Source organism: Choloepus didactylus, chromosome 9 (assembly GCF_015220235.1).
Source record: "Choloepus didactylus isolate mChoDid1 chromosome 9, mChoDid1.pri, whole genome shotgun sequence".
NCBI classification, from domain to species: Eukaryota; Metazoa; Chordata; class Mammalia; order Pilosa; family Megalonychidae; genus Choloepus; species Choloepus didactylus.
In genome coordinates this window covers 65,354,810-65,587,309 of record NC_051315.1, presented here as the reverse complement: position 1 = coordinate 65,587,309, position 232,500 = coordinate 65,354,810, and the positions used below count along the sequence as shown (strand labels likewise).

At 37.5% G+C, this 232,500-nt stretch overlaps 1 protein-coding gene and 2 pseudogenes across 3 annotated transcripts; 2 read left to right on the top strand and 1 right to left on the bottom strand.

Annotated features, from left to right (window-relative positions):
• Positions 1-54,119: 54,119 nt before the first annotated feature.
• Positions 54,120-54,735, bottom strand: LOC119544599 (annotated as a pseudogene).
• Positions 54,736-66,502: 11,767 nt separating this feature from the next.
• LOC119544600 lies at positions 66,503-66,978 on the top strand (annotated as a pseudogene).
• Positions 66,979-94,724: 27,746 nt separating this feature from the next.
• LNPK (lunapark, ER junction formation factor) lies at positions 94,725-204,659 on the top strand. Of its 3 annotated transcripts, XM_037849795.1 has the most exons (14): positions 94,747-94,855; positions 97,559-97,655; positions 100,507-100,595; positions 102,180-102,221; positions 102,979-103,166; positions 107,818-107,876; positions 116,463-116,503; positions 124,517-124,600; positions 124,683-124,734; positions 160,731-160,943; positions 191,901-192,006; positions 193,906-193,976; positions 194,757-194,927; positions 202,336-204,659. In XM_037849795.1, exons 3-14 carry the CDS (start codon positions 100,569-100,571, stop codon positions 202,575-202,577), a joined length of 1,296 nt encoding a protein of 431 aa, XP_037705723.1. In that variant the 5' UTR covers positions 94,747-94,855; positions 97,559-97,655; positions 100,507-100,568; the 3' UTR covers positions 202,578-204,659. The 3 variants fall into 3 exon arrangements, with proteins under 3 accessions (XP_037705725.1, XP_037705723.1, XP_037705724.1); XM_037849797.1 differs by lacking the exon at positions 97,559-97,655 and having other exon boundaries at positions 94,725-94,855; positions 100,507-100,612; XM_037849796.1 differs by lacking the exon at positions 97,559-97,655 and having other exon boundaries at positions 94,749-94,855.
• The last annotated feature ends 27,841 nt before the right edge of the window (positions 204,660-232,500 follow it).

Sequence of the window (232,500 nt, the reverse complement as noted above, 5' to 3'; positions counted from 1 at the left end):
CTGGATCTGTGCACTGAGGTAAGGGAGACCCAGAGATTCTGGGAGGAGTGGGAGACAAGGAAAGAATCCAGTTTGCAAGTGGAAAAAGGGCTGGTCTCTTCTGAGGTTGGAGTCCAGAGCAGACACTTTTGAAGTAAACCAGAAGCCTTCTGACCCTCAGGGGCACTCTGAGCTTAGTTGGGGGAAGCTGGTGGTGGGGTCTCTGCTTTCCTAGGGTGCTGGATAAACTCGCTGTGAATAAACGCCCTTTTATGGATTCCTTCATCCCCTCTCCAATCTTATTTAATAAATACAATCCTCAGGCATTATTTACAAGCTCATATAATTTACCTATGCTATTTGGCAAAGCAACTTCGCAAAAGAAAGTGAATGAATAAATACTTCATAACTGCTGGTAGAACAGACTGGGTCCTGTAATGAAGAAAAGATTTATGTCACCTTATTTCAGCCCAAATAGCAGCAGCCTCGGCTTGTCTCAGCCCAGTGCTTCTATTTAAATGTTACTTTCATATATTATGTGGCATTAATTTAACTATAGCTCATTAAGGCAGAATGAAATGGTTAAATTAACTTATCAACCCATAATGATGATGAATGAGGTATTAATTCAGATACAAGCTGGGCAATTTGCAAGTTTATGCATTCTGATGGTTCTCAAATAACATTTTGAATAGCGGGTCAGCGCCTCAATCAATTACATAAGCATGTAAACTCGGTCTCTCGGAAAAAAATCCTTTTTCATGCATATGCATTAAAACATGTTCGCAATTATCCTCGGAAATTGCCTTCATTGGATTAAGCAGCAGCCTTGGACGCGGGTTCTGATCTTCCCTGGGCTTTTATTAAAGCTCTGAGCAGCTTTGGCAATAACAGAGCGGATGGGCTGTTTGTTTAAAGAGTGTTTACCAAAGAAAGGGGCCGGCGGGGCGCGCCGGTTGATAAACACGCACCCACCTCCTTGGGAGAAGTTACTTGGAATCCCCCGCCCGCCTCCGCAGCAGGGGAGAGGAGGCCCGTCAGCCGAGACACCAGCCGCGGAGCTTGGGCTTTCCCTGCACGTAATTAAATCGTTGCCTCAAAGCCAGAGGTGGGCGCGGGTGGGCCTCTGGCGATCCTTGGTTCCTCCAAGCCAGACCAGGAGACTACTTAGGTCCGGGACGGGAGCTGCTGGCGGGGCGATTCAATGAGCCCTTTGGAGGGTGGCTGAGTCAAGGCTCCAGTGACCCTGTGGTTCCCCCTCACCCCCACGCCAAGACCGGTTGGCAATCTCAGCAGATCTCAGCTGCTTGCTATGTTTCGGCAGCTTTTTTGGGGGGGGTGGGTAAGGGTGGAACGGGGAGGGCAAGCCCAGGTTCTGCCCTGAAGTGGAAGCTACTGGAGGGCAAGGCTTAGCTTCAGACTTTCTCGTGTCTCCGCTCCATGCCCCGCAGCCCCGATTCCCAGCAGCGCTGGTTTGCCGGCCCTGACTATATCTGATCAAGTTCTCTCGGACAAGGCTTTGCAGGGAAGCACAAGGGACTTAAAACGGGGGTTCCACTGCTACCTTGTTACCTACTACAGCCCATTTTATTTTTTAAAATCTTGATCAAAAGTGGACAGTTGACACGTCTGTAGCGCTTTCCATTTGCCTGATACTGTCAAAAGCCCTTTACACATATTAACTCATGTAATCCTTACCACACTCATACTAAGTATGAAGTAATTTCTATTATTTTATCCATTTTACAGAGGGGTAAACTGGGCTGTGTGATGAACACCTTTTCTAAGTGGCAGAGCAGCAGTTCAGTCCTGCGCTGTCCTGAGATCCTGAGTTCTTGCTCTCAGCTGCTCCGCAACGCTGCCCCAAAAGGCTCGGCCTCAAAGTCGCCGGTGCAAGTGACACCTGCAGCCCTGCACCTAGGAACTGCCCTTGGTATGGCAGCAGCCACGGGGTAGATTTGCACTGGTGTGGACCAAATGGGACGGACACTGTAGTCACAGTTCCCGGACTATTCCACCACTCTTGGGGGTTGGGGGGTGAGCGGAGGCAGAAAGTGACTTCCCCGAGATCCGCATCTCAGCCGAGGCCGAGGTGGCGTGGGGGAGACAGGGGAGTGGAGGTCTAGCCACCCCACTCGAAGACCCCATTCAGGGGCCTCTCCCGGCCGGCCCTTCCCGGCTCTGGGCAGATAAGTTCCGTGGAGGGCTGCTGGGGTCGCCACCTAGAACCCGAGCGAGCCCTTCTCGGATGCGGCCTGGTGGAGTGCTCCTGCCCGGGAGCTTTGCAGCCGGGACGTACCCCATTCCAGCATCCACCCCCTATTTCGACTCCCAGACGGGAGGTCCAGGCCGGCGGAATAAAAGCAGAAGGTGTTTTTGCGAGAGCGGCGCGAGGCTGCCTGCCAGGGTCCAGGCTCCACAGGGCGCTCGTCTCCTCGCAAGCCTCCTGGGGACGCACGGTCCGGTCTCTCCCTGCCCTCTGCAGGGGACCGAGCTGCCCGAGGCCGCGCGAGTTGCTGCTCGTTTCCCCTCGCGCGAAACTGGGGCTGCGAGGATCCATGTTCTGTGCGGTTTCCCAAAGGGTCGACGAAAGGAAAAAGCCAGGAGAAGGGAATGAGTCAAAAAAGCTTAAAAGCAACCGCTCCGGTAAGGCTGTTTGAGCCAGGCCATCCCTGCGTGTACCTCTCTCCCCGCAACAATTCCTCCAAGGTTTTCCACTCCCGCTGACTGTCCAGATCACGGGGTGGGGGTGGTGGTATTTTGGAAAAGCAGATTTCCCCACTCAGATACAAGGGCCCAGGAATGGTGAGGGATTGGCAGTGTCCGACTTCGGGGCCAGCCACTTCTGAAAAAGTTCTGGGAGGAATGCCCTGTTGGCTCAACTGCAGGAGGCTCCAAGTGGGGGATAGGTGGGGGGGTGTAGTGACTGGCTCAGGATCACAGGGCCGGGAAGTGCTCAGCGCTGATCTCCTCCTTCTGCCTCTCTGATTACCAGGCTGTCTCCAGAGGCCACCTGTCAACAAGGTTCAGAGGGACACTCAGAATGCCCCCCTCAGCTTCTCTGGTCCCCCAAAGTCCCTAACTCCTGTTTTCTTTTGGGTCACCTCCTTGGCAGTCTTCGCTGATTTCTTCTCCCTTCCTCTTCCCCTCAGTGATCCTCTCATTCAGGCTTGAACATGGGTGACCTGGGAAGGCAAGGGTTGGGTTAGCCCAGGATCTGCAGAACCTGGCACACAGTAGAGGCTCAATCAATGTTTGTGGACTGAAGGAATGAATAAATGAGAGGGACAGAGGAGAGAAGACTTGGAAAGGACAAAGTCTCCTGAAGGCCTAGGGCTGCTACTGGGAGGGAGGGCAAGTGTGAGGCCGGAAGGCATAGAGGTTCCCTAGGGGTGGGAGGGGAGAGAGGGAGGGAGAGAGGGAGGAAAGTCCAGGGCCATGAAACGGCCTCCCAAATCACCACCCTTTGTTGGAAGGACAGAGGCAGAGGTGGGCTCAGGGGCAGTGATCAGGACTCAGGTCTGTTTGAGGGTGGTCCCTGGTGGGGATATGATGCTGCATGGGGGTCAAAGGGGTTGAGAGTGGGGACACTGCCTGGGTCAGGGTCTCCCCACATGGTTCCTCAGGAGTCCAGAACTCTCTTCAGCCTCCTGATCCACCAAGAAAAAACCCCAAAAGAAATGGACCCAAGATTGCACAGTCCCTGCTGGAACATGGAGTCTTCATAGGTGAGAGAATGGGGTGGGAAGTGGTAGGACAGAGGTTTCCTAGGAATCTGACCAGATCTTCAGGCAGAGAAAGGAGCCCCAGTGATTCAGGGTGCAGGCCTGGAGGGACCTAGACCAGGAGAGGCCGTAAAGACCATGACACAACAGGGCCAGAGAAAGACGGAGGCAGCCTGGAGGCCCAGTGGCTTCCAGGTAGAGGTGAGCCTAGAGCAGGCATAAGATTAGACTCAGGGGACCCAAGTCCAGACCTGGGGATAGGATGGGGATGGAGCTGTAGCCTGAAGATATGGCCTTAGGGACAGGGGGCTCCAGGGCAGGTGGGGGGGGGCTCTCAGCAGGCATTGGGGAGACAAGCATGCTGGGCCATGTCATGTGCAAGCCTCTGGATCTCTAGGGGCTATGGTGAGATCCTGCTGACTCAGGATCCTTTCCCATCACCACGCTCCCTGCCCCTCTCCCCATGTGAAAAGCTGTATAGCCTCCTGGTTTGAATCTGCAGAATCTGCGCTTTGTTGCTCATTGATGGTGTGACCACAGGTAAGTTGTTTGTCCTCTCTGTGCCTCAGTTTCTTCATCAGTCAAATGGGGATAATAATCTTCATACTTTAATGGACAGTTGTGAAAATTGAGTTAATACATGTAAAGTTCACAGTAGGGCTTGGAATTAGAGTAAGTTCAGTGTGTTAGCTGTGGCCATCAATAGGAAGGAGTGGCAAGTCTGGGGACCCACCCTGGGCCTTGCTTCCTCCCTGGGCTATCCTTGCCCTCCTTTGCCCACTGCTTGTTAAGCTGGAGAGGCTGAGACCAGTCCGCCCAAAACTGGGCCCTGGTGTCTGAGCCTTGCTTGGCCCAGACCTGAAGCTGAAGGAGAAGGGAGGATCCCCTTCTCCACTGGTGACGGGTAGTGTTAGGCCTGGGTTGGGCAGGGTGGTAGGCTTTAGGTGCAGCCTGTGCTGCTTTCCAGAAAGTACAAAGGATCATACCTTATCTTGAGCACCTACTACATGCCAGGCACCATACCATGAACAGGGAAAATGAAAGAAAGACAAGAGAAAAAAGTGAGTTCTCTCACTCCATTTAATCATCACAACAATCAAGGAGTTGCCTGCCCTAACATGCATTATTATTTATTTTATAGCTGAGAAACCCAAGCTCGGAGTGGTTATAAGCAAACTTGCTGAAAGTCACACAACAAAAAACATCTAGAGCCAAGTTCAGCATCCAGGAAAGTTCATTCCTAGGTTCCAACTCCCGCCCTGCCTCACCCTTCTCCCAGGGAGCAGGAACCTTGAAAACCCTCTGGGCTTCCAAACGGCCGAGTTTGTTTTGGATGACACGGGAGAAGGAACACGGCTGGCACGATCACGGAGCCCAGCCCAGCACCGCCGGCTGCATTCTGCCTCCCAGACCAATACTCTCCACATCCCTGTCTCCAAAATTAAAACATCAGGATATTAGGCTCTTTCTGGTTGGGGCTCAGGTAATTGATCTCGGCACCTCAGTTTTCTCATCTGTAACATGGACATAATAATAGAACCTGTTTCACTGGTTCGTCCTGAGGCTTACGTGAAGCAATGTACACAAAGCCTTTTGAATTTTGCCTGGAACGCAGGCAGCATTTAATAAATGATAGCCATTGTAGTTACTGCTCCTGTCATCTCTGGGGCATTGCGGCCGGTGGACTGGAGGTTCGGCTTGTGCTCGTTCAAGTGTGGGAGCTCCTCAAGTCTGTTTCCAGCCTGAGCCTCCTCGGTTGCGGCTTCTGAAATTCACCCGCAAGGCTGGGGCGGCGCTTGGCGACAGCACAGTGCAGGTCTCGCAGTTCGGGGACCCCGCCGGGTGCCCGTGCTTAGCGTCTGCTCGCAAGGTCTCCAACTGCCCTTTCCTCCAGGCGTCTCATCAAGCGGAGTGATAATGCGCTTAGAGCTCGGAGGTCGCAGGCTCCGCACCGAGCTACCCACCCGGTCCTGGAAGTATCGGAGGACCCCCCAGAGGCGGAGCCTTGAGGGCCTGCCCTCGGCGATGCCTAAAGCCAGTAGTTGTTGGGGAATGAGTAGGGGGTGGGGAGAGTCGCAAGTGTGACACAGCTGACCCAGGGAACTGGGACCTCTGCCTGTGCCCGGCGAGTGCAGCCTTCAGCTTCAGGACGCTTCTGTTGAAAGCTCAATTTCTCCGCATGAAAAAGGCGACCTTTTACATGTGTCCTCCTTAGGAGACTCTTGAGAGCCTCCGATAAGATTTGCTCCTGCCAGTGTCTTCTTAGTAGGTCGTTGGCGCTCAGCATGGGGATTGAACACAGATGACCTCTGTGCACTAGGGAACTTTCACATTTTGAAAACTGAAAAGTGGCGGTTGTCATTTGCGGTCCCGGAGTCCCTGCCGCTGCTTTGGTGGGTAACGGACCTCACTCCTGTCCACTCTTCCGCTTCACCGCATGAAGCCGAGATTTACCCAGAGCGCAGGGCCGGGCGCAGGGTGCCTGGGGGGTAGAGAGCAGAGCGGTTGGACAGTAGGGAAGGAATGGAGGTCCAGACCCTCAGGGACTCGGCCCTAAAAGTGGCAAGGCGCCCAGCTGAGAGTCCCCCATTCTGGTGCACGCCGGGAAGGATGCGGGAGCCGGGCCCGCGAGAGGGTCGCACAGCCCCGCGGGGCAGCGGCCGCCCGCGCCTGGAGCGCGCACAGCCCTGCTTGGTGCGGCTACTCTCCCCTAAAGGAACAAGACCGCGAGCCCGACCCTGGTGATACTGACGCCGAGAAGAGCCGCCCCTATTGGCCTCTACCGCCTTCCAGACTCCTAGAGAACCCGGCACCGGCGAAAATCACCAAGGACTTGCGGCTTACCATACAACTGTCCCTGCGCGTTAGTAGCCCGTAAGGCCAAAGGATTTCCCCCCTCCAGGGAAAGGAAAGGAAAATAAACACTGGTTTTTGGCTCTATGGTCACTCTAGGCTCAAGGTCACTTTCGATTCCTTCTCCCATACCCCCACCCCCCTTTTAAAAAAACAAAACAAAACAAAAGAAAACAGAAACAGACTCTCCTACCCGGTAAACCGGGTGATGTTAAGTTGGCGTCCGCGGGCCGCAGTCACGGTGACAGCCAAGGGCCTGTTGTCAGCGGCCCGGGGCCCACAGAGCCTAGGCTCCCCGTGGGGTCTCGGACTTCGCGCCTTTCCCAGTTTTCTGGTTGGGTCGGTGGCCCACTGACGGCAGGAGAACTCGGTCTTGGCCAGACGGGTGGAGTGTGGTCATGGCCTCAGCAGCCGCCCAGGCGTTGCCGAGAAGGAGCGCAGAGGCCGGCAGCGCCTGCAGTACTTTCCCCGCTGTGGACGCGGACCACCAGGCCAGATTTCCGGGAACAAAAACTGGAGGCTGGAAAAGCTTCTCCCAGCCGCTAGGAAGCTTCCGGACCCGGGGCAAGCCAAGAGGCGGCTGCACGTAAGTGTTTGTAGTACACCCCAGAGCGTGCTCTCAAACATGAACCCCGCGCACACCACCCGCCAGGACGTACGCGCCTTGGGAACCCCTTACTTTCCGGCACCCCAGGGCATCCATCCTGCCGTGAAGGAAAAACAAGGCCAGGAAACTGGAGGTAGCTTTTTCGCTTCCGGAGATTTCCTGAAAACGTGTCCATCTTTGCAATGTTGGCGCTCCAGACTTGGCTCTCGGAAAATAGGATCTCAGCTTTTCAAAGGGCTGGGACCCTGGAAGGGCTTTTCTACGTACTTCACGGGCTTAATTAGAGGCTTCTTCCTCAGGGTCGGCCTGGGCTTCATTCACACAGCCTCAGTGACCGCCATTGTTGCCTGCGGGCAGATGGGCTGCACACGCGCCCCCAGCCGCCTAGGCAAGGGTCGGTAGAAGTTGGGACCGTGGTGACATTCAGGTTTTCTACCAGGCTGCTTTTCTGAAGTTCATCCATAAAGGAGGAGTTAAAGCTGAAGACTCGCTGTTAAAGCTGAAGACTCTAGGGCGTGCACTCTTTCCCTCTCCATCTTCCTCCCTCGGCCCTCTGCCCCACCATTAGTGACTCAGTTAAGATCCTTGTACCAAGTCCAGGTCAACACTAAGGAACACTCCAGTGAAACAGGTGGGCCTGAGAGTGGTGGTAGAGGGGAGTCACCCTGCCCGAGCCTTCAGCCTCCACCTCCACCTGTGTCACTTATTTACTGTGAGATCTTGGTCAAGTAACCAAACTATTCTGTACTTCAGTGTCCTTCTCCATATAATAGGATAAATGATAGCCCTAACCCAGCAAGGGGTTGTAAGAATTTCATGAGTTTTTCATGTCACGGACAGCAGTGCCTTGCTGGTAAGAGACTCTCCATAAATGTCATTTCTTTTTATGTACACATCCCAGCAAACCCAAGATTCTCCTGCATTCACACGTGCACAGGAGAGGAGGCAGGAGAGGGCAGCGGACCCAAGACTGAGAAATCTGAGTGCTGCGGTGGGGTGGGTTGTCATAGATAGGTCAAGGTGTTTAAAAATGCCAGGAAGGCTTTAGCTGAAATGATTTGAGAATTCGTTTCCACTTCCACAACCCAAGGTCCCAGGTTTGTGCCTTTCTGCTCCGTTTGGTGTGAAAAACTTGCTTTAAAAAAAAATTAATTAAGGCAACATTAATCAACCCACCTTCCACAAACCCATTCCAAAGGGCAAAGAAGAGCAATGAACAAATTTCCCTTTGTATATGGACTTAGAAGCAAGAGGTACAGTATCCTATCCCTTCTGGTCTCTGCCACTCTATGAGGGAAAATTGACTAACCTCTTTGATTTTTAATTTCATCTGTAAAATGGGGATGATGATAATAATGTCACCTTTAAGGCATTTTTGTGAAAGTTAAAGAAAATAATATATATTGAAGCTTGTGGCCAAACAGGAGGATAGAGTGAAGAATTAACAAAACCAAACCAAATGAAAAACCTCTCAGAATACAAACAAATGAAAAACACTGAGCTAGGAGGCAAAACACAAGAGGACAGGCATTTCCAGTGCAAATTGGTTAGGGTTTGTATTCATTTAGGTTGAGAAATCAACACAAGAAAAGTTTCAGTCCAAACATGCAGACTAGAATGAGTTTCAGGAAGGAGATTCAGGATGCTCAGTTAGAAGAAGGGGTAACTGCTCAGTTTGCCACATTAAAAACTCAAAACCTGTCTCCATCAACCCTAGGGATTTTTTTTTAAATGTAGTTTTATTGAGATATATTCTCACACCAGACAAACCATCTGAAGTATCTGAATCACTGGCTCAGAGTATCATCACATAGTTGTGCATACAATCCCATGATCAATTTTAGAACATTTTCATTACTCCAGAAAAAACCCAAATCCTCCCATACCACTTATCCCCTCTATTATTGACCCATAGTATTGGTGTAGTACATTTGTTACTGTTGATGAAAGAGTATTAAAATATTTCTCTTAACTATACTACATAGTTTTCAATAGGTACATTTTTTCCCCGTATACCCTTCTATTATTAAGTCCTTCTAATAGTGTGATACATTTGTTCTGGTTCATGAAAGAACTTTTTAATATTTTTACAGTTAACCACAGGCATTGTCCACCACAAAATTCACTGTGTTATACATTCCCTTGTTTTAAGCTCCAACTTTCCTTCTGGTGACATACATGACTCTTTCCACTACTCTCACACACCATTCAGCACTGTTAATTATTCTCACAATAACATGCTACCATCATCTCTGTCCATTCCAAAAGTTTAAGTTCAACCTAGTTAAACATTCTGCACACAATAAGCAACCACTCTCCATTCTTTAGCCTCATTCTATATCCTGGTAACCTATATTCTGTATTTTATGTCTACAAGTTTACATATTATAATTAGTTCATATCAGTGCGATCATACAAATTTGTCCTTTTGTGTCTGGCTTTTTTCACTTAACATAATGCCTTCATGGTTCATCCATGTTGTTGCGTGCTTCAGGACTTCATTCCTGCTTATCGCTGAATAATATTCCATCCTATATACCACATTTTGTTTATCCATTCAATCTGTTGATGGACACTTGGGTTATTTTCAACTTTTGGCAATTGTGAATAATACCGCTATGAACATCTGTGTGCAGATGCCTGTTTGCGTCTCTGCCTTCAGATCCTTTGTTATATCCCGGGTGGCAGGATTGCCCGGTCCTAAGGCAACTCTATACTTAGCTTCCTGAGGAACTGCCAAACCAAACTCCACAGTGGCTGCACCATTTTACATTCCCACCAGCAGTGAATAAGTGTTCCAATTTCTCCACATCCTCCCTGGGGATGTTTTGATGTAAACAGATCTCAGTTTCTCCAGTAGCAACCCAGAAAGTTGTCACACTTCAGACGAGGGCTGTGGATGAAGTAGGGTCAAAGCACCATATATCTGCAGAGTTTCTCAAAATATGCTCGTGTGCTTTTAAAATGGGGGGGAAAACCCAGACTCGTTTCTCATGCTATCAGCTATAAAAGTGAGTATTTGTATAGTCTTATTTTAATGTCTCTTTGCCCTATATATGTATATATTTTTAGCATATATGTTTATGCAAATTTTCACTTTATTTTCCATTTTGTGTGAATGGTTTTAAACATTCAAATAATGGAACTCTTTATTCAGAGTTTCCATTCAAAATCAGAGATAAAGATTTTTCCTTCTCTGTCTTCACTTAAAAGCCCCCAATTTGTCCAAAAAAATAAAAAATAGAATTTATCACCTCTAGTAAATTTTGTAAAATCTATGAAGATATTCTTTGGGATGTGTTTTCCACCTTCTTAAAAATGTGAACCAATCAATTATATTAGCCATATGGCTTGATCATAACATCTGATTTCCATTTCATAATGTAATTGTTGTTTAAACACTGACAATTTATTAGTCAAGGTGTTTAGGAATATTATCTCTATTCCATTGCCTTTAAATGATGATTGAAATAACTATTAAAAACTCAATGTCGTTAGTCTATTAGTTTTCATGGTTTTAGATTCTGTGACTCCTTAGTATTAAATATCTACAAGGAGAATCTTGTACTTGCTCTGTGGTCTTGGAATGCAGAACACGAACTATCCAGAACAGCTTTGTTTTCTTGGGCAGGCATGGACTTTCAACAGCAACAATTTGATGTAATGGGAGGGGGCTCACAGGGCTTCTCAGTTGTGTTGGACATGAGTGCTGGCTGGGAAGGCTGGCAGTCACGAGTTTTTCTTTTCTTTTTTTGTTTTTGAGTTGACAGCACTTTATTTAAAAAAAAATTTGAACCTACAGAAAATTTGAAAGAAAAGTGTAATGAACACCCACATAACCTTCACCTGGATTCATCAAATGTTAACGCTTTCCCACACTGGCTTTTTCTCTCTCTCTTTTTTTTTTATCTGACCCAGTTGCAAGCACTTTGAAGACTTAATTGATCTTCAACCCTAAACCCTTTATCTTGTATCTCCTAAGATTAAGGACAGCTCCTGCAAATCACAATACCACTATCTTACCCAATTTAATTTTTTATTCTCATTTTTTGTTGTTAGAGAAGTTTGAGTTTACCAAACAATCATGCATAAAATACAGGATTCCTGTGCACCACCCCACCACCAACACCTTGCATTGGTGTGGAATATTTGTTACTATTAATGATAGCACTTTTAAATATAACTGTACTTTTTTTTTTAGCAGTAGTTACCTTTGTTACAATTGATGAAAGATTATTAAAATAGTACTATCATCCATTATTTACATTAGGTTTATTTTTTCTCATACATCACTCAATTATCACTCTGTATTAGTATCATATATTGTTATAAACCATGAAAGAACATTCTTACACTTGTGCTATTAACTATAGTCCACTGTAGTTCACTGTGCTGCACAGTCCTATGTTTTATCTTTTAATTTTTATTCTAGCAATAAAAATTCTAGTAATATATACATTCTAACGTTTCCTCTTTTAACCACATTCACCTATATAGCTCAGGATTGTTGATTACACTCACAGTAATGTGCTAGAATTGCCACCATCCATTTCCAAACCTCTACCATCAGTGTAAATAGAAATTCTGAACAAGTTAAGCATCAATTCCCCATTCTCTACCACCAATCTCTCTCCTGGTTACTTATACAGTAGTCTAGATTCTAACTCTATGAGCTGGTTTATAATTAGTTCATAACAGTAAGATCATACAATATTTTGTGTCTGGCTTATTTCACTCAGCATAACGCCCTCAAGGTTCATGGATGTCGTTGCATGCATGAGGACTTCATTCCTTTACAGCTGAATAATATTCCATCGTATGCATATACCACATTTTGTTTATTCATTCATCAGTTGCTGTCACATTTTATTGCAAACAAAATATGTCACCCTTCAGTGACCTTAATCGTTTGTTCACTAAATGTGTTCCCTCATGTAAATGGCAGCGTATTTAACTGGTAAACAGATGTTCCCAACTATCTGCTCAGAATTAGAAAGCTGTGGTTTATGGTTTGCTTTAAACTGAGTTTCTTATTTCCTGAATATTTTCCAGAGTCATTTCTGCTTTTGTTCCCATCAGAATTTTAGTTCTATTGCAGCATCACTCTTCTTGGTTTAGGGAGGGAATGATCCTGACACTGTATTACATATTGTATGGGCCTCTACAAATAGTCTCATAGCATACACACACAGAAAATGTCAAACGCAACACTAAGACATGCCATATGTAAGGTAAGTTGGCCCTAATGCCATCAACTTTAATTGAGGGTATGGTTTTAATGCACTGCTCTGTATATCCCTTAATTTAAAACTCGAGATACTCACCATGTCAAGTCATCTTCTAAAAGGTGAGATTTAAATGCCAAATGGATAGCTGGCCTATTAATAGGCAAAAAGTTTTGATTTTAAGTCAATTGAAGAAATGTGAAATATTTTTTTAAGTCAACTTGCTTCCCAAATAACTGGAATTAAAAATTTTTACTAAAAGATCATAGATTTTCTCATAGCCATTTATTGTCTATTATTGATTATGTTTTCTAATAAAGATATTCCATTTAGGTATGTTATATTGAGAGTATTTGTTAAGAGCCTGAAATGTTTTTGCACATCATTATAGCACTTGAGGAGAGGTGTTTATCTTGAGGTCCTTCCATTGTCCTTGCCTAGTTTTAGCTTTATATAAATGGAATCATACAATGTGTATTATTTTGTGACTGACTTCTTTTCCTTGACATGATGTTTTTGATTTTCTTTTATGTAGTTGCAACTAACAGTAGTTCATTCTCATTGCTGAAGAGATTCCAGTATATGGATACTACACATTTTTATTTATCTGTTCTTCCGTTGTTTGACATTTGGATTGTACCCAGTTTTGAGCTATTTTGAATAATGCTGTTATGCACATTCTTGTATATGTCTTTTGATGCACATATGTAAGCTATTCTGATGAGTATAATACCTAGGACTGGAATTGCTGGGTTATTTTAGGGTTAGCATACATCCTTATTGATTTCACTCCCTGATAAGGATTATACAATAATCCTCCTATGGAATCCCATCTAACTCAGAATTACGTTAATGGCCTTACCTTATTTATAAAGCCTTAAACAATTTGGTCCTGACACTACTCTATTTTGCTGCCTCCACTACAGTCACAGTGACCTTGCTGTCCTTGAATACACTGGCCTTCCTTCCCCTTAGGGCCCTGGCCCTTGCCAGTTCTCTCTGCCTGGAGCTCCTCCACCAGACATTTGCAAGATCTCCTCCCTCACCTCCTTCATTTGACCTCCTTCATTCGCTGGACTCAAATGCCACTGTTTTAGTTTGCTAAAGCTAAAGAAATGCAATATACCAGAAATGGACTTGTTTTGAACAATGGGGATTTATTAGCCTACAAATTTACAGTCTAAGGCTGTCAAAATGTCCCAATTAAGGCATTAGCAGAATGATACCTTTTCTGAAGATGGGTTACTGGTGAGCTTGGGCCCCTCTATCAGATAGTGATGCCTGCTGGTCCTTCTCTTCTGGGTTTTGTTGCTTCCAGCTTCTGGCTTCAGTGGCTTCCTCTCAGTTTTTCTGGGGCTTTTTCTGTGAGCTTTTCTTAATTTCATTTCTTAGCTTCTGTGTCTTAGTTACTGACTTGTATCCTCTTATAAAGGACTCCAGTAAGAGGATTAAGACCCACCTTGAATGAGGTGGATCACATCTCAGTTGAAATAACTTAATCAAAAGTTCCCATCTACAATAGGTCTACACCCCCAGGAATGAATTAAATTTAAGAACATAATTAAATTTAAGAACATAACAGCTTCAAACTACCATAGTCACCTTCTCTGTAAGACCTTCCCTGACCAGTCTATGAAAGCTGTAACACCTCCTGACACTCCTCATTGTCCTTCCTTGCTTTTTGTTTTTCCTTAACACTGATCAATATCTGACGTACTATGGGGTTTTGGATTGTTTCCAATTTCCTCCCACTAAAATGAAAACTCCATGGAAGTAGGGATTTTTGTCTGTGTTTGTATCCACTGCTATGTCAACTGTTTGTTAGTCCTTGAACAGTGCCTGACAGAGCAAAAAGCAATTATTGAATGAGTGAATTAATGGATGAAAAGAGGAGGCTGCCTTCATAGAAGCAGAAAGCTACTGTAGAAGAGTCAGGAGATGTGGGTGTTGGTTTGTGCTGTGTCACTAAATGACTCTGTGACATCGGGCAAGTCACTACCAGCTTCCTTGTTTGTCAAATGGGAATAATACAACCTGCCCCATCCACCTCACGGAACTCTTCAGTGGAATGAGAAAGATAAGGTGGGTGAAAATGCTTTCCAGAGTTTCAAACCTTTATCATACTAGGTATCCCCACTTGGTACATAAGAGGCCCTCAGGAAAAATGAGTTAAAAATGATAAAACTAATAAGGAAAGTACCATGAGAGACACAACCATTTTTTTTTTTTCTCATATTCTCCAAGAGTCTTTAAGGAAGTGATCATGCAATATATATAAAAGAAATTAGAATAGTAAAAGTTGAGGAAGCAAGGAAGTTTTTAATGATGAAAGTCACCCAGCTGAGACATCTGTATAAAAACTTTAAAACACCAAAGCCCCTTGACTTTGTAGATTCTGTTCCTCACTGCCCAAGCCCTTGCCTCTGAACAGATAAGTGCCTCCCCACCCCACCTCTGCCAACTTGCAGTGTTCTATTTCAGCAGTCTGAGTTATTGTAGTATGCAATGTTCCATTACCTTTGTTTTGAGTTTAAAACAGTGGAGAGCCTGTCCCAGAGCAAAGGGGTCAGTCAGGGAGAGGCCCTGAGTGCCACCGACCAGGCTGAGAGCCGGTGCCTGCAGAGCTGGGCACGGCGGCTTCACCGTGGGACCTCGGGAAGGGGACAGGGCATCAACAAAGGACCAGGCTTCAGCCGCCAGTCAGATGGAAGCAAACAAACCATGGGGTGGGGGCCAGGCCAGCAGGCTGGAGCATTTGCTGCATTTTAATCATTACCGTTTGGGGGGCCCCAAGGGAGAGCCCAAAGCTGGGAAACTCTTTAGAGCTGATCATGTCAGGAGCCCTCTCACTGCTGCTGGTTGTCCAGGGAACATCCCTCACTATGAAGCCCCAGGATGGGGTCTTGGACATCTTATGACATCTTATTCCCTCTTCCAACCAATGAAGGTCAGTGCATGTCATGGTTTGACTGCCTCTTGCTCAGGCACTTATTGATATGCTTTCCTTTTTAGTAGACACTGGAGATTAGGGGTTCCTGCAAGTATCTGAGGTCTCAAGGCTCCATTCATGGTAGAGCTGGGAATCACAAAGGAAGTGATGAGAACAGTAATAACTGCTTACATTTATTGAGTGCTCACCACATGCCAGGCAAATGGTGCTTTGCACCTTATTAGCTCATTTATCATCATAACATCCCTGTGATGTACTATTACCATCTCTGTTTTACAGATGGGGAAAATGAGGCAGGAAAAGATAAAGTCATTTCACCAAGTTTTACATGTAGGGCTGCATTTGAACCCAAGTAGTCAGTTTCAGGGTTCTGTAATTAACCATCCTGCTATGTTGCCCAAGTTCTAGTAGCCTTCTGTGTGGCCCTGCTGGATTATAGAGTACCCAGCTATGCCTACAGCAGGGGGAGACTCCAGGTGCTCTATGATGCTGCTAGGGTCAGAGATGCTCTTGTAAAGATCTCACCCCTTCTCTGCACTGTTTTATACTATGCAAGCACTTGAGTTAGAAAGGCAGTGACATATTGTAGTGAAAGTAAAAATGATTCAAAGCATAATAATGCTTTTTGAAGCTGTCAGTGGACTAAGTACTTTTTGATTGATAAAAAATATATCATTAAGAATGACAATAAACTGACATGGATTGAAACACACTTTTCCAGTTTGCTAATGCTGCCAGAATGCAAAACACCAGAAATGGATTGGCTTTTATAAAGGGGGTTTCTTTGGTTACAAACTTATAGTCTGAAGGCCATAAAGTGTCCAAGGTAAGGCATCAACAATCAGGTACCGTCACTGAAGGATGGCCATTGGCATCTGGAAAATCTCTGTTAGCTCGGAGGGCACATGGCTGGCGTCCACTTGCTCCTAGGAGACGTTTCAGAATGGTGTTCTCCAACTTTGCTCTTGGGGCATTTTGTCCTCTCTTAGCTGTAGCTGCTCTTCAAAATGTCACTCTCAGTTGCTCTCCAAAATGTCAACTCACAGCTGTTCTGTGTCTGGGCCTGTGTGGCTCTTTTTAAAGTACTCCAGTGATGCAATAGAGACCCACCCTGAATGGGTGGGTCAACACCTTCATAGAAATAATCCAATGAAAGATCTTGCCCACAGTTGATTGTGTCACATCTCCATGGAAACATCCAATCAAAAGGTTACAACCCAATCAACACTAAATTGCATCAAAGATAATGGTGTTTTGGGGGACATAATACATCCAAACTGGCACACACACACCAAATACATTTAAATACATGAGTTTATTGTAATGATATAGAAAAAACCCCAAACTTATAGGTCACCACTGGGGCATGCTAGAGAACTAACTCATTATTTTGAAAACTGGTAAATAAAGGGAAAGAATCAAGAATTTATCCTGCTTTCATTATGTAGACTGTACCATAGGATAACCAATTAATAGATGAAATAAGTTTTTCTTTATAGAAGTATGCAGACACATAAATGAAGACAGAAGAGAATTGGATTATTGCTGCTACTACCATAAATGAATTAGTGGATGTAGGCATTGAGCATTAGCACTGCTGCTATCGTAAGGCAGTCACCAGATACGCACACCCTGATGGAAGAACACGCTACCAACTATTAGGTAATTTCATAAAAAAATTTGAACCTGAATATGATCAAGTTCCCAGATCCAATTTATAGGAAACATGGAGGATACAGGCATATATGTTAAAAATGATGCATCAGCAAATTCCAATCTATGGGAAACTTTAGAGAATAAGCCAATTTTTTAAGCAAAAACATTGCAAAAAAAAAAAAAAAAAAGAGAGGAGGGAATCTTTGAACCAAAAGATACTTTTAAGGCATATCAACCAATCATTTGGATCCTGATTCTAGGAAATATGACAAAAAGTTTATGACATTACTGAGATAAGTGGAAATTTGCACATTGATTGAATATTTAATGGTATTACAGCATTACTATTTTAAAAATAAATGTAGTGGCATTTTTGTTATGTTTAAAAAGAATCCTTATGTTTTAGAGATACATGTTGAAATTATACAAATAAAATGATACAATGTCTTAGATTTGTTTGAAAATAATATTGGAGGAGGGAATAGAGGGTATAAGTATAAAACAAGATTGACAATGAGTTGGTAATTATTAAAGCTGGGTAATAGGTACCTGGGGGTTCTGGTGCTTTAGGAATTGTTTGAAGTTTTACATAATAATAAAATATTCCAAGTGTTACCAATAAATGAATTGTGTTTGACTTCTCGTGTGGCTAAAATGGAAAGGTTTTACAATACGTACGTTGGCTGTGATATGCAGCAATTGGAACTTCTATACATTGTTGGTGGGAATGTAAAATCACCCAATCACTGTGGAAAGCTGTTTGATTGGTCTTTATAAAGTTAAACATATACCTACCCTATGATTCAGCCATCCCATTTCTAGGTATATACCCAGGAGAAATGAAAACATGATGTCAGCAAATAGATTTAAGCAAGAATGTTTATAAAAACTTTATTTACAGTAGCTAAAAATTAGAAATAACCCAATAGCCATTAAAAGGAGCATAGAGAAATAAATTGTGCTATATTCATGGAATACCACTCACCAATGTGACGAACAAACTACTGATATCAGCAATAACAGCAGTAACCTGGCTAAATTCACAGACATGATGCTGAGTAAAAGGAGTCAGATACAGAGGAGACTATCTTACATTATTTCTTTTATATGAAGTTCATGAAATGGCAAAACTAACCAACAGTGATAGAAATCACAGTGGCCACCCTCTCTTGTAGGGGGTTTTGACTGGAAAGAGCAGGAGGGCTCTTTTTGGGGTGATGCTAATGTTCTGTGTCTTGATGAAGGTGGTGGTGGTTCATGGGTGTTTCTGTTTGTGGAAATTCATTGACCTGTGCACTTAGGGTCTATACATTTCACTGGATGTAAATTACGCCTCAACAAAAATAAATGAGTCACTGAGGGATTCAGACCACCGCTTTGCCTGGCATGAGGCAATACAGGTAGAGCTGTCTGTTGTTCTGGCTCAGCTGCTAAGGCTGCCTCAGCCTGGTAAGATCCCAGGGGAGTGGAGTCTTCCACAGCTAGATCTTTCTATAGCCCATTAGGCTCAAAAGTTTTCTTTCCTGAATTATTGGTCAGTTGGGCCCTGAAGAAACAGTCATTCAGTAGTTCATTGAATGTCAAAGGCTTGGAGAAACAGCATTTAATAGTTCAATTGAAGGTCAAAGGCTAGTAATTTCCAGTGATCTCTCAGATCTGCAGAGAATAAGCCAATGAGGGCACAGCCCCGAAAGGGTCCAGGGCTGCAGGTGGGAGGCCTGGGCTTTAGACTCAGCTGTGCTAGTGAGTGGCTGTGTGACCATGGGCAAGGCCCTTCACATTCTAGACCTCAGTTTCTTTTTTCTTAAAATGAAGGTGCAATTCAGAACACAATCTCTGGGGTCCCTGTTGGATGTAAGATTCCGAGATTTTGCACACCTTTATCTTTCCCAGCAAGTTTTTGCTGGAATGCTTCAGAAAGTCCCAAACTGAACTCAGCATTTTTCCCTCTAGACTGGCTTCTCTTGCATTTTTTTTCTTAATTTGTCAGCACCACCATCATTCATTCATTCATTCATTCATTCATCAAATATTTACTGAGCCCGTAGTAGATGCCAGGCATTGGTGATGAAGCAGTGAACAAAATAGACAAAGTTTTTGCCCTGAAGAGCCTCATATATTCTGGGGTGGGGTGGGGGGGTGGAGAAAGAAAATAATGAAATGAAGTAATATACTATGAGAGCTATAGAGAACAACATAGCAAGAAAGGGGGTAAGGAGTGCTGGCAAGCATAGGTGTTGCTGTTTTCAATAGGAAAGCCATAGGAAAGGCCTCACTGAGGAAGGAACACTCTAGGTGGACACATGGAAGTCATCCCTGACCCACTTCTCTCTGATACCCTCATGCCCAACCATCTGGTGAGTCTTCCAACTTTGCCCTGTGTCTTAGTTTGCCAGGTGTTGCTTTAACAAAGGCCACTGACAGGTTGCCTTGAACGACAGGCATTTATTTTCTCACAGTTCTGGTGGCTAGAAGTCCAAAATCAAGGTATGGGTAGGCCATGCTTTCTTCAAAATCTGTAGTGTTCTGGTGGTGCTTGCTGGTCATCCATAACTTAATCTCTGCCATCTGCCTCCTTCTGTCTCCAAATTTCCTCTGCTTATAAGGACTCCACTCACATTGGATTAAGGCCCTCCCTGATTCACTTTGGTCTCATTTTAATTGTATCTTTGAAGATACTGTTTACAAATGAGTTCATATCCACAGGACCAGGAATTAGGACTTGAACATGTCTTTGTGAAAACATGATTCAATCCGTAACATCACATATGGTTTCTCCATTTTATTTCCTCTCCTAACTAATAATGGCCAGGGTCAGGCCCCTATCAGCTCCTGCCAGGATTACTGCAGTAGCCTCCTGACTACTCCCTGCCTCCTGTCTTGTTCCTCCCCAAACAATTTCCCACAAAATCATACCAGAGAGACCAAGTGAAAGGCATATCTGACCATGCCATTCTCCTGCTTAAATCCACTGATGGTTCCCACAAGATAAGTCCATATGCCCTAACAAGGCATTTAAGCCTCTCGTGGTCTGGCCCATGACAACTTCTCCAGTCCATTCCCTCATCCAGGCTGGTCCTGATGCTCTATTCCAAAGTAGTATTTCTCCCTCTGTATATGACATCATCCAGAACACTTGGGCCTCCCTTTTCCTGTGCTGGTGTAAGTCCTACTTTTATTTCAAGAGCTATCTTGGTAGTTACTTCCTTCAGATGGTTTTCAAGTCCTGTATTCTGCACCCCACCCCAACCAGGCACACCTTCCTTTATCATTCTGTTTGCCACACTGTTTGGAAATGATCTGGAATGGCTCTCTTTCCACCACTGGACTGGACTTCCTGAGCACAGGACCATGTCTTATTTGTTGGTGTAGCTGGGCTGCAACTAAACCATTAATGACTTCATTTGTGTTCTGACCCTTGCATTACCCTCCTCTCTCACTGATCTTCACTGACTAAACCATGACTACTTATATAACTTGTGACTGAAAGACAGATATGGAAAATATTTCCATTTCAAGATTGATTTCAACTCAGATTAGTTGTCAGGGAGTTAAAGATTCTCAGATTTGGGAGAAAAATTCCAGATAATCTAATTCAACTACCTATCTGACACTTGGAGACCCTTCTTCAACATTGCTACAAATGGTGAGTTACGTATTCTTTCAAATACAGCATAATGGTGATTGGGATATGTCTTGGTTTCCAAGGGCTGCCATAACCAAGTGCCACAACCTAGGTGGCTTAAAACAACAGAAGTTTTTTTGTCTCACAGCTCTGCGGGCTAGAAGCCTGAAATCAAAATGTCATAAAGGTCACCTCTCTCTCAAGTCTTTAGGGAAGCATCTGTTCCACGCCTCTTCCTGGCTTCTGGTGGTGGTTTGCTGACAATCCATGGCATTCTTTGCCTCGGTTATCCCATGGTACTCTCCCCTCTCTCTGTGTCCAGTTCTCCTCTTCTTATATTGGATTAGTGCCCTCCTCAATCCACTTTGGCCTCATCTTACCTAATAACATCATCAAACACCCTATTTCCAAATAAGGTCATATTCACAGGACTAGGGGTTAGGATTGAACATGTCTGTTTGAGGGACATAATTCAACCATAACGGGGTGTGGGGAATCCTCAGCTCACTGGAGGCCTCCTTTTCCCACTCTCCTCTGGATTAGGATGTTGCATGTCAAAATAATGAAGCAGGAAGTTATTTGTATCAGAACACATATATGTTTACATACACACACACACATACACACACAAACAGAGTAAGTTTAAATCTGTAAACTGCTGAGCATGATGAACAGCAGGTTATTACCTAAAATGTTAAGCATAAATTAGGGACTGAGACAGTACCCAGAAAGAAAATTGCTTGTAATTCAAAGTTATAACCATCTGTCAAAGCAAGTGGCTCAAGAACCCACCCTGGCGAGGACCTGCCAGCTGGACCTGGCAGTCTGGGCATCAGCCTAGCTCTACAAACAGAAGAGGGGACTTTAAACCTTGAGCAAGCAGTTTCAAGGACAAATTTTTTTGTCTCAGAGTTTTAAGAGGAACACTTTACTTATTGCCCATATCCTGAAAGAGCTCCAATGAGATTAAGCCTGGATTTTTGCCTATGCGGTCTCCATTCTTTGAGTCAAGAGTTCTCTTTCCCTATCTTTTTTTTTTCTTCTTTCTTTCTCTTGCTGTTCTTGTGGTAAATGGAGATGTGTCTGTGAGTGAGAGAAACAAGAACAAACTTCTAAGAATTCTGAACTTTTCCCCTCTTGTTCTTAGTTTGTAGTCATAACTATCAGAAAGAAAAGTGTTAAAAAGTGGGGAATTTACTTTGCCCTGAGGTAGTTCAATCCATCTCAGTGTAGCTTCTTCCACAGGAATTCCCTTGGTTGAAATGAAATCTGTCTTTCTGTGGCTTCCAGTCATTGATACTAGCTCTAATCCAGGACCAGACAGAACAAATCCAAATCACCTATCATGTAATGGCCCTTAAATGATCAAGACGGCTTGTGTGTGTGATGAGAAATCACTGAACTCATGAATATCATGTGCTTAGCACAGTGCTAGCCCATGGCAGAGTCTCATAAATGATAGCTTTTCTTATTAGTTATATTATTAGAGTAACTTTGAGCCATTTCTTTCTTCTTAAACTACTCCCTTATTTAGCAAAGTTGGTTCACTGGTATGATAGAATTACCAAAATGGAGGTTCCCATCTGTGGTGGGTTGAATTATGTATCCCAGAAAAAAACATGTTCTTAATCTTATCCATTCCTCTGGTTGTGAACCAATTGTAAATAGGAGCTTTTAAAGATGTTATTTTCAGTTAAGGTGTGGCCAACTGTATCAGGTTGGGCTTTAATCCGGATTATTGGAATCCTTTAAAGCAGAATGAAATTCAGACACTCCAGGCAGGAACCAGAAGCTGGAAGTCAAGGGCACTTGAAGAGAAAGGAGAGCATGTGGCCATGTGTACTGCCGGGTGATGAAAAAGCCAAGGACCCAAAGGTTGCTGATAGCCAGCCCCAGAATGCCACAATCTTCGGGGAGAAAGTATTGTCTTTTTGACACCTCAGTTTTGGACTTCTCCTAGCCTCAAAACTGTGGGCAATAAATTCCTATAGTTAAGCCAATTCATTGTGTGGTGTTTGTCCTAGCAGCCAGGAAACTAAGACACCATCTAATAGCAACAACTTTATATGTAAATATTAGACACCAGGGTTCCAGACAAGTGGAATGTCCTTCCTTTACCCTCTGCTACCTCCATCTTACCTTTATGGCATGGCAAATCATCCTCGGAGGCTCAGAGGAAGTTATTTTCTCTGTGAATCTCTTTCCTGTTCTCCATGGTGAACTGACCATTCCATTTCTTTCTTTGAATGGACATTGGATACTATCTATACTTCTATTTGAGCTTTATTTTTAAAAATGTTACCCACTATCTAGAATACTGAACTCTTCTTGATAATTCTAGTATCAAGCAGAGTACCTGGAACATAGCCATGATAAGTATTTTTTCAAGAAAAGAAAACTTTTAGGGATATTAATTATACAGTTTTTAGAGTTGGATGGAAACTTAAAAACTTTCTCCATGCTTCATTCCCCTATTTCAGTGCTTCTCAGCTTTGACTTTGTATTGGAATTACCTGGGGAGTTTGAGAAAATAGTAAAGCCTGGGTCTTACCCAAAAGATTCTGATGCAGTTGGTCTGGGGTGCAGCCTGGGCGTCAAGATTTTAAGTATCATATCTTAGGTTGCTGATCCTAATGTGCACCAAAGTAGAGAAACTGCTTTATTCCCTTTTTGTGGGTGAGGAAATGGATTTCCACAGAGGTCATGTGTCTTGCTCATGTTAGATGGTGGGTAGAAATGAACAAAGAACTCAGGCCCCCAACTCCTGCTCTAACATACTTTCTATTGTACTACTTATGTTTGCTTCAAACAGAAACCCCCCTCTCCACAGGGGCAGTGATGAGCAGCCTTCAGTTTACAGGTCTTGTGGTGCCCGCTCACCTTCTGCTGTGACTTGAACTGTGTCCCCTCAAAAGATATGTTGAGGTCCTAATCCCTGGTACCTGTGACTGTGACCTTAATTGGAAATATGGTCTTTGCAGATGTAATCAAGTTAAGATGAGGTCATGCTGAATTTCTAATCCAAAATTACTGGTATCCTTAGAAGAGGAGACGAGCTACGACATAGAGAGGAGCATTCCATGTGGTGATGGAGACACACAGGGAGAAGACGTCCATGTAAAGGTGGAGGCAGGGATTGGAGTGATGCGTCTACAAGCCAAGGACCTCCAAGGATGACTGGCACACACCGGAAGCCAGGAGAGGGGCATGGAATAGATCTTCCCTAGAGACTTCAAAGGGAGCATGGCCTTGCTGACACCTTGATTTTGGATCCTTAACCTCCAGAATTGTGAGAGAGTAAATTTCTGCATTTTAAGACACCCAGGGTGCAATAATTTGTTACAGCAGCCCTAGGAAACTGATACATCTTCAATTCTAGGACAAAAGATTAGAGAGTAGCTTTCATAATTCTGTTTCTCAAATATAGTAATATTTTGTGGGAAAATAGTATCACTTTCCTCATTGTATTTTAGTAAATGGCATAAATTATGAAATTATTAAAATAATTTCATTTTCAATGAAAATAAAAATGTGTAAGCATTTGACTTTTTTAGTGAATTGGTCTTTGTATGTAAAGTGTGTTTATCAGCAACCTAGAATACACTCTTTAAGACAGGTGGTTGTTGCTTGTACTCTAGGCAAGGGTGACCAATGTTGAACGCTGTTCAAATATTTCTCCAAACCTCCTAAAGCTTGGCTGAGCACTCCTTTTTACCAATATTACTCTTCTAGATCTCTTGGAACCATCAAGTCAACCCACTTAAAGAAAGTTGAAGAATGGTCTGGTTTTCTATTTCTCTGTGAAAGATTACCCAGAAATCTGGCAGCTTAAAACAGCGACTATTTTATAATATATCATGATTTTGTGGGGGCAAAGCAGGGCTCAGTTAAGTGATTCTCCAGTTCCAGGTGGCATCATTTGAGGCCACTCAGAGGTAACTAGCTGACTGTTAGGCTGGTCTTGAGGGCCTAAGACAGCTTCACTCACATGTCTGGCACTAGTGCCAGGATGGTTGGAAGGCAAGGATCAGCTGGGATTGTCAAACCAGAGCACTTACACATGGCCTCTCCAGCATGCTGGTCTCAGGGTATTCAGACTTCATGCATGACAGCTCAGGGTGCTCAGAGAGACGATTCCAAGAGACCCAAGAAGAAGCTGCAAGACTTCTTGAGATTAGTTTCAGAAGTTCCTGGGACCTCACTTCTGCTGTGTTCCATAGGTCATGCAGGTCACTGAGATCAGTCCAGATTCTAGGGGAGAGGTAGCAAACATTTGTGGCTGTCATTAATCTAGCACAGAGTACAATATTAAAATTAACTAAGACAATTCAATTTTTCAAATAATAGTAACAAAAAACAATGAATGCTGCTACAATTCGTGTTAACACATTGTCCTTTCTCCTAAGGCCCTGAAGTGCTTTCACACAAAAAAGCCTTCACCATGGCATTTCTACATACTTTAGAGTGCCTTAATTGCATATAGAGATAAGGAGAGTTACTTGAATTTTAAAAGTCACATAGATGATCCACTTTATAACAACGGGGTGAGGCAGGAGGCCTGGGTTTCAATATCGGTTTGGCCACTGACTGACTTTATGGCCTTGGGGTGATGGGCTAGATGTCTTCTAACATCTCTTCAAGAGGAAAAGTATTGTTTCCTCCTGATACAGTACTGTTTTAAGAAGGAAGATCAAGTGATCAAGAATTAGGATGTAGAAAATGTCTAAGTACAGGACAATTTGTTGCCTAGAAATATCTCATTTGTCATTTTTTTCATTGGGACAGGGAAACAACTTCTTAGTGGCAATTAGTATAATGAGATTAAAAATGGCAGCAATAAGCACACACACACACACACACACACACACACAGTTATAATGGAAGCTAAAGAAGGACTAAAGAAATGTCTTTAGGCATATTGAGGCAGAAGGGCACGTGAATCTACTTATGTGATAAATTGACAAGGAATTATAGACATGCGTTGCACAGATACCAATTTCCTGATTTTGATGGTGTGCTATAGTTAAATGTAGTAACTGGTTGGAGGAACTGGGTGAAGTGTATATAGGACCTCTTTGTACTATCTTTGCAATTTCCTGGGAATTTATATTATTTCAAAATAAAAGGTTAAAAAACGTATGCAAGTTATACATGATTGTTAAAAAGTTAAAATGGTACAGACATATATAAATTAATAAATGAAAGCCTACCAGTCCCCCAAACATGCACTCTGCCCTCTCCTTTCCCCTCCATTTCTCTGGAGGTAAACACAATTATTATTTTGGTGGACATGTCTGCCAAGGCTTTTTCCTATGAGCATATCATCATGTGTACATGCACGATTTAGCAAAAAACAATACAAACATAAAACTTCAACACAGAATCATGCTGTTTTTATAGTTCTGCAACTTATTTTTTCCTTTTAATTTTGTTTTTTTTATTTTTGAAAGACTTTAGATGAGATTTATGATTCCAATTTATCTTCACTATTGGCTTATCAGTCATACCTCTTTAAAAAATGTAGTGGTTACAGGATTTGCCCTTGGAAAGACTGTTGCTGCAAAGGAGAGGCTAGGCCTCCCTATAATTGTGCCTAAGAGCCTCCTCCCGAATGCCTCTTTGTTGCTCAGATGTGGCTCTCTCTCTCTACCTAAGCCAACTTGGCAGGTGAAATCACTGCCCCCCTCCCTACGTGGGATCAGACACCCAGGGGAGTGAATCTCCCTGGCAACGTGGAATATGACTCCCGGGGAGGAATGTAGACCTGGCATCGTGGGACGGAGAACATCTTCTTGACCAAAAGGGGGATGTGAATGGAAATGAAATAAACTTCAGTGGCAGAGAGATTCCAAAAGGAGCCGAGAGGTCACTCTGGTGGGCACTCTTACACACAATATAGACAACCCTTTTAAGGTTCTAATGAATTGGGGTAGCTGGTGGTAGATACCTGAAACTATCAAACTACAACCCAGAACCCATGAATCTTGAAGACAATTGTATAAAAATGTAGCTTATGAGGGGTGACAATGGGATTGGGAAAGCCATAAGGACCACACTCCACTTTGTCTAGTTTATGGATGGATGAGTAGAAAAATAGGGGAAGGAAACAAACAGACAAAGGTACCCAGTGTTCTTTTTTACTTCAATTGCTCTTTTTCACTTTAATTATTATTCTTGTTATTTTTGTGTGTGGTAATGAAGGTGTCAGGGATTGATTTTGGTGATGAATGTACAACTATGTAATGGTACTGTGAACAATCGAATGTACGATTTGTTTTGTATGACTGCGTGGTATGTGAATATATCTCAATAAAATGAATAAAAAATGTAGTGGTTACTTTAGGGTTTACAATATACATCTTCAATTTATCACTATTTACCTTCATGCACAGTATAAGAAGAACCTTCCATATTCTCTTCCTATCTTTTGTTCTATTATTGTCATACATTTTACTTCTACTTGTGTTATAAATCCCACAATACACTGCTACCATTTTTGCTTTAGATAGTCAATTATATTTTTAAGTGATTAAAAGTTAGACAAATATTTTTAAAAAATTTACTCTTATTTAAAAAATCCTAATTTCATTTTATTTCTTTGTGTAAATTCAAATTTCCTTCTGATATCATCATACTTTCTCCATAGAATTTCTTTTAACATTTCTTTTAATGTGGGCCTGTTAGAAAATTCTTTCAGTTTTTGTTTTCCTGAAAACATCTTAATTTCACCTTCATTTTTGAAAGATATTTATGCCTGGAATAGACTTCTGTTTTGACAATGATTTTTTCTTTCAGTATTTTAAAGATGTTGCTTAATTTTTCTGGCTTTCAGAGGTTCTGATGAAAATTCCTATGTAATGTTTACTTTTTCTCTGTCTGTCTTCAAGATTTTTCTCTCTATTTCTGGTTTTCAGCAGTTTGACACTGTTGTAAATAGATATTTGTATGCCTGCTTATTCTCATCATCAGCAAGGATGTAGTATGCATTGCTGACAAAGGAGCCAGTTGGAAATCCACAAGCGTTTCCCCATTTTGAGCTTCTTGGATCTGTGCTTGTTTTCTTTCATTAATTTTGAATTTTTTTTTTTAAACCACCTTTCCAGAAAGCAGGTAGACAAGGAGTAGTAAGTGGAAGTTATTGGGTGAAGCTATGGACAAGTACACTGTGCCTTTTTGTGACTCTCCTCAATCTCTTATTAAAGAAAGAAGAAGGAAGCATTATTATGGATATGAGTGGCTTTGGGGAAGAGGAGGAAGAATTTTGAAGGATGGGTAAGATTTGGATAGGCAGATTGCAGGTGGAAGATCAGAGGCAGAGGGATGAGTATAGCTTTAGAGCTGGCTTGGGGAGCAAAGTTCTTAGGGGCCCAAAGGAGTGCATCTATGCTGGGGACAAGAAGTACCCGATATCGCATCACATTCTTTCCTGCTGCAGGATTTTCACGTGTGGTCTTCTCTGCCTAGAATCTTCTTTCTGGTAACAGTTAGAATGCTTTTGGTCCAGTAAAAGAACACCCAGGGTTGAAAAGTCCAGGGATGGTACAGGTTTCAGTTCCTACTGCCATGAGGGCTCTGTCTCAGTGTGATTTTCCGGACTCTGCCAGTCTCCTGAATGCTGGTTTCATTTTCAAGCTGGCTTTTCTCTTCATAGGGATATGGCTGCCACTAACTCCCAGGATCCACGTCCTTGATCACATCAGAGAAGAGAAAGCAGCTCTTTTCCTACCTTCACACAGAAGCCCTGAGTGTCACTCTGATTAACTTGACTTGGGGCATTTACCCACCCGTGAACTAATTGCTGTCATGTGCCAATCGTCTTAGGCCACTCCTCTCTGAACTGGTCACTATGGCAAGGAGAATTGATTGGGCCAATCAGGATGCACTCATTGAGAAGAGGGTGGGCTCTATAACCAGTCCACGCCTGTGGCTTGTATACAAAGTTTGTGTAAGGGATGTGTGGGGTGGGGTGTAGGGAGAGAGGCAATCACAATGTCTACTCCATTGCTTCCTTAGGGTGCCTAGCTAACTCATATTCTTCTTTCAGCCCTCACCTTAAATGTTGGGTCTGCAGAGAAGCTTTCCCCGATCTCCCAAGCGAAATTAGAGTCTTCCTGTTCTAGCTCATGTCTCCCTGTAATTTTTCTTCCTAACACTTGTCACTTTTTAAATTATATACTTATTTGGGGGCTTATTTGCTAAAAGTCTGGTTCCTCCACTAGTCTCTAAGCTAGTGGTAGTTCCCTAACCAGCACATAATAGGCACTCTATAAAAATGTGGGAAATGAATTAACGAGTTCATCTCAACTCCTTTTCAGTAATGAGCAATTTTACTTTTATCAGCTTCAAAATTGGCATGGTGTGTGTGGCTGGGGGGTATTTTAGTTTCCTGGCTGCTCAAACAAATACCACACAATGGGTTGGCTTAACAACAGGTATTCATTGGCTAAGAGTTTCAGAGGCTAGAAGGCTTGCTTCCTCCTAATGTTGGTAACTTCTGGCTGGCTGGAAATCTTTGGGGTTCCTTGGCTTTTCTGTCACATGGCAATGCACATGGCATGTCTTCTTCTTTCTCTTTGGGTTCTGTTGACTTACAGCTTCTGGCTGCTCCTTATGGCTTCTTTCTCCAGCCGACTTTCATGATGCTTATGAAGGACTCCAGTAGTCCAGACTGAAGCCCAGCTGATTCAGTTGGGCCACACCTTAACTGAAGTAACATCTTGAAGAGATCTTATTTACATTGGGTTCATTCCCACCAGAATGCAGACCAAGACCAAGATCAAGAACTTGTTCAAACTGGGGTACAAAATTCAATCCATCACCAGGTGGGTATGAAAGCAAACACTAAGTTCAGAGCTATGTTACCATGTGATCAACAACTGATAAGAACCAAATACAGCAGATAAGATGCTCCAGGAATTACACAGAGTAAAACACTGTTATTGTAAATGACACTGTCAAATCCCAGTTTGGTGTAAAGATTTTGTCATTTGTAATAATATTCATTCCACTGTCGTTCATTATCAAGATTATATCTCACATCAGAGCTAATTTAATGCACTTACACAGATCAGAACTATCTAGCTTTTCTTACAATAAATTATTTGTATCAGAAATGCACAATCATGGAACCAAGGCTATGAAGAGGTTTTTAATCTAGCTAAAGAAATAATTATAAGGCAGTGGAACTGTTATCATATAAAAACACACTTTTTTCACCTGATTTAAAATTTATTGTCATAACCATTTTTGGTACAATTTTCAAACAGGTAGATTTAGGAAAAATCAAGTTTAAAAATTTTGAAATATTTATGCCATCAAATGTGGGTCTACACTATTCCACCAAATTTCAGCATTCTGGTGAAAGATGTTGTTTGGAAAATCCACCGATGGTATATCCATTAAATTTAGTCAAATTATTTGGATAGCCTTAACATAATTATATTCTATGTTTTCAGTGGGAAAAAATTCTATTGTTAGATTGGTCCTGAAAAAACATTGAAGTGTTTTAATGACCACTAAATAGTTATTGATTTCATAATTTTAAAATGTAAACATATTTTTGAACTGTTGTGCAGAAACAACCTCTATATCATGTTTAGATTTCTAGTAGAATATGTGAAGAAATTTATGTTTACTTTGGTTGCATCTTATAGTCTTTTATCCATTCTTTTATTATTTTGGGTTTATAGAGACTGAAATTTTCAAATCAGTAGTAGTAATATGGAAATTAAAGATCTAAGCAATATTTTTCTAGAGGGAATCTGTTAATCAGCATTTGGTAGGGTGGAGGTGGGCTAATCTATATAAATAAAAATTTCACTCGGTTAGGCAATCTATGAGCATAATACTTATTTGAGAAAATAAGTCATAATTCAAAGAGACTCTCCTCCTGGCCCTCACCTATTGTTTGTCCCAAGTATTGGTTAAAATTGATAAGAATCCCATTACATGAAAAAATAAAAACAATATGTACAATTAGAGAAATAAAAATCCCTAGCCTTACTTGCTGACAAAACATATTTTTCAGATTGTGTGAGACACAGGTAATGAAATGAGATGGAGTTTTGTGTGGCTTAAGACTTTGTTGACTTTTTTTTGTGGGTCACATTTAGTATTATTTTGTTTTGCTTGTGAGAACATTGCACACATTTGAAATCATTACTACCTTCCCAGAATGAAAGCAAGAAATTGGCTTTAAAAAATGTTAATGTTGAAATTAAACCAAGATATTTCATTCTTTGGGAAGCTCAGAATGGTTTTTCCAAATCCAATTGGTTTTTTTTTTTTTTAATTAAATTCAGTTTTATTGAAATACATTCACACACCATGCAATCATCCATGGTATACAATCCACTGTCCATAGTATGATAACATAGTTATGCGTTCATCACCACAATCTATCTCTGAACATTTTCCTTACATCAGAAAGAACCAGAACAAGAATAAAAAATAAAAGTGAAAAAAAGAACACCCAAATCATCCCCCCATCCCACCCCATCTGTCCTTTAGTTTTTATCCTCATTCCTCCACTCATCCATAGACTAGATAAAGGGGGTGTGATCCACAAGGTCTTCACAATCACACTGTCACTCCTTGTAATCTAAATTATTATATATCCAATCGGGTTTTTAATATTCCTTCAAGAGAACCAGCTTAGCCTATGAGACAAAAACTGACACTAAGGCATCTGTGTCCCATTCAATTTCAACTGTAACTTTGGACAACTGCCCAGCATTTTTATGCCTCAGTTTCTCCATCCAGAAAATGCTTTGCAGTTGGTGCTCAATGTTTGTTGAATGAATGAATGACAGAAATAATAATGACCAACACTTACTAATCATATGCTAGGCTTTTACGTGCATTATCACATTTAAGCCCCATGAAGTAGATGTGGTTATTAGCCCATTTTATAGAGGAGAAAATTGAGCTTAATTAATTTGCCCAAAGTCACACAGTTAGCAGTGTGTGAAATTTGAACCCAGGCAGTCTAAAAGGAGCAACTGTGTTCTTAAATATGCTAATCTCTGAGGCTTCTCTCTGGGTCTCCGAGGAGAAAGTCAGCTGAAGTCACCTAACAACGCTCCAGCTATCCTTTGCTTGGTGAGCTTGTTTCTGTGCTTTGTTACGTCACACCATGAGAGGAAGGAACTCAGCAGGGCTGGATTCTGTCACCCTGTCGTGGAGGTGATCTTGGGTGCAGGCAAACTCCTTCACCTTTTGTGCCTTGAAGAGTGTATATACCTGAGGTCCTTCTAGATCAAAGAGACAGAATGATTGACCTCAAAATGTGTGCTGCCTTTGGCCCTTTGGGGGTAACCAAGGGGCGTAGAGCTGTCTATCACTGCCCTCTCTTTCAGAAATCAAAATATCTCACTAAAATCAAAATAACTCAAAAAGAAATTTGATAGCTGACAAAACAAATGGTGGATGGCTGCTTCAGACCCAGAAGGCAATGGATGGAGATTTGGAGGAGAAGACTCCACTGTGGTTTTTCTGGGCCACAGATGGTATCCTAATTAATATTTAGAAAGTGTGTACATGGACCCTGAGGTTGAGTTATGTGACTCTAAAACCTTCATTTCATTTTGAAACCAGTTGGTATCACATAGTGACCCAGCTATGTGGAGGTGGAGATGAGATTCTATGTTCTTCTTTGTTGCTTAGAAAGACATTCCATATTTTGGAATCATATTGAAATCTGATTTATATAGTGAACACATTCCAGGGCATAAACTGAACATTTTACATAGCTGAAGGTGAGTGAGAGTGACTCCAGTTACGTCGTGGGAGTCAGGGTTGTACTGAGGCAGAGTTAACCCTCCGCGTCTTGAACCAAAATTGGAGATGGTCCTGCTGTGTGAAAGGTCGGGGAACTCACCACCCACGTACCAGGCTTGAGAAACAGACCTCAGAACTGAGCACGCTTAGGTCTTTCCTTAGACAGTTTTTAATTATCCTTTTAAAAACGCAGTTTGGCTGAGAGGAAGAGAAGAATAGGAAAGCTATACTAACGAACAAAGAGGAGGGGATAGGCACAGAGTAGAGGAGACACGTGTAAAAAATATGGCAGAAAATGTGATTTTTGAGCGTTTCCTTAATCAGAATCACATATCCAATAGAGATTAATGCTTTATAAACTCTCCAAGGTGTTTAAAAAAACACTAAGAGCTTTTAAAATCCCCCCAGCCCTCCTGCCCCCATAATGTATTAAGGCTGTGATACAAGTTAACAGGCAGCAAAATACTGTGTTAATTTTGCAAGCCTACCATAAGTTATCATAACACAAAAGAATGCTGTTTTGATGTCTGTCTTAACATAGTGTGGTGCTTTTGTATTTGATAACTTAGTATCTTTCTGATTTAATTGTGTATTTCCTTACCTCTGGTTTCTGTCTGTCAAAACAGAAAGATTCTAATGTTGATGCAAATGAATACAAAAACTGAAACAGTTAATAATTGAACAGTTTAGTATTCTAAAAATATTTTTAAAACTCAAAGCAGAGCTTACATAAACAATTGTAAATAGGAACCTCTAAAAGTAGTTTTTGGTTTTAATTTACCATCCAAATTACACTATACTCAAGGACAGTGCCACCAAATTAAGAACCAAGTTTAAATGGGAGATTAGTGATGGGAGCATATCCTTTTGAACTTTTCAATTTTTAAAAACTATGTACATGTATTACTTTTTAAAAAAACATCCAGAGTATTGACCATTTTATTAGGCGAGAATGGAGCAATAACATTCATGGTGTTTGTAATTTCACTACAGTTAAGACGGCTTTTTTTTCAGATGTTTATATGTATTTTCTCTATTTCCATTAATATGATGAATTACCCTTATTAATGTTTGAATGTTAAAATAATATTGCATTTTGGGACTCAATCCTTCTTGTTCATGATGACTTTCTTAAAAATTAGAGCAGTTGTAGGTTTTCACAACCTTCATGCAGGAAGTACAGAGTTCCCATATACCCCCCTCTCACACACACAGTTTTCCCTATTAACATTTTGCATTCATGTGGTAACTGTTACAATTCATGAAACAATATTATTATAATTATGCTATTAACTTTAGCACACTGTTTACATTGTGCTGTACAATTCTATTTTTTTGTATGTGTGGTAACATATACAACTTAAAATTTCCCTTTTCCCCCCTTTTCAAATATACAATTCACTGGGGTTAATTACATACATAAAGTTGTGCCTACATCCCTATCATTTAAGATGGCTTATTTTAAAAAGGATCTTGCAGAGTCAGAATTATAATTTTACTCTATCTCACACATTCTTTTTTTCTTTCTTGTAATATTATTTGCCTTTCAGCTACTATAGTTTGACTATGTCTAAAAACGGTTAAAGTAATAAAAATCATCCATCTTATAAGAACGTTGTTACTAAGATTAGAGACCCCTGAAAAAGTTTTTTATGCTTTGGAAAAATATGTATCATATAAGAAATAGCATTATTATGTTAAGTTTAGTAAAATGTGCTTAGAGGTAAGCTTCACAGTGGTTCTTTATAGAGAGTACACATTTCCCATATTGGGTTGTCAAAAACAGGTGCATGGTTGCAGGGGAGTTTATTTTCCTAGCTTATCTAGCAAAACCACATATCTCCATTTACGCTTCATTTATGAAAAGACACAGGACATGTATACTCTTGTTGATTTTAACGCGGGAGGGTTTAGGACAAAAGGTAGAACCCAATAATCTGGTGTGTCAGTGGTATTATGAAGGTCAAATGATATTAAATAATTGGTTTTTGTGCCAGATGTTGGGGCTTGGAAATTAGTGAAATCTCATCAAGCTTTTGAACTGGCTGCCAGGCAGCCTAAGTAATGGCAGTCATGTAAATTGTTATTTGGTTTATTTGGTTATATCTCCAATTTTATTGGTGTTTTTTAATAAAAATATTTTATTGACTTCATTAATGAAATGAATTTGTAAGATAACTTCCCTTACCCTCCTAGAGTCTTGCTTGCTTCTGAATATTTATTTGACCATATATAATAGCAATAGTTCATTTTAATGAGGGCTTGCCATATGCAAAGCATTTAATATGCATTATCTCATTTAATCCTCATAAAAACCTTAAAATGTAGGTATTATTATTACTTGTATGTTACTGATAAGGAAACTGAGAGTCAGAGAGTATAAGAAACTTGCCCAAGGACCTGTTCATGAAGTGCAATTAATCCAGGTCTGTCTGAGTCTAAGACCTGAGCTCTTTCCATTATGCCAAAAGCAGACTCCAGATCTTGGGTTCATAGCCAATTAGTCAGACAATCATTTTGTTTAAAACATATACATTTATTAAAGATTAAACATTTCTAAATGCTTTGACAAATTGTCCTTAATTCATTGCATTAACTAAATGTGCCACCTATTTCTTCTGAGAGTTACTTTTGTTCTTGTACATTACTAATTCAGTTTTATTATCTCTCATTCTTTTTATATTTTACAAATTGGATTCCAATTTGTACAATGATGTTCCAGATGTTTAAAAATGACTTGCACAATAAAGTATTTAGCATTTCTAGTTTCTTGCTGATTTTTGTTGGAGTCAATGTCTTTTTATTACCACAGAAAGTCCGTCAATTTTATTCTGATGCCTTTCTGTGGAAAAGAACAGAATGCCAGGGAACTCTGGCTCTGGCTCTAAGACACCACTCATTTAAAAAGAACTAATATATGAGTTTTTCTCACAAAGAAATGATCAGCAACGTGGGTGAAACCGTTTCTGAAGAAGGAAGTAAATAGAGACAATAAAACACCAGCCAAGGTTTACGGCCATCATAATTTATTCTACATGCCCTGAGCACTGGCGCTTGCAGTTTCTATTGCATTATTTTTTGCTTCCTCATCTGTTGCTGTGTCACTGTTTTAATTTCATACATATGTGCTTTGTCATCTCAACTATTTTGTAATCTCACCAGAACAGAACCATACCTTCTAGTTTTTTTTTGAGATATGTTCCCGAAGATCTCAGTTTTATGACTAAATCAGCACTCAATAAATGCCGACTGAAAGGCTATCGAAACAATCATTTCTGAGTGAAGGGAAGAATTAACACCATTAACTAAGAAATAGGCTTTAGTTGTTTTTAAGTTAAAGTAACAAGATTGACTTAAATACTCTTTTTGTGATTCTAAAATCATGTACTTTAAAATGTGCCTCTTTAAGATAGACCTGCAGAATTAAGCTATCAACAAACTTAGTTTTTCATGGAAAAATCATGAGAAGAAAAATGTTTATTAAATTTTATAAATGCAAAGTCTCAGAGTGTGGGTGGTGAATACTGCGTGGTCCTCAGAGGCAGCGTGCTTTAAGTGGAAATGGAAAAGCCCAGAGACCTCACTGCCTTTTGTCTCAAGAGCATCTTACTCTTCCTGAGACACCATTGGCGTGTTGGTTTGTGGGTACACGACTCAGGCTATTAGTCCCTCATTATTAACCCAAGAACTCTGGTTTTATGGTGTGGCTATCTTTACAGATTACATTTATTTATGATTTTTTGCAAACTATTATAGTCTCATATTATGTGAATCTAGAAAATTTCAACTAAACCTGTTTACATGAGAAAAAACTAAGGCACAGAGAGAGTGAGTGGCTTGTCCAGAGATGTAGAATTTGGAGCAGAACTCTCCAGTTCAGGCACAACCCTGTGGACTCTCTTATTCTTTATATTGTTCATATGAATCATGTTCGTAAAACATCTGAGTAAAATTCTTTCCAATGGTACTATTTTATAGTGACAGATAAAATTTACCCAGGTAGGAAGAAATTTAGCATTACAATCATATAGAAGCAATTCAGAATAGACTTTCCACATGGCAGACAGATAAAAATACATATTAATAACCAGAGGAACTTATTTTAAATCATATGTAATTATTACTCAATATTACCTAAATTACAGACTATTCCAGTTTTAACAGAGATCTTTATGGAAGGAAGTATGATTAGTTTCTTTTAACTGAAGCAAGAAGATATCAAATTGCTTTTTTCACTGAAGAAAGAAGTTAAAGTGACCTGGTTGTTGAAATTTCACTGCTCATGGAAAATATAGATATAATTTTGACATTAAGGCCATCATAGGCATCCTTAGTCTCTCTTTCCCTGGAAAATGATTCCTTTTCCTAGTTGTTTTCTCTGGAACTTTGAGGAGTAGCTCTTTTTCTCTGCTTAAGTCTGATCTTTTCCCTCACTGAGCTGGATTTGGGTGCACAAGTTAAACACCAGATGCAGCTAGCAAGAAAACTTAGCTCTGAAGACCCCAGAAAAGATACATGGGTTCTAATGGTAGGTGTTTGATTTATAATTCGGGCACAAGTTTCGTGTTTTGGACAATGATAGAAATAACAATAATCTAGATCTCTGGTAAAGGCCCAGGATATTCCTAATTCCTGTGGCTCTCCCCACTCCCCCCGCCCCCAAGTGTTTGCTGAACTTCCTGAAGCCGGGATAGCAGTTAGGCCCAGAAAAATGAAGTTCATTAATGAAAACTAATTGAAAATTAATTCACCCCGACTCCAGGGAAGAGCTTGCTTTTTAAAAATGTGGTGTTGTTAGCAAGTGAGACTCTAATCATCAGAGCATAGCAAAATACTTCAGAATGACACGTAGGTTAATGAGGTGGTGAAGCATCAGAAGAACAAAGTCTTGTAATATTAAAATAGCCTACACTCGTCAAACGGCTGCCTTGCCCCTCCCTTCTGGCTTCCCTTTCTGTCTTATTCCACCTTCTTGTTTCATTGTCAGTTTATCGTCCAGATTTTGATTACTAAATATGGACTTTGCAAATGCCAGTGTATCTACTCTTCAAACCTCAAGGGATGCAAGATTTTTCTGTAAGCCCACAACTTCTAAAATAATAATAATAATAGCCTCAAGGAATCCACTTTTTTTTAAAACTTTTTATTATGGAGACAGTACTATAATGAAACCATATCACTTGACACTTAACAGTTATCTGTTAGGAACCTATCTTAAACCAATATTTAGATTTATAATGCTTCCTTTCTTACAAAAATAGGCATTGTATTGTGGCAGGCTTGCTTTCCTTCTTTCTCAGTCATCTGAAAAATATTAGTTATGGTATAATATGTGCCAGATGGAACATAAGAAGGTTGGGCCATTTATTCTTTTGAAATTCACCTATATTTCTTTTGAGATATCATCTAGTGTACTTTGGAAGCATCTTTACATGCAAATAATTTCTTATTTTATGTTTATATTGATGGGTTTTTCTTTTTCTTGTTAGGTCCCAGCTATCATTAAAAATTCACTGTGTTTTTTGGTCACTTCAAGTGTGATTGCTCTCCATGGAAACGTCCATTTTCATTTTGTTCTTTCTTAACCCAATTCATAATTATGTATGGTGTTAAATGTATTGGCAGACTGATGTGAAAGAGAATCTAATGAATCACCGCCTTTCCTCTCTGTAGTATTATTTTGAGAATGCGAAACTAATTTGAAGATAAATTCTTTTTCTCCATTTGGTTGCTACCAGAGTCAATTTGTGTTTCTTTTATTGTCAGTTCTTTTAGCAAATATCATCTCCCAACTCTTCCAAATATTATTATTCAAGTATTCTAGTTTCAATCTCAAGCTAAAGAAGAGAATAAATACATTCTCTTTGTTATGTCTTCTAGAAAGTTCTTAAAAAACTGTTAAAAACTATCCAACAGTTCTGGAACTCTTCTGTCAATTTATTCAAGGTATAAACTTTTGACATACCTTCACAATAGACCAAGACCCTCTTAAAAGTCCTTTTTCTTCCCATACCCCTATACATATATGTGATTATTCTCCACTTCTCATAACTTATTTCAGAACAATTCTGCTTAAGTATCTTCTTCTTTTAAAAATATCTTTTTAAAAGAAGTTCCTTCCATATAATAAAACATTATTCTGATCTTTTTTAACCCAATTGCTTAGGCCAATTTAGGATATTGCTATAATGTTATAATATTTTGAAATAAATTTTAAAACAGAAAAATAAACCCTTACAGAATAAAAAGGTATATAGCCTATGAAAAGGCCTAGCACTGCCCCAGGTGGAGTAAGAGACTGGTGTTGGGGCTCTAATTGTGATTTTGCTTCAATGCGGTTGCTACGAAAAGTTCTTGGATAATTCAATTTTTAAAAGAAGATTTGGTGCAATAATACCTTCCACAGCCTTAGTAATGCCAGAGCCAATTTCAAAAGGGAAATGAGGACGTGAAAAAGACACATGAATTATCTCAATTTTGAATTTATCTATTAAATTTATCTGATATGTTTGGTCAGATACATTCCACCCTTGACTGAATTTCTTGTTACCTTTATTGATATCATGTAGTCTATTTTGGGTTCCTTCCTTGCCCTGTTCTGGGATATACAAGTATGCCATACTTAGCAAAACAAATAACCCAAAAACCAAAACAAACAAACAAAAATACAAAAAACCCAGCATGACGAGTTAACAGGAATCAGGAACCCAAAAGGAAATAGACTGTTTAACTAAGGAAACCCATTATGAGAGAGGAGACCCAAGACTGAATGCAAGCAGCAGAACATAAAGTTGTCTTCTCCCCTACAGAAGCACGAGCCGACACGCAGTACGTGTGTCATCTGAGCATTACCAAATGAAATAATCTACATGACCTTTCTTGAATTTCTGCATGAGTCTTTCTTTTCTGAAAGTTATACCCATTTTCTATGCATCAAGGTTCTTGGCAGTTGCCATTAAGGGGAATTTTTGGACACGAACAAAGTTTTTGACAGTATCAGGAGAAAATATGGCTGTTTTCCTTTTTTATTGACAACCAGTTTGTTAAATACCTCCAATTTTCCTTCGATAACTTACAATGGAACTTATAGTTGAGACTTAATCTTGTAAAAAATGTTTTTTACTGTTAAAAAAAACCAAAAAAAAAAAAAAAAGAGTCTGGCTTAATTTGAGTTTGGGCATTTCAAAGCTGGTATTTGCAAACTCAGAAAAAAGAGCTTTTCATTAATCCATGATTTTGGAAACAGTTACTTTAACCTACAACCACATACAAATACAAAAATCCTAATGGGACTATTTTCTTACTAAGCCTGTAACAGTTTACATTCACCTAATGGCCTGGGGTTATGAGCAAACTACTCAATTAGAGAATTTAGGCTGGTTGCCCACATATTTTAGAGCAAATTATCCCTTCACAAATGCAGAACCCCTATATAAAACGCCTAACCAGTATTTCCTGTAAAAAAATACTATTCCCTAAATTCCCACCTTGAACCTAGTAAGAATTTCTCTTTTTGCTAGGGCAAAGATTTTATGGAAATATTTGTTTTTTATATCACATACCTTACTGTTGGTCTTCATGCTGGCTTGTGTTTTGACTTTAAAGTAGCTAGGAAATTATAATCAAAACACTTCTAAATAACATATTTCTTCTTTAAGTACTTTTACTACTGATAGCTAAGAACCTTAAGTTGGAAGGTGTAGAATCCTGCCAATTCTTTGGTAACAGATCTGCTGCTTGGGTTAACTGAATTTCATGGTTGTCCTTAACACTTACTATTTCTTCATATGCCTCTTTCATTTAAAAGGGGGTCGGTGCTTCCAATCTATAAACACCCATTAAAAGTTCTCCACCCTTTTATACTTGGCTGCTGGTCTTAATTGTCTGCAGATGGGTGGATCACTGCATTTTTAATTTCAAAGGTAGAGATTTGCAAAATGTAAACGAGCCTATTAAGAGTTCTAAATCAAGACTCTCAAGGTCCATTAAAGGAATCAATGCTTAAATGGGGATAGAACTCCATTTGAAAGTGTCTTTTTTTTTTTTTTAATCAATGTTCACCTACATCTAAGAAAAGTGTATATAACCACCATTGCATCACACATGTATTGTAACAGTCCATTGCTGAAGGAGTATTTTAAAATTCCATGCAAAACTTGGAACTAAAGAACATAATGTGTTTGCCAAACATTTTCTTCTTTTTAATAGTTGATAGATGTTATGTAACTTACCCTACCTTATAAATCCTACTATGTAACTTATCCTACCTTATAAATTCTCCCTGGGTTGAAAAGGAACAAAAGTGTATCTTTTTACAAAACAACATGAAAATTCAATACCATATAGACCTACAGTACTAATGAACATATTTTATTGTACTTAATATAAAATCTTAAAGTGTGATGACTCAATTTTCAGTTTACCTACCGAATTATTATTTATTCTCCTACTAAAATTCTTTTTTTATATAAAGGAACCTCAGTTCATAGTATTGCTTGTTACTGAGCACTGAACCTGAGCTAGCTGTGCTTGGCACTGTGGTCTTCTGACTTATCTTGCCTAAGGGACTGACAGTTTATTTCAGACTCTACAGTTTCTTCCACCCTCTTTCACTAGTATTTCCCCTTAATCTTGCTTTTCATTAGCCCACCCTGATGGCTGACCACTTCTAACCGGTAAATTAAACAGAAGGAAAACACAAAAGTGTACTTCTTTTATCTCTGGAAATCAAATCCGTCACAAACTCAACTCAGTTTGATTACCCTGGGTCTAAAATGAAATATTCCAAGTAGCACATAGCGTTGCTAGAATATCTGCACTTAAAACCCAGTCTTATATATTCACCTTGCAATGGTTTAGGACGCAATTGAAGTGCTTTGGACTATTTTATTCACTTTGGCTTTGAGCCCCATAATCTGTATCCAGCAGTCAAATCAAGGTTTGAAAACTGGACAACTATAGTTCACTCATCTTTTCTCTGAAGGCAATACACTATTTAATTTTAACAAGGGGAAGGGTGTTTTCACTAAACTACAGTTTTAACACACATTATAGTGACAATACTTAAAAGATGTTCCTCTCTCTGAGGATGTGTTTTATTTTTTACTCAATTTTTCTGCAAAGGGAAGCAGAAGTTTGGTATCTAAATATAAACAAACAGAAAACTATTTCAGTTACTCTCCTTCAGCTTGCAAAAATACATTTACAAGCTCTCAACAAAATTTTACTTTTAAAAGCCAGTTTAATATTTGTTATCTTCTTCTGAGTAAAATAAGCTGATGCTTTTACATGTGGATCTTATTATGTGAATAGCTGTCTAAGCCTGCTATTGAACATAATCATATGAATTACGAACTGTGACTTTATTTCTTTTATAATCTTTGTAGTTCTTGCCATTACTTTTACATGTCTATGTCTGGCATTATGTGGCTTTGAAACTATGCCAAAAATATTTATTGTTGTATATCTGGCATTCTCATACTCTGTGGCTGAGTTTCGTTTCTAAGCTGGGCAGAGCTTATTAGCAGATACAGTTCTCAGCATTTTTTGGGAAAAAAAATCATATGTAATTTTAGTACCCCCCTGAAATATAACCTTTTGCACTCCTTGAAACATGTATGCAGTTGAAATTCTACTGCTTGAGCTATCATTTCTTTTTCCAATTCTGAGCAATTCTTCAGTTATAAACTCTGAGAAATGAAACAAAAATAATAACAACAAAAGAAAACAGAAATTAAAAGAATGAATTTAACCACAGAGTGGAACATTTAGAAATATTGCATGGATGATATGTGTGAAATATTTCCCTGGTATGCAAATCCCAGAACGGTGGGCAAGGGGCCCAATGGTACAATGCAATGCTAGAATTTTGTGGTTACATAAACTAATAATACTAATAAAAAGCCAAATATGTATGAATAATTCTTTTACTAATCTCTTTGCAGCTTGGCTAGTAAAACTCTTTAAAGAAGTGTTATGGAGATATTCAGTTCCTGCAATTGGGTTTATAGTTCACTTTCCATCACCACACTCAGGCATAGCACAGTGCCCTACAATTGCCTTGCAATTGGTTCATCCTTAAATTTTTTTAGATAAATTATGAAATTCATTTATTTTTCACCTTTTAAAAGCCAGAATTGAACAAATTTTAATTTCTGGAAAGTCATCTTACTAGAAATACATGAAGTGCACTTAAAAGAAATCAAGTTCTCTGTACCACCAGTGTGAGGACCCAGGGCCCAGGTCCCCACCCCCTCCTCCATTACTGAGACACATGCAGCCGCCCACATGACCAGGCAATAGGCAACCCCCCCCAAGGATAATCATAATCACTGTTAGTAACCAAATCTCAAGAGAACTTATTGTAACCAAATCTCGCGAGGAACTCTTTTGTCACAAATCTGTATAAGCCCCCAACTTGGCAGTCCTCTCTCTCTCTCTCTCTCTCTCTCTCTCCCCGGAATGGTGGAATGCTGGCTTCACTCTCCCAACCTGCTGCCATTGAGAAAATCATCTCCTGTTTGATAAGTCCCTAATTAAATTCATGGGTAACTCCGTGCCAAGTGTGTTCTTTGGTCTTGGGGCTAATCTGGTTTGGAACAACCAGTGAGATGGATATGCTCTAATCACCTCCCTCAAATGAAGATTTTGTCAAACGATATACTTAAAGTAACCTTTTATAATAAGTAACCTTTTATAATAATATTTAAGGTGTTGAATGATATTTTCTAAAAGAAGGTAAAACCATGACTCTCATACAAATATAAAATGAACATATATTCCAGATTTTATTTAATGCATTAATCAAAGAAGGAACTGATAGGCTGTTAAAATAATTCAAAGGAAAATTCAAAGAATCACATATATATAGGCATAGGAAATGCATTTACAAATAGATGTAAAATTGACCTACACATAGGACAATAATCAATTAGATTCTACTGATAGCTTTGTTTGCATTTTGACAGTCAAGGATCATTTGTATTGTCTGTTTCCTATAATTTAAAGAGTAGTAAAATAGCTCAAAGACAATGAAAGATGGGAGATAAATCAAAAGAATGCCCTACAGGACACTCAGTCCTCTCTCTTTTTCTTTTAAACCCATTTTAAAGTCTTATAGAATTTTCCAGACAAAAGTTATTTTTAAAAATTATACTAAATTGATCATATATTTTTAATTATACTAAATTGATCAGTATTATAAAAATTAAGGAAATTATAGAAAAGCTCTAGATTGTCATATCATTTTTCAAGCCAAAATATGATATAAACTGCATTAGAATTTGTATCCATTTCCAAATGAGACCATTTTGACTAAGTATTATAATTTGCCTTTTTCCTATTTTCTACATCTTTGACTTTGAACCACCAAAGCATAAGTTAAATTTCACATTAACTACATATATTTCATTATTAACATTTTATTTTGAAATACTTTCAAACTTACAGGACAGTTGCAAAAGCAATACAAACCCCATACAGAAAACTCCAACATATTGCTATTCCCCAGATACCCATATCCACTAATTTTAACATTTTGCCAAATTTGCCATATGATTCTATCTATCTGTCCATCTAACTATTTATCTGTCCTTCTATCTATATGTCTGTCTGTCTGTCAAACCATTTTCTGAACACTTGAATGTAGGTTATATATATAGTGTTCCTTAAGCAATTAATACTGCCATGTACATTTCCTAAGAACAAGGATATTCACTTATGTAACCACTTTAAGTGCAGTTATCAAGTTTAAGAAATTTAATGTTAATATAAAGCTTATAGTCAATTTTCCAGTTTTTTCATATGTCCCAGTAATGCCCATTTGAGCTTTCTCTCCTTCCTTGTTAGGTCCTATCTAGGATCAAGTATTGCTTTTAATTGTTATTGTCTCTCCATTTGCTCTTTCTTTCTTTCTTTCTTTTTTTTAATTGCAGTAACATATATACAACATAAACTCTCTCACCTGAACAACTCTCAAGCATACCATTCAGTAGGATCAGTGAGATTAATGACATTCACTATGTTGTAGTATTCTAACCACCTTCCATTATTAAAACTTTCCTATCTCCCCATAATCTATAGCCATTATGCATTAACTCCCCATTCCCCCTGCCCTGCAAACATGTCAACTCATATTCCAATTTATGTCTCTATCCATGAGCTTACATACTCTCTAATATTTTCTTTGTTGTTATCTTGGTGCTTAAATTTAGCATCTTAAACCTATAACAGTATTATTTGCTTTGATATTGACTTAACTTCAATAGTACAAACTATTTTCCTATACCTTCTGTTCCCCCACCTTTATATAGTTCTTGTCACATATTACATGCTTATACATTGTGAGTCCAAAATCACTGATTTATTATTACATTTTATGCACTTGCCTTTTAGGTCTTGTAAGAAGTGAAATGTGGCATTACAAACCAAATTCAATAGTACTGGCATTTATATTTACCCATGTCATTATCCTCCCCAGAGATCTTTATTTCTTTACATGGCTTTAATCTATTGTCTATTGTCCTATCTTTTCCTTTCTACCTGCGGAACTTTCTTTAGCATCTTTTGTATGGCCAGTCTAGTGATGATGAATTCCCTCAGATTTTGTTTATCTGGGAATATCTTAATCTCTCCCTCAGTTTTGAAAGAGAGCTTTGCCAAATATAGAATTTCCAGTTGGCAGTTTTTTGCTTTCAGCACTTTAAATATGTCACCCCACTGCCTTCTTGTTTCCATAGTTTCTAGTGAGATATTGGCATGTAACTTTATTGAGGCTCTTTTGTATGTGATATTCTGCTTCTCTCCTGTGGCTTTCAGAGTTCTCTCTTTATCTTTGGCATTCTACAGTTTGAATAAAATTTGCTTTAGCATGGGTCTTTTGGGTTTATCCTGTTAGGAGTTCGTTGAGTGTCTTGAATGTGTATATTCATATTTTCTGTTAAATTTGGGAAGCTTTCAGCAGTTATTTCTTTGAATATTCACTCTCCCCTTTCTTTCTTCTCCTGGAACTCCCACAATGCATGTACTGGGAGGCTTGATGTTGTTCCACAGGTTCCTCAGGCTCTGTTCACTTTTCTTCATTTTTCCTTCCTTCTTCTCCTCATATTAGATGATTTCAATTGTCTTATTTTCAAGTTCACTGATTCTTTCTTCTGCCAGCTCCAATCTGCTATTGAATTCCCTCTAGGGAATTTTAAATTTCTGTTAATGTGGTCTTGAGCTCTGTTTGGTTCCTTTTCATAAGTTCCACTCTCTATTGATATTCTCTTTGTGTTCCTCTATCGTGTTCCTGATTTCCTTTCTCCATGTTTTCCTTCAGTTCTTTGAGCATATTTAGGACCATTTATTTAAAGTCTTTGCCTGACATGTCCCAGGTCTGGTCCTCAGTGATGGTTTCTAATGCTTTAATCTTCTCCTTTGCCTGAGTCATCACTTCCTGTTTCTTTGTAAGTTTTGTAACCTTTTGTTGAAACCTGGGCATTTTGATATTTTAGTGTATTATCACTGGAATTTAGACTCAGGGGCATTTGTTCTTTAAGCTTGTGTCTAGCTAGTGTCATGATAGAGCTTTCCTTGAATGCCAGGAGCTAACAAAAAGAAACAAGAAGAAGGAAACAAAGAAAACACCTCTCCCAGTCTTTGCAGATTGACCTGTGCAAGTGCTCTCCTTTAGGGTGTATCCATACAATGAATATAGAGAATAGCTCCAGGCCTCCCTGATCTTTTCTGCATATGTGCTTTGTCTTGGGCCTACAGGTGTTTTCTGAATTGTCCCCTCTTCCCTAGAAAAAAGTTTCCTCACTGTCCTGAGCACTGTGATACATGTTCTGTTCCCAGCAATCTCTTGCCCATTTACTTGGTTCTGAATGTTCCCTCTTCCCTAGGAAAGTTTCCTCACTGTCCTGGGCACTGCACTATGTTCTATAGCAGCAATCCCTTGCCCCAGGTAATATGACTTGATAGCTCTCCCACAGCATTCTGTAGGAGTGCTCAATAAGGGGCCTTCTATATGCAGGGCAAGTTCTGGGACAGAGAGTCATTCAGCCCACAACAAGACAGACTGGGCCAGATATACTTGCTCCCAGTATGTGCATGAGGGTTACTCTGCTCCCTCTGGAACTGGAACCAAGGATCTGAGCACTGGGAACATGGCCCAGGTCTGCAAAAAGGGGTGAGGGGTGGGGGATGGGCCAGCCAGGGCACCACGAGATCCTCCCACTCTTTTTTGTTTGTTAAGCAATTTATTTTGAAATAATTTCAAACAAAATCCATGCAGAAAGCTCCAACATATCTCCCTAATGTATTTTTTTAATTAAATTCAGTTTTATTGAAAAATATTCACATACCATGCAATCATCCATGGTGTACAACCAACTGTTCACAGTGCCATCTTATAGTTGTGCATTCATCACCCCAATCTATTTTTGAACATTTTCCTTAACCAGAAAGAATCAGAATCCGAATAAAAAATAAAAGTTAAAAAGAACACCCAAATCATCCCTCCATCACACCCTATTTTTCATTTAGTTTTTGTCCCCATTTTTCTGCTCATCCATCCATACACTGGATAAAAGGGAGTGCGGAGATCCTCCCACTTTTAAGTGGCCCTTTCCTTGATGCAGTGCTCTCCCTGTTATTGAAACCCTTAGACTGTTTTCTGGAGCTTTGAGAAAGATGTTTCTGGCAGTTCTTGCTGGTCGTTCAAAGCTTCTGTGAGGGGATGAGCCCTACATTGCCTCACTCTGCCATCTTAATTAATGCAGGACCAAGATACATACATTTAAATACACCTTGATAATCAAGTAAATGCACAGGGTGAACTGGAGACATTAAGCTGGGCTTGCAAGTTGACAACAGCTTATCCACTGTGCAAAGCAATAACAGTGATGATAACAATTGTTTAAATTTTTGTGGTAACACTCTTCCTTGAAACACAGAGTATTCTCCTATCATTTGTGAGATAATTAGTTAGAAAATTGTGACAAAATATGTTGTGACATAAAACATTAAAAACATTATTTCCTGCTATTAAATATGTCATAGGCTGAGTCTTTGATTCCTGGCTCAGACTTGATCCCCACCATGTTCTATTCTGGACCCTTTGGGACCACCTGATTGATGTTAAGCTGTGTAACTCTCGTGGGGACACTGGCCTGAATTTGGGGAACTCAGGCAGTCTTTCTTTGATTGGGCTTCCTGGAACCCATGGCTACACATGCTATGAGTGGCTCTTGCATCTCCTGTAACCCAGACAAGACACTGGGGGAGTCCAAATATAGAAAATCTGGAAAGAATCTTAAGTAGACTTGCTTCCTAATCTGCATGAAATAGAAGTGGGTGGTGAATAGGATTTTTTTTTTGGTGGGAAGAGAATTGTTGGGAGAAGAACTCAGACAAGAACCAGCCTCCTCCTTGGCGCAGCAGGTGGGATGAAGGCAGTAGAACCCGGAGGATTCCACAGCTGAGCACTATTTCTGGAGAGGAGGCAGGGCCTGATGTCGTCTTTTTCTATGGCTAGGATTCCAGGGATTGAAAGGATAGAGTAGACAGCCTGGTAGGTCTTTATTCTACAACCTGACTGTTAAGCACTGCTTTGTGTGGGGTCAAGCAGCCTCATAGGGTGCCTTTGTGCAAAATTGGAAAAAGTCCCCTTCCTCAAGACATTTTACTGCCATCTGCAGAAAAACTGTCTTCAAAAACTGATTGATACTCTCTGGAATTGTGCAGTGTACAACCTGCCTGGTGTGGGATGGTGGGTGGGAGTGGATTTAGGATTGCAAGGTGACAGTGAAGTCTACTTTGGGTTGCAGTGAGAAATGAGTAAGAGCCCTGTACTGACAGGATGAGTAAAAATGAAAAGCTAAATAATTAAGTCACTGAGAAGGGTGAGTAGGTCATAGGGTGGCTGAAGAGGTTGTAAGAACAGAGGCTACAGGGGTGAAGAGGAGGGAGTATATGTTGTTGGTGACAAGTTTCTATCTTACTATAAGATTTATAGCAACAACATTCTCATAGAATCTTCCTTAAGGTTTTAATATTTTATTGTCTTTAAATTGGCCTTTCTCATATTGTTTGAAATTTGAGGTAATTGAAGGATAGCATTCAAGGAAACTATATGAGATATGAAGCAATGTAAGAGTGGTTACCTCATTTAAAAAAAGTAAAACCCAATGTTAATAAAATATTATAAATAACTTTTGTTTACTTTACCTAAATATATCTCATTGCACATACAGAGATTAAAGACTTTTCCAAAAAATACAATTACTGTGTTATGCTACCATCACCACCATCCATTATCAAAACTTCTTCATCACCCCAAACAGAAACTCTGCACCTGTTAAGCAATAAATCCTCCTTCTCCCTCACCCCAGCTCCTGGTAACCTCTAATCTACTTTCTGTTTCTATGAATTTGCTTATTCTAGGCATTTTGTAGAAGTTTAATCATACAATATTTGCCTTTTTTAGTATGGCTAATTGCACTTAGTGTTTTTTCAAGGTTCATCCATGTTGTAGCATATATCAGAACTTCATTTCTTTTCTATGGCTGAATAGTATTGATTATATGTACATATCACATTTTTGTTTATCCATTCATCTGTTGATGGACACTTAGGTTGTTTCCACCTTTCAGCCATTGTGAATGATGCTGTGAACATTGATATACAAGTATCTGTTTGAGTCCCTGCTTTCAGTTCTTTTGGTATATACCTACCTAGAAGTGGAATTGCTGGGTCACATGGTAATTCTGTTTAAATTTCTGAGAACTGCCAAAGTGTTTTCTACAGCAGCTGTCCCATTTTATATTCCCACTGGCAATGCATGGGGGTTCCAATTTCTCTACATCTCCACTGATACTTGGTATTTTGTTTTTAAAATAATAGTCATCCTAATGGGTATGAAGTGGTATCTTATTGTGGTTTTGATTTGTATTTCTTTAATGGCTAATGATGTTGAGCATTTTTTCATGTGCCTATTGGCCATTTGTACATATTTTTGTAGGAATGTCATTTTAAAATAAGTTGTTTGTTCTCTTGTTGTTTTGAGTTACTTATATATTAAATCTTTATCAGATACATGATTTTCAAATATTTTCTCCCATTCTGTAGGTCTCTTTTCACTTTCTTGAAAATGTCCTTTGATGCACAAAAATTTTTGATTTTAAATCCAATTTATCTATTTTTTCTTTTGTTGCTCATGCTTTTGGTGACATATCTAAGAATTCATTGCCAAATCCAAGGTTCTGAAGATTTTCCCCAATGTTTTCTTCTAAAAGTTTTGTGGATTTAGTGATTATATTTAGGTTGTTCATCCATTTTGAATTAATTTTTGTAAACTGAGTGAAGTAGGGGTCAGTTAATTTTGTTTTAAGTAGCATCTATATTCCCTGATTTTTTGCATTTTCAAAGGCGATACTTTAAATTAGAGAGATTTTTAAGAAAATTATCTTACTAAGTCAATTGCTCATACAAAACCTAGTAATTTTGCAATACACAAATGTGTCTAATATTTACACATTTCAGTGTTACTATGAGAAAAATACCATGTAACATAAACTTTTATGTTAATTTATGAATTAGGATCATTGAAGAGAATTGTCAATAGTTAAAATTCTAAAATCAAAATTAAACCTTCTATCCTTTTGCCAATTGCTGCTTCTGGAGTTCCCCCAGCCCAAATCCTGCTCTGTTTCCCTCATGGCTTGTTAGACAGTACCCTTGTCCAAAACAATCATATGTGATATTTTTGACCCACAGAATGATGTCACTGTTAGTGCCTTAGTTACTCTAAAATCCATGATTTCCATTGTTCTGAGATGCTCTAGCTCTGGGTTGGGTTACCCCTTGCTGAGTATTGCTAAACACTTTTGTTGCCCATTCCCTCCATTTACTCACTTGTATTTCCCTTACCTTTAAAGACCCAAATGGAAGACATTACTTTCATGAAGCTTAATTTGATAATACAGAATAAGACACAGATGTGTTTAGTTTTTGAACAGGTGGTAGAGATTCACATCACAAAAGCTGAATGCACTATACATATGAATGTGACCCAACCAAAAGATCAAAAATACATAGTTTTAGTGCTTTTATTGTCCAAAAATTCCTTTTGTGTGATGCCACTAAACATGACCCAGCAGCTTCCATCCACTCTGGACCTTTATGCCATCACAGGTTTTTTGGCAGCAGATTGTCAGATGAGTATACATGTGCAAGTGATTTAATAAGGAAGTACTCCTGGGGGAACCAGTCAAGCAGGACAGGAAAAAGGAAAAGCCAAGAAAGGATGAATCTCAGGCCAACTTCCATAGAGTATACCTTTAGTCTGTACCCACAGGGGAAGTCTGGAGCATAAGTTATACTTCAGAGTTGTCTTGACCAGAGGAATGAGAGCTGGGCTTTCATATTCCTGCACCCTTCAGTCTCCCTGAGGGGCAGGAGTTGGCATGTAATGGGGGGAAGTAAATTCCTAGGTATTTTCCAGTGATGGCAAAGTAGGATCCAATGTCACAAGGACATCTTCTCAAAAAGAGCTAGTAGTTGCTGTTGGAAGCAAAGTGCTCAAAAGTGGGAAGATACAAAGAGGTAAAAAGGGATCTGAGGGAGTTGGGGAGAAACATCAATAGGGTTTGCAACACCCTCTGTGGTTCCCCTAAATCCATTCTCCTCTTCTTCCTGGGCGCATTAGACTGCATTTTCCACTGTCCCTTGCAACCAAGTGTGGCCATGTAATTGAGTTCTCTCCAAAGGAATGGAGAAGAAGTGGTGTGCCACTCTGGTCCAATACCCTAGGGTAGCCTTGTCCATACTGGTTTCTTTTCCCTGCTGGCTGGAACTAGGCAGCTTATACTATAGTGATAATGACTAAAGATAATGACTATAGAGATAATGACAATGACCTAAGGGATGGTGATGCAATATGGTAGAAGGACCTGGGTCCCTGAATAACTTCATGGAGTTGAGCTTCTTGATGATCCAGAATCTTCACCTTGGGCTGTTAGGTAAAAGAGAAACCACTGAATTATTGTTGGGTCTCTTTATCTCTTTATCACAACAGCTTAGCCTTTGTCTAATTAATACAAGCTCAAGCTGTTTTATTCTTATAATAACATTATTATGTTATACTGTAATCTATTTTTTTTTGTACCAATAAGTCTTTATTTATTCATTGTATTATCCCAGGAAAAACAAGGAAGGGGAAAGGGTCAGCATGTGTTACAAAATGATAGCAGAAGGGGAAGGAAGTACCCAGTACAAAATTAACCATCAGATAAACATACCCAGTGATAGGGTCACCAAAGCCCAAGGGGGCTCAGTCTCCTGCAGTTCAGTAATGAGGGGAAAGGATTAGAGAACAGACAGGCACATGCTTTCCTACCCTCCCTTCATCCCCATAAATTCAAGATTCCACACAAAGCTTTGGTTTCTAGCAGTAAACATCGAGTTACATTCTTCTGTCTCCTGTTAAACAATCATGTGGCCACTTTGACAGAAGTTTCTTGCACCTGCATAAAAGTTCCTGAGTGACTTGGATATACACTCATCTTCCCTCTTTGAATCTCTTACTTCCACTTTCTACATGAAACCACTCCCCCCCACACACACCCATTGTTTTTTTCTATCCTAGGAGTAAGTAGGTTTGGTAAATACAAGTACAGCAGCATTAAACTTTTGGCATGAATCACATCAAGGAATGGTCTTAATTCAGAAGGTTGGGAATGAGGGATGGAGGGTTCCTAGATTCTTCAGGTCTTTTGCATAAGTTGTTGAAGAGTTGTGGAGATACCCCCAAAATTATGTGTATGGGGGGGTTAGGGAGGGGGAACAGGAAAGGGGCGGTGGGGTAAGGTTTTAGGACAGAAGATCTAGTCTAAAATTGGAAATAAGGGAAGGAGAACATGGAAGAAAGGATGGTTCAAGATCCCCACTTCAAAGAGGGGCTCCCAAGCATGTTTCAGATCTTTTTGCCTGGTGCAGAATCTTCTGTCAAAGATGCTTTGGCTATTTTTCTTTTACCACACACACAAAAAAGAAGTTTGTAAACAATAAAAACCCCAAAAGAACATGGAGAAAGACCAAAACATTATATTTACACAAATTAGGTCACCTAGCAATCACCAAACCAGCGACTTGTGAAGTTCTACAAAGCCCAGACAAATACAATAACTAGAAGGGGGCAGCATTTGGAGGAGACAAGAACCCAGGGTCAGACACACATCACCCAATGCGTTCTATTGCATTTGTCCCATTTCAACACAGTGAGGTAGGTTTGCAGTGATCCCACAGCATGTAAATGAAACCCCCTTTCTCCTTTAGCTACTATGACACTATAACCACTACTGCAGCAGGGTAGGACATTGGCTCTGGGTGCCACAAAGAAGCCTTCAGGATGGTCTCTCTGGAAGCCAAGCAGGAAAAGTCCAGACATTTGAAAGGTTAAGAATTTTAGTCTTTGCTTCATGCATCCATCCTTGGACACACACACACACACACACACACCCATTGGGCATGGCAGGCCCAGCCTAATCCAGAGAAGGATGGATCTGGTGTCCCAAGCCAAGTCCTGTACCGTATGATTAAGAGATTATCAATATATGTAATAAGGGAACAGGTATCCCTTATTACATATATTGGTAACTCTCACCTAATCTTGGCTTCTTCTCTTGACCTTTAACCTGGCCCAGTCTCTCCTAACCTCTCTGCACCATCTTCCCATTTAAACTAATTTCCAATCTTCCAGTAGGAGATCAAGTCATGGGGCGACCCAATTAAAACCTAGTCTCCCATAAAGGGAGGGATTTCAAGAGGACACTATGGCAGAAAAGCCAGCTCTAATTGGCAAAAATGAGGTAGTTCAAGTAGTTGTTCTTTGTGGTGATAAAGCAACAACAATAAAAAAGTATTCCTGCTGTGCAGACCTGGAGCTGCTGCTGGCTTATCCCTGAGATCATTCATGTACCTGAGAACACAGTGCAGGAATGAGGGCCTTAGAATAAAATATACAAAAATACAAAACCAGAATATTTATATTAAGAAAAAAAGTTAAAATGCACAAGACATGTCATTCGCACACAGCTAGTGCAGTTAGCATCCTGGAGAAAGTGGGACCCAAGGTGCTGTTATCCAAGGAAGCAAATAAATAAAAGCGTCTTGGCGCAGAATGGGGTAGTGCGCTTAGGAGCAGTTGGTCTGCAGCTGTCCCACCAACTATCCCTTTTGCCTGTCATCACAACCCACTGCTTAGGATGGTTCCCAGCACCCTGTCCCAAGAGAGGGTTATGAGACGAGACATGGAAAAACCCTGTTCCATCCCTGAGATTCCCTCCCACAGAATGTATTTGCTTCTGGGTTGGGTCCATCAAACTGCTCTCATCTTTCCACTCTGGCATGAGAAATTTTTATAAATCCTCTTTCAGAGGAAAACTTCCCTATCCAGGCCACTGTCATAAAACTAGATTCTAGAGGATTTCATGCAGGCTCTAAGGGTATTTCTCCTGAAAGCCCTCACTTGTATTTGGATAGAGCATGGTTGGAATTCCTTTGCCTCACCCGCTCCCCCACCAAGATGGAAGAGGGGGTGATGCTATGGACCCCAGCCTGAGATACACAGCAGTGCCAGCTGCCCCCTGCCCACCCTCTCCCACTTTCTCCACTCTGCTGATTGATGCCTGCTCCTTGGAACTTCCTAATCTCAAAACAATTGCCCCCACGTGCTGTAGGCTCAATTCTGGGCCTCTGGGAGCAGGGCAGGGCTGTGGTTCTCTTCTTCCTCCCGAAAGTAGGAGGGCTTTCCCTGTGAGCTGGGCGCCTCCTGGGCCTTCAGTGGGCATGAGGCCACCATATGGCTGATGCTTTGGCAGAAGTGACATTTTTTTCGGCTGGGGTGGCAGCTTGCATTTCTTGGCATGATGGTCTAGACCTCCACAATTGTAGCACCTGTCTCCTTCTGATCTGCGCTTCTGCACGTTCTTCCCCTTTGGCCGTCTCTCACTCCCAATCCAGAACACCCCACCAGGTCCAGTGACACGGATAGATTCCAGGTGCTTGGCAGACTTCTTAAAGGTGAATTCCACTGCCTCACCCTCCTTCAGGCTCCGGAAGCCCTCCATGTGCAGCTTACTCTGATGCACAAAGACGTCCACAGGAGTGTTGAGAGCCACCCCGGCGCGGGCGTTCACCGACAGGAAGCCGAACCCCATGCGCACGTTGAACCACTTACAGATGCCGGCACCGAGCAGCAGCTGCGGCTCCTCTGCCTCCCCCGCCGCGTTCTCCCGCGCCTCCCCCGCCGCCTTGGCGCAGCCACCGGCAAACTGCTGGTTGGACACCGAGCCCATGGTCGTCGCCTGAGCCCGCCGCCCCGGGCCCCTGGTCGGGTGGCTGCTGGCCTCAGAGAAGTCCGGAGGTTGTAATCTATTTTTAAATTATTTGTTTTTGATTCTATTAGAATATACGTTATATGAGAGCAGGGAGTTTGCCAGTCTTGTCTTGCTGGCACAAAATGCTCAGTACGTATTTATTTAGTGAATAAATGAAAGTGTAGTTACCTTGCCACACAATAATTAAATCTGGAATTATGATATAATTAGCAAAATATACTAGCTAAATGTGCTTCAAATGTTTACTTTTGAATGTGAGAGCCACACTTTCCTTATGTTTCATATTTACCCATAATTCCATTTCAAGTGTCGAGCGTTAATAATCAATGGTGATAGTTAAAAAAAACCCACTTATTATCATACCATGTTAGCAGTGATATAGAACACATGGAAAGAGTTTAATAAAAAGTAATCCAAATGATTAGTGAGATAAAATATCAATGTATTAAAAATGGATAGATAATAAATTATATAATCTTGAAAAAACAAGGCTGAAGGGCACCTTGGTAACTATTTTTGCGTATTGGAAAGGTGATTATAAAGAGGTTGCTGACCAACTGTTTTCCATGTCTGCAGAGGAAAAACTAGCAGGAAAGAGCTTAAATTGACCTGACAGTGATAGTGATTAAACATTAGAAAAGTCTCCAGAGTAATATTGTAGAATCTCTGTCCCTGGCGAATTTTAAAGACAAACTATCTGTCTTAGACATTTCAGGCAGAGCCTTGCAGGAAAAGAGAGGTCTGGATTATATGACTGCTTGAGCTAGCTCCTTTCAATTCCAGGAGACTATGCCACGTGTAGAGTATCCCGGGGATCTGGGTGACATCTTTCACTCAGTTGACCAGCCCGACAGATTAGTTGGCATTTCCTATCTGCACCTTGAGAGAGAGTGCGTCTGGTGGGGGTGGGGAGTATAGGGAGCAGAAAGACTAACTTCCTCAAATAATGATATTAATACTGATATTTTTCACCTAAAATTGAGATACTAAGTAGTTTCCATGTGATCAATACAAACTAACTGGAAAAATCCTAAGAATTTCCATATGTTTCAAACACTATGTTTTATTTAGTAAGATTAATTTCTATAGCATTGATGGAAGGATAATGATTTAATGTCCACAATGAAATTCCACAGCTCAGAAAATCAATCCCTATCATTGATATTCATTTACAATATTTATTTACATTGATATTGCAATACTAGCAACAATATAATAATGCTATTTATGGATAATGCATTAAAATTTTTTTTTTTTTTTTTTTATTAAAAAAATAAAATTTTTAATTTTTATCACAGGTTTCACACATCATACCTCTTGAACTTATACTACTTCCACGTATATTTCCTATGAACAAGGATATTCACTTATGTAATCATCTTAAGTGTGGTTATTAAGGTCAAGAAATTTAACATTGGTATAAAACTTCCATTCTATATACCAATTGTTTTCTTATATCCCAATAATGTCTTTTTTTTTTTTTTTTTTAATCATCATTTTATTGAGATATATTCACATACCACGCAGTCATACAAAACAAATTGTACTTTCGATTGTTTACAGTACCATTACATAGTTGTACATTCATCACCTAAATCAATCCCTGACACCTTCATTAGCACACACACAAAAATAACAAGAATAATAATTAGAGTGAAAAAGAGCAATTGAAGTAAAAAAGAACACTGGGTACCTTTGTCTGTTTGTTTCCTTCCCCTACTTTTCTACACATCCATCCATAAACTAGACAAAGTGGTGTTTGGTCCTTATGGCTTTCCCAATCCCATTGTCACCCCTCATAAGCTACATTTTTATACAACTGTCTTCGAGATTCATGGGTTCTGGGTTGTAGTTTGATAGTTTCAGGTATCCACCACCAGCTACCCCAATTCTTTAGAACCTAAAAAGGGTTGTCTAAAGTGTGCATAAGAGTGCCCACCAGAGTGACCTCTCGGCTCCTTTTGGAATCTCTCTGCCACTGAAGCTTATTTCATTTCCTTTCACATCCCCCTTTTGGTCAAGAAGATGTTCTCCGTCCCACGGTGCCAGGTCTACATTCCTCCCTGGGAGTCATATTCCACGTTGCCAGGGAGATTCACTTCCCTGGGTGTCTGATCCCACGTAGGGGGGAGGGCAGTGATTTCACCTTTCAAGTTGGCTTAGCCAGAGAGAGAGGGCCACATCTGAGCAACAAAGAGGCATTCAGGAGGAGACTCTTAGGCACAAATACAGGGAGGCCTAGCCTCTCCTTTGCAGCAACCGTCTTCCCAAGGGTAAAACTTATGGTAGAGGGCTCAACCCATCAAACCACCAGTCCCCTATGTCTGTGGTCATGTTAGCAACCATGGAGGTGGTGTAGGCGAATACCCCTGCATTCTCCACAGGCTCCTCAAGGGGGCACTACATCTTTTTTTTTTTTTTTTTCCCTTGTTTGTCTTTTTTCTTTTTTTTTTTTTTTTTTTTTTTTTAACTTTCCCTTCTTTTTTCAAATCACCTGTATGAAAAAAAAAGTTAAAAAGAAAACAAACATACAATAAAAGAGCATTTCAAAGAGACCATAGCAAGGGAGTAAGAAAAAGACAACTAACCTAAGATAACTGCTTAACTTCCAACATGTTCCTACTTTACCCCAAGAAAGTTACATAATATAGCAACATTTCAGTGAACTTGTTCCTACTACAACCATCAGAAATTAACAGACCATAGTCATTTCTGGGCATCCCCAGAACGTTAAATAGCTTATCTGTTCTTCCTGGATTATTGTTCCCCCTTCCTTAATTGCTCTCTACTGCTAGTTCCCCTACATTCTACATTATAAACCATTTGTTTTACATTTTTCAAAGTTCACATTAGTGGTAGCTTATAATATTTCTCTTTTTGTGCCTGGCTTATTTCGCTCAGCATTATGTCTTCAAGGTTCATCCATGTTGTCATATGTTTCACCAGATCGTTCCTTCTTACTGCCGCGTAGTATTCCATCGTGTGTATATACCACATTTTATTTATCCACTCATCTGTTGAAGGACATTTGGGTTGTTTCCATCTCTTGGCAATTGTGAATAATGCTGCTATGAACATTGGCGTGCAGATATCTGTTCGTGTCACTGCTTTCCGATCTTCCGGGTATATACCGAGGAGTGCAATCGCTGGATCGAATGGTAGCTCTATATCTAGTTTTCTAAGGAACTGCCAGACTGACTTCCAGAGTGGCTGAACCATTATACAGTCCCACCAACAATGAATAAGAGTTCCAATTTCTCCACATCCCCTCCAGCATTTGTAGTTTCCTGTTTGTTTAATGGCAGCCATTCTAACCGGTGTTAGATGGTATCTCATTGTGGTCTTAATTTGCATCTCTCTAATAGCTAGTGAAGCTGAACATTTTTTCATGTGTTTCTTGGTCATTTGTATTTCCTCTTCAGAGAACTGTCTTTTCATATCTTTTGCCCATTTTATAATTGGGCTGTCTGTACTATTGTCATTGAGTTGTAGGATTTCTTTGTATATGCAAGATATCAGTCTTTTGTCAGATACATGGTTTCCAAAAATTTTTTCCCATTGAGTTGGCTGCCTCTTTACCTTTTTGAGAAATTCCTTTGAGGTGCAGAAACTTCTAAGCTTGAGGAGTTCCCATTTATCTATTTTCTCTTTTGTTGCTTGTGCTTTGGGTGTAAAGTCTAGGAAGTGGCCTCCTAATACAAGGTCTTGAAGATGTTTTCCTACATTATCTTCTAGGAGTTTTATGGTACTTTCTTTTATATTGAGATCTTTGGTCCATTTTGAGTTAATTTTTGTGTAGGGGGTGAGGTAGGGGTCCTCTTTCATTCTTTTGGATATGGATATCCAACTCTCCCAGCCCCATTTGTTGAAAAGACCATTATGGCTCAGTTCGGTGACTTTGGGGGGCCTTATCAAAGATCAGTCGGCCATAGATCTGAGGGTCTATCTCTGAATTCTCAATTCGATTCCATTGATCTATATGTCTATCTTTGTGCCAGTACCATGCTGTCTTGGCAACTGTGGCTTTATAATAAGCTTCAAAGTCAGGGAGTGTAAGTCCTCCCACTTCGTTTTTCTTTTTTAGAGTGTCTTTAGCAATTCGAGGCATCTTCCCTTTCCAAATAAATTTGATAACTAGCTTTTCCAAGTCTGCAAAGTAGGTTGTTGGAATTTTGATTGGGATTGCATTGAATCTGTAGATGAGTTTGGGTAGAATTGACATCTTAATGACATTTAGCCTTCCTATCCATGAACATGGAATATTTTTCCATCTTTTAAGGTCCCCTTCTATTTCTTTTAGTAGAGTTATGTAGTTTTCTTTGTATAGGTCTTTTACATCTTTGGTTAAGTTGATTCCTAGGTACTTGATTTTTTTAGTTGCTATTGAAAATGGTATCTTTTTCTTGAGTGTCTCTTCAGTTTGTTCATTTCTAGCATATAGAAACATTACTGACTTATGTGCATTAATCTTGTATCCCGCTACTTTGCTAAATTTGTTTATTAGCTCTAGTAGGTGTATCGTTGATTTCTCAGGGTTTTCTAGATATAAGATCATATCATCTGCAAACAATGACAGTTTTACTTCTTCTTTTCCAATTTGGATGCCTTTTATTTCTTTGTCTTGCCGGATTGCCCTGGCTAGCACTTCCAGCACAATGTTGAATAACAGTGGTGACAGCGGGCATCCTTGTCTTGTTCCTGATCTTAGAGGGAAGGCTTTCAGTCTCTCACCATTGAGTACTATGCTGGCTGTGGGTTTTTCATATATGCTCTTTATCATGTTGAGGAAGTTTCCTTCAATTCCTACCTTTTGAAGTGTTTTTATCAAAAAGGGATGTTGGATTTTGTCAAATGCTTTTTCAGCATCTATTGAGATGATCAATTGATTTTTCCCTTTCGAGTTTTTAATGTGTTGTAATACATTGATTGTTTTTCTGATGTTGAACCATCCTTGCATGCCTGGAATGAACCCCACTTGGTCATGGTGTATGATTTTTTTAATGTGTCTTTGGATTCGATTTGCAAGTATTTTGTTGAGGATTTTTGCATCTATATTCATTAGGGAGATTGGCCGGTAGTTTTCCTTTTTTGTAGCATCTTTGCCTGGTTTTGGTATTAGATTGATGTTAGCTTCATAAAATGAGTTAGGTAGTGTTCCATTTTTTTCAATGTTTTGAAAGAGTTTGAGTAAGATTGGTGTCAGTTCTTTCTGGAAAGTTTGGTAGAATTCCCCTGTGAAGCCATCTGGCCCTGGGCATTTATTTGTGGGAAGATTTTTGATGACTGATTGGATCTCTTTGCTTGTGATGGGTTGGTTGAGGTCTTCTATTTCTTCTCTGGTCAGTCTAGGTTGTTCATATGTTTCCAGGAAATTGTCCATTTCTTCTACATTATGCAGTTTGTTGCCATACAGTTGTTCATAATATCCTCTTATAATTTTTTTAATTTCTTCAGGATCTGCAGTTATGTCACCTTTTTCATTCATTATTTTGTTTATATGGGTCTTCTCTCTTTTTGATTTTGTCAGTCTAGCTAGGGGCTTGTCAATCTTGTTGATCTTCTCAAAGAACCAACTTTTGGTGATATTTATCCTTTCTATTGTTTTTTTGTTCTCTATGTCATTTATTTCTGCTTTAATCCTTGTTATTTCTTTTCTTCTACTTGGTTTAGGATTGGTTTGCTGTTCATTTTCTAGCTTCTTCAGTTGATCCATTAGTTCTCTGATTTTGGCTCTTTCTTCCTTTTTAATATATGCGTTTAGTGCTATAAATTTCCCCCTTAGCACTGCTTTTGCTGCATCCCATAGGTTTTGGTATGTTGTGTTCTCATTTTCATTTGTCTCTATATATTTAGCAATTTCTCTTGCTATTTCTTCTTTAACCCACTGATTGTTTAGGAGTGTGTTGTTTAACCTCCAGGTATTTGTGAATTTTCTAAGTCTCTGATGGTTATTGACTTCTAATTGTATTCCATTGTGGTCAGAGAATGTGCTTTGAATAATTTCAATCTTTTTAAATTTATTGAGGCTTGTTTTATGTCCCAGCATATGATCTATTCTGGAGAAAGTTCCGTGAGCACTAGAAAAGTATGTGTATCCTGGTGATTTGGGATGTAATGTCCTGTAGATGTCTGTTAAATCTAATTCATTTATCAGATTGTTTAGGTTTTCAATTTCCTTATTGGTCTTCTGTCTGGTTGATCTATCTATAGGAGAGAGTGATGTGTTGAAGTCTCCCACAATTATTGTGGAAACATCAATTGCTTCCTTTAGTTTTGCCAATGTTTCTCTCATGTATTTTGTGGCACCTTGATTGGGTGCATAGACATTTACGATTGTTATTTCTTCTTGCTGAATTGCCCCTTTTATTAGTATGTAGTGGCCTTCTTTGTCTCTCAAAACATCCCTGCATTTGAAGTCTATTTTATCTGAGATTAATATTGCTACACCTGCTTTCTTTTGGCTGTAGCTTGCATGAAATATTTTTTTCCATCCTTTCACTTTCAATTTCTTTGTGTCCCTGTGTCTAAGATGAGTCTCTTGTATGCAACATATTGATGGTTCATTTTTTTTGATCCATTCTGCGAATCTATATCTTTTAATTGGGGAGTTTAATCCATTTACATTCAACGTTAAAACCGTGAAGGCATTTCTTGAATCGGCCATCTTATCCTTTGGATTATGTTTGCCATATTTTTCCCTCTCTCTATTAATATCCTTTATTGTACCCATACCGAATCTCTTTAGTACTGAACCTTTCTCCAAGTCTCTCTGTCCTGTCTTTGTTTCTCTGTCTGTAGGGCTCCCTTTAGTATCTCCAGTAGGGCAGGTCTCTTGTTAGCAAATTCTCTCAGCATTTCTTTGTCTGTGAAAAATTTAAGCTCTCCCTCAAATTTGAAGGAGAGCTTTGCTGGATAAAGTATTCTTGGCTGGAAATTCCTCTCTCTCAGAATTTTAAATATATCGTGCCATTGCCTTCTCGCCTCCATGGTGTCTGCTGAGTAGTCACTACTTAGTCTTATGCTGTTTCCTTTGTATGTGGTGAATTGCTTTTCTCTTGCTGCTTTCAGAACTTGCTCCTTCTCTTCTATGTTTGACAGTGTGATCAGTATATGTCTCGGAGTGGGTTTTTTTGGATTTATTCTATTTGGAGTTCGCTGAGCATTTATGATTTGTGTATTTATGTTGTTTAGAAGATTTGGGAAGTTTTCCCCAACAATTTCTTTGAATACTCTTCCTAGACCTTTACCCTTTTCTTCCCCTTCTGGGACACCAATGAGTCTTATATTCGGACGCTTCATATTATCTATCATATCCCTGAGGTCCATTTCGAGTTTTTCAATTTTTTTCCCCATTCTTTCTTTTATGCTTTCATTTTCCATTCTGTCATCTTCCAGGTCACTGATTCGTTGTTCAACTTCCTCTAGTCTTGTACTATGAGTGTCCAGAATCTTTTTAATTTGGTCAACAGTTTCTTTAATTTCCATAAGATCATCCATTTTTTTATTTAGTCTTGCAATGTCTTCTTTATGCTCTTCTAGGGTCTTCTTGATTTCCTTCATATCCCGTACTAGGGTCTCATTGTTCATCTTTAGTTCTTTGAGTAGCTGCTCTAGGTGTGTCTCTTCTGGTCTTTTGATTTGGGTGCTTGGGCTTGGGTTATCCATATCGTCTGGTTTTTTCATATGCTTTATAATTTTCTGTTGTTTTTGGCCTCGTGGCATTTGCTGTCCTTGATAGGGTTCTTTTAGGGTTTGTAGACCAGTTGAAGTCCTTATCTCTAATTTATCAGATCTACAGCTTCGTGGAGTACACTTTCTCTAACTAACCAGCAGGTGGCGTCCACGAGCCACCTGTTCTCCACAAGCCAGATCTCCCCTGCTTAGCCTTTTTGGTGAGTGGGGGAGTGAGTCTTGTGGGGCCCAATTGGTGTACCAAGCTTGCGTGTGTAGTTGGTGTTGCCTGCCCTGTATGTGGGGCGTGTTTCTGGGCAGTCGTGGAGGGGGGGTGGCCCTAACAATCAAATCTCCCTGATGATCCTAGAGTTTTAAAGCTGCTGCAATAGTCTAATCCTTCAGTTCAGTCCTGCCACAGTTTGTCTCTGCCACTGACCCACAAGTCTTTGGTATTGGCGTATGGCTCCTGAGACTTGCAAGTGGGCCCCTCTTCCAGGCTGTGCACCCCGGGTCCTCTGTTGAGGGATGACTGTGCTATGTCACAGGTGAGTGCCGTCCCCCCAGGGCAGTTCTGGGCTGCTGGGCTGTGTTGGGAGGCTCCCAGTCTGCTCAAATGATGGCTGAATGGGGCTCTGTTAATTCACACTGCTCCCCCTTCCCAGCTCTGGGACATTCAGCTGAGGTTGCAGGGAAGGCTAATGTCCACGCCCAGTTTTGTGGTGTGTGCCTGTTATTTGACGCACTTCCGTCACACTGGGTTGTCTGGGGCAGCTCTGGGCTATGGGGCTGGCGATGGGCAGGAGTGTTTCCTGTCCACCAGGATGGTGGCTGTGAGCGGACACCCCCCTTTTCTTGGGAAGTTGTGTTGTTTAGTGAATTTTCTCAGCCACTGGATTATTGCCTTTTGTCTCAGAGCTCTCTTATTTCTGCTCTTGACTTGACGTGCCCAAATTTCAATTCTTTGAAGCTTTCTGTATTGAGCTTCTTAGAGTAATTGTTTTAGAAAAAGCAAAAAGGATTTAAAAAAAAAAAAAAAAAAACGGCCCTCCTCAGAGATCTAATGGGTTATTGAAATGCTAATAGACAAAGCAACCAGGGCCATTAAGGAAAGGTGCCCTGGGCAGAGAGATCAGCCTTGCTTCGGGATTTGCATATGCGCCTCAAGGCCTGATCTCCGCCCTTCCCCTTTCTGTGTTCACCAGAACTCCAAAAATCCTCTGCTTTTACTTTGGAGCTTCTCGTGTTGTTTTCCTTCTATGCCCGTCTCCTCTCTGCTGGGCTGGCTGCTCTCAGAGTCTCTGGTGTCTGGCCTCAGTCTATCTATGGTTGGAGTTTGAATCAGTAGAATGAGTTTCCGATGAGAGCAGCCACTGCAATTCTCCCTTCTCCTTCCTGGAGCTGACAGCCCCTCCTCCCCCGGGACTGAGCCTGGCAGGGAGGGGCGCGGGTCCCCTGGCCGCAAAAACTTACAGATTTCGGTGATCTCAGCAGTTCCACGTTTTCATGAGTGTTGTATGAAGTATGCCCAAAGACAGATTGCTCTGTGGTGTCCAGTCCACGCAGTTCCTGGCTTTTTACCTACTTTCCTGGAGGAGTAACTAAAACATACAGCTCACCAGTCTGCCATCTTGCCCCGCCTCCTTTTCTGCCTCTAGTTTTAATTGAGCTATCAAGGTCTATTGAAAAGGAAAAAAAAAAATGATAGGAGGTAGCAGAGCAAAGCTAGCTAGGTGCAAGAGATTCCAGCAGAGCTAGTTGGGTACAAGATATTCCAAAGACCTAATCCTGAGACTGAATTCCCTCAGGAATTGCTATTTAGGAGGAGTTTGGCCTGGCAAGTGGAGGGAGAGAAGTACTGAATCATTAACTCTTTTAATCCTCCCAACAACATTTTATGGTATTTTTCAAATGAGGAAACTGAAAAGTTGCAGTGTTTAGTGTTACCTGCTGCCTCCTTTATATCAAGAGGTAAAAGTTTGTCAGCAAATAGAGAAGGACATTACAAGGAGAGGTATCAACATATACGCTATATGAATGGACTACTGGTTAGAGTGTCACTCCAAATATTGAGGACCAGGCCCTGTGTTCAGTGCTAAGGATACAAAGATAAATAAAACAGCTGCCCTAAAGTAGCTGACATTAGTGACAGAAACCTACAAGAAAACAAAAACCAAGAAAACACTGCAGGGTAAATAAGTGCTATAATAGAGGCAAATGTTCAGGGTACTGGAGAATAAGGCAGAAAAGCTTGGGGGATGTGCTTTAGTACTAATCCTAAAATTGTTATTGGATACGGTCTAAATAAGTGATATCTAAAGAACACAAGAGAAGGTGAGAAAAGAAACTTTTCTGGCCAATGAAGTTCCAAAAGTTCTAATCTCCATGTATTAAACAAATAAGTGAGTCACGTTTATTTGGAAAAATATATGAAAACTGCAAGAGGTAGGTGCTATGAGAGCTTATAGTAGGGTCATTCATTGATCTGGTCAGAAAGGCTTCCTTGTAAAAGTTATACTCAGATGGAATCCAAAGGATGAGAAACTGAAGACGAAAGGAAAACAGAGGGAATATCATGAGTAAAAGACCTTTAGTCAAGAGGGAGCATTGCAAGCGTGAGCACCTAAAATGAGGCAATTGTGGCTGGAGCGTAGATTTAAGGGAGAGAGTACTACAGAATGAAGCTGGAGACCAGACTAAGCAGGGCCTCACTGGCCATTTTAAGAACTTTAATCTTCATTCTGAGTACAATGGGATAGTATGGGAGTCTGACATGATCAGACCTATGTTTTGAAAAGATCCTTCCGGCTGCAGAGTAGAAAACACAAGCAGTGCCAGCTTTGGGCCAATTAGGAGCTATGCCTTAAGGTTAGTGTTAGTAGTAGTTTAAGTGGTAGGGGTGGGAACAAATGGAGATGGAGACAAATGGAAAAAGTGGAACAATTTAGGAAGTTAAATGGAGAGGTCTTGATGATGGATTTTTAGCTGGTGCAGTGGATGGGGATTGAAGGAGAGAAAATATAATTGGGATTTCTGGCATGCTCAGTGGGTGGATAACAGTGGTGCTATCCCTGAGATGATGGGGAGCAGTAGAGAAGAGTCAGGTTTGGGGAAAGATGGTGATTTCAATTTGAACATGTTCAGCTTAAGATGCTTGTGTGACTTCAAGGGGAGATGTCATATGAACAGTCAAATCTATGGATCTGCAACACTGAGAAATCTGGGCTGGAGAAAAAACATTTTATAGTTTATAATCTGTCCTTTTCTGAAATGTACTCATTTTCTCAAAATACAAATATATTTTTTATTATAAATGGGTTTTTTGGGGGGTGGGGGCCTCACATTTCAGAAGAACAGAAAAATAGGAAGTACAAGTCCCTAGAACAGTTTCCCAGACCTCCCTGAGAATCACCTGGGGCCCTTGTTAAAAATCTACATTCTGGCCCTTCCCCTGGAGATTCTGACTCCACAGGTCTGTGATTCTTAGAGAATTTCATTGGGCAGACTACAATGCCAGAAGCTACCTGCATGGGAGTCACCCAAGATGCTTATTAAAATACAGAATCTTGGGCCCTGCAGACTAAAATCTCAAAGAATAAAAGAGATGGGAGGATTGGAAAGAAAAAGATGGCATAGTGCCAGGTGGTCCAAGACTTCACCCTCCCTCTTTGACAGAGGTGTCTTAGGCACTCCACCACACAATTCTAGACAAAGTGGGAGTCCTTGGCATATGCAGACAGCGGGCAGCCCCCGCACACAGCAGTGATAACAGTCTTCCTGGCTCCCAGCCCAGGCCTCCTGTCCTGTTCACTGAAATGGCACTCAGCTTACTCAGATGTCTAAGTAATGTGGTACTTGAAGCTACTATCAGCTGCCTCCTGAGGGAGGGTTTGGTAGACAAGATAGATACTTAGGATGAGACGGGCAACAAATAGGGAAAACTCACAGCACTGAAAGCAAGAGCAGCTTTCGCCTTTCACCTGGGAGGAGGCCAAGGTGCAACTTTCCTCGGTTGCCCAGCATCCAGATTCATCCCACACCAGCTGCCTCCGCCATGCCACTCAACTTCGACCCCAAAGAGATCAACATTGTATATTTGAAGTGCACTGGTGGGAAAGTTGGTGCCATGTCTGCCCTGGCCCCCAAGATCAGCCCCCTGGGTGTGTCTCCAAAAAAGGTTGGTGATCACATCACAGAGGCAACTGGTGACTGGAAGGTTCTAAGAATTACGGTGAAACTGACCAATCAGAACAGACAGACCTCTCCCTGGTCATCAAAACCCTTAAGGGAACCCCCGGAGACAGAAAGAAGCAGAAACACATAAAACACAGTGGAAATATCACTTTTTATGAGATTGTCAACATTACCCAACAAATGGAACACAGGTAGGTCCTTCTCCAGAGCACTCTCTGGAGCCATTAAAGAGATTCTGAGGACTTGCCCACTCTGTGGGCTGCAATATTGATGGCTACCACCATTGTGACATCATAGATGACCAACAGTGGTGCAGGGGAATGCCCAGCTAATTAAGAACTACACAGGAAAATACTTCAACAGAGGATCATTTTTCAGAAAAAAAAAAAAAAAGCCAAGAGCATGGGGTGCAGTAGAACAAGCAGTAAGGCTCCTCAGCCTCATTTGCTCATTTCATATTTAGACTCACCCATCACACTCTCCTGAAGTAAATGTGTGCTAAATGTGGTCTCCATGTTCCAGTAAAAATTGAGAAAATACAGTCTAGAACACTGTGAAATGACTCTGAAAATATCCAATATATTTCAATATTGTCATTCATCAAGTCTTAACATCAAAATTTTTTGTTATCATAAATTGTACATAAGTTCCAGAGATCATTTGCATCTGTGAGGCATGAGTTAAAATTAGAACACAAGGTATCCTAGCATGTAGACTTGTTTCAAAACTCCATAGGATGCTCATTTAGTTACCAAAAAAGAGTAACATTGCCTTCTTACAATTAAAAACAAACAAAAACTTTGCTTGTCCTGGAAAAATAATAAGCTTACACAGGTTAAAATACATTCTTGGCTTGGTGCCTGGTAACTCCAAAAGTTGGCATTCTAGTGCTACCTAAAAAATAATGATACAATGACAAATCAGGTAACTGGTAAAACCTTAGTCTTCTCTTGTGTGTATGTAAAGCTTATACATTAAATAAGGAAAATATAGTTTTAGCTAATTCACACTGAGATTTATTGTTAATAAGAGTCATAAGAGTACATCGCATTTGACAAAGCATAAAATATGGAAGATAAGTATCCTGCCCTGAGGAGCTTAGTAAAACATGTACTGGCAGTTGCTAACATGAAAAATATTTAGTCATGTTGATTCAAAACAAAGACAGCAATGGAAGACTAGGTAGAAGAAAGACGTCTTCTGAGAAAAGAGAATAGGAAAATGCCTGGGATTTGAAAAAGAGCCTTACTGAAAAAGCTTGAAGGAAGAATGAAAAGAAGATGAGGGAGATGAAAGAGAATGTGGTAAGAAATAAGGAAAGAAGAAAAGCTGAAGACAAAGGTGGAGCAAAAGACTTGCTCCTGGGAGACACAAACCAATGCCTGAATTATGGAATGTAGGATTGATTTGCTTAGACACTTAGAAATTCATTTCTTATAAAACGTAATAGGAAGTTTTCCCAAGTGGTAGACACCAAACCAAACCTCTCATTCAAGCCATATTACTCCATCTATGACATATGTATATATAAAGAATATTCTATGCATATCTGTATTCAGCTGAATTGTGACTAACTTGAAAGTTTAAGCATCTTTTTTGAGTTATAGTGCTAAAGGAACTTCCTTTAGAAGATATATTTAAATGCACTGGTTTCTTTATATATTCATATGGTATAGAAAAGTCCTAATGCTGTAGCAATAGTGAAATAAATCAGATCCAATGTATCCCTACAAGATAAAAACCAACTTGCTGTGCCAGATATTCAGGGCCCTTCGCAATCTGCCCCCTGCCTCTTTTCTTATATCTTCAGGCTCCACCCATGGACACAGCAGCTGCACCGGCCTTGTCTTTATTCCCTAGATAGGGCATATTCAGGGAATTTCTATTCAAATAATTTGCCCACTTTTAAATTGGATTGTTTGTCTTGTTATTAGTGAATTTTGAGCATTTTTTTTATTTTCTGTATGCTAATTCTTTTTCAGATATGTGATTTTCAGATATTTCTCCCAGCCTGCAGCTTAAAGAAGGAAAAGGAGGAGCAAGAGAAACAAAGACTGTGTTTGGCCTGCAAAACCTGAAATACTTACTCTCTGGCTCTTTACAGAAAAAGTTTGCTGACCCTTGGTTTAAACCATTTCTATTTAATGCCATTATTGATAAACTGAATTTAAGTCCACCATTTTATTATTTGTTTTCTGCCCATCCCCTCTGTTTTTGTTCATCTGATTACCTTTCTGCCTTCCTTTGGATTTAAATATTTTTTGGTATTCCATTTGTTTCAGTTTGCTAATGCTGCCATTATGAAAAATACCAGAAATGGACTGGCTTTTATAAAGGGGGTTTATTCAGTTACAAATTTACAGTCCTAAGACCATTGAAGTGTCCAAACTAAGGCATCAACAAGATGATACCTTCACTGAAGAACGGTGGATGGCATCCAGAACACCTCTGTCAGCTGGGAAGGCACATGGCTGGTGTCTGTGCTTCTCCAGGACAATCTCTGTGTTCACATATCTTAGCTTCTTCAGCTCTTGTGCATCTAAGCGTCGGGGTCCTCTCAGCTTCTCTGGAGCAAACTCTGGGCCAGCATCTCCAAACATCAGCAAGCATCTGGGCCTTGGTTTAGCATATCCCAGGGCATTTTCATCTCTCCACTCTCTGTGAGAGCTCCCTTTAAAGGACTACTGTAAACTAATCAAGACCTACCCTGACAGGGTGGGGTCAAATCTCCACAGAAACATTCAATCAAGAAGTAACACTCTAATTAAAAAAATTATGTCTGCCCCCAAAAGATTGCATTAAAGAATATGGCTTTTGTGGGGACATAATATATCCAAACTGGCACACCATTTTAATTTATCTATGGGCCTTTTGGCTATGTCTCTTTATACAAGCATACTATGCTTTATTGAACATCACTTTATTGTGCTTCAAAGATATTGCATTTTTTACAAATTGAAGGTTCATGGCAACCCTGCATCAAGCAAGTCTATTGGCACCATTTTTCCAACAGCATGTGCTCACTTCATGTGTCTATATCACATTTTCATTAAGGTACATACATTGTTTTTTTAGACATAATGCTATTGCACACTTAATAGACTACAGTATAGTGTAAACATAACTTTTATATGCACCCAAAAATTCATGTGACTCGCTTTACTGCTATATTTGCTTTACTGCAATATCCACTTTATTGTGGTATTCGCTTTATTGCGGTTGTCTGGAAACAAACCCACAATATCTCTGAGGTATGATCATTTGTGTATAATTATTTGTGACTGCTCTGGGGATTACAATGCCTTCTATTTCATGATCAACTTAGACTTAGTATTTTACTATTTCAATTATAATATAAAGGCCTTAAAACCATTTAGGAGTCTTTATCCCCGCACTTTATGTTTACACTTGTCATATGTATTACATCTACGTGCATAGGAAAAAAACACCCATGTTATAATTATTACTTTCAAAGACATATGTATTTTAAAGAACTTAAGCAAAGAAAACATTTACTATTCCTTCATCCTTGAAGTTTCACGTTTCCCATGGTATTGTTTCCTTTCAGCCTGAAGAAGTTTCTTTGGCATTTCCTTTAAAGCAAGTATGCTGGTAACAAATTCTCTTTGTTTTCTCTTATCTGATTAAGTATTTTGCCTATATTCCTAAAGGATATTTTCTCTGGACATAGAATTTGTACTTAGCAGTTCTTGACTTCTTGTCTTTCAGCACTTTAAATTGTCATTCCACTATCTTCCAGCCTTCAGGGTTACTGATGAGAAATCCAGGGTCACTTAACTCATCGTATCCCTATGTGTAATGTGTTATTTATCTCTAGCTGTTCCAAATGTTTTTCATCTTTGTTCTTCAGCAGTTTAATAATGATATGTCTGAGCATGGGTTTCTTTGAGCTTATCCTATTTGGGGTTCACTGAGCTTCTTGATCAGAAAATTTATATCTTTCTCCAAATTTAGGAAGTTTTGGCCTTATTTCTGCAAATATTTTTTTTCTGTATCAATCTCTTTCTTTTCTGAGACTTCAGTAATGTTCTTAGACCTTTTGATATTGTCCCTCAAGACCCAGAGACTCTGCCTGTTTATTTTTCAATCTGTTTTTATCTGCATTCTTCAGATTCCTTACTATCTATTGTTCTATCTTCAAATTCACCAACTCTTCCTTATGATCTCCATTTTGCTAGTGAGCCCATCCAGTGAATTTTATTACAAATACTGTATTTTTCAGTTCTAAACTTTCCATTCAGTTCTTTATAATTTCTGTTTCTCTGCTGAGATATTTCCATGCATTTCAAGGGTGTTTACCTTTTCCTCATGGAGTATAGTTATAATACCTTCTTTAAACTCTTTGATAATTCCAACATCTGGGTCATCTTGAGGTTGGCATCTATTGAATGTCTTTCTCCTTGAGGAATGATTACATTTTCCTGGTTCATTATATGTTGGGTAATTTTAGATTGTATCCTGGACATTTTGACCAATATACTGTTTAGATTCTACATCTTGCTAAAATCATCAGGAAAATGATGATTTCTTTAAGATGTAATCATTTCATTTAGATTCAAAACACTAGTTCCACTTCTCTTTCTGTAGATGATATTTCCACTAAGGTAAGTCTGAAACTGGTGACTTCTATTCAATTCTCAAAGCCCTTGCTATGTAGCTCTGGGTCTGTCCCACACATGTGGCTCTAAGGTGAGTGTTCTAGTTTGCTAATGCTGCCGGGATGCAAAACACCAGAGATGGATTGGCTTTTAAAGGAGGGTTTATTTGGTCACACAGTTACAGTCTTAAGGTCATAAACTGTCTGTTAACAAAGGGTACCTTCACTGGAGAAAGGCCAATGGCATCTGGAAAACTTCTGTTAGCTGGGAAGGCACATGGCTGGCGTCTGCTCCAAGTTCTGGTTTCAAAATGGCTTTCTCCCAGGATGCTCCTCTCTAGGCCACAGCTCTTCTTCAAAATATCACTCTCACTTGCTCTTGGGGTGTTTGTCCTCTCTCAGCTTCTCCAGAGCAAGAGTCTACTTTCAATGGCCGTCTTCAAACTGTCTCACATCTGCAGCTACTCTCTAAGCTTCTTTGCCTTCTTCAAAGTGTCCTTTCTTGGCTGTAGCAAGCCTGCTTCTTCTGTCTGAGCTTATATAGTGCTCCAGTAAACTAATCAAGGCCCACGCTGAATGGGCGGGGCCACGCCTCCATGGAAATTATCTAATCAGAGTTATCACCTACAGTTGGGTGTGTCAGATCTCCATGGAAACACTCAATCAAAGAATTACAATCTATTCAACACTAATATGTCTGCCCACACAAGATTGCATCAAAGTTAATGGCATTTTGGGGGACATAATACATCCAAACCAGTGAGGAATGCCGTTATGATGGTTTATCAAAAGAATTTAGAGATCTTCACCAAGTTTCTCCCTTCCAAGGTTTACCCCATACTTTCCAGCCTGCATGGGTCCTTCTTCCTGATCCTCTGGCCAGAAAGATAGGATTGCTCTTGGATGTCTAGCTGCCCATGCTGCTACACAATTCCTGCAATTGGGGCCACACGCAGGGCAAAGCAGGGAGGAAAAAAAAAAAACAGTGGCTCTCCCTACATTCTTTGACCCTCAGGGTCAACTTTTCCCAACTCCTCTATGCAGAAAGACAGGGAGTCCACTGCATCAGCTCCAGTACAGGCTGCCCTCTATATGCCATGAAAGAAAAAAAGAGCAAAGGAAAAGAAAAAGGTATTACCCATACACTCTCTGGACCACAGGCATCCCCTTTCCTAGTCTTTTGGAAAGAATAAGATTTCCTCTCAGAGTTTTAGTTTCTTCCATTGGGAGCCCACCTTTGGCCTAAGACCATGAGCAAAAAGGAAAAAATGGGACACTCACCCTCATATAGTTTCCTTCTCCAGGTTTTGATTCCTGTACCCAATCTGCCTGCTTTTCTTTACTTTTCAAAGTCCTCAGGTGGTTGCATTTGTATCTTGAATGGAGTTTTTATTTGTTACTGGCAGAAAGATATGCTTTAGAGGGCTCACTTCATCTTGGCCACAAATTCTGGTTGCATACTTTATGATCACATCTTCATGGGACAATGATTTTTTAATATCATTTTCCATAAAGAGTAGAAAAATAATTCAGTCTTTTGGTTCATCAAAATTTGTTTTGTATTATTGACAGCTTAGGAAAACATTTCAGGTTCATGCTACTATCTCATCAATTTTTAATCTGGCTGTCAAATGTGGGAAAAGCACTATCAGGTTTTTTCCATACGTCTGCTGTAAGATTTCATGGCATTTTAAGATTTCTTGTGCGTGATTAATCTGAAATATTCTTCAAATCTATGATAAGTATAACCCTTCCTTGGTATCCTTGTTGTAATGGCATAGTATGAGTTTTATATTACTTTTATAAAATAACCATTTACATCAAATTGGCAAGAAATGTAGATCATTTCCAATGTATTCATATGATTCCCTCTTCTTCATTAATTGGATTATCAAACAATCCAAGAGTCTATTCATTACATTTGAAATCATTTTTCTTCAGTTTTCTTTTTCATATCAGAATAATTTCTGTTGATTTAATTGTTCACCTTTTCTACCTCTGTTTCATATTCCATGAATTTCTCTTCAGTTCTTTATAAAAATAGATTTTAAAATGACAAAAAAATCCTTTCCATATAATTCAAATCTGGTGTCTATAATTTCCTAAATATTTTATTGAAACATTCCAAAGAGTCTTTCTGAATTGCAGTTAAAGTGATGTATTTGATCTTTATCAACTTTTTAAATAAGCTTTTTGCTTTATTTTGGGTTTTTTTTCCAAGTCTTTGAAAATTATACTTTAGAGTCCTTAAAATAACCTCAATCCATGCTGCAAGTCTCAAACAGTTTTATAATGGGTAACCCATTATATTATACTTAGGCTTTTAAAAAAAAAATCCAAGTTGACACGTTTATTTAAAATACTCCATTAATGAGAGGAATCTGAAAAGAAATTAACTATTGTAAAATACCAATGTGGTTAACAACTGTGGAGGCAGCTTTTCTCCTCCCAGGTGAAAAGAATGAGCTGCACATGGTATACGTCCTGCACACTTATTAATATCTTTAAAGAGTGCTAGCAGCCCTTGTCCTCACCTTTCATAACAGCCATATTATCAGGCAACTCTCCATGAATGTTTTAACCACAGGTTATTATTGTCCAAAACTTGTTCCACATTATTAAATAGAGCTACAGGTCAGTTTTCAGTTGTTAAAAGAGTTAAAAACTACTCCTAGGGTTTTCAATCACAACAGTAGAACCCAATAATTGCCACTTCATTAGTATTGGTCATATCCAGCATAGAATCTACAATAATGGATTAGTATTTGGTATCTCATTTATTTGACTGTTAAACCCTTCATTATGTACATATTTTCCTATTATTTCAATATATTATAAATTGTTAAATATTTGTTTTCATTTTGGGCATTTGTCCTAGTTCTCATGCAAAAATGAGTTAAATTCAGGCCCTGCTCCATCAAAATTGAAAAGTGAGGTGCTTCAGGGCTCCATCCCCCCACAGAAGCTTTGAACAACCAGCAAGAACTAGCAGAAACAACTTTCTCACCGCTCCAGAGAAGAGTTAAAGGCCTGTAGTAACAAGGCAAGCACTAAATCAAGTAAAAGACAATGTAAAAGCAATAGGATCAACCTGGATTGTGGGAAGATAGTGGAGTAGGAGGCTCCAGGCATCAGTTCCTCTACCAGAACAACTATTTTAAACAGGAACTGTCTGAATCAACTATCTTGATACTTTGGAGCCCCATAGAATACTGCACAGCATCCAGGGATGAGCTGGAGGAAGAGGTTGGTGAATCACGGTAAATCCAGTGAATTGCACTCTCCGTGTGGTGGCTACCATCCCCCACCCCCCAAGCTTATCACTGGCAGCCGACCCCAGCCACTGGTGCAGCTTGCTGGTGCCAAGGTGGGATACAAAGACCTAATTCCCCAAGATCCAGAGGAGTGCAGTCTGAGCTCTGATCACCACTTTTAATTAGTTGCCATAGTTCCAACACCCCTTGGGCAAAACTAGTAGGGGAGACTTAAAGAGCTGCATTTACTGGCAAGTACTGAATCAAGAAAACATAACATCAAAGAGCCATACAAGAAGCTCCTGGTATCCTCGCTGGCCCTTCCCTAACCCCCTCCCTAGGGCCAGTGCTCACTGTGTGGGTCCCTGGTCTTATTCTGGCTGGGAAAGACTGACTTGGGAAACTCCCCTCCAGCTAGCCCCACCTTCTCAGAAATTGCCCTCTAGGCAAAAGCATCTTGACACAGTGAAAGTGGTGTAAGAAACAATTGAATCAGGTGACCTGGGACAAAAGCTTACCTCCTTAAAGTCCTGAAGTAGAGCATCTTGGAGAGGGATAAGGTCCATTTCCTGGGCAGTAGATGGAGCAATCAAATTCCTGTAAACAGGGGATCTCCTAAGGCTACTAGCAAGCAGAGCCCAGGATAAGACACAGACCAAGAAAAGACAGGGAGGACCCTGACTCTTGCATTTGCCTTGGACTGACCTTCTTGATAGGAGGACTGAACTCTGAAGGAAAGCATCAGCTAACACACGACCAATTGACAATTTTTTTGCATTGGTTTGTATGGTTTTGATAGCTCCTGGCAATCAAAAAAGTCTGTCACATCAATAGCTAGACACAAACTCAAGAAACAGAAAACTCAGGAACTAAATCCCAGAGTGAATATTTAAAATATTAAAATATACCCTGTGCAAAATAGATTACAAGACAAACAAACAGGAAATGATGGCCCATCCAAAGGAAGAGGATTAACATCCAGAAAACATCAATGAAGATCGGACTGTGAATATACCAGATAAAAATTTTTAAAAAAAGTTTTTCAACATGTTCAAGGAAATGAAGGAAAATACAAAGAAAAAAACTAAAGGATATCAGGAAAACAATGAATGAACTGTATGAGAATTTAAATAAAGAGACAGAAATTTTAAAAAGGAACCAAATAGAACTACTGGAGTTGCAATAACAAAAATGAAAAATTCCCAGGAAGATTTCAGTAGTACATTGGTGCTGGCAAAAGAAAGAATTACTGAACCCGAAGATAAGAAAATTGAAATGGGTCAGGTTGAAGACAAGAAAGGAAAAAGAGTCAGAACAAGTGAAAATAGCCTAAGAGACCTGTGGGACACCATTAAGCATGCCAATATACACATTATGGGAGTCCAAGGGGAAAAGGAAAGAAAGGAGCAGAAGGATTATTTAAAGAAATAATGACAAAAAACTGCTTGAACTCTTCCTAAAAATTGAAGACAAGGGATCACTCCCCAACTCGTTCCATGAGGCCAACATCACCCACATACCAAAGCCATGTAAAGGTACCACAAGAAAAGTAAATTACAGACAGTGGCAGCCCAGAGGTTAGAACCCCACATCCCTTAGGGAAAAGGGTAGAGACTTGAGCACACAGCGGCCTGTGTGACCAGAGAACAGACACTGAAGGTCACTGAGCATAATCACTGTTGGTAATCAGCTTTCACGAGGCTCAGCTGAGTCTTCTTTGTAACCAAATCTCACGAGGTTCTGCTGAACTATATGAAGCACTCCTCTTCCCCTTGTTTGCACAGATCATTGACTTCCATTTCCCAACCAGCCACTACTGGGAAAAATCCTCCTGTACATGAGTTCCTAGTTAAAACTCATGGGTAACTTTCTGTCTAGCATGTTCTTTGGTCTTGGGGTTGAGTTGAGTTGGAGCGCAGACCAATATCCATTATGAACATAGTTGCAAAAATCCTCAAAAAGTGCTAGTAAAGAAAATCCAACAGCACATTAGAAGAATTATACACCATGACCAAATGGGATTTATACCAGGTATGCAAGGGTGGTTCAACACAAGAAAATAAATCAGTGGAATGCAACACATTAACAGAACATAGGAAAAAAGAAGAAATAAACTTTCCCTATTTGTAGATGACATGATCCTATATACAGAAAATCCTGAAAAATCCACAACAAAGCTCCTAGAGCTAGTAAATGAACTCAGCAAAGTGGCAGGGTACAAGATCAACATGCAAAAATCATTAGTGTTTCCATACTCTAGTAATGAATAATATGAAGAAGAAATTAAGGGGGAAAATCAACTTAAAAATATCTAGAAATAAATCTAACCAAGGATGCAAAGGACTTGTACATGGAAATCCACAAAACATTGTTAAATCAAAGAATACCTAAATAAGTGGGAGTACATTCCATGTTCATGTATATTGTTAAGAAGTCAATTCTATCCAAAGCAATTTACAGATTCACTGAAAACCCAATCAAAATTCCAACAGCCTTCCTTGCAGAAATAGAAAAGCCAATTATCAAATTTGTATGGAAGGGTAAGGGGCCCCAAATAATGAAAGCCATCCTGAAAAAAGAAGAATGAATTTGGAAGGCTCACAGTTCCTAGTATTAAAACATACTACAAAGGCACAGAAATCAAAACAGCATGGGTAGTGGCATGAGGGTAAACATATAGACCAATGGAAGCTAACTGAGAGTGCAGAAATCAACCCTCATATTTATGGCCAACTGATTTTTTTTAATTTGGTTTTATTGAGATATATTCACATACAATACAGTCATCCATGGTATACAATCAACTGTTCACAGTACCATTTATAGTTGTGCATTCATCACCCCAATCTATTTTTGAACATTTTTCATACACCAGAAAGAATCAGAATCAGAATAAAAAATAAAAATAAAAAAAGAACACCCAAATCACACACCCCCCATCCCACCCTATTTTTCATTTAGGTTTTGTCCCCATTTTTCTACTCATCCATCCATACACTAGATAAAGGGAGTGCAATCCACAGGGTTTTCACAATCACACTGTCACCCCTTGTAAGCTACATTGTTATACAATCGTCTGCAACAGTCAAGGCTACTGGGTTGGAGTTTGGTAGATTCAGATACTTACTTCTAGGTATTCCAGTATATTAGAACCTAAAAAGTGTTATCTATATAGTGCGTAAGAATGTCCACCAGAGTGACCTCTCGACTCCATTGGAAATCTCTCAGCCACTGAAGCTTTATTTCATTTCATTTCACATCCCCCTTTTGGTCAAGAAGATGTTCTCAATCCCACAATGCCGGGTCCAGATTTATCCCCAGGAGTCATATCCTATGTTGCCAGGGAGCTTTACACCCATGGGAGTCAGGTCCCATGTAGGGGGAGGGGGTGGGGGTGGGGGGCAGCGAGATAACTGCCAAGGTGGCTTAGTTAGAGAGAGAGGGCCACATCTGAGCAACAAAGAGGCACTCAGGCAGAGACTCTTAGGCACAATTAAAATCAGGTTTCGCCTCTCCTTGCAGCAACAAGCTTCATAGGCATGGCCAACTGATTTTTGACAAGGGTTCCAAGTCCTCTCAATGGGGGAAAGAATAGTCTCTTCAATAAATTGTGCTGGGGAAGTTGGATGTCCATGTGCAAAAGAATGAACAGGGACTCCTACCTCACACCTTATACAAAAATTAACATAATATAGATCAAAGACCTAAATATAACAACCAGAACTATAAAACTCCTAGAAGAAAACATAGGGAAGCATCTTCAGAACCTTGTTTTAGGCAATGGTTTCTTGTACCTTACACCAAAAGCTCAAGCAACAAAAGAAAATATAGATACATGGGACCTCACTAAAATGTAAAACTTTTGTGCATCAAAGGACTTCATATTGGAAGTAAAAAGACGAAATATACAATGGAAGAAAATATTTTGAAACCACATATCCAATAAGTGTTTAATATACAGAATATATAAAGAAACCCTACAACTCAACAACATAAAGACAAACAACCTAATTAAAAAGTAGGTGGAAGACTTGAATAGTCATTTCTCCAAAGAAGATATACAAATGATCAAAAAGCATATGAAAAGATACTCAACATCATTAGCCAATAGGGAAATGCAAATCAAAAACACAAAGAGATACCCTTTCACATGCACTAAATGGCTACTATTAAAAAATGGAAAATTACAAGTGTTGAAGAGGATGTAGATAAAGAGGAACATTCTTTCATTGGTGGGAATGTTAAATGGTGTTGGTCCCGTGGAATACAGTTTGGCAGTTCCTCAGAAAATTAATTAAGTATATGATTATATGACCTGGCAATCCCACTTCTAGGTGTATACCCAAAGAACTGAAAGCAGTGACTCAAACAAATATTTGCATGCCAATGTTCATAGCAGCATTATTAACAATTGCCAAAAGATGGAAGCAACCCATGTGCCCATCAGCCACTGGATGAACAAACAAAAATATAATATATACACACAATGGAATATTAATCAACCATAAACAATTATGAAGTTCTAATACATATCTCAACATGAATGAACCTTGAAGACATCTTGTTGAATGAAATAAGCCAGGCATAAAAGGACAAATATTGTATGATCTCACCAATATGAAATAATTAGATTAGAATAACCAAATTCATAGAATCAGAAACTAGAATACAAGTTACCAGGAGCCAGGATGGGAGTAAGGAATGAAGAGTTAATGCTTAAATTGCACAGAAGTTCTTTTTGGGGCAATGGAGAAGTTTTGATAATGGATGGTGGTTATGGTAGCACAACATGTAATTAACAACACTGGATTATATATTAGAGTGTGTTTAAAAGGTGGAAATACTAGGTTGCATATGTTACTAGAATAAAAATGAAAAGAAAAAAAAAATCCAAAGGACTGCACAACACAGTGAACCCTAGAATGAACCCTAGAATATATAGTTAATAAGTACAATTATAAAAATGTTTTTTCATGAATTGCAGCAAATGTAACATACTAATGCATGGTATTAATAATAGGGTATGATATGGAATCTCTGTGTTTTATGCATGATTTTCTGTAAACCTACAACTTCTCAAAAATAAAAATAAAAAAGCTTATGCATGGAAAAAAATGCAGAAGGATCTTCTGGCACATTGACTGGCCCCTTCCATCACCATTTCCAGCTCAACACAGAGCTGGCCTCTCACTGCTAGTGTGGACTCCCTGGTCTTGTTACCAGAGAGAGAAGAGTAACCGTCATGCACATGCTGGAAACATGCATGTCTAGCCAAATCTGTCTGATGGTAGCCTGAGTGACTCTCTGTCCCAGAATTTGTCCTGCATATAGAAGGTGGCTCACTGAGCACTCCTATAGAATGCTGTGGAAGAGCAGTCAGGTCATGCTGCCTGGGTCAAGGATTGCTTGTTGCAGGACATACCCAGTACACTGTCCGGCACAGTGAGGAAATTGTTTCCTAGGGAAGCCTGGACATTCATATCTGTGTAAATGGGGGAATATCTAGGGCCACGTGTACATACCCAAGACAAGGTGCATGTGCAGAAAGGATCAAGGAAGCCCCTAGGCTTTGGCTAGCTATTCTCTAAACTCACTGTATGGATAAGACCTATAGGAGAGCCCTTGCACAAGTCAATCTGCAAAGACTGGGAAAGGAGTTTTCTTTTTTTCTTCTTTTATTTTTGTGTTAGTTCCTGGCATTCAAGGAAAACTCTGTCATGTCGCTAGCTGAATACAAGCTTAAAAACAGAGGCTTCAGATTCTAAATTCCAGTGATAACACATTAAAATATCAAAATGCCCAAGTTTCAGCAAAACGTTACAAAACTTACAAAGAAACAGGAAGTGATGGTTAATTATTTGTTTTAAAACTAAATAATAAATCAAGGATATAATTTTTAAAATTCGGTAATAATATAAATAATAATTTAATTCAATTTTTTTAAATTAATGCAAAATATATATGATGAAAAATATCAAAATTTTAAATAAAGGCAGAATCAGTATTATTGATTTTTCCTTTTAGCTCAGACTCCAATATGGCTTGGCCCAATATTGGCAATCAAAACTTTACAAAAGAGGATGACAGCATAGAGAGGAATGGAAGCTAGTTAGTCCCCCTGGAACAACTAATAAACAACCAGGAACAACTAGTAAATAATCCAGAATAACTGTGGGGGGCAAACATGACCGTCCACTCATCATATACCAACCTGAATTGGGAGGAATGCCTGAGATCGCAGCATAAAATCTGTAAGTAAAAACTGAAGATGCAAGCCGGGACCCCCCCTCCCCCCATGGCCCAAACTGCAAAGCCTCATGGAGCTAGACAGCAGCTCTCTCTGAGCAAGTGAATATAGCTCAGCTGAGCCCAACTTGGGTTTTAATTAACAAACATGGACTGCTCCAAGAGTGAACTGCTCAATACAAGCTACAGATCCCCAACAAGTAGACAGAGGCTTTAGGTGAAGACTGATCTTGGAGAGCCAGAGGGTGGCTGTGGACTGGCCCTAAAGGGGGCTTTCTGTTTCTGTTTTGGCTCAGTGGAGAAAGCCTCAGCCATTTTCAGTTCCCAGGGTGGAGATAGCACAGGCAGAAAGAGACCATTGAAATGCTAATGACCTCTACCTAGGGGGATCTATCTTCCCTAAGAGGAAAGGGGTGGGGCCCAGCTGTACTACCTGCCTTCCATTCAGAACCAGACCCCAGAGCCTGGGGGAAAACAGCCACAGGCTACACCTCCTTACACCACTCTGGAGTTACAGGCTGACAGGTGCCCCCTGCTGGGCAGAAAAGCACAGTGACCTGAGGCCTCACAGGATGCACCAATTTTCTAAGACCCACCGGATACTGAATAGTTCTTCTTTCTAGGATCGGAGCCCATTTTGGTCTGGGAAAACCTGATTGGGGTAACCAAAGAAACCATGCCTAGAAAACAGAAAACTACAACCTACACTAAGAAAAATGAAGTTATGGCCCAGTCAAAGGAAAAAACTTACACTTCAACTGAGATACAGGAATTTAAACAACTAATACTAAGTCAATTCAAAAGGTTTAGGGAAGATATGGCAAAAGAGATGAACCATAAAATGAAAACACTGGGCATACATAAGGTAAAAATCAAAAGTTCGAAAAACCAACTGGCAGAATCTATGGAAATAAAAGGCACAACACAAGAGATGAAAGACACAATGGAAACATACAACAGCAGATCTCAAGAGGCAGAAGAAAACACTCAGGAACTGGAGAACAAGGCACCTGAAAGCCTACACACAAAAGTACAGATAGAAAAAAGAATGGAAAAATATGAGCAACATCTCCAAGAACTTAAGGACAAAATGAAAATCAGGAATGTATGTGTCATTGGTGTCCCAGAAGGAGAAGAGAAGGGAAAGGGGGCAGAAACAATAATAGAGGAAATAATCAACAAAAATTTCCCATCTTATAAAAGACATAAAATTACGGCTCCAAGAAGCGCAGCATACCCCAAACAGAATAAATCTGAATAGGCCTACGCCAAGACACTTAATAATCAGATAAGCAAAAGTCAAAGATAAAGAGAGAATCCTCAAAGCAACAAGAAAGAAGCGATCCATCACACACAAAGGAAGCTTGATAAGACTATGTGCAAATTTCTCAACAGAAACCATGGAGGCAAGAAGGAAGTGGGGTGATATATTTAAGATACTTAAAGAGAAAAACCACCAACCAAGAATCCTATATCTGGCAAAACTGTCCTTCAAATATGAGGGAGAGATTAAAATATTTTCAGACAGACAGACAATGACAGAGTTTGTGAACAAGATACCTGTTCTACAGGAAACACTAAAGGAAGCACTACAGACAGAAAGGAAAAGACAGGAGTGAGAGGTTTGGAAAACAATATCGGGAGCTAGTAGCATAGCAATGTAAGTACACTGAACAAAGATGACTGTGAATATGGTTGAAAGAGGAAGGCTGGGACCATGTGGGACACCAGAACATAAGACGAAGGATAAAGACTGGGACTCTGTAACTCAGGGAAACCTATGGTGCTCAACGATTGTAATAAAAGGTACAAATATGTTTTTACATGAGGTAGAACAAATGAATGTCAACATAGCAAGGTGTTAAAAACAGGGTGGGATTGGGGGGAAATGCAAACAATGCAAACTAGAGACTATAATTAACGGAAACATTGTATTATGCTTTCTTTAATGTAACAAAAGCAATACACCAAAGCTAAATACATGGGGGGGGTTGGAATAGGGGAAGGATATGGGACTCCTGGCATTGGTGATGTTGTCGGACTGTTTATTCTACTTCAGATTAATGCTATCTTTCCTTTTGTTGCTTTCTAGCTGTCGTGTTTTTGTTGTTGTTGTTTTTCTCTCTCTCTTTCTCTTTTCTTTTTCTTTTGTCTCTCTGCCTTCTTTGACTCTTCCTCCTTCTTTTTGGAAGAAATGGAGATGTCCTTATATAGATAGTGGCAATGGTGCTGAATACATAAATACGTGACTATACAGGGAACCAACAGTTGTTTACTTAGGATAGTATGTGTGGTGTGTGAACAAACCATCTTAAAAGAAAGGGGTTGATGAAGAAACCTTGAGGGCACTATATTGAGTGAAATAAGACCGACACATAAAGACAAATATTGAAGGGTCTCACTGATATGACCTAATTAAAATATGCAAACTCAGAGACATGAAATATAAGTTACCAGGATATAGAATGAGGCTAAAGAATGGGCAGCAGTTGCCTATTATGAGCAGAATTTTCAACTAGGGTGAACTTAAATGTTTGGGAATAGACAGGGGTGATGGTAGCATGCTGTGAGAATAACTAACAGTGCTGAAAGTCATGTGAAGGTGGTAGAAAAGGTGAGCTCAGAGTCATGTATGTCACCAGAAAGAAAGTTGGAGGTTAAAAGATGGGAATGTATAAAACAGTGAATCTTGTGGTGGACAATGTCCATGACTGACTATACAAATATTATAAATCTCTCTCATGAACTAGAACAAATGTATGACACTATAACTAGAAGTTAATAATAGAGAGGCATATAGGAAAAAAATATGTACCTATTGCAAACTATGTACTACAGTTAGCAGTATTTTAACTTTCTGTCATCAACAGTAACAAACGTACTATACCAAAACTATGAATCAACAATGGAGGGGGTCGGGTTAGGGGTAAGGGAAGATTTGACTTTCTTTTTTTTTTTTTTTTTTTTTGTCTTTATTTCTTCTCTGGAGTAATGAAAATTGTTCTAAAAATTGAAAAAAAATTAATTGTGGTGATGGATGCACAGCTGCATGATGGTATCATAGGCAACTGTACACTTTGGATCTTTGGATAGTTGTATGGTATGTGAACAATTTCAATAATACATATATATAAACTTTATGAAAGAATTTGGAAGATTATTTCCCTGTATAATTACTTGACAGTAAATTTAAATTATTCTTTTTATTCTTAATTTTATTTGCAAATGCCATCTTTTTACACCTCCAATACTAATTTTTCTAGCATTATAGCTTAATCCTACAGAAAGATCAAATTATCTTTATCTTAGAAATATTTCTGTGCTATTGAAAATTAGCTTACTGTTGCAGAACTCTTTTAACAATTTTTATTGGGACTTCACTCTGGAATGATCTACTCATAATATATATTCCATCTTCATCTATAATGAAGCAATTTAAATTTCACTCTCAACCTTTTGCAAAATGATTCATTTCAGAATATTTCAGAGACTTTGTGCTTCCTTTAGGAATTCCACCTATATGCCAATAAGTTGTTCTTACTTTTCAGCTAAATATTTAGGCAAAGTTTATTAGTGACTATTTCTCTGAAATTGTGAGGCAAGATGCTTTAGTGTGCTCTTTAATGAGTGCACTCATACAATGTTGGTGGAGGTAAAAATTGATATTTTTTTAAGTTAAGTTTGAAAATAATAACTGAATTTGAACTATATATCAAAATAAAATACAATTTTTTTAAGTAGTTTTTCCTTTCTTATCCTCCTTCTAAGTGAAAGAGCACAGAGTCCCTGGCTTCATGACCTCACACTTTAAGGGTAAGAAGAAAAGAATAATTTGTCATCTTTCCATAGGCAATATTTTAATATTGTTTTGAGATGTGTTTTAATGTTTTAAATGTCAGTTATAACCCACAACAATAACCCATACATTATAGTTTGTTTATTTTCTTGGGGTAGGGAAGGAACATGTTGGAAACAATGTAGTTAATTTAGGTTATTTGTTTTTTCTTATTCCTTTGTTCAGTTATGGTTTGTTGGGGTATGGTAGGAACATGGGAACAATGTAGTTATTTTAGGTTATTTGTTTTTTCTTATTCCTTTGTTTTGGTTTTGTTTGAAATGTTGTTTTTTTATTCTTGGTTTTTTAATTTTTTGATAGTTTAGAAAACAATGAATGAGTGTTAAAAAAAGTAAATGAACAATGGGAGGAGGGGAATGGAGTCTTTTGAATGCTCTTATTTTAATTTTTATTTTATTTTTTGGAGTAATGAAAATGTTCAAAGATTGTGGTGATGAATGCACAACTAGATGATGATATTATGAACAACTGATTGTACACTTTGAAGGACTGTATGCTATGTGAATATATCTCGATAAAATTACATTTTAAAAAAAAGAATGGAAAAAAGTAATCTATACAGAGTATGAGCAGAGTATAAAAAATTTTGGAATTGCACACTCTGAAATTGAAGATAATTTTAGATTAAGTGTAGCTGAATACTCAAACTAAGGATAAATGAGTTGTTTTAGTAGTCACAAAATTTACCTTTTCAAATTATTTGTTTTTTTTGTTTTGTTTTGTTTTGTTTTGTTTTAATGATTAACATATTCAAAAGTTGCAAACAGATGCACAATGAAAATTGAGTCTCCTTCCTACCCCAGTCCTCAGGCCTCACAGCTCACATCCCTGGGGCAACCAATGTTGCCAGTTCTTGGGTATTGTTTCAGATACATTTTGTGCATATAATTTATATTTCTGGGTTTTTTTTTTTACAGAAAGAATAGTTCATCCTATATGCTGTTCTGCATATAGCTCGAGAATTAATCTCATACTTTTTAGTGGCTTCATCATACTTAATTGAAAGGATGTAGCATTCTTTAGTCTCCATCTCTTTCTGTGTCAATAAACCTCTACAGCAAAAAATTCCCAGAAGTGGAATTGCTGGGTTGAAGGATATGTGCAATTATAGTTCTGACAAATACTACCAAATTGCCCTCTGTAGAAGTTGTACTAGATTACATTCCTAACAGCAATGTACCTCTTTTCCCACCCTGGACAACACAATGTATGAACAAAATTTTTGATTATTAGTTACCTGATAAGTTAAAAAAAAAAAAAGGAGATTTCATTGTAGTTTTAACTTGTATTTCTAATTATGAGTGAGGTTGATCATCATTTCATGTGTTTAAGAACAACATTTACTTTCAAGCTTCATTACTTGAAGAGTAGTCAGTGATTTCCTTCTAACTCTGTCTAAATTTTTCCCCCTCAATGAAAAAAAACCTCCTACTGCATTGTAACTTTGTAGCATCTGCCATTACAAAAGCAACATCTTAGAATATAAAAGCAGGGTTTTTCCACCTTTCCTGGAAGAATTCAAAAATTCATCTTTAGACTTGTTACAGACATGTAAAGTTATATTAAAATCATTTTTAATAAAGTTGGAAGTCCCCCAAATATATAGATCCTCATTTTAATTGTTTTTCACATCCTGCTAAAATGCAAAATATGCATGTTATTAATCAAAAGAAAATATTTTTACCTTAAAACAAAAACTGTAATGTTATTCATTAATAAAAAAGCAAGCTTCTAAAACAGGAAATCTCTCTTCTAACCAAAGCTTTTCTTTGGGGACTTTCTGACATAATTCTTAATTCATAATTTATGTAGTATAAATTTTAATGCAAGAGGCGGGGCAAGATGGCAGACTGGTGAGCTGTATGTTTTAGTTACTCCTCCAGGAAAGTAGGTAAAAAGCCAGGAACTGCGTGGACTGGACACCACAGAGCAATCTGTCTTTGGGCATACTTCATACAACACTCATGAAAACGTGGAACTGCTGAGATCAGCGAAATCTGTAAGTTTTTGCGGCCAGGGGACCCGCGCCCCTCCCTGCCAGGCTCAGTCCCGGGGGAGGAGGGGCTGTCAGCTCCAGGAAGGAGAAGGGAGAATTGCAGTGGCTGCTCTCATCGGAAACTCATTCTACTGATTCAAACTCCAACCATAGATAGACTGAGGCCAGACACCAGAGACTCTGAGAGCAGCCAGCCCAGCAGAGAGGAGACGGGCATAGAAGGAAAACAACACGAGAAGCTCCAAAGTAAAAGCAGAGGATTTTTGGAGTTCTGGTGAACACAGAAAGGGGAAGGGCGGAGATCAGGCCTTGAGGCGCATATGCAAATCCCGAAGCAAGGCTGATCTCTCTGCCCAGGGCACCTTTCCTTAATGGCCCTGGTTGCTTTGTCTATTAGCATTTCAATAACCCATTAGATCTCTGAGGAGGGCCGTTTTTTTTTTTGTTTTTTTTTTTTTTTTTTAAATCCTTTTTGCTTTTTCTAAAACAATTACTCTAAGAAGCTCAATACAGAAAGCTTCAAAGAATTGAAATTTGGGCACGTCAAGTCAAGAGCAGAAATAAGAGAGCTCTGAGACAAAAGGCAATAATCCAGTGGCTGAGAAAATTCACTAAACAACACAACTTCCCAAGAAAAGGGGGGTGTCCGCTCACAGCCACCATCCTGGTGGACAGGAAACACTCCTGCCCATCGCCAGCCCCATAGCCCAGAGCTGCCCCAGACAACCCAGTGTGACGGAAGTGCTTCAAATAACAGGCACACACCACAAAACTGGGCGTGGACATTAGCCTTCCCTGCAACCCCAGCTGAATGTCCCAGAGCTGGGAAGGGGGAGCAGTGTGAATTAACAGAGCCCCATTCAGCCATCATTTGAGCAGACTGGGAGCCTCCCAACACAGCCCAGCAGCCCAGAACTGCCCTGGGGGGACGGCACTCACCTGTGACATAGCACAGTCATCCCTCAACAGAGGACCCGGGGTGCACAGCCTGGAAGAGGGGCCCACTTGCAAGTCTCAGGAGCCATACGCCAATACCAAAGACTTGTGGGTCAGTGGCAGAGACAAACTGTGGCAGGACTGAACTGAAGGATTAGACTATTGCAGCAGCTTTAAAACTCTAGGATCATCAGGGAGATTTGATTGTTAGGGCCACCCCCCCTCCACGACTGCCCAGAAACACGCCCCACATACAGGGCAGGCAACACCAACTACACACGCAAGCTTGGTACACCAATTGGGCCCCACAAGACTCACTCCCCCACTCACCAAAAAGGCTAAGCAGGGGAGATCTGGCTTGTGGAGAACAGGTGGCTCGTGGACGCCACCTGCTGGTTAGTTAGAGAAAGTGTACTCCACGAAGCTGTAGATCTGATAAATTAGAGATAAGGACTTCAACTGGTCTACAAACCCTAAAAGAACCCTATCAAGGACAGCAAATGCCACGAGGCCAAAAACAACAGAAAATTATAAAGCATATGAAAAAACCAAACATAATCCAAAGGATAAGATGGCCGATTCAAGAAATGCCTTCACGGTTTTAACGTTGAATGTAAATGGATTAAACTCCCCAATTAAAAGATATAGATTCGCAGAATGGATCAAAAAAAATGAACCATCAATATGTTGCATACAAGAGACTCATCTTAGACACAGGGACACAAAGAAATTGAAAGTGAAAGGATGGAAAAAAATATTTCATGCAAGCTACAGCCAAAAGAAAGCAGGTGTAGCAATATTAATCTCAGATAAAATAGACTTCAAATGCAGGGATGTTTTGAGAGACAAAGAAGGCCACTACATACTAATAAAAGGGGCAATTCAGCAAGAAGAAATAACAATCGTAAATGTCTATGCACCCAATCAAGGTGCCACAAAATACATGAGAGAAACATTGGCAAAACTAAAGGAAGCAATTGATGTTTCCACAATAATTGTGGGAGACTTCAACACATCACTCTCTCCTATAGATAGATCAACCAGACAGAAGACCAATAAGGAAATTGAAAACCTAAACAATCTGATAAATGAATTAGATTTAACAGACATCTACAGGACATTACATCCCAAATCACCAGGATACACATACTTTTCTAGTGCTCACGGAACTTTCTCCAGAATAGATCATATGCTGGGACATAAAACAAGCCTCAATAAATTTAAAAAGATTGAAATCATTCAAAGCACATTCTCTGACCACAATGGAATACAATTAGAAGTCAATAACCATCAGAGACTTAGAAAATTCACAAATACCTGGAGGTTAAACAACACACTCCTAAACAATCAGTGGGTTAAAGAAGAAATAGCAAGAGAAATTGCTAAATATATAGAGACGAATGAAAATGAGAACACAACATACCAAAACCTATGGGATGCAGCAAAAGCAGTGCTAAGGGGGAAATTTATAGCACTAAACGCATATATTAAAAAGGAAGAAAGAGCCAAAATCAAAGAACTAATGGATCAACTGAAGAAGCTAGAAAATGAACAGCAAACCAATCCTAAACCAAGTAGAAGAAAAGAAATAACAAGGATTAAAGCAGAAATAAATGACATAGAGAACAAAAAAACAATAGAAAGGATAAATATCACCAAAAGTTGGTTCTTTGAGAAGATCAACAAGATTGACAAGCCCCTAGCTAGACTGACAAAATCAAAAAGAGAGAAGACCCATATAAACAAAATAATGAATGAAAAAGGTGACATAACTGCAGATCCTGAAGAAATTAAAAAAATTATAAGAGGATATTATGAACAACTGTATGGCAACAAACTGGATAATGTAGAAGAAATGGACAATTTCCTGGAAACATATGAACAACCTAGACTGACCAGAGAAGAAATAGAAGACCTCAACCAACCCATCACAAGCAAAGAGATCCAATCAGTCATCAAAAATCTTCCCACAAATAAATGCCCAGGGCCAGATGGCTTCACAGGGGAATTCTACCAAACTTTCCAGAAAGAACTGACACCAATCTTACTCAAACTCTTTCAAAACATTGAAAAAAATGGAACACTACCTAACTCATTTTATGAAGCTAACATCAATCTAATACCAAAACCAGGCAAAGATGCTACAAAAAAGGAAAACTACCGGCCAATCTCCCTAATGAATATAGATGCAAAAATCCTCAACAAAATACTTGCAAATCGAATCCAAAGACACATTAAAAAAATCATACACCATGACCAAGTGGGGTTCATTCCAGGCATGCAAGGATGGTTCAACATCAGAAAAACAATCAATGTATTACAACACATTAAAAACTCGAAAGGGAAAAATCAATTGATCATCTCAATAGATGCTGAAAAAGCATTTGACAAAATCCAACATCCCTTTTTGATAAAAACACTTCAAAAGGTAGGAATTGAAGGAAACTTCCTCAACATGATAAAGAGCATATATGAAAAACCCACAGCCAGCATAGTACTCAATGGTGAGAGACTGAAAGCCTTCCCTCTAAGATCAGGAACAAGACAAGGATGCCCGCTGTCACCACTGTTATTCAACATTGTGCTGGAAGTGCTAGCCAGGGCAATCCGGCAAGACAAAGAAATAAAAGGCATCCAAATTGGAAAAGAAGAAGTAAAACTGTCATTGTTTGCAGATGATATGATCTTATATCTAGAAAACCCTGAGAAATCAACGATACACCTACTAGAGCTAATAAACAAATTTAGCAAAGTAGCGGGATACAAGATTAATGCACATAAGTCAGTAATGTTTCTATATGCTAGAAATGAACAAACTGAAGAGACACTCAAGAAAAAGATACCATTTTCAATAGCAACTAAAAAAATCAAGTACCTAGGAATCAACTTAACCAAAGATGTAAAAGACCTATACAAAGAAAACTACATAACTCTACTAAAAGAAATAGAAGGGGACCTGAAAAGATGGAAAAATATTCCATGTTCATGGATAGGAAGGCTAAATGTCATTAAGATGTCAATTCTACCCAAACTCATCTACAGATTCAATGCAATCCCAATCAAAATTCCAACAACCTACTTTGCAGACTTGGAAAAGCTAGTTATCAAATTTATTTGGAAAGGGAAGATGCCTCGAATTGCTAAAGACACTCTAAAAAAGAAAAACGAAGTGGGAGGACTTACACTCCCTGACTTTGAAGCTTATTATAAAGCCACAGTTGCCAAGACAGCATGGTACTGGCACAAAGATAGACATATAGATCAATGGAATCGAATTGAGAATTCAGAGATAGACCCTCAGATCTATGGCCGACTGATCTTTGATAAGGCCCCCAAAGTCACCGAACTGAGCCATAATGGTCTTTTCAACAAATGGGGCTGGGAGAGTTGGATATCCATATCCAAAAGAATGAAAGAGGACCCCTACCTCACCCCCTACACAAAAATTAACTCAAAATGGACCAAAGATCTCAATATAAAAGAAAGTACCATAAAACTCCTAGAAGATAATGTAGGAAAACATCTTCAAGACCTTGTATTAGGAGGCCACTTCCTAGACTTTACACCCAAAGCACAAGCAACAAAAGAGAAAATAGATAAATGGGAACTCCTCAAGCTTAGAAGTTTCTGCACCTCAAAGGAATTTCTCAAAAAGGTAAAGAGGCAGCCAACTCAATGGGAAAAAATTTTTGGAAACCATGTATCTGACAAAAGACTGATATCTTGCATATACAAAGAAATCCTACAACTCAATGACAATAGTACAGACAGCCCAATTATAAAATGGGCAAAAGATATGAAAAGACAGTTCTCTGAAGAGGAAATACAAATGACCAAGAAACACATGAAAAAATGTTCAGCTTCACTAGCTATTAGAGAGATGCAAATTAAGACCACAATGAGATACCATCTAACACCGGTTAGAATGGCTGCCATTAAACAAACAGGAAACTACAAATGCTGGAGGGGATGTGGAGAAATTGGAACTCTTATTCATTGTTGGTGGGACTGTATAATGGTTCAGCCACTCTGGAAGTCAGTCTGGCAGTTCCTTAGAAAACTAGATATAGAGCTACCATTCGATCCAGCGATTGCACTCCTCGGTATATACCCGGAAGATCGGAAAGCAGTGACACGAACAGATATCTGCACGCCAATGTTCATAGCAGCATTATTCACAATTGCCAAGAGATGGAAACAACCCAAATGTCCTTCAACAGATGAGTGGATAAATAAAATGTGGTATATACACACGATGGAATACTACGCGGCAGTAAGAAGGAACGATCTGGTGAAACATATGACAACATGGATGAACCTTGAAGACATAATGCTGAGCGAAATAAGCCAGGCACAAAAAGAGAAATATTATATGCTACCACTAATGTGAACTTTGAAAAATGTAAAACAAATGGTTTATAATGTAGAATGTAGGGGAACTAGCAGTAGAGAGCAATTAAGGAAGGGGGAACAATAATCCAGGAAGAACAGATAAGCTATTTAACGTTCTGGGGATGCCCAGAAATGACTATGGTCTGTTAATTTCTGATGGTTGTAGTAGGAACAAGTTCACTGAAATGTTGCTATATTATGTAACTTTCTTGGGGTAAAGTAGGAACATGTTGGAAGTTAAGCAGTTATCTTAGGTTAGTTGTCTTTTTCTTACTCCCTTGCTATGGTCTCTTTGAAATGCTATTTTATTGTATGTTTGTTTTCTTTTTAACTTTTTTTTTCATACAGGTGATTTGAAAAAAGAAGGGAAAGTTAAAAAAAAAAAAAAAAAAAAAAAAAGAAAAAAGACAAACAAGGGGAAAAAAAAAAAAAAAAGATGTAGTGCCCCCTTGAGGAGCCTGTGGAGAATGCAGGGGTACTCGCCTACCCCACCTCCATGGTTGCTAACATGACCACAGACATAGGGGACTGGTGGTTTGATGGGTTGAGCCCTCTACCATAAGTTTTACCCTTGGGAAGACGGTTGCTGCAAAGGAGAGGCTAGGCCTCCCTGTATTTGTGCCTAAGAGTCTCCTCCTGAATGCCTCTTTGTTGCTCAGATGTGGCCCTCTCTCTCTGGCTAAGCCAACTTGAAAGGTGAAATCACTGCCCTCCCCCCTACGTGGGATCAGACACCCAGGGAAGTGAATCTCCCTGGCAACGTGGAATATGACTCCCAGGGAGGAATGTAGACCTGGCACCGTGGGACGGAGAACATCTTCTTGACCAAAAGGGGGATGTGAAAGGAAATGAAATAAGCTTCAGTGGCAGAGAGATTCCAAAAGGAGCCGAGAGGTCACTCTGGTGGGCACTCTTATGCACACTTTAGACAACCCTTTTTAGGTTCTAAAGAATTGGGGTAGCTGGTGGTGGATACCTGAAACTATCAAACTACAACCCAGAACCCATGAATCTCGAAGACAGTTGTATAAAAATGTAGCTTATGAGGGGTGACAATGGGATTGGGAAAGCCATAAGGACCAAACACCACTTTGTCTAGTTTATGGATGGATGTGTAGAAAAGTAGGGGAGGGAAACAGACAGACAAAGGTACCCAGTGTTCTTTTTTACTTCAATTGCTCTTTTTCACTCTAATTATTATTCTTGTTATTTTTGTGTGTGTGCTAATGAAGGTGTCAGGGATTGATTTAGGTGATGAATGTACAACTATGTAATGGTACTGTAAACAATCGAAAGTACAATTTGTTTTGTATGACTGCGTGGTATGTGAATATATCTCAATAAAATGATGATTTAAAAAAAAAAAAAATGCTAGTTCCACCCTCAAAAAAAAAAAAACAAAAAAAAAAAAAAAAAAAAAAAAAAAAAAAAAAAACTAGAGGCAAAATCATTAGCAAGCAGAAAACCATACTTCCCTGTTCTCTTAGGAAAGATGTACTTGCATAGCTGCACAGGACTTTTAAAAAATACTTTGAAATAGTAAAGAATGAAAAACCAAATGGTACATTTCCGTATTTAAACAGGTGAAATGTTTCTTTTTACCTTTCTAAAGTACCTGACCTACACTACACATTAAGTAAACTTTAGTTCCCTTCCCTTCATTCTTTAAAGTTTACAGAACTGTAACTAAAGATTTTAGCATCTAGGGCAAAGGACTCCACAGTTAGCTATCTGGTAGGAGTGTAATAAATGATTCTTACCAACCAGATACTATTCTCAGTTTCTTACTTTGCCTGTTTGTGTTGTCAAACTTTAAACGGAGCATAGTAAAACATCATGCTCTTTAAAAATCATGGAAACTATTTAAAAATGTGTAGTAACTAAATACAGTAGAAAAAACATGAAAAATGTTTGCATACAAGGTTAAATCTAAATCACAGGTCAACCTGATAAAGGCCTTTGCTGAAGGTTTCCCACTCTCCTCCATGTTACCTTGTGCATATCTCTAGTATTTTTCTCATTCAAGTGTCGTTTATTTAAACTTGTCTTTCTCAATGCAATACTCTTCATCAATGTTTCAAATGAGTCAAATATTGACTCGGTGGTTTACTTCTGGGTCCAGTGGAGGGTGTATTCTTGAGTAAAGTTTTAAGATTGAAAACTCAGTTTATGTTGTCATTCACAGGTCAACATCAATTGGCATTTAAAGATTACCATACACTGGTAAGCGTCCAGTCGTCAAACAGACCTTTTTTGAAGTCCCTGAGTGAGAAAAGCCTTGAAACACTCGTGGGGTCTAGGATGAATTTTCTCCACTGGCTTGTTTGGGAACTGGTATCTTATATAAGTAGCGCAGTACTAACTTGTTCTGCTGCCCACTGAGTGACATCTCACAAGGGACTCTTCAGGACGGAACCTTTCCAGACACATCCATCTCCACCCTTAACTCCCCAATTTTTGTCCTCTCTCACGGTGGTCTGGGACAGCAGCACCAAATTCGAGATTTTCTTTTTCCAGCGAGACTTGCTAGAAGAGGCTTTAAAAGAAAAGGAGGCAGAGGAACCGTAAGAAATGTTTGTATTAGTAAGAACCATAAATGGCAGTACACATCTGAGACGCGACGACGAGCAAACTATTTAGCCGGGAAACCACAGGGACAAAAGCCTCTACGCCAACCGCCCGACTGGCCACTCTAACTGCCCGCCCGGCTCACAGTCACGTGACGGGGAAACGGCGCAGGCCCGCAGTGGCGGCGATTGGCCCGCGGCGGGAGCGCGGGGTTTGATGGGAAGGAGTTGGCCCCGCCCTCGGCGGTGTCAGGGGCGGCTGCTGCCTGCGTGGGAGGCAGGCTGCGCCGTGGTGGGCGAGGCTGGTAGGGGTGGACGCAGGCGCCGGGCTTTGCTGGCCTCTCGCAGGTGAGTGCTTAAGATGTGGGCAACTGGGAGGGCTCGCCAGAATGCAGGCGCGCTAAGCTCCCCCACCTTTTGAGGAAATATGCTCCTGTGTCCCCGCTTGCCTTTCCCGGGTGCCCCCTCCCCACTTCGTGTGGCCTAAGAGCTGCGGCGGCGGTAGTCAAACTCCCACCGTGGTTCGCGCTGAGCCAGTCTCCTTCCTTGTCAACTCGATTCCCCAGCACAGTGGCACGGATGTTTTTGAAGGCTGGAGCCTCCTTTTTACTTCCTTGGGCGTGTGGTTTCCCCAGCCCTGTTATTGGGGATTCTGGGGGGTGACTAGGTTGAACTGAGCATCAGCTCTTTGGGCCACTCGTGTTGAGCGAATGGTCTGAAGGTCCCAAATTAGCAGCAGCAGATCCTTCGCCAGATTATCGCTTTGACTGTTTTACCCACCTCTCTTTTCTCTGAGTTGTGCGGAGGCGCCACGAGTTGGAAAGATCAAGAGGAACTGAAAACTGTCAGTGTCATGCTGCTCGGCTCTGGAGTGTGGGCGTGGATTATGTACTAAGAGAAGCCGTCTATAAGCATTGTCCCTTATTTGAGGGACGGTGGGTGGTGTGAGGGGTTGAAGAAAGGGCGAGGATGTTTTGTAGGTACACAATTAGGCGTGGCAAATTGTGTAACTGCATCAATAGTTATAATTTTTTTGATATCGTGTATGGAGATTGAGAGAGTTGGGACTGGTGAACTCTATTTTGCTAACAGTGCCCTCACTCAAGGTGTGCCTTCTGAGTAAGACCTGTGACTCACCATTGTTTGAGAGTTTTCCATGACCCGCTTTCCCTACTTGGCTTCTGGTTTGTGGTGCCCAGTGTCCACTGTTTTCTCCTTACTCTGTGGTCTGGGTGTCACCATTGACAAACTATATCCTATTCTACAGCAGTTTGTGTGGATGGGAGTAAACTTGGTTTCAGGCATAGGTTCAAAGACAAAGACAAGAGAATGCCTATCTCTTGTCTTTAACAGTCCCTATAGTTCCCTCTTAGGTGAACCAACTTGATTTTGAACACATTTTCTTAAACAAGAGTGGTGCATTTAAAATTAGAATTTTAAGTTCCAGCCCAGTAATGCTGTTAATAATGTTATATTGTGTTTATATGGATTATTAACTTGGAAGTGAATATAAGATTTATATAGATTAAATATAAGATTTATATAGATTTATAAGATTTATATAGATTTATAAGATTTATATAGATTATAAGATTTATACAGATTATTAACTTGGAAGTGAATATAAGAAGTCATAAGGCTATTGTGTTTATATAGATTATTAACTTGGAAGTGAATATAAGAAGTCATAAGGCTATCAAACATTTGATTCCATGTAGAAATATATATTCAAACAATCATTTTTGACAGTATTTAGTTCACAATAAAAATTGACTTACTATGAAAGCAAGAACTTAATCCTAAAATAAAAATGCTTTTAGAGGTATACTTCTTTCCATTCGTTTTATTTTTGGACAATATATGTGGTGGTTTGGAATTTTTCAGAATTGTCTTTTCAATCAGGGCCTTCCAAACTTAGAGTTCTAGAACAAATCACCTCTAATGTTAAGTTGAAAAGTGCAGTATGTTGTGGAGTTACTTCGTGATGGTGACTGAATATTTTCTACTCAATTTTGGAAATTTGATAAATTAAATATAAAACTAAACTTCCTTTGCTGTTTTCTCCAAAGGTCTGGAAGGTTATTTTAATGGAAGAGTCTGCAGAGTATTTTGCTTTTTTATACTAGAGAAAATGGAAGTAGTATAGTTTCAGTTAAAATATAAATTGTTATTTTACTTTATAATATTTAAATTATGAAATAGATGCTTTCTCATAAGAAGTTAGAAAGAAATATGTTTCATATAAGAAGTAATTGTGTTTTCTGGTAATAATAATGCCTTCATTTGTAATGTACTTACTAGGTCTTGGATACTGTAAATGATATATAATTATACTGTAAATGATATATAATTTCATTTAATCCATTTCTGTGAAGTGTAGATATTTCTGATTTTTTACAAATGAGACTGAAGCTTAGAGAGTTAAAGTAATTTGACCAAGATCACATAGCTAGTATGTGGTTGAGACTTATTTTCTATTTTATTTTAAAGCCAAAAAGAGTTTCTCTGGTCAGTATTTTAAAGTGACTTGGAGTGAGCTGGATATTTAAGAATAACATTCTCAACATTAAATTCTGAATGAATTCAGAAACAAATCCAGAATAACATTAAATACTGATACTCAGACCTGAGTGTGAATAGCAGTTAAAACATTCAAATAATGTGGTCAGTATTTACTGAGAAACACATTTAGATGAGCCCAGCTCTAAGGTCATGTCAGGTCCACTGTGGTATCACAGTGGAAAGAAACTCTCTCCATAAATGTTCATGGAAGAGTTCTTGGGGACAAGCCATTTGAGATTGAGCCATCTCTCCAGTCAAGGGCAAGCAAAATGATTTATGCTTCAGAAAAGAAATGCTCGAGTTATTTGATTCCTATGTATTTTCCATGTGTTTGAAAGAAAGCAGAGATGGGCTAGAAAATTACAAGAACCATAGCAGTATAACGACTAACTTGTATTGAGAAATTACGTGTCAGGCACTATTGTAAATGCTTGAAAATGCATTATGTCATTTAAGCCTTTCAGTTTTTAAGAGGGTCCTCTTTTGCAGATAAGGAAATTGAATCACAGAGAGGTTAAGGGCCACAGGATTTGGAGTTAAGCCATTTGGGTGGAAAGGAGGAAACCAGTGGTTGAAAATAGAAGAGGTATGGAATTAAAGCTGTGGAGAAATAATTTGATTTAATTATTTATTTTTGTTAAACTTTCCTATTTGTTGAAAATTACCACCTATCACATGTGGATTATAGTAAATCAGCTTCCTTTAACAGATACCAGAATTTGCTAGAAAAATCAATGGAATCATGGAGGTTGACTGTTTCTTTTATGAACCTGAAAGCATGGATATGGTATTTGATGATTCTTTATCATTCTAGTGTTGTTTTAGGGGACAGATTTAAAAGCACAATCCTTTTTTTCAGGGACCTTAGAGGCTTAGCTGTGGTTTGTTTGATTAACTCCAAAACAATTCTCCAAGCAAATAATTGATGTCAAATTGGTGTTACTTGAGATATTATGCATATGTTAAAGCTTACACTTACTTTAGAAGTGATATGAAATAAACAAGGAAGTTCTTGCAGTGGAGAAAGCAATAGCCTAGGAATTAGTACCTGGTCAAGTACAGAATCTAGTACAGAACTTGTATTAATAGTTCTACCTCTAGCTGTAGCTACATGATTTTGGGCAAGCTTCTCTTTGCATGTTTAATCATACAAATTTAGTCAAGTGAAGGAATTGGACCATGTGATACACTGTTCCAACATTGTTTCTTGTGTTTATCACTCACTTTCCACTTCGCTACCTCTGTGTACCAACTATTTGACAATGCCAGAGATAATTTCATGTATCTTATATATAAATATTTCAATCCAATCTATATACAGGAGGCTTTATATCTGATTTTGTGGTATTGGGTATAACTGAGTGCTTTTTTAAAAATGTGATTTTACTGAAATATATTCACATACCATACAATCATCCAAAGTGTACAACCGTTGTTCCCAGTTTCATCATATAGTTGTGCATTCAACACCACAATCAATTTTTGAACATTTTCATTACTCCAATGATTGCTTTTTAAAAAATCAAAACTAAAATGCTAAGTCTGGTTCTGCTACTTATTACCTTTGGGAACTTAGCAAATTACTTTACTTTTCTAGCCTTAGTTTCTTCATTTGCAAAATGGAGGGATAGTAGTATCTAAATGATAAAATTCATGTAAAGCATTTGTTTTAGCCTGTAGCAAGTGTTTAACTGATATTATTCTTATTCTTATTTGTAGTAGTGTTATTAATATGAAATATTAAAAATCCTGATCATAGTCTTAGGGTATGATGGCTACAAACTTGACTTGGAGGGATATAATTCTGCTATATACCAAAAAGTGTAGGTCAGTTGTGTTCAAAACATTGTGCTAGGCACTATGCAGCTATGATGTGTACTTTTAGAATACCAAGTTAAGTGGTTCATCTGAATCTTACCTCCTCCCACCTTTCTTGGTGTGATTATTTTTAACATCTTAAGAATGTTTTGGGATCTAATTTAATGTCTTGGCTCAGACAGAAATTTTTACTTCTATTTATTAAAGTTTCTGGATTTCTTAGAAGCACATGGTAGAAATCTGATTATTGAGCTAATATTGAAGGCTTAATATTTAGATTGCAATTTAAATGTGGCTTGTAACATTCAATATGTTTATAAACTTGAGAATTTTTTAGGACAGATTATAGATATTTCTGTCCTTAAAGATCCCTTTGTAAGTTCAAATATTTTACAGTAGGGTTCTTTGTTACTTTTCTAAGGAAGTCCAAGACAGGTCTGCCTTATGCTCATTCAAATCTATAAATAATGCTGCAGAGTGAATATACTTATTTAATACTGGTATTATTTTTTTGATTACATTTACAGCTAAGAAAAATGTTAAGAGGTATGGCCTACATAACTTTTTTGTGTGAAAATAAAGTAGTTTTATGCATTGGCAAGTATGTAACTGTAATCTGATAAAAATATCAGTTTAAAAATATACCTTTAGCATGTCAATTTAAAAAAATTGTATTATTATTGACTGGTAAATTGATTTAGAGTATAATATTGCTGAGCCTATTGTAAAACATGTTTTACAGTTTATATCATATATGTATCACATATATCGTATCATATATATGATATACAGTTAACTAACATGAGGGTCATCTAGCTTGAAGAGGGACTTAGAATTTCAGAGAGAAGTGTTTATGTAGTTGTTGAACAGTAGCATTTAGTAATAGAATAAATAGCACTGGATCTGAAGATAGAGCAGAGGAGCTTTGGGCCATGTTTCTTCTGAGCTGTTGGGGAAATCACTAAACCTCTCATTGCTTAGTTTTATTATCTGTAACTAGTAATAATAAAAGTTAATAAAGGCCACCCTATGAGAAAGTGGTAGTAGTATTTTCTCTAATTTATAGGAAGGAAATTAAGACTCAGAATCAAGTGATTTTCTCAAGGTCACGAGTAGCCTTGTAACCCTTATTTTCTTATTCAAAAAGACAGTTGACTTGCTATTATTACTTGTAAGGTGATGTTTTTCTTAATATTGTAAAACATCCTTAATTCCAAATAACTAGTTTAGTTTGGAGACATGATCAAAATGGTTTTATTTAAGTGCAGAGAATGAAAGTAGCATAGCAAAACATGTTTTCTTACAAGAACAACCTAGGGGACCTAGTTTAAAGTATAGAAAACTGCAAAGTTATATGAATATACACTTCTAAAATGCTTTGTCATTTAAAAAACCTTTCCAATTTTATTTTCACTTTTAAATATGTGCTTGCTTTGAAGATAGAATTTTAAAAACATAGACTCCATCTCAGTGGCTGTCTAAATTCAAATTCCATATAAGTAGATTCCAAAGAAATTAATATTTTATAGTATGTTCAGGCAGTATTGCAACATCTGAATTTTATGCTGGGTATGCTGTATGTTTAACTTAAATTTTTAAAATACTGGCTTTATTTCTAGCTGTGAATTCCTTTGGACAATTGATGGTATTTATCATTGTGCCCAGTTTCTACAAATAAGAGATGGGTGGATTATTTTCTCGATGGAGGGTAAGTTATTACTGTTAGTTCTTAAGTCTAACATAAAAGTGTCACATAAAGCTATTTTTAAAAATCTTTTTTGTGGTGTATACTTATGGTAGTAGTTTGATATTATCCCTAACTTGATTTAATTTTTTTCTTCTATTCTTTTCTGAATTAGTTTTTTATTTGGTCTTTTATTTTTTAATAGTTCTACTTGTTATATAAATGTCCCATGTCTTTGTTTAACAGAATTATTTTACTTTGTCTTATGAATTATTTTTATTTCTATATTTGTGTATAAATGGTTATCTTTTCTTGCTTATACTGCCTAAATTTCATTGAAATTAAGTATTCTATATAATATTTATGTTTTTACAAGCTATGCCATTTTACTGAAAACTTGTCACAAATATTTACTGAAGTTTTAAACTAAATCTGCTTTTAGGAATTATCAGTTAAACAAATTTATATCTCACATAAAAATTAGAAATGCAGTTTGATTTTATTGGACAAGGCTTTAGGGGAGGTATCTCAAATGTAGAGCTAGAAACTAAATTACATTGATAAATGCTCTTCTCTAATGTAAAAGGAAATGAAGTTTAAGAAAAACTACTTTGCTTTAGTTTTGGACTCCCTGTTACCATAAGAATGGAGTCTAGCAATACCTGGTATATAATTTAGTTTTGGGAGTATGACTGGAACCATCTTGATTTGGATTGGCATTACATTGAAATGCTCCCTCTCCCCTTTAAAACCTTATGACAGTTCTGTCTGAGGATCAGATTTATCTCTTCTTCCTTTTTCTAGCTTATTTGGTTGAATCAAATCAAATTGCCAATATTTGGTTGCTATAACTTACAAAAATGGCAATTCCATGTCGTTCAATCTAATGTTAACAATAGTGTAACAGTAAGTGAACTGATATTCTTTATCCTTTTAGATTTGCTGTAGTATATAATTGGTAAATATTTTCTCAAGTGTTGTGGGGCCATTTTGGTTGGTTTTTAATCTAGGTGGTATTGAAAAATATCTCTCTGTCGAACAAGCTCTGCTATAATGAGGTATCCTTAGATGCCTTTTCAAATTTTGATCTTCAGAAAGGTACTTTTGAAATTCATAATGAAAGTAGCCTGTTGATTTTGACCTCCGTAGTTCTAGGTGAACTCTTAGCAAAAGCAAATCAGACCATCTTTAGTTTGTAAATTTAATATGTGAATTCTTTTGAATAATCATATCAAATCTAAGAAAATTTTTGTTGGAGGAGAATTTTTCTCAAAATCATAGAAGTATGTTCTGTTGGGGTTAAGAAGGATAAAATTTGAGCTATCAGAATTAATTCTCCTTCTAGGACTAAAAAGTCAAGTAGGAAAATGCTTATGTCTTCAATCATATGTAGTTCTGTTTATAATTATAATTATTTTTATTTAAACATAAACCTTCTTAGTTATTAATAAATGTTAAGATGTATTCCTTGATAACATTTGAAAAACTTAATTTTGGATTAAAATATTTTTTTCTTATATGATAATATAAATCACAGTGTTTCTTAAACAAGAAAGTAAATTTGCAGTGTAAAGTTTTAATCCTCTCTTATTTCTGTTTCTATAACAGACAAAACCTTCAACTGTAGAAGTTCTGGAGAATATAGATAAGGTATATTCTTTGGCTGTGAGATATTTTAATTCATTTTAGGTATTAAATATTATTTAAATATATATTATTTTTGAGACGAAATTGTTTGGGAAATTAGAGATGGTGTAGAATAAGCCTGAGAACTTTAATGTTACATGATCTCAAAAAAAATCCTAAGTCTATCAGTCACTTTAGAAGTCTGTGTCATGTAATAGAACCTGTTAGAATGAAATTAGGTATGCAGCATGGTATAAATCAATGTTATGGATAGGTTAAAGAACATTGTAAGATTGTTCGCAATAATTTTTATCAGTCTGCAAAATTTCACAGCTTTTTATACTTTCTACCATTATCAACAATGACTATTCCCTGGGAATATTGAAAATGATGAATAGATTAAAGAATCTAGTACGGATCACTTTTAATTTTTATTAATTATTTCTTTTTACTGCCAATTTTTTTTTAAGCCCTCACAGGGCTTAAGCAAGTATTACTTACTGATGCCAATTATATTCTTTCAATCTTTGCTGATTTGCTAGGTTAAAAATGGTATCTTAATGCATTTTAAAAGCGATGTCAGAATAGCAATTTTCATATATTTTAACTTCATTTTTGTTAGTTGCCTATTCATGTCCAGTTTTACAATATTAAGGGTTATTTTTCATTGAATTTAAGAGTTCTTTCTAAATAGTCTTTCTATGATGTTGAAAAATTTTAGCATTTTAATTTCTTTATGAAGTTTGAGGTTTAATGATATAGAATAATTTTCTTTTAACAGGAAATTCAAGCATTGGAAGAATTTAGGGAAAAAAATCAGAGACTACAAAAGTTATGGGTTGGAAGATTAATTCTCTATTCCTCAGTTCTTTATCTGTTTACATGCTTAATTGTATACTTGTGGTATCTTCCTGATGAATTTACAGCAAGACTTGCCATGACACTCCCATTTTTTGCTTTTCCTTTGATGTAAGTAAATTGTTCTTTTTGTTGACCTTTCCTCTTTCTCACTGGATAGTTTTAATATGTTCAGTCTCTTTTTATTATGAAATAGTAAGGTCTCAGAAGATTTAATAAACTTGGATTTTTTTTTCCAGTTCGAAAAGCATTTCTTTAAAAATGTAGAATAATTGGTTTAAACCTTTATTTACAATTCAACATACTTGACGAATATGACCCAGTGACAGTAGTGATAATGGCTCTAGAGAAATGTTTTATGATTCTTAAGTAAATGGTCATTGTCTCCTAGGAGTATTGGATATGAAATGGGCATTTCAGATTGTGGAGAGTAGTGACAGTTGGGGGAGGGTTTGAAATACAAAAAGAACATTGCCAAATGATTCTGAATATATTCCATTCATCCATCTCTTTCCCCCTTTTTAGTCACTGCTGTAGATCACTTAATCCTCATTATAGAAATTTTTTGTAATATAGTACTTTACTAAAGGTGTATCATGCTTGAGAATTTTTAGAGACAATTGAATAATTCAGTCAGGAAACATTTTTGGGTACCAGTTGTGTAGACATTGGGTTTTAATGGTGTTTGTATACAAATATACAAAATCTCTGTAGATCTCACTCAGATCGCTTAGATTAAATTAAGTAACAAGTGTGATAAATGTTAGGAAAGAGAAGTGCAAAGTGTTATGGGAGTAAAAAAAATTTTTTGTTTTGTTTTGTTTATTTAGTCTTTAGTGCAGGGGATATTTACAAATTGGATTTCTTAAAACTCAAAAGTTCAAAGATTCTTATTTTGAAATAATTTTAAACTTACAGGAGAATTGCAAAAATAATACATAACCTGTATAGAGAACTCTAACATATTCCCTGCCCACATACCCAGATCCACTAATTTTTAGTTTTTTGCTACATTTATCATATCATCCTGTTTATCCATTCATCCATCCGTCCATCCATCCATCCATCCATCTATCCATCCAGCTATGCAGCTATCTAGCAATGTGTTTGTCTATTTATCAGTTTTCTAAATATTTGAAAGTAGGTTTTGTACATCATATTCCTTGAACAGTTACTATTTCCATGTATATTACCAAAGAACAAGGGTAGTCACTTTATGTAACCACCTTAAGTACAGTTATCAAATGCAAGAAATTTAAAAGATGTAAATCTTACAGTCTATTTCAATTTTTTCAAATGTCCCAATAATGTCCTTTTAGGCATTCTCTCCTCCATTATTAGATCCAGACCAGGATCACATTGTGCATTTAATTGTCATTGTCTCTTTAGTCTCTCTCTCTCTTTTTTAATTGTGGAAACATGTACAACATGAAATTTTCCATCTCAGCCACTCCCACGCATACAATTCAATAGAATTAATCACATTCACACTGTTATGCTACCCTTATCACTATCCATTACCAGAGCTTTCTCTTCACCCCAAACAGAAACTCTGTACCCATTGTATAAGCTCATAATTTTTTAACTTTGTAGGTAGATTCAGGAGTTGAAAACTCAGTGCATAAATATTGCAAAATAATGGCCTCTGCTAATTTCTTTATTTTCCTTCTTTTCTGAAATCTTTTGGATACTTTTTATCCCAGCCATGGTAGTTGATTTTATATGCTGAACCCATTTCCCTTGTTCCCCTTCTATTTTTGCATGACAAGGTAGAAAATAAATTTGGAAAGGAAATATGTGTGGGATGTTTAGCTGATTAATATGTTTTCTTTTTCATTCACTTCCATAAAAATAGTTTTTCTGATTATAAAAGATTCATATCTAGTTGCAAAAGAATGTCCGATAGGATCTGTACTGTGCTAATTCCAATGGATGATCTACAAATTGTGATCCACTGGTTCGGTTAAAAGAATTTTTTTTTGGCAAATAAATCATATCCTAATTGCTTTTAAAAGTAGAACTTCATTTCTTTCAGAATTTTTGTAATTTCTTCTGATTCGGTTTGGTCCTTCTGCCACTTTTGGTATGAAGCTTTTTTATCCTTTCTGTGTCCCTCTTGACTGTTTTGCATCACCTGCATCTAGTATTTCTTGGCTTGTTAAGTTTCAGTGCCATTTCTCATTTTTCGTCATTCACATTGTGACCTCGTTCTCAACAGTTGCAGCTTCTATTTCAGTGAGCTCCTCACTTTTGGAAGCATATGCCAGTTATTCAACAAAGAATAGAATTGTCCTTCTGATTGATGGCTATCAAAAAAGCATGAAATACAATACAACAAGTAAATAGAAAGATTGCTTCCTACATTGCATTTTCATTTTTGTTTGTGTATAATATGAGCTGTTGCCCAAGATTATCCCTGGACATGTTTCCTTTGGAAACAAAGGTTTTGCAGGATGGACCAGGATTTACTTAAAGAACTGGAGGCAGAAGGAACAATAAAATCTATTGCTTTACTCATTACTCTCTACATTGATTATAAAGCTTTCATATTGCAAAAAGTGACTGCCATCTCTGCATTCCAAATTTCCCAAATGTTTTTTACTGGATAGAGAGGTCATGGATTTAAGACTGAGTACATATTGAATGATCACAGCCATTCCAATATTATTCTTTATGATAGACTATCAGTATTCCATATATGATGCTTTGAGATTATATTATATCTTCAGGATGTAATATGGGGCAACTTAGTGTGATTTCAATTTATTGTTTTTCTGCCTTTTTCTTGTTTCTATACTCTCAATGTGAATTCTTGTTTTCAGATTAAATAGTATATTTATTTCTCTCTGATTTTTTCAACAATTAACTGAAATTAAATTACCTATATGCTGAAATTATTTAGTTGGAGCCATTAAGGCTATGCTCCATAGTGAGGGAAGTTTTGGGTTATAGTTACAACTTTGTATTTCTGCTTTATACTGGTGGATATGTGTCACCTTGGGAGTTGGCTCAGTTTTTGAAGAGTGAACAACCATTAAGCTTTGTTGCTACCCTTAAATGACCCTACAGCAATTTTACCTTATTCTTAAAAATTATAACTTCCTAGAAATTCCATTCTCTATAAGATCATTTCAGAGAACAATTTTCATAAAAAATATATTGGTCTTCCCAGAGGAGTCAGTTGTATTTTCCCCCAGGTTTTTTTTTTTTTTTTTGCTTCTTAAGTGGGGTTATGAGGAAGAAATTTAAGCAAGGGAAGTGAGGAAGGTGATGATTTTTCTGTTTGTTTTCTTATTTCTCTACTTAAACTGAAAGCCGTTGAGGATTGAGCTTTCATCTTATACAATTTTTATGCCTCCTCCCCATCTACCCAACTGACATGTTAGATGTTTCCTTTGTCCAGCTGGAAGGTTGACAAACCTAATCTGTAGCCTTTTGAAGAAAGTAAATATTTCATGGCACGCTAATAAAAATACAAAGTATCTTTGATCAACTATAGTTGGCTCTTAAAGAAGGTGTCCATGAGCATCCCTTAATATTTACTCAAGGAGAATTTTTATTTAGTTTTACTTAGTTTTTAGTAGGTAAGAAAATCATTTTGGAAGTATCCCTGCTTGATATTCATTTAAGAGAATTTCAGATTTAAAAGACTTCTGTGTTGATATAAAAGAAGTCTTAAGAGACATATCCTGTTTTTGGATGGGAAGACTCAGTATTGTAATGAGATCAGTTATCTTTAAATTAATCTAAAAGTTGTGATCACAATAAAAATACCAATACTATTAAAAATCTAGGCACACTTATTCCATAATTTTTAATGAAAAAAATAGTAACATAAGAATAGCCAGGAAAGTTTGAAAAAGGATAGGAGGTCTACCAGCTATCAAATGCATTATAAAACTTCAGTGTTCAGTTTGGTGCAGTGTGTGTATAGACACACAGACCAAAGAAAGAGACTTGAGAATTAAGAATGTATTTCAGAGTGAAGAATTAATTTTCATACCTGTTTTTTAAATGATTTATGCCATTTTTTAAATGATGAATAATGTTCGTATACTTATTTCTGTCTTGTGCTAGGCAGAATATGCTATATATACTATGAATTTATACTATATTTACACTGAATTTAAGAGACTTAAGTTTTTGATTAGGATCATTCTTTGAATTTCTTTTCTTTTCTTTTAATATCATCTGATTTCTTACTAATTCAAGTCCTAAAGAAATACCCTCAGAGTCTTTGGAAGGAAATATTTAGCTAAATTTACTTTTCAAGTATTTATTTTAAAGTAAGATTTCTTTTTTTCCAGATAGTTTATTCTATTGAGTGGAAAGATACCCCCAATGTTAAGTAATAGGGAAAGAGTAGCAACTTACATTTGTATGATGCGCTATGTTTGCAAAATATGCTTTTCTCTTAATGCATGGGAAAAGACAAGCTTTTGGAGTTGATGTTTACTTAGTAAGAAAGGCTTCTGTAACATTGTTCTTAATCTCTTAGAGTGTTCATTGGACTCCCCAGAGAAATGCCCGAATGCATAATTTTCCATGTAATTTCAGAGGGTGCCTCAGTCCAGTGACTTTAGGTTGAGGATGCCTTCTTTGAAAACACAAGTAGACTTCTGATGTACCCTTAGACAGGAGTGCTTTTTGATTTTCAAAATATAAAGGGAAACAGTATATTTAACGCTAATTGGAAATGTATATTTGTTTTCATTTGATACAGCTTTCAATTCACTTATTCTAAATATTGCTTTCCTTCTAGCATCTGGAGCATAAGAACGGTGCTTATTTTCTTCTTTTCCAAGAGAACAGAAAGAAATAGTAAGTTTAATTTCCAAGTTTTTATAAATAAATTTAAAAAAGCTGTCTTACAGTGTGCTGATTTGTAATTGAAAGACAGGTTGTGAAATGGTATATTGAAATGACATTGGGGAGTTGTTTATTGTAGAGTGTAAGAAAGATCATGAATGATCAAGATGATTCTATTTTTCATTTGTGTTATTTTTCTCTTGTTCATTTACATTTTTTTGTACTAGACAAAACAATTCATTTCTTTAACTCAAGAGAAATTATATTTGTTAACACTGAAAGGTATAACTTATCAGCATATAAATTAGTCTTGAAAGAAGACTTATTACAGAGTAAAATATAGTTACAAGTCTTTTGATTTGTTCTGGTAATTGCATTCCTCTTTAACTTCACAGCCCCTAGACTTTTTTTTTAAATATGTAAATTATTACAAAATTTCTTTCTATATTTGGTCCATAGGTGTGTAGATTTCAAAGATTTTCTGGTCTTGAAACTGTGAGCTCCAATTAATCAGGGATATACAAATTTTATCATAAATGAACTTTGTATATGACTTTTGTTTTCTTATTTTAACTTTATATTATGGAAAACTTCAATCATATACCAAAGTATTCTGAATAGTATAATGAACACTCATATTCCTATCACCTGTCCTAGATAATTATCTGCTTACAGTCAATCTTGTTTCATCTTTACCACCCACCACCTACTTCTCCATTTCCTGTATTGTATTGAAGTATAGCCTAGATCTATCCATAATTGGATTTCAAAAATATAGAAACACAATAAATCATTATACCTATAAAAGAATTCCTAATATCTTAAATATCAAATATAAAAATATTAATTTCCAATTTCTCATAAGTGTCATATGTTTAAAACTTTTTTTTTTTGCTCAGGATCCAAATACAATTCATTCAAATATATGCCTTTCAGATTGCCTTCATTCATGACCTCTCTTCTACCTAGATTAGAGTCTATGATCTAGCCCAGTGACCATTTATTTACAGACACCTTTGATTCCTTTGATAGCCTTTCCCTTCCTACTTGTCTGGCAAACCCTACACTGTTTAAATGTAATTATATGCTTGATCCATGACTTGCAACACCCTATTCTGATGAAATACATTTATATATTTAATCTATGCCTATATCAGAGCAGCTAAACTTGCTAGAGAAAATTATGCTAAATGTTGACCAAACTTACTTTTAATCTATGATTAAAGGATCCTATTCAGGTCCCTAGTAAATGTTTTCTCTGAGAGCATTGTTTGATTAGTATATCTCCTTAATTCACTAATATCTGCCTCCCCACCAAAAACTAAAAACCAATCCCAATCAGCCAACAAAATAAAATATCAAAAGCTCTGTAGAAACAAACCAACCTCACAGAATTTACCTGGCTACTCTTAACCTAATAGAGAAAATAGATAGAAATTGATGAGAGCCACCCCTACCACCAAATACATTAGATTAGGTCCATCTATACTCAGTATGTTGTTATCCCACATGGTATTCTGGAAGACTGGCCTAGATCCTAGCTATGGGTAACTCTTCCATTTATGCTCTGGATCCAATATACTCTGGCTGTGTCAGGAACTCTCCTCCTACAGTTACCCCTTCCTGAAATTATCCTTTCTTCTGTATCATCTGTTTCCGTCAGATTATTCCTATTGGCGTATAATCATGCCCCGATACACAATCGGGGAAAAAACCTATCCTAATTCCATATTCCCTTTAAGCTACTACCCTGTTTTTTCTCTCCCCTTCAAAGTAGAATTTCTTTGAAAGTTGTCTGTAGTTGTTATCTTTACGTTCTTCCCCTGCTGATTCCTTCTCAGCCTACTATTTAGGCTTTGTTCCCACTATTTTACTTCAGTGACTCATTTTAAGGTCACTAATGACCTATCTTGTCAAAGTCAGTAGTCACTTCTCTTTCCTTATCCAGTTTAATCTCTTAACAGTATTGAAATAATTCAGCTATCCATTCTTTTTCTTCAAACACTTTATCTTTAAACTTCTCTGACAACATCTCACTGGTTATTTCCTTTTTATTTTTATTTGCTTGTTTCTCCTCTACTAGAATTCTTTCCTTGACCATTTCTTTTCAATAATTTATCTAGGTCAGTGCTGTTCAATAAAACCTTCTGTGATGATGAAAATATTCTATTTTCTATATTCGTGCTGTCCAGTATGGTATCTGCTAGCCATATGTGACTCTCAATCTAGAACACGTGAAATGTGGCTATTGTGACTGAGGAATTGGATTTTAAATTCTGTGTAATTTAAATATGTTAAATTTTTAGTAGCTCCATGTGGCTAGTGGCTGCTGTATTGGACAGTGCCCATTCCCACAGATTTAAATATCACATATTTGTTGATGACTCCTAAATTTAAGTCTCCAGCCCAGAGCCTTCCCTTAAGTTCCAGACTTGTATACCCAACTGTGTAATTGACATTTCTACTTGGGGACCCAGTAGGCATTTCACACTTAACATTATTGCTTCATTTCTTTACCCTTGCTCCCTCATACATGCTCTCCTTGTGTCTTCTCCATTTCAGTAAATAGTTACACTATCCAACTAGTTGTTGAGATCCAAAGACTGGAAGTCAATTTTTTAAAAAAGCTTTTTATTGTAGTAAGATATATACAACTCAGAATTTCCTATTTTATTCACTTTCAAGAATGCAGTTCAGTAGTATTAATTGTATCTATAATATTGTGCTACCATCACCAATATCCATTACTGAACTTTTTCATCACCTCTAAAAGAAATTCTGTAGCCGTTAAGCAGTAACTTCCTCTTCCCCTCCACACCTTTGGCCCCTGGTAACCTATAATCTGCCATCTGTTTCTGTGAAATTTTTTTCTTCTAGGAATTTCATATAAGCAAGATCATACATTATTACTCTTTTTTGTATCTGGCTTATTTCACTCACTGTGATATCTTCAGGATTCATCCGTGTTGTAGCATGCATGAGAACTTTATTCCTTTTTACAGCTGAATAATATTCCACTGTGTATATATATACTGCATTTTGTTTATCCATTCATCTGTTGATGGACATATAGGTTGCTTCCACCTTTGGCTGTTGTAAATAATGCTCCTATAAACTTTGGTGTACAACCTGGAAGCCATTCTCTATTCTTCTTGCATATTTATTCAGTTCACCAGCAATTCTTATCATCTTTACCTCCAAAATTATCTTGAATTTGACCATTTCTCACCTTCTTTACTATTTCTGCAGTTCTAATTCAGACTGTCATTATCACTTGCTTGCACTATTGCAGTGGCCTCCTAACTAGTCTATTTTTAAGGTATAAATCAGATCTTAAGTCTCTTCCACTTAAAATCCTCTAATGCCTTCCCATTCCAAGCAGAATGAAATCTGAATGTCTTACCTTTACTCTCAATCTTCTGTATCTTCTGATTTATGCCTATTTCTTTGATTTCATCTCCTTCTACTCCTTTTAACTTTTGCTCCAGCCACAGTGGCCCTCTTTTAGTTCTATAAACAAGTTGCATAAGTTCTCTGAATTTTAGTCTCCTAATCTACAAAATGGGAGCAGAAATATTTGTTTTGTTAGGAATGTTACAAGTGTTAAATGGAACTGTATGTGAAAGCATACAAATGTTGCACAGTGTTATACAAATGTAAGCTGATGGTACTGTTTCTAAGCTTTATTCTTTTACTTTTCTTGCTTTATTTAATGGGCTAGGACCCTCCAGTACAATATTGAATTAAAGTGGGAATAGTAGGTATCCTTGTCTAGTTCCCAATTTCCTGGGAAAGATTTTAATATTTCACCATTAAGTATGATGATTGCTATGCATTTAAAAATGTAGATAATAAAAATCTTTATTAGATTAAGGAAGTTAAGCTTATTGTGCCGGTTTGAAACTTATATATCCCAGGAAAGACTGTGTTCTTTAATGCAGTCTTGTGGAGGCAGACTTATTATGAGTGGGATCTTTTGATTAGGTTGTTTCCATGGAGATGTGTCTCACCAAACTGTGGGTGAGACCTTTTGATTAGATTATTTCCATGGAGGTGTGACCTTGCCCATTGAGGGTGGGTCTTGATTGGTTTACTGTAGTTCTTTATGAGAGCTCATGGAGAGAAGGAGCTCAGAGAAGTCGAGAGAGACATTTTGGAGAGAACCTAAGATATGTAATCCAGAGTTTGCCCTTGGGAGAAGCTAAGAGCTGATACAGACCCAGATGCTTGGAGATGCAGACAGAAGGACATTTGGAGATGTCAACCTAAGAGATAAAGCCCAGAGTAGCTAAGAGAGGACCCGCAGATGCTTAGAGAGAAACACCCTGGGAGAAACAGAAACAACCAAAGACGCAAGGAGCTGAGAGAGAGAAGCTAAGACAGAAGCCCAAAGACATTTTTGAGAAAGCAACGAAGACCAGAAGCTAATCCTGGGAGAGGCCCAGCACACTCTGGCCATGTGCCTACCCATGTGACAGAGGAACCTCAGATGCCACCAGTCATTCTTCAGTGAAGGCATCCTCTTGTTGATGCCTTAGTTTGGACACATTTATGGTCTTAGAACTATAAATTTGTAACCTAATAAACCCCCTTTATAAAAGCCAATCCATTTCTGATATTTTGCATAATGGCAGCTTAAGCAAACCAGAGCACTAATGGTATTGTTTTCAATGATATTTAGCAATACAATAGATGCTATGAAAACGGTAAAAAGTTTGAAATAAATTAATGTGCTCTCTGACCTCAAGGAACTGACAAAGCAGTGAAAGATAGAAGAAACCTTATTTCAAGAGTCCCTGGGAACATTTCTTTAAGGAAATCAATGGTTTGAATTTTTGAACTTGCAGATAGGCAAATCAGAGTGTGGTTATTATAGGAAGGGAATTTTTGCTTTAAGATTTATTTTGGGGGTCCTTTTTATTTTTGAAGTGTTTATTCATTTGGATGGGCTTTGCTTTTACATTTAAAATACACTTCATAAAAGATTGTCTTACAGTCTTACACATTTTTTTCAAAATAAAGTCAGATACACTATGTATATATTTAAGCCTGAAGCTATTGGTCATGTATTTGCTTTTTGTTCTCTATAAGTTTTTGTTCTCTACTAGTTTTTGTTCCTTTGGTTCACAAGTTAGACCTAGTAAAGGTAAAAGCAGGGGTTTGCAAATTACAGCTTGCAGGCCAAATTTGCCCACCACCTGCACACTCAAGGTCTAAGCATGGCTTTCCATTTTTAAATGGTTAGTCTGAATAATAGTAAAAATCAAAAATCAAAATAATATAGTAATATTTTGTGACATGTGACATGTCAAAGTTATATGAAGTTCAAATTTCAGTTTTCATTGGAGTATAGCCATGCCCATTCATTTTGTGTTGTCTTTGGCTGCTTTCACTCTATTATAGCTGAGCTGAGTAGTAGTGATAGAGACTTAGGTGACACTCATCAATCACTTCACACTGTTGCATGATGTGTTTCAGATCACAGTTATAACTTGGCAGCATTTTGAGTGCCATGGGTATCATTGTACTGTAACAACTTTATTATTATTTTTTAATTATAATCAGTACATACCAATCTTGTGAAAACAGGAACAGAAGAGAAAAATGGATGTCAAATGTTAGCGCATGATGGAGTACAAACATCAAAATGCAAAGCACTGTTTATTATGCAATGACATTATAGCTGTGCTAAGAGAATATAATATATATCGATATTACCATCCTAAATACTCATGTAATATTCCCAACTCACAGAACAGGAATGGTCAGAAAAATTAGAAATTTTTTATCCCATCACAGCAGAATTTTTTCATAAAAATAAAAAAAAATATGAGACTTCAACCAAGTAAGTTTCTGAGTGGCTTAACTGTTTAACAAGCAGAGAAAGCCATTTACCAATTGTGAGTTAACTTGTGTTTGACTGCAGCAGATGAAGAAATGTATTCAAAGGAAATATAAATTGTTTAAGACTATTAGCCTTTCAGTGAGAATAGTTGCTTGAAGAGTTGAGGACTTTGGGAGCAAAATCAATAGTCAACTAAAAAACCAGGCAAATAATTTTGAATGGTTTTCCTTGGCTCTTGATGAGTTCACAGATATTACCCAAACTGTTCAGTTGCTATTGTTTTTTCAAAGAGTCAGTGCTGAGCTTGCAGTGACAGAAGAATTAGCTTCTGTAAAAAGTGCATGGAACAGCTACATGCAAAAATGTTTTTAAAGTTGAGAAAATACTGGTTCATTACAACCTGAAGTGGAACCTGCTAAGACGTATTACAACAGATGGTGGTAAAAATATGTATGACACAAAAAAGGCTTAGTCAAGTTTACAAAGCTTGTGAAAATATAAGATATTTAAATTCTGTGTTATTTGTTGTATTATTCAGCAGTAGGTACTTTCAGAAAATATTTGAATCTATCATGTATTATTGAACCATTTGTGTCAATGGTGAATTTCATTTGCTCTCATGGATTTAACCATCATCAATTCCATGAACTTTTACCAAAAATAGAAGCTGAACTTCTTGATGTGCTCTACCACACAGCAATTTGACGACTTAGCAGTGGAAAAGTTTTATTGTAATATTTTGAGCTCAGGGACCAGATTGAAATTTTTCTGAATGAGAAGAGCTGCCCTCAACCACTATGATTGAACATTGAATGATTCTAGAAATTAGTTTTTGCTGAGACTCGATAGTGTTTCTTAATGAATTCAACCTAAAATTATAACGCAAAACAGCACTTAAATGTGAAATTATACTGCAGTAAAGTCATTTAGAAAACAGCTAACTGAATCACAAGTTAATGCCAAAGAGTAATTTAAGAGAAAGAGCTGTGAAAGTTAAAACAAGAAGCAAGGTCTCTATTCCCAGGCAAATTTATAGCAGATACCTTATCTGAGCTCAACTACAATTCCACCAGCTTTTTACAGACTTTGATGCAAGTGCAAAGGAAATTTCCTTATATTTCAAAATCCAATGAACTGTACAATTGAGGAGCTTCCACCAATCTTTGATTGGAAGTGTTTAATTTGCAATATAATGACATGCAGAAAGGCAAATATCAAGAGAAGCATCTGATAGAATTGTGTAAATCCCTTCCAAATGATGTATATGCTCAATTAAAATCATTTGTTGGTGATTGTTATCAATTTAGCAATACCTATTGTTGTAAAAAGACATTTTTAAAGATCAACTGCATAAAGTCTCATTACAAATCAGCATGAACAGATTAATATGTGCAATTAATTTTGATGGTAGGGAACGCTAACTTTGAACCTCAAGTGAAATGTTACTCTCCTCCCTCCCCCCAAAATTCCATTCTTTTTATTAACAGATCTATATTATAAAAACTTGAACTCAATTGTTATTATATTTGAATTTTGTCAATAAAAGGTTTGTGGAAATGTGTTCTCTCTTGTTTTATTAGTACCTACATAATATCCTTGATTATGCCTTTTGGCCTGCAAAGCCTAGATTGTTTACTCTCAGGCCCTTTACAGAAAGTTTGCTGAACCTTGGGTTAAAGGATGGATGCTTGGCTTGGTCTTATGTAATTAAATCAGACTCATCAAACTGAAGATGACTGTTCTCTTTAAAGAAGTCCTTTAAAAGGATTCTTTTTCCTTTGGTAATAAGTCTGCTAGCACATTAGACTATTTAATGTATTTTGAATGATTTTTTAATAGTAAAACCATTTTTTATAAATTTGTATTTCTTTGGGTTTTTACACAAAGAATTCACTTTGAATAGGGTATTCAAGTGTTTGCCACCCCAGAAATTCAATGAAAAGGTAATAATTTTATTTATAAATTTAATTTAAATGATTAAGAATTAAATTAAATTCTGCTAGATACAAATGTTTAAATCATGTACCATAACTGTCTCCTTTCCAGCTAGAATAGTGTTCCTATTTGTACTAGTTAAATATTTCTAGAGAAAACCTAGAAACCTAAAATAAATTTGTAAAGCATGCATTGGCATTCATGAATGATATCCTTTGAAATTAGTTTTTGTGTCCTATTATGTAAACCTAAATACGCAGGCAAATCTTAGAAATGTTTAATTTTGAAAAATTATTAGTCTTTTCCATGTCCCTCTTCAGGTTTAATACTGTAGATTTTCAAGAGGTTTTTAAAATTAGTGTTTAATATCAAAAGGTTAACTAACTTTATGAAATATAAAATGTACTTCTCTCTTTTAGAAGGAACAGTTTTATTACTGATATATTAAAAGAGATTTTAAAATTAATTTTGGAGATTAATGTGAGCGGGATGTTAAAAGAAAGAAGAAATAACAATAATGTTTCTGAAAAATTTTAAAAATTTATGTCTTTTTAAATTTGGAAAGGTTTTGTATTATGTAAAATCCATTTATTTTTCCCCCCAAATTGCTTGTACTATATAATATAGGCAAAAGTATGAAATATATACAGATAAATATTGAGATAATCTTTATCTCTGCATATCAGTTAAATTTAGAGAAATCCTAAGATGGGCAAATTTTCTTGTGGTTGTTCAATGTATAGCATTTGGCACATTTTTTTCTTATGTCTAAGTATCTTAATATCTGATTTAGCTTTGATTTAAATCTTGTTTTCTAGATGAAGCATTGGAGGATTTAAAATCCCAGAAGAAAAAAATAGTAAGTTAACTTTTATTTCAAGTTAATTTATATGAAGCTAATAAGATAACTGAATAATGTTTATATGTTTTGAGTTAATGACTCCAAGGAGCAAATATGCTTTTAGGCAGCATTTTAATGATGAAGCTAAATTATGAATATTTTTGCTGATTAAAATGATTGACAGGAAAAATAGTTTAGATGGACTTTTGAGGTTCTGAGAAGCTGTCAGCTGGAAACTGAAAAGTAGATGGGTCATACTGAAGACCTAAATGAGGCAGAGAGGATAAAAAGGTGGGTATTCAGATTGATTATCAGAGCCAAAAAAGGATCAACCATCTATGTATGTTGGTTGTCAGGTTTTCTTTACATTGTAAGGCCAGGAGGGAGGAATCAAGAAGACTGGTTGTAAAAGCAAGTTCAACATGAAAAGGCTGAAGGAAGGCAGAAAGAGAGAGAGAGAGAGAAAGAGAGAGAGAGAGAGAGAGGAAATTTTTACTTCAGTGTTTTATACTTTGTATCAGCAATTCTGATCCCATAGTGGGGCTAGTTAAATGTGTTCTCCCGATGTGTTGGAAGGGATGCCAAGATTAAGACAAGAAGTGCCCTAGATGTTAGAGGTTGATACATAATGGTGTATAATAAATGGATTGAACTTGATTTTTTCTTGGATTAACATAAGAATTTTTTTGAAGTTTGAATAAATGATAATTGTTTGATAGTCAATATCATGTTTTATGGTATTATTAAGGGTGGTTTATTAGGCATGCATCCCTTTAATCTGAATAGTGTAATTTGTAATGACAAATTTGAATTATCAGCTGATAAAATGTTATGTAATTCTTTACTTAGGTAAATGAATAATACCTTACAATGCTTTTTTTTGTATTAAAATTTTATTTTAGTAATGTATATACAACCTAAAATTTCCCCCTTTAATATATTCAGATATCTAATCCATTGGTGTTAATTAGACTTACAATGTTGTGCAACCATCACCATCATCTATTACCACATCTTTTTTGTCATCTCCAACAGAAATTCTGTACCCTTCCCTAGTCCTTGCCAGCCAATGGTAACCTATATTCTAGTTTGTAACTATGAATTTGCTCATTCTAATTGTTTCATATCAGTGAGATCATACAATATTTGTCCTTTTTTGTCTTTTTTTCCGCTCAACATGTCTTTAAGGTTCATCCTTGTTGCATGTGTGAGAACCTCATTCCTTTTCATACTTCATAATATTCCATTGTAATATGTATATACTACATTTTGCCAATTTGTGGATGCTTGGGTTGCTTCCATCTTTTGGCAATTGTGAGTAATGCCACTGTGAACATCAGTATACAAATATCTGTGTCCCTGCTTTCAATTCTTTTGGGTATATGCCCACAAGTGGAATTGCTGAGTCATTTGTAATTTTCTGAGGAATTGCCAAACTGTTTTTCACAGCTACTGCACCATTTTACATTCCCATCACCAATGAGTGTTCCTTTTTCTCCACATCTTCACCAACACTTGTTATTTTTTGTTTTTTAATAGTAGCCATTCTAGTGGATGTGAAATGGTATCTCATTGTGGTTTTGATTCACTTCCCTGATGGCCAATGATGTTGAACATTTTTTCATATGTTTTTGGCCATTTTTGTATCTTCTTTGGGGAAATGTCTATTAAAGTCTTTTGACCATTTTTTGATTGGGTGGTTTGTCTTTTTGTTGTCGAGTTGTAGGATTTCTTTATAGATTCTGGAAATTAGGCTTTATCAGGTATGTGGTTTCCAAGTAGCTTATCCCATTGCGGAGTTGTCTTTTTACTTTCTTGTTGAAGTCCTTTGATGCACAGAAATTTATAATTTTGATGAGGTCCCGTTTATTGATTTTTTCTTTTGTTGTTGGTGCTTTGGGTGTAAGGTCTGAGAAACTTGCCTAACTCAACAACATGAGGATGCTTTCCTATGTTTTCTTCCAGCAGTTTTTTAGTCCTGGTTTTAATATTCAGGTCTTTGATCCCATTTTGAATTAATTTTTGTATATAATGTAAGATGGGTGTCCTCCTTCATTATTTTGCATATAGGTATCTGGTTCTCCCAGCACTATTTGTTGAAGAGACTGTTCTTTCTCTATTGAGTGGATTTGGCAGCCTTGTCAAAAATCAGTTGGCCATAGATGTGAGGGTGTGTTTCTGAACTCTCAGTTTGATTCCATTGGTCAATATATCTATCCTTGTGCCAGTCCTATGCTGTTTGGACCATTGTAGCTTGTATAGTAAGTTTTAAAATTGGGAAGTGTGACTCTTCCAACTTTGTTCTTCTTTTTAAAGATGTTTTTGGCTATTTTGGGCCCCTTACCCTGTCAGATAAATTTGATGATTAGTGTTTCTGGTTCTGCAAAGAGGACTGTTGGAATTGTGATAGGGATTGTGTTGAATTTGTAAATCATTTTGGGTAGATTTGCCATGATGACAATATTTAGTCTTTCAATCCATGAGCATGGAATGCCATTGCTTTTATTTAGGTCTTCTTTGATTAGCAGTATTTCATATATTTGGTGTACAAAAGGATGTGTCCTTAACATCCTTTGTTAAATTTAATCCTAGGTATTTGATTCTTGTAGTTGCAATTTAAATGGAATTTTTTCTTAATTTCCTTTTCAGGTTGTTCATTACTAGTGTATAGAAACACAACTGATTTTTGTGTGTTCATCTTGTACCCTGCAGCTTTGCTGAATTCTTTATTGGTTCTAGTAGCTTTATTGTGTACCTTGTATATAGAATCATGCATCTGCAGGTTGGGAAAATTTCGCTTCATCTTTTCCAATTTGGATGTCTTTTATTTCTTTCTCGTGCCTGATTGCTCTAGCTAGAACTGTCTTACTATGCTTTTATTTATTTATTTATTTTTAGTGCAATTTTATTGAGGTATATTCACATACCATACAATCATCCAAAGTGTACAATCAACTGTTCACAGTATTATCATATAGTTGTGCATTCATCACCACAATCAATTTTTGAGCATTTTCATTACTCCAAAAATAAAAATAAGAATAAAAGTAAAAAAGAACATCCAAAACAACCCACATCGCTTCTTACCCCCCCGCCCTATTATTCATTTACTTTTTGTCCCCATTTTCCTACTCATCTGTCCATATACTGGATAAAGGGAGTGTGAGCCACAAGGTTTTCACAGTCACAGAATCACACCACATAATCTATATGGTTATATGATTGTCTTCAAGAATAAAGGATACTGGATTGCAGTTCAACAGTTTCAGGTATTTCCTTCTAGCTATTCTAATAAACTAAAAGTGAAAAGGGGTATCTATGTAATGCATAAGAATAACCTCCAGAATGACCTCTCGAATATTTGAAATCTCTCAGTCACTGAAACTTTATTTTGTTTCATTTCTCTTCCACCTTTTGGTCCAGAAGGCTTTCTCAATCCTACTATTCCAGGTTCAGGCTCATCCCCAGGAGTCATGTCCCACATTGCCAGGGAGATTTACACCCCTGGGAGTTATCTCCCCCACAGAGGTAAGGCAGCAAGTCCACCTGCCAAATTGGCTTAGGGAGAGAGGCCACATCTGAGCAACAGAAGAGGTTCCTGGGGGTACTCTTAGGTACAATTATAAGTAGGTTTAGCCTTTCCTTTACAGTAACAAGCTTTATAAGGGCAAACCCCCAGATTGTGGGCTCGGCCTACTAAACTGGTAGTCTCTAATGCTTGTGAGAATATCAGGAATTCCCCAGGTGGGGAAATTTAATATTTCTACATTTTTCCCCAGTCCCTCAAGGGGGCTTTGCAAATACTTTTTATTCTCTGCCCAGATTACTCTGGAATGTATTGGGGCTTCATGCTGACCTGTAGAAACCAATCAGATCTCACTCCCTATCCAGTGTTCCAAGTAATTATGGTGTTTGGTTAAATTTACTGTACAAGTTAAATTATAGAGTGTGCTACAGAAAATTCAGATTTTGCACCAAATAAACATCTCTTTCTTTGGTATAACACAAAAATTAAAGTTTTAAAACAGTCAATATCATCCTTTATCCCCTTTAGTCTGATGTAGCTTAGTCCTAACCAAGTCCATTTTGTTCATATCTCTAATTGAAGTCTGATCTCCTTTTCAACTTCTTTAACAGTTGCTATATAGAGTAATGCTGACATTCAGAGCTGCTGAACTGTGGCTCTGGGTCTCAGGTGTCACACAGATACCCAAATCTTACAATGCTTTTAATCTTACAAGCATAAAATAACGTATTTACTTATTAAAATAAAGCTAAGAATTAATCATCAGTTCTCTAAAAAGTTCCTAAGTCTGGATATGTACATTTTTTACTCACATTTTCTGATCCTTTAAAAATCCTTTTTGAAAATCACTTAGTAACCTGTGCAATAGATAATTCTTCCATATCCATGAACATCCCATCAAAAAGGTTCAAGATCAAGACCCATTATAATAGATAAGTCAGAAGGACCTATTTAAGTGGCTTCATGAAAATTCCATGCTTTTTCCAGAATAGGGTTTCTATGTGGTATTTCCTTTTCTGCATTTATCAGGAAATTTATGTCTTTCTGAACCTTGAAAAACATCAGTTGGGAAATTGAGAACATGGGAAAAAGTATTATATTTCTCTGAGAATTAAAGCTCAACAATCAACTATAGATGTCACTGGTTCAACGGAAAGAACAAGGAAGGAAGGAAAAAGAGCTTGAAACATTGCCTTGCTGAGCTGCAGGTTAATGTCGACATATCTGGGAATGGGAAAGGAGCATGTAGAAGAGAAGTGGCCACAATCTAATCAGTCAATCTTGCTTTTGTGGCCATGTTAAAGCGTGTTTTTGTGGCCCCATCTCTTATTCATTGTGAGTCATTCTTGCAAATAAATGTTAATAAGTTTATATGTGTAGAGTACTTCACACAAATCCTATGAAATAATATTCCAAGAAATAATGTTTTAAATGCGAAGTCCTTAAATTGGCGATTTCAGCATGTGATTCTGTGTAGGGCTGTTAACCTTACTAGAGGATCCAAGTGTTAGAATTTGGAATACATTTTTGGATTTATATTACCCAGTAATTTTCACTCTGTTTGCTGGCCTTTCCTGTGTTTGAATATTCCTTATAGGCTACAGATTTTGTAAATACTGTAGCAGAACAAATGCAAGGAGAAAAAGATGTCTGTTATTGTCAGATACTCAAATATGAAATTAGAAAATGATATAAAATCTGAATTAGCAAAACCAAAATCAGGGTAAGCAGACAATATTTTCATTATTATAAAAGGATGAGCTTATGTGATGCAACATGTGTCCTAAAACCCTGAAAATGCTTGTAGAAGCACTGTTAATCATTTGACCAAAGTCAATACAAATGAAGAAAGTTTTCTACATCTGAAATATTTGTCACAAAACAAAGATCCACTATATTGGAGAGAGCAGTTACAGCTTTGAGTGTTTTAGAATTTTATTTGAAGACTATAATTTAAATGTTAAATATTAGTAGGATTATCTTTTAAAATTTAAATGATTTTTTTGACATTTGTTTTATATTAATGCTCCCTTTTAATGTTTTCTGTGATCAAGTGTCAATATCAGGTAGAGATAAATTTTACATGCTATTGAAGTTTATAATCTTGCTGATTCTAATAGCCAACCATATAGTTATTATTTTATCTTTTTAAATTAAAGACAACTCTGAAACTTTTAGTGTAACCATATCACAGAAAAATGATTCACTCTTTGTTATATCACTCATTATTTTTTAAAATACATAAAGTATTATGGAAAATACAGTATGATTTATGATTTGGGGAATTTCCAAGAATCCCAATTTCTCATTCCCAGATCTTGAGATTAATCTGTCACATATTTGGAAACACTACTTGTTTCAGATCCATTTTGAATAATTGAGGTGCCATTTAAGATTATATGTTATTGTGTTAAGCACTGTTCTCGACTCTTCTGCATTATTTTATTTAAATTGCATAATGCAATGAAGAAAGTGTTAAAACATCTGTTTTAAAAAAGGAGAAACTAAAGCTAATGGACTTGCTCAGGTTTTTATAGCTAATTAAGAATGGAGATGTCCTTTGAGTTCAGGTCTTTTTTACTTCAAAATTCCCAAGTTCATGTTCTTTCTACTGATCAGAATGCCTCTCCATTTAAAACAGGTTGCCTGCTTAAAATGTATGGATAAATGTGCTAGTTAAGCTGTTATGTTGAGAAATAAATGCAAAAGACAAGGACAATGGATTTGTCTTTTAGTATTTTCTTTATGTTTTTATTTAAGATACTTTATGGTATAAACACATGTGCCAGCATGCACACTTATGAGTATTTACTGAATGATATACCAGGAATTTCAGTCAATTGACAAAGTAGCATTTTAGTTTGAGTTTTTTGGCCTTATTAAAAAGATCAGTTATACATAATCTTTTTTTAAAATCTAGCAGTAGCCTTAGTCTAGAGTTGGGCTGTCCTATTCAATAGCCACTAGCCACATGTGACTATTTAAGTTTACATGATCTAAATGAAATAAAATTAAAATTTCAATTCCTCAGTTGCACAAGCCATATTTCAAGTGCTCATTTGCCATTTTTGGTGTAGTGGCTACTGTATTATGCAGATATAGACCATTTTCATCATTACAGAAAGTTCTATTTCACAACACTGGTCTAGAACATCAAAAAGCTATGTTTTAGGGATCAGGAATTCAGTTCTTAGGAGTTGATATTCTACATAGATTGTGTTGATTTGGGGATATATTCTATTATCCCCAGTTCCAGTTTCCCCCAACTCTTTAGTGATGTTACAAACATTTTCTTTACATCAGAACACTAAACTTACTTATTTTGAGAATTTATCATAATTTTTAAATAATTAGGAAATGTTTTAGTTTCACCAATCCAAGGTAATTTATCTAAACAGTTAGCTTTCTTAAATGTTGGATTGAGTGTTCAATGAGAAATCTATTAACTGCTATTGTGGCAGCTTATTTTTAACTGAAACTTTAACTTGGTAAATGACTCTAGATTGCATTTTAAAATAAATGTCCTTTGGAATAAATATGACATGTAGAGAATCTCAGTGGCTGTTGGTGGACACTGAGAAGGAAAAATTTTGGTTCTTTTTTCAGTTTTTACAGAAGAATATTACTCTTGTTGCACATTAGCTATTTGTCATAACTATGGCTATCTTGTACTAAAGTTAAACTTGTTCTGATGTTGAGCATAATTACTAAAAAAAGATACTTTGCTAGTGATTGCTTTTAAAATTAAACCCATATATTGAGCTATAAAGTGACCTGAACGTATTGTAAATAAAGTTCTATGACAATGAAGTGTTTTAATCACAGTCACTGGTGTGAGCATAGAACCCAAGTAAAATTTTTACTTATATTCTTACTATGTTCAATTTTTCCTTTAATGTTTGAATCTAAGCAAAAAAGGGGGAGCTTCAATTTTTAAAGTCATTTGAGGAAATTCCATGGCTGTTCTCCCAGTAGTGAGTTTTCATTGCATTTGCAGCAAGCTAATTGCTTCTACTAATAAATAATCTAAAATCGATGCTGACAGCAGTTAATTGGCACAGAGATTTTATTTTGTAAAGCTCTTGGCTAATGACCTTCTTTAAATTAATAGCATTAAGTGCTATGAGGAAATAAATCTGAGGAATTGCCTGTCATTTGCTTGTCATGTCTAATAACTTCCAATAATGATAGCTGATAGATTTTTGCACATTCCATTATTGAAGTTGGTGCATGTAATTATTCTCCTCATTATAAATAAACAATTAGCAATATTTGGTGTTTCCTTCCAGTAAAGCTGTTAAATACAAGTAACATATTAGAAGTAAGAAGTCGTTTTAAAATCTGGATTTTAATTATTTGAATGTAGGAAGTCTTTAATTCTATCTGGACATATTATGTGCTGTTATTTTGAGCTTTTTAATTGAACACTTTCTGAATAGGATTTAAAAAAATAAGTACTGCATGTGTTTTAAAATGTGACAGTTTATGGAAATTTCTGTTTGTAGCTTGAAGAAGTCATGGAAAAAGAAACTTATAAGACGGCTAAATTAATTCTTGAAAGATTTGATCCAGACTCAAAGAAAGCAAAGGTAAGTCTGTGATATCATTACTATTTTATTATAAATTTCAAATTGTAATAGGTCACTGAAATAACATTATTATAATTGACAGGAGTTTGAGCCGCCATCTGCTGGAGCAGCTGTAACTGCAAGACCTGGACAAGGTAAATAACTTTGTAGAAACTGCTGCTGCTGTTGGAAAGATCCATATTTACCCAAGTGAGTTCAAAAGTGTGATGGAGTTCTGTAAAAACTTATGTAGAATGCTTTTAATTCAGATTTGATTATTTGGGATATGACTTGGGTTGGATGGCAATAATTTTATTTCATTTTGATTTTATGGGAATATACTGATAAGCAACAATGTTGAATACGTGTTGAGATGAAATATATAATTGGCTTTAATCCTTTGAAATATAAGTAATTTCACCAATATTTTGTAAGATCTTTCTCTTATATAAGAATCTCTTGCAATATTTGTTATTATGAAATTTCTTATATTTTTATGATTTATTTTTTGAAGAATTAATGAATATTTTGTCAAATTTGAAGTTTCTCCTAATATCATGTTAATTTTAGTAGAGAATAAAATAATTTAGAAAATTGAATTACTGCTGTATAATAATGTTAACTCTTTTATGTGCTTACATAAAGTTTTCCCAAGACTGACAAATGAATAATATTTTTAGTTTGCATTGGCTTCCCTCTTTGTTCTCATGTCTAAAATTTAATAATGATGTTAGTTAGACTTTTATTATATACTTAAAGAAAAAAAATCTAGCTCCCATTCTTGCAAATCATCAGAGTAGTTAACCTGATTTATAAAGTTAGGATGACACTTAGAACTTTGAAAAGTAAATCCATTTATAAATATCTATAAAGATGGAAAATAAGTCATAATAGTTTTAGATTTTCTAATTGGCAGGGCTAGAAGGGAAAAATCCCCTATTAGCTTGCCCTTTTGATAAAAATAAAAGTTAACATATGATGAAGATAATTAAACACGCACATACATACATAAATACTTACAAGGAAACTTTTATAATCAGCTTAAATTTTTCTACAATGTATACTTTTTTCCAGCAATTATAAAAAAAATTTAGGCCTATAGACCAGGTTTCTATAATTTTGACAGCATCTTGTATAACTTGTATTAAGTTTTCAAAAATACTTTCAAAAATAACCTCATGCATACATTTTTTAAATGGCTCTAATGTATGAATACTTCTCAATTAAGTGTTTCACATATGTTTTTAAGATTTGAAACTGCCTTATTGCAATCTTGAGAAAACTCCATATACAACTTAATACATGCTTAAACTCCTGGAAATCAAGTAGATTGTTGAAAACTATGATCATTTCTACTGGAGAAAAGAAAACTTTATATTTTTCTTGGATAGGAAAGTCTAATGATAACAATATTCAGCATTTACTGCATCTGGTCACTGTGATATGCTGAGCAATGCAATACCTTAGCTAATTTTCTGACTTCTGTAAATTTTTACTTTCCTCATATTTTTGTTTTAACTTGATTCTTTCAAGGCCCAGAGAAATAGAAAATAGGCATTTTATTGGGAATTTTTGTCTTGCGTAGTACTGGGTCAGTTTTGTAGTCAATTTCTTGGTATCCTCCCACTTACTTTTTTTTTTAAGTTCAATTTTATTGAGATGTATTCACATACCATATAATCATCCAAAGTGTACAATCAGTTGTTCATAGTACCTTTGTATAGATGTGCATTTATCACCACAATTAATTTTTGAACATTTTCATTACTGCAAAAAAAAAAAAAGAATGAAAATAAAAATTAAAATAAAGAAGAGCACATCCAATCCCCCTCATCCCTCCCTATTATTCATTTAATTTTCGTCCCCATTTTTCTACTCATCTGTCCATGCACTGGATAAAGGAAGTGTGAGCTACAAAGTTTTCATAATCACGTAGTCACACCGTGTAAGCTATATAGTTATACAATCATCTTCAAGAATCAAGGCTACTGGGTTGCAGTTCAACAGTTTCAGGTATTTCCTCCTAGCTTTTCCAATACACTAAAAACTAAAAAGGGATATCTATATAATGTGTAAGAATAACTTCCAGAATGTCTTCTTGACTCCATTTGAAATTTCTCAGCCACTGAAACTTTATTTTGTTTCATTTCTCTTTCTTCCTTTGGTCAAAAGGCTCTCTCAATCCCATGCTGCCAAGTCCAGGTTCATTCCTGTCCTAGTACATACTTTTAATAACTTTCATCTGTCAGTTCATTTATAGAAATGTTCTAGGATTAGCAAAGTCGAAGTAATCTGCCTTTGCCTAATATGTGTTGTTAATACTTCTGTAGCTTTGTTTTTCCAACATTATGCCAATAGGGGAAGAGTTATTTTGCCGCAGAGCTTTCACAGTTATGATTTCTGAAAAGTTAGGCATCCTGTTGATGCCAGATAGATGTAATGTTTTTCAGAAAGCTGTTGTTGTAAGTTTTTTTTTTTTTAATCTGGTCTTTTCTGTCTTATTAAGAAAAGAAAATTTATGATTGTTATTTCTTCTTGTTGAATTCCCCCTTTTATTAGTATGTAGTGGCCTTCTTTGTCTCTCATAACATCCTTGCACTTAAAGTCATATCATAAATGTTTATGCACCCAATCAAGGTGCCACAAAATACATGAGACAAACACTGGCAAAACTAAAGGAAGCAATTGATGTTTCCACAATAATTGTGGGAGACTTCAACACATCACTCTCTCCTATAGATAGATCAAACAGACAGAAGACCAATAAGAAAATTGAAAACCTAAGCAATCTGATAAATTAATTGGATTTAACAGACATGTATAGAACATTACATCCCAAATCACCAGGATACACATTCTTCTCTAGTGCTCACGGAACTTTCTACAGAATAGATCATATGCTGGGACATGAAACAAGCCTCAATAAATTTAAAAAAACTGAAATTATTCAAAGCACATTCTCTGACCATAATGGAATACAATTAGAAGTCAATAACCATCAGAGATTTAGAAAATTCACAAATACCTGGAGGTTAAACAACACACTCCTAAACAATCAGTGGGTTAAAGAAGAAATAGCAAGAGAAATTGCTAAATATATAGAGACAAATGAAAATGAGAACACAACATACCAAAACCTATGGGACGCAGCAAAAGCAGTACTGAGGGGGAAATTTATAGCACTAAACACATACATTAAAAAGGAAGAAAGAGCCAAAATCAAAGAACTAATGGATCAACTGAAGAAACTAGAGAATGAACAGCAAACCCATCCTAAACCAAGTAGAAGAAAAGAAATAACAAGTATTAAAGCAGAAATAAATGACATAGAGAACAAAAAAACAAGAGAGAATAAATAATGCCAAAAATTGGTTCTTTGAGAAGATCAACAAGATTGACAAGACCCTAGCTAGACTGACAAAATCAAAAAGAGGGCGGGGCAAGATGGCAGACTGGTGAGCTGTATGTTTTAGTTACTCCTCCAGGAAAGGAGGTAGAAAGCCAGGAACTGCATGGACTGGACACCACAGAGCAATCTGACTTTGGGCATACTTCATACAACACTCATGAAAACGTGGAACTGCTGAGATCAGCGAAATCTGTAAGTTTTTGCGGCCAGGGGACCCGCGCCCCTCCCTGCCAGGCTCAGTCCCGTGGGAGGAGGGGCTGTCAGCTCCGGGAAGGAGAAGGGAGAACTGCAGTGGCAGCCCTTATCGGAAACTCATTCTGCTGATCCAAACGCCAACCATAGATAGACGGAGACCAGACACCAGAGAATCTGAGAGCAGCCAGCCCAGCAGAGACGAGACAGGCATAGAAAAAAAACAACACGAAAAACTCCAAAATAAAAGTGGAGGATTTTTGGAGTTCTGGTGAGCGTGGAAGGGGGAAGGGCAGAGCTCAGGCGGGCCCTGAGGCGCATATGCAAATCCCGAAGAAAAGCTGATCTCTCTGCCCTGTGGACCTTTCCTTAATGGCCCTGGTTGCTTTGTCTCTTAGCATTTCAATAACCCATTAGATCTCTGAGGAGGGCCCTTTTTTTTTTTTTTTTTTTTAATCCTTTTTTCTTTTTCTAAAACAATTACTCTAAGAAGCCCAATACAGAAAGCTTCAAAGACCTGCAATTTGGGCAGGTCAAGTCAAGAGCAGAACTAGGAGAGCTCTGAGACAAAACGCAATAATCCAGTGGCTGAGAAAATTCACTAAACACCACAACTTCCCAAGAAAAGGGGGGTGTCCGCTCACAGCCATCATCCTGGTGGACAGGAAACACTCCTGCCCATCGCCAGCCCCATAGCCCAGAACTTCCCCAGACAACCCAGTGTGACGGAAGTGCTTCAAATAACAGGCACACACCACAAAACTGGGCGTGGACATTAGCCTTCCCTGCAATTTCAGCTGATTGTCCCAGAGTTGGGAAGGTAGAGCAGTGTGAATTAACAAAGCCCCATTCAGCCATCATTTCAGCAGACTGGGAGCCTCCCTACACAGCCCAGCAGCCCAGAACTGCCCTGGGGGGACGGCACTCACCTGTGACATAGCACAGTCATCCCTCAACAGAGGACCAGGGGGTGCACGGCCTGGAAGAGGGGCCCACTTGCAAGTCTCAGGAGCCATACGCCAATACCAAGGACTTGTGGGTCAGTGGCAGAGACAAACTGTGGCAGGACTGAACTGAAGGATTAGACTATTCCAGCAGCCTTAAAACTCTAGGATCACCAGGGAGATTTGATTGTTAGAGCCACCCTCCCCTCCCTGACTGCCCAGAAACACGCCCCATATACAGGGCAGGCAACACCAACTACACACGCAAGCTTGGTACACCAATTGGACCCCACAAGACTCACTCCTCCACTCACCAAAAAGGCTAAGCAGGGGAGAACTGGCGTGTGGAGAACAGGTGGCTCGTGGACGCCACCTGCTGGTTAGTTAGAGAAAGTGTACTCCACGAAACTGTAGATCTGATAAATTAGAGATAAGGACTTCAATTGGTCTACAAATCCTAAAAGAACCCTATCAAGTTCAGCAAATGCCACGAGGCCAAAAACAACAGAAAATTATAAAGCATATGAAAAAACCGGACGATATGGATAACCCAAGCCCAAGCACCCAAATCAAAAGACCAGAAGAGACACAGCACCTAGAGCAGCTACTCAAAGAACTAAAGATGAACAATGAGACCACAGTACGGGAGACAAAGGAAATCAAGAAGACCCTAGAAGAGCATAAAGAAGACATTGCAAGACTAAATAAAAAAATGGATGATCTTATGGAATTTAAAGAAACTGTTGACCAAATTAAAAAGATTCTGGACACTCATAGTAGAAGACTAGAGGAAGTTGAACAACGAATCAGTGACCTCGAAGATGACAGAATGGAAAATGAAAGCATAAAAGAAAGAATGGGGAAAAAAATTGAAAAAATCGAAATGGACCTCAGGGATATGATAGATAATATGAAACGTCCAAATATAAGACTCATTGGTGTCCCAGAAGGGGAAGAAAAGGGTAAAGGTCTAGGAAGAGTATTCAAAGAAATTGTTGGGGAAAACTTCCCAAATCTGCTAAACAACATAAATACACAAATCATAAATGCTCAGCGAACCCCAAATAGAATAAATCCAAATAAACCCACTCCGAGACATATACTGATCACACTGTCAAACACAGAAGAGAAGGAGCAAGTTCTGAAAGCAGCAAGAGAAAAGCAATTCACCACATACAAAGGAAACAGCATAAGACTAAGTAGTGACTACTCAGCAGCCACCATGGAGGCGAGAAGGCAGTGGCACGATATCTTTAAAATTCTGAGTGAGAAAAATTTCCAGCCAAGAATACTTTATCCAGCAAAGCTCTCCTTCAAATTTGAGGGAGAGCTTAAATTTTTCACAGACAAACAAATGCTGAGAGAATTTGCTAACAAGAGACCTGCCCTACTGGAGATACTAAAGGGAGCCCTACAGACAGAGAAACAAAGACAGGACAGAGAGACTTGGAGAAAGGTTCAGTACTAAAGAGATTCGGTATGGGTACAATAAAGGATATTAATAGACAGAGGGGAAAAATATGACAAACATAAACCAAAGGATAAGATGGCTGATTCAAGAAATGCCTTCACGGTTATAACGTTGAATGTAAATGGATTAAACTCCCCAATTAAAAGATATAGATTTGCAGAATGGATCAAAAAAAATGAACCATCAATATGTTGCATACAAGAGACTCATCTTAGACACAGGGACACAAAGAAACTGAAAGTGAAAGGATGGAAAAAAATATTTCATGCAAGCTACAGCCAAAAGAAAGCAGGTGTAGCAATATTAATCTCAGATAAAATAGACTTCAAATGCAGGGATGTTTTGAGAGACAAAGAAGGCCACTACATACTAATAAAAGAGGCAATTCAGCAAGAAGAACTAACAATCGTAAATGTCTATGCACCCAATCAAGGTGCCACAAAATACATGAGAGAAACACTGGCAAAACTAAAGGAAGCAATTGATGTTTCCACAATAATTGTGGGAGACTTCAACACATCACTCTCTCCTATAGATAGATCAGCCAGACAGAAGACCAATAAGGAAATTGAAAACCTAAACAATCTGATAAATGAATTAGATTTAACAGACATATACAGGACATTACATCCCAAATCACCAGGACACACATACTTTTCTAGTGCTCATGGAACTTTCTCCAGAATAGATCATATGCTGGGACATAAAACAAGCCTCAATAAATTTAAAAAGATTGAAATTATTCAAAGCACATTCTCTGACCACAATGGAATACAATTAGAAGTCAATAACCATCAGAGACTTAGAAAATTCACAAATACCTGGAGGTTAAACAACACACTCCTAAACAATCAGTGGGTTAAAGAAGAAATAGCAAGAGAAATTGCTAAATATATAGAGACGAATGAAAATGAGAATACAACGTACCAAAACCTATGGGATGCAGCAAAAGCAGTGCTGAGGGGGGAATTTATAGCACTAAACGCATATATTAAAAGGGAAGAAAGAGCCAAAATCAAAGAACTAATGGATCAACTGAAGAAGCTAGAAAATGAACAGCAAACCAATCCTAAACCAAGTACAAGAAAAGAAATAACAAGGATTAAAGCAGAAATAAATGACATAGAGAACAAAAAAACAACAGAGAGGATAAATATCACCAAAAGTTGGTTCTTTGAGAAGATCAACAAGATTGACAAGCCCCTAGCTAGACTGACAAAATCAAAAAGAGAGAAGACCCATATAAACAAACTAATGAATGAAAAAGGTGACATAACTGCAGATCCTGAAGAAATTAAAAAAATTATAAGAGGATACTACGAACAACTGTATGGCAACAAACTGGATAATGTAGAGGAAATGGACAATTTCCTGGAAACATATGAACAACCTAGACTGACCAGAGAAGAAATAGAAGACCTCAACCAACCCATCACAAGCAAAGAGATCCAATCAGTCATCAAAAATCTTCCCACAAATAAATGCCCAGGGCCAGATGGCTTCACAGGGGAATTCTACCAAACTTTCCAGAAAGAACTGACACCAATCTTACTCAAACTCTTTCAAAACATTGAAGAAAATGGAACATTACCTAACTCATTTTATGAAGCTAACATCAATCTAATACCAAAACCAGGCAAAGATGCTACAAAAAAGGAAAACTACCGGCCAATCTCCCTAATGAATATAAATGCAAAAATCCTCAACAAAATACTTGCAAATCGAATCCAAAGACACATTAAAAAAATCATACACCATGACCAAGTGGGGTTTATTCCAGGCATGCAAGGATGGTTCAACATAAGAAAATCAATCAATGTATTACAACACATTAACAAGTCAAAAGGGAAAAATCAATTGATCATCTCAATAGATGCTGAAAAAGCATTTGACAAAATCCAACATCCGTTTTTGATAAAAACACTTCAAAAGGTAGGAATTGAAGGAAACTTCCTCAACATGATAAAGAGCATATATGAAAAACCCACAGCCAGCATAGTACTCAATGGTGAGAGACTGAAAGCCTTCCCTCTAAGATCAGGAACAAGACAAGGATGCCCGCTGTCACCACTGTTATTCAACATTGTGCTGGAAGTGGTAGCCAGGGCAATCCGGCAAGACAAAGAAATAAAAGGCATCCAAATTGGAAAAGAAGAAGTAAAACTGTCATTGTTTGCAGATGATATGATCTTATATCTAGAAAACCCTGAGAAATCGACGATACAGCTACTAGAGCTAATAAACAAATTTAGCAAAGTAGCGGGATACAAGGTTAATGCACATAATTCAGTAATGTTTCTATATGCTAGAAATGAACAAACTGAAGAGACACCCAAGAAAAAGATACCATTTTCAATAGCAACTAAAAAAATCAAGTACCTAGGAATAAACTTAACCAAAGATGTAAAAGACCTATACAAAGAAAACTACATAACTCTACTAAAAGAAATAGAAGGGGACCTTAAAAGATGGAAAAATATTCCATGTTCATGGATAGGAAGACTAAATGTCATTAAGATGTCAATTCTACCCAAACTCATCTACAGATTCAATGCAATCCCAATCAAAATTCCAACAACCTACTTTGCAGACTTGGAAAAGCTAGTTATCAAATTTATTTGGAAGGGAAGATGCCTCGAATTGCTAAAGACACTCTAAAAAAGAAAAACAAAGTGGGAGGACTTACACTCCCTGACTTTGAAGCTTATTATAAAGCCACAGTTGCCGAAACAGCATGGTACTGGCACAAAGATAGACATATAGATCAATGGAATCAAATTGAGGATTCGGAGATAGACCCTCAGATCTATGGCCGACTGATCTTTGATAAGGCCCCCAAAGTCACTGAACTGAGTCATAATGGTCTTTTCAACAAATGGGGCTGGGAGAGTTGGATATCCATATCCAAAAGAATGAAAGAAGACCCCTACCTCACCCCCTAAACAAAAATTAACTCAAAATGGACCAAAGATCTCAATATAAAAGAAAGTACCATAAAACTCCTAGAAGATAATGTAGGAAAACATCTTCAAGACCTTGTATTAGGCGGCCACTTCCTAGACTTTACACCCAAAGCACAAGCAACAAAAGAGAAAATAGGTAAATGGGAACTCCTCAAGCTTAGAAGTTTCTGCACCTCAAAGGAATTTCTCAAAAAGGTAAAGAGGCAGCCAACTCAATGGGAAAAAAGTTTTGGAAACCATGTATCTGACAAAAGACTGATATCTTGCATATATAAAGAAATCCTACAACTCAATGACAATAGTACAGTCGGCCCAATTATAAAATGGGCAAAAGATGTGAAAAGACAGTTCTCTGAATAGGAAATACAAACGGCCAAGAAACACATGAAAAAATGTTCAGCTTCACTAGCTATTAGAGAGATGCAAATTAAGACCACAATGAGATACCATCTAACACCGGTTAGAATGGCTGCCATTAAACAAACAGGAAACTACAAATGCTGGAGGGGATGTGGAGAAATTGGAACTCTTATTCATTGTTGGTGGGACTGTATAATGGTTCAGCCACTCTGGAAGTCAGTCTGGCAGTTCCTTAGAAAACTAGATATAGAGTTACCATTCGATCCAGCGATTGCACTTCTCGGTATATACCCGGAAGGTCGGAAAGCAGTGACACGAACAGATATCTGCACGCCAATGTTCATAGCAGCATTATTCACAATTGCCAAGAGATGGAAACAACCCAGATGTCCTTCAACAGATGAGTGGATAAATAAAATGTGGTATATACACACGATGGAATACTACGCGGCAGTAAGAAGGAACGATCTCGTGAAACATATGACAACATGGATGAACGTTGAAGACATAATGCTGAGCGAAATAAGCCAGGCACAAAAAGAGAAATATTATATGCTACCACTAATGTGAAGTTTGAAAAATGTAAAACAAATGGTTTATAATGTAGAATGTAGGGGAACTAGCAATAGAGAGCAATTTGGAAGGGGGAACAATAATCCAAGAAGAACAGATAAGCTATTTAACGTTCTGGGGATGCCCAGGAATGACTATGGTCTGTTAATTTCTGATGGATATAGTAGGAGCAAGTTCACAGAAATGTTGCTATATTAGGTAACTTTCTTGGGGTAAAGTAGGAACATGTTGGAAGTTAAGCAGTTATCTTAGGTTAGTCGTCTTTTTCTTACTCCTTTGTTTTGGTCTGTTTGAAATGTTCTTTTATTGTATGTTTGTTTTCTTTTTAACTTTTTTTTTCATACAGTTGATTTAAAAAAGAAGGGAAAGTTAAAAAAAAAAAAAAAAAAAAGAAAAACAAGGAAAAAAAAAAGATGTAGTGCCCCGTTGAGGAGCCTGTGGAGAATGCAGGGGTATTCGCCTACCCCACCTCCATGGTTGCTAACATGACCACAGACATAGGGGACTGGTGGTTTGATGGGTTGAGCCCTCTACCACAGGTTTTACCCTTGGGAAGACGGTTGCTGCAAAGGAGAGGCTAGGCCTCCCTATGGTTGTGCCTAAGAGCCTCCTCCCGAATGCCTCTTTGTTGCTCAGATGTGGCCCTGTCTCTCTAGCTAAGCCAACTTGAAAGGTGAAATCACTGCCCTCCCCCCTACGTGGGATCAGACACCCAGGGGAGTGAATCTCCCTGGCAACGTGGAATACGACTCCCGGGGAGGAATGTAGACCCGGCATCGTGGGACGGAGTACATCTTCTTGACCAAAAGGGGGATGTGAAAGGAAATGAAATAAGCTTCAGTGGAGAGAGATTCCAAAAGGAGCCGAGAGGTCACTCTGGTGGGCACTCTTATGCACAGTTTAGACAACCCTTTTTAGGTTCTAAAGAATTGGGGTAGCTGGTGGTGGATACCTGAAACTATCAAACTACAACCCAGAACCCATGAATGTCGAAGACAGTTGTATAAAAATGTAGCTTATGAGGGGTGACAATGGGATTGGGAAAGCCATAAGGACCACACTCCACTTTGTCTAGTGTATGGATGGTTGAGTAGAAAAATAGGGGAAGGAAACAAACAGACAAAGGTACCCAGTGTTCTTTTTTACTTCAATTGTTCTTTTTCACTCTAATTATTATTCTTGTTATTTTTGTGTGTGTGCTAATGAAGGTGTCAGGGATTGATTTAGGTGATGAATGTACCACTATGTAATGGTACTGTAAACAATCGAAAGTACGATTTGTTTTGTATGACTGCGTGGTATGTGAATATATCTCAATAAAATGAAGATTTTTTTTAAAAAAAAAGAGGTAACTCAATGGGAAAAAATTTTTGGAAACCATATATCTGAGAAAAGACTGATATCTTGCATATATAAAGAAATCCTACAATTCAATGACAATAATACAGACAGCCCAGTTATAAAATGGGCAAAAGATATGAAAAGACAGTTCTCTGAAGAGGAACTACAAATGGCCAAGAAACACATGAAAAAATGTTCAGCTTCACTAGCTATTAGAGAGATGCAAATTAAGACCACAATGAGATATCATCTCACACTAATTAGAATGGCTGCCATTAAACAAACAGGAAACTACAAATGCTGGAGAGGATGTGGAGAAATTGGAATTCTTATTCATTGTTGGTGGGACTGTATAATGGTTCAGCCATTCTGGAAGACAGTCTGGCACTTCCTTAGAGAACTAGATATAGAGTTACCTTTCGATCCAGCAATTGCACTTCTCGTTATATACCTGGAAGATCTGAAAGCAGTGACACGAACAGATATCTGTACGCCAATGTTCATAGCAGCATTATTCCCTATTGCTAAGAGATGGAAACAACCCAAATTTCCTTCAACAGATAAGTGGATAAATACCTGGAACTATCAAACTATAACCCAGAACCCATGAATCTTGAAGACGATTATATAAAAGTGTAGCTGTGGGTGGTAACAATGTGATTGGGAAAGCCATAATGACCACACTCCCCTTTGTCCAGTTTATGGATGGATGAGCAGAAAAATAGGGGAAGAAGAAAAAAAAGGCACCCAGTGTTCTTTTTTACTTTAATTGTTCTTTTTCAGTTTAATTTTTATTCTTATTATTTTTCTGTGTGTGGTAATGAAAATCTCAAAAATTAATTTTGGTGATGAATGCACAACTATATAATGGTACTGTAAACAATTGAATGTATGCTTTTTTTGTATGACAGCACGGTATGTGAATATATCTCAATAAAATCAATTAAAAAGAGAAGAACAGACTTATAGTTCCCATTTACTGATGTTGTTATACTTAAGTATTTATTAATATTTAAGCCACATAAGTTATTTCAAGAATCTAAGGTTATCTTTCGTTAGAAACTTTTCAAACCCCAATTTTTTTCTTCTGATGTCTTACCTTAATTGTAGAAAAACTGTTCCTGGTTGCTCTGCTTTGGATTCCTGTGACACTGCTTTTAGATAGTCTTTTAGAGAGAATTAACATTTAGCTATCATATAAATGAATTGTTGATTTTAAAAATACATCTTGAGTATCTTTTATGTGCAGATACCATGGGGAATAAAGATATGAATATAATATGATTTTTATCTTAAGCTTATAGCCTATTTTTTTTTTTTTTCCTTTTAGAAAGTATTTCTTCTGGAGTATACTTAGTATTCTTACCTCTTTGAGATGTGTAATAATTAGTTGCTCTTTATAATTTTTCCCTTACTCTAAAAAAATTCTAAGGTATATCACAATTTTATTCTACTTTTTGAGAATTGTACTTTGGATTTGTTTAATACTTTTGAAGTTACTTTAGGTTCATATCATTTTTATAGTAGATTAAGTCATTTATTTTATTTCTAAGTTCTGAGTTTCTGTGAATTTGAACTCAAGTCTTTATTTCTTTGTTGAGCCATTGTTTTCCTTGTTTTCTTTTTGAATTCAGTCTATTCCTGAATTTAAAGAATAGAAAGGAGGAAAAAAGTACTAAAGGATGTTTGTATGTATATATATGTGCCCTTGAATGGATTTGCTCCCCAAATTGAATCTAATTGTAGTGTCTTGTTTTACTAGCTCTCTTGAGTGATTACTGAACCAAAACTTTGAGTCATGTGTAGTAGGCATTTCTTTCTTTTATTTTTTATTACTTAGTTGTTAATGATGTATAATATGCTGAGACTGATTATAAATTTTGAGGGTATTTTTTCTTTATTTGCTTAGGTTTTGCACTAAAAGGAGTATCATGTTTACTGGACAATTAACTCATCAACCTTTTTTTTTTTTAGCAGATTTTATTTTTTAGAACATTTTTAGATTTACAGAAAAATGACAAAGATAGTGTAAAAGTTGCTATCTACCCCTGCACATAGTTTCCCCTTATTACTAACATTATACGTTAGTATGGCACATTTATTACAATTAACAGGCCAATATTGACATGTTGTTAACGGAAGTCCTTAGTTTATACATGGTTCCTTACTTTTAACCTAATGTCCTTTTTCTGTTCTAGGATTTCATTCAGTATACCACATTACATTTAGCTGTCACATCTTCTTGGGCTTCTCTTGGCTGTGACAGTCTTTCAGACTTTCCTTGTTTTTGATATCTTTGACAGTTTTGCCCTGACCCCTTTTAAAAAGGAATTTTTTCAATGGGTGCCCAATCTTGGAAAATCAGGGTCATCATTTGACATGAAGGAATAAATAAAAGCAGATATATGTATATAAACATTAAATAGAGTAATATTTGCTTAGATGCTTAATATTTATATTAGTTCTATAGAAATTACTGAGAGTGAGGATGGGGGAGGTATTGTTGGGAGCTTGAAGAGAAAGTATGAAATAACTCTCTAGGACAGTCAGAGAAAAAGTGGATTAAGGAAAATGTGGTAGGAATGTCAGGCAACTTTAAAGGCCACTTAAAATTAGTGAATTTAAATATGGTTGTATGTGTTTTTCCAGTTATATTCGGCTGCATGAGTGTAGGCATGGAGTAGGCAGATAGTTGGTTTTAACTGTTTCAACTAGGATTAGAGTTTTGCCTAATGAATTAGATAAAGTGATAAAGGGGCAGGGAGTTGAAGGTGTGTACAAGGGGGTGATGATAACATGGATGGTGGCATCTAAGATGAAGGAAATAAGGACAAGGGAGAGGGATGATGGACAGTCAAAAAGTGGTGGTGGTATTCATGTGTAGGGGTCTGCAAGCTATAGCCTGTGAGCCAAATCTGGACCATGGCTTGCATTATACAGCTTGTGAGGTTAGAATGGGTTTTACATTTTTAAAGAGTTCTAAAAAATAGCAAAGAGAAATAATATGCAAGGGAGAACATACGTGGCCCTAAAATATTTATTTGGTGGTTTACAGAAAAAGTTTGCCTGCCCTTTAATAATTAATGGATTGTAGATCTCATTGGAGTTGAAGGAATAATGGAGGAAATAAGCTGGAAAGGTATGGTTGGAGAGTATGATGCTTGAACTTGAGAAGAGTACAGTTATTAGTAACGGCATACTAGGATTAGGTTATGACCATAGGAGAGAGTGACTGAGGTAGGGAGGAGAAGATTATTGGAGGGTGTGTCATTTGATAGCTAAACATTAATCTTTAACAGATTCCTCTATATTTGTTTAAAAAGAAAGCCACCTATATATTCTTTTTTACCTTTACATAACCCTGCATCTCTACTAATGAAATTAACAAAAGAAAAGTGAATTGTTTGTATCCTGCTGCAGCTAAATTTGAAATCAATCAGTATTACAGAAAAACTTAATAGTTCTAGTGAGTGGATTACAACCTCCTATTTAAGTAGGTTTTTAGAGTTTATTCACTTGTGTTCTGTGGCATAAATGGAAGATTAAAATGGGGATCATTAATCTTTTTTTTTAATTAAATTCAGCTTTATTGAAATATATTCACATACCATACAATCATCCATGGTGTACAATCAACTGTTCACAGTACCATCATATAGTTATGCATTCATCACCACAATCTTTCTGAACATTTTCCTTACATCAGAAAGAGTCAGAATAAGAATAAAATATAAAGTAAAAAAGAATGCTCAAACCATCCCCCCCTTCCCACCCTATTTTTCATTTAGTTTTTGTCTCCATTTTTCTACTCATCCATCCATACACTGGATAAAGGGATTGCAATTCACAAGGTTTTCACAATCACACTGTCACCCCTTGTAATCTACATTGTTATATCATCATCTTCAGGAGGCCAGACTACTGGGTTGGAGTTTGATAGTTTCAGGTATTTACTTCTAGGTATTCCAATACATTAAAACCTAAGAGGTGTTATCTATATAGTGCATAAGAATGTCCACCAGAGTGACCTCTCTACTCCATTTGAAATCTCTCAGCCACTGAGACTATTTTGTCTCATTTTGCATCCCCCTTTCGGTCAAGAAGATGTTCTCAATCCCATGATGCCAGGTCCAGATTCATCCCCGGGAGTCATATTCCACTTGGCAGGGAGATTTACATCCCTGGGAGTCACGTCCCGCGAAGGAGGGAGGGCAGTGAGTTCACCTGCCAAGGTGGCTCAGTTAGAGAGAGAGAGGGCCACATCTGAGCAACAAAGAGGTACTCAGGGGGAGACTCTTAGGCACAATTATATGCAAGTTTAGCCTCCCCTTTGCAGTAACGAGCTTCATAAGGGCAAGTCCCATGACAGAGGGCTCGGCACATCAAACCGCCAGTCCTAATGTTTGTTGACAACATCAACAACAGTCCAGGTGAGGAAGTCCAACACTTCCGCACTTTCCCCCAGCTCCTCGGGGGAGGGGCCTGTAAATATATTTTTTATTCTCTGCCCAAATTACTTTGGGATGTGTCACTATTTCACTCTAACGTATACTTACCTGCCGTATCTCACTTCCTATTCAAAGTTCCATGTAATTGTGGTGTTTGAACAAACCAATTGTAGAGTTATACTGTTTAGAAAATATAGGTCCTGCACCAAATAGACATCTCTTGCCTTGGTCTCACATGGAAGTTGAAGTTTTAAAACATAGTCAGTTTCGACCTTTATCCTTTGTCCCGGTTTGCCCTAGTCTTAACCAGTTCTGCTTCATTCATATCACTAATTGAAGTCTGGGCTCTTTTTCAGCTTTTTTTTTTTTTTTTTTTTTTTTTGAAACAGTTGCTGTATGCACTAATACTGACATTCATATGTCGCAGAGATGCCTATTGTTCAGAGACCAGTCAGATTATACACTAAGGGATCAGCATCTCAGAGTTGGAGATAGCCATTACAATTCAGGAATAGAGTTGACTGCTGTAAGAGCTTACAATCTAGGGACCATTACAATAATCATTTCCATGTTAGGCTGTGTTCTAAGATTCAATTCTGAGTTTACACATTGTAGTTACTCCATATTGGTGAGGCATTATAGTGTTTGCCTTTATTTCTGGCGTGCTTCACTCAAATGCTGTGTACAGGATCCATTTACCCGGTTGCGTGTCTCACAGCTTCACTCCTTCTCGTAGTTGCTCAGTATTCCATTGTGTGCATACGCCACAGTTCACCATTCTGTTCCTTAGTCTATGTACCCTTAGGCCACCTCTACCCATTGCAAATCATGAATACTGCCTCCGTGAGCACCAGTGTGCAAATGTCCATTCATGTCTCTGCTCTCAGATCTTCCAAGTACATACCCCATGATGAGGTTGTAGGACCTTATGGCCCCACATACTTGGCTTTTTTGCGGAGCTACCACGGTGACCTCCAGAAAGGTTATACTATTCTTCCTGCTCATTGACAGTAGATAGGTACATCCCTCTCACCATGTTTTCTCCAACACTTTTACTCCTATATATTTTTTTCCTACAATTTTATAGACTTATATTCACATATCATACATTTATCCACAGTGTACAGTCAGTTGTTCATGGTATCATCATAATGTTGTTTATCACCACAATCAGCACTTGGACATATTGATTACTACAAAAATATATATATATATTTTTTGGCAATAATGAAAAAGATGATAAAAAGAAAAATAATATGTCATACAATACAATATAATAGTAAGGACAGAAAACAGCACCACTACCAAGAATCCTATCCTTCCCCATATCCCCTTCTCATACACACTTAGCATTGGTATATTGCCTTTGTTACATTTAATGGAAGCATATTACAATGTTACTGTTGGCTATAGACCCCAATTTGCTATGATTATGTTTTTTTCCCAAATACCATCCCTTTTTCAACACTCTACATGGTTGACATTCATTTGCTCTGCCACATGCAAAAACATTTTTATGTTTGTATATTTAGTAACAGTCATTGGCCACTCCAGTTTTTGCCGAGTTATACGGTCCCAGTCTTTATCATCTGTCTTTACGTCTGGTGTCATGCATTCTCCTATCCCACCTCTTTCAGCTTTACTCACAGGCATCTTTTTTCGGTGTGCTTACAATACTGTGCTACCGTCACACAGTATTACGCTATATTTCTGGATCTGTATAATCATTCCTGTTAAACATTCTGCAGTCCTTCAGCATCAAATGCCTGACCTCTACCCTCTTTCTATCTCCTGGTTGCCTGTGTTGTCAGTTGTAACTCCCAAAGTTTGTTCATTAATGTTTGTTTGTATTTGTAAGACCATACAGAATCTGTCCTTTTATTTCTGGCTAACTTCACTCAACATAATATCCTCAAGGTTCATCCACGTAATTAATATGATCCATGTCTTTTGTCTGTCTTACAGCTGCATAATATTCCATCATGTATATATACCACAGTTTGTTTATCCACTTGTCCATTGATGGACATTTGGGCTGTTTCCATTTCTTGCAATAGTGAATAATGCTGCAATAAACATCGGTTTACAAATGTCCCTTTGTGTCTTAAGTTTCAGTTCCTCTGAGTATATACCTAGCAATGGAATAGCTGGGTCATATGGCAAATCTATATTTAGCTTCCTGAGGAACCTCCACACTGTCTTCCAGAGTGGTTGCACCATTCTCCATTCCCACCAACAGTGAATAAGTGTGCCTCTTTCTCCACATCCTCTCCAGCACTTGTAATTTTCTGTTTTTTTGGATAATGGCCGTTCTGGTAGGTGTGAGATGATATCTCATTGTGGTTTTGATTTGCATTTCCCTAATAGCTGGTGAAATTGAGCATTTTTTCATATGTTTTTGAGCCATCTGTATTTCCTCTTCAGAAAAATGTCTTTCCATGTCTTTTGCCCATTTTTTAATTGGATTGTTTGTCTTTCTGTTATTGAGTTGTAGGATTCCTTTATATATTCAGGATATTAAACCCCTGTCTGATATGTGGTTTCCAAATATCATCTCCCATTGTGTAGGTTGCCTTTTTACTTTTCTGACAAAGTCCTTTGATGTACAAAAGTGTTTAATTTTGAGGAGATCCCATGTGTCTATTTGTTCTTTGGTTGCTTGCACCTTGGGTGTGAGGTCTAGGAAACCACCTTCTATCACAAGATCTTTAAGATATTACCCTGCATTTTCTTCTAAGAGTCTTATGGTCTTAGCGCTAATGTTTAGGTCTTTGATCCATTTTGAGTTAATTTTTGTAAAAGATGTGAGATAGGGGTCCTCTTTCATTCTTTTGGAAATGGATATCCAGTTCTCCAAACACCATTTGTTGAAGAGGCTGCTCTGTTCTGGTTGCTTTGGCTTGACTGCCTTATCAAAGATCAATTGTCCGTAGATGCAAGCATCTACTTCTGAACACTCAATTCAATTCCATTGGTTGGTATATCTGTCCTTATGCCAATACCATGCTGTTTTGAGCACTGTAGCTTTGTAATATGCTTCAAAGTCAGGTAGTGTGAGACCTCCTGCTTCGTTCCTCTTTCTCAAGATATTTTTGGCTCTTCGGGGCACCTTGTCCTTCCAAATAAATTTGGTTGTTGGTTTTTCTATTTGTGTAAAGTAAGTTGTTGGGATTTTAATTGGTGTTGCATTGAATCTATAAATCAGTTTAGGTAAAATTGCCATCTTAACTATATTTAGTCTTCCAATCCATGAACATGGTATGTTCTTCCATTTTTTTAGGTCCTGTTCAATTTCTTTTAGCAGTTTCTTATAGTTTTCTGTGTAAAGGTCTTTTGTGTCCTTGGTTAAGTTTATTCCTAAATACTTGATACTTTTGGTTGCTATTGTAAATGGGATTTTTTTCTTGGTTTCCTCCTCTTGTTGCACATTACTTGTGTATAGAAACACTACAGATTTTTGCGTGATCTTGTAGCCTGCCACTTTGCTGTATTCATTTACTAGTGCTAGTAGCTTTACTGTAGATTTTTCTGGATTTTCTACATATAGAATCATGTCATCTGCAAATAGTGAAAGTTTTACTTCTTCCTCTCCAACTTGGATGCCTTTTATTTCTTTTCCTTGCTTAATTGCTCTAGCTAGAACTTTCAGCACAATGTTGAATAGCAGTGGTGACAGTGGGCATCCCTGTCTTGTTCCTGATCTTAGAGGAAAAACTTTCAGTCTCTCCCCATTGCGTATGATGTTAGCTGTGGGTTTTTCTTATATCGCCTTTATCATATTGAAAAAGTTCCCTTCTATTCCTGTCCTTTGAAGTGTTTTCATCAGGAAAGGATGTTGAATTTTGTCAAATGCTTTTTTTGCATTGATTAAGATAATCTTATGGTTCTTTTGCTTTGATTTATTGATGTGGTGTATTACATTAATTGATTTTCTTGTGTTGAACCAGCCTTGCATACCTGGAATAAATCCCACCTGGTCTTGGTGTATAATTCTTTTAATGTGTTGCTGGATTCGATTTGCGAGTATTTTTTTGAGGATTTTTACGTCTATATTCATTAAAGAGATTGGTCTATAATTTTTTTTTTTTTTGTAGTATCTTTGTCTGATTTTGGTATTAGGGTGATGTTGGCTTCATAGAATGAGTTAGGTAGCTTTCCCTCTTTTTCAATTTTTTTGAAGAGTTTGAGCAGTATTTGTACTAATTCTTTCTTGAATGCTTGGTAGAATTCACATGTGAAGCCATCTGGTCCTGGGGTTTTCCTTTTTGCGAGCTTTTTGATGACTGACTCAATCTCTTTACTTTTGATTGCTTTGTTGAGGTCATTTATTTCTTCTTGAGTCAGTGTTGGTTGTTTATGCTCTTGTAGGAAGTTGTCCATTTCGTCTAAGCTGTCTACTTTATTAGCATATAGTTGCTCATAGTATCTTCTCATTATCTCCTTAATTTCTGCAGGGTCAGTAGTTATGTTTCCTTTCCCATTTCTGATTGCATTCATTTGCATCTGCTCTCTCTTTTTTTTTTTTTTTTTGTTATCCTAGACAGCAGTCCATCAATTTTATTGATTTTCTCAAAGAACCAACTTCTGGTTTTGTTGATTCTCTCTATTGTTTTCCTGTTCTCAATTGCATTTATTTCTGCTCTAATCTTTGTTATTTCTTCCCTTCTGTTTGCTTTGGGGTTAGTTTGCTGTTCTTTCTCTAATGCCTCCAGGTGAACAATTAATTCTTCAATTTTTATTCTCTCTTCTCTTTTAATATAGGCATTTAGGGCAATAAATTTCCCTCTCAGCACTGCCTTTGCTGCATCCCGTAAGTTTTGGTATGTTATGTTTTCACTGTCATTTGCCTCAAGGTGTTTACTAATTTCTCTTGTAATTTCTTCCTTTACCCACTCATTAATCTTTTTTGATCTTGATAGCAAATGGAAATGTATTTCATCTTTTGCTGTTTTTTTTTTTTGAATGTATATTTGCTTAAGAGACTCTGAAGAATGCCTTATAAAATAGTAAATTCACTGTTTTTGATGTTCTTTACTCAAGTATGAAATCTGTAATATTAAAATTATTTACTGCTGTCCAATAAACCACCTAAAATCTTTGTGGCTTAAAACAAACATTCATTTGCAATTTGGACAGAGTTTGGTGGGGACATCTCATCTCCGCTGCACCACCTCAGTTGGGTCTACCTGACTGGGGCTGGAGGATGCACTATCAAGATGGCTCACTCACCTGGCTGGCAAGTTGGTGCTGGCTCTTGGTTCCTCTCCATAATGGCCTCTAAATGGGATTGCTTGGGCTTCCTTATAGCATGATGGCTGGATTCTAAGAGAAAGCAGCCTATTAGACAGGAAGTAGTCCTGGAAACTGGCACAGCCATGTTCTCTTTGTCAAGTAGATACAGAGCACAGATTCAAGGGGAGGGGACGTAGACACCTCCAATTTCATGGGCAGTGTATTAAAGAATTTTAGGGTCTTATTTTAAAACTTCCACATAAACTTTAATACAGATAACAAAGCATTTCTGTCCATATCCATTTTTCATTGCTCACCTCAAATGCCACCATTATCATGAATCCTTTCCTCATCCCATCGGTGAATTACTATCCCACTTCTTGGACTCTTCATCGTATTTTGTTGGTTTCCTTTTTATGCCAGAGTATTTAGTGAGTTTGTCTTCTTTGCTTGCCACCGCTATATGCAACTCTGAATCTTCTTCACTGGGATTATCATAGGGCTTTACTGATAGTGGTTGCTTAATAAATGTGTTAAGTTGAAGGAAATAAAAGGCAACATTTTTATCAGAATTCCTGAATTTTTGCAAATGTAAAATAATGCTTTAAATGGGACCCTAGTGAACTACACATTGCAGGTTGTTTAAACTTGAGAGACCTGGAAGATAAGCCATAGTAGAAATAAATCATCAAGGTGATGAAAAAAAGTAAATGTTGAGGCAGAGTACTATAAAGCAAAGAATATTTTTAATTTAAAAAGGCAGAACTAAAAAAGTAAACTCAGTTAAAGGCTGGCAAGTGGCACATATTACTAGCAAATTTTCTGCTTGAAGATAGCTTTTTGCAGGGTCTCCTAAAGTTAGGCTGAAATTATCAGTGCAGCAGGTAACACAGATTCATTTTTCTTTTTGCCTTCAGTGATTTGCCACATTTGCCATAGAAGACTGTATCTTTGTCACAGAGACGTTCACTTTCCTAGTACCCTCGGGCATATTCTGTCAAAGTGTTTGGCCCCTGACTTTGGGCTTACATACGTTTTGGAGTGTTATCTATCCCCTTTTCCTAGATTTTTTTTCCCCTTACCTGTTAATAGGATGATTTTAGGAAGAAGGTTACACCATCTTCTTCCATGAAGCAAGACAGACATATTCCTATACTACCAGACATGTAAAGAAACTTTAACACAAAGTTCCTAGTGGAGACAAAGTGCTATTCTTTTATTTCAACCATCTAACATGAGACAACTAGTGAATGGCAGAACTAGGACTAGAGGACAGTGTCCTTGTTTTTAATTCAGTGCTTGGTTCTCTTGGGGATGGGGTGGGGGAGGTTTGGGTCAGGATACATGTAGAAGTTGTAAACTGGAGCAAGGTGGTATGGTAAAAGTTTTTTTTTTTTTTAAATTTTATTTTGAAATAAATTCAAAGTTATAGGAACAGTTGCAAAAACAATACAACCCCATACACAGAACTCCAGCATACCCTGGCCCCCCTCCCCCTATACCCGAATCCACCAACTTTAACATGCTGTCACACCGCTATTTCTTTCCCTCCCTCCCTCCCTCCCTATCTATCATCCATCATCTATTGCTCTGTCTTCTGAACACATGAGAGCTAGCTGCACACATCCTTGAACAAACACTATAATTCACATATACAATTCCCATGAACAAGAACATTCTTTTATGCAATCCCATTAAACACAGCTAAGAAGTACAAGAGATTCAACGTTGATACAAAGCTCACATTCTATATTTCCTTTTGTTCCTTATGTCTCAACTGTGTCCCTTGAGCCTCCTGTCCTCCATCCTCAGATCCCATCCAGGATCATCCTTGGCATTCAGTTGTCGTCTATTTAAACTATTTTTTTTTTCCTCTGTTGTGGAAACGTATATACAGCCTAAATCTTCCCATTCCATCCCTTCCCTAGCATTCCATTTGTGGGATTAATCACATTTAGAATGTTGTAATGCTATCTCCTTCCCACCATCCATTGCTAGAAATTTCCCTTCACCTCAGACAGCAACCCTACACTCATTTCTTAACTCTCTATTGCCCCTTCCCCCATTTCTCTTAACCCATACTCTACTTTTCATCTCTGTGGTCATATTCTCTGATACTTTCTTTGTGTTTACTGTGGGGCTTAAAATTAACCTCTTAAATCCATAACAATCTTGTTTTTCTTGGATACCAACTTAACTTCAAGAGGACACATAAACTATGTTCCTATACTCCTCCATTCCCTCACCTTTACATAGTTCTTGTCAAAAATTACATATTTTACATTGAGTTCAAAACCACTGATTTGTAATTAGAGTTTGTGTATTTTATATCATGTAGGAAGTAAATAGTGGAGTTACAATTAAAAAATTATTGACTTCTATTTGTATTCCATTGTAGTCAGAGAATGTGCTTTGAATGTATTCAATTTTTTTTTATTTAATTTATTGAGGCTTCTTTTATGTCCCAGCATATGGTGCATTCTGGAGAAAGATCCGTGATCACTAGAGAAAAATGAGTGTCCTAGTGATTTGGGATGTAAGGTTCTATATATGTCTGTTAAAATTCTCTATATCTCTTTCTCCTTTCTTTGTTTCTCTGTTGGTAGGGCTCCCTTTAGTATCTGAAGCAGGGCAGGTCTTTTATTGGCAAACTCTGTCAGCATTTGTTTGTCTGTGAAAAATTTAAGCTCTCCCTCAAATTTGAAGGAGAGTTTTGCTAGATAAAGTATTCTTGGTTGGAAATTTTTCTCTCTCAGAATTTTAAATATGTCATGCCACTGCCTTCTCGCCTCCATGGTGGCCTCTGAGTAGTCACAACTTAGTCTTATGTTGTTTCCTTTGTATGTGGTGAATTGCTCTTCTCTTGCTGCTTTCAGAACTTGCTCCTTCTCTTCAGTATTTGAGAGTCTGATCAGAATATGTCTCAGAGTGGGTTATTTGGATTTATTCTATTTGGAGTTTACTGGGCATTTATGCTTTGTGTATTTACATTGTGTAGAAGGTTTGGGAAGTTTTCCCCACCAATTTCTTTGAATACTCTTTCTAGACCTTTACCCTTCTCTTCCCCTTCTGGGACACCAATGAGTCTTAAATTTGGATGTTTTATTTTATCTCTCGTACCCCTGAGATCCATTTTGATTTTTTTGATTTTTTTCTCCATTCTTTCTTTTGTTCTTTCATTTTCTGTTCTGTGGACTTCTAGGACACTGAGTCGTTGTTCAGCTTCCTCTAATCTTGTATTATGAGTATCCAGAGTCTTTAATTTGGCCAACAGTTTCTTTTATTTCCATAAGACCTTCTATTTTTTAATTTACTCTTGCAATTTCTTCTTTATGCTCTTCTAGGGTCTTCTTTATGTCCCTTATATCCTGTGCCATGGTCTTCTTCATGTCCTTTATATCCTTTGCCATGTTTTCATTCCTCGATTGTAGTTCTTTGATTAATTGTGCCAAGTACTGTGTCTCTTCTGATATTTTGATTTGGATGTTTGGGTTTGGGTTCTCCATATCGTCTGGTTTTGTCATATGCATTAAGATTTTCTGTTGTTTTTGGCCTCTTGGCATTTGCTTTGCTTGATAGGGTTCTTTCAAGTTGTAGAAAAAGACACCAATCTAATTTTTCAGAAATAAAATTTGGTGGCATACGCTTTCTTTAACTAACCAGCAGATGGCGTCTGCGAGTCACCTATACCTCTCAAGTCAGTTCTCCTCAACATTGTCTTTGTGGTGTATGGGGAAATGATTCTTGTGGCTTTCAGTTGGTGAACTCAGTTTGGGTGTGCTGTTGGAGCTGTCCTCCCTGAATGTGGGGCGTGTGTCTGGGTGGTTAGGGAGGTGGGGCAGCTTTAATATTCAAACCTCCCAGGTGTTCCTGGAGATTCAAGGCTGTTGCAAGAGTCTAAGCCTTCATTTCAGTTTTGCCCAGATTTTCTCTGTCACTGACCCACAAACCACCAGCATTGACGTGGTTTTCCGAGTGGGCCCCCCTTCTCAGCTGTGCTCTTCCAGGACCTCTGCTGAGGGAAGGCTGTGCTACGTCACAAGTGCACGCCGTCCTTCAAGGGAAGCCCTGGGTCGCCGGGCCTTGCAGCGCACTCTCAGCCTGATGCAAAGATGGCTGAATGGGGCATCTCAACCTCTCCCCTTTTCACACAGTTCCTCCTTCCCATCTCCGGGACAACTGGCGCGGCTCTGGGCTGTGGGCATGGCCCTGGGCAGGAGTGTCTCCAGCCTGCCGGGGAGCCAGCTGCAAGCAGCGGGGTTTCTTTCTCCTTTTGGCTCTCCCCTCCACTCCCCTGGCCCTGAGGGAATCTGCAGTGGGCTATCCTCCACGCCAGACACCGAGAGGTTGGCTCGGCCCGCTCCTGCTGTGCTTCACTGCGCGGTTCCCACTGTCGCAACTGCAGCTGCTCTTGGGTTTTTCCCTTTTTTTTTTTTTTTGGAACCAGTCTGTCTCCAAACGCCAACCCCCAGCTTCCCCACACCGCAGTGCGGCTGCAGGTCTTTCAGCTGGCTTACTCACTCGTTTCAGAAAGCAGACTCCCGGTTTCACCAAGTGCACGGCCCCTGTGGTTCTAGCAGACCTTATCCAGCTGGTGCATTGCTGAAACCGGTATTCTGGGTCACCTTCTGGTTTTTATCCAGTATTTTTCACGGAGGTATTTTTTTGCCCTGTCTCACCTAGCTGCCATCTTAGGTTCTCTCGGGATTTTTGTAATAGAAGATAGTAGATACCAAAATGTGTGCAAAGCTAAAGGGTTTGGGAATTCATGGAGGAGTGTAGCTAGCTGGTAAACCAGCTAGCTTAGGACAACACAAATGTATTATCTTACTGTTTGTAGGTCAGAAGTCCAAAATGGGTCTCACTAGGCTAAAATCAAGTTGTGGGCATGGCGGTTGTTCCCTTTTGGAGATTCTGGGGGAGAATCCGTATTTTTTTGTCTTTTACAGTTCCTAGAGACTGCTCACTTTCCTTGTCTTGTGGCCCCCTGCAGTCTTCAAAGTCAGCAATGGCCGGTCACCTCATCGTGTCATTCTGACACGGACTCTTCTGCCTCCCTCTTCTATATTTAAGAACCCTTGTGATTACATTGGGCCCACCTGGATAATTCAGGATACTCTCTTTATCTTAAAAACAGCTGATTAACAACCCCAATTCAATCTGCAGTCTTTTTTTAATGCAACTTTATTGAGATATATTCATATAACATTCAGTCATTCAAAGTGTACAGTTGTTCACAGTATTGTCATATGGTTGTATATTCATTGCCACAATCAATCTTTGAATATTTTCATTACTCCAAAAAATAAAATAAAAATTAAAATAAAAAGAATATCCGAAACATCCCTTTCTCCTCCTCCCCCCATTGTTCATTTACTTTTTTTAAAATACACTTTTATAGAGATATATTCACACACTCTACAGTCATCCACAGTGTACAATCAATTATTCATAGCACCATCATACATTTTTGCATTCATCATCTGAATCAATTTTTGAAACTTTTCCTTACTCCACAATAAAAATAAAAGTAAAAGAGAACATCTAGATCTTTCCATCCCCTCCATCCCACCCTATTCTTCACCTAATTTTTGTCCCCATTTTCCCACTCATCTTTCCATACACTGGGCAAAGGGGGTAGAAACTACAAGGTTTTCACAATCACACAGTCACACTATGCAAGCTACAAAGTTATATAATCTTCATCACGAATCAAGGTCACTGGGTTGTGGTTCAGCAGCTTCAGGTATTTCCCTCTAGCCATTCCAAAACACTAAAAACTTAAAGTTGATATCCATATAGCACATAAGAATACCCTCCAGAGTGACCTCTCATCTCCATTTGAAGTCGCTCAGCCACAGGAACCTTATTTTGTTTCATCTCTCTTCCCCCTTTTGGTCAAGAAGATCCTGTCAATCCCACAGTGCTGGGTCCAGGCTCATTCCCAGGAGTCGTTTCCCACGTTGCCAGGGGGATTTACACCCCTGGGTGTCATGTCCCATGTAGGGGGAAGGGTAGTGAGTTCACCTGACAAGTGGGCTTAGAAAGGGGGGGCACACATTTAAGCAACAAAGAAGGTCTCTGGGGGGGGACTCCTAGGCACAATTATAAGTGGGCTTAGCCTCTCCCTTGCAGCAGCTAGCCCCTAGATCGAGGGCTCAGGCCACTAAATTGACAGTCCTCAATGTTTGTGTTAAAATAAGCAATAAACCAGGTGGGGGAGGTCCAACATTTCTGCATTTCTCCCCAGTTCCTCAGGGGGCCCTGCAACCATACTTTTACTCTCTGTGCATATCACTCTGGGATGTATCAGGATTTCACCCCAGCCTGTACAACCTCTTCAAGTTCCACTTCCCTTTCACAGCTCCATGCACCTATGGTGTTCAAACAAACTGATCATACAGGTTAAATTATCTAGTGTGCTACAGAAAATAAAGATCCTGCACCAAATAAACATCTCCTCCCTTGGTCTCGCACAGAAGTTGTAGTTTAAAAATCCAGTCAGTGTCGTCCTTTACGTTGGGCCTGATTTGCCTTAGTCCTAACCATATCTGCTTCATTCATATCTAATTGAAGTCTGAACTCTTTTTCAGCTCTTTCAACAGTAGCCTTATGGAGTAATACTGATATTCATAGCTTCCAAGCTCTAGCTCCAAGTCTCAGATGTCACACAGATACCCATAGTTCCAGAGATCGACCAGGCTATACACAAGAAGGCAGCATCTCGGGATTTAGAGATAACCATTACAACTCAGGAATAGATGTGGCTGCTGTAAGAGCTTACAGTCTAGGGATCATTACAATAAGCATTCCCCTGATAAGCTGTGCCCTAAGATTCAGTTCTCAGAATTTAGACATTGTTAGTCCATATTAGTGAGGCATTATGTTTGTCCTCTCATTTCGGGCATGCTTCACGCAAAATGCTGTACTCAAGATCCATTCACCTAGTTGCATGTCTCACAGCTTCATTCCTTCTCGTAGCCATGCAATATTCTATTGTATGCATACACCACAGTTCACCATTCTGTTCATCAATGTACCCTTAGATGACCTCTGTCCATGCAAATCTTGAATACTACCACCATAAACACCAGTGTGCAAATGTTCGTTCGTGTCCCTACTATCAGATCTTCCAAGTATATACCCCATAGTGGGATTGCGGGACCTTGTGACACCGACATACCTAGCTTCTTGTGGAACCACCGCACTGTCCTCCATATGTGCTACACCTTTCTGCTTCCCCACCAACAGTGAATACATACATCTCTGTCTCCAAGTTCTCTCCAGCACTTGTGTCCTTCTGTTTATTTTTTCCCCTGCAATTTTATACGGATATATTCAAATACCATAAAATCACCCACAGTCTACAATCAATTATTTACATATCGTCATATAGTTGTGCATTCATCACCACAATTAGCACTTACATATATTCATTACTCAGAAAAAGAACTGAAACAAAAGAATAATAAGAAGGATAAAAGGAAAAGTAAAAATAAGATAAAGTACAGCCACAAAGAGGAAGAGGCAAAAAAAAGTAAAAAGACGAAAAAGAAAAAAATGGCAAGTAAGAAGCCACACAAAAAAAGGTACAAATAAAATAAAGTACGTAAAAAAGTCAGATAACAACACTAATGCCAAGGATCCCATACCTCTCCCTCATGTCCCCTTCTTCTAGGCATTTAGCTTTGGTGTATTGCCTTTGTTACAATTAAAGAAAGCATATTGCAATGTTACTGTTAACTATAGACTCTAGTTTGCATTGATTGTATTTTTCCCCCAATATTACCCCCTTCTTAACACCTTGCAAGTTGACATTCGTTTGTTCTCCCTCATGCAAAAACATATTTGTACATTTTATCACAATCATTGACCGCTCTAGGTTTCACTAAGCCACACAGTCCCAGTCTTTATCTTCTATCTTTCCTTCTGGTGTCCTACATGTCCCTAACCTTTCTCTTTCAACCATACTCACAGTCATCTTTGTTCAGTGTACTTACATTATTGTGCTACCATCTCCCAACATTGTGCTTCAAACCTCTCTCTCCTGTCTTTTCCTATCTGTCTGTAGTGTTCCCTTTAGGATTTCCTGTAGAGCAGATATCTTGCTTACAAATCTCTCATTGTCTGTTTCTCTGAGAAGATTTTAAACTCTCCCTTATATTTAAAGGACATTTTGGCCGGATATAAAATTCTTGGTTGGTGGTTTTTCTCTTTCAGTATCTTAAATATATCATACCACTGCCTTCTCACCTCCATGGTTTCTACTGAGAAATCTGCACATAGTCTTATTGATCTTCCCTTGTATGTGATGGATTGCTTTTCTCTTGCTGCTTCCAGAATTCTCTCTTTGTTTTTGACAGTTGATAATCTGATTATTAAGTGTCTTGGTGTAAGTCTATTCAGATCTATTCAGTTTGGAGTTTGCTGCACTTCTTGGATCTGTAATTTTATGTCTTTAATAAGAGATGGGAAATTTTTGGTGGCCATTTCCTCCATTATTGCCTCTGCCCCTTTTCTCCTCTCCTTGTCCTCTGGAATATCCATGACACATACATTCATGTGCTTCATGTTGTCACTCAGCTCCCTGAGATATTGCTCATATTTCTCCATTCTTTTCCCCATCTGTTCTTTTGTGTGTAGGGTATCAGATGTCTTGTTCTCCAGTTCATGAATCTTTTCTTCTGTGTCTTCAGATTTGCTGCTGTATGTCACCATTGTGTCTTTCATGTCTTGTGTTGTGCTTTTCATTCCCATAAGTTCTGTCAATTGTTTTTTTCAAACTTTCTATTTCTTCCTTGTGTTTGCACAATGTCTTCTTTATATCTTTCATCTCTTTTGCCATTTATTCCCTCAACTCATTGAATTGATTCTTAGATTGATTTTTTAGTTGATTTAGGAGATTTGTTTGATTAATAATTAGTTGTTTCAATTCCTGTATCTCAGTTGAAATGTAAGTTTGTTCCTTTGACTGGGCCATATCTTCATTTTTCCTAGTGTGATTTATCATTTTCTGTTGTCTGGACATCTGGTTTCCTTGATTGTCCCAGTCAGATTTTCCCAGAGCAGAATGGGCTCAGGTCTCAGGAGGAGGCTGTGTATTCAGTATTAGGTTTCCCTGAGGGCGAGTCCTAGAAGATTGAGAGACTTTCCCATGAGGCCTCTAGACTCTGCTTTTCCTATCCATCCCAGCAGGTGGTGCTTGTCAGCTGGCAGCTCTCCAGTGGTGTAAAGAGGTGTGGTCCCTTTAATTCACAGTGGACCCTGACCTGGTGAGGGGCTGAGAGTGTCAGAAGCCAAGCTTAAGTTGTTTCTGGTTTGTTTGTCTTCCCCCAGGTCTGAATTCTCTGAGAGAGGGCAGCCACTTGAGCCGGTCTCACCCCACTTTTTTTTTAGGGAAGATACACCCCCTAGAGTGTTAACTTCTCCAATTGAACTCCTCCTTTTCTTTCTGACTCTGTTAGCTCCACCCTTGCCTGGGTCAGTATGGAATTGAAAATGCCTGCTGCTTTCTCTAATGGGCTGCTTAGAATGAGAGAAAAAAAAATGGAAAAAGAGCAAAAGCCCCTTTTCAGAGCCAGTCCCCTGCCCCTCAGTTTCATGGGTCTGCTGGAGTTGGTACCTGGTTCTCTGTGCCCCTCTTCTTGGGACAGAGCCATCTTCCAGTATTCTGAACTCATTCATCTCCAGAAGTCTCTGTTTTTATTTATTTATGTATTTTTTTCCCCGTCAGCCCTGCCTTCCCCCTGCTGGAAGGAACCTGCTTCCCTTCCTGCTCTGTACAATTATCTGTGCTTGTAGCTTGTATTCAGTAGTCCCAATTTGTTAATTAAAACTGCATTTGTAGCTTGGTTGAATTACTTTCTCTGTAACATTACATGTCTCTTTTTTTCCAACATGGTAGCATTTCATCTCGGCCTGCCCTGTCCGAGGGAGGCGTGCCGATTCTGGGGTTACGGTACTTTACTTACGATTCTGCGCTACAATATGAGCCTCTCCACTCATTCCAGGCTGGTGTACGGTGTGTGTCCATTCACAGATGTCTCCCAACAGCTGTTCCAGATTATTTACTAGCTGTTCCTGGTTATTTACTAGTTGCTTTAGAGGACTAACCAAATTCCATACCTTTCTGTGCTGCTATCTTGCTCAGCCCGTCAATCTGCAATCTTAATTCTGCCTTGCCATGTAGCATACCATGTTCATAAATTCTGGGGATTAGGACATAGACATCTTGTGGGGCGGGGGGTGGTGGGGAGCATTATTCTGCCTACCACATCACGTAAGTTAGGTAGTAGGCAGTTGGAAATTTGATGTTGAAACACAAGAGAAAAGTAGATCACTTGGGAGACCTTTGTTAAGCTCATATTTTGTGCCAGTTACCTTACTACATCTGAAGCTACAAGGATGCACTTTCTTCCTATTAGCTCATAGTTAAAAGAGGTGTGCAGGTATGGTAATCATTAATCATATATCCAAGGCCTACAGTGAAGGTGGGTATGAATCACAATGCATTATAAATTTTAATAATTATATGCTGTGAGAACAGGATTGGGAAAGGACTCTACATGCAAAGACTAAGAAGAGAGAAACAAGTTGGTACCTTGAGGGACCGCAAATAGTGCCATATGCCTGAAAAGGGAGCTGGGGTTCTTGTGAAGGAAGGATCAATTTATGAAGAACTTTGGTATTTGACCTTATAGAGTTTAGGACTTTATCTTACATGCAACATTGAAAACCACTGGAGGCTTTGCATTTGAGAAAGAACCCTTCTTTTTTCTTTTTTTGTAACATTGAGAATGGATTAGAGAGTAAGGCTGGAAGCATAGAGATCATTAGGATATCATCCAATCTAGGTAAGAGATAATGGCCTGGAGGAGATAAAGTCAAGGCAATAGAGTTGAGGGAGAGGAAAGAGATTTAAGGGATAATTCAGAGTGGATTGAAAGGATGTACTTTTAATTGAAAAGTGGCAATTAGATATGGAAAATGGGGGATGAAAGGAAGAGCCAAGATATTATGGAGGTTTTTGACTTGGGTAACTAGGTAGATGTTGGTGTTATTAAACAAGATACAGACTATAAGAATTGGAGTAGTGTGTTTGTATAGAAGATAATGATTTGCTTTTGGATCTCTTGAGTTGGAGGTACATCCAGGTGATGAGGTTCATAGGTAATCATTTTTTAAGGAGTTTAGGAAAAAGGCTGAAGCTATTGATACAGATTAGGAATCATTGGAGGTATAGGAGGGACTTATTGAAATTGGGATTGAGTAAAATTGCTCAGGAGAGAGAATAGAGTATGAGAACCTGTGACAACCTGGGGGACATAACATTTAAGGATGAATGGAGAAAGAGGAGCCCAGAGAAAAGACAGAAGGAATGATCAGAGATAAAAGCAGAACTAGGCCAGCATATAGAAAGTTGAAGGTAGTGTAAAGGATCAAGTAAGTAGGAGACTGAAATGAGTCATTGAATTTGACAGGATCTATAACAGAGAGGGTGTGGGCATTGTTGTCATACAAACTAGGGTCCTGGCTCCATTTCTTATTTTACTGGGAGACTTTTGAGAAGTTACTTAGTTTTTGAGCTTTGGCTTTTTTTGAAAATTGGGGGTAGGAATTACCTCAAAGGGTTGGTCTAAATGTGAGTGAAATTACTAAACTCATGTAAAGTGCCTAGTTTAGTTCTTGGCAGATAATAGGGATTTGATAAAGAGTAGCTATGATAATAACAATGGTGGTGGTGATGGTGATGATGATAGATGTTTGTTGGTAACCTAAGCAATAATAGTACCTTCACTGATGGGGTGATAGCGTGCTGCTGTGGTAGCAAAGAGGGACTGAAACCAGATTGAGTTGGGTTGAGGAGTAAATTTGAGGAAGCTTCCCCTCCCCCTCCCAAAAAGCTTTGTTTCTGAGGGAAGAGAGGATATGGAGTCATTTTGGTTAATAAAAAGCCATTGACCTATTGAGTGAGCAGTTTTAATAGAGAAATAGTGCAGAAGCTGAATTTAAAGGAACTTAGTATGACTTGGATGTGAAGATGATCCAGTGGATGTAGATTTTAGAAAAAGTTACAAGTAAAAGGAAGAGATGTCAGATCATTGTCTTCATTATTTGATTATCTAAAGGAATCATATTTATATAAATTCAAACAGTACAGAAACTCTCCAGAAGATGTATCCCCATGTCCCACCAAACTCCCCAAATCTCATAAACACATAATAAGAGCCAAATTCACCCTAAATTTTAGTCTCCAGATCTGTATTTGTGACTATTATTCAGAGGCTTAAGATTTTTTCCTCCTTGTTACTAAAATCCTAGTCACTGAAATTTTTTTCTTATGAGGCTCGTAACTGGACACAGTAGTCCAGAAAGCCTTTGGCCAATCCTTGGAAAAATATGAGGATTGTCTTTGTAGTCCTGCCAGTACTCCCATTTTTCAGAAATTTGAAACCCAGATTGGGTAAAAGACTTTTTAGTTCACATGGAGAATTGGTCATGTCAGCTAGGACAAAAATCCAGGCCTCCTTACTATTGTATGGTGCTCATTTCTACTACAGCTCAGTACCAAAATAAGACAAAACGTTTTACTTGTATATAAAGAATCAATATTTAAAAATCTAATAAAGATTAATTATTAGTATTATACAACATTCATCTAAAAAATCAATAGCAATGTAGAGTTATATATTTAAGTTTTTGCCTCAATTATGGATTTACACATTTAAGCAAGTTATAAATAACTTCGGGAAGACATCTTAAGTGTAAATTTATGTCTATATTTCAATCATTGCCTTTTAGAAATTCTAGATTGCTTAGCTTTTGATTTATTCGATGTGCACTACTTCTACTAATAGCTATTGCTTTTTAAGTACTTTTCAAGAGCCCTGGCTTGTCTCTTTGTGTTGATTATCTCATTTACTCTTCACAACAAATATTGAGGTAAGTATTGTTATTATGAGGAGGCTGAACCCTGAGATGTCATCAACTTGGTCTAGGCCACATCTAGTAAACTGGGTGAAGCTAGAATTTAAATTGATAGTTTGATCCCAAAGTCTATGGTTTTAACAACTATGCTCTATTATTATTTTTAAATTTTGTTTTCTTCCCTTTTGTTTATCCTACTATAGTAGTCTTTGTCTCATTTTGGTTGTCATGTGAGCAGAATTTCTATTGAATTGTTAGTTGATCATTGATGAGAATGTTAAAACATCCTTTAGTTGAGAATCAACTCTTAGGAAATATTCCTTGTATATTTTGCCAGATTGATAAGCAATGCTTAATAAATCTTTTGGGGGGGACTGTATTTTACATTTGAATATAGAAAATGTTGAATATACTCAATGTGACTACTTTGTTGAGCACTAAAAACTTTTTAGAGTAGTTAATACAAAATATTTGTGAATGGCAGGTAGTTAAAAGTAGATAAATCTTAGGTATTTTAAATTGAGACTTCCAGATATTTCATAGCACTTTAGCAAATATTGCCAAATACACAAATTTGATACTGTGTTGCTATTTTAAACTATTGATTATATTGTAATCCTTTATTACGTGCTTTCCCTTTGAATTACGTTTTACCTGAAAATTTGTTAAAAAATGATTTACAGTATCGGATGCCTTATTTTTAAAGTAGCAATTTGAATTACCTAATCTAAAATCTAAAATTTTCTATATAAACTGCATGGGAAGTAGCAAAATATAAAGATGGTTCTATTTACATAATGATGGTGTGCTTGTAATTTATTATTGTAGTGCCTTGGTTAGAGACTAGATTATGAAGCAATGGAAAATTAGTTGGTCTCAGTAATTATAACTAAATTGTCATTGAAAATACTTAGTTGTGTGAAAATACTCTGCCATCTGAAATAATAAGTATTTAGTAAATGTGAGCTGTCAATTTACAATGTCATTATCTTATTGCATGAGTTAAGGATATTATTACCCTAATTTTACAGATACAGAAGCAGAGGCTTAGTGAAGTTATTTAACCCGTCTGAGGTAACATAGCCCAGGATTCCAACCATACCTTTCTGACCACAGTGCCCAGGTTCTTAACTAATTTCAACTACGATGGACGTTTTGTGAAAATCTTGAACCGTCAAACAGAGGCTGAATAAATGTTTTGCTTCTGGAACAGTGTGCATTTTTGCTGTTTATGCCAATTAAAATATAACTTTAGTTTCAGCCCACTAAATGAGGATTTTTAATAGTTAATGTGAATGTAGAAATAGAAAGCTATAAGAGCTTCTTTACTTGAGATCCTACACACTGACATCCAAGTAGGATATTGGTGTGAATGGGGAGTGATAGAATTTAATTTCATGTTATTGAGCAGGTCATGAACTTTTTCTGTAAAGGGCCAATTAGTAAATATAGTAATTGGCTTTGAAGCCCATATGGTCTCTTGCAACTATCCAACTCTTCGAAAGTAGCCATAGACAATATGCAAATACATGAGCATGACTATGATCCAATTAAACAATTTACAAAAACAGACAGCAGGTAGTCTGGATTTGGCCCATTTGCTGAGCCCTGTTATAGAGAATCTTGTAATTTCTGCAACTAAGACAAGATTTATTTATAATGATACATTGTTTTTGCAGAGTGGAAATGTTCCTTTATTGAATTTATGGGCAAAATGAAATTTGTCAAGAAGATAGTAATAGCGTAATGAAGAATGGTAATGGTATCTCATAGTAAAGGATAACTTTTCAGCATTTTTGTGACTGCCTAGATTAATTACTTGATAAACTATATAATTACAGGGTATTCTTATTCATGCATTTCTTAGTGTTGTCATTTTTTTTTTTTTAATCTTGAAAAACAAGTCTGCAGTTTGAAGTTTTCATTAATTCTGATAAGCCTTCTTTCGTTTATCATAAATTATTAAGGTTTAATGATAAAAGGCAGTACATGTAACTGAGTTATGATTTTACTTTATTAAGTTTATTTTGAAAAGAGTTTGATATCAACAGATAGACTTACATCAGTTCTTGTTGTGAAAGCACATGTAGTTGATTTTCAAGTTCAGAAATGGAGTGCTCTGTTATAGGTCAGTTTTCAGTATTACATTTTATAGATTTTTTTATTTCAAGAAGTTTTGACCCTACAATACCTTATGGTGCCACAAAAATTGAACAAATGTAAATTGTTTGTTGGTATTGGCTAATGTAGTACATTGGATATTAAATATAATATATATTTATTCTTCTCAGAGATTCGTCAGCGAACTGCAGCTCAAAGAAACCTTTCTCCAACACCAGCAAGCTCCAACCAGGGCCCTCCTCCACAAGTTCCAGTATCTCCTGGACCACCAAAGGATACTTCAGCCCCTGGTGGACCTCCAGAAAGAACTGTTACTCCAGCCCTACCGTCAAATGTGTTACCAAGACGTCTTGGATCCCCTGCTACTTCAGTGCCTGGAATGGGTAAACAGAGCACTTAATGTTATTTACAGTTTATATTGTTTTCTCTGGTTACCAATAAAACGGGCCATTTTCAGACAATATGGAAATGGCATTTCATTTGAAAATAGCAGAGTGGTTATCTGATTAAACAGGAGTTCCATATTCAATTAGCCATAACTCTTTACAGCTGGCATCCTGTGATACTGAAACCTATTTCTTGAGTTCATTTAACTGTTATGGCTTTGTTTAAATGGCAATAAAACTTTGTAGTATTCTATAGTCAACAGTATAGCATATCTTTTTATATTCAGCTTTAGAATGACTCTAGATTTGTATAAATTGGGAATAGAAGAGAACGCTTTTGGAATACATTCATGGTTTTTTCTAAACTCTGCATATATTTAAAAACAAATTACTTATATTTCAAGGAGAATGTGGTGCACAACACTGCTTTTATTAATAGGGGTTGGTAGATTTTTCTTTTTTTAAGTCATAAAACCTTAGTGTTTTCTGATAGAGCCTTTAGTATAAAGTCCTATTGAATTAACACACTGCCTTTACTACTGTTTTATTTTTTTGAATTCTCTTCTTTTAAGTGTGGTGAATCTCTAGGGAAAGATCCCATTTTGGAGTTTAGCAGAATAAGTATATTACCCTGAAATTTTCGTTTGGAATATGATTGGGGGCTGGAAGTATAATGCTTTAGCAGATCACATTATGTTATGTAGATTTCTATGTCAGATTATTGAATATGATTAATTGTTTATCTTATTTTAGGATATTTAATTCTAATTTAGATTATTTTGATATTTCATGATTAATTACTCTAACATATAACGATGATTTGGAGGCTAAGCAGTAGTTGGTATTAGGTTATCAGGGCATTTGCATAGTAAAATCAACAAGCAATCTAAATGTTACTATTGTAGTAGATTTCTCCTCTGATTTTTCCCTCAAAAAAAGCAGCATAAGATTTTAGAAAACACAATTTATAAACAAATTAAGAAAGCTGAATACAAATGAAGTGTACACAAATCTTATAACTTTTGAAATAGTTATTTTAAAAAATACTTTTAGACTTGCAGAGGAGGCGGGGCAAGATGGCAGACTGGTGAGCTGTATGTTTTAGTTACTCCTCCAGGAAAGTAGGTAAAAAGCCAGGAACTGCGTGGACTGGACACCACAGAGCAATCTGTCTTTGGGCATACTTCATACAACACTCATGAAAACGTGGAACTGCTGAGATCAGCGAAATCTGTAAGTTTTTGCGGCCAGGGGACCCGCGCCCCTCCCTGCCAGGCTCAGTCCCGGGGGAGGAGGGGCTGTCAGCTCCAGGAAGGAGAAGGGAGAATTGCAGTGGCTGCTCTTATCGGAAACTCATTCTACTGATTCAAACTCCAACCATAGATAGACTGAGGCCAGACACCAGAGACTCTGAGAGCAGCCAGCCCAGCAGAGAGGAGACAGGCATAGAAAAAAAACAACACGAAAAACTCCAAAATAAAAGCAGAGGATTTTTGGAGTTCTGGTGAACACAGAAAGGGGAAGGGCGGAGATCAGGCCTTGAGGCGCATATGCAAATCCCGAAGCAAGGCTGATCTCTCTGCCCTGTGGACCTTTCCTTAATGGCCCTGGTTGCTTTGTCTATTAGCATTTCAATAACCCATTAGATCTCTGAGGAGGGCCGTTTTTTTTTTTTTTTTTTTTTTTTTTAAAATCCTTTTTGCTTTTTCTAAAACAATTACTCTAAGAAGCTCAATACAGAAAGCTTCAAAGAATTGAAATTTGGGCACGTCAAGTCAAGAGCAGAACTAAGAGAGCTCTGAGACAAAAGGCAATAATCCAGTGGCTGAGAAAATTCATAAACAACACAACTTCCCAAGAAAAGGGGGGTGTCCGCTCACAGCCACCATCCTGGTGGACAGGAAACACTCCTGCCCGTCCCCAGCCCCATAGCCCAGAGCTGCCCCAAACAACCCAGTGTGACGGAAGTGCTTCAAATAACAGGCACACACCACAAAACTGGGCGTGGACATTAGCCTTCCCTGCAACCTCAGCTGAATGTCCCAGAGCTGGGAAGGGGGAGCAGTGTGAATTAACAGAGCCCCATTCAGCCATCATTTGAGCAGACTGGGAGCCTCCCAACACAGCCCAGAAGCCCAGAACTGCCCTGGGGGGACGGCACTCACCTGTGACATAGCACAGTCATCCCTCAACAGAGGATCCGGGGTGCACGGCCTGGAAGAGGGGCCCACTTGCAAGTCTCAGGAGCCATACGCCAATACCAAAGACTTGTGGGTCAGTGGCAGAGACAAACTGTGGCAGGACTGAACTGAAGGATTAGACTATTGCAGTAGCTTTAAAACTCTAGGATCATCAGGGAGATTTGATTGTTAGGGCCACCACCCCTCCCCGACTGCCCAGAAACACGCCCCACATACAGGGCAGGCAACACCAACTACACACGCAAGCTTGGGACACCAATTGGGCCCCACAAGACTCACTCCCCCACTCACCAAAAAGGCTAAGCAGGGGAGATCTGGCTTGTGGAGAACAGGTGGCTCGTGGACGCCACCTGCTGGTTAGTTAGAGAAAGTGTACTCCACGAAGCTGTAGATCTGATAATTTAGAGATAAGGACTTCAACTGGTCTACAAACACTAAAAGAACCCTATCAAGGTCAGCAAATGCCACGAGGCCAAAGACAACAGAAAATTATAAAGCATATGAAAAAACCAGACGATATGGTTAACCCAAGCCCAAGCACCCAAATCAAAAGACCAGAAGAGACACACCTAGAACAGCTACTCAAAGAACTAAAGATGAACAATGAGACCCTAGTACGGGATATGAAGGAAATCAAGAAGACCCTAGAAGAGCATAAAGAAGACATTGCAAGACTAAATAAAAAAATGGATGATCTTATGGAAATTAAAGAAACTGTTGACCAAATTAAAAAGATTCTGGACACTCATAGTACAAGACTAGAGGAAGTTGAACAATGAATCAGTGACCTGGAAGATGACAGAATGGAAAATGAAAGCATAAAAGAAAGAATGGGGAAAAAAATTGAAAAACTCGAAATGGACCTCAGGGATATGATAGATAATATGAAACGTCCGAATGTAAGACTCATTGGTGTCCCAGAAGGGGAAGAAAAGGGTAAAGGTCTAGGAAGAGTATTCAAAGAAATTGTTGGGGAAAACTTCCCAAATCTTCTAAACAACATAAATACACAAATCATAAATGCTCAGCGAACTCCAAATAGAATAAATCCAAAAAAACCCACTCCGAGACATATACTGATCACACTGTCAAACATAGAAGAGAAGGAGCAAGTTCTGAAAGCAGCAAGAGAAAAGCAATTCACCACATACAAAGGAAACAGCATAAGACTAAGTAGTGACTACTCAGCAGCCACCATGGAGGCGAGAAGGCAGTGGCACGATATATTTAAAATTCTGAGTGAGAGGAATTTCCAGCCAAGAATACTTTATCCAGCAAAGCTCTCCTTCAAATTTGAGGGAGAGCTTAAATTTTTCACAGACAAAGAAATGTTGAGAGAATTTGCTAACAAGAGACCTGCCCTACTGGAGATACTAAAGGGAGCCCTACAGACAGAGAAACAAAGACAGGACAGAGAGACCTGGAGAAAGGTTCAGTACTAAAGAGATTCGGTATGGGTACAATAAAGGATATTAATAGAGAGAGGGAAAAATATGGCAAACATAATCCAAAGGATAAGATGGCCGATTCAAGAAATGCCTTCACGGTTTTAACGTTGAATGTAAATGGATTAAACTCCCCAATTAAAAGATATAGATTCGCAGAATGGATCAAAAAAAATGAACCATCAATATGTTGCATACAAGAGACTCATCTTAGACACAGGGACACAAAGAAACTGAAAGTGAAAGGATGGAAAAAAATATTTCATGCAAGCTACAGCCAAAAGAAAGCAGGTGTAGCAATATTAATCTCAGATAAAATAGACTTCAAATGCAGGGATGTTTTGAGAGACAAAGAAGGCCACTACATACTAATAAAAGGGGCAATTCAGCAAGAAGAAATAACAATCGTAAATGTCTATGCACCCAATCAAGGTGCCACAAAATACATGAGAGAAACATTGGCAAAACTAAAGGAAGCAATTGATGTTTCCACAATAATTGTGGGAGACTTCAACACATCACTCTCTCCTATAGATAGATCAACCAGACAGAAGACCAATAAGGAAATTGAAAACCTAAACAATCTGATAAATGAATTAGATTTAACAGACATATACAGGACATTACATCCCAAATCACCAGGATACACATACTTTTCTAGTGCTCACGGAACTTTCTCCAGAATAGATCATATGCTGGGACATAAAACAAGCCTCAATAAATTTAAAAAGATTGAAATTATTCAAAGCACATTCTCTGACCACAATGGAATACAATTAGAAGTCAATAACCATCAGAGACTTAGAAAATTCACAAATACCTGGAGGTTAAACAACACACTCCTAAACAATCAGTGGGTTAAAGAAGAAATAGCAAGAGAAATTGCTAAATATATAGAGACGAATGAAAATGAGAGCACAACATACCAAAACCTATGGGATGCAGCAAAAGCAGTGCTAAGGGGGAAATTTATAGCACGAAACGCATATATTAAAAAGGAAGAAAGAGCCAAAATCAAAGAACTAATGGATCAACTGAAGAAGCTAGAAAATGAACAGCAAACCAATCCTAAACCAAGTACAAGAAAAGAAATAACAAGGATTAAAGCAGAAATAAATGACATAGAGAACAAAAAAACAATAGAAAGGATAAATATCACCAAAAGTTGGTTCTTTGAGAAGATCAACAAGATTGACAAGCCCCTAGCTAGACTGACAAAATCAAAAAGACAGAAGACCCATATAAACAAAATAATGAATGAAAAAGGTGACATAACTGCAGATCCTGAAGAAATTAAAAAATTATAAGAGGATATTATGAACAACTGTATGGCAACAAACTGGATAATGTAGAAGAAATGGACAATTTCCTGGAAACATATGAACAACCTAGACTGACCAGAGAAGAAATAGAAGACCTCAACCAACCCATCACAAGCAAAGAGATCCAATCAGTCATCACTTACTTGCAGCTGTATGCAATACCTGTGGATTCAGTGTGGGGAAAACAACCTAGGGATTGGGCCCAAAGAATTGTCTAGGACCAGTTCTGTGGCAGGAGGCTGAACTCAACCTTGTACCCTACCCTGTCAAGTAAGATATACTAGACAGATACATTCACACCACGTGGAAAAATTCCCTGGCCAGGGAATATACTAATTTCCAAGACAATTTTTAGAGTGAGAAGAAAAAAAAAAAAGAAGAAAAGAAAAGTAGAAAAGAGGGAAGCCAGGATAAACCTTCCAGTCTGGGAAGTAGAGAGTTAAACTGCTTCATGGTTTCCTTTTGCCCTGCCCAGCAGCATACACTTATTTGGATAATTCTGGCTAGAGATTCCCTAAGGCCTTGTGCAACCCTGGGTGGGCCAGGAACTGCAAGAGGGTTTTCTTTTTTCTCCAAGAAAAAGGAGGCCCAGCCCGTCAGCCTCAAGGGCCAGCTGGGCAATTCCCCTGTCTCCCTTGAAGAGCTCCAAGAGTGGCCGAATGCTAGTCGGGTCCCAGACAAGGCTGTAGTCCTGATCCCTGCACCACAGAGAGAGGAAGCACAGGGAGAATGCACAGATGCAAATCTGGACAGACATTTAAATAAGGAAATGAAGGGATTGGCTGGTACTGGCTTCTGCAAACCCACTCTAAAGGCTTGAAAAATACCAGGGCTCACACCCTGTGGAGCTCCAGAAAGAAGCCCCTTGTGCTACAGAGTGCCTTCATCAGTTGCTGAGCATCATCCTCATGCCAAGCCTTGTGCTGGGTGCTCAGGACCCAGGGATGAAGCAGACTTGGGCCCAACCCTTAGGGCGCTCATAGCTGAGTGGGAAAGAGACAAACAAAGCAATCGATGCGGGACACTGATCAGCAAGATAGCAGTAAGACCAGGGTGTCTGGTAGCCCACAGGGATACCAAACCCAGAATAAGGATGGAATAAGAAAAGGGGGGAGTGGGGAGGAGGTCAGGGAAGGCTCCCAGGAGGAGGTGATGCTTACTTGATGTGAGTCATAAAGAGAATAAGTTAGCCAGTCAGAAAGGGACCCCTGTTCAGCACAAATGACCCAGATTTTCAAAGAGCCCTAAAACCTCTCATTACTGGATGAAATTTTGAAGAGGAAAGTACATATTTGTATCTGTTCTTCTTTTAAAGAAAATTCACCTTCACTGATAAAGCTAACTTCCTAATGAAACCATGTATATGAAACTATTTTGTGAAACTATCCAAATGGCAACTGATAACAGTAATAAATTTATTGTTGTTATATGTGGCAATCCCCACCATGTTCCCGCTAAACTGCTCTTCACTCAATTCAAGCCATCCAGCACAGACTCCAAGACCAGAGGGTGTCCACCCCAATACCCACTCAGCAAGGCCAAGGAAATCCAAGTAGGCCACATCCTACCGGGACATATCCTTTAAAAAGGACTCTTTTTGGCACTCTCACACGCTGCTGGTGGGAGTGTCAACTGGAAGAACCTCCAGGGATGAGAATGTGACAATGCCTATAATATTTTAAATGCAATGGGCATACCCTTTGACTCAGAAACTCTCACACAGATATGCTTTCATGAGTATAAAAAGATGTATAAGGAAGTGTAGTGCAGCACTGTTTTAAACAGCAATAGATTGGTACCAATATAGTCAGTTAAATAAATTCTACTATAGCCATAAAATGGGAAACTATAAAAAAACAGGAAAACATAAAGGGGTTAGATCTATACCTAATGATATCAAACAGTCTCCAAAATATATTTTTGAGTGAAAAGAGCAAGGAACAAAAAAAATGTGTATAGATTTTTTTCTCCTAACAAAATCGGTGGGATGTACATAAACACACACATGTACTTAAATGTGGGAACATTCAGGAAGGGAACAGAAAATAGTACAGTAGTTGTCTCTAGGGAGGGGAAGTATAGGTCTGAAAAAAACAGACTTCCTTGCACAATATATCTTTTGTACTATTGGATTTTTTTTATCATGAGCATGCATTTTTTAATAAAAGAAAATTAGTTTTTCTTAAAAAAAAAAAAATACTTTTAAACTTGACATATGATGATGCCACTGTAAGGTAGCCATCTATTTTCTAAAATTGAGAAAAGTTAAATGAAAATCATTCATCTTTCAGTTGTGGTTTGATTTATTTGAGATACCCACAATTTGTAAATTAAAGTTCCTAGTTTAATGAGAACTTTTTTATGAGAATCCATGAATTATATACAATTGTGTATATAATTAATTTTAAGAAATAAAAAAGTTTAGCTATTTTTAAATAATAATAAAAGTATTATCGCACATGTAAGGACAGGGATGTAGAAGGAACAATGACCTAAATACATGATCATGTAAACGTAACATATTCTGCTAACGTTTAGACTAGTTTCTGTATGAAAAACTATTTAAGTTGTACATTGCCAAAAATATGAATGACCTAAATGATTTCTTATAGAGAAGATTAATAATTCATTTTTCATTATACCATGTTTGTGGATGGGAATCAATTTGATGTGTATTTCCACAGGGCTCCCATATGTTTGAAAATTAATAACCAGCAGGTACTTGATCATTTGCCAAATTGTATAAAAATGACCAGTATTCCTACAATGATTGCTTTTGATGTTTGTATTAATTACTGTTATCCATAACAGCATGAGTTTGAAGATACGTGATTTTGAAAGTTAGTATCCAAGAGATTTACGATATTCTTATTGAATCTGTTGTCATGTATTATGCATCTAGATTCCTTTATGGATAATTTCATTTTAAATATGTAGAAGTAAAATACTCCAGCAAAAGTTGTTGGCTTAAGTGCTCTCAAAATCTGATTTGGCATGCCTATGTAAGTTGAAAATTTGATAATGTAGAGTGACGCTTAATTTCTGCATTCCAGTTTCTTTCTCAGTGATAACGATTGAATAATATTTTTAGTACAATTAAACCAATAATTTATCTGATGAAATATTAAAAATGTAATTGGTTTGTAATACTAAGAACTTGTTCTAGACCCTATATTTCCTTTAATAATAGCTATAATTTTGACATCAGTTACCCTTTTATAGGTGGTAGCAGTCTCTTGGTTTGTGATATTTACAAAGCAAATATCCTTTATTTTTTATTCTTTTAAAATTAATACATTATTTCTACCCTAAAGCCATTGTTGAATGCTTTAAAGTTTTTGTCACTGCCATTTTGAAAATCGTTTATCCTTGTGTTGCAAGGCTTATTGCAACAGGATCTCATTTTACGAAGTCTCCATGTAAAACCATGTCCAGTAAAGCTTCTGCCTACCTTATTCCTATATTCATCCTGCCTTGTTTATGAGGGCAAATGTCACATTTTATTTATCTTTTTCTCTCACTTTCTTCTCAATGCCTTCTAGGTTATCTCTCAATTCAGAGTGTTTCCTTGAAGCAGTTCTCTTTTAGTTTTCAGAGGTCTTGGGGTTACAATTCATAAAGTTTTAATGTGTAATTACTGTTATTGTTTTTAAATAATATAAATTGTTAAATAAAGTCTGTTATTTTCTCCTGCTCCTCTCTAGTCTCTTCTGATATTGCATAATTTATTTCATGAACATAATATGTCTCATTTATTTAGGTCTTCTTTAATTTCTCTCAGAAATGTTTTGTAGTTTTTAGTATATACGCTTTGCACATCTTTCATCAAATTTATATCTGATTATTTCATATTTTTGATCCTTTTGTAAATGATATTATTTTATTAACTATTTCCAGTTGCTTGTTGCTAACATACATAGAAATACAATTGATTATTACATATTTATTTTGTATCCCGCAACCTTGCTAAATTCAAATTATTATTTCTAGTAGCTTTTTTTCATAGATTTCATAGTATTTTCTACATAGACAATCATGTTGTCTGTGAATAAAAACAATTCTATTTCTTCCTTTCCAATATAGGTGTCTTTTATTTCTTTTTCTTGCCTTATTACATTAATTAGAACCTCCAAAACACTTAAATTTTTTTTCTTTATTGGAGAAGTTGTGGGTTTACAGAGCAATCATGCATAAAATACAGGATTCCCGTACACCACCCCACCACCAACACCTTACATTGGTGTGGAACATGTCTTACAATTGATGATAGCACCTTTTTATAATTGTACTATTAACTAAAGTCCATGGTTTAACTTAGGATTCATAGCTTGTGTAGTGTAGTTCTGTTGATTTTTATTTTCATTTTTATTTTTACAATATATATGATCTAACATTTCCCATTTTAATCACATTCAGATATATATTTCAGTGCTGTTAACTGCATTCACAGCGTTGTGCTACTACCACTACCATCCAATACCAAAACATTTTTGTCATCCCAAATAGGAGCCTTTTACATTTTAAGCCTTAACTTCCCATTCCCTATCCCCACCCAGTCCTTTGGTAACCTATATTCTAGATTCTGACTCTGAGTTTGCTTATTCTAATGGTTTCAAATCAGTGAGATCATACAATATCTATCCTTTTGTGTCTGATTTATTTCACTCAACATGGTGTCTTCAAGGTTCATCCATGTTGTCACAATTATCAGAACTTCATTCCTTTTTATGGCTGAATAACATTCCATTGTATGTATATACCACATTTTATTTATCCATTCATCAATTGATAGACACTTGGGCTGCTTCCATCTTTTGGCAATAGTGAATAATACTACTATGAACATTGGTGTGCAAATATCTGTTTGGTCCCTGCTTTCAATTCTTTTGGGTATATACTGAGTGGTGGGATTGCCAGTTCATGTGGTAATTCTATACTTAGCTTTCTGAGGAACCACCAAACTGTCTTTCACAGTGGCTGCATCATTTTACATTGTCAGCAACAATGAAAGGGTATTCCTTTCTTTTTCTCTGCATCTTCTGTAAGAAGATGTTTTTTTTTTATAATAGCTTTTCTAATGGGTGTGAAATGGTATCTCATTGTGGTTTTGATTTGCATTTCCCTGATGGCTAATGATGTTGAACATCTTTTCATGTGCTTGCTGGCCATTTGTATATCTTCATTGGAGAGATGTCTATTCAAGTCCTTTGCCCATTTTTAAAATTGGGTTGTTGTCTTTTTGTTGTTAAGTTGAAGGATTTCTTTATATATTCTGTATATTAGGCCATTATCAGCTATGTGGCTTCCAGACATTTTCTCCAATTGTGTAAGTTGTCTTTCATTTTCATGGTAAAGTCCATTGAGGAATTAAAGTTTTTTATTTTGATGATGTCCCATTTATCTGTTTTTTTTTCTTGTTGCTTGTGCTTTGGGTGTAAAGTCTAAGAAACCATTGCTTAATACAAGGTCCTGAAGATGCTTCCCTACGTTATCTTCTAGGAGTTTGATAGTTCTACCTCTTCTATTTAGGGTCTTTGATCCATTTTGAGTTGATTTATATATGGTGTGAAGTAGGGGTAATTTTTTTTTTTTTTTTGAAATGGAGGTTCAATGTTCCCAGCACCATTTGAAGAGACTATTCTTTCCTAATTGAGTGGTCTTTGCACCATTGTCAAAAACTAGTTGGCCATAAATGCAAGGGTTGAATACTGAGCTCTCAATTTGATTCTGTTGGTCTGTATGTCTTACCTTGTACCAGTGGCTTTGTAATAAGTTTTTTTTTTTTTTTTTTAATCTTCATTTTATTGAGATATATTCACATACCACGCAGTCATACAAAACAAATCGTACTTTCGATTGTTTACAGTACCATTACATAGTGGTACATTCATCACCCAAATCAGTCCCTGGCACCTTCATTAGCACACACACAAAAATAACAAGAATAATAATTAGAGTGAAAAAGAGCAATTGAAGTAAAAAAGAACACTGGGTACCTTTGTCTGTTTGTTTCCTTCCCCTATTTTTCTACTCATCCATCCATAAACTAGACAAAGTGGAGTGTGGTCCTTATGGCTTTCCCAATCCCATTGTCACCCCTCATAAGCTACATTTTTATACAACTGTCTTCGAGATTCATGGGTTCTGGGTTGTAGTTTGATAGTTTCAGGTATCCACCACCAGCTACCCCAATTCTTTAGAACCTAAAAAGGGTTGTCTAAAGTGTGCATAAGAGTGCCCACCAGAGTGACCTCTCGGCTCCTTTTGGAATCTCTCTGCCACTGAAGCTTATTTCATTTCCTTTCACATCCCCCTTTTGGTCAAGAAGATGTTCTCCGTCCCACGATGCCGGGTCTACATTCCTCCCCGGGAGTCATATTCCACGTTACCAGGGAGATTCACTCCCCTGGGTGTCTGATCCCACGTACAGGGGAGGGCAGTGATTTCACCTTTCAAGTTGGCTTAGCTAGAGAGACAGGGCCACATCTGAGCAACAAAGAGTCATTCGGGAGGAGGCTCTTAGGCACAACCATAGGGAGGCCTAGCCTCTCCTTTGCAGCAACCGTCTTCCCAAGGGTAAAACCTGTGGTAGAGGGCTCAAACCATCAAACCACCAGTCCCCTATGTCTGTGGTCATGTTAGCAACCATGGAGGTGGGGTAGGCGAATACCCCTGCATTCTCCACAGGCTCCTCAAGGGGGTACTACATCTTTTTTTTTCCCTTGTTTTTCTTTTCTTTTTTTTTTTTTAACTTTCCCTTCTTTTTTAAATCAACTGTATGAAAAAAAAAGTTAAAAAGAAAACAAACATACAATAAAAGAACATTTCAAAGAGACCATAACAAGGGAGTAAGAAAAAGACGACTAACCTAAGATAACTGCTTAACTTCCAACATGTTCCTACTTTACCCCAAGAAAGTTACCTAATATAGCAACATTTCTGTGAACTTGCTCCTACTGCATCCATCAGAAATTAACAGACCATAGTCATTCCTGGGCATCCCCAGAACGTTAAATAGCTTATCTGTTCTTCTTGGATTATTGTTCCCCCTTCCTTAATTACTCTCTATTGCTAGTTCCCCTACATTCTACATTATAAACCATTTGTTTTACATTTTTCAAAGTTCACATTAGTGGTAGCATATAATATTTCTCTTTTTGTGCCTGGCTTATTTCGCTCAGCATTATGTCTTCAAGGTTCATCCATGTTGTCATATGTTTCACAAGATCGCACGAGATCGTTCCTTCTTACTGCCGCGTAGTATTCCATCGTGTGTATATACCACATTTTATTTATCCACTCATCTGTTGAAGGACATTTGGGTTGTTTCCATCTCTTGGCAATTGTGAATAATGCTGCTATGAACATTGGCGTGCAGAGATCTGTTCGTGTCACTGCTTTCCGACCGTCCGGGTATATACCGAGAAGTGCAATCGCTGGATCGAATGGTAACTCTATATCTAGTTTTCTAAGGAACTGCCAGACTGACTTCCAGAGTGGCTGAACCATTATACAGTCCCACCAACAATGAATAAGAGTTCCAGTTTCTCCACATCCCCTCCAGCATTTGTAGTTTCCTGTTTGTTTAATGGCAGCCATTCTAACCGGTGTTAGATGGTATCTCATTGTGGTCTTAATTTGCATCTCTCTAATAGCTAGTGAAGCTGAACATTTTTTCATGTGTTTCTTGGCCATTTGTATTTCCTCTTCAGAGAACTGTCTTTTCACATCTTTTGCCCATTTTATAATTGGGCCGACTGTACTATTGTCATTGAGTTGTAGGATTTCTTTATATGTGCAAGATATCAGTCTTTTGTCAGATACATGGTTTCCAAAAATTTTTTCCCATTGAGTTGGCTGCCTCTTTACCTTTTTGAGAAATTCCTTTGAGGTGCAGAAACTTCTAAGCTTGAGGAGTTCCCATTTATCTATTTTCTCTTTTGTTGCTTGTGCTTTGGGTGTAAAGTCTAGGAAGTGGCCGCCTAATACAAGGTCTTGAAGATGTTTTCCTACATTATCTTCTAGGAGTTTTATGGTACTTTCTTTTATATTGAGATCTTTGGTCCATTTTGAGTTAATTTTTGTGTAGGGGGTGAGATAGGGGTCCTCTTTCATTCTTTTGGATATGGATATCCAACTCTCCCAGCCCCATTTGTTGAAAAGACCATTATGACTCAGTTCAGTGCCTTTGGGGGCCTTATCAAAGATCAGTCGACCATAGATCTGAGGGTCTATCTCTGAATTCTCAATTCGATTCCATTGATCTATATGTCTATCTTTGTGCCAGTACCATGCTGTTTTGGCAACTGTGGCTTTATAATAAGCTTCAAAGTCAGGGAGTGTAAGTCCTCCCACTTTTTTTTTCTTTTTTAGAGTGTCTTTAGCAATTCGAGGCATCTTCCCTTTCCAAATAAATTTGATAACTAGCTTTTCCAAGTCTGCAGAGTAGGTTGTTGGAATTTTGATTGGGATTGCATTGAATCTGTAGATGATTTTGGGTAGAATTGACATCTTAATGACATTTAGTCTTCCTATCCATGAACATGGAATATTTTTCCATCTTTTAAGGTCCACTTCTATTTCTTTTAGTAGAGTTATGTAGTTTTCTTTGTATAGGTCTTTTACATCTTTGGTTAAGTTTATTCCAGGTACTTGATTTTTTTAGTTGCTATTGAAAATGGTATCTTTTTCTTGAGTGTCTCTTCAGTTTGTTCATTTCTAGCATATAGAAACATTACTGACTTATGTGCATTAACCTTGTATCCCGCTACTTTGCTAAATTTGTTTATTAGCTCTAGTAGCTGTATCGTCGATTTCTCAGGGTTTTCTAGATATAAGATCATATCATCTGCAAACAATGACAGTTTTACTTCTTCTTTTCCAATTTGGATGCCTTTTATTTCTTTGTCTTGCCGGATTGCCCTGGCTAGCACTTCCAGCACAATGTTGAATAACAGTGGTGACAGCGGGCATCCTTGTCTTGTTCCTGATCTTAGAGGGAAGGCTTTCAGTCTCTCACCATTGAGTACTATGCTGGCTGTGGGTTTTTCATATATGCTCTTTATCATGTTGAGGAAGTTTCCTTCAATTCCTACCTTTTGAAGTGTTTTTATCAAAAAGGGATGTTGGATTTTGTCAAGTGCTTTTTCAGCATCTATTGAGATGATCAATTGATTTTTCCCTTTCGAGTTTTTAATGTGTTGTAATACATTGATTGTTTTTCTTATGTTGAACCATCCTTGCATGACTGGAATGAACCCCACTTGGACATGGTGTATGATATTTTTAATGTGTCTTTGGATTCGATTTGCAAGTATTTTGTTGAGGATTTTTGCATCTATATTCATTAGGGAGATTGGCCGGTAGTTTTCCTTTTTTGTAGCATCTTTGCCTGGTTTTGGTATTAGATTGATGTTAGCTTCATAAAATGAGTTAGGTAATGTTCCATTTTCTTCAATGTTTTGAAAGAGTTTGAGTAAGATTGGTGTCAGTTCTTTCTGGAATGTTTGGTAGAATTCCCCTGTGAAGCCATCTGGCCCTGGGCATTTATTTGTGGGAAGATTTTTGATGACTGATTGGATCTCTTTGCTTGTGATGGGTTGGTTGAGGTCTTCTATTTCTTCTCTGGTCAGTCTAGGTTGTTCATATGTTTCCAGGAAATTGTCCATTTCCTCTACATTATCCAGTTTGTTGCCATACAGTTGTTCATAGTATCCTCTTATAATTTTTTTAATTTCTTCAGGATCTGCAGTTATGTCACCTTTTTCATTCATTAGTTTGTTTATATGGGTCTTCTCTCTTTTTGATTTTGTCAGTCTAGCTAGGGGCTTGTCAATCTTGTTGATCTTCTCAAAGAACCAACTTTTGGTGATATTTATCCTCTCTGTTGTTTTTTTGTTCTCTATGTCATTTATTTCTGCTTTAATCCGTGTTATTTCTTTTCTTGTACTTGGTTTAGGATTGGTTTGCTGTTCATTTTCTAGCTTCTACAGTTGATCCATTAGTTCTTTGATTTTGGCTCTTTCTTCCTTTTTAATATATGCATTTAGTGCTATAAATTTCCCCCTTAGCACTGCTTTTGCTGCATCCCATAGGTTTTGGTATGTTGTGTTCTCATTTTCATTTGTCTCTATATATTTAGCAATTTCTCTTGCTATTTCTTCTTTAACCCACTGATTGTTTAGGAGTGTGTTGTTTAACCTCCAGGTATTTGTGAATTTTCTAAGTCTCTGATGGTTATTGACTTCTAATTGTATTCCATTGTGGTCAGAGAATGTGCTTTGAATAATTTCAATCTTTTTAAATTTATTGAGGCTTGTTTTATGTCCCAGCATATGATCTATTCTGGAGAAAGTTCCATGAGCACTAGAAAAGTATGTGTATCCTGGTGATTTGGGATGTAATGTCCTGTATATGTCTGTTAAATCTAATTCATTTATCAGATTGTTTAGGTTTTCAATTTCCTTATTGGTCTTCTGTCTGGTTGATCTATCTATAGGAGAGAGTGATATGTTGAAGTCTCCCACAATTATTGTGGAAGTATCAATTGCTTCCTTTAGTTTTGCCAGTGTTTCTCTCATGTATTTTGTGGCACCTTGATTGGGTGCATAGACATTTACGATTGTTATTTCTTCTTGCTGAATTGCCCCTTTTATTAGTATGTAGTGGCCTTCTTTGTCTCTCAAAACACCCCTGCATTTGAAGTCTATTTTATCTGAGATTAATATTACTACACCTGCTTTCTTTTGGCTGTAGCTTGCATGAAATATTTTTTTCCATCCTTTCACTTTCAGTTTCTTTGTGTCCCTGTGTCTAAGATGAGTCTCTTGTATGCAACATATTGATGGTTCATTTTTTTTGATCCATTCTGCGAATCTATATCTTTTAATTGGGGAGTTTCGTCCATTTACATTCAACGTTATAACCGTGAAGGCATTTCTTGAATCAGCCATCTTATCCTTTGGTTTATGTTTGTCATATTTTTCCCCTCTGTCTATTAATATCCTTTATTGTACCCATACCGAATCTCTTTAGTACTGAACCTTTCTCCAAGTCTCTCTGTCCTTTCTTTGTTTCTCTGTCTGTAGGGCTCCCTTGAGTATCTCCAGTAGGGCAGGTCTCTTGTTAGCAAATTCTCTCAGCATTTGTTTGTCTGTGAAAAATTTAAGCTCTCCCTCAAATTTGAAGGAGAGCTTTGCTGGATAAAGTATTCTTGGCTGGAAATTTTTCTCACTCAGAATTTGAAATATATCGTGCCACTGCCTTCTCGCCTCCATGGTGGCTGCTGAGTAGTCACTACTTAGTCTTATGCTGTTTCCTTTGTATGTGGTGAATTGCTTTTCTCTTGCTGCTTTCAGAACTTGCTCCTTCTCTTCTGTGTTTGACAGTGTGATCAGTATATGTCTCGGAGTGGGTTTATTTGGATTTATTCTATTTGGGGTTCGCTGAGCATTTATGATTTGTGTATTTATGTTGTTTAGCAGATTTGGGAAGTTTTCCCCAACAATTTCTTTGAATACTCTTCCTAGACCTTTACCCTTTTCTTCCCCTTCTGGGACACCAATGAGTCTTATATTTGGACGTTTCATATTATCTATCATATCCCTGAGGTCCATTTCGATTTTTTCAATTTTTTCCCCATTCTTTCTTTTATGCTTTCATTTTCCATTCTGTCATCTTCGAGGTCACTGATTCGTTGTTCAACTTCCTCTAGTCTTGTACTATGAGTGTCCAGAATCTTTTTAATTTGGTCAACAGTTTCTTTAATTTCCATAAGATCATCCATTTTTTTATTTAGTCTTGCAATGTCTTCTTTATGCTCTTCTAGGGTCTTCTTGATTTCCTTTGTCTCCCGTACTATGGTCTCATTGTTCATCTTTAGTTCTTTGAGTAGCTGCTCTAGGTGCTGTGTCTCTTCTGGTCTTTTGTTTTGGGTGCTTGGGCTTGGGTTATCCATATCGTCTGGTTTCTTCATATGCTTTATAATTTTCTGTTGTTTTTGGCCTCGTGGCATTTGCTGAACTTGATAGGGTTCTTTTAGGATTTGTAGACCAATTGAAGTCCTTATCTCTAATTTATCAGATCTACAGCTTCGTGGAGTACACTTTCTCTAACTAACCAGCAGGTGGCGTCCACGAGCCACCTGTTCTCCACGAGCCAGTTCTCCCCTGCTTAGCCTTTTTGGTGAGTGGGGGAGTGAGTCTTGTGGGGTCCAATTGGTGTACCAAGCTTGCGTGTGTAGTTGGTGTTGCCTGCCCTGTATATGGGGCGTGTTTCTGGGCAGTCAGGGAGGGGGGGTGGCTCTAACAATCAAATCTCCCTGGTGATCCTAGAGTTTTAAGGCTGCTGCAATAGTCTAATCCTTCAGTTCAGTCCTGCCACAGTTTGTCTCTGCCACTGACCCACAAGTCCTTGGTATTGGCGTATGGCTCCTGAGACTTGCAAGTGGGCCCCTCTTCCAGGCCGTGCACCCCCTGGTCCTCTGTTGAGGGATGACTGTGCTATGTCACAGGTGAGTGCCGTCCCCCCAGGGCAGTTCTGGGCTGCTGGGCTGTGTAGGGAGGCTCCCAGTCTGCTGAAATGATGGCTGAATGGGGCTTTGTTAATTCACACTGCTCTACCTTCCCAACTCTGGGACAATCAGCTGAAGTTGCAGGGAAGGCTAATGTCCACGCCCAGTTTTGTGGTCTGTGCCTGTTATTTGAAGCACTTCCGTCACACTGGGTTGTCTGGGGAAGTTCTGGGCTATGGGGCTGGCGATGGGCAGGAGTGTTTCCTGTCCACCAGGATGATGGGTGTGAGCGGGCACCCCCCTTTTCTTGGGAAGTTGTGGCGTTTAGTGAATTTTCTCAGCCACTGGATTATTGCATTTTGTCTCAGAGCTCTCCTAGTTCTGCTCTTGACTTGACCTGCCCAAATTGCAGGTCTTTGAAGCTTTCTGTATTGGGCTTCTTAGAGTAATTGTTTTAGAAAAAGAAAAAAGGATTAAAAAAAAAAAAAAAAAAGGGCCCTCCTCAGAGATCTAATGGGTTATTGAAATGCTAAGAGACAAAGCAACCAGGGCCATTAAGGAAAGGTCCACAGGGCAGAGAGATCAGCTTTTCTTCAGGATTTGCATATGCGCCTCAGGGCCTGAGCTCGGGCCTGAGCTCTGCCCTTCCCCCTTCTATGTTCACCAGAACTCCAAAAATCCTCCGCTTTTATTTTGGAGTTTTTCGTGTTGTTTTTTTTTTTATGCCTGTCTCCTCTCTGCTGGGCTGGCTGCTCTCAGATTCTCTGGTGTCTGGTCTCTGTCTATCTATGGTTGGCGTTTGGATCAGCAGAATGAGTTTCCGATAAGGGCTGCCACTGCAGTTCTCCCTTCTCCTTCCCGGAGCTGGCAGCCCCTCCTCCCATGGGACTGAGCCTGGCATGGAGGGGCGCGGGTCCCCTGGCCGCAAAAACTTACAGATTTCGCTGATCTCAGCAGTTCCACGTTTTCATGAGTGTTGTATGAAGTATGCCCAAAGTCAGATTGCTCTGTGGTGTCCAGTCCACGCAGTTCCTGGCTTTCTACCTACTTTCCTGGAGGAGTAACTAAAACATACAGCTCACCAGTCTGCCATCTTGCCCCGCCTCCTGTAATAAGTTTTAAGATTGGGAAGTGTGAGTCCTCCAACTTCATTCTTCTTTTTCAAGATGAATTTACCCTTATATTTAAACTTGATGATTGACTTTTCTATTTCACAAAGAAGGTTTTTGGAATTTTGATTGGGATTCCATTGAATCTATAAATTGCTTTGGGTAGGATTGATATCTTAAACTATAGTCTTCCAATTCATGAACACGCAATGTCTTTTTATTTATTTAAGTCTTTTATTTCTTTTAGCAATGTTTTGTGGTTTTCTTTTACAAATCCTTTACATTCTTGGTGAGATTTATTCCTAGATATTTGATTCTTTTAGTTGCTATTGTGAATGGAAATTTTTTCTTTATTTCTTCTTCCAATTGTTCATTGCTTGTTTATAGAAGCACTACTAATTTTTCATGTTGCTCTTATACCCTGTCACTTTGCTGAATTCATTTATTAGCTCCAGAGCTTTGTTGTGATTTTTGCCGGATTTTCTGTATATAGGATCATGTCTTCTGCAAATAGGGAAAGTTTTACTTCTTCCTTTCCAATTTGGATGCCTTTTATTTTTTTTCTTGCCTAATTGCTCTGGCAAGAACTTCTAGTACAACATTGAATAACAGTGGTGACAGTGGGCTTCCTTGTCTTGTTCTTGATCTTAGAGGGAAAGCTTTCAGGCTTTCACCAATAAGTATGATGCTAGCTGTGGGCTTTTCATATGCCCTTTATCATGTTGAGGAAATTTCCTTCTATTCCTACTATTATAATTGTTTTTATCAAGAAGTGTGCTATATTTTGTCAAATGCCTTTTCTGCATCAATTGAGAAGATCATGTTTTGTTTTTTTTTTCTCCCCCTTCATTTTGTTAAGGTGATGTATTACATTGGTTTTCTTGTGTTGAACCCTCCTTGCATATCAGGGATAAATCCCATTGGATTGTGGTGTATAACTTTTAAAATATATTGTTGGATTCTGTTTGCTAGGGTTTTGTTGAGGATTTTTGCATCTATATTCATAAGAGATACTGGTCTGTAGTTTTCTTTTCCTGTGGTATCTTTATCTGGCTTTCGTATGAGGGTGATGTTGGCCTTGGAGAATGAATTAGGGAGTGTTCTCTCCTCTTCATTATTTTGGAAGATTTTGATCTGAATTGGAGTTAAGTCTTCTTGGAATGTTTGGTAGAATCCCCCTGTGAAGCCGTATGGTCTTGGGCTTTTCTTTGTCGGGAAGTTTTTGATTGATTTAATCTTGTTACTAGGAATTGGTTTGTTGAGATCTTCTATTTCTTTTTGAGTCAATGTAGGTAGTTTGCATGATTTTAAAAATTTGTCCATTTCATGTAGGTTATCTAATTTATTGGCATACAGTCATTCATAGTATCTTCTTACAGTTCTTTTTATTTCAGCAGGTTGGTATTAATGTCCCCCTTTTCATTTTTGGTTTTAGTTATTTATATCCTCTCTCTTTTTTTCTTTGTCATCGTGGCTTAAGGCGTGCCAATTTTATTGACCTGTTCAAAGAACCAACTTTTGGTTTCGTTGATTCTCTCTATTGTTTTTTGTTCTCAATTTCTGCCCTAATCTTTGTTATTTTCTTTCCTTCTGCTTGCTTTGCATTTGGTCTGCTCTTTTTTTTCTAGTTCTTCCAGTTTTGAGGTTAGATCTCTGATTTGAAGTTTTTCTTCTTTTTGAATGTAAGCATTTAGAGCTATAAATTTCCTTCTCAGAACTGCCTTCACTGCATCCTGTAGGTTTTGGTATGTTGTATTTTCATTTTTATTTGCCTCAAGATATTTCTTAATTTCCCTTATGATTTCCTGTTTAATCCATTGATTGTTTAAGAGTATATTGCTAAATTTCCAGTATATTTCGATTTTCCATTTCTCTCTCTTTTATTGATTTCTAGCTTCTTTCTGTTGTGGTTGGAGAATACACATTGTACGATTTTGATTTTTTTAAATTTATTGAGACTTATTTTGTGACCTAACATGGTCTATCCTGGAGAATGATCCAGAAGAATGTTTGTTCTGTTTTTGTTGGGTGAAATGTTCTATAAATGTCAGGTCTAGTAAGTTTAGAGCATCATTCAAGTCTTGTATTTCCTTATTGATCTTCTGACTAGATGTTCTATCCAGTGTTGAGAGTAGTTTCCAGTATAATTTTAAATAGAAGAGTTGAGAGCAGACATGCTTGCCTTATTGAAATTAGGGGGATGCAATCACTCTTTTACCATTATGTATGATCTTAGCTGTAGGGTTTTCATAGACTAGCAAGTTGAGGAAGTGCCTTTTTATCTTTAGTTAGCTGAACGTTTTTATTAGGAGTAGTGGATGTTGGATTTTAAAAATTGTTTTTAATTAAATTTTTTTTCGTGTTAGATGTTGGGTTTTGTCAGATCCTTTTTCAGCATCTATTGAGATAATCATATAGTTTTTTTGTTTTAACATCTGTTCATATAGTGAATTACAATGATTGATTTTCAAATATTAAACCACTTTGCTTTTCTACTTGGTCATGATGTGTTTTTTCATATATGTTGTTGGATTCAGTTAGCTAAAATTTTGTTAAAATATTTACATTTATATTCATTAGGGATATTGGTCTGTAAATTTTTTCTTTTTTCTTGTAATGTCTTTGTCTGGTTTTCTTATCAAGGTAATGCTGGCTTCATAGTGTGAGGAAGTATTCCCTTCTCTTAAATTTTCTGGACAAGTGTGTATAGAGTTGTTTTTATTTCTTCCTTACATGTTTTGTAGAATTTACCAGTTAAAGCATCTGGGCCTGATGTTTTCTTTGTGTAAAGTCTTTTTCTTTTAATGTTGACAATTTACTTTCTTTAAATAAAAAAGAACAATAGACTAATATCTCGTGAACGTAGATGTAAAAATTCTTACCAGAATTTTAGCAAATTGAATTGTTGTCTATTTCTTCCTGAGTGAGCTTTGGTACTTTGTGTCTTTCAAGGAATTTGTATATTTCATCTGCTTGTTGAATTTATTGACATAAAGTTGTTCATAATATTCCCTTATTATCCTTTTAATATCTGTAGAATCTGGTGTGATACCATGTCTCTCATTCTTGATATTAGTATTTTGTGGCTTCTCTATTTTTTTCTTGATTAGTCTGGCTAGAGGCTTATCCATTTCTTTTGAAAGAACCTGTTTTTATCTTTTATTTTTCTCTTTTCCATTTTATTGATTTCCACTCTGATCTTTATTATTTCCTTTATTCTGTTTACTTGGGTTTCATTTGCTGTTCTGTTTTTAGTTTATTAGGATAGAAGCTGAAGTTGGGGATTTTAGATCTTTCATCTTTTGTAATATAGTGTTATAAATTTCCCTCTAAATACTGTTTTAGCTGGATATCATAATTTTGATGTCTTTTTTCCATCTTTATTCAGTTCAAAATACTTTCCAATTTTCCTTTTGATTTTTCTTTGCACCCTAGGTTATTTAGATGTATGCTATTTCGTTTTCAAATATTTGGAGATTTTTCAGATATTTTTCTGTTACTGATTTCTAATTCAATTTTGTTGTGGTCAGAAATCATACTTTGTATTATTTGAATCTTATTAAGTATATTAAGGTTTGTTTTATGTCCCAGGATATAGTCTATTTTGGTAACTGTTTTATGTTCACTTGAAAAGAATATGCATTCTGTTCCTTTTAGGTGGAATGGTTATAAATATCAGTTAGGGTAAATTGGTAGTAGATAGTGTTGTTCTGGTCTTCTATATCCTTACTGATTTTCTTTCTACTTATTCTATCAATTATCGAGAGAAGGATATTGAAATCTCTGACTATATTGTATATTTTTCTATTTCTCCTTGCACTTCTATCAGTTTTTTTTTGCACATTTTTTTTTAAATTTTTTTAATTGAGATTGTTCACATACCATACAATTATCCATAGTTCCAAAGTGTACAATCAGTTGCCCACGGTACCATCATATAGCTGTGCATCCATCACCACAATTAATTTTTTTGAATTTTCAGAACATTTTCATTACTCTAGAAAAGAAATAAAGACAAAAAAAGGAAACTCAAATCCTCCCATACCCCTAACCACCTCTCTTCAATTACTGACTCATAGTATTGGTATAGTACATTTATTACTGTTGATGAAAGAATGTTAAAATACTACTAACTGTAGTATATAGTTTGCAGTAGGTATATATTTTTTTCCTATATGCCCCTCTCTTATTAACTTCTAGTTATAGTGTCATACATTTGTTCTAGATCATGAAAGAGATTTCTAGTGTTTGTACAGTTAATCATGGACATTGCCCACCACAAGATTCACTGTTTTATACATTCCCATCTTTTACCTCCAGCTTTCCTTCTGGTGACATATGTGACTCTGAGATTCCCCTTTCCACCACCTTCACACACCATTCAGCACTGTTAGTTATTCTCACAATGTGCTACCATTACCTCTGTCCATTTCCAAACATTTAAGTTCACCCTAGTTGAACATTCTTCTCATAATAAGCAACTGCTCCCCCATTCTTTAGCCTCGTTCTATATCCTGGTAACTTATATTTCATGTCTATGAGTTTACATATTATAATTAGTTCATATCAGTGAGACCCTGCAATATTTGTCCTTATGTGTCTGACTTATTTTACTCAATATAGTGCCCTCAAGGTTTCTTCATCAGTCTGTTTTTTTTTTTTTTAAGACAGTTTTGTTCACACACCATACATTCCATCCTAAGTGAACAATCGATGGTTCCCTGTATAGTCATATATTTATGTATTCACCACCATCACCACAAGGACAACTCCATTTCTTCCACAAAAAAGGAGAAAGAGTCAAACAAGGTAGAGAGACAAAATGAAAAATGAAAGGAAAAAAAAAACAAAACATGACAGCTAGGGAGCAACAAAAGGAAAGATAGCATTAAACTAAAGTAGAATAAAGAGTCAGACAACATCACCAATGCTGAGAGTCCCATACCCCTCACTTATGTCCTCCTCTTATAGGCATTTAGCTTTGGTATGTTGCCTTTGTTACATTAAAGGAAGCATAATACAATGTTTCTGTTAATTATAGTTTCTAGTTTGTATTGATTATATTTTTCCCCCAATACCACCCTATTTTTAACAACTTGCAGGGTTGACATTCATTTGTTCTCCCTCATGTAAAAACATATTTGTGCATTTTATCACAATTTTTGAGCACTCTAGGTTTCACTGAGTTATACAGTCCCAGTCTTTATCTTTCCTCTTTCTTTTGGTGTCCCACATGCTCCTAACCTTCCTCTTTCAACCATACTCACAGTCATCTTTGTTCACTGTACTTACGTTGCTGTGCTACCATCACCCAAAATTGTGTTCCAAACATCTCACTCCTGTTTTTTCCTATCTGTCTGTAGTGCTCCCTTTATTATTTCCTGTAGAGAGGTTTCTTGTTCACAAACTCTGTCATTGTCTGTTAGTCAGAGAATATTTTAAACTCTCCCTCATATTTGAAGGAGAGTTTTGCCGGATATAGGATTCTTGGTTGGCAGTTTTTCTCTTGCAGTATCTTAAATATATCACATCAATTCCTTCTTGCCTCCATGGTTTCTACTGAGAAATCTGTACATAGTCTTATCAATCTTCCTCTGTATGTGATGGATCGCTTTTGCTGCTTTCAGGATTGTCTTTGACATTTGATAATCTGATTATTAAGTGCCTTGGCATAGGTCTGTTCAGATCTATTCTGTTTGGGGTATGCTGCACTTCTTGGATCTGTCATTTTATGTCTTTCATAAGAGAAGGGAAATTTTCATTGATTATTTCCTCTATTATTGCTTCTGCCCCTTTTCCCTTCCCTTCTCCTTCTCGGACACCCATGACACGTACATTCATGCATTTCATGTTGTCATTCAGTTCCCTGAGACGTTGCTCATATTTTTCCATTCTTTTCCCTATCTGTTCTTTTGTGTGTAGGATTTGAGGTATCTTGTTCTCCAGTTCCTGTGTTTTTTCTTCTGCCTCTTGAGATCTTCTGTTGTATGTCTCTGTTGTGTCTTTCATCTCTTGTTTTGTGCCTGTCATTTCCATAGATTCTGCCAGTTGTTTTTCTGAACTTTCGATTTCTGCCTTATATTTGCCCAGTATTTTCATTATATGCTTCATCTCTTTTGCCATATCTTCCCTAAACTCTTTGAATTGATTTAGCATTAGTTGTTTAAATACCTGTATCTCAGTTGAAGTGTAAGTTTGTTCCTTTGACTGGGCCATAACTTTGTTTTTCTTAGTGTAGGTTATAGTTTTCTGTTGTCTAGGTATCTGGTTTCCTTGGTTACCCCAGTCAGGTTTTCCCAGACCAGAACGGGCTCAGATCTCAGAAGGGGGCAGTATTCAGTATCAGGTTTCCCTGAAGGTGTGTCTTAGAAGATTGACACACTCTCTGAGGCCTCTAGCTGCTGTGCTTTTCCTAATCTTCCCAGCAGGTGGTGTCTGTCAGCTTGTCTCTCCTGACTGGTGTAAGGAGGTGTGATCTGCTTAATTTCTGTTTTGGCTGTTTTTCCGCAAGCTCTAGGGTCTGGTTCTGAATGGGAGGCCGGTAGTAGAGCTGGGCACCATCTCCTTACTCTTAGGGAAGATACACCCCCTGGGGAGTTACCATCTGCATTTAAATAGGTTCTTTGTCTCTCTGACTCTGCTATCTCCCCCCTTGTCTGGGTCAGAGCACCGTGAACTGAAAATGGCTGTGGCTTTCTCCCCTGAGCCACCCAGGTTGAGAGAGAGGAAAAGGGACAGAAAGCTACCCTTCAGGGGCAGTCCATGGCCCCCCCAGCTTCACCCGCTGGCTAGAGATAGCACCTGGTCTTCTGGGCTTCCCCTCCTGGAACAGAGAAGTCCTCTGGCTCTTTAAGGTCAGTTGTCACTAAGAGTCTCTGTCTGCTTGTGGGGGATTTGTTGCTTGTATTGAGCAGTCCACGTTTGTTAGTTGAAACCCCAGTTGGAGCTTGACTGAGGTATATTTGCTTGTTCAGAGAGTGCTGCTTTCTACTATAGCGAGGTTTTGCAGTTCAGGCTGCCGTGGGGGGAGGGGGCTCCCGGCTTGGGTCCGCAAGTAACGTTTTTACTTACAGATTTTATGCTGCAATCTCAGGCATTCCTCCCAATCCAGGTTGGTGTGTGATGTGTGGACAGTCACAGTTGTCCCCCAGCAGTTATTCCAGATTATTTACTAGTTGTTCCTGGTTGTTTATTAGTTGTTCCAGGGGAAATAACTAACTTCCACTCCTCTCTATGCTGCCATCTTCTTGGTCTTGGCCTCCTATCAGTTTTTGCTTCATGTGTTTGGAAACTGTATTATCTTGCACATACATGTTGAAGAATGTTGTTTTCTAGAATACTTGACTCCTCTGTCACTATGAAATTACCCTGGTAATATTGTTTGTTTTAAAATCTACTCTGTCTATTAATATAGTAGCTCCAGATTTCTTTTGATTAGTGTTGGCATAGTGAATCTTCTTTCTATCCTTTTACTTTGAACCCATTTAAAATGCGTTTCTTACTGGCAGTTTATGGTTGGGTCTTGCTTTTTTATCCAACAACACGCAATCTCTGCCTCTTAATTAGGGTGTGTTGAGACTATTTACCTCTAATGTAGTGATTGCCATCTTTGGGTTTGTGTTGAATTATTCCATCTTGCTGTTTGTTTTTTGTTTGTCCCATATGTCCTCTGTTACCTTTATCCTTATTTTCTGCTTTCTTTTGGAATGAATATTTTTTATGAATCCATTTTATTTTATTTTCTTTGCTTCCTTATTAGTTATAACATTTGTTGTTTTTGTGGTTGCTTTTGGGTTTATAGTATATATCTTTACTTTTCATAGTTTACCTTCAAATACCAATTTACATACAGTTTAAGAATCTAGTAACAGTATACTTATTTTTCTCCCCTTCTGGTATTTATACTGTTGTTGCCATACATTTTACTTCTACATAAGTTATAAACCCTACAACAAATTGTTATTATGTTTCCGTTAAGCAATTAATTATCTTTTAAAGAGATTTGAGTAATACAGAAGTCTTTTCTGTTTCTCAACACCAATCATTTTGGTGCTTTGTGAAGATCAAATTTCCTTCTGGTGTTGTGTTATTTTCCTTCAGCCTAAAAGACTTCTTTTTTTACCTTTTCTCTCTGCTGGTGATGAATCCCTTCAGCTTTTGTAAATTTGCAAAAGTCTTCATTTTACCTTCATTTTTGAAAGATGTTTTCACTGGATAAAGAACACTAATTTTGACAGTCTTCCTTCCAGAACTTGTAAAGATATTGTATACTATCTTCTGGCTTACATTCTTTCTGATAAAAAGTCTGCTGTCATTCTTAGCTACATTTCTCTGTACATCTTTTTCTATATATTACTTTCTGGCTATTTTTAAGATTTTTTCTTTATTACTGATTTTAAGTAATTTGATTCTGCCGTGTCTTGTTGCAAAATTATCTTTCTTGTGCTTGGGATTTGTTGAAATTCTTGAATTTGTGGTGTGTTGGTTAAGAGTTGTGTCCTCCAGAAAAGCATGTTCATAATCTTAATTCATTCCTGTGGGTATGAACCCATTGTAAATAAGACCTTATGATAAGGTTAATTGGAATTGGGTAGTGGATAGAGGCTGGAAGAATTGTGAGGTGCTTGAAAGAAAAAGCCTAGATTGCTTTGAAGAGACTGTGGGTAGAATTATGGACATTAAAGGTATTTGCACTGAGGTCTTAGAAAAAAATGATAAATGCATTTTTGGAAACTGGAGGAAAGGTGATCCTAGTTATAAAGTGGTAGAGAACTTGGCGAAATTGGTTCTGATGTTGGATAGAAGGCAGAACTTGAAAATGATGAACTTGGATATTTAGCTGAGATTTCCAAGTTAAGTGTGGAAGGTACAGCCTGGTTTCTCCTTGCAGCTTATAGTAAAATGTGAGAGGAAAGGCATAAGATGAAAATTGAACTTAAGAATAAAGGAACCAGAAATTGATGACTTTGAAAATTCTCAGCCTATCCAGGTAGCATGCTCTGAGACTAGTGCCAGAAGCAGCTCCATCAGGGACCTTTCTGAACTTTCCAAAGTGGGTCCCCAGAGGGTTTAATCGAACAACCCTTTGCTAAAGAGGGTGTGGCTGAACATGGATCTGGTCAGTCAGGATTGGAAATGCAGTTATCAAGAAAGGATGGAAAGTTCTATTGTCTGATGGTTTGGACTGCATAGAAAGCTGATAAGGTGTTTGCAAAATTTGTATTAACAGAATCACTGCCAGCTTAGATTGAAAGGGACAGAGAAGGGATGAATTGAAGGAAGAATGACTTCAAGGTCAGAACAGGGAAGCAAAGGTCTGGACCAAAGCGATTTCCTCAGTGCAAGAGAATGGGCCCATCCCTGCTAATTTTGATGAGACTTTGTACTTAGCATTATTTAAAATGGTTTAAGCTTTTAGGATGTTATGATGGAATGAATGTATTTTGCATGTAGGAAGAACATGTCTTTTTGGGGTCCAGAGAGTGGACTGTGGTGGCTTGTAGTTGTGTACCTCAGAAAAACAGGCTCTTAATCTTAATCCATTCCTGTGGATGTGAACCCATTGTAAATAGGACCTTTTGTTGAGGTTATTCAGTTAAGGTGTGGCCCAATGAAATCCTAATGGGTCTTAATCCTATTACTTGGAGGCCTTATAGAGAAGGCCACAGAAAGAGAAGTCATGGGGTGCAACCAGAAACTGGAAGTCAACCCAAATACAAAGGAGAAGACATGCCATGTGCTTTGCCATGTGTCAAAAAACCGAAGAATCAAAGATTGCTGCTAACCAAAAGATACTGACCCTGGGAGGAAGCATACCCTCTAGTCTCTGAAGCCATGAGCCAATAAGCTCCTGCTATTCAGCCAACCCATTGTATGGTAGTTGTTTTAGCTGCTAAGAAACTGAAAAAATGTAGGTTTATAGCTTTCATCAAATTTGGAAAATTTTTATGCATTATTTCTTCCAATATCTTCTATTCTCCTTCCTTTCTGTCGTCTTCTTCATGGACTCCAATTACATTCATGTTAGGCTGTTTGAGGTTGTTCCATATCTTGCTGATGATTTGTTTATTTAATTTTTTCTCTGTTTTTTTTTATAAGCATCATACGTGTGAGCTTAAAAGCACAATACTAAATGAAAACTCATGAATCAACTACACAATTCAAGACCACCAGTATCTATCTTTTCCTTCTGTTCTAGACTGAACTCTTTCCTCTATCCCAGGGTTAAACAACAACCTAAATTTGTATATATGCAGAAATTTGTATAGCCGTTTGTGCCTTCAACAGTTTTAAAAAATTTCCTCCAAATGCAGCAACAATTCCTCTGTGAACATTTTTATGGATAACCAATGGATGGTGATATGCAGGATTTCTTAAGGTATGTTATTCTCTGAGTGGAATTGCTGCTTGTTACAGTACATGGATGCTTGACCTTACATGACAGCATCACAGTGTTTATTAAAGTACTTGCTTCAATTTGAAATTCCACTAAGAGTGATAAGATTATCTGTTGAGCCACATTTTACTAACACTTGATATTTATTACTAAGATTCTTAATTGTTGTCAAACTATTAAAACCATTATCTTGGTTTGTTTTTGTTTTGGAATTTAATTATTTTTAATGGAATTTCATCTTCATAATGACAGTACAAAATGTTTACCATACTTGATGCTTTTTTTTAATGTAATTTTATTGAGATATATTCACATCATACAATGCATCCAAACTATACAACCAGTGGCTCATAGTAACATCACATAGTTGTGCATTCATCACCACAATCAATTCAATCAATTTTAGAACATTTTTGTTACTCAAAAAAAAAAAAAGAAAGAAAAAACTCCCAAACATCCTATACCCCCTATCCCCCCACCCCTTTCATTGACCCTGCATTGGTGTGGTACATTTGTTACTGTTGGTGCAAAAATATTATGATATTACTGTTACCTATAGTCCACAGTTTGCAATAGGTATGTTCTTCTGTATTTCATTTTGAATGATTTCTGTTACTATATCTTCAGGTTCACCAATCCTTTTTCCTTCAGTGTCTAATCTTCTGTTAATTCCATCTATGGATTCTTTCATCCCAGACATTGTAGTTTTCATATTTAGAAGTTCAATTTTGGGTCATTTTTATATCTTCTATGTCTACTTAACATATTGAATCTTCTCTCTAGGTTCTTGAACTTACGGAATGTGGTCATAATATGTCTTTGTCTACTAATTGTAATCTTTGTGACCCTGGGTCAATTTTCATTGCTATTTCTCCTCATTTATGGATTACATTTTCTTGCTTATTTCCATGTCTGGTAATTTTTCATCTGATGCCATATATTGTGAATTTTACCTTTTTGGATGCTAGATATTTTTGTATTCCTATAAACATTCTTGAGCTTTGTTCTGAGCTGTAGTTAAGTTGCTTGGAAATCATTTTATTCCTTCAGGTCTTGCTTTCAAGCTTTATAGGGTGGGCTCTGATCAGCATTTAGATAAGGCTAATTTTGCATTCTATTGAGGCAAAAACTCCTCTGAATACTCTACCCAATGTCCTGTAAGTTTTGAGGTTTTCCACTCTGAGTGGTGGGGGAATAGGCACTCTTCCTGGCCCTATGTGAGCAACATTTTCCTTTAATCCTTTCAGGTAGTTCATTCTCTGTCCTTAGATAGTCCTCAGCTGTATGCAGTGGTCAGTACTCTGTTGAATACTCTCACGGGGACCTTCTGTACATTTTCTGCTCTTGCCCTGTGCATTCTCTTTTCTTTTGCATCCTTTTCCTCTGTGCATTCTCTCTTCTTTCGTATCTTTTCTGTGTTGTCTTGGCCTCTCTGGAGTTCCAGCTTTATTTCCTCTATTCAGGGATACTGCTGCATTTCTCCTGTGTTCACTCTCCCTGCGCCACTGCCTGGAAACTCTCTCCAGGTAGGAAGCTGGGGCAATTGTGGTGCTCATCTTTTTTTGTCTCTTAGGGATCATTGTCTTACATTGCCTGATATCCAAGGTCTTTAAACTGTTTTTATATTTTGCCCAGGTGTTTAGTTGTTGTAGGTGGGCAGATAAATCTGACCTCTGTTAATCTGTTGTGGCCCAAAGTAAAAGTCCCTTAATTTATTTCATAGGCTTTTAAGAACCAGGGTGTTTTAAAAACTAGGTTATGCAAAATCCAACATAGTTTCATTTCTTAATAGATTATGTCAGTGGCTCTGACATAGCACATATTTAGAATATATTTTTTGCAGTAAAGTATTTTTAATGCTTTACAGAGTAATATTGCTGTTTTGTTAAAATATTTTAAAAGTTCTCACAAGTATAGGTATTTCTTGGTAACTGAATTACATTTTATAGTTGTATTTATTTGTTTTGTAGGTCTTCATCCTCCAGGTCCACCTTTAGCAAGACCCATTCTCCCCCGAGAACGAGGTGCTCTGGATAGAATTGTTGAATATTTGGTTGGTGATGGTCCACAGAACAGGTGATTTTTACTAGATGGTAGAGGAATGAAAATGAAGAAAAGTTCATTGGTCAGGGTATGTTTGTGTGTGTTCTGGATGTTCTACAGCTGTGGTTCCTTTTTCCTGATTTTAGAACTGAAGTATTTTATAGTCCTGGAAAAGGGTACATATTCATTTGTTTTTTTAGTGGGAGTTTGGATATAGTCTAGATAAAATCCATTTGGAAAAAATAATATTAACCACACTTCAGGATTTTTTTTTAGAGACAATGAATCATTTCATTGAAATTTTTAAGCTTGAAGAGCATAAAAATAGTGAAAACCTAATAAAATGGATGTAAAAATTGGAATTTTATAGGTGTCAGTGTTGGACATGGTGGTGGTGACAATCTTAATGGTGAGGCTGATTGCATGCATTTAGCACTTACAGTTCTCAAAATGTTTTTTCAATTATTACATTATTTGGTCCTTGTAATACTTCTAGGAGATAGGCATGATATGAGCAGAGCTATTGTTATAGTATAGACTTTTTTTTTTAAATATTCATTTTATTGAGATATATTCATATACCATGCAGTCATACAAAACAAATTGTACATTCGATTGTTCACGGTACCATTCCATAGTTGTGCATTCATCACCAAAATCAATCCCTGATACCTTCATTACCACACACACAAAAATAACAAAATAATAATTAAAGTGAAAAAGAGCAATTCAAGTAAAAAAGAACACTGGGTGCCTTTGTTTGTTTGTTTGTTTGTTTCCTTCCTTGCCCCATTTTTCTACTCATCCATCCATAAACTAGACAAAGGGGAGTGTGGTCCTTATGGCTTTCCCAATCCCATTGTCACCCCTCATAAGCTACATTTTTATACAATCGTCTTCAATATTCATGGGTTCTGGGTTGTAGTTTGATAGTTTCAGTTATTTACTGCTAGCTATTCCAATTCATTAGAACCTAAAAAGAGTTTTCTATATTGTGCGTCAGAGTGCCCACCAGAGTGACCTCTCGGCTCATTTTGGACTCTCTCTGCCACTGAAGCTTATATTTCATTTCCTTTCATTTCCCTCTTTTGGTCAAGAAGATGTTCTCCATCCCATGATGCCGGGTCTACATTCCTCCCCGGGAGTCATATTCCACATTGCCAGGGAGAAGCACTTCCCTGGGTGTATAGTATAGACTTTTAAGTGATTCATTGGATAGTAGAGTAGATGTTTGCCAAGTTTATTGGTTAATATCATTTTGATAAGGGAACCAGGATTTAATGTTAATATAATAAATGATATGCTATTCAAAACAGGCAGAATGAAGTTTGATCAGGTCAAGTACTTCTTAAGTATATACATAGAGAATGGAGAAAGTGTATATGTAGAAATGAGGAAGATGCTTAAGTATAAATGGAAAAGGTATAGGAATCATGATAGAAATTATAATTATAGAGATTAGCCTTTGAACCAGACTAAACAAAAGTAAATACATTCTTTTTTTTTTATTGCATGATTTCTCAGAGGTTTTAATAATATTTATTATGAATCTGTAAGAGGGTTACATCTTTTCCAACCTTATCTGACCACAAATTTTGGGGCTGTCATCCCAAGGAATATACTTAGGGAATCACCAAAATTTAAATATTCTGTTATCAAATATGTTTCTGCTGACTTACTAAGGATATATTCATTTAATTGTTGCTTAGTTTATTTTTGAATTGATGGATAAATTAAATTTTAAAATGATTGAAATTTTGGCTTTGTTAACTAGCTTAAAGAGTGTTGTTTATGGTTTATCAAGTAATAGCTAGCTATTGTGGCATATTTAGCCATGTTAACATATATATTAGCTGTGATGGCTAAAGTAGCATCTCTTATGAGTTTTTTCTGCATTTGTAACTGCTCTGTCCATTTTTCCTTTTGCTGTAGGTATGCCCTTATATGTCAGCAATGTTTTTCTCATAATGGCATGGCTTTGAAGGAAGAATTTGAATACATTGGTAAGAATTATTGGGCAGTTAGATTGTAAATATTTTACTCTTAAATATTTCATACTTTTCCACATTCCTTGTAATGTCATTTTATTTTAGATACCATCTCTGATTGAATACATTGGTCAGGCACATTTTCCTTGTTTTAGCACATAGAACAAAACAGAGAAGGCAACTCAGGTTTCTTCCTCATATAGTGCACAGTCTTTAGGTCAGTTATTCTCAAATCTTACTGTGCATCAGAATCACCTGAAGAGCTTTTAAAAATTATCATACCCAGGTCCCACCTACAAAGAATCTGACTTAATTGATCTGAGGTGGGGTTCAGGCATTAACATTTTTTTAAGTGCTACAGATGGTACTCAGGTGCAGCTGCTATAAATTAATTAAGCTTCTGAAATATGACATGCCACATCTTCCTGGGCAAATGAGCAAGATTGTCATATTTAAAATATCTAATGATTCTGTTGATGAGAAATGTAATTTCAGTAATACATTTAGATGATTATTAATCTTGCTTTGCTAAGTTAACCTGGTATGTAACTTGTTATGCCTTTTGCTTTAAAATTAGTATTCTAATTCTAGTAATAATTAGAAAGTATGCTTTAAAATCAGCTTTGGTTAGAACATCTGCCATGATATTATTAAGATAACGTGAATTTCCCAAGGAATAAATAACTTTTGAAAGGTTTTTTTGACTATTTGCAAAAATAATCCTATGAGTTATCTGATTTGTTCTTGAATTTTCTTTTGTTTATGGTTTTGTTTACTTTTAAAAATTCTCTGCAGCTTTTCGATGTGCCTACTGTTTTTTCTTGAATCCTGCAAGAAAAACCAGACCCCAGGCTCCACGACTTCCAGAATTTAGTTTTGAGAAAAGGCAGGCAGCAGAAGGCTCAAGTTCGGTTGGTACTTTGCCATCAGGAAGTGTGCTTCCATCAGAAAACCAACTCAGTGAAGGTATGAATATGTTCATTTAAAAGTTTTGTCTCTTAATAATGTATCCTATTTAACACAAGCATAATGCTTTTATTTAGATAGGTATGGATTAATTTATTAGATTGTGCAGCATGCATGTATCAGCTATTTTGGTACTCTAGCCTCCTGTGTGATTGGTATGAATTGATTCACTTTTAAAATGCAGGTTCTGTTATGATAAGGAGCATCTAGCAACAGCTAGGTAAGCATTGTTATGGAGTGACCTCTTCTATAACTATTGGGATATTTTAGTAATGTTTTCATGGAATTGTTTTTCTTTTTTTAAAACTTTCCTGAGTGAAGCAAATTATGAGAATTACAGAACAGCTACTCATCAGGGTAAAATTCTTATAAGATTTATGATTAATATTGATAAAGTAACTTTGTGTCTGCCACTTGAATTGGTAGAAAATACCAGAAAGCAGGAAGCTGGATTGGAAAGTCATCCTTGCAATCTTTGGATGATTATGTTGCTAGGACAATAATTCACAGAGGTCCACAAGATTAACATTGCTCATGATAAGATGAGTTTTTATTTTGGAGAAACGATTTATCAGAATTTATTGGGTTTTAGAATTTATGTTGCAATTCAGTCTTAGGAATTCTTGAGACAGTTTCATGAAAAATTGGAAAAGATGAGATGGAGGATCTGACTATTAAGTGCCAGCTATTTCTTGCTATGACTGTATGTTGGGAGTGTTTTGTTAAACCAATGGAGCTGTTAATTAAGCAGCTCTGAATTATGAAGATTGCTAAAATTTTGACACAGGCTGTGATTTTTGGTGCTATGCCTATGTAGAAAAAGTGCTTTTTGGAAGTTTAGATCACGTATTTATTTTCCTAGTTAGTATTTGTCCTTTTAATTTCTCAGAATTATCATTTACATATATTTGATTTCTTCTTTATAAAAGCATTGAGTTTTCCAAAAACTGTATTAACTGAGAATAATATATGAGGTAGTGAACTTTCAGATAGCAGAAGTTTAGTATGAGGATTTGGGTATCTTTTTAAAAATGTTTTTATTTTGAAGAGTGAACTTAAAATATCTGTGTTGATTTGGGCTTGGCTTTTGGCTTACTAACAAATATCAAAATGAATTTAAATACAGATGTATATTTTGAACACTGAATCAATGCATTCATCTTCTCCAAGTCTGCAGCATCAACTCCAAACACAATGTCAATTTTTTTCTTTTGCTTGTTTTACTCTGAGCTTCATGCTGTCACGTGCAAACCACCTGCCTTGCCAAAGCAGCTTCTTGGAACTGAAAATTGAAGAATTTTAATACTGAAGATGCCTAGAAGAAAAATTGAAGTCCATTCCATGAATGAACCTTGCTTATGAAAGTGAACATTTAAAAGCTGATAGCCACAAAATACAAATCTTGATAGTGAGTCCCATGAGTTATATCTTCTGCTGAGGTCAAGGTGGATAGTTAGCCAACAACACCCAAGCTGTACCTTTCCTTCTTATCTAATTTAGGAAGAACAATACCTCAGATGCCTCATTTTCTTTCTGAAATCTCTGGAATGAAGTCTAACTGGCTCAAACTCAACCCCAATAAGTTAATTTTAATAGGTGAAGACAAAACTTGAGGCAGGGTCTAATAATGCCATACTGCTAGAAACTGAAGCAACAATTCCATTTGGTCTAAGGTAGTCTCTAGAGTGGTAGGCTTTTTGTAATACTTCTCTTTGGATTCATCAAAATGGCTATGAGCACGTTTTCCTTCTTTGGCTTTCCAGAAGGCTGAAGCTTTTCTTCGAGACTCTATCTCAGCTCCATGATGCACAGTTATTAATTCCAAAGCTGGATTCCTTTAGTAAATGACTGAAAGTGTTTCTGATGAACAGATGAAGGCTGCATTTATTTTGAACTGTGGCATACCCTATGATGAATTTGAACTCTTAAGTAAGAGCATATCATTTCAATCATCTCCTCTCTGTACTAACAGTTAAATAATTTTGAGGGCTTAGATTTCTGATTTCTAAATTCTTGAATATCGAAACTACAGGTCTGAAAAAAAAAACTTTCACACTTAAATTTTATGTTTTTTAAAGTACTGAAATAGCTACTTGATAGCAGTAGGAATTGCAGAGATTACATGGTGGAACCAAATGGTAACTTTCTTCTGTCTGAACTTTCCTTTCAATACATACTCAGTAACCATTTATATGAATAATCTAGAATTAATAGAAACAACAGGTTTTTTTTTAACCTATGATGCAAGGCTTTGAAATTAAACTTTGGATTCTGATGCTGGAAGATTTTGCATTTAGGATGAGATGTAAGGCTTTTTTTGGACCAGTGTTTAGAACAACATGTGGAATCTTGGAAGGTTTTCATCAAAGGGGAGACCTAGAATTTCTCCCATTAATTGTTCATTTGAATTCCTAGAATTTTTTTTAGAACTGTGTATCCAGATGGTTTGGTAGTAGACTATTAGAGAAACACAAGGAATTGGGGAGATGGATTGTCTTTTTATCTGAGAGCATACAGTATATAGTATGCCAGAGTAATGAACTGCTTTTAGATCCCTCAGTTTCTTTTATGGTTAAATGAGTAGTGCAGTGATACTTGAATCTTTGCCAAGTCACGTTAGGGTGGTTTATCAGTTTTGCTTTTTTTTTTATATGGTTTCTAAAATGCCTGATATATAGCATATATTTTTGCTAGATGTGGTAATCATTAATAGTGCTATGTTTCTATATTGTTAGTATACTAGTACAGTGATTTTTTTTGCTAGCATGTTTTAAACCATTAATATTTTGTTTTCTTGCTTTTTTATTCAACTGGAAATAACTTACCAATAAGGAAACTCATCTATCAACATTATCAAAAATTACATATAAAACTTAAGTAAGGTGAAATTTATCTGGGTAGTCTGATTTCTATCCTTCCCTTCTTTTCAAGCAAATATTGTTACCATTAGGCTGTGTACAACTAGAGAAAATTCTATTTTTAGTACTGTTTATTATGATGCCTTAGGAAGTTGAGTTATTTGGTAATGTAAATTTTGTTGAATTCCGTGTATTTACGAGATCCAAAAAGCTCATTTCTTGATGTTTAATTATGTGTGATTACCCAAATATAAACTTGCCTATCATATGTTTTTGCATGTTTGTTTTAGACATAGGGTCTTCTGGCCTTCTTATTCCCTTTTCTAAAACATCTTCACGTAACACTTTAGTTTTAGATTTATTGCTTAATGATGAATCCCTCACTTGTCCAATTGATTTTGTTAAACCAATGGTAAATAATTTAACTGTATTCTATGTTGAATACCAGCTCCTTTCTCATGGTTGAAATTTAATTGAATTTTGTCAAGTGAGCCATTGGGTTGGGATGAAATGAATGTCTTTTTACCTTAAGTATAAGTTGACTGTTTTCCTTAAGGCAGCAATATCTTGCGGAAATTGCCCTGTTTAAAACCTGTGAACTCAAAGACAAATTGTCAATTTTAATTTAACAAAGTTCCTTTGGCTAAGTTTTATAGTCTGCACATATAGTGTGAAAACATTTTTTTGTTAATGTTGAAGAGAAGGAAAAGTAAGAATCGAAATGAATTCACCAAAATAAGAAGGTTTCTCAAAGGCTTAGTATAGATAGAAGAACCTGGTAGTACATTATTGAAATAATTTTCCTATGGAAATATATGAAGTTGTTTTGTAGATTATCTTTAATTTCCTTCCAAAATTATTCTTTCAAGATATAAAATAAAAATCTAAAGGTAAGGTGATATTATTACATATCTTTTGCGTGTGTGTGGTTTATAGATGAGTCAGTGGTATTCATTTTGCAGTTATACTCAGTTTTATGAGTTTGAGTTGTCTAGCTGAGGCTTTGCCCATGCAACTGGAAGCCAATTATAACTATTTGCTAGAAAAAATTCCTCTCTCAAGAGTGGCGATAAGTTTGGGAAGTAGAGAAAGAGACAAATTCCATGGATCAGTTTTTGTTTTATCACATTGCGGCATATTGCTTTCTGGGCATTACAAATGCCAGAGTCTATTTTAAAAGATTTTCTTACAGGTGGAATTAGGTCATTCAGGTAATTTTTTTTATATCATAATCTTAAAATTGTCCTGTGCAGGGAAGAGTGGACTCGTTTAATTAGTGTGAACACAAGGCTGGTTTCTCTTTTAGCATTTTATGCCTAAATGTTAACAGCTTCTGAAGTGTATTTTGTACTGCCAAGCTATTTTAAACTACAGTTTCACAGGAAAAATGTACTGTTTTTATTAGAATAGGCAAATGATGTGCTCCCATAAAAATAAAACAAGTACTTTTGGAATATATTAAATAATTTTATTTTAAAGTTCTGTGGTTTAAAATTACTAATAGTAATTCTCTGTTAATACTGTACACCGAGTTCATTTAGAGCTTGTTTGGATGATTTCTTACAAAATGGCATTGGCATCTAAACATCAAATACTGATCTCATTTAGGTTTACTTATGCCTGCCTGCATTATAGACATCATGTCAATACCAAATATTTGTAATGTTACTTCTATTAAAGTGTACTATTCTGCAAATTAATCTGGGGGAAGAAAATCAGGCATTCATTTTTTTTTTAAATTTAAATTTTTATTTTTTTAAATTTTATTGTTTTAAAGTTCCACCCATTATTTCACCATTTTTTTACTCTTCCATGTATTTTCCCATTCTGGTTTGCTAAGCTGCTGGAATGTAATATACCAGAAATGGGTCGGCTTTTTCAATGGGGATTTATTAGGTTGCAAATTTACAGTTCTAAGGCCATGAAAATGTCCAAATTAAAGGATCAAGAGGTAGGTAGATACATTCTCTGAGGAAAGGGCGATGGCATCCAGGATTCCTGTGTCACATGGGAAGGCACATGGCGGCATCTCCTGGTCCTCCTTCTCCTAGGTTATGGTTTCAATGGCTGTCTCCAAATGTCTCTGGGCATTCTCTCTCAGCTCCTCTGGGTCCCTGCTTGTTTTTCCTGGAGCGTTTCTGTCTCTCAACTTCTCTGACTCTATCCAAAATATCTCTCTCAAAGGGCTCCATCAAGGGAATTAAGACCCATCTTGAATGGGTGGGGTGGAAACAACCTAATCAAAAGTTTGTGCCCACAGTAGGTCAGCCCTCACAAGAATGGATTGAAAGAACACAGGCTTTTCTGGGGTACCTAATAGATTCAACCCAGCACATCTCCAAAATACGATATAATATTGACTAACAAACTTTGTGTATAGGTTGCTTTCTAATGATGACAACATGTGGTTCACTGGCATTTCTTTGGCTTCATATGTTACAGACATTTAAAAATTTCAGTATTGTAGTTCTCCTCTTCCCTATGAACCCCAGACTTTTAAAAATTAAATTGGTTTTGACTAGTAGTGTGTGTGTTTCTGAAAATAGTAACATCACAAAGCTTTAATGTAAGTCTTGAACTTTGACACCTTTCCTATTTCAGTACAGTATTGAGGCAATCTGTCAGAATATGACAAACTATGTGGTCCTATGTTCATTTAAACAAGCTTATTGGTGAGTTGACTCCTGGTTTCTTAAGGTTTTTGTTTTGTTTTGTTTTTATTTCTTGTGGCTTTATTGGTTTGTTTCAGAAGGCTTACTATATTATAACAAATTGCAAAGTTCTTGGCTGTATGTATGCTGTATGGCCAGAGATTTGTGGAAAAGCATGAATTTCAAAATTCTACTCTGTAAATTCTGTGAGCATAGAATTACAAATGATTGGGGACTCCTGACATATTCCATTGAAGAAATTTTTCTGTATATGCCTATAGAATTTCAGTTGTACTTTCTGCTTTTCCTTTGTGGACTGAAACATTCAAATAGCAAAACTTGAATGACCTACCCCTTTTCCACCTTGGATTTTTATATGATTACAAGGGGTGCAGCAATGACATTTTAAGTTCCATATTAAGATACAAATATCAAACATTTGATTTGTGTCCATTCCTCACTACTTTTCCTGATCATGTGAAATTTTTATACAGTAAAACCTATGTCCCTAACTGTGGAATTTGGGCTTTTATTTTATATGTAAAGATGGGGAAGTAGATTGTAATTAATTCTGTAAACCAGAGTTCGAGGTTTCTATTTAAGAAAATAACTCTTTTTAAATATTTTTAAAGCCTTGGCATAGAGTCTGTGATACATAGATGATTTGTTTTTATTACAATTGTTATGGTAAAACCATGAATTTGTAAGATTTCCATGTTAACATGAGTGAATATAATAATTTCTTTTTTCTTTTTCCTTTTCCTTTTTCTTTTTTCTTTTTTTTTTTAATCCCAAAATTCTGACCTATACTATATGAGATACTTAATTACAAATTTTTACTAATGAAGACTGGCCTTCCCTCCAGAATTTTTTTTGAATCAGTAACATTTATTGTATTTAATAAGATATCGTCTATGAGTGTAGGGAATATCTGCATTTTGTTTAGCTGATGTGGTTTAACCATATTTCTCCTAGCAAGAATATTAGCTGCTATTTATTACAAAAACAAAATAAAACAAAAAGCTACCTCAAGGCTAGATTTTTATCTTTAACTTGGAAATTGGGTGCTCAGTGCTTGTTTCCTCCTGTTATCCCTCCACCATCCCATTCTTTAAACTTTAAAGAATTAAAGGGAGTATATTTAATAAAATTGTTATTAAATTGTTAAGGGGTTAAATTTAATAAAACTCAAATAGTTGAAGTTTAAAGAAAGTAAATTCTCAGGTAGGGACCAAGACCCTTAGCTTCTGCTGTGGAGACAGGGGACAAAAGACCCTTTTCTCTTCATACCATTCTAGGTATGTAGCATATTCTGAGCCAGAGGCCTAAAGACTAAGGGCTTTTCTTGCAGAGGGCAAGTGGAGACTTCCCATACCTTTAGGATCTTAACTTCTCCAGTCCCCTTACATCAGTGTAGGAGATAGTATCCCCTACACACATGCACAAGCACACAGAGAAGAGGGTAGAGGGGGGAGAGAGGGGAGGGAAAAGGGAGAGGGGAGAGGAGAAAAAGAAAAGTATTTCCTGCTAACAGGTTTGCCTGCTTTTATTATTTGCTGGGTTGTTATTTCCTAACACATAATTGTTTTAGAACTTTGGTTTTGGGACATTCAGCTTTCAAATGTGTTTTTAGGAACTTATTTTGTATGAAAATAGGGGAGGTAAAGTTTGGTTATAAATCTGTTCCCCCCAAATAGTTTTTTTTCCTTCATTCATATCAACTCAAATATGTTATGCTATATAGAGTTAATTAGATGTTTTTAAAGACTTTAAGGATAATGTTAGGCCACTCTATTTCTTAGTCTGTGTGTGTATGTGTATTTTTATCTTTTGTTTGCCTTATTTAACAGTTTTTTAACATTTGGATATTCCTAAAGTATTGAACCTTTATCTTTTCAGAATCTTTAGAAGAAGAAAATATTCTCGATAATAGTACAGTGCAGACAGACAACAAAATATCACCTACAGAGCAGACAAACCAAGTGATTGAAAAAGCATCTGGCACAGAGGAACCAGAGGAGAAACAAGAAGACACTGAGAATGAGGACACCTCAATGAATGATGATGAATCGATAGTTCCCAGTGTTGATTTTATTCCAGACCCTGAACTAAGTGGAGATTCTTTGGTGAAAAAGGAGTAAATGCTTCCACGTGCCTACAACTGGATATTTATAGTCTTATTGATGTCAGTTATTGCTTTTCAGGTGGTGTTTTTTCTTGTTTTTTTTTTTTTTCCCTCTAAGAATATGCTTTTATCTGAGTTCAGATTGCCTAGCTATTTCAAGATGTCAAAGTTGTATCTACATGAGTATTAAAATTAAACACAAATACTATCAGTAACGTAACATCCTTTTGAATGTACAAAGACCAGTACTACTGCAGACAGCTTTTAGATATTTTTTGTCTATTCCAAAAGTAAGCAGACATGATAGAATTCTTGTTTTGTATATGTGTGACCTGTAAATAATATCCATGTCGACATAGGAAGAATTTTGGTTAGGAATAAGTTCTCTAATAGTGTTTGGTTTAAGGAATGAAACCCAATTAAGATTTTGAACACTTTATTGTTAAAAATGGATAGAATTTTAACTCTTGATATATTTGCTAGGATGGGGTGGGAAGAGTATTTAAGCATTTACCTTAAGCGGTATGCAGGTTGTAACTACATAGGCATTGGTACGAATTTTTCAATAAGAATGCAATTGAACAGTCAAGTGCGGTGTTTTCTTTTTGATGATGCTCGTTTTGCAGCTAGGTCAAAGGTACATGGTATATATAATTAGCTTATGTTTACATATTAACAAATAGGAATTATCTCTGCACTTGACTGTACTTGAATTCTGAGCATTATTTATACTTGTAAAATAATGATGATATAAAATTGAGTTTTGTGCTCTTGTGTGTATTTTGTTAAGGAAAATAAAGTTGATCTGGCAGCAGTTTCTTTTTTTTAAATAACTAGACTTCTTCAATTGACAGGATGACTTGGATGACACAAATCTTAGTAGGAAGAACTCAACAACAATACATCTATAGATTCTGCTTAGAATAAATTATAATGCTTATATTCAGACTTCTCAAATTCAAAGAAACAGTGACATTTAGAGGCTCTCATCAAAGGTTAGGTTTTTCTGGTTGAGGAACACCTTAGGCCATTTGTAACTTTCAACTTTGAGAGCAAAATATATTTTGTGAGATTAGGCAGTTAGATGCTGATAGTCCACTGAATTTCATATGTGTGCTAAGTATTATCTGGGAAAAATTTTTGATCCAGAATGGTAATTCTTGTACCTCAAGTACAATGTGGCTGTCTTGTATAGCTTCCTTTTATCTATCTTCTCCATTATTAAAAAAAAAAATCAAGTTATGCCAAAGAGAGGAATATATGCAAATGATGTGTGTGGCTAATATTTCTAAGTTGTACACGTTTGTTAAAATTGAATAAAACATTTACTTTTTATTAGAAATTCATCTTTATGATTTACTATCTTGTAGTTGACAGATATTTTTAAGGAACCCAATCTGTTAATAATCTGAAGCATCATGGTATAGTTACCACAGTTTGGAGTGTACAGACTGAATTCTAGCTTTGCAGTGTTGGGCAAGTAACCCGACCTCTCTGAGACTGTTTCCTCATTTGTAAAATGGGAAGAATAATACCTACTTTTCAGGGTATTGGGAGGATTAAAAGTAATTTCTGTAATGTGCCTAGCTCACTGCCTGATAATTAACACATATTAAGTGAAAGATAGCATTTATTATTATTGATATCCTTATGAAATATGAAAGGGCCATAAATTCTTCCTTCTATAGATAAGGAAATTAAAAAATAATATATAATTCAGCTGATCAGAATCAAGGCAATTCTTCATTCACTTATAGTGCTCTAGTAACTTCTTTATCATAGGTATGTGTGTGTATATATATATATATATATATACACACACATAGATTAAGGAAATAGGAAACTGAATGTAATCTTCCTGATGAATTTTCTGTTTTTTTTGTGCTATTATTGGTCAATATACATTTTATTAACATCTTGCAGGATTTTCTTGTTATAAAACATTCAAATTCTTGCATACGCTACTTGAAAATGAAGAGGATCTCAGAGAAATAAATAAAATCGAGCAGATATTATGAGAAATATCTTTGAAATATGTGGAAGAAGGTTAAAAAGTGATTAGTAAAATTAATGCAACATGTAACATGCTATAATTGAATGATATCTTTTAAAAGAAAAATTTATTCTGATATTGTTGTAATAAACAGTTAATAGTTGAAAGAGTAGCAAAATGTCTTATTTCTGATTAAGGCTAGTCTAAATGAGGAAAACCAAACTATTAGGTTCTGTTAGCCAGAGTGATCTTAACTTCCCTACTTACTGATGTTCAAAGGGCTGTTGTCTGAACTCTTCCCCCTGTGCCCTTGGCATGGTCTACAAACATGGCCTGTCTCTCCATCCCTCTTCGTTCATGTGCTATAGCCATATGGGCCTCCTTTCACTTCCTGATCATCCCAGTCTGTTTCTCCCTAAGTCTCAAATTTTCCCTCCTCGGAGAGATGCCCTCCATTGCTCCCTATCTAAAGCTGGCCTCTGCCTTTTACTCGCTATCATGCCACTCTACCTCTATACTCATTTGCCATCACAAGTGTAAGTATGTGATTTGTATACTCATTTACTGTATCTTCTTCATAACATAAAGTCTCTGTGTGCAAGGATCTTATTTGTCTTAATTACCTCTGTATCTCCAGTACCTAGTACAATACCTGACACGTATTTATCATATGCATGAGTAACTTTGTTGTGAAATCCAGTGAAAACTCTTCAGTCCTCAACTTATTTCACTGTGTGGCAGCATTGACATTGTTGAACACTCGCTCTTTGAAACACTCTTTCTTTTGGCTTTTGAGGTATTACATGATTTTCTTCTCTGTCTCCTTTCTCTCATTGTTTTTTGCAGATTCTTCTTACCTTAAATGTAAGTGTTCTGTTTGTAGGAGCTCTCGTCAACTCCCCTGGATGTAATTGCTATCTGTGACTCTGATTCTTAAGTTTCCAACCTTTATCTGTTTCCATCCCTTCAGAGCTGTATGTTTACTTGCCTACTGGAATGTCCTTAACAGTCAGTATATTCAAGAATGAACATTATCTTCTCCTTCAAGCCTGCTTCTTTCTCATCTCAGCAAACTGTCATATCCATGTCAGAAATCAGAGTCTGTCCACTCATCCCTTTCCCCCTTTTTCTATCTCAAACTGTTCATTCCTGTCTACTAAATGTCTTCCAGTTATATTCTCATTTCTCCATCCCATTAACACTACATTAATCATGATAGTAAACATTTGATTCTCCTCTGTGCCAGGCAACATGCTAACTGCTTTATGCATATTATTTTATTTGTTCTTGGGCAACAACACTGAGGATTTTTATCTCTTAGTTGTAGAAGAAAGAACTGAGGTGGAGAGAGAATAACCAACTTGCCCAAATTTGTACATCTAAAATCTGGTATTTGAATTCAGCCAGAACTCAGATCTCAACTTCTGATGCAGGATGCTTTCTACTGAGCCACTAATTTACATTGCCTCTTAATATTGGCATTTGAGTTTAAGATTACTTAAATAAAGCTAACTATCCTAAAACTTTTTTTCCCCTACAATGTTACCTTATAAATATAAACATTGTAATATTGGGTTTTCTGTACAAACCAGTTGAAGAATCAAACAGTGAAGATAATTTGTGGAATTATGGATAATGATTTTTAAACAATCATGGAGAACAGATATGCTTTAGAAGATTGGAAGAAAATAAAGTTACTATCTGGTAGATAATTTCAATCCATTGCAATAATTTTAGAAGAGAAGGCACTTAACAGGTATCTGTTGAGTAGGTAACGTTTGTGTACCTGCATGTGCGCACGTACCCATGCAAGCGCAGAATGTGAAATAAGTATTGATGGTCTTAGTGCAGATTTTATAAGGTGGAGAATTTTGCACATTCTAATTCTTTGAATAATTCTTTGAATTATCAAGTAGAGAAAAGGTCATATAACTTGTTCCTCACAATTGAGGCAAATTCCAGTTGGTTCCTCTTCCTTTTTTCGATCCAGCTTCTTCATTGCTGTTGGAACTTTCTGAAACAGATCTTTTTAGAAAAAAATGTCCTATTTAGTTAGGCCTTTGATTTCTTTTAGCAATGTTTTGTAGTTTTCTGTGTATGAGTCCTTTACATCCTTGGTTAGATTTATTCCTAGATATTTGATTCTTTTAGTTGTTATTGTGAATTTTCTCTTGACTTCTTCCAATTGTTCATTGTTCGTGTATAGAAACACTACTGATTTTTTGGTATTCAACCCTCCCACATTGCTGAATTCATTATTTATTAACTCTGAAAACTTTTTTTTTTTTTTGGTGGATTTTTTTCGGGATTTTCTGTATTTAGGATCATATCTTCTGCAAATAAAGTTTTTTGTCTTCCTTTTCAATTTGAATGCCCTTTATTTCTTTTTCTTAATTGCTTTGACAATAACTTCTGATACAATGTTGAATAACATCTGACAATGGGCATCCTTGTCATGTTCCTGACCTTAAAGGGAAAGCTTTCAGTTTTTCACCATTAAGTAGGGTGTTAGCTGTGGGCTTTTCATATATGCCCTTTATTATCTTGATGTTTCCTTCTATTCCTGGTGTTCTAAGTGTTTTTATCAAAAAGGGGTGCTGGATTTTGTCAAATGCCTTTTCTGCATTGAGATGATCATGTGTTTTTTTTGTTTTGTTTTTTTTCTCTTTTTCCTGTAAATGTGTATTACATTAACCGGTTTTCTTATGTTGAACCGTCCTTGCGTACCTGAGACAAATCCCACTTGATGATGATGTAGAATTCTTTTAATGTGCTGTTGGATTTGTTTAGCTGGTATTTTGTTGAGTATTTTACATATATATTCATAAGGGATATTGGTCTGTAGTTTTCTTTTCTTGTGGTATCTTTAACTGGCTTTGGTATGAGGGTGATGGCCTCAGAATGAGTTAGAAAGTGTTCTCTCTTCAGTTTTTTCCAAGAATTTTAGCATGATTGGTGTTAATTGGAATGTTGAGTAAAAATCATATGTGAAGTCACCTGGTTTTGGTCTTTTCTTTATGGGAGGGTTTTGGTTACTGATTCAGTCTCTTTACCAGTTACATTTTTGTTGAGATCTTCTGTTGCTTCTTGAGCCAGGGTAGGCAGTTTGTGTGCTTTTAGAAATTTGTGCATTTCTTCTGGGTTGTAGAATCTCGTGGCTTATAGTTGTTCATTGTATCCTCTTAAAGTCTTTTTTATTTCTGTGGGGTCAATAGTAAGGTCTCCCTTTTCATTTCTGAATTTTGTTTTGTCCTCTTTTTTTCTTTGTCAGTCTAGCTAAAGGTTTTTCTATTTTATCAAACTTGTCAAAGAACCAACTTTTGGTTTTGTTGATTCTCTATTATGTTTTTTTTTTTTTTTTTTAATTCTCTATGTCATTTGTCTCTGCTCTAATCTTATTCCCTTCCTTTGTTTGCTTTGGGTTTAGTTTACTGTTCTTTTTTAGGTCATCCAGTTTTGAGGTTAAATGATTTGATATTTTTCTTCTTTTTTAATGTTGGCATTGAGAGCTATACATTTCCCTCTCAGCACTGCCTTTTCTGCATCACATAGGTTTTGATACGTTGTGCTTTCATTTTCATTTGCCTCAAAATATTTCCTAATTTCCCTCATGATTTCTCCTTTGTCACATTGGTTGTTTAAGAGTACATTGTGTACTTGCATGGTATATTTTTTCTTGTCCTTTCACTTTCAACCTGCTTATGTCTTTAAATTTAAGGTAAGTCTCTTATAAACAGCATATAGTTGGGTAATGCTTTTTTATCCGTTTTGCCATCTCTGCCTTTTAACTGGAGAGTTCCGTCTATTTACATTTTAAGTTAGTACCAATAACACAGGGCTTTCTTCTGCCATTTTGCTCTTTTGTCTTTGTAAGTTTTATACATTTTTTAACCCTCAATTCTTCCATTAATGCCTGCTTTCCATGTTTATTTGAGTTTTTGCATTGTACCATTTTGATTCCCTTCCTGTTTCTTTCTGAATATATTTTTCAGATGTTGTCTTTTGGCTACCATGAGGTTAAAATTTAAACAATCTAAAGTTTTAAACGGTTGTTACCAATATAACTTATTGATAGGATACACATAGACTGTTCCTATATCCCTCCATCCCCCCACTTTTTTCTTGTACTTTTTACAAGATGTATCTTGGTACATAAGTCCAAAAACCATAGGTTTATCATGATTTTTTAATGCATTCTCATTTTAGCTCCTGTAAGAAGTAAGAAACAGAGTTACATACCAAAAAAATACAATATGATAGTACAGTCCTGGCATTTATAATTACCCATACAGTTACCTTTACCGGAGGTCTTTATTTCTTTATGCAACTTTGAACCAGTATCTAATGTCCTTTCCTTTCAGTCTGTATATGTCCCTTTAGTATTGCTTGTAGGGCAGGTCTAGTGGTAATGAACTCCTTCAGCTTTTGTTATCTGGGAATGTCTTAATCTCTCCCCCATTTAAAAATAAATATTTTTAAATTAGAGAACTTGTAGGTTTATAGAAAAATCATGTAAAATCATGTAAAAAATACTATGTTTCCATATAACCCCTATTGTTAACACTTTGTATTAAAGTGTGATACCTTTGTTACAACTGAGGAAAGAAGATTAAAATTGTACTATTAACTATAGTCCATAGTTTACATTAGGGTATATTTTCCCCCCATATACCATTCTATTATTAACACTTTGCATTAGTGCAGTACATTTCTTATAATTCATGAAAGAACATTTTTATAATTGTGCTATTAACTATAGTCTTTTGTTTACACTAGGGTTCACTGTGTTACAGTCCTATGTTTTATCCTTTAATTTTTATTCTAGTAACATGTACAACCTAAAACTTCCCCTTTTAACCACATTCACATAATATAATTAATTACACTCAAAATATTGTGCTACCATCACTATCATCCATTTCCAAAACTTAGCAAACAACCTAAATGGAAATTCTGTCCTAATTAAACATTAACTCCCCATTCCCTACCCCCAATCCAGCCCCTGGTAACTTGTATTCTAGATTCTAACTCTATAAGTTTGCTTATTCTAATTATTTCGTATCAGTGTGAGCCTACAATATTTGGCCTCTTGTATCTGGCTTATTTCACTCAGCATAATGTCTTCAAGGTTCACCCACATTGTTGCATGTATCAGGACATCATTCTTTTTTATGGTTGAATAGTATTCCATTGTATGTATATATGACATTTTGTTTATCCGTTTATTAGTTGATGGACACTTAGGTTGTTTCCATCTTTTGGAAATTGTGAATAATGCCACTATGAACATCAGTGTGCAAGTATGTGTTCTAATCCCTGTGTTCAATTCTTTTGGGTATATACCTAGAGGTGGTATTGCCAGGTCATATGGTAATATTATATTTAGATTTCTGAGGAGCTGCCAAACTGCCGTCCACAGCAGCTGCACCATTTTACATTCTCACCAGCAATGAATACGTGTTCCTATTGCTCCACATCCTCTCCAACACTTGTAATATTCGATTAAAAAAAAAAAAGTAGCATTCTAGTGGGAGTGAAATGATATCCCCTTGTAGTTTTGTTTTGCATTTCTCTAATAGCTAGTGATGTTGAGCATCTTTTCATGTGCTTTCCTGCCATCGGTATATCTTTTTGGAGAAATGTCTATTCAAGTCTTTTGCCTGTTTTTAAACTAGGCTGTTTGTCTTTTTATTGTTGAGTAGTAGTATTTTTAAAAAATATATTCTGGATATTAAACCCTTATTGGATATGCGGTTTCCAAATATTCTCTCTCATTGAGTGGATTGTCTTTTGCTTTCATGATAAAGTCCTTTAATGCATAAAAGTTTTAATTTTGATGAGGTCTCATTTATCTGTTTCTTCTTTTGTTGCTTTTGCTTTGGGTGTAAAATCTATGAAACCATTTCCTAACACAAGACCCTGAAAATGCTTCTCTATATTTTTTTCTAGGAGTTTAAAGTCCTGATTCTTATAATTAGGTCTTTTATCCATTTTGAGTTAATTCCCCCTCATTTTTGAAAGAAAGTCTTACTGGATATAAAATTCTTGGTTGACAATTGTTTTCTTTCAGCACTTCTGGTATTTCATACCACTATGTTTTTGCATCCATGGTTCTGATGAGAAATCAGAGCTTAATCTCACTGGGATTCCCTTGTTAATAACTTGATGCTTTTCCCTTGCAGCTTTCAGAATGCTCTCCTGGTCCTTGGCATTGGACAGTTTGCCTCTCTTTGAGTTTATCCTGTTTGGGATTTGTTGTGATTCTTGAATGTGCACAATCATGTCTTTTGTTAGATTTGGGAAGTTTTCTGCCATTATTTCTTTGAATATTCCTTCTGCCCCTTTTCTCCTTCTGGGAGTCCCATAATATATATATAGGTACACTTGATGGTATCTCACAGGTATCTGGTCTCTATTTGTTCCTTTTTTCTCTTTTTTCTTTCTGCTCCTCAGCTTTGATCATTTTAATTGTCTTTGAAATCACTCATTCTTCTTTCACTTCTGATCTGCGTTGAAACCATCTAGGGAATTTTTCATTTCTCTTATTGTGTTTTTCAATTCCAGTATTTCTGTTTGGTTCCTATTGAGAATCTCAAGAGATTCCCACATTGCTCATTTATTGTTTTCCTCATATCCTTTAGTTCTTTTCTGTGTTTTCCTTATCTCCTTGAACATATTGAGGATCATTTTCTTTTTTTAAGTCTTTGGTAAGTCCAAAGTCTGTCCTCTATGTTGATGGTTTCTGGATTTTTCTCTGTTCATTTGGGTGGGCCATCATTTCCTGTTTCTTTGTCTTTTGATCTTTTGGTGCACACTGTACATTTTTTCCCCCTGTGGCTGCTCAATGAAGTGAAGAACACCAGTGTATTAATAAAGGTCCCTTTTAATCACATGATATTTCTAACAGGAAATTTGGAATGCTCAGAAGATTCCACTTTCAGTCTCCTGAGGCCTCCTAAGACATAATTTAAGTGGGATTTGAATAGAAACAAGTATCTTCAGACTCAGTTGAAACAAGTAGTTTCTGTTTAAATCCTGGGAAAACCTTCGAGAACGTGCCTTGTTTCTGAAACTGATAAAAGATCAGATTAACACATAAGAGGAAAATATCACCAGATATCAAAGTGGGTACATGCTCTATTATTTTGAATCCTTATAATCTGTGCAAAGCTAGATGGTATAACTAGACCAAGTCTCACTAGGCATCTAGTTTGAGAAAGATGTTTTCCTATTTGATGCTGTTCCAATCCAGTTCTTCAAGGGCTTGGATCAGTGCAGCCCCAAGATCAAAGAACATGCTAGGCAGAGTCAGACATGTGTTTTTATTAGGACTTAAGAAGAGGAGAAGATTTTTTCCTGTTGGCGGCCATCTGGAAAAATTGAAGTAGTGCTCCACAAAGGTGGGGGTGCAAGGGGCAGCTTATAAGGGTTTAGGACAAAGACATTCCATAGAATATAAGAACAGTCTCATCAGGGTTTCATCGTATGGGTCTGGAGATTTGTTATCAATGGGGGGGGGGTCAGGGGAGGGGATTTTCAATGTTTTACGAGATAAGTGGTTTACAATTCCATCTATATATTTTTTCCTCCTTAAGGATATCTGTCGACCTTTAACTTCTGTCCCAGTCATGTAGGTGGCTACATGCAGTGACTTACTCTCAATATGGAGATGGAGCCTGGGCCCTGGGTGTCCACAGATGCATAAGGAAAGAATTTTATGAGAATGTGGTGAGGGGGAGCAGCATCTCTGTGCTTCTTGCTGGCTCACTGCACGTTTTAATATTTTAAAGTGTTAACTCTGGGATTTAGTCCCTGAATGGTCTGTTCCTTAAGTTTGTATCCAGCTAGTGATGTAACAGATTTTCTTTAATTGCCAGGAGCTAATGAATACAAACCAAAGCAAAAAGCACCTTTCACAGTCTTTGCAAATTGGCTCTGCTTTGGCTGGTGGTCTCCTTTAGTGCTTAGACTTCCTATCATGATCAGCCTGAGGCAAATGCCAAGTGTAGGGTCCTCTCTGTCTTATTTGAGCCTGCATGGAGTCAGGGATCCTGCTGCTTTTCTTGGGCATTAGGTCACAGAGCCTGTTTGCTTTTCTGGGCTTATGCTTGCTTGTCCTTAGGAATGCCTCCATTTTTGGTTTTCAGGAGTTCAAGTGAACACTCCCTCCATTCCCTTTGAAATAGACTTTCATGCCCACCTGTGTGCTCTTTTGTGTGACTTAAGGCAGATAGTCCTTTGTCCCAGGCCACTTCAAATTAATTGTTTTGCACATTGTTGCAACTGTCTGCAAGCAGCTTCTCTGCCCATAGGGCAAACTCAGGACAGTGGCGGTGGTGGTGGTGGTGGGGGAGTGGGATGTGGGACAGGGTGAGGGGAGGGACAAGTCTGAGACAATTTCCCTGGCTCAGTCCCTCAGACTTCCACCTTATAGATTGACACTGACATATATGCACCCCAGTATGTGCATAGGGGCCATTCTGCTCCCACTGGAACAGAGGCAGGGACCCACAATGGGAGTGCAAGCTGGGTCCTCCCTGTTCTGGAGAGGGTGGGGGAGGGGACAACAAAGACACCAAGAGCTGCTTCTATGGCTTTCAAATTTGTGATTTCTTGACTCAGCATTTGCCCAGTTAATGCAGCCCTTAACTGCTTCCCATAGTTTTGAGAAAGGTTACGGTCATGAAGATTCCTCTGCCATCTTTCTCCAAGGGATGTTGGAACAATAGCCACTCTCTGAGTTGGCCCCAGTCACACAAAGTAACTAATCAAAAGCAGTGATCAGTGATATGACCACACACACCCGGAGTTTGGAGGACTAGGTCTTTATGTCCCACTCTGCCACCAGCAAGCTACACCAGGAGGCTGTGCCGCAGTCTGCAGTGCTGCCCAACAGGAGGCTGAGGGATGGGTGGGGAGGGGATCGTAGTCATAGCAGGGAGGGTGGAACTCACCAGTATTTATCGCAATTTACCAGCCTCTTCCTCCTGCTCTTCCATGGATGCTGCACAGTGTTCCACTAAACTCCGGAGTTTCAAAATAATTGATTCAGACAGTTCTTGCCAGTTTGATATTTGTTTTGATGGAGAGGCTGATTCCTGGAGCTTCCTACTCCACCATCTTCCTGCAATCTTCCCATACACTGCTCTTGCATAATGCTGCTGTTGTTAAATTCATCTCTTTAAGGCCCAGCATAATCTATAATCTTCTGAGTGTTATCTTCCCCAGCTTTCCTAAGCAGTTTTTTTTTTTGTTACTGTTGTACTTTATACACTTTATAAATAACTTGTAATCTCTTGACCTCTTGTTGTTTGATGTGTCTGCCTTGCTTGCTCATTTGACTGTAAACATTGAAGGTAGGCCATGGTTCTCAAATTTTATTTTCTCATGCTTACTCTTCTGAAAAAGACAAAACAAAAAACCTGACATAGTGCCTGCTGCATGTCTGTTTAGAGAGCAGATTCAAATAAATAAGTGGTGGCAGGAGCACTATTCTTCATAGATGACCTGACTTTCTTAGCCCCCTTGGTTAATGTGCTAGTTCTACCCAAAACTCTCACAGAGAGGAAAGGAATTCACAAAGGAATTGGGGCTCAAAAATAAGGACAAGCTCAAGTACAAGAATGGGGAAACTGACTGTGAGCACATGGAGGGTGGGGAGAAGTCATTCGTTGTGTTCAGTGCCTGACACAGGAGATGTTCAATTATCTTTAATGAATAGAACTGGAGCTGACCTAAGAGCATATGTGCTTGCCTGAGATTACAGTGCAGGAGCTCTAATCTAATTCACACAAATCCATTATTGGGCTAAGGTTCTAAATTGTGCATAAAATAATCTGGGTTTGTTTAACAAACTTCCTTTTTTAAAGATCCCTACGCCTTTTACCTCCTGACCCTATGTTTTACTTACCTATGGAAAAAGGTTATTTAAACATATCTTTTTTTGTTTTTATGTTGATTTGTATTCAATTATCTCATTTCTGAGCCATTTAATGTTATAACTAACCAACAATTAATTTAGGAATGATGGATTAAGTTGCTGCTTTTTGATGTCTATCTGGTGGGTCCTGGATATAGGTGCACACACACTCTCACATGTACATACACACACAGAATATAATTTCAGAATATTTCCCTCTTCAGCTTATATGTCATGGGAATTCAGATTTTAAAGTCGGATACTTGCTTCAAAACTTATTAAAAGGAAATGTATACTGTACATGACAAATACAATTAAAACTTTATTGGTTTGGTATGTTTTACAAATTACAGTCAGCTAAGATAGTCATTGTTTATTTCTAAACATGAAGCTTGCTGCTTGTATCTTACTGTCTATAGCAAGAATTCCAAAAGCTTTGCCTACCCGCCAAGAGTTGACACATTTTATTAAAGTAATTTTAAAAAAAAATTTTTCCTAGCAACAAAAGGAAATGAGATATACCTGGATAAACTTGTATTCTCAATTATGAGCATTCACATAGCCAAAGAATACATGCATTTTCAGAAAAGGATACTGTGAATTTTAATAAAATGATCTCAACAGTGCAGGCTGAAATAAAATAGATTTGCTGAGATAGGCTTTTGGGTGAATGTTGTGCATTCTTCCTGTTCCTTTTCAGCACTTTTTTTTTTTTAATTTGAATACCTGTATTCTTTTTGCATACTTGTGTGTTCTTTTTTCCTTTCAATAAGGCAATCTCCTGGAGTTGGGCTTGATGTTCTTAAATTGTATTTTATTTCTTCAAAACAGCCACAGACATCAGTGAAAACAAGTGGGGATTTTCTCTTTCTGGCTGCTCCCCTCTTGCCCCCAAACATCAAAGAAAAGAGCAGCAGCTATTCAGGTTTTCACAGATTCTGATAAGACCAATTTATCCACCCAGCAAACAATTGTAAGCAATAGTTTGAAGCGAGCATGAATGTCCAGGATTCCTTTAAGGCCAGGATGGCACAAGACTACTAAACTGCGCATCAGGACAGTAACGCTATGTATTTGGAGTTGGAAGAGGAGCGGTGGGAAGCAGATGACTTACCTTCTAATAAAGAAACTGAATTTGGGGCTGCTGCCTTCCCGATGAGTAGCAAGAGATACGTCGGTGGACATTTCTGTTTTTAACAGTGACTTCAGTAGGCGTAAACAATTCCATTCGTCCATTACAGGTTTCATTGTCTATCTCTAAAGAGTGTTTTATGTCCTTATCCCTGCGTTATTGTCCACAAGGTACTGCCCTCTGTCAGAGGGTCTATACTATCTAATTTTTTAGACCTTTGTCTTTATTAGTACAGCAATTTTAGCTTGTGATCATTGGACTAGACCTCATTGATAAGCTAAGATAGTATGAGAGTCATAGTGCTGACATCTAACCTTGCCTCTGGCTTGTTGACCCTTCTGCTTCCGAAATGTGGGTTCATCTTTTTTTTTTTTTTTAACCCACAGTAAACTCCATCTATTTTTCTCATATATCCTGGGCAGTTTAAAGGTTGGTCAGAATCAAATATTGTGCTTTCACATTTGATAATGTATGAGTACAGAAGGATGACCTTTGATACATAGTCATATATCAACATGACATGAGCAGCAAGTTCAACAATTACTTTTACTACATTGAAATGGTGCTTTAGCTTTCATCTTCACAGCAATTAATGCAAAGACAAAAGCAAAGAAATACATTTAAGTTTTACTTATGAAATTTTTAAAATTATGTATCTTTAGAAGTAGTCCTAATTCATGCATTTATTCTCAACTTGAATTTGGTTTTCATGATACACAGTATTTCACTAACAAAGGATGTTACTTGTTGTCCTGATATTACTAGGCAAATCTACATAAGCTACATTGTATTTCATGGATAGGTTAGTTTTCAAGAGGATTAAACACTTTCAGTACAAACGAGTTTACCATGTGTGTTTTAAAATATATTAAAGTTTGTGCTCAGAGGTCCTCTAAAGGAATATTTAGTGATGATAAGAACCCTTTATGTTGTAGCAAAAAACAGTTATATGTAATTTCAATCACTGTCAATGGGATTGTTGTCCCAGTCATCTGTATGAGCCTTTATTCATTCATTTCTCCTTCAATGAGTGCCTTCTATGTGCTAGGCCCCAGTGATATAAAATGAATGAGACATGGACCCTACTCTCAGGGAATTCACATTCTAGTGGATGCCTTTAGAGTAATAGTGTGCTTCTATCTTGGGATGTCCCAAGATGAAAAACCAGTAAGTTTTCATAGTAAGTGCTAAATGAAAAATGTATTGGACTTAAAGACAAGAGAACAGGCTTGCATTTTGGCTCTACCACTTACCAGTGGTGTGACCTTTTGGGAAAGTTACATAGTCTCTCTGAACCTTAGTTTCCTTGGTTATAAAAAGATTATAAATACTTAGTACACAGAGCTACTATATAAAGTAAATAATAGGGAAATTCTGGCCTGGAATGGGAAACTTCCTTTTGATTTCCCATCCTACCTTTATCTCCCTCTGCATTATCAGTCAGTCAGTTTACTATTTCTCTGTAAATTCCTCTTTCTGGTATGGAGGTTGTTAACAGGTATTCAGTGAGTCCAAGGGCCTCCTGAAATTTTCTACAGAATTTTGTATGTGTGCATGTACATTTTTCTGGGAAGACAACACATAGTTCTCATCTAATTTTCAAAGGGGTCCGTGAGTCAAAAAGGCAGGGATTTTGTCACTCTCTTCTAAGAGAGACAATACCAACCTATCAAAGATTCTACTTAGCACTGCTGTAACATTTGGATTGATGATGTTAAGAAAATCAATTGAATCTCAATACCCTCTTTCTTCAGGCATTAAAGAGTCCACCAACTTATCCCTGTGGCCAGAAGCCACAGTGCTAGTTACAAAAGAAGCAATGCCATGCAGAGGCAAATTAGTCCAGAAATGAAACTATAGTTCAGTGCAGGTGTCTTACACATTTTTAAACTTTGACAGTTTTATCAATGACCACTTTTAGGTGTGAGGATAGCTTAGAACTTGTCAGGTTAGTAAAATTATTTGTGTAGGAGAAGGTTTTCTTTATTTCTGAGAATGAATTCCACGTAGCCTATAGAAATGATGGTTTTGAAAATAAGGTAGGTGTTTTGTAAGGAATCACAAGGCATCAGACTGGATTTTTATATTATTAATATTGTATTTCCACAACCAGCCCCAGCTTGTTCTTTAATCGATATTCCTGCTCGTGGAATGATGTCATAAAATTAGTTTCATCCTTTTCCACACATGCCTTTATTTTGTCTGCCTATTTTTCTTTCTCTAGGGTTTTAATATTGGAAGTCTAAAGTGCAATGATAAGAGAAATTAAGAAAAAAGAAAAGGTTTCACCACATTCTACCATCATAACACATCAATCATTTTCTCTTCTTTAAACTTCCTTTTAGTCTTTGTTTTTATATATTGATATGTACACCGTTGTATTCTTAAACCAAAACTCTCTTTGTGCAGGATTGCGCTTGCCTCCCATAGTCCCTCTCACATGCATTGTTGTGATCAAACTCAAAAGTCAATTACCACTCTGTATTATTCTGAAGCTAGGTGGGCATCTGGCCATCAAGAAGAGGTTTGAAACCTTTAACTTACTTTTTACAGACACTGAACAGCTGTCAAATGGTAATGAGTTTTTTTCCTTGTACTCAAACACAGGCTGAGGAATTGTATACCTGGTCTCACTCTTTCCCCTAATATCCCTTCTTCCATTTTCTGCTTGTAATACATTTTGAGTTTGAGTTTATGTATTTGCTCTGTAGGTCAAAGCCTGTCACATTGTAAAATGAGGTTCATCACAGAGTTATTTATGCTAGTGAAAAAAACCCAGATTATCAAACCACTGTTCAGGAATGGTAGGTGTTAAATAATGCCTTTAAAATATTTTTGAATATTTTTGATAATTTGAGGAAATGCTCATGATTTAATATTAAGAGAAAAATAGGTTTAAGGATACAGAGTATATACAGTCTAGTCCTGTGTGTGTTAGTGTGTGTATACACATATGTATGTGTATATATCTATATATGCATATATATGTAAAGAGACTGGAAAGAAAAACAGTGAAATTTTTACTTTCTATTTATATATGTGTTATTGAATATGGGTTACTTTTTTCTTTGTATTTTCCAAATTGAATACCCAGAATTTCTTTGTATTTTCCAAATTGAATACCCAGAATATGTATTGCTATTAGCAATTTGAATTTTTGAAGTAAAAAATTAAAAATCCAGAATAATGATGTACAATAAATCACTGTGTAACAGAAAGATTTCTAAATTCAATTTAATAGTTCAGTTATTTCCAAATTCAGAACATTTTCATATGCACAAAATTTTTGGGGAAAAGACTTAATTTCAGCTTCAAAAGGAAGAGAGAATCAAAGCCTGTGAAGAAAAAAAATTGAGTTTGAGCAGTGAAAATGCAGAGACCTCTGTGACCTTGGAAATAAAAACAAAAAAAACGAATGCTTTATGAATGATACGGACTTAAAAACTAGGAAGCAGTCTGAGAAGCTCACGTAAATTTTTTTTCCTTGCAGCAGCTTAAATAAAGTGTCCTCAGCTTGCAGAGTCCTATGAAAGCCCTGCACACATTTGCATATTTTCTCCACCTCCCTCTAGATGCACATATATAGACACACACAGTTCATTAATTCCTCTAATTAAGAGGAATGAATCAGAAGATTTTGTCTCCTAATAAGCAGTTGCTTTGTTATGCTCAATATGGCAACATAATCTTTGATCTTCATGTAATGTATTTCTCTGGAAATCTCAGAACTAAGTTCAGATTGATTGAGACTGCTTTTTCTGGATGTTCAAATAATTTCCTACAGCTGGGTTAGGAACATACATTTGGAAATGACCACAATGCAGTACACGGTAATGAGTCAGCACAGCTTGTTCTAATGTCTTGCAATCACAATTATAGCAAATTCTGATTCAAGCTTTACAAATTGAGAATTTGTGCTAACTTGTGATAGAGGCTAGAATGAATTTCACTATTTGAAAGGTTAGAATTTAGGTAATTTTATAGACTATGCAAGATTTTATAGAAATACTCTTAAGAGGTAGTTATTTTAAATGTCTGTTTAGTTACAGCAGTGTAAACGGAGGCTGACTGGACTGAACCTGGCACCCTGGTGGGCTGCTGTCCTACAGGGAAAACGATAATTGATGGAATACTTAATATATACCTGGCCTGCTGTAAGACATTTTACATTATCAGTGTAATTTGATTCTCAGAAAGATCCTCTGAAATAGATGATTTTCAACTCCATCCTGTAGATAAGGAAATTGAAGTTCAAAGAAGCTCAGTAAGTCATCTAAGGCCACACGGCTAGTAATGGCAAAGGCAGGATTTGAACCTAGGTTGATCTGATTACCAAGCCCATAAACATTTTGCTACATCACACCACCTCCATTTTTAGCCATTTGTTAAAGTTGACTTTTTATCGGCATGGCTTCTCTTTTCCTTACATAGTTTAAAGTGCTGTAAAATGTTCTACAGTAAAGTTTTTGTTTAATAGTCTGAAGAAGTAAAGAATATCTTAAAGAGTCCTTTAGTAAGATGATCACCCCTTAGGTTGGCCTGATTTCATAAAGCACTACCAGTGATGCTACTATTGCTTAAGAACCAGAAAAAGAATATTATCGTACTGCTTGTTGGCTTCTCCTCTGCTAGTAAGGAATACTATGCATTCTTTCTGTTTTCATCATTGGCTATGCTTCTTATGTGATACCATGTAGGATGAAGCTGATTTGTGACAACAGCAGAAAAACCAATTATGAGTTGCTCAGTGCATAAATTACATTTCTATTCTTGGTACTAAGTGAATTTTTAAAGCTGACATTTAAATTCTTCCATTCTGTGCTATTTTAAAAATGGTTTCTCCAGTGGCATTTTCACTGAGAGTGTTTTTGTATTTGTGTATTCTAATATTTGTTGTTTATCAAACTGTTTGTTCTGAATCCACATCAGATGCTGGTTTGGTTTATACAAAGGATGAAGACATCTTCCTGGACTGATTGTTCCCTCAGGGTAATTGTCCCTTAGGTAACTTCAACTATCCACTTAGAACAGTGCTTGGCAAACAGTAGGTTCTTCATGCATGTTTGTTGAATTGTTTGCTACAAAGACATTGTGCTCCTGATATCGATTCTCATCTCCTCTCGAGTTTGGGGTACTTGACAGGAATGAACCTTGGATTTCCTTATATCTCTAGGTCTTGCAGTGTGACACAGTGGATGCCAGGGAGGGAAGGGTATAGACTGCTGCTATCCACAGCTCTAATTCCCTTAAGCTTTGCCTAGAGAGAGGTTCAGGCACTGATAACCAGCTGCCCTTCTCCACGTCATCTTTGGTTGGAGGCACTGGCCCCAAGCAGGATCCCACAGAAGTCAGCTACCTTCCTTCTTCGCACACCCTTCCTCTGCAATGATCCTGTGCTCACTCAGCACCTGCATCCCCAGGACATTGCATGTCCTTCTACTGGGGTGGTCTAAACCTTTCCCTTAGTCCTTTATGGCCTTTCTGTGTAGTTCTCACAATTCTTGTTTATTGTATATAATTCATTCATTGTAATGATTCTATTCACAAGAAACATGCTTTCTACAAATTTCTACTAGCACATTTTTGCTGTCAAATGTAAGTGCAAGATGTTTGATAAGGTAGGCAAGGATATGTTCAGGGCTGTGACCCCCTAAAAGGCAAGAGGAGACAGATGAGAGAGTGGACCGTCCTATTGCTTCCAGCTGCTTCAACTGCCTCTGCCTCCCCCTGTGTGGGGCCACCTTCATTTGTCTTTGCAGGGCATGGCATCTTTCCCAGCAGGTTAGGGGGTGGCTTTCATACTGTGCTCCACAGAATCCTTAGATTCCACATGGTTCCTTCTGTCATTCCTCAAACATTTGGCTCAATTTGTAATATGGATGTGTTGTAACTTTATGTATACAGAAATGTGTTTCATATCAAATTTTAACACCTGGAGGACACTAATTTGTGTTCTCACTGATGGATTGATTTCAGAATGCATAAATGATGTGAATTAAGATTTATAAAATACATTTATTTGCAACCTAGATGTTGGCTGTCTCTGTAGGTGACCTCTATTCTTACTCCATGCTACCCAGACATGGGCTCAGCTCTTCTTTCGGATCTAAGTCTCTCTCCTCTCTCATCTAGGTTGTTGTAGTAGGCACCCATCTCCTCTCCTCTAATCCATTCTGAGCAGCTACCAGAGTGGCCTTTTTCACGGAGTCTGATCATGCCACTTGTTCCGGTTTGCTAACGCTGCTGTTTTGCAAAACACCAGAAATGGATTGGCTTTTATAAAGGGGGTTTATTTGGTTACAAAATTACAGTCTTAAGGCCATTAAGTGTCCAACGTAAGGCATCAGCAATAGGGGTACCTTCACTGGAGAAAGGCCGATGGTGTCTGGAAAACCTCTGTTAGCTGGGAAGGCACATGGCTGGCATCTGCTTCGTCCCAGGTTGCGTTTCAAAATGGTGTTCTCCAAAATGTCAGTGTCAGCTTCCACCAGCCATCTTCAAAATGTGTCTCCCAGCTGCAGCTGCTCTGCGTTCCTTCTGTTTTTCAGCTCCTTTATATGGTTCCAATGATTTAATTAAGACCCACCCTGAATGCGTGGGGTAACACCTCCATGGAAATTATCCAATGAAGGTCTTGCCCACAGTTGATTGAGTCAGATCTCCATGGAAACACTCAATAGGTTCCAACCTAATCAACACTAATATGTCTGCCCCCACAAGATTGCATCAAAGATAATTGCGTTTTGGGGGACATGATACATCCAAACTGGCACACCACTCCTCTACTCAAAAACCTTTCCATAGTTCCCCATCTTATAGAGTAAAAGTCCAACATTATGATGGACTTGTGGTCCTTCACCATTTACTCCCAGTCCCTGCTTCTGCTCCTATTCTTAATGTCCCTTCTCTCTTTGGCCTCACTGATCTCCTTGCTCTTCTTCCCACATGCCAGGCACTCCTGCCTCAGCCTTTTCTCTTGATGGTTCCTTTGCCTGAAACATATCTCCTTGACTTGACCCCCCAATCCAGGTCTTTACTCAAATATCACTTGCCTTCCCTGAAAAAACTACACCATTTTCAAGTCTCTCTCCATCACCATTTCCTGCATTTTTCCCCCATTAAAACTGTCTGACTTATCTACTATTACTAACATTCAAAAGCAATGTCATTACCACCTAACATACTGTATATTTTACTTCTATTTATTTTCCACCCCCCCCAATAGTAGTAAGTAAAATCCATGTTGCCAGAAATTTCTCCATGTTTTGTTGCTTGCTGTATTCCCAGTACCTGACAGATAGCAGGCTCTCAATAAGCATTTGAATTCTCTAGAAATAATCCACTGGACCCAAAGCATTATTATATAAGCTAAATTTTCCTGGGATTTTTGCAGGGGAGATGAAGTAGGTAGTTTATGTACTGAAGGAGATTCTCATTCTAATTGCATCTTTCTTGAGAATAGAAACACAAACTTTTGATTTAAGAGAGATGCTCCCCCAATGCCTCTGATATCAAAGAGATTATTTTATAGGTCAGCAGAACATTTAATCAAGGTGATAATGTCATGAGAATCTGAGAGCAAGATGTGCCATAATGCAAAAGTCAACTGGCAAAAAGAAAAGATTTATGAACATTCTTTTTAGTATTACCTTCAAATGCAATGACCTATATAAGCCTAAAAAAGTAACTGAAAAATTTTTTTCTTATTTTACTAGTGGTTTTCCAACCACTTTCTCTGTCACCTCCATTACCACCCCATTAATAAGATAAAGCAAAGCTCATCATACAAATGGTAGACATTTGGAGAAGCCTTTTGCTTCTCCCTCCTTCCTTTTCTGCTTCTAGGCTTTTGGAAATTTATCTGCTTGTTATTGCTTCCCACCTGGGGTGAAAATACAATAAGATGAAATTAAGTTAGTGGATGTTATCACTTATAGTAAAATGTTGGGTGCAGAGATAATAATAATCACTGCCTAAAAAGAAGTTTTAAGAGTCCAAATTGATTGTAGCTCCATGTATTTCATTAGCATGTATAATTGATAGCAATACATTTAATACAAATACATTAAAAACGATTATTATTTACTGTCCATTTTGCATTATTAGCACACATGTATTTCATTAGCACCGATAAATGAAAGCAATATACATGCATTAATAAATGAGCATTCTTTACTACCCATTTTGCCAAGTTAGTAAGTAGTGATTTGCAAGGCTGATCTACCAATATATGTAAATGCAAACACCTCTGTATGCTATGGTGACATTTTTAAGTAATTGAAAGCTCTGTGTGAAATTTGTGTCCAGACTTACAGACCACTCTCAGTTAAAAGGTTAACCCTTTTAACAGATGAATAGACTGCCCTCTCAGACATATCTCACAGTAGAGAATTTATTATATAAGTCATAATCTCATTGGATATGCAAGGTAAATAACCTCATTAAGAATGGAATGTGAAGGTGATACAGTACTGTTCAAATAGCAAAAAGGGGCAAACAAGTTAAAACAAAAGGCAGTTATGGGAGTCAACCATTGCTTTTATTTTGGGTTTCATATTTTATGCTGAATAAAACAGATTAAAAAGGCTAACTGATTAGCATCAAGGAGGGCCCAACTGAGAGGCCTGGATGAATTATTTGTTCTGATGAAGAACAAAAGAACAGAACACAGCCTGTTGGCCATGCATTAATTGATTAATCCTAAAATGTGGAAAATGTTGACTACCATGAGGATATCTTCAAAGGGCTGTACATGAAGAGATTCTATCCTGGATTTATAAACCCTGCGGGACTTTGGGCACATGCTTCCCACAGGCATGGGTAGCCCCTGAAGGATGACTTGGTTAACTGTCCTCTCATTTGACTGATCCCCCTTCTTATGTTGGAATTTCAGTTACCTCCCTAGAGGAAATTCTTCTAACTGCTCACCCACCAGTTAGCATCTACACTGCAGTTATTGCTATTTACATCTCATTAAAAAAAACTTAAGTTGCTCCTGAGCTTCTGGAATTGAATATTCCTAAAATGGAAGATCTAAATAGGTCTTGGGAGTTGTTGGTTCAGGCTTCTGTCTTTAAGTTATTAAAAGCCTAATGCACAGAGGACAGGTGGGCTTCTGTTTTCTCAGAAAGTACTATACCTACACTTTTTCACAGTCTGTTCTGTTCTGACATATATTTCTACAACATGCATTGGTTTGTAAGCACTTAGTAAATGGGGGAATGATGCCATCAGAAATCATGTTGGTCATACATAATCAATAGCAAGTGAATTCAGAATAAATACACTAACACAGCTGAATTCAGCCAGTTGTGGAAGAATATGGAATATAGAACCTACAGCCAAACTTTAAGAGGAATATGCCTCATTTGGCCATGTGCTTTGTCTCAGAAGTGCTTATTGTGTGGTTCTCTGTGTCTGTGTATTTTGCCCTGGTCTCCATAAATCCACAACCTGAGTCTTTCACCTCATCTCTTTCATCAAGCTATCTTCTCCTTCTTTTTTTAAATACAAAAATTCCTTTGTTTACAGTAGTCTTTTTTATTAATTAGGAAGTAAATGTGATTTTTTTTTAAACTATGGTAATATTTTTATTAGGTTTACTATTCTTTCTCTTGATGTGTTGAAGTTTTTGTTACAAAGTTGCTTAGGTTTTGAGTGGTCTGTTCCTAAACCTATTTTCCTGTAAGTCTTGTGATTTGCAAATAGCAAGTGTTTTTTTTTTTGTTTTTTTTTAATTGGTATCTCTTGTAGCAGAAGAGCCCATCTTTAATTTTCTGAATACATATTTTATGGCTGTTATAATTGATCATCTTCAGGGCTTGTTCTACAGAGCTAAGCTAAGGTTCGGGCAGAATGATCTGTAAAGAGCATGACAGTAAGAAGGTCCAAGAGCAGCCTGGAGACTTGCAGAAATTTTTGTAGATTCATAAGTGTCAAGGTTCAGAGGTCTTACAACCAATCAGTCTTAGTGCCATGGTGACATTCCTCAGGCTTCTCCCACTTCCTGTGAAAGAGAATATATAAAACGCTGCATAAGAACATTGTGGTGACTTCTCTGAACTGTCTCGCAGCCATTAGAAATAATTTTCAGTGTCAAGAATATAGTTTGCTCAGCTAAACCTCTCAGTTACGTAAGAACCCTGAATTTTCCAGTGGGATTTTGATTTCTCTTTCCCTCTCTGCCCCACCCCAAGTACTGTAGGACTCTTCAGCTTCTTACAGCTTGTGCAAATTGGTTTCAATGGATGTGATCTCATTCATGCTATTTCAAATTAGTAAGCTGTATTGAGCACATACTACATGTAGGGAACTCTGCTAATGAGTTCCTATGTTAACTCTCCCAGATCAGAAATTAGTGTCTTACCAGAGACCTTCTAGAGGCAATGCCTTAACCCAAGATGGAAACCAAAATGGGCTGGGGACGCAGTATTCTTTTAAGTGTTCCTTAAACCCCTTAGGGACCAATCCTGACATGTTGCTGGATGACCTATTTACTAGGGTGTCTGCAAACAACCTGGGAGCTGAGAGGGGAAGGGTGGGAGAGTGATGAGCATCCTTGCCTCAGAAGCTACCTTATTTTGTAACTTATTTCATCCATGATATTAGTTTAATGATGCTTGCATGTGTGTTTGTGCATTTGTGTGTTGTGTATGTTCAGTTACTTCACAAAAGACCATGGAACATTATGTGATCTCGACAACTAAAATTCTCTATGCCACAAAGCCACAAAGCAGGCAAGGAATAGTGAAATTCCCATGAAATTGAATTGATCCTCAAATTATTGCTTAAATGATAGGACAGTAGAAACTTAAGAGCATATTAATACTAATGGGAATTGCTCAGCTAATGCTGTGCAAGACCAGTTGAGAAGTGCACTAGGCATGCTACAAAAAAGCCATTACGCTTATCTTTTCACAGCTGTATGATTTGTTTTATTCTTAAAACATTTGAGGTTTGAAGTTTTTATATGCTGCTTTATAAAGAGAAGTTTAATGAGGTTGAAAACCAAAATAGTGCTCACCACTGTGCATAGAAATAGAAAAAAGAAGCTTCAGCCAAATGGTACCCATTTAAATCCCTTTTTCTAAATGTCCAATATAATTTTTGTATCACTTGTTTCATTAACTCCAAGCTTTATAAAATTGAATGCTACCTGAGTAAAATGAGAATGACAATACAAAATATTTTTAAGGGTCTTGGTTTTATATCAATCTTCTTTTAAATCTTTTAAAATTAAAACATTCTTACATTATAAAATCACTTTGCAATATGTATGTGATTTATCACTAAGTTTGGATCCACCTGTCTTAAATGGACACTGAACTTTTATTTATGCTTTGAAAAGATAGCAGATAAAAAGCATAAGTGTTTCTGATATTATTTTTTGTCATCTCCAGCAAGAAGATTGAAATCCTGAGAAACAATTTTCTGAAGAAATGAAACAGTCTGCCCTCCTGAACCCTTGGGGGAAAATAGCCTTTCTCTTTGCTCAGAATATGAAATGGTAAAACAGTAGAAGTAAAACAGACAGCCCTGCCACACATGTCACATTTCTATTTGTATCATTTGGAGTGATGTTTTAAAAATATTTTCTGGAGTTTTATTTATTTCTTTAAGAAATAACTGGCACAAATAATATTTGTTCAATCTTGCTGATGTAAGATTTTCCAAATCAGATGTATTTATTTACTTTCTGGGAAACTTGGGAGATTGCCTTGTAACCCTCATGTTGCATAACTTCAAGAGTATATGTAAAAAAGGAGATTTTGGAGGTGCTCTATAGAGGCAGTGTTTCTGAAAATATTGAGTATTCAAATGTCCTGTCTCTTGGATATTCAGAGCTGCCTCAGTAGACCCATTGGTCTTCCCGATTAGTGTATGTGAAAGACTACCTTTCTGAGGAAGAAAACTTTTTAAAGGCAAAAATGAAAAACATTGTTTATATTTTAGCTGATATGTTTTCAAAGAGAAAATAATTACATTTAGAGCAAAGAATTTCTGGGTATTTCACTTCTGATCCCTTAGGGATCAACTTGAGCTAGATTGATAGCAGAGATAATTCAGCATTGTTAAGGTTGAGGTTGAACCCCTGGTGACTCAGTTTCCTCATCTGTTAAATGGCGCTAGTAACAGCACCTACCTGAGAAGGCTATCTGAAGATCCAATGGGGATTCAATACCTGTACGTGGCAGATAGTTAAGATCCTAATAATCTGTTTTTTTAAAACAGATTAATGTAAGACATTCAAACACTTTTGGCTGTATATCCCTCACTCTTATTGTAAGATCTTGGACTTAGAGAGCAGGGGTTTTCCTTCTTCTCATTTTGAATCTGATTAAATAATTCACATAAATAAGATTTTTAAATTTCACCTTGCAGGCAAAATATAAAATTAAAGCGGTATATAACTGAGCAAAACCACCTGTCAGAGCCAGTTTGTAAATAATGAGAGAGAAATCTATCTTCACATTTATAGTCAAATCTTATGTTTGACATCCAATAGTTTTCCAAGCTTGATTACTGATCTTAATTAACTACCTTGGTTCCAAATATTTTTGCTTTTTCCAAAAAGTCAAGACTTGTCTCCAAGGATGAAGATTTGGTACTACTAAGACTGTTCCGAGGAATGGGAGGCAAGCTGTGAAGGCCATTCCCCAAAATGGAGTTCCAACGCTGCTTTGAGAAATGGCAGTCTCACAGGACCGAACGCACAATCCTAGGCAGATAGTCATGAAGAGAAGGGCCCTTGTTTGGGGTTTAGACTCTGGCATATTTATTTAAAAACCAGTTGCTTTACTGTAGTGTCATATCTTGTACCATATTGATTTAGAAACAGACCTTTTCTGGATTCTTTAAGAACTCAAGGAATTGTTGGGGAGCTGCTATGGTTTAAAATACATAGGACCATCTAGCCCCCAATTTTTGGAATCAGATTTCTTGGGCTGGTCCCAAGAACTGTAGATGAAGCTTAGCCACTTGGCAGCATTAATTAACACTTGCTGATCACTACCTATAGGGAAGGGTTCCCTGATCAAACTCTCTCTACTACATATTTTTACATGCTATTTTGAATAGTGATTCAATAGATTGTTTCATAAGGGTTTTGGAGTATTTTTATGTGTATGAATTCTTTATACTTGTGCTAGTCAGGAACTTTTTTATTGCAAGTAGCAGAACTCTCAACTAGATTAAGAAACGGGAATATTTTGGAAGGATACAGGGTTATTTCATCTGACCTAAATTCAGGCAATGGAGGGTGTGTGGCTAGACCTTAGACCTCAAGGACAACAGGAGCTAGACACTCAAATGCCCTCAGTACTCCTACCCTCTCCAACTCTCATTGGTATTTCACCTTCCACCACTGTAGACCAGTGTCCTCCATGTGGCAGAAAATATGCTGCCAGTGGTGCCCAAGACTTACATCTCACAGCTCATGTCACTAGATTGACCAACTGTAATTTCCCAGTTCCAGTTCAATAAAGCCAGGCAGGCACACCCCTAGACCCATCCACTGTGGCCAAGGAGGTCATGTAAAAACACTGCAGTACCACTGGGATCACACGGTTGAAGAGTAAGAGGGCTGGGGAAAAACGTTCTCAAGAGTGTGCTAGCAGTCCACCACAATTTCCAACCAGAAATATAAATTCCTTAGGGGTAGAGGCAGTAATGTCTCCAGTACAGTGTCCTGAATGCTCAACGCATGTTTGAGACTGACTGACTTCCAGGTAACTTATAGGACCTGAGAAATTTAACTGTTCTCCAAAGAATAAAATTGGTAAGAGCCAATCTCCCACATTTCCTTGACCTCACCACATAAGTTATCTGTGGTGAAATCTTAGTCCAGGATCCTTTCATTTTCTGTGCTACCGGGCTGCCCACCTCACTAAGCATTTAGAACTTGAAAACTTACAGCAGGAAGGGACGGAGAGTTCTTCTACTCCAGTTTTATTGCTGAGGACTTTATTCAAGATGACACTCTCATCATTCATTAAACACATAAATTACATGCCTAAAATATGCAAGGCAGTGTTCTGAGTGCTGAGAATACAACTGTGAACAAAACAAAGGGTCCTTTCTTTCCTAGTGGGGGTGCTCAGGGGTTAAACTTAGAGCCAGTATATTTTTAACAAAGGTATATGTAGTACTGTTTTAAGGGTGTGGGCTCTGGAGCCAGACTCTGAGTTGAAATCTGCCCTTCTGACTGTGACCTCGGGCAAGTTGACAAACCCCCGGTGCCTCAGTTTCCTCATCTGTTAAATGGCACTAGTAATAGTACCTACCTGAGAAGGCTATCTGAAAATCCAATGGGGATTCAATACCTGTACGTGGCAGATAGTTAAGAGCCTAATAAATTCTGGCTATTATGATTCTCATAGTTACATACTTAGAATAATAAACTCATCAGGAAGACTGTCTATGTCTTTGCTGCTCCTTCTCCTGGGATGAACCTTTCCCTATCCTGTCAACAGGGAAATCTCTACTGGGTCACAGTTTCAGCTTCGTTCCTCTGGGAACTCACAGCATCCTACTGGCAGAAAACACTGACGTGTTAATTGTCTGATTGCTGATGCAGTTATCCCCTGCACTGGGAGAATTCGGGAGTATGGGCAGGGTCTAGTTCATTTCCATGTTTTCAGATTTTAGTATATTCAAGGAGATAATGTTTGGTGGGATGACTAAAAAACGTACATTTTAATTTCTGTCTTGTTGGGATTGCCTTTGCCATTCTCCCTGGGATCCCTTCTTCCAATCTTTGTTTTATTGAAATCCAACCAACCGTTCAAAGCCAAGCTCAAATGCTACATTTCAGTCATGTCTTCCCTGACCAGCCAGCCAGGTCTCTGTAATGCCTTAGTACATTTTCCTCCTCCATTGTATGGTGCTGTGTTGTAGATATTGATTTATTTAAAAGTAAATAGGACATAGAGATTTTGTACTTACATTTGTATGAAGAAACTTTATGTAGTCAAATTAATGAGCCTCTCTGCTTGTAGATAGAGCATATGTAACTAATGCTGGCTTTAAAAATACCAGTTTAATGTGTTTTTAAACATAGCTCTATGCCTGACAGCCTGCAAGTAAGTCCATTGTATTTCCTAAATTCTTCTACTTAATTTAAAAAACTTATCTTACTCTTGGTAAAAACATTGGGACTATTAAAAGATTTATTCTATTGCAAGATGAGTTGGAAATTTTGATTCCTGAATCCATTAGATTTTAATTTAGTTCAAATTGTTAATCAGACAGAAGCCAAGTAATTTTAAGAAATCAAAAGAAATTTTGCCAAGAGGAAGAAGAAATAAATGTGATCTATATTATTTTCTAGTAGGTATCGGGGATCAGATTGAAAAATTCCTGTAGTGAGAAGCCTATAGAAAAAGCCCAGCAGCGAATTTTGGAAATGTCAATTACAACTGAGGATAGCCAATATCCTAGGTACCCTTGATTGTGAAAGGTTATGGACAGAAGTATTCTCAATCTCAAGTTGTATAAAAGTGCTTGTTTCTCTTCACTTTTTATGGTTCAGATGGTCATTTTTTTCCAAAAGGGAAATAGAGATAGAAAGAACTGGGAATCAGAAAGTTTCTGTTCAAATTCCAACACCAGAGGTCTTTGTCTACAAAGACAGAGGAAAAAATACCCGTCTTGGTGAGGATCTAAAGGCATGAGGGCTGGAAGTGTGTTCATGTGAGCTACAATGTTCTTTGTAAACACAAAGTTTTCTGTTTGTTTGCAAGACTATTTACCCATCCCAAGATAGTAAACATTCATTCATGGAATATTTTAATATCCATTAGTATTAAAAAAGCATTGTACACTCTGCTCAGGTGTCACCCTGTCAAAAAAAAGCAATGTTATTCTTTTATTTTTATTTTTTTATATTATAATAGATTAATTTTAAACTACTTTCATAAGTAAAAGAAACACAATAGAATACTTTAATGGTTACCTCAAGAATATTAAATTCCAAAAAATGAAAAAGACAAAAAGAAAAAAAATTCTTTCCTAAGTAGTGTTCAAAATGTCCAGAATGATGTTAAAAAAACAACTAAACAAAATATTTTTAACCAGTATTTCTATTGGCTGACTTCTAAGTAGGTTACCATGGCTATGTCTTCGAAAATCCAACAGAACAAGCTGAAACATTTAAAAACTGCAGGCGTGCTGTTTCTTTTTTGGTATTTCCACTGTCAAGTAACTTGCTAGGCTGGTCTTTTTTCCCAGTGACTTGATGGATTTCCAGTGCTGGTCCTTTGACTTGTGCTCTTCATCTCATCTCCCAGCTGCCATCCCAAGACCTTATATCATCTGTTTTTCTCTTCTCTCTTCATTCTCCCTTCCCTTATGCCCTGTACTCATCAATGGCACCTTCCTATCAGCCTACAGACTCAAGCTTTCCATATCCCCCAAAGAATCATTCCTTCACCCTGCCTCTCCTACAGCTCCCTTGTTCCTTCCTATTCCCATCTAAGTAGCTAAAAGAAAAAAAAAGAGAAAAGCCTATTCCTATAGCCTTGGCTTCAACGCCAGAGTCTGTCTTCTGCCTCCACTGTTACTGCAAAGCAACTACACTTCCAGAATCAGCCACATCCATCAGATGCCAGTCCCATGGCCTTTGTTTACTGCTTGATCCCAGTAGGGGCTGTTGACAGCTCCTCCTCCATGTGGGCCTCTCTGTAGCTTCACTTTTCTTGCTCCAGATCATTTCTTTTTCTGGGATCCTATCCCCATCTCCTTCAGTGGCCTGCCTTCCTCTGCCCATCCCACCACTGGTGGTTGGCATTGCTTTTGGTCCTCTTCTGGCCTCTTTTTTATTCTTATACTGAGGAACTCATCCATCCCTGTGGCTTTAACTACAATGTATGTGCCCACAGGCTGATAACCCCAAATTT

Excerpts from the sequence above, each read along its gene's own strand:
- LNPK (XM_037849797.1), top strand. The coding sequence starts at position 94,725 with ATGGGAAGGAGTTGGCCCCGCCCTCGGCGGTGTCAGGGGCGGCTGCTG. Across the intron at positions 100,613-102,179 it reads AGGGTAAGTTATTACTGTTA|ACAAAACCTTCAACTGTAGA; the intron begins GTTCTTAAGTCT and ends TTTCTATAACAG. Across the intron at positions 107,877-116,462 it reads CAAGAGAACAGAAAGAAATA|ATGAAGCATTGGAGGATTTA; the intron begins GTAAGTTTAATT and ends CTTGTTTTCTAG.